At 43.2% G+C, this 241,549-nt stretch overlaps 1 protein-coding gene across 1 annotated transcript; it reads right to left on the reverse strand.

Moving 5' to 3' along the window:
* Nucleotides 1-1,195: 1,195 nt before the first annotated feature.
* TMEM178B (transmembrane protein 178B) lies at nt 1,196-224,567 on the reverse strand. Its single transcript, XM_050915058.1, has 4 exons — nt 224,186-224,567; nt 162,021-162,134; nt 19,641-19,778; nt 1,196-1,446 (listed from the first exon to the last, which is right to left on the reverse strand). The coding sequence occupies exons 1-4, from the start codon at nt 224,565-224,567 to the stop codon at nt 1,196-1,198; spliced, it is 885 nt and encodes a 294-aa protein (XP_050771015.1).
* Between the last annotated feature and the right edge of the window lie 16,982 nt (nt 224,568-241,549).

Here is a 241,549-nt window from a genome sequence, read left to right on the forward strand (position 1 = left end):
AAATCCCACTCCACCAAATACCTGGGAAGAACAACTGCCAGGGCTCCCCCCACCTCCCTTCTCCCTGGTCATTCTTCTCTTGGATCCACCATCCTGAACTCTCAGATGCTCTGTGAAAACAAAAAACATCCTGAAATCCACCAGAAGAGACACGCTGTCTTGGACCTGATGGCTTTCCTCACGCTTCTGCAGTTGCGGTGCCTCAGTCTTGGGCCACAAACACAGCATGGATGGTTTAGTGGACAATCACATTGCAATGTTTTAAATTTTTCTTTTTCTTAAAAAAAAAAATAAAAGAAGAGGGAAGAAAAAGTTATACACACATGTATCACAGCATTTTCAAAAGGCCTTCTGCTGCATTTACGTTAGCAGTTCAGCCTCAGTTGTAAGCCTGGATGTAAGGCAGCTGGAAGATTAAAACCGCATTGTTGGAAAGTCCGCTGAGATGTCCTCATGGAGTTTTTTTGTTGTTTTCTGTTTTTATTCTGTTAGATCTGTTTATTATTATTGTTATTATTTTCACTTGTTCGCTTCTCTCTAAAGTTTGGCAGGCAAAAAGAAAATGCTTTTCTGCTTTTCCCCACACTTTCTGTCCGTTCTGTTTTCTGTGTTTTAAGCAAAAAATACCGAAAAAATCCAAAACCAATGACAGAGCAGGCTTCTGTCATTTTGTTTTAAGAAAGAAAAAGAAAGTGGGTGGGTTTCTGATAATGGCCTTGAGGAGGTACGTTGTAGAGGTGTCTCAAATGCTTGATTTGTTCCTTTGCTTGCTGCTTGTATTTTCCCTTCTGGCTGCAATGGACAGGCTTTTTGTCCCCCCCACCCCACCCTCCATGTCCTGTACAGATTCTGGTTCCAGATCCCCCCACACAGACCCCCTGTTCCCCTTCCCAAGTGGCAGTAGGTAGGTGCAACTGTATGTTCATTCGACCTCTAAGGTGTGATGCTGAAGTTAAGAGTTGGATGGAAGAGCCATGTGAGAGAAAAGCTTTCCCATCGCTGTGAGAAAGAACGAAGCAACACAGAGTCCGGTGGAGATGTGAGTGCCATGTTGGACTCAGCTCTACCTTGGCACTGGCATTAATTTGAGATTATATATATATATATAATTATATATACATATATATGCATGTATAGGTGTACATAGACATATATATATATATATGTATGTGTGTGTGTGTATTTGCTATTTGTTTTAGCACACTGTCCCATTCTCAGGTCTAGATTTGGGGCAGTTGGTCCTGGGGACAGGTTGGACAGAAGGGGCCAGAGTGCAGAAGAAGCCAGAGATAAGAGTGAGGCCCAGGCCCCCCCACGCACAGAACATGGACCAGCCATAGCCATGGCTGATGTCGTCGGGAAGTCCATACAGGTAGCGGGGGTAGCGGGAGAGCTCAAAGTTGATTCCAGCCACGCACGTGCACAGTGAAATGATGCAGAAGGTTCCTGGAGGAGAGCGGGAAGGGGAGAAGGAGGGAGGAAAAAAACAAAGAGAAGTTAGAAGAGTGATAGGCATACCACTTTCCAAGTTGCCTGAGAAGAGTTGGTGCAAGCAGTAAGGAAATACCTAAGGGAAGATGTTCGTATAGAAAGTGGCTTAGTCTAGTGGCTCCATGGGAAAGAACTGAGTGCCACCAGAACCTTGAATATTGATCTGATGCTGAACACAGCTGTGTGGAGAAACTTCAACAGGAACAGTTTTTTCATTACGAGCACTCCCTTGGGAACTAGAATGCTTCATGAAACCGTTGATTTTTCTGGAATTTTGCTTTAGACTAATACAGAGTGAATCATCATGTTTCAATATTTTGGGGGGGGGGGGAAAGCTTGAATTTTTTGTTTAATTTCAATTTTTCAGTGATGGATTTTATAGAGGAAAATATTACAAAATACTTGACATAGCCTGGCTCTGTTGAAAAGTACATTTGAAATTACTTGGGAGATTTCAAACTTTTCTTATATCAAAATCTAAAATATTTCATTATACACCCCCTTTTAAATACCACTGTCAAAATCTTAAAATCCCTTACAAAATTCAGATTCTACCCTCTGCATGACTCCAGTCCCAATCTAGATGCCCTCTGCAGTGTTGGGCAAATCTTCAAAATATCCTGTTTTCCATCTCTGCAGCAATATTTCATTTCTTCCTGAGAACACTGCGAGGATAGGCTTCGTAACTCTGTCAGTGGTAAGCGTTATGGAAAGACACACGTATCAGATGAGGCTGAACCTTAGGCCACCCAGATGAGTCTAATTTTGATCTTTGGCCTCCAGCTTCATCAAAGCTAAACTCTGAGCTCCTGAAATGTCACAGTTGCCACTCACACACCAAATAATGGATAGCTACAGACGCTACGCGCCTGTCTCAAGAGATAACTAAAGTCAACATAAAGTTGGTAGTTTATTTTTCCTCTCTAATTCCTCTCTATGTGGGCCTCTCTGAATTGCCTGGAGAGCCCTGGGCACAGAAGGCAACCCACAGGACGCGTGCTATAGTAACATGCGTGTTCAGTCCCATGTGTCGTCCCACTGTTCATGCACAGATCAGTAGCATGCTACGTGTGCTACCTGTGCAGCACGTCCTGCATCTGTTCACTAGCAGCTGCTGGTGAGGAATCTCCTACTCTTCCTGGTCCCATCCCTAAGATAGCACAATCCTCCAAAGCAGTCACAGCCAGCCTGGTTTTAGTGTCAAGCTCCTTTCCTCTGGTGCCCTTGCCTCCTTCTACTCCTTCCTGCCCCTGCTTCTGTTTCTCTTCTGTAACACTTTTCCTATTGTTTCTCTGCTGTTTTGCTCTTTTTAGTTGCAGTTGCATTAAATAAATGGATTTTACACTCCCCACTCTGAAGACACAGGTAAGATTATGTGGTGAATTCGCGTGGAGTTAGGCTCAGAAACTGGGGGCATTTGTAGGAACATATATACACCACCAAAAATGTGTGGACTTTTCACCATACCCACCTCCTTTACTTAGTAGGAACATCACACGGGTCTAGAATCTGCAGGCAAATCTCTACCATGGACCTGCTGTGAGACCACCGTCACGGCCCTCCCTCTGTTCCCTATTCTGATCACTGCTATTTGGACTGTCTTTTCTCCAGTGTGTTTTGGAGTGCCACTTGTAGATAGTCTCTGTTGTAAAGGTCAGGGAATATGGGAACTCTGGGTACCTCCCCTAATGCTATATATAGCTGCCAGATGGCCCAGGTTATTCGTAATTACTCATATTATGATAGTGCCACAGGGTACCAGTGAGGACCAGCGAGCTGCTGCAGTAGGTACTATGCCTATTTAAATAAAAACAGCCTTCTTGCCTCTCACCAGCACCCAATTAGTCTACAATCAGTGCTCTGGACTTTTGCAAAATCCTTGTGAGATCTCAGGGTCTGGAGTTGTCTTCAGAGATGTCCTACACTACTTCAAAGCCCAGAGCAGGATAAATGGGGAGGTCTCCCTCCCAGAATCCCTTACTCAAAAAATCAGGTTGGTTGATTAGAAACCACACACCCCTTTTCATGTTTTACCATGTCACTTAGGTTATCCAGTAACATGAAGGTGTCTGGCAAGAATGCAGTTGTTCCCTGTGTGACATGTCAACATGACTAGTACATTGTGGGATCGGGGAAAAGGATCCATCAGAGCCACTGTGCTCTGAACCAAGCTCCGTGGCTCATTTCAAATGGCTGTGGTTAGAAAATGACATGGAAGGCCTTTCTTAGCTAGCAAGAACATGATAATTTCAGCTCTCTCGAAATATAAGATTGTTAAGAGAGGTGGGTGGGAAAATCTGTGCGGCCAGACTGAAGCTGCATTTGCTAAGTACAAAAGGGAAGGAAATAACTTTGGATTTCAAATACTCCCTGTGCTTTCACGCTTTGTCTTGCCTGTTTTGATCACAAGCTCTTCAATGCAATGAGTGTTGCTTACCCTTTGTATTCGAACAGTGCCCAATATATTGGCACTCCACCTTGCTGGGGGTATTCTGCCCCGTAACAAATGAACAATAAAGAAGAATGAGTAACAACAATAGAGAATAAAGCAAATCACGAGCATAAGACTTCTTTAAAAAAAGGCTGCCCCCATCCTACCCCTTCACTGGAGAACGTGCTAATCCCACAATGACAAATAATGACTGCCATGCACAACATTAGAGGATGCATGGTACGGTCCTCAGCCAGGCACCCCCCTGTGCTTCTGCAGCATGTCTTGTACAGGTTTATCAGCCTCCCTAGTGCTATTCATTACAGACACAAAAAATGCCATTTTATACCACCTAGACGAATCTTTATGGCCATTATACGAGTCCTATGTGTTGTTTGTATTCAGCCAAGCAAGGAAGTTCCCACTTGTAGTTAATCTGGCCTCTCACCAGGAGGGTTACTGATGAAAACTGAGTACGATTGCTGCTAGTTTGGGTAAGACGTGGAGCTGGGATGGCAGGAGGAGGGGAGGCTGTTGCTCCTGCCCATGACACTGCCTGCACTATGGACATGGTGCTTCAGAGGCAGCAGGATTGCAGCAAGTCATGCGCATCCCCAACCCTGAGATTCTTTTTCTCCCCAGAAAATAAACTGAACCCTTATTCACTTTCCTGGGAGGTTCTTACCGTCAGTGAGGTGCCCCCTACATGTGCACAAATGCCCCAGATCCCCGGGCAGCCACAGCAATACAAACTTTAATTTCTTTGTGAAAAACACTCCCCATAACTCTGGCCCAAGAGGATGACCAGACCTGAAGGCTGGTGGTCCAGCTGTGGCACTGGCACACAGAATGTGAATGACAGGTGGTAATAAGAGCTCACCGGGGATATGCTGGTACGCAAGCTGGACGGGGGAGATAAAGACCATCTCCTTCAGCAGCTGGGGAGAGCAGAATGTGCTAAGTTCTTTGTGCTGGGATTTACACGTTATCATCCTAAGCGAAACGCTAATGAATGAGACGAGGCAACAGCGGCGTTTTTGACAAAGGAAATTCACATGTCACTGCAAAATGCTTCAGTCAGGTGAGAGATGAAATTTCATGTAAAGCTGTGTCTGTGCCACAGAAACTGCTGTCTGACATGTAGTCAAACCTCCATTCTGACTCCTTATCAGACAGCTGCCCTTCCTCTCGGGCTGGTTTTGACAGTGCCTGTCCTGCTAACGGACTGATGATCAACAGTGGTTTGAGCACCTGAGCTATTAAATACCTCATGGCTCTCATGTGCTTTTCCTTCTTATATATTACAGAAGAAGAATATTAAACATTACACCGAATGTCTCTTCCATTTAGACGGGAAGTTTGCTTAGGACAGAGATGAACTTATTTGCTATATAGGTGTATAAGATTGGGGTCCTGCCATCCTTGCTGCAGGGGCAGACATGGTCAGGAGAGGGATGGCTGGGAAAGGTAATATCATTGTTGGTCAAAGCCTAATTCGGTGTGGATTATGAGTCAGAGCATGATTATATCAAGCAGAGCCGTGGGCCTCTGCTGCTAGGAATTATTTTCTTTTTGGTAAATGTCCCTTTTCTTTCTGATCAGCCCAGCTGTATGAGAGGCTACAATGCCTCCGTTTGCAGTTTTCAAACCTCACCTCCAGGGGAGAGCAGAACTGCTTGTGAGTGAATCGATTTAAACACAAACAGGCTCAAACCATCCATACCAAATATGTTTGAATTTTGCCTCACGCTAGTGTCCCCCTGAACCATGTCAGAAGCCATGTCCTTCGCCCACAGACCTGGCTCGGCTTCCACAGCGATAACAGTCTGAGGGATTTCACAGCGTCCGTGGTGTTTTGTGAGACAAGAACTGCTGCCTTTCTTAGATATACTGCAAATGGAAGGTGAGCCTTCATGGTGCTGGTCCGCAAACAGACCCCGCTGGCAAGACCTTCATCTAAACATCCTCCCCCCTAGTATTAGGGATGAGGTGTCTGACTGTAGCCTGAAGGAGACATCACCAATTTGAAGTCAAGAGAAATCCAAAAAGCCAGTAATTAAAATGATCTGGGCACCAAGCCCACCTCTGAGACCCTCCTCTCTACAAATCATTTTTCTCATTATTTGGAAAACATTTCTTCCACGTCTGAGGGAACGATGCTCGTTCTCTCCCTTCCCCCCACACTAGGCAGAAATGACTCACGAACTAACTGTGCTGTCAGATGTACAAAGTAAACAAACCAAAGAAATCTGATTCTTCTCCCTTTCCGTTTTTTTTCAGAGATAGAAATGTCAAGTATTACTTATAAACACTAGTAGATAAAAAGAGAAACACAAAGGTATGGATTTTAAGATGTCCTCTGAAACCACACAGTTCTCAAATAAATGCGAATCTCCGCCTTTTAAAGTATTTCTAGTAGCTGCAATTGATGGCAATTTGTGGCCACTAATGTCTTTGGAAGGAGTGCTGTTTATTTAATTATCATCACTTTTTTATTATAGGGTTATGGGGAAAAAAAATCTCACAAGTGAAACAACATTATCTTTACTTTCTCTCTGCCCTACTAGCTTTTACTATTTTCAAGGTACATCAAACAAACAAATAAAATGAGGTCTGATCCTAAAGTGGAGTGTGTACCATTAGCTATTGAAATTATACCACAATCAAATGAAATTATTAAAGAATAAACTGAATTCCCTCCCAACACAGTGATGACAAAAGCCTTTTGGAGGGAGCAGCTTTGCAGTAAACTCCTTCTGTGCACGGATTAAACGCCTCAGCAGCACGCAGCTCTTGAGAACATTTTCTTGCTCTGTGCATACACGCATAGAATATAAATTATTGCTTAATTATGTACTGTTCCAGTAGAAGCAGCTTGCAGCATCACCGATAAGTTGCAGAATAGCAAGGGTTTTACTGGAAAATTGGCCTTATAAAAAAAGCTGAGATGGAAGAAGTCGTCTGACTGGGTGATGGAGATTCAGTGTGGTGTCCTTGTGAGACCATATACCCACCTGGGTTGGAACTTAATGCATTTTTATTTTATACCATGAGCCAGAGTAAACTGCAGGGTCTATAGCGGTGCTATGATATTGCATTATAGCCACTGTCAGAATGCGGTTTGCATTTGGCCTTTGGCCTCCTACCTCAAAATGTACCAGCGGCATCCACACCACACCAGAGCTGTACGCCTGCTGCGTGTTACTTCAGCAGCGGTGCTTGTCTATTGAATTGCTGCTGCACAAGCTGTAATATATTATGGCACCAGAGGACTATGTATCCTCTGTCACGACCGCAAATATTCAATGGGTACCATCCTCAGGCTCATGTAAATAAGTATAGTATATGGAACAGTATTACAGCAGTTGAGGGCTGATCTCCAGTTTGCTGTGCTGATACAACTGACAGTCAGTCTATATTGCACATTATAGCACCCTGCAGATTTGCGCATGGTGACATTTCAGCTACCATATCCCACAGTGCATGGGACTGCACTGGGAGTGGATACCCATGCTGTGCACTACGGCAGCCAGTGAGCATCAGCTATGAGCAAGCACCCTCTGAAGTTATGAGTTGGCACGTAAGGCAAAAGCAACACTACTTAGCTAAAGACACGTTGTGTTGATAAAATGGACTAGGGAGAAATAGGGGAGTTGATCAAAGCCTGAACTGAATAACCCTCTGATTACTTTAGCAATGGTGATTCCTGTGACCCACCCAAAATAACCTAGCAATAATAAAGTGACTTGACTACAGCCGTTAAGCAAACATAATGGCTCATGAACTTGCAGCCACAACAGAGGAGGTAGCAAAAATTGTGCCAGTTGTTGTAGTGGGATGTGATTCAGTATTTTACTGGGAGCAGAAGGGAAAGAAAGGAAGAGGATCTCTTAATGTCAAAATGAAGAAACAACCTAATCAAAGGTTAGTGAAATTATCCCATCCCTGTGCTGGCAAGCATCATGCTTGGCAACATGCAGAGGCTGCCAGCAGGTTTCTTTCATCCCCTGCAGTATGGACCTCCCAGGATGGCCCAGGCAGAGGCTAAAAGATTAAATGGAAAGGGGTGCTGGAAGTCTGAGCAAACTCGAGTGACTCCATCACGTCTCAGATTTGCCAGATGATGAGACACACAAGTTTAGTATCAAACTGTACCTCAGGCAGGTGCTTCCCAGCCTAGGCATTTGCCAGACCTGAAGAGAAACTTGTGGGGTCAGGTTGGGTTTCCCTTGTCATGGGACATCTCCTGTAGCATGGGGAATCTGTGCACCACATTGCATTTAGTCTTTTAGCAACCAGGTCATTCTACCTCTCTCCATGTAAGGTCTTCTTCTTCCAGTCAAAAAATTGAACCTCTCTCAGAAGGAACCTCAGAAAGAGCCTCAGAGGGTTTGTGGAATCTTTCTTTTGAAGGAAATCTTAAATTGCTGAAAAGTCTTCAGACAGATGTTCTTCAAGACAAGTGAGACTGGAGAACAGACACAGCACAAACAAATTCAGTGCAGCCATCTTCCACGTTGCCTAGTGTATGCCACTAAAAATACTCTTAGAATACTTTCAGGGCTGAAAGGGTAGAGTTACTTGCACGCCTTTTTAATCCTTTTGTTTGCTGAAGGCACTACTAAAAAAGCCATTGGGAGCTCTGGGTGATGGTGGTGGCTACCTGATTTGGGTATTTTCCCCTTCAGGTGCTGGAGAGAAACCTATCCATTCATTTTTTCAAGTGACCAAAGGACTCTTTGGTTGTACAACTTTCAGTTGTTTGTACTGAATGTGAACTGAGGATCTTTGCTGCAAAAGGCTCTGGGCCCTATTACTGTTTCCCTGAGCTGACCTGCCAGGAACACAAAAATCCTTTCTGTATGTGCTAAGTGATACAGTTATTGAGATATAATAGCCAGAAATCAAAATAAGATACAACTGTCTTGTCAACAAGGAGCACTTAGTGCAGGCCACCCCTATGAAGTTTACATCATTCACGTGAATGCATGCAAGCAACAAACTACCCTGACCCTGTAGTGCCTTAAAGGATCACATGCTGAAATATTCTTTTCTGTTGCAGAGGAAGTACCTCTGCAGCCTCTGTAGCCCACACAAGTACATTGGCATAACTCATCTCTGTATCCCCTGGAAGAGCCAGGGGGCAGAAACAAGGAAGGCTCCACTCATCTAGTTTCTGCCAGGTCCAGCTGCTTTTTCTGTGGAATTTCCAGTGGCCAGTTGGACTCTGTCCAGGCAGATTAGACCAAGCAAGCGTAGCAGTACTTTGTCCAAGGGGGATGTTGTTTTTCTAGGTTGACAACCTGAGGAGACAAGAAGGTGAATCTAAACCTTGCTTCAGCCTCTGCGTTTAACAATAAGATCTGCCACACACAGAAATTTGCTCCCCTTTCTCTCTGTAAAGAATTCTTTCTGTCTAGCAAATCATGCCAGTATTACTCTTCCTTCTGTTGCATGTGTAGTCTTCTTTCCTCTTTGATGCCAGGCATGCAAACAACTCAGCAAACTTTTTTTATATAAAAACCAACTCAATAATAAATGCCAGTTTTGTTTTCATTGTCTTCCTTTGGCCTTGATGCATCTTGCCATTGGAATTCAGAAGTCAGCAACAGATCAAAGACCTGGTGACATTATTAAGGGATAAGGAACAACCACAGAATTTTAAAATATATATAACTTGTTTTCCAGGGCTGTGGGTGGGAAAGTCTTTTGTATTTCTATCGGATCTGTCTCCCCTACTTTGCTTCTACTTTAATTCATGTTCTGTCAGCCCCCCAAAGACGTACTGACATCCCTGAGAAGCAAACTAGATTGCATGCCCTTCATAGACTACACTAGGCTTTCTGTTCTTGTAACTCTAGAAGGTACTGATGCTTCTGTCAGTACCTCCCATCCTGGTGAGGGAGAAATTACAAGTCAGTAGAGCTGACTTAAAATGAACACACACAGGAATATGAACAGGTCTTTCTGCTGAAAAGCCAGAGTGAGCTGACTCCTTAATTTACTGTACACCAAGTTCAGGGAGACCAATTTGAGTTAAGACTGAAAAACAATAAGTTTACAGGTGCAGATACACTACTTGCCCTGTCTTTTGCTCCAGACTATAAGATTTGTGCACCTCATTACGAAGCCTTTCCTCTCCTCCTAAATGCTAGTGCTCTTCTGTGATCAGGTACAAAGTTCCTGGAATTTCTTGTGTTGGTATTTTTCCCCTCAGCGTGCAAGTGCATATCTAGGAGCATCAGAAATGAGCCACAGGAAAAAAAAATCCAACACATTTGAAGGTTGACTTTGAAGTCAGCTGATAATGTTTCCATGGAGATCAAATGCTATGGAGTTGACAATGAATTCTCTTGTTGTGCCTTTCCTTCCAGGAAAAAAAACCCCACCTCTAAATAACTACACCCTGCAGTACACCTGTGTTATTGATTTGAAAAAAACATTTCTATACCCCACCCCCATTCTTTTAAGGAGGTATTAACTCTTAGGTCTGGGCTTTTCAGGGCTAGGTCTGCTGGTATTGACCTAAACAATCAGCTAAATTCCTTAGGTATTGGAAAAAAAAAGCATCTAATGAAAATAGTATTCTGTGAGAAGAAGGACATAACTCTGCTTTTGAACTTATGCTGTAGGAGAGGCAAAGATGGGTGTTATGTTTCCCCTTGAGGAGTATTATAACACGAAATTATAAAAGAGCATTTCAGTGGCCAGTGCGCAGTGACACACAGATGCCTGTACAGTGAAAGTAGGCAATCTTTCATATTTCCAGAGAGTCTTCTATTTCCTTTTCAAAATGGGTGCCAGCATTAATAAATAAATGCAAAATGTGTTCTCAGTGCACCAGTAAGCATAGAGAAGTACTAGAAGTAAAGATGTAACACGCTACCCTAGCTCTGCCTTTTAAGCATAACGTATTGTGAGCCTTGTCATGCTGTCAGCTGAGCAACTGCTTTCTAGCTTGGAAACGTTAAACAGGCCACTTTCGCATCATATTAAAACCCCAAAAGATGGCGAGGGGGGTGTATGTCTGCATGGATGATTTCCTAAATGTTTATTTTTTGAGTGAAAATAGGAAATTAGATAACATTCAAAAGGAAAGTGATGCCAATTTCTAAAGGCTGATTACTAATGATTAGTCAGTCAGGATGAAGAAGCACCTCCAGTCCTATCCACGTATGCGGACTGGACTTGTATATGTCCAGTGGACCTATATCCATATATATGCATCTGGACATGTATCCATCAGTGTCCAGGTTTTGAAATACATAAGAAAAGAAGGGCCACTCTTTAGGCCCCAGAAACATAGCCTAAAACAGGACCAAGCAACATGACCTGCAATCCCATCTGTGAGGGATACCACAAGCTGTGCAGGAGAGAGCTGTTTGAAAAGAGGGACTGACAAATCCTGCAAGCAATGAAAAAGGACATTTTTAAAAACAGGCTAACTCTTATTACCTTAATATGCATGCACTTGGCCTTGTTACATTACTGCCTGATGGACACTAAGGCAAAGCCTGCATGGCTGCTCCAAGCTCTGGGTCTCTTCACTGGTCCATAAAGACCGTCATCAGCTCCTTTGCTGCCTTCTGCAACACCCTTGTAATGTGTTTGAGGGTTTTAAACAATCAAGAGCCTTAGAGAGGTTTAAACATTTAAAACCTATTAACGCTGTACATTAACTCAAGTTCATTCCAATTCGAGGCCTTAAATCACTTTAGAGCGTAATGCAAAATTTAACCAAAAGCACAAGTAGGAACAAGAGTGTACGTGTGTGATGTGGGAGGCATGGCAGAGGGGGGACTGACCTTGTCATGCTGAGGCTTGTTTCAAAGACTTTCATAACCAATTTATGGCATCCTTTGATACAAATCAGCCTTTGTCTCCATCTGGAGGTCAATCCACATAAATAAGTTCTTACAGTGGTCTGCAAGGAGTTTTGCTGAATTCTCAAGTTCCTCTGCAGTCATCACTAATTTAGTATCTCCCGCAGGATTAAAACATGATCGGCATCTCATTTTTTCCAGTGATCCAACTTTTTTTGAATTATAAATACTTTTCAAACTGGCAAAAGGTATTATGCCTTTGTGAAAACTGTATTTATGCCAAGCTTCACAGCTCAGATTACAGCCACTTATTGTAGACCTCTGTTTTTGTAAAGATCACATGCTGTTGCTTAAGATCCGTATGCATACATTTGTGCACACACATGTGCATTTGCACTTGCCTTTCCACACGGAAAAAAAGATTTTATGTAAACTTTCTAATGCTATTGCTTTTGGGAAAGAAGCACAAGAAAATGGATTTTCAAAGCATAATGTTGTGGAAAAGAAAAAAAAATAAATATGATCACAGAAAATATCTTCCATCTTCAGTGTTGTCATCGATCATGTCACCACAAGTGAACATCCTGAAGAAAGGGTAGAGACCTTGATTATCAGCGAGAAATAGAAATCCTAGGTGCCCTGTGAGACCCACCATATTTCCAGATGAACTCCGAAGAATGTCTTTTACTTTCTCTTTTTGTTTATCTTTGTCTTTGCCTCCTCTTGGCAGCTGCTATGAAGATACTTCGTAACTGCCTAGGAGATGCCAATCACAGAGCTTTGCCTTACACTTGCTGTATTAAATTGCTCCATTTTTGTTTCTTAAATTATTCAGCAGCGGAATGATTATTTTGAGATGGCAGGACCACAGTTGTGTAGAATAAACACTCTTATTTTGTACCACTATGTGCTATTTTCAAAGTACAGTGAGTTAAATTTGGGACTCAAATGACTCAACAGCTGGTAACGATCCGTGGCTGCAAATACACAGATGCCTCAGTTGTCATCTACTAACATATGCGCAGCACAGGCGAAGGAAGCACAGCACACAGGCTTGGGGATTTTGAAGACAAGACTCTCCGTGGAGGCGGGGAGTGAAAGAGGACACAGACGTGTGCAGCGCATCTGTACCAACAACTGTGCTGCACGGGCTCCCAAGCCCTGTTTTGAAGTCCCACTTTCTGATGGGGTTTGCATCCCTCAGTATCAGCCTGGTCGTCAGCTCCCGGACACAGCGAGTAGTGCTCCGGCAGCTGCCGGGCTCTAGCAGGCACTGGCACGAAGCCCTCAGCGTGTCGTTGTCCCCCTGGCGCCTTGCGACAGACCTGCGTGAGACGTGGCATGGCTGGGGCAAGAGAAGGTGACCCGGTGTAAATGGTCAGTCCATCCTCTGGCTGCGGGGCTAATAAAGCAGTCTGTTGACTTACCCCTGGACTGAGGGAAGGAATATTTTGGAAATATTTCTGAGAAGGGAGGAGGATGGAAAAGATTTATAAAAGGTTGTTTCTCCCTGGATTAGAATACAAAAGCAGAATTCACTCATACATTCCTAAGTGAATTGTTCTTTATTTCTCTAATAAACATCCTTTCTTGTATATCTGAAATAAAGCGTTAAATTGTGCCAGCACACCTGCATAACTTTATTTTTTCTTCCCTCTCGCACATCTTTCCTGCCTGCTTATCTCTGCCGCAGCAGCCAGCACTGGAAAGAACAGGTGTTCACCTCTGCTCTGGGAAAAGGTTTGAAGCTTTTGTAACCCTGACCTAAGTCCTGTGAGTATGGATGGGCTGCAAAGAGCAATGTCTCTGCAGCGCTCTTAGGTGGGTCAGAAGAAATCCAAATCAGCGGCAGAAGTGGAGCTGGCAAATGGTGCTTGAATCCCCCAGATTGGCAGATCATCATTCGAGAGGAGGGAGGAAGAGAGGATGAAAGAAATTCACGTCATTTCTGAAAGCAAATGCTAAGACAGAAAATCAGAGAGGAAAAACTCCATAGCACTGCTGTATGTGTACAGCAAGACTTTCAGGCCTTTCAGTGCCAGTAAAAAAGGGAATTTCAGGCTCCCAAGCAAAGCCCCAAGCCCAGTATTTCATGCAAAAATGTCACTAGGCAAAGACAAGAAATGAGCTGCTATGTGAGACTACAGATCATTTTATTACAGATCTGCATGGTGAAGCTAAATCACATGAATAAGGGCATTTAGCAGCTGGAATAATTTCCAAATAGACTAATTAGACACTGAATTATTAATGGTAAAATTTATAATTGGCTCAAAGCAAGGTTACAGCAAGAAACACACTTGACTTTGCAAAGAATAATGAATATTTGCAAGGCTAGTAAAATTATATGCTTCTCTAAGGAAACTGTTAGCAAATGGGGAAAAAACCCTAAAGTGATCCTAAAGTGCATGTCACAAGACAAAACTGGCAGAGACCAGATAAGAGTGAAGAGAACAGGTAAAACAGTAAACAAATGCAGAGATGATTTATTGCATTTATTTGCAGTAAATTTGGAACAAAATAAGACAATGCAGAAGTTTCTCCCTGAAGGGCTGCCTTGTTAGGCATGCAGTAAAACCCCTAACTATTTCAGTGAAATGTGTTCTCAGTACAAATTACAGACTTACAAAAGGAAAATACATGAACATGCAGCTGAAGGACAGAGCTCTGATAAGGATGATAAAATGTCATTCTTTGTGGGTCCTTTAATACATTTACAAAGGCAAGTGATGTAGCTTTGGCCAGGGATGTAATTTGGCCAGGGATAATTTTGTGCTGAAGCAAGTACCAGAACAAGATATTGGAAGTGCCATTTTATATTTCCAGCTGGGATAAGGGACAGCAGTTCAGCAGGGAGGTGCACCAGGAAGGGAAGGGGAGGATGCAGCCACTGTCAAAACACTGGAGCGTGCCACCATGGGGCATCCCTGCCACTCCACTTTCCCTGTGGTAGGCGCTGATAAGGAGGAAAAGGGGTTTGGAGCATTTAGGTATAAAGTCAGCCCTGCCCTTAAAACTAGAAATAAAGCAAGCCACGTGATGTTTCAAAACAGCTGACTGAAATGAAATCAGAGCTGAACTGGGAAAACAACAGGCTATCAGGGATTTTCTTTAAAAGCTGATTTTGTAAAGCAAGTACAATAACAGAAGGTGTGGTGAGGTTGGGTTTGCGTGGTTGTGGAAGGACAATCAACCTAGCAGAATCTGAGATGCTGAAACAAGAAAATCCTATGAATGAATGCGCTGGAGAGCAGGTGGAAAAACCAATAGTTACATGGATATATAGCTTGTCTGCTTATCAAGATGATACAGGAAAGATTCTTAAACAACTTGATGAAAGGAGGGATTCCTGAAGATACAGGAATTTGCCTTGGTAGAGTTGCCAGTGTGCCAATTCATAGCATCCCAACTCTTTGGAGCTGGAAGTAAAACTGCAATTTGACCTTGACCTGGCAATAATATTAGCTACTGTTGAGGGAGTAAAGACACCAACCAAATGAATTGACAGGTTTGCCATGATAATAAAATCAATCAAGTTAAGGGTTTGAATACATTCAAAAGAACTTCTCAAAGCCAGAAAATGTGAGCACTACTTCCTGGGAACTGATGAGGAGGTCATGTCTAGACTTCAAAAAGCAAAGGCATGGTTTTGGCACAAGTAAATATACTTTGGTCGAAACACAACGTATAAAATGCCCCACATGCATTTTCTCAGGTAGATGTTTAACTGAATTCCTTTTAGACAACTACTAGGTACTTGATGAGCACGAAAGTATCAAGTTTGCCACAGGACTCTGACATTTGGAAGTAGTGTTGCAGATGCTTCTAAGGTTCCAGAAATTATTATAAAATTACAAAATTACTGGACAACGTGCCCAGTATGGAGCTTTTACTAGTGCACAGATTTTCAATAATTGGCATGTAGAGAAAACGCAAAAAGCTACAAGAGGATGTGCTTGGAGTCATGTATAATTTTAGTATGACCGACTTCTGTAATAGGATTCAACAGTCTCAAATAAGATGCATGAAATGAACTAGTCTTAGCGAAACTTAAGAGCACAATTCCAAATGGAGAAACTCTCTAAAAGAGAAACCCTCCCACCTTGCAGGATAAAATCATACTGACAATACTGAAATGAAACTACAACAGATAGTGCAACTCTGGGTACAGGAGACTATGCAATAGTATCATCATGCAAAATGAGGTCAAAAATACTAAACATAATTTACAGTATCCATCTGGCTCTGTACAAGATGAGAGAGTGAGAAAAAATCCTACTGTAGTCAGGCAAATGCTGTCGTTCGAGACAAGGAATCCAAGTGCAAATTCTACAATAAATACAGAAAATTAGGCAAAAGAACTTTGGAAGTCATAAGAGACCTGTGATTGCTATTGATACAGATACTTTTGGACTAAACAGGAAAGATGAATTACTAATAATTTTTAACTTGTTACAAAATATGCTGAATAACAGTGTAAAATCTACACTCTAAATCACAGTTTACATGTCCTGGATTCCAGATGAGCTAATACCAGATAATGGCCTGCATTTCACAAATTACTTATTTCAGCAATTTGCTTGAGAAATTAGATCAAGCACACTAAAGCAAGTCCTTATTAGGCACTGCCACATGGGCTAACAAGAGGATTGTTCGGTAAATATAATAAAGAACCAGAGGTCCAAGGAAACCACGTCTGGTCTTGTTAGATTATCACAGCACACTTCTCAGTGCTCCACTGAGATTTCCTGTTCAAAGAATTATGGGCAATAAGGGACAAAACCCATAGATATGGTAAGCCAGGAATGTTTAAGCATTACAGAAGAGCTATTTGTCCAGAAATTAAAACAGAGCAAATGCTACAAACATAGCCAAGACAAGCGGTGTTGCAAATGGAGGGGAAAGTTAGATTTTGGGCTGATTATATAGCTACCAGTTTAACACAGTCTCCTCTCATCTGCAATGAGGTCAGAAGTCATAAGCCTCCCAACGCATTTTTGCCATTATTGGACCAGAGAAAAAGTTAGGCAAAACTAGGAGGCACTCTGGGTCCCTGCATTTTGAGGACCAATAGGGTATGTTGATAGCATTTACGTCATAACAAAAGTAACAGCTTTGTATTCAAACACCGTCCAGCAATAAAAATGTTCAAATTAAAAGATTCATTGGCTGTAGAAGGCATGACCATGTAACATATGACACAGTCTGAAAACATTGATAGCTACTGACTTTTAGATTAGATGGCTCTAGTTACGTATTTTATTAACTGACTGCTTCAGTTTGTAGATGTTACTTCATGGACATTTGCTGTTAAAAGAAATCAGGAAAGGTATAACAGTTGCCACTGACTTGTGCACAACAAGAAAGAGAGTAACCTTTTGTAATCCTGCTCCACCTGTCTATGCTGGAGCAGACTATAGGTTTGATCTCCTCCCAACACATCTTTATTAAAAATATCACACATCTTGACAGAATTTGGCAGATAAAATAATCTGGTGCCTCTCATTTCAATTAGTTTCAGGTTCCAACTGCTGGATCTTGTTATTATTTTGTCTATGCAGTCAAAGAGCATGCTACTATCAGATGGCTTCTCCGTGCATAGGTACTTCCACCCTGTGTTCAAGTCAATTATAAACCTTCTGTTAAACAGTTTCAAGCAATTTGCTTTTTGTGGCATGCTGTGTGTTTTTCTTGTTTTTTCAGACCTTGAATCATTCTTGTAGCTCTTCTGCAAACCTCTCCCAATCTTTCCACATCCTTCTTTAGTATGGACACCAGATTAGGATGTCTGGAAATAGTTTTGCTTTGCCCAGAGATAACCCCACCTCATGCTCTTATTGCACATTCCCATCAAAACTGGCACATTTAGCAGCTGCATTGCACTGAGAGCTCCTGTGCAGCTGGATGATCCCAGCAACCATGATCCCAGAGACCTTTTCAGAGCTGCTGCTTTCTGAGAGGCAGCCTCTTGTTCTGCGAGGATGACTGACACTTTTTGTTCCCAGTTGCATGACCTTGGATCTGTCTCCACTGAAACGCGTATTGATTGAGCATACCAAAAGATGGCTTTGTAAGCTATGAGTGAGCCATCCCATTATGTATGGTTACACTGAGTCTTGTTTCACCTGAAAACTTTTATCAGCCATCTTTCAAATAACTGACAAACAAATAACATTAAACCAATGAGTAATCTCTGCAGCTGCACTAGAAACTCTCCCATATATAGTGATAATTTCCAATTAGTAATCAAGACTTAGCTAGTTTCTAATAATTTTTAGTTTTCTCTATTTATTTAGTGTAGTCCTAATGTTTTAATCTGAATGTCATGCTGTAGTAAGTTAAATACCACACAGATATCTGAGCATATTAGAGCAAAATAGCCCCCCATGCAAAATAAGCTTTTAATTACATAAGAAATACCAAGCTAATTTGGCAGACCCATTACCCATAAAGTATTGACACCCACAACAAACCATTTACAGACATCCACACATAGACCAGTGTGTGCTTGCACAAGGTATTAGCAGACTTTAAATGTGTTTGTGGGCATCAAGAGAGCTAATGTCTATGTCACCAGCACCAACAGCACTGGAACATAAATACTTGTTACTCGAGCACTTAACTCCTCTTCAGGGACTACATAAGCTTTCCTGTATTTCACACACTTAGCTGTGTCACACCCCAGTACAGATGAACAGGCGACCAAATGCATTGAAGTGATGATCTGCCTGGGGGGCAAAAACGCCGCCAAACAAAAAAGACCAGCAGAGAAAAGAAGAGAGAACAGAAGCAGTGCTGTTCACTTTGAGACGTTCACCCAGCGCTGTGTTTGGGACTTGACTCTCACACCCTTCATTTCAAGTAGCTGTGTGCCATGAAACCTGCTGATGGCAGAAAGCTGGATGGCATCTGTAGTAAGAAAGGCTGGAACATTACATGGGAAATGTTGGATGACCTTGAGGGCTGGTGTAGTAGAAATGGGAAGAAACTCAAAAGCACAGAGTGCCAGGGCATGTACCTGGGGAGTAATAAACAGAACCTCTGCTGTAAATTGGGAGATCATCAGTAGGAAATTACAAAGGAGGAGAAAGGCCTGGATGTATTATCCGGCTGAAGGATGACTGTGGGTCTCCGTTGTGAAGCAGCATGAAAAAGGCAAATACAACCACAAAATACTTCAGGCAAGGGATTTCCAGCAGAGAAAGGGGACTGTCACGTCATTTATACAAGGCATTGATCAGACCTTGTTTGGGAATGGTCCTTCTCATCCGTATTTGAGAAAGGCAAGTACAAACAAGATCAGGTGGCAGAAAGGGCGGCTGGATTGATAACTGGTCTTACAGAGAAAAGTCTACAAGAAATAGCATGTGTAGAGTGAGAAAAGGAAAACAGATACCATTGCTCTTCATAGGTACATCAGAGAAAGAAAAGACACATAAACTAAAGGTTACATTTGACTCAAGAACAACTGACAGGGAATAAATATAGGTTAAAACTTTGAGCAGTTTCTAGTTATCAAAGCATCCCACTATGAAATAGGATAGTGGTGGGAAAAACATCTGCATAATCGTCAGATTTTTATTACTAAGTTTATTAAGCTTATTAAGTTTAAGGGTGACAGTGTTATTTGCAACAATAGAGCACTGGACTAAACAACTCAGAAGGCCATTTCCAGTCCTGTGACTTACGGACACTGTTTTGTGATAGAAGTAACATGTAACTACAGTCGGGTTATCTTTGATGTACACCAGAAGGAGCTCGGAATGAAACCAAGCCCAGATCACCTAAAACAACTCTGAAAATATGATTGCAGTGACTTAGAAAAGGAGGAACATGTGGAAAGAGGGAACATGAAAACAACAAGGAAAACATACTTCAAACACCAACATCCTTACCTCCCATGAGGAAGAGAAGCCCTGCCACATACTGCATAAGGCCTCGATCCCAACAGCACCCCAGCACCCCGATAATCCATCCAAAGAGGATGATGGCCACAGCCATGCCCATGAAGCCAGCTGTCATCCTGCGCAGATCTGCAGTGGGGAAGACAGAAAAACAACATGCGTGTGAACAGTAATAAACTAGTATCCTCAGAGGTTCATAACAGTCTTAATCCAAAATGCTACTGATCTGCAAGGTCTTCAGTGTGTTTTGGCATGGGATGATTTGAGTACGGATGGTTCAGAGGGAGGACAACCCATAAATTAAGATACTAGCTTGGGCTGGGGAGAGCGAGCAGGTGACCATTTCACCACACAATGAAGCTCAGTGCAGGTGCACTCAAGTGACTTGTGACAATTTGCTCAGGAATTAGAAGTTGTGAAATGGCCTCAGTGCAATGCTGTGCCTAATAGCTCTAGTCTGAGTACTAGCACAATGTCTGTTTAAATCCTGCCTTCTCCTCTCCATCCATTACTCCACTCCATCCAATGGATGTACCTGCTCAAACTGATATGCAAAGTGGTCTATATGCTTTGCTCCAGCGCAGACATGACAGGGGATTCACCTCGGTTCTGACCCCCTGTGCGATCTTGGGCAAGTCACTGAGCCCCTCTGGGCCGTGGCTTCCCATGTGTAAGTTGGGCCACAGTGCCTTGCTGTCCAGTGGTGGTGTGTGTGAAACTCGGTACCTCCAGGATGGTGAGGCACGCAGATATTCTGGTGTCAAAGATAATAAATGCACTGCAGATACACGGCTGGGGCATAGGACACTTTAGTGCCCTCTCTTGTATCTAGATGGTGACCTTGTCAGATGATTTTTGGCAAGGACGTTTTTGAGTGCTCCAGAGAGCACTGAGAGTAAGGGGAGGGCAGGGGGCTGGAGTGAAGCACTTTGTGCTCTGCAAGTGGGGACTGAGTACTGCATCTGATATGGGTGCATAGGGTTGACCTGTATTTATTTCATAAATAAAGGAAAAAGATCCCCAAGACCTACTGTAAGGAACCCTTAAATTAAGACCTGACTATATCGCGTATTTGCCTTCTGCAAAAAGGATGGGACTACTGGGATCCCTCCTCTTGCATGTGCTGGGGAAAAAAATCTTCACAGCTGTTTTTGATGCGAAATCTGGGCAGCGAGACCACCTGGTAACCAAAATAGCAAGGACTATGAGAGCTAAAGAGCATCTTTACACCCTCAAATAAATGAACAGATGGGGGCATCTTCACTTAACATTTGATTGTTCCCTGTCCCCCCTCATGCACGCGTAGAAAGTTTAAGCACTGATATGTCAAGAGTATATGTGCAGGGAAAATTCCAGCCAAGTCAGCTCTCCAAACATTTGTTTCCTTCTTGAAACAATTTTTTTTTTTTTTTAATAGCAATGATTTCACTTTCTTTCAAGAAACAGAATGCTTATCACAGGGGGAGGAAGATTTGAAAACTGTGAATCATCCACCAGTCTCTGTGGCAGCTTTTCTCCTTGGCTGGCCTTTGACTGTTTCTCAGTTTCTGTTATTTTTTACCCTTTTCCCACAGTGGATCAAAAGGACCACCGATACCATCAGTGCAGATTCAGTGAAATTTGTGAACAGTGATAAATTAGCATCATCAGAGATTTATAAAACTCCTTATCCAAAATGCTAAGTGTCCACAAGGTCTATAGGTGTGTTGGGACAGAATGATTTGATTCAGTGGAAGGCAGTTTACTCAGGGTTGTGTTCATTATAGCAATTCTTATGCGAGATCGAGTTGTAGAACGCAACCCCTCCCTTGAAACTATAACCGGTTCCTGTTGATTGTCACTGTTTTTTGCACGAGTCCTTCTGACAACATAAAGATTACCAGGCCTTCAGCCCACCAGTGACCAGGGCCCTTTTAACAAGATACACATCTTAAAATTCGTACTTTTATCTTAGGTTTTGTGACTGTCCCGCCAAAAAAACCAAAGAAAAACTCCCCACAAAGCATTTGAATATGTTCAAGGAGGTCTGGTGCAGAAAAAAAAAAATGCATTTCCTGCAGAAACTCGTACTTCCCACAGGCAATGTTAGTCTCTGTTCCTTGGGAATTTCTCAGAGTGCTTTCTAAAACAAGCAGTAAATGTTAGTAAGCGTCTTTGATGGCAGAGTGTCTTCCTACTTTTCAGTCCATGAAGGCCTGGGCTTAATTTGAAAGACAGATAAAAACATAAAATATTTACTGTTTCCCATGTCATCTTCAACAACAGCACAACACGTCTCTCAGAAGCGCTGTGCAGCTGTCTGTGTCCGCTCTACAAACCCCTTCCATTTTAACTTGCAACTGCTGACTCTAGGTAACAGCACTTGCTCGTCCTAATGGAAACGTACCCTAACAACCTGCTTTTAATGAGGTGAATTTAAATAGCTTTATTCAGCTGCAAGATGTCAGTAACTCCTCAGACCTACCCCAATGACTAGCTGACGGAGCCAGTGTTCATAGGTCCCAGAGGGGATCACAAGCATCCCCACATCCTATATACCAAACTAAGGAATGGGTTTTACCCCACTAAAATCAGTGTGAGTTTTGCCATTGAACAGAAGAGTTAAAGTAGCAGGACCAAGATTTCTATGCCCAATTTTGAGGTTTGTTTCACTTGACCTCTATTCCTGATGGAACCTGAAATTCCCTTTCTAACAACACAGCAAAATCCATCAGCATCTTAACTCTGGGCTTACATTATCTCTTGAAAAAACCAGAAAGCTAACCTCCGACAGACACTTAATACTACATACAAAAATATTCAAATTTGAAATTCTTTATGAAATGTTAGCTCTCGCAAGTTCAGTGGGCTTAGTTTAAGATTGCCACTGCTTAAGCCAGTTGCAAATCTGCTCCTCACAAGCCCATCCATTAGGGCTTATCTGAAATAAATAAAACACAAACTTTCTTTTCTATTCAAAACCATCTTGGCTTTTGTCCTGCCATAACCTTCCTCAAGGGCAGCCCTTGCAAATGGCCGTGCTGGGAAAGGGGGTTGCAAAGTTGGTTTCATAAACAGCCCGCACTTGTCCAACAGCATCTTCCCGGTGCTCCTCACCTGTCAGAGCCCACATGAAGCTGAGGTCAGTGCTGGGAACAAGTCTATTCAAAGTGATTCTTTTGTGGGAAAGTACTTAATGTATGTAACCAAATCATTACCCTCAGGCTATTTAGTGAGGAGAAGGCCAGGGAACAGGAGCCTATATTCTCTGGACACAAACCCCTATTAGTGTTACTTTTTATGATTACTGTTCTGTTGTTGTGGTGCTCGACATGGAAAGGACAGCAGAAAAGCAAAGATTTGCATTGTGTACTTGAGGCAATATATAAATTCCTTCTGCTAATTTAGGAGCAAGGGATGCCATATAAATAAACAATAGCTCATCAGTACAAATTGATGGGGTTTTGTCTGAGTTTGATTGGCACTGATAAGACCTTTCCTGAATACATTCTGCAAAGGTAAAAAGGGTCATGCTTTGTCATGTAACACCACTTTATGACATTTGAGCACATGCTGGGTTTTTTTATTTTTCTGAAATTTCTTTTATTTATTTTTAGACTATGAAATGAATGGTTCTCTACACTCTTTCTTTCTTCAAAAACCTCTCTGAGTAACTACAGCATCTCAGGATCATGGCATGACAATCCCAATCAACTGAAGGAGTGACTATGCCAGCAAAATGCGTTGTTCAATCTTATGCATCTCCCCAAATGGGAGTTGCAACAGCAAACATATGTTATCTTAGCTTACTCATGTGCACTGCTTAGCTGGTTCTACAGCTGATCCTCTCCTGGATACCCATCCCAAGTCCTCACACTGTAGCAAAGTGCACAGATTGCAGGGGTACTATGAATCCCCCTTCTCCACCATCTAGTAACCCAAACCTTTAGAAATGTAGCTACAGGGTTGCAAATAAGGAAGGTATTACATTGCACGTTCTGTAAGATCTATAATACAGAAGTTGATTTTCAATGCCTCGCCTGTATGATGAGTCGTTTCAATGATTTGATACCTGGACTTAGATACCACCATCACTTGTGGGTGAAAGTGCAATATTGTCTCTCCACTCATGTTTTAGAGACACCATCTTCATCCCGTTTTCTTTTTTATGTTAACAGACTAAAAGCTATGTGTGAATATCTTCCTCTTGGGAGTAGTTTCCATGCCCAGCACTGCTACAGGTGCTGCTGCATGTAATAGGCAGGGAACTCAATCCTGACTCAAAAACAATGTGGATCATCAGGCAAGGAATACAGGCATCATGTTCATGTAGGCTGGAAACAACAAATTTCTTGATTGATAACATGGGAGAAGGGACAGGGAATGAAGTAATCCAATTCCCACAACTGAAACTGAAACAGTAAATTTGAAAGCCACAACCTTTGTGAATCGTGATGAAAAGAGAAACATTAGCATTTTAGACAACCTCCTTAAAATAGAGACAGATTCTCATAAAACAACATGCATTTCCTAAAAGCATTTTAGCCTTCCACTGGAGCATATTAACTCTAAAGGTTTTCTGAAGATAAAGAAAGGCAGAAGAGCTGATTAAGATCCGTTTATTTCCAAACAGCACGTGGTGGAAGGTTCTCTCTGTCAGTTTGCAAATGCCCCTGCCCTTCATTTCACCCTGATATCTGTCCATCTGTATTTGTTACGAGCAATAAAGTAATTCATGCTGGTTGTCACATCGTGGAGGAAGTTTCACACCCCAGCAGCTGCAAACATAACATGTTCTGAATCAGTGTTGCTTTTTGAAAATTTCAATATGCCTTTTTGACTTCTGATGTTCTGTCCTCTTCCTTGAAATTGCAAGTCATCTTTCTAAAGCAAGGGCTCAGTCTTCCTGTTGATATCTATCTTCCTTTCCACAGAGGAGTTTAATAATACTTCCAAAATATTAGAGATTTCTTTCCTCACAACACATACAGGAAGGAAAATATAAGCCTCTTGTGAAAGATGGGCGAACCAAGACAAGATAAGAATAGTCAACCTGCCCATGGCTATGTGAAAAGTTTGTGGAGGAGCGTATAATTGAATCTATATTATCGGGCTTTCTGGCCAGCCCTTTAACCACACAGCACTGCTTTTGCTTTCAGAACTGCTTGTTCTCAAGTGTTTGTTACCAGATCAAACTACAGTGCTTGTTATCAGACCATCAGAAAGTGCAATACTGCTGCAAATCGTGTTTCAGATAGTCCATCCTACATCTCCTCCTTTCTTCTCCCAATAGAGAAAGGTTCATAGGGACTAAGGACCCTGAAGTCTGTATCCAGAATGTCTAGAACAGCTTAGAAGACATTCTGGATATAGCGCCATTCTTTCCTGAGATGTTCCAACAAAAGGGGAAAGCAAAAAGGAAATCACAAATGTATTTCTGTGCTAGGACCAAATGTCGGAATATAGTATCGCCACAAGCAGAAATAGACTGGGATAGCATAATTCTTTAGCATAATCCTTCATTGCAGGTCAGTTTGATCTATACCCTCCTGTACTAGATTCATTCTCATTTGTCTTTACCAGTGTGGGACTAAAAACATTTGTACTTGAAAAGAGTCTAAATCACTCCTTTTTCATCTTTTTCCAAACAAATATATGTATTGGAAATTGTTCAAGAACTGCACACAGCCCAAGAGCACAATTTACCAGATTTCACTAAGCTTTGTTTAAATGACTTCTCTTACAAAGAATCAGCAGCACAAAGAATCAGCAGCACAGAGGTACCTTTCTCTGACATCATCCCTTCTCTTACCTCACCCCAAAACTACAGGGGGGGCAAGCTGTAAAATTGGACAGATGTGTCTTTTACTGAATGCCAGCCCTAGCAGCTCCCAGCTACAATGAACAAGTGAGTATTAATGCAGGTGATTTTTGAGTGGCATCTTCTGGCTTTCACGATTCTCTCCGCACAGCTTAAGACTGTATTTTGGATCAGGTTGGCAAGTAGAGGGTGAGGTTTTAATCTTTTCTTTCCGCTTCAGGTATGGAGAGATAAGAAAAGAAATATGTATTAGTCTACTTGAGACTCAGTTAAAATCTCTGAGCGCCTTTTACTGAATCATGTGGCAACGCAGTCTTCAGTTTAAAGATTACTCTAACGCAATCACAATGAGTACAACCCGCTTCAACAAAAGTAACAGTGGATTATATTTATATGTAAGTACTCTGCACCAGAGAATGACTCGGAAATACGCATGTCACAAACACATACAGTAAAACACAACCCTCTCAAAGCTGAGAGAAAGAGCAGCAGAAGGCCCTCACAAAAAGAGAAATTGGCACTCTGAAGGATTTAGGTGAGCCTTCATATCACACGAAATGCAATGGTTTTTATAAGATACATGCATAACTTTTCCTAAACCAGAAAATCCCATCACCTTCTCTTGACTGGAGTTTGTTGGTTGGGTGATGAAGTGTTAAGTGTTTGGTTGCCAGCATGTATGAACTCGCCTATATGGAAGTGCTGATCGGAAGCTTCACAAACTGGCTGTGGTCTATGCTAGTCAACGCGTCCCTCAGGACAGGGTGTAGAATGGACATCCTGACACTTGATTTATTCTTGTCAGGACAGACCATCTATCTGGATTTCCTCCATCAGAGTTCTTAAGTGTTCTTACAGTTATTTAAAACAGAAGCAATCACAAAAAGAAGGTACCAGCTGTGCACTGCTGGCACTTCAGCCTGCCTTCCTTCATAAGAAATCCCACAACTTCAGTGTCAGGTAAGCAGTTCATCAGAGGAGGAATGAAGTCCTGTCTTCTACAAAGGCTGACACCTTCAAAGGTTCATGCTGACAAACAGCAGACTCCACATGACACTGCAATTTCTTGTCTCCGGTGAACCTTCTCATAAAGCACCAGAGAGGGAGGGGGCATCCCAGACCAGGTCACACACTGGTGTGTTACTGTCTGAAAGCAATTCCTCCAGTATTTGGGAAAATTACAGGGGCCTAAGAAATTCTGCAGTGGCTGAAAGCACGATCTGGAGCTTGAATATCAAGTCCTGATGTTACTCTTGCCTTTTGCTCGTGTAGAGCAGAGAGGAGACAAAAGAGAACCCCTAGATACTAAGGCAGAGATTTAAGGAGGCAGTAGAGAAGGAAGGAAACAAAGCTTGTTTAAGTGCAGGGGGAAAAAGGCAAGAAAAAGTGTCTTATAAGGCTGAAAAGATGGATTTGTCTTCAAAAGACTTTATGATATGGATATTAGAGAGGTCAATGCATAAAGGAGGCATTTGCACAGCAGAAATTTAACACATCAGATGCAGTTCTACTGTAGAAGGCAGAAAACTTATGTTAGATCTTGGGAGAAAGATGGCTGTGAATATCATCCCATAGAAGGATTCAGCCTTTTGCTCCAATCCTGCTTCCCCTTCTGCTGAAAAAGAAACTTTGGCCAGAGAAGAACAAGGATTTTTTATTATCTGCTGTGTTGCTACTCAGCTCTGAGTGGCGGCAGGCTAGGAAGGAAACAAAAGCTTTGCCCTTACAGCCCCTGATGTAGTGGGCCAGAGTAGCTGAGCCTATGCCAAAGCATTATTCCACTCTACTCTACTCTACTCTACTCTACCCTACCCTACCCTACCCTACCCTACCCTGCTCCAAGCCATTCCCTCCCCTTCTCTGATTCTGGAGAGGAGATCTTTTTTCTCAGAAAGTACCTGAAGTTGATCATTTCTACTTGTTCAGTGATGTTCAAGAACTGATCTTGAAGAGTCTTTCTTTCTCCAGATTTACTATCTGGGCTTTTAGGACTGCAATATATGATCATCTAGGAACATTTCCAAGCTTCGGTCCCAGCAGAGTACACTTGTAATTTGCCCAGTCAACCCTTTCATCCCTCCTCTCCATCTCTCATTCCCTAGAAACAGGGAAGAAAGTCAGGCACCTGCATTTTTGGCCATCCTTCTTCATATTTATAACTTTAATCCTTCCTGCTGCTGCTAGGTGAGGCCACACAAAGCAAACATTTCCCAGTTGTAGTCATGCCAAGAGGCTTTTCGTTACACAGCTTTTGCGGATTATGCAGGTGTTGAAGAATTTGAGGCGCATGTAATAAAATGGCTTCTGCTCAATTTCAATGTGAACTTTGGGACTTTATCAGATCAGAGCTGTGCTTTTTTCATTTTTTTCTCCCTTCCTGTTCCCTTGAAGAACTCAGGAAGTACACACTTCTTTATGCTGGTCACCTCTTACTTTAAGTGACCTCTCCTTTGAGCCACCACACCACAAGTACGGTCTTGCTGGGGAGGAAGAACAACACAGTCCCTCAGCACCACGTTAGCCTGGCCAGAGGGATCATTCCTGGAGGATGTGAGGCACCATCTCCCTGCACCCAGCACCTCCAGCCCTGGCGGCAGTGGGAGAGGCCAGATGGAAAGCCCAGCTTTCTAAATTGAAGTTTTCCTGCATTCTCCAATGGTCTGGAAGAAAGCTGCGATGGGCTCTGTGTTTCAAGGCAAAGGCAACACCCTTCGTTGCAAAGTGCTTTCAGTGCTGGTGAGAAGCACTGCTCTGACACCACTGAAGACTGAACTACTCCATTTATCCCTCTCACTAGGTACAGTGCACAGAAGGAAATGCAGAGCGGGGCATTGGGGCAAGCGTCACCATGCAGCCCTGCCAGGGTGTCACAGGCACCTAGAGATGCCTTGGGGGCAAGCGGTCTCTCCAGCACCCCTACCTGCGAGGGACTGAGCATCTAGAGAGCAGAGCCCAGTGACCTCTGCTTTCCCTGAAATCAGTGGGAGGGTTGGATGCTCCAAAGCTTTCCTCTGAAAATCAGACTTTCTCCTGTCTCCCAGGGGCACAGTGGAATCCAGTTCACCAATTTTTCTTCAAAGGCATTCAGATAATAATGATGTACAGAGTACAGTAACAGTTGTGTGAAAATAATCTGGATACAGAAAGCCCTATATCCTATTATATATAGTAATGGCTTTACTGTCTAGTTTACAAAAGTTTCCTTCCACAGTGAGCAGACTCTGCCCTGTTACACTCTGCTTTTTATATGCCAGCCACCATCACAGTGTCTATATGTCCACTAAATACATGGAAGTTTATTAAAATTTAATCTGCAGTTAGTATGTCTTGAACTAGTTCTTGCAAAGTTGGCCAGGGCTCATCAGGGCCAGAAGGAAGCTGAAGAAAAAACAGAAACACTTTTGTTCCTCCCTTTTTCTTTTAGTGAGGAGAGAAAAGAGGACAAAAACAGATGGAGAATGGAAAAGAGTGATGAGGAAAATTAAAGAGAAGTTTGTATTAAAGATGACAAATGGAGTGTGACAGGAAGCAAGAAACATAATTATATGTAAAACCCCAGTATCAGGCAGTGTTAAGGGTCTTTTGTAAAATGCAGATTTACCCTAAGCTCCTCCTGAAGATAAATGAAGTTGGAAGTATGCAGGAATGGACCACAGGAGGAGCAGGAGGGGTAATACAGAAAGAGAGAGACTTGGTAATGCCTCCTCTGTTTTACCCTCTTCCCTCTGCATTTGACTTCCCTCCTCTGCTGCCCAGCCCAGCACCAAAGCCTTCCTCAAATTCAGGAGCAACTAAAATATTATCCTAAAGGTTTCTCTTCCCTTTCAGCCCCTGCCGCAGCCACTGGTGCAGTATTATGCAGCACAAGCCTGAGAATAATCCCATCATAAAGCATTCAGTGAAGCAGGTTTGATAAATGGACGGCATGAAAAAGGCTGGAGGTGGAGGGATGGTATCTCTGCTTTATCAGTGCCCCATCACTCTGCTCAAACATACCCATTCCACAGACCCCAGCATTAAACATTTTAATTCAGGAACTCTGAAAGGTGTATTCTTGTTTTTAAAAAAGACCGTTTAACACAAGTGAGGCTGGGCTGGGGGCTGGGAAAAGAGGAAGAAGGATGGGGGAGAAGGAGGGAGGAAGTATAGAAAGGCATTTAAAGCTGTGAGAAAACACTCTCCTTATGGAGAAATTTTGATTTTGAAGTTTACTCTTCTATTAACATTTAAATTGAAAGGCGTTTCTTCCAAGCTCCATGTAGGAAACCAGAAAATCTGCATTTAAATAGATACCATTTAAAAGTGGGGAAAAATATATATCAGCATTGAATGCTTCTCCATTTGTCTGAAAAGAATTTCTCTTATAGATGATTATTAATTTTTTTCTTTTTTCTTTGTGTGTGCTAAAAAGAGAAATTGGAAGTACATTAAAATTCTGCTTAGCACGAGAAGTAGGCGGGGGGATGGCTGCTTAATTGCCCAAAACCCAGGTTTTGAGCTTAGATATTCTGCAAGAGGGCCTCTGGAGCCTGCAGGAGGCAGTCCAGCCTGCTGCCAGGGACAAGGCCAAGAGGGTCCTGGTGCCACGGCGCCCGTGCCCAAGGGACTGCACGTTCCCACTGACATGCCCATCTTGCTGGGGTCATTGCCAAGGGCCCCCAGGCCCGGCTGGAGAATCAGACCTTCTGCAGTTTTGTTAGACACCTCTGTACCTTTGGGTACCATCTAGAAAACAGGGCCATGCACCTCCCCAAAAGGCACCTAAGCACAGCTGTTATGTGTGCTGTTAACCGGGGTGTCGTAGGAGGAATGCTCACAGACAAGGAGTCAGCGGGGCTTGGGGAGGCTGTGCTCAGAGGGTTTGGAGAGAAGTCCTGGGGCAAGAAGAGATGTCCACATGTTGATCCACATTTCACATCACACTCATGTCTTCTGCATTGGCGCCTGGGGGCTCTGCACAGCCCATCACAAACCCAGAAATCTCATACGAGATTTGGATCTGGTGTTTTGCACAGTGCTACCTCCTCTCCTGCAGCAAAAGCAGCAAGAACAAGAAAAAGCAAGAGCAGCCTCCTGAGCAGGGGAGAGCTGAAATCCCCAACGCACACATGGCGAGGTGGAAAGCTGGAAATTAATAAAGGCAATATCCCCACATTGGATGCAAATTCTCCCTACCTCCTGCCCTCACCTGCTTATCCCTGCCTCCTCTCTGCCTGAAGTGACCACTCGAAGGCTCAGCCTTGCCATGTGCCAGGGCCCCACATCCCATACATTGACCATTGACTTGCATACAGAGGGACAGGCAGGAGCGTGGGGAGGAGCAGGGAAGTTCCTGCCTTGTGAAAGAGGGGACTCTCACTGGCTATGTCCGACGGAGAATCCCCATTTCTTGGTTTTTGTCGCGAGTGGTGAAATTAAATTTCACCTACCAGCAGCATTCAGGGTGCAACAAAGAGCGCATGGTGCTTGCTCTAATTCCAGGGCATGGTGGGCTTTGTCACCAGTGAAGAATCCCCAGGACAATCCGATTATTAATATTCATTCCCTTTTTTTCCACCTCATTTTCAAGCTCATTCCTACAGAAAAGGTCAGACACATACTACCCCCCAGCAGTACATTATCGGCCACCTTGAGGGCCTTTTCTTCCATGTCAAAAAGGGAATAATCAGGAGCGAAGGAGGGTTGGTGCCCCAGAGGCTCAGCTATGGACTCTGGCGGCTTTCACCTTTAGGTCACTGATCTGAATCTAGGTCAGGCTGGCACTGGCTGCGAGCTGCAGTCCAAAAGCCAGGCAGTGGTTCCTGTGAAATAGCAGCTCCATACAAACCCAAAGCACAAGCACCTACACTGTGCTTTGGCTCTTTTTAGAGAGTAACAATGTAACATAGATTTAACTTTTTGCCAGGGTCTGAGCACTTCTCCTCCTCCTCCTGCCTCTCTAATGGATGGCTCCAGTGCTTCCAGCTGGACATTAGGTTGACTTTAAAAAAACAAGGTGCAAAAGCCAAAGGAAAAAATGAGGCATGAGAAGGATGGTTCAGTGATCCAGGTACTAGCAGAGAGTCTATGAAGATGCAGATACTAATCTCTGCTGTCTCACAGACTTGCATGGCAAAAAGTCAGGCTTTCTGTGCCTCAGTTCTCATAAAATGGGATAATCTCATCTCACCGGCTCATTTTGAAGATTAATACATTAAAAATTGTGACCTAGGTTCTCTGCTATGATGGCACCAGAAGCCCTAAAAATGCCTTGGACAGATAAAAAGTTTGCAGTAGGATATGGAAATTTCTTTCAGTGGTGACTTTGAATAGAATCTGATTAAATCTGAAAAAGCACGGAGATTAAAATGAGCAAAATGGTAGCTCTCATCTGTGTACAGGCACCTGTAAACTTGCGGAGAGCAACTGAATGTCATGATTATTTCTTGGGCCAAGCTGAAAGGATGGAACCAAGATCCACAATCTCCCAGTTTGACACTGGGTCCCCATCAGACCCAATTTTTGCAGCATGATCCTGTCTTTAGTCACTGGGTCGGTGAAGACTAACATCTCCTGTCACTCAACACTCGAACAAATTTGGCCAACTTATTGCCCCTCCATCTCACCCTCCCAGCTTGCCGGGATCTCACAAGGAACAGCCTCATTCTTCCCAAGGTCTCTAGCTAATTTTTTTCCTATGCAGATGGCAACCACTTTCTGAAAATATATATGCGACAGGTGCTTGGAAAATGGATTCCCATTTGTCCTTCCCTCCCCCTCTCCAAAACCCAATCATTTCCCTGTTAATAAGCTCACTGACTATAATGTGGCACTAACCTTTCACAATTGATGCCAGTGACATTTTGACAGTTCCACATATGGGCCTGCCGAAAGCAGAAGGAATATAAATTTGCAATTTGGTGAAAAGCTGGGTGAGCAGCCAAAGCAGCTTGGGGGAAGGAGGAGAAAACCGCCAACCAGCCAAACAAAAGCCCACTGCACAGATGTTACACACAGCAAAAAGGAAAAGCACATCCACAGCTGGATGTACCCCAGCAAATGTGTGCTCGGAAAAAAAGCCTTAGGCACCCATTAAGCCCAGTCAAGCCTGAGATGCCTCCCAACAGATTCTCCTCACGTGGCAAATTTAGGGAAAGTCTTTCCTAGCAGAAGGGAAATGGGACACGGCATTCAATCTGTGCAAACGATCTGGTTAACATCAGATGTCACAGGACTCGGCAGTTGCTCTAACAAGGAATCTTCAATATTTCCGCCAATGTGATCAGCCGTAGGGAAACAACTATTTTCTAACACTGTTTTGTGGAGTGCCTTTGAATTTACTTTTCAAGATATCTCTGCACAAAACATCACTGACAGTTCACAGATTGGCTCAGCTACTCAGTGTGTGTATCACACACCATACATGTTCCCCAAATTACATCTATATTGAATCCTATAATATTTGGCTAAAAACTAACTTCCAGAAAGTGGTCCAATCGCATGTGACATGATGAAGATAAGAAAAATGTTGCACTTACTTAGTGGTTTGTTCAGGTGGTTAATTAACCCCCACTGTTAGAAAGACAATCCTATTCTTTCGTTTGGATATGTCTGGTTTCTGCTTCCAGGCACAGTTATTGCTACGTGGTGAGGTAAGTGGTGCTGTGATCACTCCCTTTCTTTCTGATCCCCATTTCAGCAACACTGAAATAACTTTTTTGCTGAAATCAGAGGACTGTGGCTTTTACCATGGTTTACTGATGCCTCGGTGGAAAATGTGGAGGTGGAGTTGCTATATATGCGTATGTAAATAGTCATGTGTAGTAATGGTACAGCTGTTGTATGTGGCTAACAGTGATGCAAAATTACTATTTAAATATAATGGTTTATTTGAATTTTCTTTATGGTGATGTGGGTCCTCTGGGCAGACGAGGCAGGGAGGCAGCACAAGGGTCCAGATAAGCATACCCCAGCTTGCAACTGAGAGACAATGGGGCATGCCCTTCCCACCTCCAGAAGCACAGAGCCGAATGTGGAGCCCAAAAGAGCTCTAACAAATGCCAAAACGCTCCCTGAGCAAGGGTAGTGGGAGACACTGGTCAGCAGCTGTTGATGGAGGTGGGCTGACACTGAAAGCACAACCTCAGAAAGCTGGGTCTTTGCACAGGCTGGGGACAGTAAGCCTGATGAAAAAGTCAGATTTACTATTTTTGAGACATTTTCCCTGAAGTGTTTTTTGTGCTGAAGAAATAATATTAGGGTAGCTGCTGGATCACTGTATTAACCACACTCGTGGGGAGTGTGAAGCCTAAGACCTTTCTGAAGTAATGTCACTTGATGATAGGCAGGGGACTGTGGCCAAGGCTGGACCACGCGTGGGTGTTTCATGCGATTGCAGGATACAGATGACTGCTACCAGCATGGCATTTGTAAGGGGTTATGCTTAATGGGACTGGGAGGATGATGGGGGTCAGAAGTGCAACATGTCCAGCAGTCGTGACAGAGAGCACGCTGGATTTCACCATGGCATGCTTGATCTGAAGTCATTCACCTGTAAGACCTCAGGAAACAGCATGAAGTTGCTTCCAAAGCCAGTATACCATATTTAGCTCTGACCAGTTCTGGCAATACATTACTTCATGTAAAATAACTGGTAGGATCCAACTTGGCATGTGAGACTACCTGGTCTCATCAGATAAAAAGAGAGGGACTTAGTCATTATTTGGCCACAGCTCTGCAACACACAGCACAGGACAGAGCGAGTCCCTGCCTTGTTCTAGCAATGCTGCTGACACAGAATAGCCCATAGATGTTCATCCGAAGCTTTCTCCTCAAGTCAGCTCATTCCCAGTTTTGTAGAGGGCTTACCTGGCCCAGCACCCAGTTCTCTCCTCCCAGAGGGCCTCATTTCCTTCTCTGACTTCCTGAGCTGCTAACAACCTGTGCTGCTATTTGAGATTTTCCAGGAAAGACCTATCCTTGCACAGGCTCCCCTGATGGCAGCCACAGTGGAAGCACCGGTTAGCAGCAGATTTTTCTACGGCAAGCGTTAGCACTCCTGCTGCTGATATCGTAACAAAAGCCTATGCCAAACCGGTGCAACTGTAGGAGATTTTCTGAGAAATGAACGCATGTTAGCAGAAGTTGGCCAGTTTAAACAGCCTGTGTGTGCTGACTGACAGGGTAGGAGGATGAAAAATCTTGCGGCTGTATGTGGTCTTCGTAGGACCTGTTACCTTTTCACAGAAAGCACCCCTCGATCTTTGCTAAGGAAAACAGTGAGTGCTGCTAATGCAGCAGAGTCCTGCAGGCAGCACTCTGCCTATAGCTCCAGGGTCCGACAGAGTGGTGTGAGGCCACGAGATGTGGCTTGAGATCTCTGAAGGGACAGATGCTTGCATGGTAAACAGGACAGAAGGGCCCTGATTCCTGAGGATACCACTATATGTTCTACAAGATTATCTAAGATCACCTAAAACCAACAAACAACTCCCTCAACACCACCAGCAGACCTTGGTGGCATTCCTTCATACCATGTATTTTTCAACTGCCGTCCCAAATGGTGGATTATTGTTGCTGACATATACCCACCAACCCAGAAACTGAAGTCCCTGTGCACAGAGTCTCTGAAGTCTGCAGGCTGCACAGCAACACGAGGACGAAGGGTGCTATCTGACTTTACCTTACCCTACCAATCTGCCAGGAGCAGGGCTGATTATGTGTTTGGAGACATGCAAAAAGAGACAGGGAAAGAGGTGACAGTTACAAATGTTTTGCAACCTGAATGTGACACTAATATATGTATGCAGTGTGTTCACAACATTAGGTATTTGTGCGCAACCCTAATAAATACCATGTTTGACAGCAGTTTCACAAAACCACTCAATGATCTAGAAGAACTAGCCATGAAACAGACTCTCTAGTTTTACTGAGAAAAAAGAAATATCCCTGTACTTAGCCAGATCCTGGACTTAGTGGAAATCTAGAGCAACTCCAATGAGCTCCATATAAAGTTTAATTACTCACAAGCATATTGAAAAAAACAGACAGCTAAGTAACCAAAACCTGCTCCATAAAACACATGCTTGATTTCTGTGCCCCAGAAGAGAGTTTTAGTAAGCTTCCAAGTCTAGAAATGCCAATATAGGATGCATGGCATTGTAACATCTCCACCCGAGGAACTCTTCTTTGTGGAAGGCGCAGCTATCCTGTTTCTTTCACTGGGTGATGGTCCGTCTGGTGGCTGCACTTGGAAGTCAGAAAGTTCATCATACTACATGGCTTTCTTTATGCGTTCACCTTAAAGGCTGAGTCTGCGATACTGATGTAGATCAGAGATGTTTTTAATACAAGTTGGAAGCTGACTGCCGAACTACCTTGACATTTTCCTCACACTGCCCCGGTGCTGTGGTGCTGCATGTGGCGACATGCACATACGTGCTGTAGGTGGTCCCTTCCCCCTTGCACGGTACCAGAGCAGCCTTGGGGCTGCTCTCGTTGATGCAGGGCTCAGCCATGGTCCCAGGATGGTAGCATGCAAGTCAGGACTGGCTGAGGCCAAATTCTCCATTTGGCCAGATGTACCATCTCCTGCCCCTCACGACAAAAACTTCTTTAAGAACTAGAGGAAGACAAGGTCCTATGTTAAACCTACATGATCAGCTCAGAAACAGCGCGGTTGTTGGTGGTGGTGAGCAGGGAGATGCCCACCAGGGCTGACCCCCTGTCCTTGGGAGCTGCTTTCAGCCAGGGTGACATCCCCAGCCCCACGAGTGCTATGGCCTCGCCACATCACAGCCAGGCCTAGGCCTGGCCAGGGACACCCCAAATCTCAATCCAGACCCTGCCCCTGAGCCGACTTCCCAGTTGGCCATCAGACCGGCCTGGCCACTGAGGGCCTGCCTGGATGCTGTCCTCCCCAAGGGGCAGCCAGCTCCCGCACCTGCCGGGCAGCAGAGCACCCCAAAAGCAGTGCAACGAAGTGTCTGTGTAGTTATCTGCTCAATTCTGGTTTTCTACTGTTTTTGAGATGTTACAAAAGAGGGAAATCTAAGTATCACATAAAAAACATTGACATGCTCTGTATAAAAAACCCAAAATGTCTCATATGGGCATTTTCTTATAATAAAACTTCTGACTTTTCATTTCAAACAGCATTTTTAAAAATTGCACTTACATTAAAAAGAAAAAGGAGAAAGGATTTGAAAGGGTTAAGACAATCAAAGCATCTCAATTCAGCCAAAATTCTCTTGGCTGCTCCAAAATAAATTGTTGTTCATTTTGCTGAAAAACTTCTAAAAGCCACCTGCAGCCCTTCCACCATGCTGTTTTATTCACTTTGCCTTTCCAGCCAGAAAGCCCTTTATTTCAACAGCTCTGTCCATCAGTGTGGCACCTGAGCAGTGGCAGAGGGCTAATAATATCACTGGCAAGAATGAGAAGGATAAACTTGGAAGCCAAGCTTTGACAGGTGAGTAAAAATGGAATTAATTCTCAAATATTTTGTTTCTGAGATGACATACGGTTTCATTTTTGTGTCTACCCACGAGTGATTCAATTGATTTGAGATCTGAAATCCTTGTAGCACTTTTCCTCACTTTTAAGAAGCTTTTCAGTTTGCCTGTATTGGCTGGTTTGTTCACTTCCTAATGGGTCTCTCCAGATCTGATGCAGCGTTTGAAGCTGTGATGGGTACATATGTGAAGGAGGGGGAACAAATGGAGGGAAAGGCCCACTGTGCATTGGTAACAGTCGCACGTTTCCAAAAAGCTGTGGTTAGGAAATTCCTCATTCAGTTAACCTCTTTGATCTCATCATGCAGTATGAAATATCGAAAGGTAATGAAAAGATTGCAGGCAGGTCTGCTACGTTTGCATATCAAAACACATGCCTCAGCCCAGTACAGAGCAGGAGACGGATACAGTAAAAACACTTGTGATAGATGGAAAAAACATCTTTTGATTGGGAAAGAACAGCTTTTTTCCCAGCCGTGTAGTGCTCATGTATGCAATAAGAAAAAAAATCCAGAAAACTCACACTGTATCAGAAAGTGATGCACAATGGGGCCAGGATTCACTTCTGCTGCACTCCGCTAGGCTACAAGCATGATTTATCTCCCTTTTTCCCTTAGTTATTAGCAGTAGAGCAGAAGGCAGACAGCTATGCCTCAGACAACAATGATATGCCCCTTAAAAGAGCCTATCCTACCAAATGCTGAGTCGCCAAAAGATGGGATGCATTTTATTAGGGTCCAGGATCCCATTCTCCTTTTCTTTAGCTGAGGCCTGTCCAGCTAGAGAGTCGAGACACATGTCCAATACACGCAAATATCTGTATTTTAAGAAAATATACCTCCCTTCCCCTTACAGCTGCCAACCTGCCCCCTCCAGCTATCTCCCTGCCTTTCCTCCTATCTGTCCCTCTATCCCCATCTCTGGTGCAAATCCCCTCCTTTTCTCTACCTGCTCTTCTCTGCCTCGTAGTGCTCCGGTTTTTCATCGTCTTTCACTTCTCCTTTCGTAATGCACACCTCCCTTCCCTTTCTAATGTTCCCCTATAATTTCCTCTCATCTCCTTTCTCTCTCTGTCTAGGTTGACACATCTTAACACCTCCCAGTGACTGTTAAGACACATGAAAAGCTGTAGTCAGGTGTCAGTTTCCTTATCAGGTCAAAAGAAAGTATTAGGGAAGTCAGTGGCCAGATGCAATGATTACAGTTCAGTGCGGACAAGAGTGACACCAGTCTTTATGGTCCCAGATGAGATTTAAATTGTTTGTAAAATGCAACATCATTGATTTTCCACTTTAGCCCTTTGTGGTATCTCTCCAGGGCTGAGGTAAGAAAGCTTGAGAGCCTTCTCTGTAGTTGCTTTCTCTTATGCATAAATTCAGCTATGAATAACCTGGATTTCTGTTGTTTGATATTTTCTTCTACTATTTTTAACCTTAAGTTACTGATACTCTTAACTGTAACACCACCTGATGTTTTGCTTAGCAATTTTCGTACTGTGCTTGTTTTAATTATTTTTTTTTTAAATCACACATAACAAGCTGTATACGAACGCCAAACAGAATCCTACCCTCTGATACTTTAATGGCTTGATGACCTGAAGTACCAGCTTTACATCACTTGTCTTAATTTAACCTTTTTTAGGACATGTTCACTGTGTTGCTGTGGCGTCACACACCAAAAGCACACTAGTTACTTTGGCTTTTCACCTTCAATCAATGGTTTTTGTCTAGGGGCTCTATAAATGAGCCTACCACTACAGTGAGGGGTGCAGAGGATGCTCAGCCAAGTCTCAGTGTCTCTGTGCTCCGGGCTCCATTCTCCCACCGGCCATGCCCCAGCCACAGCGCTGCCATCCCCAAGCCATGGTGGGTTTCTGGGTCCTGGCATACCCCTGCCAACTGAGTTCTCTTCCTTCAGGGGAGGGACATCCCCAATACCAGTGAGTCCCTGCAGCCAACCATCCCACTGTGTTCAATAAGCCACAGAAGAAACACGGCAACTGCTTGGGCTCCTTTATCTGCACCTCCGAGTGACCTGAGTCTGGCACAGACCCCGATAACCACAGCATCAGACACAGCAATCTTTAACAACTTAGCTTAATTACATCCTAATTTCTTTAAGTAGAGCCTATGAGCAAGATTTCAATTAACTTTAACTATATATAAATTTAATGCATCTCTATCATTCCATTAAGATGATTTGGGACAAGACAAAGATAAACATAGATGTTAACATTCTATAAAGTATGAGATTTTTAATTAATTTTAACAAAAAAATTAATTATCAAGTTATTTTTAAAGGCTCATAAAATTCATTTTCTACTCACAGAATGTACTTTCTGTACATTTGGGACGGGTTTGTTCTGTCTCTCAAAAAAAACAGAAATCCTGAACCCCTTTTGATCAAATCTGGTCTTATCATGGAGTCATAATCAGCAATTCTTATTAAAAAGAGCTTTGGAATCCTCAAATCAAAGACCCATCTAAGTGCAAAGTCCTGTTAGGGTTTTCAGTGAACATTTTTATTAGCATGTGAAGAGCTAAATAAGGTTTAGCTCAGGATGTAGCCTGTTTGACTGAACCAAAACTCTTCTTGCTGGGAGTAACAGCTGGAAATATGCCAGACCCTTAAAATGAAGCCCCTTTAAAGTCAAGCTCTGCAATGGCCCATTACAAAGTCACTGCATCCCCGAGACAGGGTTTGAAGCTCTGCTGGCACATAATTAAGTAGGCATTTTCAAGCAAAGATTTCCATATGATAAATCTGAAGATGAATCCATCTGTAGAAGAGGATGTGTCCTGAGTCGAGACTTTGGATTCACTTATTAAGCGGGCAGCTCGGCTTCAGGAAATGCCAGGTCAGGGTTTGTTAGCCATTAAAGCTGCCCTGTTTGCTGGCTATTTCTTAATTTTAAGCATGACTGCATAAGCAGCCAACAGCCTCCCATGTGCTGTAGCACTATCCGCCACTGTTCAGCCAGCAGCCAGGTTTCCTGGCTGCAGAGCTGTCACTTGGAGGGATGCTCAGAGCCTGGGGGTGGCATCTCGTGGGCCCCACACAGGGACCGCCATTGCCCACATGTAGGGCAGAGTCTGACTGCACCCACCCGCAAGTACATTTACGGGGACATTTCTCAAACTGTGGGCATGTTTGTTAGTTTCTGCCATCTCCCCACAGATGGTTTTGAAAATGCCTAAAGGATTTGCTCCAGAGGAAGCTCCAGAGGAGCCAGACTTCTCTCTCTGGCACATGGCAAACACACTCATAGCACTGAGGTTAGTGCACTGAGAAGCCTCATCCCTGAATCTCCTTCGCTCCGCCAGACAGGCATCATGATAGAGGGGAACGGCTGGGCTCTCAGGTCAGAGGCTGGGTGCTGCCTCGCGGCAGCCATGCTAGCTGCCATCCCTGTAATTAGTGCCGTTAGTAGGTTGCTATGGAGGTTTCCTCTCCCTGGAGAAGGTGTCGGGGCACCGCTCAGAGAAGACAAGAAAATTAAGGAGGAGGAAGGAAAAATGCAGATGACTGAAGGAAAAACAACACTGCCCATCAAAACTTCCCCCAGAGCGTTATCTCCTTGGCCAGAGCAGACCACACACTTTAAAGGCAGGACTCTGACTGTGTGTTTTGTCTCTGGAGAAATGTTCGCCTTGGCATGACTAATACAAGAAGCAAACCCAGCACAGCAGAAATGTCACCCAGGTCCCTCCCACACAGGACCTGTGATTACCATAAGCAAGCACTCTTAACCTGCTTCATCTTTAATTGATAGCTAAAGAAAGCTGGGAAGGAGGAGGAGAAAACTATGCTGAATTGTGGCATCTTCTTGACTCTCAGTAAAAACATGGCTTCTGAAAAGAAAAAAAAAACACCAGGCAAGTTCAATTCCCTTTGTACTACTGATTCCCAGCTTCCAAGCGCTGGAGAGAAACAGAGCAAATCCCTCACATGACCATACCTCCCAATTCGGAGGAGAGTGCAAACAAGACTGAGGGAGAGATTTAGTTCCCAGCCCACACCAACTGCTGCACCGGTGGGGAGAAGCAGCTGGGGGGAGAAGCTGGGTACAAAAAGTCTTTAAATGGTTTTTGTTCCTCCAGAGTCGCAGGGGGTGAGAATCCATAGTCTAGGTAAATCTGGATGTAAAACGAGCAGGGACCCAGCTGGAATCAGTTTAGTGATATAAAGACACATAGTCTTAATTAAGGGAATTGTGATTTGCCAATGAAATCCCAGCAGGGCGTCTGTCTGCCTGATCAAAGACTCGATTTTCTGATGGAATCTTAAGTGCATGAGCCATGAAATTACTTTTTGAAAAGGGAACATGCAGCACAAAGAGGCAGAGCGAGAGGGGAGGAGGTGGAGGGGAGAAGGAAGGGAGGGAGGGACGGGGAGCGGAGCAGAGCTCCAAGTGATGCTACTGGGAGCCCTCATTCCCTCCCTCCAAACAAAGCTAGAGCGGGGCAGGCTGGAGAAAAAATTATGCCAAACTGCCAGCAGAGTCAGCATCTAAAATCATTACCCAGCCCGCTGAATAAAGTCACATTCCTAACTTGCTCTTCAAAATTATTTTTTAAAGTGCTCAGCAGAATTTAGGGGAAAATGGTTACTTTTCTTTCTAAGGAAATTCCTTTTTCCCACCCCATGCCCCTCCTTATTTGCCACAGACTAGACAAAGGCACCTGCTATTTCTGCTCTGAGCCTGATTTTCTAACAACCCCAGAGATCAAAAAAGCAAGGCTTTCTCCAATCATTTCTTTTTTTTTTTTTTGTACAGCAACACAACAGATTTCCCTCCATTTTGTTGCAAAGGAATGAATCAATAAGAAATGCTTCAAACGATTTGCTGTGAAAGATATCAAGCTTTTCAGTGTACATGGGAAGAGTTTTGGATCAAATCCCAAAGTAGGCAAATTCTGCACAATCTGGAATTATAATGCTGTGGGGCCCTAAAACACTGAAAGCTCTGTAAATCAAGACACAAAGTTGACAGAAGAGACACAATCTACCAGCTTCATTTATCATGTCTGTACCGCACGACCATTCCCACAGCACTCAATAAACTTCCCAAATCCCATCTCCTCAAGCAGCAGACTCGGCACAAAGCTACACGGGATTAACCCAGGACAGCCTCAGTTCTCTTTCTGAAGGTCTGGCGAGGCATCCAGAGGACATTACGTTTCCAAACATCTTACACAGGTCTTCTCTCCTCTGACATTTAAATGTGTATTTGCTAAAAAGCTCTCTCATTGCCAGACTAAACCCCAATGTAGTGATTACGGAAACTATTATATCAGAAAAAGCCAACTGTCACCTTGCCATGCCATCTTCCTCAAAAGTGACTAGAGCAAGTGCTTCAAAGGAAGAAATAAAACACCCATATGCACCTGCTGTGCAGAGCAGGACTCCATTTAATGGAGGAATAGTCCCAAGCAAACACACTGGGCTGTTTCACTGGTCAGGCAACAGCATGGACCTAATAAATTACATTTGGTGTACTGATGCCATGCCAGGATCTAAAGTAAAAGAGAAAATAAGCAATCAAGCCCTATGAATTTCTAGCTGTGTTCAAAATATCTGGAGGAAAGCAATGGATGTGGTAAAATAAAAATAATAAAGTAAAGATTAAACCAGTGTGGGAAAACACTCCATTTTCAAGCATCTCCAACAGTTTGTGTAGCAAAAAGCCTAAGGGTTTCTGACAAGTGGCTGCAGAGCACAGAGTGCAGCTCTGATCCTAGCCAGTGGCGTAAGGAACATGGTGCCTCCACTGCTCCCCGGTTTGTTTGGTTCTTACTAATATTGCTGCATCTAAAAGGACAACAAATCTCAGCATCATTCACTGAGTCAGCTTTAAAGCTCTGCTTCGGGACTGTGTAGCTCTTGAGAAAAGCTGCAGGTTGAACAAATAAATAAGTGGGTCAGAGAACTCAAACATTTACCCTAATTACCCTCTTTTGACATGTGAGTGTCTCCCTTCATGCCCCACTCAATAAGTGTCAGTCACCTGATTTATTTAGTAAGGTATGGTTAGCTATGCAGCGGCTGCATACTGCCCAGTTCTTGAGCCCAGTGGAGGCTTCCGCAAATCAGAAGTTGGCCTCCTGGGCACGGGTGCTTTGCTTGCAATGGTGGAAGAACGCTTGAAACTTGCATTGGTGAAAGAAATATTTTCCTCACTGCTTTTTCCCCCACAACATCTGCTATCACCAGGCCCCTCTCGGCACAGCTTCACTGCCGTGGGATGAGCGAGCCTCCTTCACCGCAGCTGCAGCTACCAGCTCCCTTTCACTCAACCACCTTCTCACTTCTTGATCTTTTCAGATCTCAGGGAAATGGATTTTCTTTCTTGCCTCTTTTCTCTCTCCCCTGCCACTCTTAATGCATGCCAGCTGTTCCTGTACTCTAAAATTTTGAAGAGCAAGTTTATATAAAAAATACAGCTCAAAGTATAAAGGAAGGTGTTTTTCAGGAGACTATAACAAAAAGTGTGGGGGTTTTAAGGAGGATTAACAGCCATTTCACATATGTGGCTTCTTCAAAACACTTTCGTTCTCACTATTAGAACAGGCTTCACAGCGAAGCAGCAATTCACAAGCTCAGGTTTTCCAAGCAGGTTCTGCGCTGTGCTTGAGGGGCTAATTAGAAACACCAAAATACGCTTAATTTGTGTATCTTGAGTCATAAACTGCTGGCTCTTCTGTTCACCCCCAAGCATGCTAGAGATCTAAAGGAAAGTATCCCAACGTAACAACTCCACCAAGTTCTCATCTCAGTTGCTTACACTTTATTTTCCAAGCCAAAGAGCAGCAGGTGACTGCTCAGCATCAGGAGGAAATCTGAGTTTCGGGCTGCCTTGACAGACAGAATTCCCTGTGCCTGGGACTTCATGTTTTCTCAAGGTTTCTGGCTTGGGAGCACCCAGCACCAGCTGTTGAGCCACCACACAAGCCAGGATGCTGCACATGGCTGGTTACTAACACCATGAGTGGTTAGACACCGAGTAAGGGCAGATCAGCACGGCTCCACTGACTCAGTGGAGCTAGAGTGCTTTACAGCAGTCAAGCATCAGACTCACGACACACAGCTAGATCTGTGTGCATGTGTATGTGTATACGGCAACTATGCACATACAGCTATTAATGCTGAAATATGAGACTGCAGACTATGCAGTCTTTCAGAAGTTTCTTTGAAAGGTTTCCTTTGGGATACTCTTCTGTACTTCCCTGAAAAACCTAAGTGGCCAGAGTCTTGTAATGCCATGCCAAGTGCCCTCCATCACTATTGGACCAGATCAGCAGAAGGATGGTTTTCTAGTTAAGGCAAGGAATGAATACTTGGGAGAGGTGAGCCCTGCTCCTGGACTTCAGCCCTCCACCCAGAAAAGTGCACTTCCCTCCTTCCCTCCATCCCATAGTATGAGGCTTGTCTGCTTTTCAGATGCTATAGTCACACTAGACCAAAAAAAAAAAAACCAGGAATGAGGTGCTCCTGCCCTTCACAGACCATGGTTTTTTTTCTGCTCTCCTGGCTATGTATTTGTGAGTGTTTCTGCTTTCTCAGAAGAACTCTATCAGTTCAGACAGCAATTTCTCCTCTAAAGAAAAGGGGCTGCTTGTAGAGAAGATGTGATCAGCAGTCGCTCCCTGCTTGCAGCTTCTAGCTCTGCTGGAGTTCATACCTGTTTTGCTCATCCGCGGGGACCTCCTCTACGGAAGATTCCGCCTCCTCTTCCTTATATAATGAAGAAGTCCTAATCCATCCCTCCCCACAAACACTCTGCTTAAAATCAGTGTTCATTGTAGTTAGTCCCCCCTTCTCAAAGGGCATTAATTGCTTTGGGCTTCACCTCAGGGCTGTTGAATACTGATAATAACTAGTTTGCCTGGGCTTACTGCCTAAATAGCTGATAATTACAGCCCAAGAACAGCAAGAAGCATGCTGTCTTTCTGCCACAGCTGTCTGTCTATCTGGTTTGCTAGGCATCTGTCCACCTGTCTCTAGGCAATGGCTCCTATTTCTACTTGACTTTCTTCTCCTTCTCCATGTCTCTCTCTCTCTTTTTTTTAATATATTTTGCTTTTCAGTCTCTCTTTTTTGTCTTTTCCAGAGCTCTGACATCTTTGACCTCTTGTCGACAGGGAACACAGTGTACTGGCTACACTTTCAGAGATCCAAACATATTATCACCCCCCAGAAGCAGCTCAGGATGTGACAGGTGAAACATCATAAACAATTACAGAAAGAGAGAGGCTTTCCAGCCCCACGGGGGAACCATCCGGTCTGCATTTTGCGCTTCACCTCCTGACTCTGCTGGAATCAGAGAGTTGAGCTGCCGCAGCACCCATCCAGAGAGACAAGTGGAAAGAGATACAAACACGCCGGCAAGATGTTGAAGGTTTGGGGGGGCCGAAGGGGGGGTGTCCTGCAAGGGCAACCAGTTGGATCCTCATCTAGCTTCCTCTTTAGCTGTGACAAGATGCATTCATCTCTGTGCATCCGAGACAAATGTGCCCCCGTCAGGGGCAATTTTCATATAACCTCATTGTGCTATTGTGACCATCTGCTCCCCCACCCTTGCCAGGCTCCCATGGACCATGAGGATCACCGTACACTGACCAGGGAGACAGGCACTGAAATAGAAGCACAATGTTACAAGCCAGAAGGGTGATGTGGGAATTCAGTCTCTGCTGTAGCCTACTGCACTGGAAACCCAGAAGGATAAAAAGAGGACAGAAGCCTTTTGGGAAAGTGGCCCAAAAACTGGGGTTGACATATTGGTTTGCAGACCATGGTACAAGGCCCACAAAAGAGCAGAGCCATATGTAGTGGCGTATATCAACAGTGCCTGAGGCCCCTGTAGCTCACAAGAATGCAGGTGAAGAAACCCATGAGAATAACGGCACACACAGGAATTGGTGGAGCCTCTGATGTCTCCAGAGTCTGCTGGGTACAGTTGAGAGAAGAAAGGGTTGCCTTGACACAGCTCTATCACAGCATCTGAAGAGTCACAGACCACCTGGGACTGCCAGGATGCATTGTTTGTACAACCCAGAGCTCCGCTACTAGGACTGCCACATGCTGAGGGCTTTTCTAGCAAAGGAGCTTACGGACCTTTCCGTCCCCTCCTGGTTGCCTGAACAGTGCAGATGAGCAGTGGAAGGAGCCCTGGACACTGCTGCCACCAGAGAAGAACTGCAATGTGTTTATATATTGTGACACACTTAGGTATTTTGGATGAGAAGCTGGATGGATTTTGAGGAGCTCTGGGTGGAGATCTCTCTCCCTTCCATTATTAACTCCCTCTTTGTAGGCCAAGAGGCCAGAGCCTGTCCCTGAGAGACCCTGCTGTGCTGCACTGCCTCCTCCACTGCCCTCCTGGACACAGAGACCTCAGGCACATGACAGTACTGCTTTTTGCTGAGGCAGTAGAAGGAAGACCCACCACCAGCCCTTCCTAATGGCTGGTATTAAGCTGCTACCTCAGCTCTGGGAGGATGGGCAGAGACCCATCCAGGTCACTCTGCACCAAGTAGGACTGAGCTATGCCCCAAAGGGTGGCACAGAGAGGGTGCAAGATTAGCGTTGACCATACAGCAGAGGCTGTAGTTGTAAGGGTGTTTCGTAACGGGGTACTGTGGGATACCGTGTACCTCTGGAAGTGTGATGCTACTGCGATGTCACCCTGTCAGTCTTCACTAGTGCAAACAGAAAGGCTCCAGGCTGGGAACCAACAGGCATGTCAGGGGAAGAGATATACCCACAGGGAGTCATCCACTCACACGTGTTGCGTATGTATTAGCCACCAAAGACCAGGAAACACAAGTGTTCACTAAATGGGCAAACAGTGAAAGGAAAAACTAGCCCAAATCTTCCCAAAACTCTAAAAAAGTTGTCATTTAAATTCTCTGTGAAAATTCAGCTCCTAACTCCCCTCCTGCCTTCACCTCTCTCTCTCATGCATGGCTTCTAAGCAGACAGCCGCTGGGTCCTGGAACGAGCAGCTCACCTCTGCCCTAAGAAATGATCTCACTCAGCTCCTGTTCCTACCAATTGTACAAAATGGTTTTCCTGCACCCTCTTCTTCCCTCTCTTTTCCTCCATAAACTGATCCAGCAAATAATCCTTTTGCTTCCTGACAAGTATGCTTCACTGGGTAAAAAACTGGCTGGATGGCCGAGCCCAAAGAGTGGTGGTGAATGGAGTTAAACCCAGTTGGTGGCCAGTCACAAGTGGTGTTCCCCAGGGCTCAGTATTGGGGCCAGTTCTGTTTAATATCTTTATCAACGATCTGGACAAGGGGGTCGAGTGCACCCTCAGTAAGTTTGCAGATGACACCAAGTTGGGTGGAAGCGTTGATCTGCTTGAAGGTAGGAAGGCTCTACAGAGGGATCTGGGCAGGCTGGATCGATAGGCCAAGGCCAACTGTACAAGATTCAACAAGGCTAAGTGCCGGGTCCTGCACTTGGGTCACAACAACCCCATGCAATGCTACAGGCTTGGAGAAGAGTGGCTGGAAAGCTGCCTGGTGGAAAAGAACCTGGGGGTGTTAGTCGACAGCTGGCTGAATATGAGCTGGCAGTGTGCCCAGGTGGCCAAGAAGGCCAATAACATCCTGGCTTGTATCAGAAATAGTGTGGCCAGAAGGACTAGGGAAGTGATCGTCCCCCTGTACTCGGCACTGGTGAGGCCGCACCTCAAATACTGTGTTCAGTTTTGGGTCCCTCACTACAAGAAAGACATTGAGGTGCTGGAGTGTGTCCAAAGAAGAGCAACAAAGCTGGTGAAGGGTCTAGAGCACAAGTCCTGTTGAGGAGTGGCTGAGGGAACTGGGGTTGTTTAGCCTCGAGAAAAGGAGGCTGAGGGGAGACCTTATCACTCTCTACAGCTACCTGAAAGGAGGTTGTAGCGAGGTGGGTGTCAGTCTCTTCTCCCAGGTAACAAGTGATAGGACAAGAGGAAATGGCCTCAAGTCGTGCCAGGGGAGGTTTAGATTGGATATTAGGAAAACTTTCTTCACTGAAAGGGTTGTCAAGCATTGGAACAGGCTGCCCAGGGAAGTGGTGGGGTCACCATCCCTGGAGGTATTTGAAAGATGTGTAGATGTGACACTTAGGGACATGGTTTGGTTGTGGACTTGGCAGTGTTAGGTTAACGATTGGACTTGATGATCTTAAAGGTTCTTTCCAACCTAAATGATTCTGTGATTCTATGAAACAGCATCATTTGCCTCCCATGTGCGTGCACCCTGCCAGATGGCAGGGTGAAACAACTATGCACAAGAAAGCGTTCTGGCTCTCTATGCACAGGAAACAAGCCAAAAGGAAAAGGAAAAACACTTTCAGATGATGTGCCTCCTGACACAAACTGATGAAAATCCAGGAGACCGATAGTTCAGCCTCTTCGCACTTGTCCCTCATTTAATTTTTTCCTGTGCTTTGATCTGTGGGAATAGAGGACTGCCAATCAACAGGGGCTAGAGGAGAAGCACAGATAAAGGTCCAAACTCTTCTGGACGCTGAACTAGTGCTAGAGCTCCATGTCTTTGCTGCTGTTTTGCAGCCCACAGCTGTTTTAAAAAATGGATGGGGGAAAAGAGCCCTTCCCACTCCGGCTTGACAGGCCTTCTCTGTAAGTCATGCACCAATGTCCAGAGGTGGGATGCAGGCTGCATTTGCTGAATATTTGTTGCAATGTCATGGATAGTAATTCCTTGTTCCCTAACATCACTCGGGATATCTGGGACATGAGAGATGTTTAATCACGTTCTCATCACAATACTATGGTCCTTTGCTGCAGCTAACTGTGATGACATGGATCATGTCTTCTAGGTCTAGGTGAAAACAGCCCCAGCAGAGCCTGTATCTTCGTCCAGCCAGACCTTAAAGACTTTACCCCAGATTCAGACCTGGATCCACAGCTTGTGGAAACAGGGATCTAAGCTGATGCTACTCAGTGTGTATACAGCAACATCATCAGTGTGGCCTAAGGGCAGGCGCCTCAATGATAGCTTCCAGTGTCCTGACTTAACCAGCGCTCAGTCAGCCTGCAGAAAATATTCCATATTTGAGACCCACCTTTAAAAATAAAGTTATAGTCTGTGTGTGTGTTCAGATATGACTTTTCCCTGTTGTTACTGAAAGAAATTCAGCTTGAAAGTCTCCTTCAGTTCACACTGTACCTAGGAGGACAAGGGTAGGTTGCTTGGGGAGTGCAGATCTCTGTATTCCTAGTCCGTCTGGACAAGAAAACAGCCTGGCATCTTAAAATTTTGAATGATTCAACCTTTAACAGCAGTGAATGCAAAACAAAATGAGCCTGACGCCATTTTCTCCAGTGATGTGCTATGGCTTATTAGGAAGGGGTTATAAGCTGCTTTCCAGTGAACTTGTTCTCAGAGAGATAAGCTGACTAGTGGGAAATCAATCACTATGAATTTTGATAGCAGTGCCTCCTGAAGTAATTACTTCAAACATCAATAATTCTGCTCACCTGCCTGTCCAGTTTTCAGTCATGCTGAAGGTTAGATTAACGCCACAGAGCTCCTGGGGTCTTAGTTTTGTTTTGGTTTTGTTTTCCCTATCCTTTTCCATCTACTTCCTTAAATATTTTTTTTTAAACACTGATGCAATTGAAATGTCACGTTGTCCATTCCTCTCTTTCTCTGTCTTCTCACCCGAGTCATCAACATGAGTTTGTTCACATCAGTGAAATTGTCTCCGCAATTCTGTGCATGCAGGAGCTGCCACTGATCCTTCCTGTCAGACTTACCAAGCGTTGAACACTCACGTCACATCTCTCCACAGCCCTTTATGCCCGTGTTTAAGTTAATACGTATTTAGAGAGAAGGTCAAAACAACTTCGGTGCAAAACGCTCTTGAATTGAAGACCCTCACAGTGGCCTCTGTACGGTGTGATTTTAGTTCTCACGCAGATAAGCATGTCAGTTCAGGTTTTGCCACACAGTACACAGACTGGGTGCACAGACAATTCATAATTTAAAGCACATCTTACAAAAATTTGAAGGTGATACAACATCACTGAAAACATTCCTGACTCAAAATTAATTCCCCTTGAAAGCAAAAAGAGAACGGTTGGTACAACATGTGTGTACACACTTGCGTGTTCAGCAGATGGTAAATTAAAGAGGGTATTACTCCACAGAGAGGCCAAATATTTCATCCAGTTACTAAACACCATGATAAAATTATAACATTATCCAAAACGTGTATCATTTTTGTTTTAAATGTAATGTATGATCTGAGTTTTGGACTACTGTGCTTCACAGACTGCAACCTCCTCCATTTGCCACATCTCCTAAGCTCCTGGATATCTCCTGCTGCCTTATGCTAAATATCCTCCAGGTCTCCCACTGCTGCCCCTTTTATACCCAAATTTCATGCAGCCCCAGTAGTTCTGCTCTCTCTGCTGAAGCAGCAACATATTTATTACCATATTATTATTATATTTGAGCTCCCAGCTATAGTAAATTCCATCCTGCTGTAACCCCTACCTCCATCTACCATTAGACAGCCTGGGATTCCCACAGACTTGGCAAATTTGATAGATTTGTTTATCAGCTCATCGGAACCAATGCATGCGTGGACTTACTGCCTGACTGCAAGTGAAAGCTGGCAGAGATGTGCCAGGGCGTACTTTTCTCACTTTCCTTTCCTTATCTTTCTCCATCCCGTATGGGGAGCAAACAATGGTGATACTCCACAGACTATTTATTTGCATGCGGTCTTCATTCCCATAAACAGCCCACTCCTCTCAAATTAAACATTTTAAAAGTTCCTTTTAATGTTAGTTATACTGAGCTGTGAGGCCTAGCTTATATAGATGTCCTTTGTTTATAACAGTGATTGATTGAATACATGTCACGGCTTTCAGCAGAGAAAGCCCTCCACAGACCCAATTTCAGATCCAAAAAGTGTCCTGCTGACAATTGCCCACATAAATCCAAGCAAGGAAAGACTGAAGACTAAAAGCAAGTGCTTTCCTGTCTGAATGACAATTCACACTCCCAGCAAAGGATGACATCCATCATTCTAGCACCACTTAGCCGATCACTGCAGCCACAGTGGGAAGGGGAGGGCAGGGCAGGGAAGAGCACTCGACACCACGGATAATCAGGACTTTTTCACACAGGCTCCTTACTCGTCACTTAGCTGAAGGCAGCCACATGCGAAAACAAAAGCTGCACCTTTAGCTAAATTCTACTCCCATTATCTTAATATAGCTTTGGTGAAGTCAGGTAACTGAGAGCTGAATTTGGTCCATATTGTCCATAATGACAAATGGATATTTGATGACCTCCTGTGAGAATGTCTATTCAGTTTATTGAATAGACAATTTATTAATTCCTGTTATTTATTTAACAGGAAAGTGCTCTTGGTTGATCTGACACTGTTTATCTCATTGTTATCAAAACTTCTCTGAAATTAACTATTAGGAGAAAGGAGGACATCTCTCCAAAGAGAAAATGAAGTGAAGAAGAGAGAGGCTTTTAGAGGCTGAGAAGGGGATTTCAGCACTACCCAGCCAGTGAACAACAGGTCAGCAGAATGGTTCCTAACTCTGCATTTTAAGACAGAGTTTACGCTGCTCCAAAATACATTTTGGAATCTCAAAAATTTTCTTTTCTGTCTTTGAAGTAGAAGGAACATTGCACGGCAAAAGATCTGAGATTTGTGATATTTGTTTAGTACTTTACATAAACGTGTTTAGTAGGGATCTATGAAAAGGAGTGAAGAGGGAGGTGATTAAACCTCCGAACAATGCCATTTATTTTGTTTAATCAAGAGTGAAGAAGATGATAAAGACTTTCAGCTGAACCTGGCAAAGATATGTGAATGAGCACAAAGACGAGAAATGAAACTCAGTGCTTGCAAGGTACCAGAAGGAATCATTTGAACTCATTGCACACATTACTGGCTTCTAAATTATCTATGAACTCCATGGACAGTTCAGTGTGCAACAAAGGCAATCTTCAGGACAAATTAAATATCAAGATGTATGAAGAAAAGAGCAAAGAAGAGCACTTGAAATGTTATAATTTCATTATAGTAATCCATGACATCCATGCACGGGGAAGAATTTAGTAAAAAAAAATTTTGAAGGGTATGACTGGAAGAAAAAAATCAGGGGGATCAGTTCCAGAAAGAGCAATTGTTAGAAGACTGGAAACACTGAGGGGGAAAAAAAGAGATTTTAAAGATTGAGAGAGTCTATGTTCAGAAGAACAAACCCCATCCCGGAGGGGAGAATAGCATGAAAACAAGAAATAGTGAAGAAAAGTTAAATTAAGAGATTATATTCCTCTCTCTTCTTCCTATGAGAAGAAGATAAATTAATCACTGCGTTGAAAAATGGCAGTTGCCTGGAAACCCACTATCACGACCACATTACAATCAATAAGGGCAACAAAAGGTCAGCACCTACTAGTAATACTTATGTATACATGCCCACATGCATACAAAGTACACAGATACCTACAAATACTCATAAGGCTTCAAGAGAAGGTATTTGAAGAAAATTTGAGTGAGACTGAGAGGGACCAAAAATTAGACAGGTAACATGACTGAAAAGTGGAAGCACTTTATACAAGAAGAGTTAATTAACTAATCACAATGCTAGTCTCACAGTCAAGAAAGCTTACAACCTTGGATAAGAAAACAATGCTTGGTTTGATGGCAAATAAAGCAGTAATTAGAAATAAAAGCAACATATGGCAAAATGTAAGGCAGCAGTTACAGGTAGCAGTCAACATAAATGAAAGTTATGGGGTGTAAGTAACTGATAAGGGAAGCTGAAGACATTAGGGGAAAAGGCCTGGCTGACAGAGTTAAGAATGACAAAATGTAGGTGTCTGAAAATACTCTGGGAACAAAAGAAATCTGAAGAAAAGTGAAAGTGTGATACTAGTTAAAAGTGGCAAAATTGTTAATGTCAAGGGAGCAAAATGTCTTATAGCCGTTACTGTAGCTATTTAATATACATGTTCTGAGTTGGCAATAATTAACTCCATTAGTAAATAATGAACATATTGGGGACCAGGGGCAAGTTCTGCAGGCCAGACAGTCTATACAACAATTCTTAAAAAGCTGGCTTACAGACATCCTTGGCCTCCTGATGTTAATTTTTAATACATTGTAGAATATCGAGGACTCGATACAACTGTGAGACTCCTAATGTTGAGTCAATAGTCAAAAAGGGCAGGGGAAGGAGGAAGGGTTCTCAGCCTGACAATACTCCCAGGAAAGATCACAGAAATGCTGAGTCAGTATTAAATACTTAAAGAATTAATCAGTATCAATAAAATTCATGCCAAGAAACATAGGATTATGGTGACAAAGTCTTTTTAAAGCAATATGGTTTCATACTCTAATTACAAACTCAGCTGACAAAGGTAAATGAATACCTACAAAAATTTTGGCTTTTGTAGAGCTTGTGACTTATTAACCCATATCATTGTGATTCAAATTGCATTATACATTAACAACAAAGTACCTATTCAATGGATTGAGGACTGTCTGAGGAATCTCAAAAAGGAACAATGAACGGGGAATCATCATTCAGTGGGAGGATTTGGTGTGAGGTTCTGCATAGATCGTGAGTAAACAGAACATGATTTTACATCTCATCACTGATGTGGAAATAAATGCAAAATACTTGAGGTGAAGTTTGCAGAAATTGGTAGAGGAGCAGACATATAAAATAAAGTGGATCACTTATAAATTATACTTGTTCAAACTGAATATATTTTAATTCAGCCAAATACAGAGTAATATGTCAAGGACCAAGGAACGCAGACCACATCTACAAAGCAAGAGACTGCAACTGGGAAAGCAGGGACCTTGAAGAAGATTAAGGTTCACTGTGGATAAGCACAACTATGGAAAAATGGGTGAATGCAAGCCTGGAAAGTGAAGCAAGACACCTTCAAACTAGAAATGAGGCACAAATTACACTGCAAGTGTTTAACTACTGGAAAAAACTACCAAGAGAAGCAGTAATTTCTCCATCTCTCAGTCTCCTCACATCAAGAGTGGATGTCTTTTCGGAAGACGTGTTTTCACCAAACACAAATTATCAGCCTCCATACAAGTGGAAGTCAATGAAATGAAATAGCCTGTGTTCTACAGAAGGTCCCTCCATACAATGTCTTGACTCTTCTGGCCTTAAGCCCTTTGACTTTGCAAAAGGACGCTTTTCAATGAACCAAAAGGGTAGCACATGAAAAAATGCAAATAGGAGAGATTTTCAAACTCAGAATGTGGAAACATTTCCACACACTGTTGGCTGACTATGCTATAAGCTGCTGGGTTCTTGGTCTCAGCAAGGATGCTACCTGCAAAGTCAGTGCTCCCCACAGTTCTGGTCTCTCTGTGGGCTTCCAGAAAAACTGCTGGCTCTGTGCAAACCCTGACCCTCTGTAACCTGCCATGACTCGGGTCTTAGGGCTGATGTAAACCAAGCCTTCTTGCCATATCATAACAGAACTTGGGCTTGATTTTTTTTTGTTTTGGGCAAGGAAGAAGTGTAGTGGAAGGCACAGGAGAAGCACTGCTACTCTCATGACTGATTCTGTACCCTCACGGCAGTGTGGCCTTTGGAAAGGTGCTGAGAGCGTGGGCCACCTGAGGCAGATGCGTGGGAAACAGGAGCCATGGGGCAGCTGGGAGAGCACATCTGCCCCACAGCCGAGAGCTCAGCAGGATGTCAGTGCGTAGTCCCATAACCAGAGGAACTAATGGACCCTGGCCAGCAGCGGATGTACGCCTCAGGGCAACTTTCCCAAACAGATTTTCTGATGTTCAAGAAGGTGTGGCCCCTGCAGCACCCTTCTCTGCAGGGGATTCTCTAACCAATTTGGCCAAATAGGTTCAAACTTAATTAAGAGGAAGAAGAGGCACTAACTCTCTCTCTCTCTCTCAGCGTTAGTATGTAAACCTTGTTTCCTCAGAAAACCAGAGTAGAAAAGATTCAGTATTTATAGTCTTACTTCACACCTATACTAAGCCCTCAACAAAGTAAAGTGGTCAAGGAGTGAGCATAGATGTAATTTACTCTTATGGTAAATGCCTAGAAACAACCTGTGTCTACACACAGTAAATAGAATCACCTCAAATACAAATTAAGCTATCTACATACAGTTTTGACAAGCATAATTCAAGGTATAAAGCATCAAGACACACGGGCCTTCAGCACATATGCTAAAAGGATGTCTTATTTGCAGTACAGAGAAGAGTTATCTCTGTTGTCTAGCGTGAGGGCAAAGAAGAGGTTAGTATGAAGAGGGGTAGGCAAGAGGGAGGAGTGGAGCTGCAATGAGTGTCTGAAGCTCGTATGGTTCATCATGACAACTCACACTGCCCTATCCTATTCTGCTAGATCCACTTGACAACATTTATGCTGGTATTGCACTCATCAGCATGGGGCAGCAGGGTTTCAGGAGTTCTACCTCATGATGTTAGTGCTGAAGCAAACAAAGCTATTCCCATGACTCCATCCTGCCAAGTCATGGGCAGCTTCTGGGCATGAAAGGAATATTGTGAGAAGGCACTGGAGAAATGCAATCACGTCTTTGAGTCTGAATCTTCACATCAAAGCAGGCAGCTTGTCAGCTACAGTAAGAACAGCACCCAGGCTTCATCTTACACCCAAGGACAGATTAACTAGTTCTGGTTCAGAATAATTTTTTAATGTATATATGAATATATATATTACATTATTAAGATATACATATTTATATGCATTATATCTATCTGTGTGTACTTATAAATAAATATATGTATATGTATAACAGTGGCTATGGAGAACACCAGAGCAAGAACCTCTAATAGCTGGACAATGAAGACAAGTCCAGGAAAAGAGCACGAATGGGTAAGAAAGAGAAGTGTGAGAGAAAGAGAAAAAGGGAGTAAGGGAGAAAGGGAGACACTGGTTATGTGCAGAGAGCTTGTGAAATGGCAGGAAGGATATGTAAGGGGAAAGGGTTTGGAAAAGGGCTTTTCACTGTAGCAGAACACGGGGAAACAGAGGCAAAAGGAAAATACAGAAGGAGCTGAACGTAAAGAAATGCCAGGGAAGCCAGAGCAGTAAAACAACAAATATCAGAAGGGAATTCATTGATGAAAAGATAGGAAGAGAAGAGGATATCTTTCCCTCCCTGCTCACTGGTTATACTTCTCCATTACGTCTCATGTCTTTTATTCTCTCTCACACACTTCCTTCTATTCTTACCAATCCCTTATAGATGTTTCTCTTTAGAAGCATTAATCTGCACAGATTCCCTCACTATGCCCCTGCCCCTCCGCTTCCCTCCCACCCCAGCATACAAGCATCATAAGAGGAAAGACCTCTCACCTCTACCTCTCCCCAGCATGAGCTTTTGTCAGGTTATGAGTCACTGCCAGGTACACGACACAAAGACAGAACAATTTACCTTCAAAGAGAAAGCCTCATTCTGACAAACCCAAAGTTTGTTTCCACCAGAAGATGTCCCCCAGGGGATGGAATTTAGCAAATCATACGCAGTGTAATATTAATTTTTGTGTGTTATTTCAAGCTGACATGCTGTCTCTTAGATGACTCTTTTTTCCTAACAGGACTATTCCACTGGGAAGAAAATTAACTCTTAATAAGCATTTCTCCTGTACTCTGTCAGGTTCCCGTTTTCTCTCTTCTTCAGTTTCCCTCATATACTCCCTCCATTTGCCTTCCTCATCCTCTTCCCTCATCTCTGTATCCCACTTCCATCTTTCTTATTCCTACCTTCATTCTTTTTCTTCACTTCTCTCTTTTTCTTCCTCCATCCTGCCTCTTTCCCCTTATTTTCCTATTCTATACTATCCTTCTTTTACTTTTTCCTTATTCTTCTATTTTGCTGGTTTTGCCTGCTACTGCTCCTGTCCCACTCAATCCTTTCCCCACAACCTGCACCCAGAGAAGTGCATGAGAATAACATTCAAGGTATTTATTTCTATAGCCACAGAGCCATAAGGGGAGCCAGCCAGCCCTATAGAGCCTCCAGTGTGGCACGTTATTCTGCAGGCCAGTAATTTCAGCTCCCACAGCCATAAGGGAACTGGAATAAAAACCAACACCCTCTGGCACCAGGTGATCAGCATCTTTGGGAACCTAATGCAAGAATCTGGCTGGGGCTACACAGGGCTCCAGGCTTTGAAATGGATGTGCAGAGAAGAGACTGGGCAGGATTCATTGCCCCTAACTTCAGGTGACTTTAGGGTAGGTGTCTTGTCTAACCCTGCTGTATGTTTGTGCTATAGTCAATGGGAAGAGAGGGAGGGCACTTCCAAAGAATGAATTATTCCATAATAAATAGTTGTCTCAGATGGGGTGGCTGTCAAGATAGCCTCAAAAAAAGCTTAAATTAATAGCCTAACTTTCAGGCAGTAAAAGCTAGGTAACATGAAACACCTGAGATAAAACAGAAAATAGAAGGGAAAGTCCGCATGAGGGCAGAAAAACAGCAGAAACTGGAGGAAAAGCAAGAAAGATGGGAAAGCTACCTCGTTTACTAGTGGACAGACCAAAAAAAAATCTTTGCTAAATCAGCAGTATATTGAGGGCCAGAGTTGCAGACAAGCTGAAGCCCCACAGCTCCCACTGATTTCTCCTGCATTTCGGACTGCTCAGCATTTCTAGAAGCCAGAACCCTAACACATCTCCTGAGCTTGGGAATAATCTAAGAGACTTGCCTTTCACAGCTAATGCTCTGGACATGTCACCCCCAAAATGCTGACTTCATTACATTTTGCACCTAAGTGCTACTGAGGAAAACACTGGAGTGAAAGAACAGAGAATTAACACTAACGGGTCTCGCAGAAAACCGGTCAATATCTGAGAAATCTGTCTCAGGCTATTTCCCTCACACCATTTTCCACCAGTATAATTTAATCTCCTGACAGCACGGACTGTCAAGTCCTGGAAGGGAGTGCACGTGCACACATACATGCTTGTGCGTCTGGCTGCTGAAGCATCAGCAATTTAACTCTACAGAGATGTATACAACAAATTGCCTCTTGCCAAAACTGGGAAGCACAGCGTCCTTTTCTGGGGGGATCAGTGCTGCCTTCCGCAGCTGGTGGGATTTGGCGTCTCCATGTGTTTATCCACTGCATTTGAAGACATAGGATTTAAATCAACAAACGTGGAGCGAAGCTGAGTGCAGTGCTGCTTAGCCAGTGGTACAGTCTGCTCAGGTGCATATACAAAGCTTCTCTATCAGGCAGGGTACACGAGAAGCACGTAGGAGACAGGGTGACAGGCAGGAGATGGAAATTTCAATGAAATTAAGGAAGTAGGAGGCAAACATAAACGTACAGTATACGCTACCAACAGTTCTGTGAATAATCAAGGCTTTCTTTGTGCAGCGCATCCCAAACCATTGCAAAATTGGTGGGTTTTATAAATGGCTTAGACCGAAACTAGCGCATAGGAATGATTTTCACTTGTTTTTTGGAAGTGAGGGACCAAGGCAGTGAGAGTAACATGGTGTTAAAAATGTTAACTCTGACTTAGAAACAGCATGCCTACATGCCTTTTGGATATGCACAAAATGTTTGGGGCCTACAGCCTCCAAAACTCCAGATCCTGGCTTGAGGATGGCTGGGAGGAGAGCTCAACAGAGATACCCTCTTCAGCTCTTTTGGTCTACAGAGTATTTGCTGCACAGTACCTGGGGTGTCAAGAATCAAACCTCTTGTGAAGTACAAAATGTACCTACAGAAAGAAAAGACAAGCAATCTCCAGACTGAACATTTTCATGAAGAAAAGGGGATGTAAAACACAAGAGAATCAGTACAGTGTTTTTTGGCTTTCTTTTTTTTTTTTTACTTCACTTGTGTAAAGCAGCTTCAGATTAGCCTGTGGGCTAGTAAATCAGTACAGCCCTTTGCCCAGGAGTGCTTTTGGTTTGGTTCCTGTGCCTAGCCTCTAAGCTACGCTACCTTTTCACTGGTCTCTGACAAGTAAGAACATCAGAACTTTTGAGCCGATTTCTTTATGACATAATTGGGGATGCTGGGAGAGGGCATCCCAACAACAGACCCTCAACCCTGGAGCTCATCTTCTTCCTTGGCCCTGCTCAACCTGAATTTGATCAGCATTCATTTACATGATTTATAAGAAATTCTGGAAATCTGATTTTAACATAATGAGAAGGTCATTTCCATTTTCTAATACTAACTGGTGCATATAACTGTGTGCTATTCATACCATAGCCTTATTGATCAAAAACAAGTGACTTTTCTATAATTGTATATTAATCCCTGCTTGTGACTTTTTTATGTTCTCACGGTTTTTCTGCCATAAAAGAGATTGCATTGGAGGCATTTTAGAAAACAAAACAATAAAATGAAACTATTTGAGAGTTGGATGCCTCTACTCTGTGGTCACATGTAATTTATTAAGTTAACATGTAACTAATTTGGAACATTAATACGACATTTCTTTCTTTTAATTCAGTGTTAATAAGTTTGTATAGGAAATGTTAGTCTTGGTTAAGAAGAACCAGTGTTCAAAGGAAATGCAGCGGCTGGAAAATATCTCGAAGGAAGAAACGAGGGTGGGACAGTAAACATTTGCCTCACAAGCAGTGGGCACGTGCAGAAGCACACACACACAAGCCCAGAGACACGCAGAATCATAGAATCATAGAATTGTTTAGGTTGGAAAAGACCTTTAAGATCATCGAGTCCAATCGTTAACCTAACACTAAGTCCACCACTAAACCATGTCCCTAAGTGTCACATCTACACATCTTTCAAATACCTCCAGGGATGGTGACCCCACCACTTCCCTGGGCAGCCTGTTCCAATGCTTGACAACCCTTTCGGTGAAGAAAGTTTTCCTAATATCCAATCTAAACCTCCCCTGGCACAACTTGAGGCTGTTTGCTCTCGTCCTGTCACTTGCTACTTGGGAAAAGAGACCGACTCCCACCTCACTACAACGTCCTTTCAGGTAGTTGTAGAGAGCAATAAGGTCTCCCCTCAGCCTCCTTTTCTCCAGACTAAACAACATCAGTTCCCTCAGCTGCTCCTTATAAGACTTGCAAGACATCCATTCCAAGTTTAATTTGTATTTCAGAGGAAGTGGTGAATACAAACAATAGCAGTGATTTCTCTATTAAATGCGCCTTTCTGAAAAAATTTGGCACCAATGATGAGCAAGTGTGAGAGGGAAGAGCAAAAAAGAGACAGTGTTCGGGCTGGATCACCTTGTTGAGTGAAAGGAGCCAAACCAATGTACATGTGTAGATAATTTAGTGTTTCGTGGCAATTTTTTCCCCATTTTGCCTTTTGTCTCTTGATTTTAAGGCGAGGGGTGATGCACGCTTTAGCAGCTATGATGACAGCAAAAGGTGTTTTCAGCAGCCAGAGAGACAGGCGAGCACCCACGCAGCCAGCGACTGCCTTCGCCCTGTGTCATCACCCCCACACTCACCAGCCAGTTCCAGTAGACAGGTACAGCTTACTTATACCATGTCAAGGGGCACATTAATTAATTAATAATGCATAATCTGTACTGATCTGCTGATTAAAAAACACCTCCGCCGCAACCTTTAAGAACAACATGACTCAACTCAGAACTTGGCAAGTCTTGTCCTCCAACTCATCCCAGTCACCTCCAATGAAGAGGCAATAGAGATCTACCATTCCAAGCGATGTGATCTTTTTCCAGATGTATAGCTTCAGAGAGGTGTTTCAGCAGCAGAAGAGACCATTAACACAATTTTTCTTTCTTCCTCACCTGTGTTGTATAGGCATGTCCTACTATAAATATAGGTAATGGAGTAAGATTCTGTCCCCTCAAATTTCCCCGCATTGTACCCAATTATATTTTTCCTGGAGCAAATGGAAAATGAAATTGTTACAGAGCAAAGAACCCAGAAGGGCAGGTACTTTTTGAAGCCTGACAGAAAGTAAAAAGGTGGTGGTGTTAAGGAAAGTAGGGGTGCAGTAGGAGCAGATAGGAGAGAAGGAAGCTGAGCAGGTAACCCCAAGGGGAAGGAAAGAAGAATAGAGACAAGATGAAAAGAAGGAAAAGCAGGGGGAAAAGCACTGTCAATGGAGACAAAACTGATGGAAAAAGGAGTGTCAATAGAGAGAAAACACAGAAAGCAACACTTGCAGGTGGCATTCAGAGAAAATACAGTGGAAGGCAGTCATGGATTTACCTGGAGAGGCTGAGGGGACTGGAAGCTCTTTGGCTCTACTTCCCTCTGCGCCTTTCCTTCCAATTAAAACTACTGGTTGTGGGTCAAGCTCTCAAGTCTCTTGTCACAGATGTACTGACATGGCTGAACAAGACCTGTCCCCACCCCTCATTCAGATCAGGGGGATGTATGTGAGGATACAGAAAGGAAAGAGGTGACACGGAAAATGGAGCAGAGATGGGAAAAAGGAAAAGATGGAAAACAGGATGATAGAGTGACAAAGCTATTATACTCAGGTATAGAGCACTTCACTCTCAGGAAAGTAGGTAATTTGGGGCTGTTCAATAGAATGATTAAAGAAAGATAAGGACTATTACCTAATCTAATTTATTTAACAGGGACAACTGAAAAAGCCAAATAGGATGGCTAAATAAGGAAAATCAAAAAGGTATGTGCATAAGGTGTCCTTTTTACAGCAGGATCACAGAGGATGCTAGTCAGGTACCTGGAGCCCACTGTGCAATATCATGAGACATAGACCTCAAAATGCTCTACACACAGGGTGACCACCTAAAAAGCACGTAGGGAGTGCAAAAGGCAAGCAATGGGTGGTGGAGGATAAAAGAAATTCCCCAGATGGACACAAGTAGGTGCACATCTATCTGCATGATTTTTTTCTCCTGTGTGCACTTAAGCAAATATTTAGGAACAATGGGATGAAAACGAGCATAATAAAAACCAGAGTGATTTCCATGGAAGCTGTTCTGACTCTGAAGCCTGCCTCTGACCCAGGCAGAAAATCCCTTGCTTCCATGTGGACATTTAAACTAGAGTGAAGACCGTATTCGAGGAAACGATCATGAAACATGTATTACCTAAGGAAAGGACATGTGGTGATCACTGGCCCTTAGAGAGGAACCTCCTAGATCTTGCTAGTTCAGCTCTGATTGGCACCGTCTCCCTCTCCTCCTCCTTTCACACACAGGCTCATGAATGATGTTGAGGCTATTAATCAGCATCAAGTCCCCAGAGCACCTCCTGCTCTGGAATGCCACTGATGAGCAGATGGGATTTTTGGCAAGAAGTGACCTGGCATGAAAATGAACAGAGGAGGAGAGTACTAGAGGGGAGGGGGAACTGCCTGAAGTTCTCCATTTAAAAGAATGGAGAAAAATAGATTTTTCTTCTCCGCTGATACCATATTCCAATCTACAGTCATATAAGGAATTATCAGAGGCCACCTGTGCCCATCAACACAAGCCAACTTCCTTCCTTAAGAGCTTGGTATATCTATATTTGTGTAGACATATCTAACTTAACTGCAGTTAACGCTAGCACCTACCCACAGTAGCTCAATAGAGGTTAACTAAAAAATGTTTACTCAGCTTCTTGGGTAGACTTTGCAGCTCACACTGATGTCCAGGCAGATGCCATGCTAGGAAGACTCTATCTGGCTATTTTAAGCTAGTGTGGCCACATCTGTATGAACTGCAGCAGTGGCAGCCTAGAAAAAATGCCTGACCCTAAGTCTTTTGAAGCCTATTGCTCATTGCCCTTCCACATATCCTTTTGCTCAGAAGAGAACAGACAGGCTTCCCTCTGACACTCCCAAAATCCACATACAGGAGGTGTGGACTCACAAATCCTTCTGTCATAAAATGGGCAAAACACCTCAAGAAGGTTTTCCACATTAGGAATTATAGGAATCAGTGTCACTGTGAGTGCAAAAAAGATTCAGATCTTACAGGTCAATGGACACTCAGTTTTAACTCTGTAAATCTCACTGGTGGTAGTGGAAGCTGGGAAGATACATCCCAGCTTACAATCTGCACCTTTAGAATGCTACAATGCTGAAAATCACTGTTACACATCTTGGATTCAAATGTGAATATAATACTTGAAACAGCAACAAAGACTATTTATCTTAGTCATATTTCTTCTTTTTTGAGAAATCTTACATCTTGTTGCAGTTACTAAATTAAAAACACGACGGCAGAACACAGAGTTAGTCTGGCAACAAAGCAGTCTGTGTGCAGGCAGCCTGGGAGACGAGCACCTGCTCAGGGATCATTAGTGAATGGAGATGGAAATACTTCACTGCCCCACGCTCTCACTTCACACGCACTTTGAAGAGACACGTGGTGCATCGTTTGGTGATGCACATGGCACGGTAATGCTTCTTTCTATAGCTCATGCCATACAAGGCTCGCAAAACAGTTTACAAATACTAACAAATGAAGCCCTGTCTCTACAACATCAGTGTTATCATCTGTCTTGATCTCATGATAAGTCTTGCAACTTTACTGTTCTACTCTGTTTTATGTGAAGCCCTAATTCTCAGAAGTCAACTGATATGCAAGATCCGTAGCTATATAATTGGGCAGGGGTTGGTGAAAATCAAGTCTTATGATTCAAAAATCTGAAGGTAATTGAAAAAGAGTTTCCACTTAAGAAAAAAAAAGTCTTGCTTCTTAAGTCAATTCTCTTATTGCATGGCTGGCTTCTGATTTCTAATTCTTGGGCTGGTAAATTGGAACATTTCTCCATTAATGGGCAAGTACTCTTATCCCTAGCTGGCAGATCAGAAAATTACAAGGCAGCACTAAACCTGGCTACAGTATAAGTGAGTTTTCAACACAGCTAAATTCCTGTTACATACTACAGGGTTGAACTGTGCCTGTAAAAAGGGCAAACCATGCATTTAAGAACAAAGTGTGGGCAAAGTCTGAAATAAAATCCAACTGTCTTACTCTCAGTTCAGTGTCTCAACCAACAAACATGCTCTTGTCTAAACACGGAATTCAGCAAAAATCCTCCTATTTTTAAACAAAAATCTGCAAGCCCACCTGCAGAGCTATTTGAGGAAAGAAAAACCTAGTAAAAAACATTGGAGCTTCTCATATCTAGTTAGGGAGCTGAAGAAGAAAAGGAATACATTTTTAGAGCACTTTGAAGATATTGCCTCCTATTTAGATTGCAATAAACTAGGAACGGTTTCCTAGCCCAAGCAGCAGCAAGAACAGCAACAGTTAGAGACCTTCATTCTGCGAGCCAGTTCAAAAGACAGGAGCAGACAACAGCAGGAGTACGGAGCCGCCCAGGAGCTAAGGAGTTAAGCAGATTTCATTCCCATTCATTGCACATCCTTAAAAAGTCATTATAGATACATCTCTAGCATAGCTGGGACCCTGAGGCCTTTTGTTTAGCTTGCAGCGTATGACACGAGATGGAGCCCACATCGTGTTGTTTAGTGCCCGCTGAACAGGATGATATGAGCTGTTTCATGCAGTGAGAAGCTTGCACATCATTCCCAGTGAGTAGATGGCTGCTGACTTTTCACGGACAATACCTTGCTGTACAAACAAAGCAAGAATCACACACTCTCCCCTGCCTCGTCCTGCTGTCTGCCTCCATCCCACTTCCCCCTGCATGGGACTGAAAGCTGGAAATCTGGAGGAACAGAGCAATTAGTTTACACCATCTGAACATGAAGGAAAAGAAACAGCAGAACAAAAATAAAGCAAATGCAAAGAATAAACAAGCTCTTCCTCAAAAAGCTTCAAAAATAAAGAAGCCTTTGCAGGCAATTTAATTTCAACACCTATCTTAAGGGAATAAGAGGACTGGATGGCGTTAAGGTCCATAAAGCAGATTATAAACAGTTACACAAGAGCAACACCATATATTGTAACATGCAATTTTATAGAGGCCTTCAAATGAAAATAAAACACTGGGTAGTTGGGGCTTCTTTACGTGCCTGCAAAAAGTCGGGAAAGAAGAGATTGTATCAGGAATTTATAAACTGCAGAGGAGAAAGAAGGCACAAGAGAGAAAGCTAATAAACATTGTATTTTAAAATATCATTTTATTTGTTTCAAAAATAATTTGGTGGGTTACTTCAATTTATTTCCCGGTTAAATAAATAAGTAAGGCTTCTGTGAGCTCACTTCAAGGCGTAGCTGTTAAGTAACGGAAAACACCCCCTTGAGTAATATGTAATCAAGGCAGGAAATAGGGAGGGATTTTAAAAACAAAATACCCTACACAAATTAGTTACTAGCCATCTCTCAGATGTCATCTTTTCTCTTTGTAACCCTGGGGAAGAGAAGCAGTGAAAGAGATAAAGAAAACAGGAACAAAATTAGAGAGAACAATGTTTTGCCCTTCCTTGCATCTGTCAGGACGAGAGTGAAAGTTTTTCTTGGAAGGTGAAGGTCAGGGCAGACAGCTACGACATACGGGTGTGCGAGTCCAGGAAGCCAGAGCTTCTCAGACTTCCCATCATGGAGGAGCTTGACCTCATGTACCCTGCATTGATCCACTGGCTTTTCCACACATAAAAAATGATCAGATTGAAACTAGGCAAGCTCACGTACAGAATTCTGCCTCTAAGCCACTTCTGTTTGCTCCCAGATCAGCAGACAAGGTACGCAAACTTGTCAGAGCAACAATATGGACACGATGGCTGGGCTCGCTGCACGTGACTCTTGTGCTTGCTGCTGTAGTGCGTTTTGAACTGGGATGTTCACAGATCCCACCTCCTCACAAACCAGAGCTGGACCCATGAGAACAAGCACTGAGTTTACGCCAGATAAGGAGGACCTTTATGGACTGTAAAAAACTCTGTGTGAGCACAGAGTACCCCTCCCAAACAACCTATAGCTTCCTGGGATGCCACCGTTATCAGCAACACTACACATATCAGTCACACAAAACTGCACAAAGTCACTGAGGACAGAGCCGGGGCCCTTCTGATCCCAGAAGCATAGCCCTTCGCAAACTGAGCCAAAGAAGCTTTCCCTGAGTGAGACCTACAAAACCACGGATAAGCAGTTTAGCCTCTCTACAGTAGTTAGTGGCACCTACTGGCACTTCATTACAAATGCATTACTGGCTGTAAAATGGTGAGAGGCTGAGACAAGCACACCGCTTTATTACCCTGGGCTGCGTGACCTCCCCATCACCAGAAGCATTGGAGGGAATTGCAATGGGAGAGCCAAAGGCTGCTGAGGACACGACAGGATGGAGAGGACTCCTACAACAAAGCGCTGTCCCTCATTCCTTCTTGACTCCTCCTCCTCCCCCAGTTAGATCAGCGGTGCTCATGGCGATGTGACACCAGGAGGGGCCCCATCCCCATAGCGCTCCGGGACGTTCACTGTTTCACCTGGTGGCTTTGTCTCCTCCGTGCAATCCCCAACGGGCCACTGCCATGGGGCTCAGGCTGCACCCCCCTCAGAGTGGGGGCCTTTTCTGGTACCTCTGTGAAGAGCCACGTATGGCTGTAGTACAGTACCAGCATGACGGTGGCACTGACACTGGACGACTGAAGAAAGACCAGAATCATCCAAGTACTTTAACCTGACTCCTGTTTGTTGTGGTGCTTTTTCTCTGATGCAGTTTCATTACCTGCAAATCCCAGTATTGCTGAGCTCTCTGCTGGCATGGGAGCACTCTGCAAAACTTGTCTTTCAGAACCTTTTGAGAGACAAGGAGCAGATGTAGGAAAAGGGCATTATTTTCTAGAGGAAATGTTGACCCTCAGCTGCCTCTGAATGTAGTGAAGGAACTGAAATACAGGGCGCTGACTATGGCCATCTGGAACATGTGGACCGGGTTAATTAGAGGACAGAAACCATCCATGCATGTAAGGAATAAAATCTGTCCTGCAACTGAACAGTTTCACGGACTGAATCCCTTTTTAAGAAAGTTCATTGTTCCCCCTTTCCACAATGGGAAACAATAGTCTTTCTTCTTTTCTCTCTCCCTTTCAGCTTCTCTTTTTCTCCACATTAGTGGCTATTTTGTGCCTGTGTGGACCACATTCCCGTCTAGTGTAAAATCCTCTGACTGCAAAACAGAAGGTTGCAGCAGAAATACAACTGGCACCGAGTGCCAATTCCCTCGTTTCCTCCTCTGTTTCTTTCTCTCCGTGAGTCAAGCTCTTGCTCCCTGCTTCCACACATGCACACAGCATGGCACAACACACTTTTGCATAAAAGCAACATTTTGTTAAAGCAGCCTGAATTCTAAGTGAATTCCTACTCCAGCTTTTACCCTAATGCTACTCTTTTGTCCTAAAATGTGTAGCTTTCATGTAGCTTTTCTCTAGGTAGTTCCAAAATAACAACACTTCCTAACTGTACCATATGGCTGACAAGGGACAGCCAGCCATAGGTCACACTCAGACAAATTCCAGCAAAGGCTTAGTCTCTGCAAAGAAACATTTGAGAACCTTTTATTAACACTGCTGTTTGCATTAAGCTGTGGGGTCACAACCTCAAATAACAGGAAACATTTGCCAAGGAGGCAAAAGACAAGACCAGCAGCCTAGTTGAGGTCTAAATCCCCACTGTTTTATTCTGCATTATGGTTTTGAAGCCTTCATGCCCCTTTTTTATCTAACTACCTTTATACACATAGTAGTTCTACTACTAAGATTAATTTCCTTTCTTTAATTCTAACCACTCAGCTCAGTATTCCCAAATGCACTTACATAGGAAGAGGTAACTATGCAATGACAAATCTGTCCTTTTGTTGTTCATATCATTTCATCTTTCACAGATGCCAGTCCTCAATATCATATGGAAGATAAATCATCATCTCCCAGGAGTCCATAAGAACAGAGCCAAGAAGCTTATTCACTTGAGACCTTGTTTATCTCCAGTTTTGATGATTAACACAGTGAGCAATGCATAGAAAGGAGGGACTGATGCAATCTGGGTTAAAACCAATATTCATTACATGACAGTAATGACCCTCACTCCTTCAACAGAAGCGTACAGATGCTGTGGGTCAGTGTTGCTTTACTCGTGTCTTTTATTTCAAATGAGATAATGCTGGTGAAAAGCACTATGCTGACAGACTTAGAGATAGAAGTCCATCGTCTGCATATCACAGGTAACACAGGAAAGCAACAGCGGTGATCAAACGTCTGGAAAACATGACTAAAGGGGTCAGAGTTTGAAGGGAATTCAGGGTGTTTAGTCTCCAGGAAGCTGAAAGGAGATACAGCAGTCTTCAGACATAGGGAAGGTGATTGCAGAAAGGCAGGCAATAAGCAGTTCTCCTTGTTCACAGGGAACAGGACAAGAAACAAGTTTGAATTGATTGTGGTGAGCAAGATGTGGGTTAGACCTTAGAAAACTGTCTCCAGTGGGGGCTCACCATGGGAACAGACTGTCTAGGCTGACTGCAGGGCTTCCAGGGCAGAACAAGTCATGCAAACATCTGGCAGAACAGGTGTGAGTGTTGCTGGTCATGCCTCTGTGCAGGATGATGGCCTGCCTGGTCAGCAGAGATCTGATCCAGGCCTTTTTGCTGTGACTCTCAGATGCCATCACTATAACCTTTGCCTTGCCAATGTGTTTGTACCCTCAACTGGAGACACCAACACCAAAGTTTATGGGCTATCTCTCTGTCCATACCATTCAGTCCATGGTCATTCTGCTCAAAGTGCCAGCAGAAATGCTAGCCAGTGCAATTTGCACTTTAGTGTTGTTGGCATCTGTCTATTTGCAAAAGAACTGAGATCAACTAATGCACAATATGGCAAGTGACCATTACAAAAAGCCTGAAACAAACCAGAAGTGAAAGGAATCACTTCTAAAAAAATGGCTCATGATGCAACAAGGGAGTGTTAAAGGACACCTGGACTCCAGGGGCATTCAATCCAATTGCTGTGCACAGCTGAGAGGGAGACTTGCCAAGAACTTCTCTGAATCTGTCTATAGCCTTATCATAATCCTGGCAACTACAGATAGCTCTGAACTGCGCTTGGTGGCTATGGACCATAGTTCTTCCCTTTTGGTTATGTTCCTTGTGCCTAAAATATGAGATGTAAGTGTCTACAAGCCAGCAACTCAACTTTATCCCAGTCGCTTGGTTACAAAGACTTGCTGGCCCCTTTCCTCTACAGAAGTAGTTGGAGAGACTTTAGTGATCACTTGCAGCTGGAGGAACAGTGGTCGGCAGTGGAAAAACTGGGTACACTTACCCATGCATTGTGGAGTGTGTAATGGAAAAAAAATCATGAGAACACGAAACAAGCAATTTGTTAGAGCTCCCATTTGATTCCAGAAATGTTACCATCAGCCTCAACAAAGTAAAAAATGCTTTTATTTTCACCAGTGCCATCAGCATCCCTGCTGTTATTGCCACTGGGACTCAGTGCTCCTGAAAGCAGAGTGGTAGGAATAGTCTCTGTGATCTCTGGCCCAAATTCCTCTGGCTCCCAGAAACAATGTTCTGCCTTCTGACCACAATGTGTTGGGAGAAGCAGGAGGAAAACAGAAAGATGTTGGTGTCACTGACAATGGTCTCTTTGCTGAGAATGACGAAAAATAAAGAAGATGGCATTGACATATCATGACTACGGTGATGATTATATTGCCTGGAGTTAAACAGAGGAGGGAATAAATCAGTCTTCTGTCACTGACAGGCATGACAAGAGAAGTCTGTAAAGGACATGTAAGTAAGTAGCACTCAATTTTCCATTTTGACTATTTCTCCTCTTCCAAGTTCCCCCACCTCTGAAGTTGTTTGTGAGTGCAAAGAGAAGTGGTACTCTCCACTCAAGGATAAGCTGACAAAGTTAATTTGCTTTACTTGCTCCCAAATCCCTGATTCATCCACTGCATCTTAAAAGGCAGTTACTAAGCCACTGGTCTAACTAAGACATTATTATTAAAGCAGAGTCTTTGGCATTGTGGTGCAAATTAGCATAACGGCATCACACCCTGTGGGGGCATTAAAACAACTGCTTTCATCGTTCCAGTTTAGGTCTTCAGAGATGGAAGCCTCTGATTGTGAAACTGCTCTCAAAAGTCTCATTGAAGTTACCCTGCTGTGTCCTATTAGGATGAACCAAACTCCAAAGACCAAATTTGTGATTTTCTTTAGATAATACTGAAAAGATCCAGCATGTTCTAGTTCTCTTAAAATGTTAACTCATTTATAACTACTTTGGTTTTCCAGTTGTGTAAATACATTCTATCACAAAGTGATAATCTGGTTAGTTACGGTGACTTGCAGCAGGCAAAAAGGCAGTATATATAAGTGGTTGGTCCTGCACTTTGTAAACTGCCTAAAATGCAAACTGAAATTATTCTTGTACTCAACTGCAAGACAGTAAGTTCCAAATCAGCAATTTTTCAGTTGCTAAATAGCTATATATTATGCACACACATGCCATCATTAATTTTTTTGCAAAGAATAGGAATTCCCTCCTCTGAGTGCATGAATGTGAGGATCCCTGCTACACAGTGAGACTGAGAGTTCCCTGCTTACAGGAGGGACCAACCCTATGGAAATGCCCTAACTAGACCATACAACCGGGGAAGGAGTTCCAGCTGCAGTTCTTTCTAATGACAAGGTCATTAGAAAGGCATGGTCCACTTTACCTGCAAGGAGACTACTTGGTTTGTAAACATACTGGACAACGGCGCAGAGACACGAGTTGGCTCTGTCTAGCTCTATCTAGATCCAACCAGCTTACCAGCCAGGGTAACCGTCATGCAAACACACTGTCCTGCTTCCAGATCAAGGCTGAATCTGTGTGCGTGCTCAGCACCCATTTGTTATGTACGTAGCTCAAAACAAGGTTTTCTCTGCCCTGTCAGTTGTGTAGAGGATCCTTCCTTTCTGTGCAGAACATGTCTCTGCTGGTGGAGCAGCCAAGAAACCTTTAAGCGCAGAAGTTCACCCTGCAGGACGAAGCCAGTCCTAACTGCCTTACCAAGACTCACTATGCTCTTGTTAGGGAACTCTTCCAGCCTGGCTGCTCTGGGAAGTCCTGCCCAGGGGTGGGATATCCACCAACAAGCTTCCTCTTTTGCTGGGTCTGTGCGTCTCTAAGCGCTGGCTCATCCCTGGGTGGCAGGTACTGAGCAGGACAGACCAATAAGCTTGGTCAAAGACACCCAAGCTGGGTCTGGAGCTGGTTCGCTTTTGAGAGTGGAAACTGTAATGTGGTCTGTGGTTTTCCATACCTGGAATTCATGTTAAATGAGATATTAGGGAGTTTTCAGTATACAGTTAGCATTGATACATTGGTGCAATTAGTAGAGTAAGCTTTCAGTACTGTTCCCCTGACTATTTTAGCTGTATCCCCTTCAAAACAGTTAGTTCTTTTTCAGGCCAGACCAATTCAAAAGAAAATCAGGCCCTTCGATGTAGGGATTTCTCTTGAAGCCTGGCCCTTGGATCTTGCTGAGTTTAAGTGGTTAAGAATAGCAGCCATAGCATTTCTAACTCTGGCCTGGGGACTCCCTTTCCATCGCAGTGCTCCACTTCTCAGTGCTAGAGTGAATATCGCTTCTATTCCTGGCTTTTGAGTGAGTCTCCCAAAAACACTGAATTCCAGCTGTGACACTACTGTACAGGGTGGCAAACTCCAGCGCACAGGTTCCCCAGAGACGTGCCACAAACCATGCATGTCTTGCTGAGCATCAGCTCTTTGTTTGCAAAGAGCTGCCTGTTCACAGAGTGCACGTACCTCCCACCTAAAAATACATTTCATGCCCTCTTAAAATTACCTTTTTCCTCAATAGGCAGTTGCCGCTGCTGTCACAAGGAAAAAATGCGTTCTACAGCAATTGAAGGAGCTTGTGCAGGATGGCAAATTGGAAGGAGGAGTCCACAAGCCACTCTCTTTACATTAAAATATGGTTTACAGTTGTGAAGGAGACTGAGAAGACCTGTAGTGCAGTAGCTGAGAAGTGGTCAATGTTATGAATTACACCTAGCCCAAGGTGAATAACAAGTCCTGCTGTAGTCTGGCTCAAGTGGACCACAACAGAATATGTATCACAAGAGGCTAAATGCCATTTCCACTCTAATTTGAGTGTTTGGATGAGAACATCATACTGTGTGCTTTCTAAGCTGGTGGGTAGGTGATACAAAGTCACTTTTATGCTGCTTGCCCCTGCTCTCCTCCTGCCTTGCATTTACGTAGCTGAAATATACTGTTTTCCTGTTTCGACTTTGCCAAAGAAACCATGAGCAGCTCCAGTTTGCATGTGCATCTTGCGGCCCTAACAATTAGCCCCCAAAAGAGCCGAGGAGGCAAAGAGGCAGTATGTCCTGTACATTTCTTCAGCTGTCCTGAATACAGCCCGAGCACACCTGAGAAGCTTCCTTAAGAAACGACATCTCACAGACTAGCAGCAGAACTACCACCCGATACTGCTAACGTAACCTAAAATCCACAATCAAAACAACAAATACTGGCCTGTGGTGTCAGCTCTCCAGCTACTGTAATGACAGCTCAGAATGAACTGGCACCACACACAGCCTTGATATGAAGGTAGAATAAAATATGAGGCGGGAAGTGAGAATATCAAAAGGAAACATGAGAGGATGCTATGCAAGGCAAGGCTCTGAAAATACGCTGAAGGACTGCATGTGAAATAAGAAAGGTTTTCAGCTTCCCACTGTGAAACCTCTCTCTCTTGCCCTGCAATGGGAGCTCGGTAGGGACTGTCCCGAGCTGGGTAATTTCCATCCTATTGCCTGCACAGTTCTCTCCTAGAGTCTGACAAATTATCTTTATGATAGCCTTGCAAAAATAATGACAAATGAAAAACAACTGCAACCCAGACGAAGCAGCGAAACATTAAATTCCTGCGAAGTGCGGTAGGCAGCACTAGCGGGGAAAAGGGCTTTGCAAAAGGAAGCCAAACAGAGAAGACCATGGGCAGAGAGCTGAATGGGGCAGGTGAGTTGAGTGGAAAGAGTGAAGGAAGGCACATGGCATCTGAAAATGAAGAAAAAAGAGCTGGGTAGGAGGCAGGAAAACAAGGGCAGGGCTGATGCAGCCACACAGCCCGATTCACTTAAATGGTAGCTACGGTGCTATAAACCTGAGCAGTAATGGAGTGGTGAGTCAGTCCCTTGTAATTAGCCCTAATTGGCAACATAGCTAAAGAAGGAGAGGGGTAGAAATAGCAGAGCAAATTCTGTCGTATTTGCACTGATGCAAATCCATAATGCGTAGTTTTAAAATTCATCTTATCAATGTTCTGTTCAGAAAGACTAAATAAACCCTACACTGTATAGGCAAAGGGTTTTTCTAACCACATGAAGAATCCTGCAAGCTTGCCATTTTCCTTTTACAGTACAGCCATTTTCAGATCTTCAGGATTAATATCGTGGGGATTTCCATATTTCTAGTAGGATTGCAGGAGGCATCACAACTAGAAAGGAAGTTATTTCTCATGGCACAACACAACCACTAAAAAACAGCATCAACTTATTTTCCATTCAATACAACCTATTTACTTGACAAGTTAAATGTTTCAATACAAGTTGAGAACTATATTTCTTTGAAGACAGATAGATTTTAGTGGGGAATTTTTGTCAACAGCTATTTTACAGAAGAGATGGCCCTGTGAGTCAGGACACTGGCCTCTGGGAACCTGAATTCATACTTTAACTGAGCACAATGAGTTTGATAATTTCATTCTCAGCCCAAAAGAACATCAATACATCTCACAAACACACATCCTTATCCAATGTGAAAGGCAACTTCTCCTCAAGACCTAGGAGTGGAGCACAGAAGCAGTTACTGTAAGTGAAATTGCCTGGCAGATTTATTGTATTTGCAATGGGGTCTTTCATCTGTCTACCACATGGTAGCATATCAGTGATATCACCTCTGTTCCCTAGCTAATTTAATGAGAACTAAATACAGTCATGATGTACTTGCCAAAGAAGAGACACCTTTCATCCATAATTGGTGATGAGGCCATTCAACGTCTGTGATCCCTCATGGAAACTGAACTACAGTCAATGTTCTGCTATCAGGAGTAATGGGGGAGAGGTTGGGTTATCCCAGATAACACAAAATTAGTCTTGCTAAATCAGTCAGGAATGTGATACAGAAATATCCCGGGGTCTCTGTATGGAGCCAGCTTAAGTTCAAATAAGCTTATTAACTCCAGATGAACGTTATCCCTCCTGGACTAGATTACTTGCCACACAGCCTCTGGGGTGGGGTGTACCTCTGTCATGGTTCATAGTGTTCCTGGTGCCAGGAATCCTTGTACTAGGCAGAGGACGGAACCTCTCCATGCCTCCAGCATCAGCTGTGTGTGGAGCCCAGCTGGGTCTGGAGTGGCTGGAGCTTCTAAAACCAGCTGGATCCGCAACTGCTCCATGCAGAATCGGTCTCCTGCCACCGCTCCCTTCCCCACTACCCCCAAGTCCAAGAACACCCCAGAGACACCCAAGTGATTGCAGTCTTGGTGGAGGTGATATGGCCCTAGATGCAATGCACCTTCATGCACACAGCACTGTGCCTCACTTAAGAACCTTTCTGGGTTCAGGCTGCCTCTACATCCAAACCATGGATAACCAGCAAGCCAGGAAACACCCTCCTACATGTTCACCCTGCATCTTGCAGCAACAGAGGCAAGGCTGGGCTCTCCCAGCCACTGAACTCACAAGGGGAAATGGGAGCCTTCCCAAACCACTCCATCCATGCTGACAGACCCCAAACAACACCCACCAACACGCAAAGCTGAGCCCAAACTTCTCTCAAAGGTGGAAGAGAGAAGCAGAAATCATGCTGAGGTAAAGGTGGAATTTATCTCTTGGAAAGTGGAAAAATCAGCACAGTGCGTTCCTTGCTGTCAGGCTCATCAGCGCTGGGAAGGTGTCTGTTCCAGAGATGCTACCCAAAGGCATTTATATCACAGTTATGAGTACAAGCCAGTAGCCTATCTTCGGATGACAGTTTTTTACAAAAAAACCACGTCCTATCCTAGCAGAAGGTCAGAGCAGAGACGTGAGGGGAAGGAAAGGAACAGCAGCAACAGAGCAAGGGAGGCAAGTGAAGGGGCAAGGACAGGGAGCAGGGACTCATTGTTTCACTCCCACACTTCCCATTTGGAAGGACAAAAAAGTGGGGAGGAAATTTTCTTTTTTTTAAGTCTTCTATCAATTATTCTTCCTGACTTAAAGCCTTCAAAAATCAAAAATCAAATGGGCTCAATGGTGCAGGCCACCTGCTGAGCCAGAGAACGTCACACCAAACTGACCTCCAAATGTACAGGTTATTTACAAGCTAATGGAGGCAGCAAGCAATTCCACTGCTGCAAGGGCTCTTTCCAGCAAGAGGCAGATCAGAAGACATCACAGGCTGATTTAATAGATCATCAAAGGCCAGCGATTGAATTATCGTGTCAGACATCAATCTCACTCCTCGGTCAGTCTTTATTACAGAGAAACAGTTATAGAAGGACCTCTGTGAAGAAGCCAGAGAAAGACCTGCATTTCAAAGCAGTGGGTGAGTCAAGGTGGAGAAATTATACCTGTGATTCACCAGAAAAGAAAACTGCTCGTTTCACTCGGGAGGAATTACTGACTAACCTAGGCAGAAGGGGAGGCAGGAGAGCGAGGTGCAGGGGAGCAGTGCTTAACTGCTCGTTGAATTTCTTTGGTGTGTAAATGATTTCCTTCCCCTTTACTAAAGACTCGGCAGTGTCTTTGGAAGGACTTGTAATGGGGTCTCCTCCTGGGCAAAAGGGAAACTTCATTCCATCTGAAACCCATGCTCCTTCTTTCTAATTCTCATTAAAACAAGAACAGATGTCAATAACAAATGCATCTCTGTCTCTTAAAAATACTTATTTCCTGCTTGGGCCCCAAGCCTGGGAGATAACAAATGTTCTCAACCGCTACCGGACAGTGAAGCTCAGAGGAAGGCCCTGGGGAGGATTAGACACCAAATGTCACCTGATTATCTCCCCACCACCGACTGCTGCAGAGAGCTTGCAGAGAGAAGGTTGGGATTGGGATTCCTGGGGGTGAGTAGGAAACGGTAAGCTAGGGAATGCAAAAAAAAAGATCTCAAACAGATTAAGGAAATCTTTCCTCAACCCAGATGTGGTATTTTGACAGGACTGGAGCTAGTCCCATCAGAAATGGTGAAAGAGGAAAATTAGAGCCATTTGAGGGCCTGGGAAAACAGGGCAAAACTTTGAAAACTTCTGTTTCTGACCTTCTATATTTCACCTTCTTGTACAATAATTTTCTTGTCTCCTTGGTCTTTTAGAGCCAGGGCCTGCAAGGTGATTAAAATTATGTGTATTAATGCAGCATTTACTCTGTATGCTGCCAATCAGCTACCTGAAATACCCACTCAGAGATGTGTAGGTGTGGGGATCGAAACAGGAGAAGCAGGGTTTGGAGGAGTGCATTTGGCTGAAGCTGTGGGTGGGAAGTCTGGGCCTGGCTCTCGGGAGAGTGCAGCATCAGGAAGGCTGAAGCATGAGACTAAAAATCCTTTTCTACAGGATGCTGCATGCTGATGAAATGATGGCAAAGCATGGTATTGGGAGGGAGCCTGGTCACAAGTCAGTAACTGAGTCTCTCCACCCAGCCCTGGCATTCAAGTACCAAGGACCAACCTGGGGATATTCTGTGGCAAAAGAGTAAATATAGAAAGGTCTAACAGTATAGAAGCCTAAATGGAAAAAGAAAGCATCATTTTTACAGAACACTGACAGGTCACTTTGCCCTTTCGCCTGTTATTTTTGCAACTCCTAGTTCCTCCTAACCCTGACAGCACAAGACAGAAGAGGCATACATGTAAAATACATGTGGTTTTAAAAAAAGCAAAACAAATCGAACATCAAGAACTTCTCTAGAATAATTGGAAATCTAGGATAAAGTTGAAGAAGATATAAAGGATAAACACACCCTGTTCCGCCTCCCTCCCTCCTCTTCGCCCAAACACACCGACTGGAAGAGGCAGGTAACAGACTTTGTCAGCTCCTGATCCACATGCTCATTTTTGATGGCAGAGAGAGAAATTACAAATTCAGCTCTCACCCACGTCCACCCACCCACTGGAGCTGAAAGCGATAGTTCAAATTAAAATGATGATACTTCCTTTTAGTCTCCAGGGGGGTGGAGAGTTTTGGGGGTGGGAAGAGCAATTTCACACAGTCTTTTTTTCTTTTCTTTTTTCTTTTTTTTTTTGGACCAAGTGTGAGACAAAAAAAGCTGTATTTGTTTTGTTGGGTTGTGAAAGATGTGGAAATAACCATTCCACGAGGTAAGTAAAGAGCTGCCTCCCCCTTTCCATGAAAGCTAGTACACCCACAGCCTGTGAAGAGCAGAAACCAGCGGGAATTGGGTTATGGGAGTGCGAAGGGCAGGAATACCCTGTTTTTAATTCAGAAGTCGTCATCTCTGGCAGTTTTTTGCCTCTCTTGTCTCTGGTCTCCATGGCAACAACAGCCCGGCAGAAGCATCCTTCTCTCGCCGGCTCCAACACAGACGAATTCAACCGGGGTCAAAAGCAGCCCCTGCTTTCAGGAAAGCAAGAAAAGGTGCTCTCTTCCTTCCTCTTCCTTTCCACTGCCATCCTCTTTTCCGATTTTTTTTTCTTTTTGCTGCACTGGGGCAGGGGCTAACCTATCACACTTGTTTTTCTTCAGGAAACAGCAAGAGACAAATGTGTTTTATTTTCAGGCGTCTCTCCAGACAGCCCGATCGGCCATATTGCGTGCAGGTTGGGATGTTTGTGAGAGAGACATGCCAAGAGAAACCCAGGCCAGGACAGTGGGCTCCAGCCTGGCTGCCAGGACACGCGTGCCATGAGACATGCTGTGGGAGGGCTGCCCAAGCAGCACCCACACTACATTTATGAATAAAAGCAGGGGGTGCACCGCTGAGCCATCAATAAGTGCTGCATTGTTATTCGTTGCCTTGCTATTTAAATATCTTGTTTGAAAACCCTGGAAGCTCCATTGACATGGTCCAAATTGACAACAGAAATTTGTTATTCTCTCTTCTCCCTTTGCATTTCTTCTACTGAAAATGTTTCAGCCATCTGGTCAAAGAGCAAAAGCACTACTGGAAAACCTATTCCAGGGATGAGTCAGTTGTGCAGCAAATACAGCAACCTTCATTGAGCAAAAAGTCCCACACTACTTGGACAATACTCAGAAAGAATGCATTAGCCATAATCAGAATCAGTTTGCAAACGGAAATGAACCATATTCACTGAATATTTTATCTGGAGCTAAAAATTCTCCCAGTTTTGGGTTTGACAATAAGCTTTGCTTAAGACTGCAGAGACATAAAGATAAATGGCTAAATGACTCAGTGTTTTCAGAACACCTCTGTCACCACAGGGCACTCATGAATATAAATATAAGGGAACAACATTAGTCCTACATCCAAAACACATCGCCCTGTGCTGTGTGCTGTTCAACATCTTGCTTTATCTGAAAGGGAGAGATGAGGGTGGCTAAATTGCACCCTTGCTCCTCCGCCCCTTCTCTCTCATTTCCACTTTGCCTTTTATAAACTCCCCAGCCCTCTTAATCCCTACCAAAGTCTCTTGCCAATTTTGAGTTGGTGCTACGGAGAAGGCTGGAGTCAGAAGATATCTCTAGGTCTGCCCTGGCTCCAAGGCTGAGCTGTTTTCTGTCCCACCCTTGATCCTTGCTTCCATTGCAGGGGTGGGCAGGAGGAGCTGGTGCTGCTGCTGGGAGTCGGGAGGGCCTCAGGCCAACTAACTGTCACCTGTCCGCATGACGGGGAACCACCCCCAGGCAGCGGGAGACTAAAAACTGTGAAACAAACATTTTTAATGCTGTCACCACACATGATGCTGTGAGGCTCTGCTGCCAAGAAGCATGCTACCTGACGGCATCCCGGTGTCTCATTCCTTGCTGGAGAGCAAAGTATTTAAATGCTTCTGAAATGTCTCCTGCCCTCTCCCCTTTCTGGGCAGGGAGATGCCGCCAGCTGCCTCTCCCCGTCCTCTCATCACCTCCAGATGTGCTCCAGAGAGGACACTGCTCTCCCACACCAAAAAGAGGGGAAAGCTGTCAGAAATATGAACATGGTCTTTAAGCAGCTGCTCTGTTCCCACTCGTTCCACCCGCTCCAAAACTTGTTTTCACATGTCAAAACCACTCCTACTCCACGTCCGCAGGTCCCATGTAGTCTTCCTTAGCTTCCACCTGCCTCCCCCTTGCTTCCTCTCCGTCTCCACTCGCCCGACCCACTCGTGTTCTACTTCCGTGCGTCATCCCACTTCTGGCGTGGGGAAGGGTTGACAACCTTAATGCTGAGCTATTGCAGACTCTCCCCGCTCCCCTCCCTTCTCTTTCCAACCTTGCACGTATCTATTTATATTGATGATATACTTTAATCTCCCGTTAAGTACTGTCTTGATGGCCTGTTTCTCTAACAAGCATGCATAACTACTGATTTTGATTACCCGTCTGGTCTCTGCTTCACAAGCAACCATCACGGCAGAGACTGCAAGAACATTTGGAAAAGCTTTAAAAGAGCCAGTATTTCCTTAGCCCAAAGGTCACTGCATGAAGCCACAGGGGTACCTTTACAGCATTAAAGACAAGACGACCCCAGAGCTAGCATGGGTTTTCAGGGTATGGGTAAGGGCAGTGATGCTGCTAGAGAAAGTAAAACGTAGCTTTGTTTCCCCGAGATAACCAATATCAAACAAAAACAAGGTGGGATGAAAGGGGACACGAAGAATAAGAAGGATTGTGATGAGCTGACAGGACCTTATTCCTTCTCTATACAGCTACGTTTGTGCATGCTAAACTGAGGTACACCTTTTCATGTGTGTGGATTTTGACTGACATCTAGCATACCAGTTAATAACCTCAAGAATAGGAAAGCCTTGGATGTTTGGTCAGTAAAGCTTTCACTCATAGGCATCCTCAAGCTGCAGTGGAAACAGATGTCAATTTATCTCAGAAGGTTTTACTGTAAGACACTTGAGATGTCCTGAGAGGGTGTACTGAAAGACAGGAACACACACAAACACACACAGTGTCACCTTTCACTTTTAAATAATCACAATGGTATGGTGGAGGTTTTAAATCGTCCTGCTGTTGAAGGGAGAGGTGAGCTGACTGGAATGAGGTTGACCCAGGAGATGAATTTAGAAGTAGAAGCCAAGATTAATATGTCTGTTGTTCTGATTTCCAAAGTAGAAAACAAGGTGGAGCATGAAGAAAGAGGGAGGCTGGAAGAGAAGTGGAGTATATAATTGCCTAATTAACAGGAATTTCTCCACTGATTATAATCACTTTCAAATTAAAGAGGGTTTAACTGCATCATAACCAAATTTTTTCTGAGCCTTTTTTGCATTAGAGAAGTGCCAGCCGTGTCAGTAAGACCACTGCAAGGTTGGAGCTCCAGTGACAGAGCTCTCATTAGTGACCTGGGGCCAAATTTTCACAGCTGGCCTAACCTGGCATGACTCCAGTGAAGTCAGCAGATTAAATATGACCTCAAGACTCATTCGCCTACTGTGCTGTGGAAGAAGGAGAGTGGAAATGCAAATCTTATCTGGGTTGTTTGGCAGCATCCAAGAATGTTCAATCAAACTGCAGAAAGTATTTCAGCAATTATTTTGGAAAAAGATACTCGGTAAACCATACATTATTATGTTATGAGATGGGAGAAAGGGACATGCTCTTCAAGGCAACAGCTCAAACTTCATGTGATGAAAATTTCATGTTATGCTCCAAACTGCAGCATTTTCATGCATGTTCCTTTGCTGCTGCAAACAGGTATTTGGGCATCCAAACTTTGGATTAATTGCATATTCAGCCACCATTTATTTATGTAAGTGAAAACATGCTCCAAATTTGCATGCATTACCTTTCAAGCCTAGTCTGACGTTGCTTATTTTTTCAATCGCAAGCAGGTAATACTGACAAATCTCTTCAAAAGTGTGTTTTTGTGAAACTTACCTTAGTTTTGGAAAAATTAAAAAATGTTCTGAAAACAGTCAGACATTTCTTTGCACCAAATCTCTGAACATTTCAAAGTGGAGAAGAGCCCCCTTGCATACACATGATGTCCATGAAAGGGGCAGTATAGAAGGCCCTCTGCTTGTCCCAGTTCATTTTTTTCTTATGATAGCCACAGAAAGATCCAATGATAGCTCTTTTCCAGCTGAGGAGAGGCACTGGGCACTTTAAATTAAAATCTTTTTGGGTGAAATGGACTTTCATCATTTAGACGTGAAATGACCTTACACTGCCAAATGAAAAGCCATCTTTAAATAACAAACTGATGGCTCCCTGCGGAGAACATAATGCCATACACTGTACTACATCGGATCTTTCTCTTCCTTTGAGAAACTATGACAAATATTATTAACTTCCCAGCAGAAAAGAAAATGAAAACAACCTTAGGAAAATATACTCATATGTCTCTCTATTTTACAATAAATATGCACCTGTATGCATAATAATATTTTTTACAACTCCACAATAAATGGCAGGTTGCCCCACCTAAGCACTTATCTTTGAAAAATACAAGAACACGTGAAGACACACATGTATGCAATGCATAGTGTCAATATGTGTATCTTACATGCGAATTTTTTACCTGTAACTCAGACACGTACAAGCACACTTGGACATATCTACACATGCATGACTAATATACATTCCCGTTTCTGAAACATATACCTTACACTAACAACGAGTAACTATGGTGGTAAATGTTCCACATGCTTATACAATAATATGTTTGCGCTCCTGCCTAACCCCACACACATCTGTAGTACACTGTGTTGTGATCACACAGCTGTAAGGTGAGTTAGGATCATTATGCTGTGCGCACCACGGCCACATGCAGACATATGTAGCATTACATTCCTACAATGCCATGCAAGGATTCTGTGCCCTTTGCTAAAACATGCACGTGCAAACAATCCCCCAGGAGTAAAAGAAAGGCATTACAAATAAGAAATCTATCCAGGTTATCTAACCCATTCTCTGCTAGTGTAGCATGACTTCTTCTAGATTACTTCCTACTTGTATTGTAGATGACCGACAGGCTCATCTGACCATACACAGAGATGCGAAGCACCTCTGAGGAGCACTGGGAGCCCACAAACATCAAAAAGCCAAGTGTACCTATCAGCCCTGACAGAAGGCAATACACAGAAGTACACCACCTATATCTCACATATAGCATTTACCCCCGGAATAAAGAGATATGATGAACGTCTGACCCCGGTCTCCCTGGGGAGCTGAAATGACATCTCTAGCTGCCCATTTATTGCCTCTAGTCCTTGACAGCATTGGCAAGGCCATCCATATTGCTGTCATTTTTCTCCGCCCTCCCCTCACTGCCACCCTTGCTTGCTATGGCCGGGTAGTCCTGCTAATGTTGCCATTTACAAGAACAGCTGAGACAGTAGTGCTGATCAAGCATTTCTACAACACCATTATCGATTCAACAGGCGTACAAAAAGCTGAGGGGTGCTCACAATTTTTCTGTGCACTTGCAAAAAGGAGGGAGAGTCGCAGAGCACAGAGCAGCCTCCCCCTGCACTGATACACCCGGCTCGCTGTGTCTCCCGAGCATGCACCATACCCAGGCTCACCCTGGATGCTGAACACGTCTGCCAACCCCATCAGCAGCTTGGCCCTTTGCCATAAATCAATAAGTTCTCTTTAGAATTCCACCTTGCAAAAATATTTACTGTACATAATTTAATATAATACTCTCCTGGATAAAGAGCTGACATGTTTAATTACCTGGCTCAAGTGCTTTCCTTCTACAGAATACTGTACGCCCAGCCAGGAATGCGGACAAACACAGCAGATTTTTAATCTGTTGGGACCTTGGGGTGGGAGAAATTTCAGTCTAGAGACTCTCCTCTGACAGTGTCCTCCCACTCCTAGGGTGAGTTCGGGCTTGACCCTAGAAGGGAGCAGCCTCCTGCCCACACAGCTTGAATAGGCTCTGTCTTTGCCTTACCAACACCTGAAGGGTTTTTGGGAAAGGAAGAGGTGCTGAAAAGAAAGCCCATATCTTAACCAGCTCAGCAGATTGCTGTTGCCATTGATTTGATGGTAGGACCACTTATCCTGGAGGGACTGCTTGACCAAACAGCACTGGCAGAGTTGTATCACCCACTACTGCTTTGTAGATATGAGTGTCCAGGACCTCTGTTCATAGGGCAGCCTAATTACACAGAAGCAGTCCACCATTTTTGCCTCACAACTTTTAGACTGTAATTGTGTTTGAAAACAATTTTTGGTATCTAAAGCCTCATTTACTCTTCATTTTTATCTTCCATCTCAGCATGTACATACTGCCATTTGTCAAATGTGGCATCCTTGCCAAACGCAATGCATCCCCGCCTGTGCTTAGGATGCCATCCTAGAGACCACTGCCACTAACTGGGACTTTGGTTTAGCCTTTCTGCAGTCTCCTTATGAATACACAGCCCAGCTGGGGAGTCTTCATTTCAAGGTCAATTTCTTTGATCACTTATTCCATGCTGCCTGCTCCAAGTTGTATAATCTCAGTGAAAGGTGTGCTAGGAACCAGGTATGGACCGCTGAATACAGTTATGTGAAGTGAAGGTGGCGTGTGAATGTGAGGACACTCCTAGGAGTCTCAGCAAGTACAGTTCACACAGCTTTGTGGAGACTTTGACTCCTGAATATCCAAGAGCTCCAAAACTTAGGAAACACTCATCAGTGCACACAGATATAAATTAACTCACATTCAGATTTCTGGGAATGAAAATAATATCCCATTTTGCATATTGTGCTGAGAAGTGCTGAGTGACTTCTGCCAACTGTTTCCCTTTGATGGCCAGACAAAATGGCAGCTCTGCACCAAAAGCCAGAACCAAAGTCAACTGAAGCTTTGTCTAGGTACGTTGAAAGAAGTTGTCCTTTCTTCCCTGTATGATACATGTCAGCAAAGTTTTCTTGAGAAATATGTATATCCCAGTTCTACTAGGTTTGTCTCACATTTTCATGAGGAGGTCCCAGTGATCAAGGAACATCACTACCCTAGTTTTCATTTATATCAGCTGAAATATTTGTGGCTTTTTTGAGGACAAAATATTTCTCCGAGGCTTATTGCTATACTGAGTAAAATTTTCTCTACAGTTGCCAGGAACAAGAAATCCAGGGGTACAAGCGTTGGAAGTGAAAAATTGAGTGTAGATGTAATCAAAGCTGTTCTTTTGTATGTTAATGATGCTTGTTCAGCAATTCAAAATGGCAAAATATCCTGGATTGTTTGGGGTTTTTTGAAAATACAGTCAACTTATTCCTTCAGCTAACCTGATGTACATCCCCTATTTGAAACAGAACCCAAATTTCACCTAGTTCTCACAAGAACCCTTTTACCTAACCCTCAGTGACTTCTGATCAAGCTCAGTTAGAGCTTGATGATCACTTCCAAATGCAAATCAAAACCTACTTCTAAAGAGGCGGATGTGTACTTTGAGCAGAAATGTATAAATTTAGACCCCAAATGTTTTCACAGTAGGGGTTTTGTCAGGCTTTCAAACCTGACAAACTTAGTCCCTCTCTTGGTAATTGAGGTAGGTTCTCAACAACGTTTGATTTTTTTGGTTTGGTTGCTTTAGGGTTTTTTGCAGCAACGCAGGTCTTGGTTGATCAGATTGGTCCCTAGCTTGAACACAGTCTAAATCAAAACATTAGTAAAAGTCTCCCTACCTCCCTTGCCTCTGAGGAAAGCAGCGTGTCTTGCACAGTACTGTGATGGATCTGACACCTTGTGTGCAGCACTGCTGTGAAGCTGCGTTGGGTGCAATGTTGTCACGCGTGACATCCCATGCTGATGGCAACATGCATGCCCACAGCTCACAAAGATGTGAACAGGAGTCACTACGTAGCTCTTGAAATGCAAGAAATGTGGAAGAATTTGGAACCCTTTCTGCTAAAAGCAGAGGTCAGAAATCTTCAGAATGGCATATCTCTGAAACAGATACAGAAGCTTATGTTACACGCTCTATCCAGTCATGCACCGTGCAATTTTTCTACACATAATAATAGATCACTGTCAATGTACCTCAGTCTTCATCTGCAGCTTTTTCTGCTATTCTTGTCCCCAGACTGTCTTACGCAGAGGCTGCCTATCATGCCAAATTTTCTGCTAGTGACAAACATCTTGCATGTAAAAATAGCCCTGAACCAAATATCCTTTTTCTGGCCAGTTCCACAGGGCTGAGAGAATACAGATTGAGAACAAATATTTGGATTTCACAGCTGAAGTTAAAAAATCCTCTTATCAGAGCACTGTAAAAATCTAGTACTCCTGTAATCTAGATTCAGATCTGTTGTCTCCAGATCATCTCTGATGACCAGTTCTACAGAGAAACCACAGATTTTTTTTGCTTGTGACCTAACAACAGTCACTGAAAGCAAAGAGTGGTTTTCTGCTGTCTTCAGAGGTCTGAATCAGGCACTATATCAGATTATAAAACAGATCTAGGATGTAGCCAGCATATTCACCACTCTGTATTCACGTATCCTTGTCTCTGGTCCCTCTTTAGGAGAAGAGAGCTTTGCTCCTCCGTGACATGCTGCGTACCAGCTCCCTGCTTTTCGCACAGGCTAACTCCTACTCTCCCCAGGAATAGCTTATCAGAGTCTCCGGCATTGTTTAGCTGGCTATAAACCAGCAAGCAACTTCTGTCTCCATGGTGAATGATTCTTTGTCATCTTTTCTTCAAAGCTTTCTAATTAGACATCCTGTAATTTGCAGCTTTTCTATAACACATTTGCAGTGGTGTGTGCGTGCGTGTGTGCGCATGGAGAATAAAAATTAAAATGTGGCAGTGAATCAGCAGTCTGTAAATAATTGCAATAAATAAACAAACTTTTTTTTTTTTTAATGAGACATGGACTGGATCTTCCTTTCAGGCAAGCAGCTGGTCATTTTATTGCTTCATCCTTAAATCCCCAAAGCCAATCTGCTATAACAAAGAATGACATCAGTTTCCACCTATTCTCAGCATTATGGGATGACATGTCTGATTTTGGTGATCTGTCCCACAGTCTGTGGGTGAAGCAAAGAATGGATGCAGAGAACGTGAGAGCACAATAAAATAACATGCCATTTAAGAAAACATTCACCTCCAGTTTAGCATCTCTAGTTGAGAGCTGATCAAAATCTGTTAGCATTTACTAGACATCTAGCATCCTTTGTGAAATGAGCTGCTGATTTCATTTGGTTCCTGCTGGACAGGTATTTATCTCACAAAAACAATCTTTACAGCAGGTATTACTTATCAGGCCATGGAGACATGCCAAAATAAAAAAAGAGCTAAAAAAACCAGTGGGGGTGGGGGTGGGGGGGAGGAGGGTAGTGGGAGAAAGGAGAAAAGGGAGAAAACAGAACTAGTGATTCAAATGACTGCTTTTCCCACTGAAGGTCCTACAGCTAAACTGCTTATGGCTGTGTTCCTATCCTCCTCATAACTACTTGGCCACCCAAAACATGGAGACCTGAACACTGGTGCAGTCTCTGATAGAGCTCCTGGGCTGCACCAAGGGACTGAAGAGTGCACTGCCTGGCGTACCTCCTTGAGAGTCTCCAAGCATGAAGCTACTTCAAAACCTAAACCTTCCCCATGGCATACTCACTCCTGACAGAGGAATATTTCCTACTACTCGAATGATTGAGGGGTATTCATCCCTTATTTAAAGCAATGAATAAGCTCTCTACTACTGCCTTCTGACCTCCTCAATAAAGTATTCACATAAAAAAGAAGGCTTTTTTACACGTTACATAGGATCATACATACATCATATATGCTCTTTCAAACTTATTTGACATCGCTAGGAATACTGCAAAGAAAAACTGCAAAGAAAAACTGCCATTTCATCAGTGTCTTTCTCGTTCCCTGGCTGAAGTTGTAAACTCCTGCTTCTAATAACGCAATCAACTCCACAGAAATATACTGCATTCTCACAAAGAGGGGCTTACAATTTCAATTTAGGAATAATTAGATGGAACAGATGCGAATGTCAAGAGTATCTGTGTCTGCAAATTCCTCCAATAATGCATCTGATGACCACAAAATGTTTTATAAGGTTCAAGCCTCATCCACAGCTAATGGCTCCCAGTTAATAGAAGCAGTCAAAGGGCAAAGAAAGGAGAGGGGGGTGTTCATGAATATTTATGAAGCAAAACAAGCAGCAGAGATACTCCCTTTTAACAGGCTTCATTACTTCTTCTTCCACTCTCCTGATGAAGTAACTGCATTAAAATCCAGGCATTTGAGTGTTTCTCAGCTGCCATTCACAATCAGACTCATAAAATCATTTGAACATATATATTTATATCTACAAATGGAAACAGGAAGAATCAGACACATTCTATTCTTTTTAAACAATTTTGTTGCTTGAGGACAGGACCAGATTGACAGACAGCCCTCTTCTGTGCCTAATTCTGCAAGCTGCTGAGTGCCTCCTGAAAACACTTGAGCCTTCTCAGAGCCATGAATGGAAGATGAGAGTGCTGAGCCTCTCTGAAGAGATGTTCAGCAGTTTGCAAGATTGCTCCCTTCACCCTCAAACCAGAGGTAGTCTGGGAAGGCTTTACTAACATGGCTTGTGTCCATGCCCTTGGTCAGCATGGTTAACTTCTAATAGAAGGGTAATTCCTTGTCAGCCTTGGTTGCTCCTTAACAGTTCTGGTGAGAGAACTGATGGGAATGGACCTAAATGTCTATAGGCATGTAAAAACTTAGTAAGATCAAGGCCTACCAACCCTTATTACATCTGCCTATCAATAGCAATGACTTACTCAGCAGGTTGGAGTCGCCTGTAACCATATCAACCTTCTTGGTCTAAGAAGTAGGCTAACACCAGCAAGCAAGTCTATAGTTGGATTTTCTAAACTTGGTATGCTCCTTGAATGTCACAGGTTACAGGAGGACTCCCTTTCCCTAGGTAGAATGCCAGGCAGCCATCAGCATGCTGGAAGGCAGAAAGTGACTGGTACAGGAGTGGACAGGCCCATTGCGTGATGGGGTTTCTGCACAATACTGTCATAGTTCACCACAGACTGCTGGCAGAAACTGGAAATGCATCAAATCAGACATGAAGCTCTGAGTTCCTTCCCAGGTCTGCAAGACTCACACTGCATCTCTTGCAGGCATGCCACAGACTGTCAGACAAGCGTACATACCGAAAACATACTCCATGCACCCCTACAAGATACAGAAATGTACCTAAATTCGAATCATAGCACACAGAGATTTGTCATGATTGTAACTGCAATGTGCACCTTGTCCTCCCCACTGGTCTTGACTGCACGCTCAACAGAGGAATGGCTCAGCAAAAACAAATTTTTGCAAAAACTCAAAGAATAATATTCATAACCAGTAATGAAAACAATCTAATTGATACAGAGAACATTCCCTTGGCTGAAGTTCAACCCCAAGACCTTGGGAAATGAAGTCTGGTCTTCCAACCAGTCCTTCTCTGCCTCCCAAGCAGTCCTTTCACAGTCTTGATCCTGAAAACCTGTGGGAGGAAGGGTAACATGAGCTCCGTATACCCAGCCACGTCCTTGCAGACCCTAAGGACCAAACACAGAACATTCAACAGTACCAAGAGCCTCTGTATCTTGAGCTTTGAAAGTAAGTCTTAGTTGGGTCTGATTCCAGACTTCTAACCTTGTGGATGAGCTGAGACAGGAGGACCTCAAACTAAGCCCCTTGACAGCAAGGTGGTTGTAGCGACCATATAAAATCCCCATATCCTGAGATGGCACTGTTAGTTAGTCCTGCCAACTCTGTTCTATGAAGAAAAGTAAGGAGGAAGACAGAAAAGGGGACAAAGACCATAGCATCTTGTCTCTTGGTTATTTCAGTGTCTTGGTTACCATGCTGAAATCCAGGTGGGAATCAACACATTTATGCTCATCTCCCCAGAGAACACTGCCTAGACTAGAGTGTCAGCGATGCAGGTGGTTTGAAATGGCATCCTGAGAAGATGCTGATTTTTTCATAGCTCAGCAGCATATGCACACAGTCTACTGACACAGCCTGGCAGTTCCCCCATACACCAAGCCTTCAAAAGCTCCCGAAACGGTGGTGTCCCACAGACACATTGCTCAGATCAAGGCAAAGCTCCTCACTGAGTTCTTTAGCCTCAAAGCTCTACAATATTGGAGGAGGCTGAAATATGGTTTCCTTGTGTTTTTTCCTATGGACGCTTTTAATTACAAAAAAAAAAAAATACTCTTGTCATCAGAAACTTCTACTAGTAATGCAAACTTTCATGAGAAAATAAAACTTTAAAAAATTTAGTTTTGGATTAAATGCTTGTCTACATGTTCTTGGGTTTGGCTAACAATTTGTAAACATAGATATTATTCTTGTAAGGAAGTGTATATTTTCTGGAAACAAAACCAAAAACATAGTTCAGGCCAAAATCAAATTTGACATCAAAGAAAGCCCTTGAAAGAGGTTTTTTTACCCAGCTCTACCCAAAATTTTGTGCAACAGACAAGCATTTTTGGCACCTCTTCCACATGGGGATAAATTGGTACATCTTTCTAGCACTTTCCCAGGGCAGCTTCTCAAGCAGATTTCAGCATCCACAGCCATGTACCTGACTGTTCACACCTTCTGTTTGTAAATCTTTCAATCTTGATTGCTCCCAAATTATCAATGCCTATACTTTTTCACAAATGTACCCAGTCCTTTTAACAGCTTCTTGACCTCTAGTCTTTACCTGCACATGTAAAACACATTAATTCTGGAGATTTCTAGCAAAAAGTAGACAGTTAATGGATATTTTAAAATTGAGCATGGATCAGCAAGTCTATGTCATTTTAGCCCCCTGCCATTAAATCTGCAACGCCTCAGCAGGATGTATACCCTCAAAAATCCCATAGGATCATGTATGGTAGAACCAAAATTGTCCTTCCTGCAGTAGGAAAATGGTCCTCCTTTCTTTAAAACTCCCTTTAGTACATCATATTTGCTAAATGTAAATTTTTTTGTTCAAAACTATGAATTTTATCTTCATGTTGCATTAACATAATAAGCGTGAGACTCCCGTGATTTCCATGCAGCTATTTTTAATTTATTCCAATAGAAGAGAAAAGGCAACGAGGTTTTCATCCTGCACTTATTTCCATACACAAGAGATATTTTTTCCACATATTCATCACTCCTGAAAGCCAGTTCAATCCTGATAATCAGATTATATCACTTATTTGTTTAACATGCAACTTTTTGCCAAGATGAGAGGAGTAAGCAACAACCTTTGCTTCAGTATAAATTGGGATGATTTCACATTAGCAGTATGCATCTGTTACACTACACTCAATACTGCAATATTGCAAAATGTATGCAAGTCATTAATGAATTCTGACATATATACACATGGTCTAGAGTTGATCCATAAAGTTTTGTTCCCAATGGCTAGAAATATTTGGCATCAAGTAAAGGTGAAGGTTATTAGTCACTTCTAAGCTCTCAAACTGGACAGTTAATTCCAGTCTGCTCCCAGTGATGCCTAGTTGCAAGCAGCGGTGGCTTCTCAAGTATTTGTGCAATTGTCTGTATTGATCTCAAAACTGCCCAGAACCTTTTAAATGCACTTAATAAAAGTAAAAGCTTTATTAAGTAAATTCAAATGGATGCTTTGTAAAGTTTCAATGTACAAAGAAAACCTTAAGATTTCCTTTTGACTTGCGGTGGCACAATTGTTGGGTTTTATCTACCGACAGTCCTGGGGCTTATCAGGAAACAAATGATTTCCCAGATTAATAGAATACTGGAAGTCACACTTCTTCTACAATTTTATTTCTGAAGGACTTTTACAATGCTCAAGCCCAACAGAATTGTTTCCATGGGGTTGTATGTTAATTAAAAAAAGAAACATAACAGTAGAGGAATTTTAAATATAAACTAACAATCTGCTCTGGCGATTGCATCTCTGTGATGCTGCATAAAATTTAAAATTGAAACTGAGCAGAAAATTACTATATAGGCAAAAATGAAAATCACTAGCACCTCATTAACGGAGGAAACTGCATCGTGTCAAACAATATGAATACTGACAAATGAAAACTATCATTTTAATCTTCAGTTTTAATCTTCTGAGGTTATTTTAAGTAACAAAGTAAGTACATTTGTTTTATTATTACTTTTAAATACAGAGACAAATTATTCACTGGAATAGCTCTGTGGTGTACTAGCAGCCCCATGATTTTCACCCTGACCAGACTCTCTTAACTTCCCTGTTTGTAGGGAAATTCTGCCCTCATTTTGACAGCACCCAGCCCCTCTTTAGCCTGAAATTGTATGATTTTTTGTGGGATTCAGTCTAGGACATAGTTCAAGAAATAAACTATTTGGAGATTCAGAAACTGACTGTTTCAGAGCTCAAAAGTTTCTATCAGACCTTACTAGATGATGTATCAAAGGCACTCCCCAAATAGATGTCTGAATTTCCTTTGAGAACTTCTTTACTTTATCAGAGACCGTTCCTATTAGCTCCTTTAGAAGCCTGTGACATCTAGACAAAAGTGCAGGAGAAGCATTTCCCTACTTAACTTTTTTTCATAAACCCTTTTATAAATCTGTGCTTCCACCTTTCAGCTCCAGAAGCTGGAAAGTGCCATTGCAAGTAGTTGTCATACTTCAGGAAGAGGGTCACAGCACCCGGAAGGGCTTCATGGACTAGTCCAAAGGAGAGTGGCTAACCACGGTCACCGTCTATGACTTCTCCTCCCAGCTGGATGGGAATAGAGAATGTGTTAGAGGTCTCTCCCAACAGAGATGATGGATACCTGGTTTAGCGCCTGAAGAATCTCGTATTCACCGTTAGGCAACTGGGTACTACAGAAAACATACTCCACACTAGCAACCTCTCAAGCCACCAGCCTCCCTTTTCAGAGCAAGTCAGTTGAGAACCTGGCACAAACCCAGACTTGTGTCAGGGCGCTGGATGCTGTTTGGTCACCTTTGGACCAATGCACAGTCCGAAGACAGGACCTGCTGCACTGTGGGATGAAGGGCAGGCAAAGTGCACCTCTGTTCTTCTGGGTTACGTTGTCCTGTGAGAGGTTGCAGGAGTATACAGGGCCATCCTTGAAGCAAGGTTTATAGAGAGAGATAATATCTTTCGTTAGACCAACTGATATAGCTGGAAGAAACAGAGACAAGAATTCAGCCTGAAAAACCTGTTTGTTTTTTTGCAGCTATACCAGTTCATCTAATAAAAGATATTCTCTCCTTATAAAACTTGCCTTACTTATGTATTTTAGACAATCATGACTACAGAAATCCTACCACTGCTTATTTTAACCACTCTGAAATGGCCCAGGGTCCTTCCTCTCAGATCAAAGACAGATGGTCACTATGGTTAATTTTTTCTTCCACCTCCATAGCCCCTTTGGGTCCATTCCTCCTACCCAGGCTGCTGGTATTAGTGATAAAACCATATAGCATGAAATACAGATGACTCCAAGGTGTATTATCTTCCTTACGACTAAAATAAATAGCATTGTTCCCAGCTTTTTCAACATAGGCTTGCAAAAGGAAGGAAATATATCAAAGACCTTTCTTCTACTAACACTGCAAGTCTTCTACCAACATGTTAAACCCATAATGATCTCACAGCCCACCTCCACAACAGGCAGCCTGGCCTTCCTGTCCCCCAGCCATTCATCCCCTTCACTGTCCTCTCCCTGCTGGCAGGGGACAAGATTGAGAAGCAATCTAGATTTAAAAATATGCATTTTGTATATCTTAGGGTCACTGAATACCAAAATAATGAAATCAGGAAGAATGTAACCTGTATCCTTTTGGCACCGTAAGGATTACATCCCAGGTCATCAGACATATCTGGCTATTACAGTTCAGATATCCATGATGTCAATATTTGACTGTGACAACTAGTTGTGTTTAGTTATCCAGCCACATAACTAGAAGAAGCTTCAGCGCATGTGTGTTGGGTTTGTGTGGCGGGGTTTTGGTAGTGGGGGAGGGGCTACAGACATGGCTCCTGTGAGAAGCTGCTAGAAGCTTCCCCTGTGTCTGACAGAGCTAGTGCCAGCCGGCTCCAAGACGGACCCGCCACTGGCCAAGGTCGAGCCCATCAGCGATGGTGGTAGCGCCTCTGGGATAGCATATTTAAGAAGGGGGAAAGACTGCTGAGAAGAGGAAGAGGAGCTACAGCGAAGAGAGGAGTGGGATGTGAGAGAAACACCATGCAGACACCGAGGTCAGTGAAGAAGGAGAGGGAAGAGGTGCGCTGGAGCAGAGATTCCCCTGCAGCCCGTAGTGAGAGGGCAGGCTGTCCCCCTGCAGCCCATGGAGGTTAACGGTGGAGCAGAGATTCCCCTGCAGCCCGTGGAGGACCCCACACTGGAGCAGGTGGCTGGGCCCAGAGAAGGCCATGACTCCGTGGGAAAGCCCACGCTGGAGCAGTTTGTGGAGGACTGCAGCCCGTGGAAAGGACTCGCGTTGGAGAAGCTCATGGAGGGCTGACCCCCGTGGGAGGGACCCCACGCTGGAGCAGGGGAAGAGTGTGAGGAGTCCTCCCCCTGAGGAGGAACGAGCGCGGCAGAGACAACATGTGATGAACTGACCGCAACCCCCATTCCTGCCCCCCTGAGCTGCTGCGGGGGAGGAGGTAGAGGAATCGGGAGCAAAGCTGAGCCCGGGAAGAAGGGAGGGGTGGGGGGAAGGTGTGTTTTTTAAGATATGGTTCTATTTCTCATTATCCTACTCTGATTTGATTGGTAACAAATTAAATTGATTTCTTTTTCCCCAAGTCGAGTCTGTTTTGCCTGTGACCATAACTGGTGAGTGATCCCTCCCTGTCCTTGTCTCGACTCACGAGCCTTTTGTTATATTTTCTCCTCGCCATCCCACCGAGGGGGAGGAGTGAGTGAGCGGCCGCGTGGTGCTTTGTTGCCAGCTGGGCCTAAACCACGACAGCATGTAAAATGAACCTGCTTACTTATTATTAGCTATATCAGGTCATTGTATACATTGAGGACTCCTCATTAAGTTTGAGGCCATTTCAATTTTTCTGTCCTCTGCTCAAGGTGGGGTTTTTTTTCCATGGTACTGACAGTAGCTACTCAAGGGACCTCACTGTAACCTCCAAGATAACTGCACTGCACCTAAGCAATTACACCACTGACTAGCAGTGGGAGGCTCACGGGATACAACTTTTACACACTATAGCCATCACTCACGTATTCATTAAAAGTGCAGGTCTACCCACATTCAGAGCTGAACGGAAAACACATCTCTGTAACTGCCTTTCTCTCCACAGAATTGCAAGTCGTGTCTTTACCTGCTGCACTATACTCAGATACATATGCATGTGCATGCACAGTCTGTGGAATGGGAAAAAAGATTATTAATATTGTTACGCTTTTAATACCTTAGCAGACGTTTGCACACTTTATTTATGAGGTCATATAAGCATTCATGTGATAGCTTGATCAATCAACAGATAAATAGCTCAACTGATCATCTGTCACCTTTAATTCTTTCAGGATTATATCTCTTAAGACAAAAGAAAGACACATCTTTCAAATACCTTACAAAAAAGCAGATGTATCAGCTGTTTCTCTGGACTAAATGAGTATTAACGATCACAGGATCCTTATAAGCCTCTACTTGTCGTCTGCATCTTTGTCATTTCTAGCAGCACATTCAGTTACTGTATGGAAATAGATGCATTCACATTGTTCACTAAAAACGCCAAGGATTTGAATGAAGCCACACTTAAGGTCTGTGAAAGATGCTCAACTCATGTCTCATTGCTTTTTATTGTAGTTCATGTGGTAAACTGAGTTCTTTAGCTGGGCTACTTGACCAGAAAGCAATCATCAAACATTGATGCTTCCTAAACTACCTCACATCTCTCCAACCATGAGTCAGTCTGGCAATTACAGGAACAGAGCCTGAATTCTCAGGTCCTCCTCTTTTTTCTGCAATTGACTGCCATACCTCTTTGGAAAAAACCATCCAGCCTTACTCTGTCCCAGTTATTCAGCCTGCAGAATGGATGTGTTAAAGCACACTATGCACAGCTGACATTGCTAACCAGCATCAATGAAATGCAGGATGCAGCAACCTGCATGTGAAAACCTCATGTCTGGCTTACAGCAGGAACTGAACGAGGGTCTTGCAAGCACTGAAGGCATTAATCCTTCAGATTTCAGGAAGACTAGAGGTTTCCTATACTGCCATCTCACTCAAAGTAGGCACAGAGAGAGGATGCACCCCATATATGCTGCCCATGGATCACCCTGGCACAGAAAAGCCAAAGCTCCTATAGTCTTCTGTGGCTATAAAGGGTCCCGGCCCTGGAGAACAGCGGCATAGTGGTGCAGAAGCAGAGGCACAATTTGAAGACACCTTTCCAAAGGCAAGTCATGCTCTGGGGAAGCTCACAGAGTCAGGAAACAGGAGGATCTGCAAAGGGCAGGAGTGCAGAGCAGCAGGAGCTGTTAACACAACCAGTGATATGAGATCCTTAATTCACAGTGAAAGAAGAGCACTTGCGGCGGAGGCTGGCACTTCCCCAATGCCAGAAGAAAACTGAAACATGGACAAGTGATAGCAGGTCCATCCATCATCTTTGGATTTCTAACCATCACGTTCAGAGTGGAGGGCCCATGGTGAAAGAGGCTTACCACGTTTCAAGTGGAAACATTCAATGACAACGTTCCTTACAACAGAAACTGCTGCTTCTTTCAGTTGGGATCACATCTTGACATGAAGATCAGTAAGGAAAAAGTTAAAGGAGTGTGGTTCATTTCTAGGAAAGTTGTGTAATGAACAGAGAGAGCAGTAAGGATAGCAAGGGAATCCTCTCCAATAAAACTTTCCCACTCCTGCCAAAACAGATATAGATTGTGTTTTTCAGGAATTCATTTAGTCTGAAAAACTTAATGCAGAATTGGCCAGATGCTCGGGTCAGTGTAAATCGGTGCAGCTCCCCTGACTTCTGGGTAGCCAAAGCTCAGCACAGGGTACACCCAAAGTGCCAGACATTCATCATTACTAACATAACACATCACTGCTCACTGAAGTAAAGGTTTTAGGGCTGCTTCAAGACCCACCCAACTAAAGTACATTTATCTTTCCTGCTGTTCAGTTGTTCTCTGCCTCCTTGAAATTAATGTGCAGATTTGTTAAGCTATTGTTGTAGTAATGTACCTTACTTCTGAAAAAGTTACACTTTTTTCATTTATCTCACAACCCACACAGACACTCAGAGTGTATACAATCAGTTTGCAAAACGTGTGACCTAGCTGGCTGAAAGGTGCTCTACGAGTATCATAAATCATTCTTTATCTGCCTTGGCTCTTTTTATAAATAGCACATCTTGGCTTTGTATGTCTTAAATGCTTTGGACCATTTCTTTTGTTTAGGGGCAAAAAACTGCAATAAGATTTGTTTATTAACAGGGAGAGAAAGACAGGTATTAATATTTTTGTGCTGTTGCTGAAAGCACAGTCCCAACAGAGACTGAATTTCCAATCTTTTGTATCAAAGCCATTGACAACTTTCTTCACTAGGCTACCCAGGATGTTGTTTAAAGCTCAACGCACACAAGAAATTTCATGTAAATTAGCCACCTGAGGGTACCAACACGGACCCATGATTGTAATAGAAACATATTGACATTGGCATAAAAAAGGCTAATTAACTGCTTCCTTTCTGCCACTTGCACACTAGATGCACACCGCTGCTCAGCATCTCCTGGGCTGCTGCAGACACACTGGCAAATACTCTCGTTCCATGGACCTCAGCACAACAGCTGCTTAAAAGGTCTGCACAGAAGCATAGGGGAACAGCAATATGAGTGGATGAGTGCTCCACAAGCAAAGGGATGAAGAGTTCAAAGTGTATCCCCTTCCTTCATATGGAGCAAAGCTCTCTTCATGCATGCACCATTTCTGGAAAGTCAGACTTGACTTCATATGTTTTTCTTCCTCAGTACAAAGAGCCATGGAAATGCTGTAGTCCTATGCAGCGTGTTTTGGGCTGATAAGAATAACAGCGTGCGGGGAATTTAGTCCTCCATTTCACACAGAGGAAAACAGATTTCGTTGCATATTCTGACTGAAAGACAACCGCAAAGAAGGATGTGAACTCACAGCTTCTAGAGGTTAAAGTCAGACAATTCATCCAGAGAGTTGCACACTCTGATTAGAGGATCTTAAGGTGTTAAGTAAAAACCTGTACACTTCCATGAATGCAACTGAAATAAACTGTGAATTACTGAAGTAATTCTCAAGCGGTACAGGGCTTGATTGCCTTGTATAGTGATTTGCACCCACACATTGTGAGTATCAAGCAGGTGTAAAATGCCTGCAGTGGAGGAATAGGGAATGCTGATTTAAGAGTGTTTTATACACACATTGCCTTGAACTTAATAGGTATGAAAGTGTCCTACAAGGTAAAGCAGAAAAAATTCAGTCCCCAGAACTCAAAATACATGTCCTTTGTGGCTATTAAGCCCTTTATATTTGCAGATGTACTGATATTAATGCTTATTCTTACAATGCACTAGAAAGAAGTCCATACCAAAACCCCGTTCTAAGTCCCACAAGGATCTGGAATACCTGAAACCCGTTCCCAGGCTTTCCTGTTCACCCTTATTTTTTTCAGTTTATAATCTTTTCATTCTTTTGACTTGCTTTTTTTCTTTGTTATACACAGCAGAAGATGAGCTCACCCTCAGCGTTTTCCCTGTAACTGTTCTGTATCCACAGCATCTCCTCACACAAAGAAAACCTTTATCTAGCCATGAAGATGACGTAAGAATGAGTGACTGCACAGGTCAGGTGAGTGGTAATGGGACAGTAAGCCTTTCATCTGAGGTCACCGGAAAGAATCCAAATCGTCTCAACACAAAATGGAAGCAAAATGAAAGTTGTTCCACTTTAATGACTTTTTGGTCAACTGTGAGAAAGGAGTTAGCAGTTTCACAACAGACTGAGCTCCATGTCACAGAAAATAAATAACTAAAATACATAAATAGCAAACAGTGCAGTCATCTGACGCCCAAGCTACCACCCAATAATGAAATCAGGTCTGAAAACCAAACTAGATTCTCGCCTTTTATCTTCTAGTTAAGGATGGAGGTGCTCTGGTGGGAGGCAGAAACGTGCATTTCTGTTGCCTGTGCTGTCCTCATTCTAAAGAAAAGCACAGGATTCAGTGTCTGGGGATGTAAAGCCCACACTAAAGCCACCACAAAACAGGGGAAGAGATGAAGGGAATGTAGGGTACCAGAAAGAGAGATTATCTGTTTGCTCCTCACACAGTTGCAGCCCAAGGAGGAGCAGAGGACTCTTCCCTGTAACATCAGCTCCTGCCTACTTAGTATTTTCTCACCACCAGATGGACGTGCACACTTCTAGGGTAAAGCTCTCTATGTGTCGGAGAGCACCAGAAGCAAAAAGAGTAATTTATAAGCAGCCAGCACCCCTACAAAGCTAGCTCATTTCACATTTTTACATTCTCCAAACTTATCTTAGAGATAACACTTTCCCCTCTGGCTAGAAATTAAAACGTCTTTTTTCTCTCCCTTTTATTTCACTGGCTTCGAAAAAGAGCATTGTGAGGAAGATGGATGCTATGGCAAATGCACACTGAAAACGTTAAGAGTTAACAAAAACACTGGCTAGGAATAGGAGATAAGGTTAAGGGCAATGACCTTCTTTTTGCTCCCAAAAATGTAGAACAAAGGTTAGCTGTTCTAACCCCGCTCACTGTTATTTTTTGACTCCTCACGGCCCAAAGGTGGCCTTGAAGCAAAAATATTGCCTCATATCTCACGGCCTGTTTGAGGTGTACATTCTTTGAGAACCTCTTCCTTTCAATCAGATACAAAGCAGCCGATGAATGAAGCCAGCTATCCCCACAGAAACGAGAGCACACACTGGGCTTGGGGTGCTTGGAGCACTCTGGCAGCCATCAGCAACAATTAGGCAAGTTATTTCTCCTGTTACATGCCTTCACATTAACCACTGCATGCCCACTTGGACTGCTCAGAAGAAAAGGGCCAGTGCTTAATTCCATTAGCCATCACCGACTAAAATTCCGATAAAACAGGACAGGAGAATAACGCTGGAAGGCATACTGATATGTCACTATTCTAAAAAAAAAACCTGTAGTTGACTGTAAAATAGAAAAGGAAGCAAATCTCTCACATACCACCTCCCCTCGGCCTCCAGACTCATTCAGACTGATGTGGCCTCTCTGAATTGTTTTCTTATTTCATTAACAGCAGCAGTGACGATCTGCTTCCTCTGTCTCAGAGCTCTCCTTGATATTGGAGACTCGCTTTCAAACTGCAAACAGCTTTTGTGCAAGAGGCTTGCTTGCCTCTTTTCTTCTTAGATCTCTGTCTTTAAATTGAATCGTAAGCCTGGCAGGACTGGACTGAAAAAGAACCATTAAATCGTGATAATTTTCTGCTAGAAGAAACACTTTAAGCCAAAACGACAGTCAGATCAGGAAAAAACATCCACTTTGATAAGCTGGTAATTAAACAGCAAGCAAGCTGGTGAGGCAATGTGATCAGTCAACCATGCTGGCCAAGATGTTACTGTCAAGTGGGACAGCAAGTTTTAAAGGCAAATTTTGCTCATCACCTACTTAAAAGAAAGACAGAAGATGCCACAGATACTCCACTGCAGAGGAGAGGTCAAGTACAGAAAAACAGGAAGGATCCTGGTCTTACAAGAGAACCCAAAACACAAGGAACATGCCAAAGGAATGAGAAAACTGAAGCCAAAAAATGTTTTTAGTATTTTATTGATTTGGTCACGTCTTGTGACGTGTGAGCTGAAGGGTAACTGACTTGGAATCCCTCAGACAGTGTATTAAGTATTTCAAACGTCCCAGGGCAATAAGCCATCAGCTAGAGCAATCATAAAGCTGAAGATTTGGGAAAAGATGGGTTTACGTGGTATATTTTGTGAGGACCAGAACTGGCCCTGAAGGCCTAGGAGACTTGGAAGTGATATGTGCCAGAGGATTCAAAGAAAGGGACAGTACAGAAATCTATGCAGAGGAAAGGGTTTAAAATCACATCAGCTCAGCCTGTGGAGACTGAGCAAAGGCAGGTGGGAGAGTCCATAAGATTCAGGCGTGTAAAAACAACCAACTCGCATTAATTTAGCTGTTAAGCTTTGCAGAGCTCTCCTACCCCACTACGTTTGCTAATGCTGCTGAAGCTGTTGCTACCAGTCCCTCCATCTCCTTCCTTGGCACCAGTCCCTGACATGAACAACAAGGGACATCTGGGGATCCTTTAGTTCAGGGCTGAAACCCCTGCTCGGGAAGTGGTGGTCTGCTGGCCACCACACAGCCCCACGTCTGCCAGGGAGGAGTGCAGGGTCGAGAGATGCCACACGTATATTGGTGGTGTTTTGGCACACCACATGTTCAGTCATGAAAGAGGCCACCACAAAGTCCTAGTGGTACAATTGAGGAAGAATGCGAAAATCCAACCTCTCTCCATTTTTTCCTCTTTCTCTGCATGTCCAGCCCTTCCCTGCCCAACAGAGACTTGACATGCGAGTCACCCATCAGCGTGCACGCCAAAGATTCCCCATTCCTGGCAGGTTTGAGTGAAAACCAGATATGTGGCAATTGCAACCCCCATGACATTATAAGTTCAGTATGTGGTTGCCCAGATATCTCAGTTATCACCTATCAGACAGATGGAGAGATCAGCACCTTCAGCAAAAAACCACAATTTTTTATGGCACAAGCTAAAAATATAAAATTCTATTCCTTGTAACAATATTAGGGCTTACAAAGTCTATGTATGCAACAAAGACCACCACAACTGGTCTATTCCCTATTTAATACAAGGCACAGAGGGTCCAGAACAGGTTTTTCAAAAAGCCTCAACAATGGAAAAATATAAAAAAAACCCACTGAAATCATTAACAACATTAAGCAATGACCTCTGACATCACTGGAAATTTGTATTACCTCCAATGGATGCTGGATTAGACTCTTGTAGAGTTACGTGAATTATTGAAAGTAAATAATTTATTTAGAGGTTGATACTCTGGGATTTTTTTTATTCTGTTGTGAACAGACTAACTCCTAAAAATGTGTTTCCTAGTCAATACTGATGGGCAAAGGTTTAGTGCCAACAAATCTGACCTATGAAGTGCTTATTAAATGCCTTTCCTGGACAATTGTTACACTTACATGATTGATCACTTTATTCCCACAGAGCTGCCTCAGTTCTCTGAACAAGATGAACATAAATGCTAAGAAGAAACAAGAGTGTTTTAAAGACAGAGATTGAAGAGAGCGGGAAGTCCGTCATTCAAGAAGTCTGTTTACTGACAGATTGCATTGTCTTTCAACATAAAACAAATTTTGTCAACAGGTACCAAAATTATACTTACAAGGAAAAAAACCTGTGTAAAGCATGGAAGAGGAATAAATATGAACCAAAATAAAATTTGCCAAATTGCTTCTGAATACTTTTTACTACCACTGAACTACTTCTGCTCAAAAATTAGTAGCAGTACAATTACCAGACCAATTCAAAAAAAGAACAAAATATTTTTAAGAGTATCCTTAAAAGGTACCATAGTCATATGCAGTGTATATTTAGGGAAAGAGCATTTTAGAGTCTTTGAATATTAACATAGTATGTTTTGATTCCTGTCATTTCAGGTTATAACAAATGTCCATAATAGTCAGCCAGACGAGCCATTAGAATAGCAGGGCATTAAACAGCATCCTTCCAGGTGTAGTGGTCTTTCAACCAGGGTTCAAGACTGTAGAGAGAATGACAGACCAGAGATAGTGTCTGAAAAGAAAATTACTGACAGAAGTAGGGACAATCCAGAAAATGAAGACCTGTGATAAATAAAACCAACCTGTCACTGTTCTCAGTTATTAGCACAGGAATGAATGACATTCAGTTCCTCCTCCTCTATGATTTGCCATCTCTGGTCAGGTCATTGGTTCTTTGAGCCTTTGAACCCCACTGCTGACTGATGCTTCAGAAGAAGGTAATAGTGTACATGGCCAACCAAATAATAAGCTGTGGTGTGGAATGGGGGTAAAAGGACATCCATACTGGCTTCTGCACATGATCAAAGTTCACACGTTGAATGAATTTGTCTTGGAGCCTTCTAACATGCTTAGGTCAGATTCACATATTGAAAAAGATCTCAGTGGAGAACAAGGATGGACCTATACACCTGTTCCCATCATCAGTTTCAGTGCTCCTTTACCTTTAATTGACACACAACATCACTAGTATATTTTGCTACAATATTTCATCAGGGCTGTAATGATAGTAATTCTCACTAAGCATTGCATCTAGTACCAATCTCTATTGCCTTCATAAGTTGATTTCCCACTGTAGCTACACAGTGGAGAAAGAGTCTCATGAGCTCCCTCTTAACATACCGTTAAAAAGTCAAGCACTTTTCCAGAGCTCTTCTCAAACCTATCATAGTCCAGGATGTTATACTGACTTACACCAAATATAGTGCAAAGCATGTGGCAGAGCCTGCTGCAGAACCATAGGAAAGAAAAGGAACTACTGATGGATCATGGAAAGCGGGGAGGAAAGGGGGGGGACACACACGACAGGAAAAAAACTTTGCAAATGTGTAAGGAAGCTTCAAAGCTACAAGGTTCAGTCCAAGTTTCAGACCCTTCCAAATGCACAGAGATTTGAATCTGTAAAATGTAGCTTCAAATTCACAATCTAAACTTTTCCAAAGCCTCCAAGGATTTTGAGATTTAAGGCTTGTATTCATGCGTATAGACTTCAAAACTGGTAGAAGTTTCCTTGTCGCTCTGAATAGTCTGAAACATTAACAACCAATAACATTTTCATTATCACTACTACAGTTTCTCCCAGAGCAGGGAGCAGTTTCTCGCTCCCCGCTCTTAGATAAGCCACAGAGCTTCTTGAGTGTTGGCTGCTAGACACTTGATTATTACCCTGTGGGCTTCTCCCCACATTTTCTTTTATGTACACTCACTGTGTATCTGCACAGAAGATAGGATGTATATTTTGCAGTGTAGCGTTTTAGCACATGGCTCAGCATGCAGAACGCAGGCTATCTGGTCTGACTGTCAGTGTTCCTAGCATCAGGACATAACTAAATAGCTCTCAGGATAGGGCTTATTAGGCTCCACCGAATAGCCAAGAGAAGCAATAGATTTCATAAGTGAAAACATTCACCAGGTGGAAAACACTCATCACTGGATTTGAGCAAGGACACATATTGCTCTTAAAATGCTTCCTAGTAGCTATAAAAAAAAAAGGTGGAAAACCACATCTGAATTAGTTCTCTCTGGCTTCACCTTCACTGCAGGGAAGGTGCATTCTGCAGCGCACCCCAGAGTCCTGGGGTCCACCTAAGTGGGGAAACCACTACAGCCCTGTTGTTCCCATCTACCCAGGTTTATGTCCCAAGGAAACAGGGAGGAGATGGGAAATGGCATCTGCTCAGGCAGATGCCACTGCCTGAGACTGACAAAGCACCCACTGCAAAGAGCTATGAAGGGTTCCTGATCCCACTGTTTAGATATATGGGACCAAATCTTATTCCTTTTATATTGAGCTTTTTGTCTGCACTCCAGAGGCCTGAAAGTGGCCATTCCAAACCGCCAACTGCACATCTTGATTCCTAAGGTGTACAACTAAACACTTGAATCCACTGAGTACGTTGGAAAGCATAGGTGGAAAAAAAAGGTGATGACCAGGCATTAGGGCGCACTGTGGCTGTACAACTCAGAGCTGCTTCCTGATGTAAAGCTATTTCAATGTCTTTATTCATAAAGAGGAGTTTTCTTGTACTTACACTAAATTTGAGAATCTTTCATGCCCCACTGAGTAAATTTGCACAACACAGAACTAACTTATTAAAGGCAGAATGGTCCTACAGAATATTTTTTCTTTTTGTTTTAAACCTTCCAGGACTGGTTTAGCACAGAAACACATAATTTTCTAGACCATGAGGCTATTGAACTGAATTTCCATTTATTGCCAGTGTGAGCACTCGGACAAACACCAACAGACAGCAGAAGGAAACCTGTAGGGAACTTTTCAGGGCATCTAGTGGATCTAGATTGAGGGGGATCTTCTGCAAAAAACAGTTCCCAGGACAGACTATATTTGCAGGGTGAGTGAGAGGCTAGGAAGTTCATGCTGGAAGCGCCTGCACCAGCGGGACCTGCAGCTGCAGCAGCAGGGACCACGGGGGCTCGAGGAATTTGCCTTAAGAAAGAGCTCTACCCAAACGGAGCTGGAGCAGAGAGCTGGCTCCTGACAGCGAGGGATAAATAACAGCTTGGAGACAGTCTGAAGCAACCACTGAGAGTGTCAGGTCAAGAAATGAAATCTGTGAGGAGACTGTGAAGTGACGAAAACTGCCATGCCAGAGGCCATGTCATCCGCGCCTTCTACCGCACCCCTGCAGAGGAGGCACCGCCGGTGCCCCGGCAGAGATGGCACCCTACATCCACAGGGAGAGGGACAGAGGGAGAGGGAGCCATCGCTGCCTGGCCCTCCTCGCTGCCGTAGTCAAGGGGTTGGCATCAGGGCTGTAACCAGCCCTCTGACACCAGAGCTCAGTGCAGCACTGCATTCCCAGAGGAGCTTTCCCCGGCTGCTGCCAGTGTGGACACAAGCCCGCGATGTGTTTGCTGAGACAGGGAACAACATTTTTTATGCTGACACTGTCTCTACTTTGGGCTTTTTATCTTTTTACTGCTGATGCCTGCCCTTGCTGAGACTAGGAGAAGTCCCATGTTCATATGACAGTGGTTTCATTTCAGGATTTATTAAGCATGTTTAAATATTAAATAGTCAATAAATGCCAAATCAAGACAAATATTATTTAAAATGTAAAAAAGAGGTTTCAAGTCAGCAAAAGCCAATGATACCTGCGCTCCCACTCAGGGGAGTGCACTGGTCTGATAGCACCAGAACAGATGTCCCATCCCAGAAGCATTGTTTCAGCTTCTCTTGGCACTTTAGGATTTCTTTATGGTTTTTGTTTTGATCACAGCCCCAAGTTTATCCTTCTTTTAGAAAAAAGAAAAATAACAGAATTGCACACATACATACAAAATGCATTTCACCCCCCCAGGTCCTGAGGGGATTTAGAAATAGCATATAAGTCATCCCAAGCCAAAAGCTTTGAATGACTGGTGTTTCGTGGATGCACAGGATGCGGCAGGGCAGCACTGAAAAGGACAGGTTTTGCCCTGTCACTACCAGCTCCAGACGTGACTGTAGCATGGCAGGAGAGTTCAGGCTCTGTAGCTTGCCTGCAGGCTGTGCTGAGCCTCTGCCACCTCGCAATGGATGTGGTCGATACCAGGCATCACTGAAAACCCACAGCTGATGTGAAAAGACTGCTGAGCACAACGTTCACTGCTGAAAGAAAAATTAACACTTTCCATATTGCTCTGCCTGTAGTGTTTGAGGTACCACGGTGCCCACTCTTCACTGTTGCACTCTTACTGATATGGCAAAGCTACAAGACCCTTTAAATTGCAACCATGATTATCCATGCCATACCTAGCACTTTGCTGCAGTTAGGTTTCCTTGAGAATGTATGGGAGACCTAGAAAGGAAGGACGCTGTATAGAAAAGTGTCGTGCCTGAGAAAAGCCTTTCTATGAAGGCAGTCTTCTCAGCAGAGGAATATGGTTAGCACATAGCCTTAACAAACCGCTGGAGATCCATGGTGAGACTCCAGTCACAGCTGTGGTTAGAACCCAATGGCGGGGGGAGGAGAGGGAAAAACACATGCAGGGTCTGACTGAAACCCCAGAGGACTGACTTCAGAGGACTTTGGCTCAGGCTCCTGCTTTGCAAATCCTCCCAGGCTTGATTTCCACACCAGCCAAGTCTGCATGATTTTACATTGTTACATAGCATAGTGTATGAGTCAGAATGCATGCAGAAGCTTCCTAGAGGTTTTCTCTTAGGTGTCTGTAAAGCACCACACATTTCCTAAATCATAAACAAATAAATACATAAGACTTCCTGATTTACTTTCAAGTGTTTTTTTTAAAGTGAAGGTCACCTTGAAAGCTGCAGCGTAAAGAGCTAACTCATTTTATCTCTAGCATCACAGTCCTGCCTCTGCCTACAGTAGCAAAAGATCCTCACCACATGAAAAACTCATTTTTAACTCTTGTGCAAAAATGACCTGTCACAGATTTTGAGTATGCAGCCATGATCAAAGAGCACCTGCCTGGCCATGTCAAAGAGCTGGCTGTGTAGAAAAGTGCAAGATCCCTTGGCACTTTGCATACTTCTGAAATAACTTTGGAGAGGCAATATGGTTTTGGAGATATGGTGGCGGCCCCAGCATTCAGGAGACCTGGATTCTATTTCTGGCTCTGCCACTGACCTGCCGAATGACTCAAGACAAATGACTTCAACACATCTGCCAAGTTGCACAAAGCAAGCGCGAGACTCGCACTCTCCCATTCCCCCTCAAGCTGTCCCTTCACAGCACCTGCATCCCACACATTTGTGGCATAGTCATGGCCTCTCTTCTGCCTCTCGATCCCTTATACAAGCTACAGCTTACCAGCCCCCTCCTGACGTGCCAGCCTGCTGTGTCTGGGGTACAGGGTCCCAAAGCAGGAGGGAGGGTTCAGTGCTACAAGACACATTTGCCAAAAGCACCTACCTCAGCTCTCTCTCCATGTCTCAAGGCCTGATGTGCCCAGGAAGGCTTCCTTCATGGGACACAACTCATGGACTATCATCAGCTGTGCACACTCAGTGTTCACCTGCATATATCTCACAGAGATGTCGGAAGTCAAGAAGTTGACTTCCATTTGTGGGCCTCTATTTTTCCTTCTACCACTTCCACTGACATGAAAAATTGCTTGGCACAAGGATAATATTTCCATGTTCTGCACAGCACAAAGAGGCTCTAGCTGTCCCGAGGATCCCAAGTCCTTCTGTGCCTTCATGATCACAGATTCATTTTCCCGTCCAGTAAACCCTTCCTCCACAAAATCATCTCTGTAACCAGTGAAGTACATCACTAGTGATCCCATTTCCCAGGGTTGGCACTGATTATTTGCTGGATGACTTTTGAAAAGTTTTTTACTGTCCTGGGTTTATGTGTCTTCAAAATGCACATACATCAGTAAGAAGGGAGTGCTGTAATCTTTGACTGGAAAAAACTACATGTGAACCAGCTATTATTATCATTATTGTTAAATATTATGATTATTTCATCAGTTACTTCGACAGAAGAAAATATGTACCATGAATAGGAGTCACTAGGGGATTCTCTGCCCAGCCTGATACCAGCCCCTTCTCTGTGAACACAGACTGCCTGCAGCATGTTGATTTTTGTTTACCTTTCACAATGGAGAGGTAGAACTCTAATGCATCAGTTTCTTGATTTTTCCACAAAAAGGTGTTACCAGGAAACATAACTACCCGTACAATTTAAATTAGGCTTCTGTGCATAAATTCATTAATGTTGCTCTGCATTTGGTATCGCTTGAAATTGGCAGAATTCTTGGCGGGAAAGGGGATAGAGATTCTCTCTTGTTTTGAGGGGAGAAAGAGCCCACAGTAAGCAGCAGGATGAGCAGCTCTTTCTGAAAGCAATTTTAGCCACTGCTTGCATGATACAGTAACAAGAGTGATACCTCTGCTTCTCAAAAATACACTTCAGTTTAAGTTACTTTATGCAAAGTGTCTCCCCACAGCCCCTGGAGAGTAACAAAAGAGGAAAAGGTGTTGCACAAGGTCATCAGCCCTATAAATGGCAAATACACAGGGGGAGAGAGGGGATAACAGAACACCCCGGGGGGGGGAGAAAATCTCAAAGGGAACCTCAACCATCAGTGAAGAAACCCTCACAGGCTTCTCCCAGCAGTACTTTGGTTCTACATGTAATAACTGAAATGCCAGCAAAGGAAAGGATATCACTGAATGGGCACTGTACTTACACACAGAAAGCGAGGAAAGTGAGCCTGAAACGTCTAAAAACTACATGATGAAGAGACAGAAAAGGGAAACAGAAGGAAGGAGCCATCTGACAGAAGAAAAACCGGGGCCAAGAGATAACAAGTTCAACATCACAGAGGAAGCCTGTTTCAGAGGTAGGAGTTTGAGACCCAGGACAGTGCCCTCACCTGGACAGTGCCCTGACATAGGAAACGCAGGTTGTCTCCAAGTGTCCCTCAGCAGGGAGGAAGAAGTGGGAAGCAAGAAGCGCGAGGAAAAAAGTTCACTTGGCTCTGTCCAAGAATGTCTGCATCCAGGAAACAAAGAAAGTGAGAATTTTCTTAACTTATAATAAAGGACATAACTTCAAGCAAAAGCTCAAAGGCAAATACCTTGACAGAAAAGAGCCAAAGCCCTGTAACTGAGAGGTTGGATCAACCATGCACACAGGCTTCTCTTAAATCCTTGTTGTGTGATTCTTATCTCTGAGAGCAGAGTAGCTTTTTATCACGGTTTTTACCAACCTAAATAATCTTTGGTATTTGAAAACTGTGAAACATGTAGTTCCTCCACCCTAGCTTTAAAATAGGGTCCACAGAGTATTGAATAGAGACCATTCCTCCCACTGATCTTCATTCACAGGGAAGCCAACAGCAAGAAAACACTCACTCCAACCCAAGCCTTCTTCCTCAAGCTTGCATACACATTCCTTTGGGAGGACTGCTCAGTCCATGCTCATGCTGGCCCAAGGAGCCAGGAGTTCCTCAAGCCTGGAGCTTGAGGTCCCCCTCAAGCTTACTCTGCACAGGAGGAGTTTGTGCTTCTGTCTGCGAAGTGTGTGTCAGCAAGGATCCAGCAGCCCTTCTCAGCAAGCTCCCACCACTTACCAATAGAGCAGATCAACAGGAAAATCCCATTCACTGCTTCACCCCGGTCCAACAACTCGCAGCTGAGTGCCAGCACAGTGGTGCTCTCCTGAGCATTCATTTAGGCATACATACTAAGTGTTTAACTACTTCCTATTTCATGATCTTCTATTTCTGTAATGCTGCCAATCCACACTCACTGCAGGCTATCCTCAGTGGACTCGGAGATTTATCTGGGGAACCTTCTGGTTGCTTAGTGCACCAATCTTAAACTCTGACCTTGGGAAGGCAAAGAAATGCAATGTTAACTCTGTCAATATTTCAGGTCACTAACATAACTGAGGTTGCAGTCTTCCTCTGGGGAGCACAGCCATGGAGCAGTGAGCAAGTGCTCATGTGGCTGGGTTATTTTGGAGGGTCAGGATACGGTTATCTAACTGTTTACAGATAAAGACCTGTAACCAGGTTAGCCATGCATGCCTATGAGAAGAGGGAAGAGCAAGCTCCAAGGTCCCCTGAGAAGTGAGAGCACTGTGCGTCTTCCCTGGGCAAGGCAGCGTTCAATGAGCTCAAGGCTTCAGATACCTTACTCAAAGGCGAGCGAGTAAAACGTAAGCACAGAAGAGATGGGCATGACAGAAAGGAGAATGGAGGGTTACCTGGCTCTAGCAAAGCCACAGGCAACCCATCCGCTTGAAATGTGAAATGAACAATTCATGAAAAAAATGTGCTGTGGATATAGGGTCTTGTTGTCAGCCCCTTCAATGCTAGCTATTGATTTTACAGTATTTGTAAGATTTATTCCCTTTTATTTTCACCAGGGGAAATTAGGCTGTCAGGATCTATTAACCCAAAACAAGCCATTATCCCTCTCATGATTATCGCCTTCCAGGGCTGGCTGCAAAGTGCCCCTAGGCTCTGTCTGCCAGGGAAGGAGGCTGCTGGCTTTTACGTGCCTCTCACAGCTGCCCTGCCTGTCCCACTCAGGGTGCGGGTGGATCCAGCTGACTAACCTGCAGAGGATGAAGCCAGCAACATGTGCCTGAAGAGACATGCATCCCCCTTCCCCACTATCACCCAAGGCCCAGTGACGGCAAGCCAAACAGCTCATGCAATCCCATCGAAAACCATCCCCCTCTCACGGTAACAAACGGTGACACCCCCGGGGCGGTGTGTGCCCGCAGCACTCGGACCAGAGGTACGGGTGTGTGCATGACTCAAGACAACGTACACATTCAAATTCAAATGCAATACGTGTTTCTCCATTTACTTTCTTACAGTGTTTATATCTGCTTGCTTTATGAGAAAGAAGCAGAATATCAAAAGAGATGATCTTAAATCCGCAGGGATACAAAGCTCCCAAAAATACAGAAACTAATTTGCTAAACACCAGAATGGTGCTCTCTCTCACCAAATTTTGTTTGAAAATTGTGTGCAGGCTCGTTAGTGGCACTTCCGAGGAGATCAGGGACTTCAGTCTGCGCCTGACCTCAGTCGAGGCACTTTTGTGGAGCACAGTCATCCTCGGGGGCTGTGTTAATGTGCCTACTAAAACCTCTGCTCCACATATTCAGCGTGGGATTTTCAAAACCCCTTAAACTGGTCAAATAAAAATCAGTTGCCGTTGGATCAGAGCCATACGCTGTTCCCCAGTGGCGACTATTTCCATAACGAACTGCAGCTCTCAAATTCCAGCCGGCTCGGCACCAGCCAGACGCACTAAATAGGAGTTGTGAAGCACAGAAAATTATGAAGCACAGACCTGGAAACAGGATTCATGCCCTCTCGACTTTTAGAGCTGAGTGCATTTCCCCAGGCAACAGAGGCGTTTTGACTGGTGGAATGGCAGACACTATGGGACACACTGTTCTTACCTTAAGTTTTTCAAGCCATGTGAAAAGCAGCCTGTGCTTTTAAAGCCCTTTTGAGGCCTACCCAGTTGACCGCAGAGTGAAGTTACTCACTCACATACAGTGCCTCGTTCCTGAGATGCACACTTAAGCCCAGGAAGAACACTATACAGTGCCGGCTCAGTATGTGACTTTCAGTGCTAATAGTGTGGTAAAATCAAATCCAATTTCCTCTGGAAAAAGGCCACACATCACTCTTCAGTGAGGAGCATTTCCACCTTAAATCACAACTTTCAAACCTCTGCCATTAGTGCTGAAAAACAGCTTAAGAAAACCACCACCACCTAAAAGACACTTCCCATCCTCGCCTTTTATTTTTCTCAGGAATAACTAAATTAACTTTGCTCTTATTTGAAAAGATAGGACAGGAAAGAAAAAGGAAAAAAAAAGAAAAAAAAAAGGCAGCTTTATTTCAGACCAGAAACCAAGTATGACAAATCTTTGCCACATGCAGAATGATTCCCAGGTTAAGTCTGAAAAGAGGACTTTAAAATTTAAAGCACCTTGATAATCTTAAGTGCAATTCTAACTGCACCAGCCCCTGCTAAAAATGTTCATTCTCTAGCATTTCTATCACTTAAAACTCCTGGTGGTTATGGGAAGAGGGACTGTGGGAAGTACATCAAGGCATATGCATGTCGGCCACCGCTCTGCTAAATGAAGAACCACAGCCAGCTCCCTCCTAATAGCTGGTTACCAGACCTGGCGCTGCAGGCTAGAGCAGATCCAACTGGGGATCTGCTAGCACTGCAGCCAGGCCATAACTCCTTCAGAAAGGCTGAGCTGCACCATCTGGGGTCGGCTCACATCTTGCAATGGGGCCATCTGTGTTCCTCTAATGTTCAGCCTCGCTCTGCAGACACATGCAAGAAGCGAAAATAGACTGCACGTCCTATGGATGTGGTTTGGGTTTTCCCTCCTGACAGCAAACGGGGATCAGCCCTGTAAGTTCTGTCCAGGGTCAGGTATATTGCTAAGCAAGCCACCAAAATAGTGTGTTTCCATGCGTGTGCTAGCAAGCAGCGGGGGGACTGGATTAACAATAAAACTCGTAGAGCAAGCTCTCGTCATGCATTTGAGGCTCTATGAGCTGTGACCATTATAGCCATGCTCATGAACAGAATTTGACTACTTCTGCAAAGAAAATGGTGTCCTGGAGTCACTTGTAATGAGGCGCTCCCAGTGCAGCCCTGATGGCATGCAAAGTGTGTAAAAGCCCAGCTGGGAACCTCAGGGGTAGCCACCACCCCAAAGCCACTTTGTCTTGGGGATGTTTGAGCTAGGCGTAATGTGTTGTGGAGCTTGTACCACTGAAGTGCTCTGGGGAGATTGGAAAGGAACAGTCTCTGACACACCATTCCTCATTTAATTCCCTCTGGAGCAGGATGGTGCCAGAGCGGGCCAGAGTAATTAAGCATACCATCTGCGTCTCCATGTCTCATGTACAGACAGACTAAGCCCACATCATGAACCCTTCTGCATCCATAGTCATTCACTGAGATAAGTTACGCACTAGGATGAACAAAGATTTGGAGTAGGTGTAAGGGGTGCAGCTGCAGAGCCTTACACAAGCACACTCAGCACTGCTGGGCTGAATTAGACACTCTCCGGTTCAACCATGGGAAGTAGCAAATGATCCAAGGGTGGACCGGGTGCAATCTGAAAATGATCAGCCACAATGCTAAAAACAATGCTTGTGATCTTTCAGACTTGTCAGCAGAGGCAGTCAAGCCTTTTCATAGACTGAAGTTAAACCAAAAAACAACAGAAGGGACTGCATCAGCAAGAGCAGGAGACTGGCCAGATCACAGCTGTCTCTACTGAAGGGTTTCCCAGGTTCAAATATTGCAAGTCAGGGGATGAGCCGGTGTCCAGATGGTGTAATGGAGATAGAAAGCAGCAGAAGTCCTCACAAGAGAAACCCTGAGTGGAGGCAGCGGATGGGCCTCCTTGGGCACAGAGCTCATCAGAAGGAAAACCTTTGGGGACTTCTGATGAAGAAGCTTTGAAAACTCCCACTGTCATTTGTTTCACTCTAGTCAGAGAAACAGAATTTGGTTTAATTATCTTAAATAGAAATTAGGTTATACCAAGACTCCTCTTAATTTATTCTACTGACTTCCCATCCTACCAGGAATAGAGTCCTAAAGGGCCAAACTTCAGGTAGCCACAGAAGGAGCAGGATACCATCACCCAGATAATGCAGGTGTTCTTCAGGAAAACCTCAGCTAGAGAGAAGATCAAAGGTGCTGAAAGATTTGTTTATTAAAACATATGCATTTGATCACACAGAAATGTTCGTGAGATTTTCAGAATGACTGGCTGGATTCAGAAAGTGGAGAAGGCAGTCAGAGAGATGTTGTGCTTACCAGATTATGCAGAGAGATTCAGGACTGAGGATATGACGTAGGTCGTGTTAAGAGACTATGGAAAGACTAAACAATACTTAGATAACATTCAGGATTGAGGAGAGGAAGATTAAGTTCTGGCAGAAAACCTTACAGAGTCCGATTTGTGGTGTGAACTGTCCTTAAATGGGCAAATAACACAGTTCATTCCAGCAGTAACAGGCCAACCCATGACAGTCTCAGGTAAGAAAAATGCTTCTTAAGCCCTTCCTGAGTCAGAACAGTGTTAAGGCTTAAGGAACAGCCCTTTGCTTCACCCTCAAAAATGCTTCACTGAAAAGTATGTAGAAGCATCTTAGCACTGCCCCAAAAAACAAGTATCCCTGGGGAAAGTAAGATAGCACATGATAAGCACACAGAGCTCTTAACCAGCTGAGAAACCCCACTGTCATTTCCATCTACCTTCAGACATGCAGCAATGGACTTGCAGAGAAAAGGCAACTAACCAGTTTATGAGTGCACCCACAACATCTCCAGGCCACATCATACAACTTTCTGGCTAATCAAATATTCCTCGGTGATTCTGGAAGAGGAATTATAATAAAACACTGGGTTTATGTTCTGTTACCACACACTGCATCTGAGCATCTTAGGAAGTCAGGCAGCAGCTTCCTCCAAGGGTCTCCAGGAACACAGCCTACATGTGCAAAGGAGGGAGAGCACTATCTTGTTTCCTTCTTCTACTGCCAGGGCACGCATTAAATGCATTCCTTTATTTTAATAAGCCAAGAAGCTGCATCTTATTCCCTTACAGTCTTGTTCCTTAATATGTGCTCTGCAGTCTTTGACATGCTTGGGTGCCTTGACAAAAGGGAAGAGCAAAGGAGAGAAACATGGAACTTTGAGCAAGGGAACTAATAAATGATGTGCAGTAGCAGACACTGCTGAGCTTGCAAGGAAAAAGTACAGCCTAGTGGATAAAGCAAGCAAGGTCGGAAGTGTGCATTCTTCTCAGCTTTGCTACTGGTTTACGATGTGGTTATGGAGCATCCCACCTTCTTCACCTATTAAAGGAGGACAATAATGCTAACTTACCACAGGGCAGCATAAAGATGAGCAATTAGTCTTTGGAGAGTGCTTTGAGATCTTGAAATGGAAGTTATTATGAAACACAACGTCATTGTTTTCCACAGAGGATCATACAGATGAATTTTAATGGGAACAGATATGTATATTGCCTTCGTGTGGTACATCCATAGCATGCCAGGATCTGTTTAGATCTATATTTTATTCCAGTAACACGAGAAGGGAGATTTAACAGTGGTATCACAATAGGAACAAATGAAATCCCAGGACCTTTCTTCATCGCCAGATCTTCCTCTGAAATTCCTATTTATTGCATTTTCCCTGCAGCAACAAAACCACAGCAGCAGTAGCTATTACTGTTCCCATATACAAACCATATTAGATAGCATTTACAGTATTAGCTATCAAATAATATCCTTCCCCCTACCACCCACTCCTTGATATACACCCATTGACATGAGAAAATGAAGATTTAGGTATTGGGAAGGGGGGCATCTCTCCAGGCAGGGATACTATCTGCAGCGCATGGGGGGAAGAAACTCAGAATTGAAAAGGAAAGATAAAAGGGCAAAACCTGAAGTATTTTCTGTAGAGATGACTGTTCTTGAATTTTTTAAGGTATTTTTCTGTCACGCTGCTACCAACTGCTTCTTTCAAATGATGTGAAAAGCTGTGATCTTTATTTGTATTCCTGCAAGAAACTGATTGCTCAAACAACGCACAATTAAAAACACTTTTTTTGTTTTGCAGCAAAACATAATAATATATTTTTATTTACATAATAGCTTTCAGCCTGGGATCTCAAAATCATTTGCAAATAGTAAGAAGAATTTGGCCTCTTAGTATCAGCACAATACAGCAAAAAGCTACAGTTCCTTTTTATCAACAGGACAACTGAGGCACAAAGATGTTGTGCTACCAGGTTATGGTCACAGAGGATGGTGGCAGGATTAGGAGTGGAATCCAAGGCCCCTGACTCCCAGAGCCTTGTAAAAAAAGGACCGCATGCCTCGTCCTCCACGTGTTTAGCCCCGATCAATCACATCTCCCAGCCCTTTCTGCTGCCACAAATAAGCCAACTCTGGTGCAAGCACAGCTCGCCTTGGACACTCACACACCTCGAAACATGCCTGCAGTTCCCCATATGCCCTCACATATTGTGCAAGCACACATCTGTCTTCCCTTGTGCACAACCACTTGCTGAGAACTTCCCTATGACAAGTGAATGCACGAAACAGCTACAACATCATCTACAGCAATGAGAGGGGGAAAGGACCACCTCTGGCCTCTCAGATCACACAACAAAGAAGTCCTGTACCACTGCAAGGACGATGCAGCAAAAGGGAGACCAAGCTGAATGGATGGCCCCAGCCCGCAGTGGCTCTTACTGACTGTTGAAGGGGGGGGGGGGGAAGTGATCTGCATTACTCAGCAGCTCTGTAGGCCGCAGAGCAATGCTTACCACTGGAGCCATATCCAAACTCTATTTTTCATGTCTGAATTCTCGTGGAGTCTTGTGGAGCTCTTTCTTGTACAACAAAATGCTAAAGTAGTTTGTTTAAAAGGAAAACCAGACTGTCTCCTGGGACCGTGCGGAGTCGTTCGCATGGGCACACAGTAACTGTAGCATGCCACCAGATCAAAATGGTGGCACTTTGAAGTCCCTTTTGCAGTAATGCAGATGACCACACATAGCACAAGGCAGCAAGGGATCAGAATCTATCCCCTAGCCGTTTTCCCTGAAGAAGATAAATCTGCTGTCAGCCACTGAGAAACCTCTCACGTCTAGAACTACCAAAAAAAAAGGAGTCTGGCTAGCGACTTGCAGGCACTCCTGCAGTCCTGTACGTGCCCACCCTTTCACATACACCAGACAGCACTGACATACATGGTCAGGCAAAAGCTGATATCTTGAAAAGACAAAGCTTCTGCATGTGAACACCCATGCTGAAAGACACCTCTAGTTGTGGTGACAGCTTTTACACTCTCCCAAATTGCTTCTGCAAATGCAATTGTTCATCTTCTGTCAAAACACAAGGAAACAAGTTTGCTCCCCATTAAGAAACTGCTCGTGGTGGCAGTTTCTTAATGGGGAAGAGGGATTAGCATCAGCCTTTAATACAAAGTGAGGGTCCACTTCATCATCACAGTCAATTCCACCCAGGACTATGGGACCTAAGCAGCCACCTGCCCTCAGTCCATTGATCCGGTTCCTACATCTTAATGAAAAACTGGACTGGGGGGGGGGGGGGGGGGGGGGGGGGGGCGGGGAGGAGGGAAAGCAAAGGCATAAGGTCAGAAACTATGTCAAGTAGACATTATTTCAGGGGACCCTTCCACTGTACTGGGATTTTTTTTTTTTTCTTAACTGTTTCACTGCTGGTATTTCTACAGCATGCTGGGCTACTGTTCTACAGTGGGAATAAAATAGGATGGTGTGAACTAAAAAGGACAATCTAATATTTAGGATCTTAACCATCCATCCAGATAACATCAGTGTCGTCATTATTTTCATCTCAGGAATATTAAACTGGAAGAAACTTCAAGCACTAGGTTCAGCTCCATGAAGGTAAACTTGTGACACCCCCTGTGTTACAAAGTTGCAAATGTACACAGAAATCAGTATTCTTGTGAAAACTAGGTGAAGTTAACATTTTGATTTTACTGGTAACTGTAACATTAACATTTGAAGTCATTCCAAAAATAGATGTAAAGAAAAAGTTTTAAAATAAACTTGTCATTTAGAAATTAAGTTTTCTTCAAAATTTCTTGGGGAAAAAAAAACCCTTTCAATTTACAAAGCAATGCTTGCAGGAATTTCCACCCATATATGATGCTATTAAACTTGTTTATTTTGCTCACCAGGGCATCTCTTTACAGAAGTTTTTTTGGGTTTTTTCGCAAAAAAGCTGACAGTCAAATGCCCAGGACAAGACCGCAGGATGCTGTGGCGCAGGCAGAAGCAGCAGTTTTGGTGACTGGAAAGGCAGAGCCTGTCCATAAAGCCTTTGCATGAGCCAGCCAGCAAAGGGGAGTACCTTGCTTTGGGTTCAAAAGCTGAAGCTGTGCCTTGGGCTGCTGACCCTGTGCTCCAGTCCTGGCATGGGCTGCAGACCTTCCACTCACGAGTGGTACGACCACTGTCTTGTCAAAAACTGTGCTTGAACTCACTCGTTAAAAAAAGAGGTGTTTTCAATTTCCCGTAGCTAAATGTCATTGACAAGAACAAGTTAAAAAAATGCTTCATGAAGGTCTATTTAAAAATGGCAAGAGTTAAAGCACAGCTCTGCACCATGTCACAGCACTGGGACTTCATCTCAGTGAAGGGGCCACGGGGGGAGGTGACCACCAGTGTAACCGCTGCCCACCTATTCCCCAGGAAATCCTCTCCTGATGGTATCATTTCAGGAGAAGGTACATTCGGCTTGTAAGAAACAGAAAATACTAAAGCCTCCAAACTGGCAAAGAAACTGCTAAAACCATACCTTGAGTTGAGGTGAGTGATAGCCACCCGTGTCTGCAGACAGCCCAATGGCCACCAGCTGTGAGGCGTGTGGCTACCACTGCTGTCGGCTCTGGGGATCACACGGACAGCATCCAGCCAGTGTACAGGAGGAGGAATGTGGCACAGCCGGGGTCAACCAGGCAGATACTCCTCCAAGCAATAAAATAAACCCTTTTTCTCCATGTTGCAGATGATACCAGTACTTCCTTCACTCGAAGGAGAAGTGTCACAGTGGAGAAAAGGATCCAGCATTGCCATGCTCACCTCTGCAAAACGGGTGGGGATACCCGCCAGGGACATCTGGAGTGGAGGCAGAGGGAATGAGACATGAGGGTACAGTTACGAGTCACAGCACGGATATTGCCCCAGCTCTGGTGTGGTTACAGCCTTCGGTTTTAAGCAGCTATATTTTACGTCTTCCTGCAAAGAATTTTTTTTATTACCTGTGTCCATTCCCCATCCCAGTTATACAGCGCTTTATGTTGTAACACGCCCAGCATAACAAGTCACACCAACTCTTCCAAGATAGTTTCCTTGCTAGGATAGTTTTTTAATCCATGTACAGTCCCTGAATATCACTGTGATAAGCACTTTATAAAGGGCAATAAATAGAATCTACAGATTTTGACACTTGCTAGTGTAACAGGCACTTTTCAAGGATAAGGAACAGCAAAACGTTCAGCAAATTGCCAGTATCTGAAAACCTAACATAATTCTCTAAAACAGAACCTGATGTAAGAAAGACAAGGCATATATTTGAGAGCCATTATCACCCGCAAATCCTTTCTCTTGACCAAGAGAAAGATACTGGGCTAATGGATCTTTTATAAAATACACTTTCACTAATAGATTTTTTTCTTGTGACAATTTCAAAGCCATTACAGGTGCATCAAAGTCGCTTCCAGAAATTACTAGTTTAGACTGAAAGACTCAATTCTTAAACTGAATTACTATTTAGTAATTTTTTAAAGCACCACTGTCTCTTTATTTACATACCAACAAAAAAGAAATTAAATGCTTTATAAAATATTTAAAATCTTGGAAAATCATACAACAAAGACATTTTGACTTAAGCAACAGTTAACGTTGCTAAGTGACAATGAAGTATTTATTTATCCATAAAACATGGATATCAAGGGCTGAACTTGGGACAAACAAGCAGTGATATTTTCTAAAGCATCACTCACAAAGTACAATACTAATCTAACTTGGAACTTAGTTCTGATGTACTTGACACAACAAAGCAAAGCATCAGCCACAAATTCTGCAGCTGTTAAAAATGCTTTCATGCATGTTCTGTCAGGCATCTCTTGGGAAAGCTTCAGAGGCAGGACCAAAATTAAGGAATATTTAAAACTGGCCTGTGTGTAGAAAAATTCCTCTCTGGGGTGCCAGGTGATCCTGATACGCCAGTTGAAATAAACAGCTTCCACTTCTCATCGCAGAGGAAAAAAATAACAATGACAAAAAAGCATCTATTTGTAATATGTTCATCCCTTTACTGCACCACACGCTGATCAGCAGTGCAGCAATTCATGATGTTACCACTGAAATTATAGTAACTGGCCACCAGACTTGCATGCTACCAAGACGGCTCCTGACATGTCCACAAGCTATGGTTTCAGGCTGCCTGCAGACTCAGGTGGATGCTGCTGACTGATTTTCATAATTTTCTTCACAGATAGGAAGATCAGTGACTTCCTTTAAAAAAACAAGGATGTGAAACTGGACTACAAATATGACCCAGCTCAATTCAAGCCCCAGGAAATAAATAGTTAAAGAGCTCATAAATTGCATTCTGCCCATGCAATAAAGACGTTCTTATCAAGTGGGAAGAAATACCTTTCATCACAGCTTAGCAACCCTGAAGGTGACCTGTAAAGGGACAACCAGCTTGGTTTTGAGGTCTTTTTTTATTGCTCTATGAACTACTAGAAGATTATTTTTTTACGCATATGCATTTTACAAGGTATTTTCCTGCTAGTATCTTTTATGTGAAGTCTGTATATTTTCTGGAAGATGTTATAATGACTTGAGAAACTGTGAAATGTTACTTATCACAAGTCTAAAGCCAGGGAAATTTTAAGAGTGATTAGTGGAAGGGATTGTAATCGGGCTATTTAAAAGTTTGGGGACTTGGGGGTTTGTGGTTCTGATATTTGGGTTCAGATGTGCAAAGGAGGTTGCTTGCTTATTAACATACTTTCTAATATCAGAGTTATATAACATTTGAAGGAAAGCAAGCCATTTTTAAAGATTCTGCATCCTTCTCCATTCAGTTGTATAAAGCAGCTAATATGCTGCTGGCCCACTGGATCATGTACTTGGTCCTGACACAGGCTGAAGTCTGGACATGCACCAGTGTCCTTAGAGAAGATCAAAACTTACATTTCTCATATTTTCACAACTGCTCTGAACTATCACAGGTAAGCTTGAACACTTTTCTAATTTATGTGAATTGCCAGTGGTCCCAAAAGGTTAGTAGTACAGTCAAAAAGCAGCACTGTGCAGGAAAGAGATGGTATCATCCATTGAACATTTACCTCAACATTATCAGCATCAGGAGAGATCAGAGAGAGAGAAGCCAAAAGGCTAGTATCACCCAAGACAACAGATAGTACATTTTCTGCTGCAAAACTTGAGCCGGTGGCAACAAGAAGCATCTATGCTAAAGCATGGGATTTAGGCCGTTACTACTTTTCAAGTTCTTAACATTTGTTTCCTTCTGAATGCCTGCATTTTGTCTGCAATGCAGGAAACACACTTTCTTAGACCTTAACCAATTGAAGGAAGCTTTTTGGTTTTGATCTGTTTTGCATACCCAGCATTATAACCTTAGGCACTTGCAAGGCAGAGGTTTAAACAAACTTTATCTTTTCTAAACAGCAATTTCCTAATGACCTTGCTTTCCCCACTAGAGACCTTACACATGGCTCAGAAGTTAGAAGAGGAAGCAAATCCATGAGTACATCTTTCTAAAAACCGCAGCTCTGTGATATGAACCATGGACACACAACACAGAATAGAAAGAACAACGTTTGGATATACATCAGGCCAGAGCTTGTTCAAAGGTTCTTGGCTTTGTACGTAAAATTTAAATTTTGAGCAGCAACAGAGCAGGTTCTGGGTTGGGGAGTGAGAAGCAGTGGATACCAGAGGGGTGAAGAGGGTTAGGAGTGAGCTGAAGGCTCTCAGGAGATGGTGGATCTAGGCAGTGGCCAAGAGAGAAGAAAGGAGCTTTAGGGAACCTCTTTATTCTTACACAGTCTGCTCTTCCTCCTTGGCCCTCTCCTCCTATCCCCATCCTCTAGGACACAGCACTTCCTAAGCTGTCGCTTCCAACCCGCTTCTGCAATAAAGTCTCCTCCTCCAACCTTTTTCCCCACACCAACCTCTTTTTACTTTCCTCTGCTTCCCCAGCTGCTAGAGAGGGCTTAAGACGAGGAAAGGGCAGGGCTGGCCATCAGCTCCACTCTTGCATGATACAGGGCAGAGAAAGGGCAGGGTCCCCACAGAGCAGGGATTTCTGCTCCCCTCGTGCCAGGAGTGGGGCAGGAACAGAGGCGAGGGCTGTGATTTTTTGCAGTGAGGATATGTGACATCTCACAGCAGTTGTCATCCCCTCCCAACTCCCCCTGTCCCTTCCCTGGCAGCCCAAACAGCCTGGGCTCTGCCTGGGGGGTGGCTTCTTAGAGCAAAGGGGCTGCTCTGCTTTGGGGCTGGTGGAGCAGGCTGCCAGGAGGGGGACCAGCCTGGTGACAGACAGGGCTGGGAGCTGTCACTGGAATAATGTATGGCAAGGCAGGGGCTGGAGGTGCAGGGCAAGGAGAAGCTCCTAAAAGGCATTGCAAAGCAGAGGCAGGGGCAGGATGGCTGAGCTCCTCACCATTTCTCCAGGAAATCAGGCTGACTGCCATCTCAGCCAGCTGCCTACTTGTCCTCTGCCCTGGGTCAGCTCTGGACAGGCTGACTCTGGACAGCCTGGTTCAATATGGATTTCATAACACTCTGGCTTTGAGGGAAGTGCTGCTTCTGCAAAGTACCCCACGGTGCCGGGTGGGACTGACGCCAAGCACAGATCATCGTGTACACTCCAACCACCAGGCTCAAGAAGTAACAAATCATGAAAGAGTGCCAAACAGGAGGCATCTCCACAATGGGGACTACACAGTGCAGGAGACAAATGGGCAACATATTAAAACAGAATAAATCCAACAAACTGCAGCTAGACTACGAGGAACCTATTAGAAAACAGCTATTAGCTGCTCTGATTGAGCCTGGCCAAATAGTGCTGTGAAGCAATCCCTCCTTGAGAAACAGACATGCAGGCAGACAGAGCTTGCTGTGAGAAATGAAAAGACAAGAAAAGGTAGAAAGAAGACAGCCAACTTTTCCATAAGGTCCTCCAAGTTTTTTGTGTGGTGAGAGAGAAAATATCAAGTGCCATATTCCAGAGCTGGGAGCTAGGGATCAACTGTCATCTTGTCATGATCACAGAGGAGCTGGCATCAGCCATGCAGTCACATTAGCTTTTAACTGCTACTTCTTCTAGCTCTACAATTGATCTGTTTTATGAGACTGTGCAAAATGTCTAAACTATATGTGACTCAGTTTCCCTAGCTCCAAAATACAGTTTTTGCTTCTCTTCTTCATGGGGACTTTTTAATTAATGTTTGCAAACTGCCTTGGCAACATAAGTGCTAACTATGGTTACTCTCTGCAAATGTACCGAAGAGAAAAACATTCCCACTGATGGTGAAATTACATCTAAGGAATCAGGCAAAGAAAACCATGTAGTATGTTCATCACAAATTTTTCTTCACTGTTTGGCAGGCCATTCTCTCCCTAGCTAAAGCCACTAATCTTAGGAAGGCTGCACTTTCTTTTGTGTCCAGCACAGTGAACTGTTAAAAGGGCTTCTTTGTCACACATTCTTTAGCTGAGAGATGCAGAGGCCAACTTGAGGGTACAAAGGCACAGTAGTTGAAAAACCCAAGAGGACGGTTACGAGGTGTCCTGGTTTCAGCTGGGATAGAGTTAATTTTCTTCCTAGTAGCTGGTACAGTGCTGTGTTTTGGATTTAGTATGAGAATAATATTGGTAACACACTGATGTTTTGGTTGTTGCTAAGCAGCGCTTATCTTAAGTCAAGGATTTTTCAGTTTCCCATGGTCTGCCAGCAAGCAGGTGTACAAGAAGCTGGGAGGGAGCATGGCCAGGACAGCTGACCCAAACTAGCAAAAGGGATGTTCCATACCATAGAATGTCATGCTCAGTACATAAACTGGGGGCAGTTGGTCAGGAGGGGCGGATCACTGCTTGGGCATCTGTCAGCGGGTGGTGAGCAATTGCATTGTGCATCACTGTTTTTTTTCCTTGAGTTTTATTTCTTTTTTTTCCCCCCTTTTTTTTGTTATATTCCTTTTTATTACAATTGTTATATTATATTTCATTAGTATTGTTGTTAGTATTATATTTTACTTTAGTTATTAAACCGTTCTTTTTCTCAACCCACAAGTTTTACCTCTTTTCCCTGATTCTCCTCCCCATCCCACTGGGAGGAGGGAGGAGTGAGGGAGTGACTGTGTGGTGCTTAGTTGCTGGCTGGGGTTAAACCATGACACAAGGTCTGTTACACTCTGCACTACTCTGCAAAATCCACAGTCCCTGGATGTTTGTAAAAAAAATGCCTGGAAAACAAATAAAAAATACCCAGTTTCATTCTAGGAGTTCATATAGACTGGGAGAGGTTCCTACGTTCCCCTGCCTTTATTTAAAACAGAGAAGAAGTTGGAAGGGAAGTGCAATGGGTTTGGAAGGCTCTCAGCAGGTCTGGAAGGTGCATGCTTGGGAGGGCCCAGAACCTATTCTAAGCCAGCAACCCCCCTTCCCAATCCCTTCCCACTTGGTTCATCTGCCTTTCTGTTTCCTGCAGTTGACTTCATTGAGAAGGAGAAAGGCCTCCTATGGCCTTTAAAGCTCAGGTCACAAAGTGCGACAGAAACACTGTCGGTCCCCAAAGGGAAGCAGAATGCAGTGGCTTAAAAGTCACAGTACAGGAAACAAAAGCACGGGGCGGGGGGGGGGGGGGGGGGGGGGGGGGGGGGGGGTGCGGCGTAGCCTGTGGACACAGTGACTATTAACAACATACCAGCTCGGCTACCTGGAACCAGCCTGCCCAAATTTGGGTGAGGAGAGAGAGAGGCTAAGTAAAGAAGAGGGGATCTGACACCCTTCCTTCCCTCCCTTGGAGCAAAAGATCAGCAGTGAAAAATGACATCTGTACCTGCCCTTTCACTGCAGCCTGTTCCCCCTGACTTTCCTCTAGTGCATACATGTGGCAGCTTGAGCCCTGTCTGCTACCCCCTGCTGAAGGTTTGGACTTCTGTCCATGCTGCTATTCCCAAAATGGGAAAAGGGGGTGGAAAAATGAGAGAAAGCAGATGCTTGCAAAGTGAGCCAGTCTGGGAGATGCTCCCATTGCTCATGGCTCAGGGGTGACCAATTCCAGGAAGGGAGAAAGAAGTAGTGGAAGAGGAGAAGGAAACCAAAGAAGAAGAGAGGAGAAGACTTAAGACAGGTGTGGAAAGACAAAAGAACCATAAAGAGATGGAGAGATGCAACATAGGAGACGAAGAGGAAAAAGGGAAAAAGAGACAACAGAGAAGGGGAGTTATCTATGGAATGGAGAGTATGAGTGTGGCAGTCACACTCCCTGTGTCAGTGCATTTACCAGTGAACATCTCTAGAGTGTGTGCAGGTCATTTTTTAATATGGGTGGTATACCCCTTAAATGGATACATCTCGAAGGACTAAGCACAAGACCAAAAAAGATTCACAGTTTCAGTACTAGTTCTCTGGATGCCCCTGAGCAAATCGTCTAACTTTTGTATCTCAACCTTTGCATCCTTTGCAGGAAATGGAGAAAATCTTGTTAACCTCACAAGAGGGTAGTGAGCCCAAATTCAACTTTTTGTTCCCCAGGAACCTGGAGGTCCGTTCTTAGTTTTAAACTTGTTTCAGAACAGCAAAAATGAGTTGACCTGTACTAAAAATCAAGGGACCTACATTTCCCAGAACTAATACAGTCATACCATTAGATGGCCTGAAAATGTAACAGATTAGCCCTGGGTAATGCTAACAGATGGCATGGCAGGGCACACATGTGGCAGAGCAGGCAGACACCACTGGGTCATCTCCCTGCTCTGCTGTTACACTTGTGGTGCTCCAAAGTTGTATTCAGCAACAGGCATCGTCCTCGCTTTGCTCCACTGGCAAAGTCAGCTTTGCCTGGGAATAGGACGAAGACTGAAGCCCTGTGCTGTCAAGCAAAAGAACACGGCTCAAAAGCCACTCTGAGACTCCTTGTTATGGCTCCTGCTAAGGGGACTGTAAAGTGAAATCAATTAATACCAGAAGCAGCAAAGAAACTGGAAGAGACAGTGAGCAATTAAAGATGCCAGTCGGAAAGGGGCAGGGAAGGAGGGAACAACCCAAGGCGTCATTAAAGGGTCACAAACACACAAAGAAAAGAGCACAAAGGCCCTTCAAAAGGGGACTGCAGACAATTTTCCAAGACAAAACATCTGTTGAGAAGACTCTGCCTATATGTTGCTGCAGCAGCCTTGGAAGAAACAGAGTGCCGGGGAAGGGAGCATCTTCTCTCTAGCCAGCATGGCATGGTGGCCTGGCAGTACAACGAACCAATATTCAAAGCAACCCTTGCCACCTCTCAATTTCCCTCTGCAAACGCTCCCCTCCTCTCCACCTGTACCCCAGCAGAACAACCTAGCACAACAAGCCCTGCTAGGGGGCAGATTCATTACCAGCTTCCAGGGGAAGCACAAGATGGTCTTTCACTTGGCTCTGAAGCAGTAATACTGTGGGCATGGGGTAGGAAGGTCTATCAACCCCACTACCTTGTGAGTGAAGTGCACTGATTTTCCCTTCAGAAGAGGTTTTTTGTCGTTGCCTGCAGCAGAGCTAGTGCAGTGCCATCTCGTGGTACTTTTGAATGACTCATGCTAGGTAAAAAGCCAGTCTAAAGCTTAATAAACAGATGTCAAAATGGAGCTCATCAGACTGCATTTGTGCTGGGGCCTAAGCAGTAACACCGAGGACTGTGAGCAAAATGCCAGTGTGGGTGAACAGTAAGACAACCCCTGCCATTGCCACGAGCGGTGGTACCGAGGCTGTGGAGACAGCTGGTTTCAAAAAGATCTCATCCCCCCTGTTCAGACAGCTCACCAGGCATGCACCCAAGCAAATGTAGCCTTTCATTTCACACATAGATCCCACACAGACCAGGACCAACGACACAAATTCGGGCAGCAACATGAGGTGGAAATATCTGACAGCATAGGGCAGGCTGTATTTATCCCAGATAGTAAGCAATGCTCTGCTCACTGCCCACCTACCATAAAACTGACCTTGTACTGCAGTGTAGCGCTCCATTAAAGCCATCTCTAATCATCTGTGATTACAGCCCAGGAGCACGTGCAAAATCCAAAACCCTAGAACTGCACTCATACTGTGGAGAAACTTTTTTTTTTTTTAAAGACCAGCACCTTCCTTATCTGAGATTCTGAAGATCCAGAGAGTTAATATAAACCAGCAGCAAACAGGGAACAACGACCTTGCATATAAATATCTCATCAGTACATAGAAAGACAGCTATGCAAAAGCATCAGGAAGCAGCCTTGTACATTTTATTATATTTCATTCAGTAAAAAGTATTTTTAGGATACAGTGGTGATCCCAAAGATTTTCTAGAACTACTTTTCCTCCTCAAGATCAATGCTGGATGAATGGGTGCACAGGAACCAGGCTTGCACATATGCTTTGGTTATGCTCTGTTGTTTTAAGCTACTGGAATGGTACTAAATCCCAAATTAACACGGCCCTAGAGACTTCATTTCACCTTCATACAGAAACCTGAATTCTGAGTCTCACAACTAGCAAATGGAGCTCATTACTGCACCTAAGGTGAGAGCCTCACAGACCTTTACTGCCTGCACGATGTCCAGTTCTGCTTCTGCAAAAATACACCTGCCTGCTCAGCACTAACCCTTCTAGCCTCGTCCCTTATGTGGGTCAGCAGACCTCCCTACAAAGGAGTGAAGGTACCATTAACTGAAGTTCTGTGATCAGTGAAGGTAGATGGCAAAGCCTGAAAAGCAGAAAAAGTTTTCTTCAGTTATCTGGGACTAGGCTATTAATTCTCCAGAAAACCACAAATGTCCCCACATTTCCTCCTCTTCCTGCATATGCCTACATAATCTTTCCTAGGTAAATGCTAATTTTTTTTTTGTCCATCCTCAGCACAAACATAGCTCCAAGTAAGCTTTAGGAATGGGAAGAGTGAGCCCACTTGACTCTACAAAAGCCTGTATAGTTGCACTGCTTGTCTCTTCACCCCCTCACACACAGTCCTCACTCCTAACTCTCTTGTTAATATATTCATATACCTATTGTTTCAATGTGTCATAAAAATCCACATGCTAGTAAAACAGTGACCAGTCAAGAGCTATGTAAGTAACTCAGATTTGAAAAAGCTTGAAAGAACAATAAACATGAGATACGAAATAACGGCGGCACTGGCGTATGGTTGAAAAGGAAAATCCTAAACTAACATTTTAAAGGACCTTCCAAAGAAAATTTCAGACTGTTCACAAGCCATAATTTTTTTGTCCCTTTTATAAAAGGGACAGAGACAAGAGAGAGAGAGCAAGAATCTCAAAAGTCGTGGAGGAATGGGATTGACAGAATGACAACAATGCATATAGGAACACACCTGCACCCCCATAAACACTGTGTGAGGGGTCTCCATGGGATCTTGAGCTTACCAGACAGAAAACCCTACACCAGATCTCACATATAATAGGCTTCAAGGGTAAGGATTCCCTGGATTTTGTGCTGGGAAGAGATGCAAAGCCTCAGGTACCTCAAGGGTGCAAGCAATCAGCAACAGGTTAGGAAAAAAATCCATACAGCCTCTGAGCCTCATCAGGTTTGCAGCCAGAGGAGGGAGAAGAGCAAGCTGTAATGACTTTCATTACAGTTATTCTCTTCCTTATTGAAAGCTATAAAAAAATCACCAAAGCGAGGATGAGGATGGTGGCAAAGATTGCCAAAATTTACAGCAGTCTTAGAAGGTGCCTAAATCAGGCTCAGGGCTCTTTCAGCTCTCAGCAACACCTTAAAAATCTATAGAGTACAACAGCAAATAAAACCCTCTTCTGGATGTACAGCACAATCTGATCTTTTATTACACATTGTCCTTCTAGTTAAATTAGCATACATGTATGCTATACTAAGAAATATTTATGTACACGAATGCCTATATACACACATATATATGTACTTATGAAATTATTTCAAAGCTTTACAGTGAGAAACACTGTAAACAGTGAGAACACTATGAAGTTAAGTCAGGTGAAGCTTATTTCAGTGTCTCTCACCAGAGAAAAAACAGTTCAGATGACTCCCTACAGAAAACAGGCAGTATGGAACATCTACAGGTTTTGTCAGAAGTTTGTCCTAAGCACGGCTCAGACTTACAGACCAAGTCTCCTGGTGACCCACAGACACAAATTAGCCACCAACAGCCTGGACATGTGCGAGACCTACAGGATGGTGTTCCTCTTCTGCGACCTTAACCAGCCTTTTGCTCATGTCACAGAGGAAGGACGTGATGCTGGAGTGAGGGCAGTGGCTTGCCCTAGCAGGCTTTGTGGCTTTGCCCCTTGTGAAGGTTGGAGGATATGGACTGGAAAACACCTCGGGTAAATATGTCCCTTCATATTTAATAGACACAAAGGAAACTGTGGAACAGACATAGCTTCAAGGAGAAGATTAAATGAATTTATTGTCTGCCTGGCAGAGGGTACACAGAAAGCTAAACTGAATTTTTTTGTGTCCTACTGGCCCATAGGAATAAAAGTAAATGTGTTGGTTTACTGGGAATAAGTGGCTGTAATCCTTTACTGAAAGTGGTTCCATTATGTGGGCTCAAAATTTCATTTAATTTAAAACTGTCACATTCTGGTATGGGTCTTTATGCCTTCTCCCTTGTACATCTGATTATATATCCCAGTGAAAAACAGTGTGCAGATATGGTAGAACAATACTGATTCAGAGGCCAGCGTGCATGAGCAGCCCCGCCCTGATGCCACAAAGCCGCTTCCCCCTGCTTTCACACCACTGCCCCATTGCACATCGCGTGGGCTGTGCGCCTCTGTAATAATCTGGGCTGGGAAACTGATTCAGAAGAAAACTAAGCATTTTCCCCCTCTCTGGGTTCTTATGAAGGGTGATCAGCTTCCTGATCTAGTTCACTGTACAGACACGCAAGGTTTTGCACTGGCACCACTGAGGAGATGGTACAGAGGTAGGAACAAGTGGACAGGAAACAGCACACTACTGATAGAAATATGCACACCACAGGACGTCTTAAGTGACAAAACCATGAACTCCACAGTGTCTCTATTCCGTATCCAGTAGACTTGATAGCCTACTTCCAGAACTTTACACTATCGTATATTCTCTATATGCTACATGTTAAAAAAGGTCTTTTTGGAACAATACAAAGAGCTTTTTAAAGTGCTGCTAGGACTGTGTTACTCATTTTTTCAGCTTAAGCACCAGGTGCCTTAGTTACAACCACCCCAACCACAGAGGCCTCAGAGGGAGCCATTAAAACTGAAAAGGAAAAAAAAAAAAAAAAAAAAAGACTTAAAAATAGCTTTCCTATATCTAAAAATATCTTAACTCTTATCTCAGACCTTCTGAAAGCTGTAGGATAGTTTGTCCCACTGGGAAAAGAGGGTGACTTCCCTTCCCAGTAGCGCAAAACTCTTGTCTCAAGCTCTGCACGGCTGCAAGTTATCTGACTTGCAGCATGTCATATTATTATGTCCAAAGGATCAAAGACAAAACGATGACCATTTTAGGCCATGTTAGTAACCCTGAAGGAAAAAAATACAAGTTCATGGTAGGAGAGCAAACACTACTCTGCCAGGCTGATTATTTTTTATTTAGTGTCAGATTTATTTTTTTTTAAAGATGCTGGAATACACTCAGAAAAATAAATTACTGAACAGAAGTCAGTTGACATACATGCTTAATTGGTATCACATGACTTCTCAGTTTAATATCACCTCTACATCTGTGAGGGGACATCCGTGTGTATCTAGTCCACAACTGCTGCCAAGAAACGTTGAAAGAGTAATTTTCTCTGTTTATGTAGGTCCTACCTTGTGTTATCTTTTCTAGCTTCAAAACAAGCAGAGGGAGCATCTGTTAACTGAAAAAAACAATTCCCAGGGCAGAGAAGACGTTATCCAACATTGTACAGGTGTTTCAATAATGCACTAAAGCCAGGTTAATTTTACACCTATTGGAAACAAAGGGCTATGGAAGAGACTTTAAATGACGCTTGTATAATGTGTCTCTATCCCACCTATACTCGCAGCATAATGGCAAAGGATGGAAACGTTATTTATACCCTTTGAGAAAGTTCATAAATATGAGAAAATATAAAAACCAAAAAATAAAAAGAAAAGCAAAATCTTAATTTTCATGCCAAAAATCTGACTCCACTTCATATTAGCTCTTTCACAGTTAGTTATACAGGCGTTTCAAAGCTCCCTTTACATTCAAGAGCCAGAATTTCACTAGTGCCCATAAAGCCGCTATTTAGAGCTTTTCTCTCCAGCTGTCCAGCCATAATCTGAAATTCAGTCTGAAGTGCTGCATTTTTACCATCACTGCATGTTATATTAATGTAGGCAGACTGAAGAATATGCTAGCAATTTACCATTGGGATTAAACTGACTCTTATTTTTGTTCTTTCAAGATTGCGTTGCTTGCAGGGAAAAAAAAAAGCAGTGCTCCTGCCTCTATTATTTTTTTTCCTTTGAACAGCTGGCAAACACAGTTCTATCTCCCTGTTCTTCCAAAGCGTTAGATGCCAACGTAATTCCAGTTTGGTTTCTGCTATGTCCATACATAAGTATTACTGATCTAACTTAGCTGTTCCTTGGACTTTCTGAAGCGCCTGTGACAGTAAAAGAGCAATGAAAATTTTAATGGAAAAGGCAGTTCTTTTTGTTAGAGCAACTGATAGAAATACCAAGGTGCAGTCAGGCACACAACCCCTTCTCCAAAGGGGAGACATTACCTCTTCCTAAAGACATTACCTCTTTCTACAAGACTTGACACAATTACATCCTGAAGCCATCATGCCTAAAACATTATCAAGAGTATTTGGGTGCTGTTCATAGATTGTACTTGGATCACATTCACATAGGACTGCCTATGGTTAAGCACTTGCTTCTGCCTTTATACTCGCAGCTAGATTTTTCCAGCTTCCCTTTAGGGAAGTTTTCAATGAAATGGCAAGTCCTGCAGTGAAACATGAAAGCAGCAAAACTTGGATCTCTTCTTGGTGTACCAGTGGAAGCTTTCACAGAGGACGCTTCCCACTGTCACACTTTGTGTACTGCATCTACATGACAGACTATGTTTATCTCTCACAGGTTTGTAACCAGGCTCTATCTGCTGCAATACGTTGAACAACTGCAGCTTTTTTGCCAAATCCTGGCAGGCTTTGAGATCATACCGCTCCCCCTTCAACACAGGACACGGCTCATCACACCACCCATCCACTCCATAAACAGAGCTGTAGCTTCAACTTGAAGTTGGTGCAGTCCTGGAAACTATAGAGTATTTGAGTTCTTCAGTCTTTGAGTTCACTCAGCAGAAATGAGTGTATTATCACCGAATACTGTTTCTATTCAACAAAAAAAGAGCAGACTTTTTAAATGTTTTTTTTAGAAGTCTGCCACTATGAAAAATATACTAAGTAGCAAATTTAGCTCTGCAGCTCCAGTTCTCACCAACATCCCAGAGAGCTATACTTATGTACCTGACAGCAGAATTTAGTCCTGACAATTTAGAAGCAGGCTTAGATCAAAATATAGGGTTTGAACTTAAGGTATACTCTTAGAGACATATTTCTTAAATAATAACTCAAATGTCAGAAGATTAAACTGAACCAACTAGATAAATATTTAAAATTATTTAGTGCTAGAGATTTATGTCTAATCGACTAGCTCTACTCAGAAAATAAGTAGAGTTTATGGACTCCCCATATATATTCACCCAGCAGACTGGAATTCTGCTTCACGTTGAACTTCTTTTCATTCTACTCATCTTCCCCCAGTTATGCTCATCTACACTTCTGCATTATTTACAGGACCTTCATTTACATAGTATTTAAGTACCTTACAATTTATAACATCAATCAGGGAAGCAATATTTATCCCATTTTTACAGATAACAGCTGAGGTGCTGCAGTTACATGGCTTGCACGCAGCCACATCGGCAGGCATCAGTGATGAAATCTGGAACTCAAGACTAAAATCAAGCCTGCACACTACCTCTCCTTCCTGCTCATTTCTATGAGGGTAATTCTTTTTTATGCTCCTGGTTCCCTAGGTTCTATCCTGATTGTCAGCAAGGTATGTTATCAGCATGGCTTCAAATGCAGTGGATCTGATAGCAACAATATCTGTCCAGGTTATCAAGCGATAGTGATTGACACCCATTACCTCTGGACTGGACCTAAGCTAAAGACTTAGATTAAAATTCTTCATCCTTGAAAATGAAATAAAAAGATGGAATCAGCATCCCTATATTTCTACTACACCATTATCTCCATTCATCAAAGGTCAAAACCTATCCCACTGAAAAATCAGGAACAGGGGCCCTCTTCCAGAATGCCCAGATTGCTGCACTGGTTTGCTGGAGCCATGGAAGAGAAACAAAGGAGCCAGAGGCTGATTCTCCAGTGCCAGACCACTGGGTTGGCAGAGGAACCAACACTTTCTAGTCCCATCGTAAGGACTGTGCCAGGGACACAAGGAGCTGCAGTGGAAGTGGCTTCTGGGGTGAAAGATTCAATAGCCCCAGAGCAGCTTCTAGGGCTACCCTAAATCTTGTTAGGCTACAAAGTCATCTTCTCTGCTTTTTCCTGGTAGAAGCTTGTGCTGCACCCTTCCAATTCACAAGTGGGTTTGGTAGGAGTGGAGTTGGTCCCTGGCACTACATTGCCTACTTACAGCAACAGCAAACACAAGGACCACAGACGACTGCAATACCTACAGCAGGGACATGGAAGTGCATGTTACCTCTTGCAGAGAGTGTTAATGAGCGTGACAAGGAGTAGGACTGCAGCAGAGCATAAGAGTAAAATGAGATTTTGTCCAGAGAAATCCCCCAAGCCTCCACAGGTGTCAGTGTTGAAGGAAGTATCTTAGAGGCATGAACCAAACCCCTTATGCCTCCCAGATGTTGTGTAAACAGAGATGTGATGTGCAGCATGTAGATTTTTGGGGTTTGTTAACAAATAAAACCAATTAATCAAGCAAGCCACTCCTAGGTGCTTCCTAGGAGTGTTTCCAGTGCTTGCCACATTGCCCTTTTTGGCATGGGTAAGATCCCCTCTAGGCATTGCGTAATACTAGCATCTAGATGATGGGCATGCTAGCAGCTCAGCTTGGAGAACAGAGAACCAGCAGCGAAGCAGGAACTGCACCAGCACACAAGCTAAGGCAAAGCAGAGGGCTGTCTTTCTTTGATCAGAAATCAGATTCATTTCCTTACCACTTTTTAAGCAGAGGCTTGCATGGAGCAGGGTAATTGCTGGCTCTCCATCAGGCAAGTTTTACACCACTTTCAATACTGTCAGATAAAAGAGATAATAAACGCATTTTCTTCCTCTCCTCTTTATTCCCTGACTCACTTTCCCTTGCCTTCTCCCGGACTTTGACATTCCATCCTTTGCAACCAATTTTCACTCCCTTCACTGATTATTTTTAGGTTGTGCTACTGAATCTGTCTTTCCTTCTCTCTGTTTTGCACTCTTCTTTCCCCTCTATCTCACTCCGCATACTCATTGGCTTCTCCTCTGTCCTTTGCTGTCCTTCCTGCCTCTTATCTCTGCTCACCCCTGTACTGACACAGAGAGACAAGTCTTTTCCTCTCTTACGCTTCCACTGTTAAAAGTGAAGGAGATAAGTAATTATCTGAGCAAAACCTTGACATGCTAAATTAAGAAAACAACCTGGGAAGCTTTTGGCAGGTGCATCTCATGGGCAGGAGTCATCTTCTCTCATTCAGTAATGTGCTGAACAGTGCAGAGTGACCCAGACATGGGAGATGCTTCAAGGCCTGCCACTCTCCCACTATTTCATGTACTTCTGTAATGCCATAAGACATCAGCTAATCCACCTGACTGGAAAGCTGGGTCTTTACAGTGTTCTGGTAAATCTCTCCTTTGAAGCAAAAAGCAAGAATTTTGTTTCTGTTTCAGAACATTTCTTGCTTTGCATTATTAATAACGTTTGGCATGCTATAGCCCTTAGGTAACTAATCCTTACAACCACTTCTCGCCTCCAGCCTGTCAGGTAGGGAAGTATTATCATTTCAACTTTAACATTACAGACACTCAGTCAGAGATAGCAACTGAGCTGGTAAGAGCCACTGGAAGAGCAGTGTCAGTGCCAGGGGGAGAAGCCAGGAGTCCCTGCTTCCCAAAACCATAATTCCATCCAACTCACTGGGGAAGAAGGTGGCACTAATAGCATCTTATTAGCATATGTGTAGGAAAGCTCAGTGGGAGGTATGGCCTGCTATACTCCCCTGGGGAAAGGCAAGGAGGTGACCTAGAAGAGGGATCTAAGGGCTCTGACAGGCCTGATATATGGCAATCTAGAAGCAGCTTAACTGGAGGAGAAGACTTAAGAGTAAATCCATCCCAGGGATGGAGAGACCCAAGCTGAATCTCCACATTAAAACCAGAAATATGGAGCATCACACAGAGATATCGAAGGCAGCGGGACACAGGCTCGCTCAGGTCTGGGTGTTAGCAGGCTCTTTAGCGCAGGCACAGTGCCACGGGGAGGCAGTTCTGCTGCTTCCAGCTGCAAGGTGATGCATCCACTGTGTTTTTCACTGTGCTGTACCACATAGAATAAATAGCATTGGTATTGCTTGGGGGATCCTGCACCATATCCCAGCATACAATGTACACATGATCCTGGATTCAAGCTAGTGCTGTATTATCTTGACCACCTTAAAACCAAATCTCAAGAAAAGGTAAAAAAGTCATCCTAAACAAAATCCGTGCAGCCCCTCTTAGCTCTTCAGAGCATCTGGTTGTTTATACATGCCATTACAGCTTGCTGTAAAGTACGGTCAAAAAAATTATGTTTTAAAATGGGAGCCTTTTAACTCAATATTACTCAGAGATTGTCAAAAATTTTCTGTTAAAACACATTTTTAAATAGATAATTAGATTTTTGACAAAAAGCGATGTGGAAAGCATTCACTTTCCTTGAAAAAAAAAGAGGTTTTGTTGGAGAGAAAAACACTAAAGACTTTTCAGCATTTGTCTGAAGTTTGGGAGGTTTTAGCAGTTTGTAGTTATAAAAGATGAAGACCCAAAAAGTTTTTGCCTGAACACTATAGAGGAATTGCTGGGAAACGCCAACATTCTCCTCTCAAAACAAGCATTAATTTTTTTTGTCAGGACTTTTAATGAAAACACATTCTCCAGTCACTCTTATTAATCATAGTTGGAGCAGTTATAACTTGATTCATTTAAACAAGCAGCTCCAGTTCATGTTTTCTTTTGTATGTGGTGTTATACTACCCACTTGTTTTATTCACGCAAACAAGTTTTGTTCTACTACGCTAACACAAAAATTAATAAACTGAACTGTATTCTGCCTTGCACATCAAAGTAACTATTAGCTAACCTTTTTCTGGTAACCCTCCTTTGTGTCTTTCTGCAAAAAGCAAAACACACCCATCTTGTATTTCAGAACAAAGGTTTGTTTTAAAGATTTTTGCAATTGGATTGTATCTTAAGTAAATTCAATAGGAAAACCAGAGCAGGTATGGAACACTGATGCTCTTTCCACAGATACTTTTCTGTGTGCAGATTCCCCCTTTACAGCTCTTTCATCCCCTATCTAGTTGCCAATGACTTGTGTGGAACTGAGGAACAAAAACCTGCTATCAGGCTTATGAATAATAAGGGTTTGTTTTAAAAAAGGTAATCTTAGAGGTGCATTTCACACAAAATCAGCTTAAATATGGAATTTTGAAAGCTGTGGCAGGAGAATTTTTCTATTGAAGTGTATTTATTAATAATTGTTTTCTTCTCCTTGTTGATGTAGTGCTACTGAAAGTTGCCAGATTGAAAGCTCTAGAGGCATAAGTCCTATTTATTCACAAAATAGGTCAAAAATAGTCATTGAAGCAAACGCTTTCCCACACACACATCTCAGCCAAGAAGGCACTGTGGTTTGTGCAGATTCAGTGATGCCAGTTTTCTGTGCTCAGCTGCTAGCAAAGGTATTTGCTCTGTTTAACTGTGCTATGGACATCTCATTCCTGTGAACTATATTCGCATGTCAAATCTTTAAAGAGGCATCACACTGTAAAAGCTTTTCATTAATTTCTGAGCTGATGATGTACCTTGAGACTCAGACCCCCCTGGGAAGATGGGAGATGTACCAGTCTTCCACCCCTCATGTTTAATTCCAAACCTGTTTGCAGTTTCTGAGTTGTCGGGGTTTTTTGTACAAAACAGGTGTACGTACAAAACAAGAAGATATCCTACTGCTCCCTGGTATGCACACCTTAAAAAAAAGTAGAAGAAATGGTCATTTAGGACCCAGGTTCCTCCTTAAGAATTCCCAAGCACTAGTAGCATCCTCAGTCTGCAGCTGACAACAGAAACAAGCCTTCATTAGGAGACATTCACTTCCAGCAGTCCTCAAAACACGTCTGGTTCAACACGAAAATACCACCCTGCTCACCTAGCATTCCCACACTCACCCGTCCTTTCTCTATGTATCTTTTATAAGTACATACTGACATTCAACAACTGTAAACTAGGTTTGGCTGTGAAATCACAGCAGGAAGCATTAAAGTCACAGTGGGAAAGAATTCAGCTCTGTGTTTAAAAAAGCCTATCTGACAAAAAAAGAAAATAAAATCTACTGGCAATAAAGAAATTAAAAGGGAAGTGATAGCATACCAGAAAGTGGTATCCTCCATCAAAGAGGATGTGTGTCAAAAATGGAGGCACCTTCTCTACAAAGATCATGTCAGTAACAAACATCCTTATCTGTACAATGACAAAAATGCAAGGCAACTTTCTGCCTCCTGTTAGACAACCTGGGCCTCAGCAAGCTTGCAGAGAGTGAGGTAGGGATTACAGAGCAGCACGAGACCGCGCTGTGCTGCTCTCCTCCTCCCTGCGTTTGGTGAGCTGTGTCAGTTTTCAGAGACTGGTGAAAAGCCAGAAGGATCTCTCATGTCATTATAAAGGCCCAGAAACTGTTTACAATGAATAGGCTTCAATGAGGCACTTTTTTTTTTTTTGTAATTCCTTGCGCATGTCTTTTTTAACAGCACTAACCAGAATGCCTGCCAAAAACTTAGACAGATGAGATGCTTTCTAGTTGCAAACAAGTGAAAAGATGGATGATGCCTTCACGCCATGACACTTCTATCTCTTAAGTAGTTCCTTCAATACTGCTGACTCCTCATAATTTAAAAGCCTCAAAAACTGCAGCCATTCCAGGATCCTGCGTACAAGTATTCATGAGCTAAATCCAATATGCATGGCATACACATGTTCAAGCCTGTTTTCACCAGTCAAACTGTATTTCAAGAGGATTAAAAAACAAGGTATGTGAAAAAAAAATTCTGATTTTCACAAGGCATCTTTCATATACCCATATATGAGAGGTGCCTCATATATGCCACTCAGGTGGCACAGTTTTATTACCAGTTTTATTTGCCAACTTGCTCAAAAACACTGTGTAAAGAAGTGTCACTCTTCCCTCCTGCAATCTGCTGGGGAGAGGGGCGCGAAACCTCAAAATTAAATCCAAGTTCAGCTCTGCATTTCAGCAGAAGGCTCGGGAACCCTCTTTCAGAACCCAGTTTCTAGGGTTTACCTCAAGCAAAGTTATCCCAAGCCCAGTCCCTCTCTCTCCTTATATTAGAAGTCTCTTCCTTCCACAAGCCAGCAGAACAAAGATAACCTCTTCTAGTAGCATAAATACCTGCAAAAAGCACAGGATGATGCCGAAGAACATTGTTGAGTAACTGCTGTTTGTGAAGTTTAGCATGGGTGAAAATTTGCCATACTGAAGTCCCCAGTTTATTCACACAGCAGAAACAGCTCACAGAGTGGCAGCTTGCAACAACAGTTAAAAAGAAAAGAACTCATCTCAGCTGTGACCAGGAAAGAGCTTACCTGCCAGACTGAGACCAGCGCAGTCTCTTGATTGATTCAGCTCTTGGCCTCTCTTCTGAGACTGCTACAAGGTGCCAACTGCATAGGTAGTTGTGTGAAATGGTTGGGGAGCTCATGGAAAGAGAAGGGAGAGCACCTGCCTCTCCACACTGAGGCCCTTGCTCTTTCTGTCTGAGCACAGGGTAACTCAGGGATGTTGTATTCTCACTGACAGCATTTGTATATCAATGTTAAGACACTCGTTCAAGGGCACTAAACCTTGAGAAGGCATAGAGAAAATGTGCAAGATGTCAACATACATGTGACAAAAGTTACAGGTACCGTCAAGCTCTCAGATTATCCAGTTGCATTGACTTTCACAGTTTTTCAGTGCAGACAACAGTATCCATAGTTAGCATTAGTAACTGCATAATAACCGAATGTTTATTTATATTCACCTCTTGCACACATGGGACATCTAGGCAACATGAGTTTGCCCTCAGTCCCATATATATGCATGCGTATGTGTGTGCTACAGATAAGGGAGACAGTAAGCAAAGATAACTGGAAAGAGACACATTCTATCAGGAAAGAAAACTGAAGATTGTAGTCCTTGGGGGGGCGGGGGGGGAGCAATTTATTAGCTACAGTTCAACTCAGGCAATCACATCACATGGAAGGAAAAGTTGGAGCATTTTGAGTTCTTGCTTGAAACAACAAAATACCAGCAACACAGTCCTGTGATGAGCAGAGCACTGGGGACCAAACACCAGGAATCCTCTTGGTATGACCGTCATCCCTCAAACTAGAGGATATTTAGGACTCAAGAGAACCTGATACAGCAGAAACACAGGAGGAAAGGCAGCCTTATTCTACATGGACTAGTTTAGGTAAGTTCAGTGGGAAAGACAAACCCCTCCTCTGGAGATGAAATGGGACGTGAAGTGTGAGGAGAAAAACCCAAGTGAATATCCTCAGATGTCAGTACGGTTCTGCTCTCACTGCCCTGTGAGAAATCATATTCAAATACTTGTAGGATGAAAAGGGAGTACTGAAGAACAAAAATAGAGAGGGAAGTTCTCTTGCAGAATATTCATGGCATAGGGAAAGCTAGACGATTGCAACATAAGGAGATCACTAGAAATTGGAGAAGAGTTTATTCAGACACTATAAGGCTCCAGGCACTGGGAGAGGGGCAACATCAGTCCGTACCCAGAACCACTGAGATTCTAGCTAAAAATTTCTGCCTGAATAGGCTAGAAATGCCTCAGCCAGGCTGTTTTTAAGAACGCTCAACCCCCACACACACTTCTGAACTTGAACTGATGTCTGTGGATAAGGAGCTATACTTCTAAATTTATCTCTAGCCACTTAACTAATTCCAAATAAAACATCTTTGATATTTCGTGCAAGCAGCCTGTTTAAATCAAGTGTCCTGAAGAAACCTCTGACTACAGATTAATCCCTCGGGCACTCCCTGGCTAAGAGTTGTTGTTTCTTATGCTTATGCATTCTTCTTGGATTTTTAACGTAAAACAAGACCTGTCTTCATTTACCAAAGGTTTAACAAAAATTCCAATAATTAAATTAACAGCAATCAGCTAAGGAGCTCCCCAGTGCAAAGTCTAGTAAACATCAATTCCTTTTCTCCTCCAGGACAATGGACCAGCCAAGAAAACTTCCAACTGTCCCCTGCAGGGCTGCAGCTAACAGGCACAAATATGTACATGTACTGCCCCATCTCTCTCCTTCCATCCACAGCATGACTCCAGCTCCCTGTGGCAGATGTGACATTATATAAAATGGGCCAACTCACTTCTATTTTTCCTGCTTTCTCCAAGGCTGAATCTGGTCCAATATGACAACTGCAGCAAGTGACTAGGAAGTGAGACTTAAAAACATGTTTTAAAAGATCCAAAATACATGCTGGTCCCAGAAAATTAGAACTTATACATGAGCTCAGCAGAGCACTGAGAACAGCTCTCAAAATCCTCCTGACTCCCTGATATGTGCTTTCTTTTCACCATCCCCTACGAGTGAAATCTGTGGGACAGACAGTCTCTCTCAAATGGTAGATGTTGTTTCTAACCAAGCAGAGAGCATCCCTCCCCTCTCCACATGTTAAAAAGCCAGTTAAGACTCTAGAGTGGGCAATAACCACCACAAGATTAGATCAGCCACAGAAACGTCTTTTACACCCTTTGGATGATGCACGATGTGTCTTGTTCTGATTCCCCTTGAAGGAGGGCCATAAGTTGGGAAACAGAGCTTTCAAGTCAGTCACATCCATGCTGGGGAGGCATACATGACAAGAGCCTAGTGCAGCATTTATTGAACAACGCCACCAAGATGTTCTTGATCAACGATTAAGGGAATCGTGCTGCATCCTGAGCAACCGCAATGCCAGTCAAACATATCAGACTATTTAGGACAGAGCAGGATGTAGTCCCAGAGGAGGAGGGCAGCTGCTTCTTTCCCCGGAGAGGGAAACACGTGGGTTTTTTTCCAACCAGAGATCCATCGGCTCACTGCTGCTGAGGGCTTCCCAAAGACATACTGCATCAGCATATTCACCCATCAGTTTGGTTCTGCTACTGCCTGAAATAGTCTTGCTTATTTGCAAGCAGCCACAGCTGGAACCAGGGGTATTTGTGTCGCTTGTGCCATTGTGTCTTAATCCTGGAAGTAAATACAATCCACAGCGACCATGAAAATAATTTGCTCTTGTGATGTAAATTTATGAAGCACAGCACATGCTATTTGTTTTGCACTAGGGAGTGTATGTTTGCTACTGAAAATATGAAGGTGAAAAATTATTTGTTGATTTCAGCATTTACAAGTTGATTTAAATTTTACATCAAATGTTTACTATAGTAATTTTGAAATTTGCAAGAATCAACAGCAATAATCAATACTAGCTGAGAACATCCACCTTGCCATGTACTTAAAGGATATTAAGAAAGAGAAGCCTTAAATTTGTCCCTAAGGGAGTGTGAGATGACACACGACACACAGTAACGGCAAACCATCTCGATCTTTATCATCAATATTTTCAACGTAAACTGAAAAATACAAGCTTTTTTCAATATTAACTACATCAAAATAGAAGTGCAAGTACATAAAGAGTGAATTATCCGTGCATTACTGTTAATAAATAAATTCTGTGCACCGTTAATAATAAATATGTTAATAACATGCAGTACATAACGCTGATATTCCTCAGATACTAGAACTGTGTGACAGCTGTGTCTGAATTTTATTCTGTAAGTGATTCAACTAGAATAATAACTAACTAGTTATTTTCTTCTCTTTTGTAAGTAGAATGTAACAAAAGGTATCCCTGTGATAAAGCTAGCACAAGCTTAAGGAAATGACATCAAAAGATTACAAAAAGTAATTCCATCATGCAGATAGCCTCCTCACTGTTAGAGTTTGCAACAAGCACGTGTCAAAAGCTCTCTACAGTTAATGCGCCTCTAAAATTGAGGTTCACGAACTCAGACAAATTTTCCTACCTAAGAAATAATTTGCAAGAAATTCAAATTCAAATCACAGCTTGCTCTACCACCCGCTCTGTAGGATGTTGTGACACTGCAGTACTGGACTTTCTGCAGCTCTAAAGATAGAGCTGTGCAGAGTCTGACAGCTGCCAAAGCAGCGCATGAAGGACCTGAGCCGCCTCGGGCAGGAGCGCGTGCAGAGTTAACTGCTGCCCGCAGGATCCTGAGGCTGAAAGCATGGGGACAGGGGCAGGATGCTGACATTATATTGTGTGCAACATTAGATCTTGCTCAAAAACTTACCTTGTAATCAAATTGTTGAAGAACAAACCTGTCATAGGTGTGGTCTGGAGCTTGGCTGGTAAGAAAGCAGAAGCCCAAGTCATCTCTCAACTCGGGCACAGGCAAGCTCCTGCCTGCCCAGTCACGGCCACCACCATGTAGCTCCTGCTGCCTCCCAGAGATATCAGGGGCTCGTGCTGGGCAAATGCATTGACAGAGTCTCCTGGAAAATGCCCCAGCCTACATGCTGCAAGTCCTATTAGCAAGGTGCTAGTCTGCCCTTCTACAGAGATAACGGACATGGAGAAAGGACATAAGGGAAACAGAGCAAAGACGAGGTGTACAGACACGTTTCATCCACATAATATAAGAAGTTCACAAGAACTGCCCTATTACATACTTTCTAGTAGCAAGTTGCTGACTGTGTCTCCCTTAGGGAAACATGTTCAGTAAAAAAATACCCATGTCCAATGGATAAATATCCGACACCCGAACATCAGAGAGATGGTGAAGCCAATGAAAGCACAGGAACAGGGCTGACGGGAAGCAGTATGAGAATTTAATAACCATATTGACTATTATAGGAAGGACTCACAATGACTTTTTAGAGGAAGGATTTTAGAGTCTGTCTGCTGTGAATTTTGCATGGTAACTTCTAAATCCTATTAGGGAGTTATAGAGGAATTTGTTTGTTTCTTTAATTGCTATGTATTAGAAGCCAATAATGGAAAAAAACAAACTCTGAGTACTAGTTCATGCTACAGTTTGGAGAAAGGACAACAGATGAGTACAGTTTCTTTTTAAACATATAAATTCGAAAGTTCAACTCATTGCAAGTATATGCTGTTTTGTGTAATTACAGTCCTCAATCTCCTCCTGAAAGACAAGTTGTTTTTCCTATGTTTGGTCTATAGGGAGTTCTGAAAATAAGCAGTCATCTTTTTCTAAAAATGCTGGATTATTGCAGTGTCATGGTTTAACCCCAGCCAGTTACTAAGTACCGCGCAGCCGCTCGCTTACTCCCCCCTGCTCCCAGTGGGATGGGGAGGAGAATCGGGGGAAAAAAAAAGTAAAACTCATGGGTTGAGATAAGAATGGTTTAATAACTAATAATAACAACAATAATGAAATATAATAATAATAGTAATGAAAAGGAATCTAACAAAAAAAGAGAACTAAAGCCCAAGACAAGTGATGCACAGTGCAATTGCTCACCACCCGCTGACCAAAGCCCAAGCAGCGATCTGCCCCTCCTGGCCAACTCCCTCCAGTTTGTATACTGGGCGTGATGTCGTATGGTATGGAATATTCCTTTGGCCAGTTTGGGTCAGCTGTCCTGGCTGTGTCCCCTGCCAACTCCTTGTGCTCCTCCAGCCTTCTTGCTGGCTGGGCACAAGAAGCTGGAAAAATCCTTGACTTAGTATAAACACTACTTAGCAACAACTAAAAACATCAGTGTGTTATCAACATTATTCTCCTACTAAATCCAAAACATAACACCATACCAGCTACTAGGAAGAAAATTAACTCTATCCCAGTTGAAACCAGGACACCCAGATTTCTCTAATGTGCTCTCATAAAAATGAAACTCAAGAACTACATTTTTATACAATAATGGTGTGACTTGATGACGACACTGTCAAACATCTTGCTAGGGCATGTAAAACACCCATGTGAACTCAACAAGACAGTAAAGCCCATGTTGCCTGAATAAACGAGACTTTGCCTGCAGTATAATCATGTTCCATTTGGAGCTAAACAGGAGGTTTGCATTACTAACGCACTCCAAAATCTGAAACAGGCCTGTGCCGGTAATCATGGTGGTCTGAAAGAGGCTGTTTCAGGATTGAAAACGGAGAAAGGGGACAAAAGTATATTGCACAGCCCAATAGGAAATACTAAGGTCTGTTAGTCCTCCTACACTTGCTAAGAGCTGATACCAGGCAGGTTGCTACCTGGAGTAGCAGCCACATGCTCCAGCAGCAACTGCTGCCACCAAATGTTGCTCCCAAGCCTCTCTGTGAGATATGCCAGCAAACAAATGAAGAAGGGACAATGTGCTTTTAGCTGAACGTTGCCTGCCCAGCTCCAGCTGGTAGTTTAAATGGTTCATACCAAGAAGTATCTAGAGCTCTTCACCCATTCATCCTACTGAGAAGTCAGCTTGCCACTATTCACCTCTCAGATCAAAGGAAATTCAATCTCTTCTCTATGCTTTGACTTTCTCTGTGCTTTCACCACAGGCCGAGGCAGGGAAATGAACCCAAGTATCTGAGATACCATTGTTCAAATAACTAAAATTTCTCTTATCAGGAGGTACCTGGCACCAGCCTCATTGCTAAAAAAAAAAAAAAATCAGGCCAAGAGAGAAATCAGCTGGGAAATCATCCCATAGTTACATACAGAAACAACAGGGATATGCATATGGATACTAGATAATTTCAAGTGAGAAAGAATATAAAATTGATGCATTTAGGAAGGAAGGAAAAAAACAGGAAAGGTGAAGAAACATAATTCAAAATGTTTATTGGGAGGTGGGAGGGAAAGGGAATTCTGCCTAATGAATAACCCCAGACTGATACTCAAGCTCATGCTGCAAGATCATTATTTCAAATAGCATTTCTGCAGGAATCTCAAGTTTTGCAATGCAAGCTACAGATGTAGCTGTAATTATGACTACTCATCTCAAGACAGAAACTTAGTATTCAGGAGGTCCTTTGACTTCAGCTGCCATTTGCCGCATGTCTCCCAAAGCCAATTCACACCAGGATCACCACGACAGTTTGCATCCATCAGTTTTTGTGCTGGTTCATCTACTCTGGGAACAAAATAAGGTATTTTCAAGATTCGCCTGTGACTTTCAGGATCATTTGGGATCCCAAGTAGTCCAAGTGCTTTTAGAAATCAACACAGTATGGTAATTTATCCCAGAATTATAGTTCTCCTGCTTTTCGAACACCACAACTACAGCACTGTATGTGTGAAGGAAACTTTTCACATGTAGCAAGAAATATCCAGTACTATGGTGCAATTTTGCACACAGCCTTTTCTCCTTGAGTTGGTTCCTAGCCAAAGTTCTCTTCTCCAGTGAGAAAGCAGCATCTTCACTGGAAATCTCAGGTCTAACTAACACAGAAATAACACATACAGTCAAATCTGCCAAAGGGACACCTTTGTTGGGCAACTGCCTATACTAGGAGGTATTGCTGCACATAACAACAACCAGATGCTGACAATCTTACTCAGGCTGCTGAGGAATGCTGAGCCCTTTCCCACTGACCATCAGGCCCTTTCAAGTGTACTTCATGTCAGACATCTCAAAATCAGGTACCCCAATTCATTACCCTCCGAAAAAGCACATGCTTTTATAAGTAAATATCTCATTAAAGTCAAAACCATGCTCCAGATACAGGCAGCTTTTTCCGTGTGCTTTCTGATGGATGCCTAAAGGTCACATTTTTCTCTACAGCCACTAATTTTGCATGTGCAACAAAGGGTGTAAAATATGCTTATGAGGTTTTTGTCTCTCCTTTGTAAATATAGCCTGGAATTCTAGCATATGCACCTGCTCTTGGCACCGAAGAGTTCAAGAACATGGAAAGAAGACCATCCTGCCTTCCCGTTTCAAGGCCCAGGGCTCACCAAAATGTCATGACTTAGAAATGGATGGAAAGCAATGCCAGCACCATAGACAAAAGGATTTACAAAAGAATTAATAAATGACTAGCACTTCTCTTGCCTCAGGACTTTTCTGGGTAAATTATTACTCTTTAAAGCAGTGCACTGTGAGTAAGCTGCCTGACTCCCATTAACATTAGTAGCAGTGGCATAGCATAAGCTTTATGTGCCAGTTCTGAGGATTAATCACAGAGTCGTATCTGTAGGGCACTCGCTTTGAACTCAGCAGATCTGCAACAGAACAACTCTTCTTTGTCAGACACTTCTTTGAAGAAGAATCACAAGGAAGTGGGTGGGCTGCCGGCTAAGCCTCTTCTTAACCCACCAGCACTTCCCCCATAACTAACAGAACAGTAAAGCAACAAATGAAAACATTAAATAGCTCTCTCTTGCTGCATCTCCAGTAATGTTAGCCAAGGTAGGGGAGCAAGAACGGATAATTTTTTTGGAGCAGGAAGAAGAAAGGATAAAAGAAATCACACAAGAATAATGCAATAAATGTGCTATCAAGATGAGATTGGGGTTTTTTTATACAGGATGAAAGCTGGAACACTTGAGAATAATTTCAGTGTATGGATTTGGAAATCTAAAAATATCACCTCATTTAATACAAAAAAAATGACAACAACTGACCCTAGAATAGATGGTGATGAATACATTCAACATCAAATTTTCTCTATTCTCTCCTCCCTTCTGTGCTTGCTGGCACCTTTCCCCCAGCCCACCCCTTGTCATTTCCCTAAAGAGGGAGGAGAGGTAATCGTTCCTGAGCAGCCTCAGAGCAGCTTTGGCAGAGCAGGACAGCCACGATGGCTACGGCTTCACAGGAGGCCGGCTCTGTCAACCCGAGGCTTGTTATTGTTTGCCTGAGGTGCTGGGATTTTGTCTCACTTGGTGCTACAGTGAATAATTTCCACTACCTGTGATTTCCACAGTATGTTGCTCCATAAGCTTTTGGACCTCCCTTTTTACAGCTCTGTTGTTCTCCTCCACTCAGCAGCAGTACATCTCCCTGGCACAGGCTTTTGGTTTGGTAAAACCCCCAGAAGGACCCACACGGGGGCACCACCAGGGAAAAGGGGAGTGCAGGGATGCAGCCAGCTCTTGAGCCTCAGCCTTCCCCTCCCAGGGGCTAGAGGCAGGCCCACAGCCCCTCTGCACCACTCCAGCTGCACTGCAGCAGCACCTTCAGCCCACTCCTTGGGCGGCTTGCACACTTTCAGCTCACAGAAAGCCAAGATCACTGACTCTACGCTAACTCTGTTTCTCCCACTTCACATCTGAGGAAGAGCTGACTGGTCCCTCCAGAGGGCTCTTGCCCTCCAATGAAATCTACTGGTGCAACAAGTTCTCAGGGCCATGTCTGTCAGGCCCAGTTACAACACACTTGCATAGGGCCAAAGTGCTTCTAGATAGCTGTATGATGAGAAGCATATAAATGCATCACACAGCCACACTCTGCCCCAAAACTAGGGGCTGGATAAAGCCAAGGAACTAAAGATGAGGGCCCTGAGTTGAACTCATACCCTACAAACGGACGCTAGTCTACAGGTTCTGACCTCGTCCAGGAGAGCATGACACTGAAGCAAGACATGTTCTGACGTGAGTGACAGCCCTGGGAGCAGAGCTGCATGGCTGCAGCTGCAATATAGTGCTATGTTTCAGGAAAAGCAGGGTAATACTGAAAGGGAAGGCTCGAGACACAGCAGCAAACCTGTCTGAAGACAAGAGAGTGCACCGTACCAACAAAGGATCAACTCTTGCTAGAACGACAGTTTGTACACAGTGATTAAGCACACTGGCATGGCTGTAACTGGGAAAAGTGCCCAGTACTTGCCTGCAGTATGCCTGGTTTTAGCCGGTGCTGTCAAGTCTTTTGCTTTCACAAGCAATGTATTATTTCAGCCTTCCCACACACACACGCCCCCAAATAAAGAGAAAACTCATCTTATTGCAGGAGCCAATGTCCTGTTCCTACTGTCTGTTCATTCACACCAGAGGCCCACCAGAACGGTCACATCCAACCGCGTCTCATTTACTTTTATGGATGATGCCAGCATTGTAGAAAGAGAAACAAAACAACACATTGAATTCAAGACAACTGAAAAATCAGTTTTCTACTTCTTTATAAAAGAAAGAGAGTCAAGCATCAGCTATTGATATTTTCCAGCAGTAATATTCCACTTACACTGCTTACTCTGCTGTGCCACCTGTTGTATATCCATTCCAGACATTCACGTACAGGTGGGTGTAAGATGGGTATATACAGCAGTGCCGACAACAATGTTTTTATGACTTGGTGCTCTAAGGAGCCAGTGATCCTACCAGGACAACTATTTTCTTGCCGATACTGTGTACTGACAGACCTTTTAAAAGTACTTCACCAAGACCTGTGTTTTGATACTTGAATGCAACAGTGAGCAAGCCTTTCAGTACGCAGCACTCAGTCAGGAAACTGAGTCCAGTGAATCTTACACACTGTGTAGTCATGCTGCCTTCAAGCTATACCTGTAAGGTTTGTTGGGGTTCAATGCACTGGCATGGCTATGTCCCACATGGTTGATTGAATGATCTAATGACACCTAAATGAACTAATCATCCCACTCCTAGACTTTTATGTAAGTCAGTGCACCAGATGTGCTGTATTACTGGACAGCTGCATGTGATCTGGTATCAATCTACATTACAGATGTTGACTAATACCAAAGTATAGTTCCATCTTCATGTCACCTGCAGCTCTGCCCTGGATGCTGTGGTCTAGGACATACATATGCCCAAAGCTGTATGGCACTGCAGCCAGTGTCATGTACCACTGGTGAACAACAAAATAACAAACCTACCCCTAGTGAAATAGTTTGGCCAGGATCCTCCACACACATGCCTCAAGGCACATCTACCTGTTGTGTGATCCTCATGTCTGTGCTAACATCATCCCTCTGATAGGGTCAGTATAAATAATGTGCAGGCAAGACCTCTCCTATGTGTCCCTTGGTACTTTGGTTTTGGGAGCTGCCTGCTAGCTATTGGCATGAAACATACTTTTAATTGCTGTTTTTGTTTTGTCATTCAGTCAAAATGAAGAGGTTGATCTCTATCGATCTGTGGAAAGGCTCGCTTTGTTTGCTCAACCTTTCTGTTGCTTATCAGGGTTGTGCCAAGAGCTTGACACACACAGACTGAGAAGTAAATTTCAAAAAGTAATGAGTGAGTGATGGCAAACTCATGCCAGTCTCATTCACTATCAGACTTTGCTGCAAAAGGAAAGCGACAGAGGCAACAGCTTCTGGTTATTGTCTCAGCGGTGCCAGCGACATCAGGAATTTTTTTGATTTTCACATGAATCTAATGCATCCACATCGATGCATAATAAACAGAGGAGAGAGGTTTTCTCTATACACAGAAGAGTATCTAGGCATTGCATTTTTATTTCCCCCAGCAGCTTTTCCATTATTCTCTGTTTTCTCTTTTAGCTTCTCCCCAGGTGTTTACACACCTCACCTTGGCTTCCTTATTCATATTCTTAAAGGCACCACTAAAAGCTCATCCAATTGCATCCTCAGAAGAAAAAAAAAAGTGTCGTAGTCATACAAAGAGTTCCTCTCTTCACTCACCACTCTCCAAGGCTGTAAGAGTCCTGCTCCTACACCTGGGAGTGTTTTCTCTACTCATGCCTACAATACAGGAATAAAAGACTTGGAAAGCAGCAATGTTCCTCCAGCTGCCAACCATGCCACTAAATAGCCACCCACCAGATGTCTTTCCCTTTCTATCAACACCAAAATGAAGGCAGCTGTCAAAGCAGGTGGCTTTCTGCCCCAAACTAGTTCCCGCCAACCCCACCAAGATGAGATTGGTGTGTGGGTCAGACCTCTCTGCAGATAACCTGGAGCCACGTCAGCATCCTACCTATATCCTCTGTGACTGAAGGTCCTTCTGCCAACTTCATAGCCAAGTTTGCAATTCTTACAGGCCATCGCTGCCTGGGGATTATCTCTCCCTGGTCCCTCACTCAGGTGGAACCCTTTCAGCTAATGCATCTCTTCTGGGGACTACACCACCAGGTTTAGGGGCCTCCTAGACCTTACTACAAGGTCTTAGCCCCTACAACAGTATCTACTATGCCTTCTCTAAGCATTACTTTTGTACAGTGACAGATCAATTCTTCTCCTCTGTGAGAAAAGGACAGCAAAACACTCATCATGAACCCAATCAGCTGATGACAAATGGCCTCTTTTCTGGCTAGTAAAGTACTGAGTCTCCCTCAATAGTGATAAAAAAAGAATATCCTTAAATTGCACTTGGTATCATCTGACTGCCATAAAATGGGGATTCGTTTGCCTCTGGAACTCTGCTCTCTTACTTGCGTAGGGGATGCCTTCCCGTTGGAAAGCCAAGGCCAGAACCATTAATCAGAGAATCCTATGAATTAGCAGCCAAAGAGATACATCAAATGATCTAATCTATCTATGCATCACACAGATTTTCAAAGTGCTCCTGCCTGTGCTACCCTTGGTCCATCAAAAAGCTTCACCTATCAGAGTTGTCAATTCAGGTCTTCAGAGAACCACTGATTCCTCCTTGAAAACTTCGGGAGGACTACTCTGAAAAGCTAATCCTATTGCCATATCAAGAAGTTTTCGCATTTCTCTGCCCTGTTCCTTGTTACAAAAGGCTTTTGCATGAATTGTCTGCTTCTTAAAAAAAATTCTCAACTCCTTCCACATGAAAAATCTGGTCCTCTCTGGAAGTGACGTCACCATAGACTTTTCCACTTCATCAACTGAAGTCAGTACAGAGGGCTAGTGCTCCAGAGAAGGGTTAAGTGTCAGAGCCAAGGCTTATTTACTGAATAAAAATCCTGCTTTCATTCAAAGACCTAAAGAGCAATAAAATACATCAGAAATAGTCAACATGTAGGTCCTGATATGCCGAGTTCCATGAGGGATGAAGATACTCCTGAAACAAGCTGAAGACCAGTTCAACCTAGGTTTATGTTGGAATAAATCACAGATAGCTCTAATATACCCTGGCAGCGGATGGTTCACAGCTAGTAATCATGGTGCAGGACTATACCTGTCAATTAATCAGTTCCTCACCCATGCTATTTTGGGATGAGGTGCAGAGCTGGCTGTGGCCACTCTGCTGGCCAAGGAGGATTTGCCATACAGGACAGGTTCTCCCCAGGCCATATGAGGAAGGCCGTTTTGAAATTATTTGCGCACAGTTTTCCATTCAGTGTGCATTTCTTCTTCCAGATTATTTTATGGCTCGGTAATAGGACTCATAATTATTATTTCTCAAAATGTACTCATTGGATTGCTTTTCAAATAACATGACAGTTAAGATTACTTGCACATAAAACTGAGTACCAGTATGTTATTCTCACTGGTTTTACTTGCAGGTAAAACTCTGACTACCAGTATATTATTTTTGCTGTGCGTATCAGTTGTCATGACAATCAGTGAGGACACTGGTTTAGAGTCCAATTCATATGTGGCAGAAAATCCACAGCACCTAAGCATATTCTAATGGAGATAATTTTTGAAATGATTATCGATTCAAGTTACTCACCCTCAGATATCTCCGAGGACCTGGTTTTCAGCAGGTGCTGAGGAATCCCCGCTTTGTATACCTCAATTCACTACCAGTCTTTGAAGGTTCTTTTGCCATTATTTCTAAGAGAAAATCACCACTAATGTATGTAATGGATTCTGGTTTTGGCCAGTAAGCTTTCAGTTGAAAAAAAAATATTTTTTTTTTTTAATAGATTTAGAAAAACTATTATCCTTGCTATAGGGTTTTGCAGTGCTCTTTTCTAGGAGATATGCTGCATAATCTCTGGCACTATAGGAGGCAGCATTGTCTAGCACTTACGGCAGTGGGAGTCCAAAGACCTGAGTTCTGTTTCTGGCTCTCCCACTCACTCTCTGCATGACATTTAGCAGGTCAATTAACTTCTCTGTAACTCTTTTTCTGTATGTGAAATGGGTGTACTTGGGTTGTATTCCTCCTTCGGCATCCTGTGTAAGTCAGAAGGATACTGAGTGAAAACCATTGCCCAAGTGTTTCAAGATGCTGGGATGGTAGGTGTACTACACACTGTCAGCAGCAGCATTTACAAAAAAGTGTAATTGTGGAATCTGTTCATTTCCACTGAAATATCAAAAAGTCTAAAATCTCAAGGAGCACTTTTCTTTTTCTGAAGTCTATTAAGTATTTTGCACCCAGATGCTGATTTCACATTATTTTTATCTCAGAATATCTATTCTTGTTTCAGTAGAATCATTATTCTGGTATAAATACAAGCAGAACCAAACTTTTAGGCCCCAGCCTATTGCTCCCTTCTGATTAGGATCTTTGTGTATGTGGATTCATGCCACTACTGACTTCCTCCCAATACTGGAAAAAAAGATTAAGCCTTGCCTTGGCAGTTTAATACTTTTCTTCCCACAGCAACACAATCAGGCATGAGAGTGAGTTATAAGGAATGGCATTACATCATGCTCAAATACGTGATTATAACATGCTGCAGAATGGATTCTACAAGGAAGACTGATTTAGTATGTGCCTATGATGAGTGAAGAGCAGCCAGTACCAAGCTAATGCATTGCTAAAGATTGTATCAGATAAAACCAGTAATTCAGCCACCTCCATGTCCCCTCCCATAAAATTTTAATCAACCCAATCTTATGGGAGGAAAGAAAAGACAGGGACCCTTCTGAATTATTTACAGCCTTAGTTGTGTATGGCAAAGAAGCCCCTCTTAGGTCAGTAAGTTATATTCTTCCATTGATTTCCTTCTCTCAGAATATCTAGGTGAGAATCAAGCTGGGGGTGGGGGGGGAGCGGACCAAAAGAAACAGGGATGCAAAGGGCAAGCCAGAAAAGACGAAGCTGATGGAGGCAGAGATGAGAGTTTGTATTTATGAAAGAGATATTGATCAATCGCACACACTAGCAGCAGATAGACTCAAATTAGCTGTCATAATTCCAGTGATGCAGAGGGACACGCAGGCTCAAGCTCTATTAAATATAACCTACATCCAGAGCAGCCAGATGAGATTTGTGAGACTGAACTCTGAAGTCCCACAGGAGATACCTGCAGTTGATTTATATTCCTGATTTCCTATTCCCTCACCAACTGTGCAATCAGTTCCTGGAGGTGGGCAGGGAATAATTGAACAGCTAAACTGTGATTCACCCAGCCAATTAAGGAGTCTTGGGATGGGTCCTAAGACAAATCCTTCAGCTTCATCCAGTCTTCCTGGGCCAGAACTACATTCAGCTCTGACAACGTGGCCAAAATCATCATGGCCCAGTTTTAACGATATAAGAATCTGAAGATGTAAAGCTGCATTATAGTTTTCTGACATTAATATTCACACATTTTAGACGTTTTCAAAGTAGCAAGTAGGAGGATGTCGTGGTTGTACATGAGGATCAGGTTTATTCTGTAATTCCATGTACAAAGAGCATCACTGCAAAACAGTAATTAAAATGGCAACCACTGCCTAGTAGCTATCAACACGTAAAAATCACCTACGTGTTTCAGCCTGCAGCTTCTGTCAGGGTCAAAGCCAGGTTGTTTGATCCAAAGTCTGTTGGCATCTATCTCATGCTGGCTGCTGTGATGTTCCCTTGTGGATGGTGCATGGCTTTCTGAACAAATCACAATAATCTCATTTCCAAAATGTTCCACTTAAGTCTTCTTGCACTGAAGCAAGAAAGCACTTACTTCTCATTATTAACTCTGTGTGTGGCATGTGGCCTGTAATCACCTTGAAATATTTAACTGGCTGGCTTTCGTCTTGCTAACAGTGTGGGGTGGGGCATCAGACTGGGGTATAAATAAACTGGGATATAAATCATCATAAACCAGGCATTAAATTGGTATATAAATCAAAAATTATAGAAGTCAGATGGAAGAGACCCATTAGATCATCCTGTTTGTTCTTTCCTGTGTTTTCACCCTAAGAATGCACAAGGCATCATTCTTGATTAGCCAAGAGATATAGAAAAACGCCCATCTCTCCCCCTCTGTGTCTCTCAAGAGGGAAAGAAGGGAAACAGAGAGCTCTCTATGCATATTAATAAAGCTATATTTTGACTGGCTGAATGACTGGAAATGATTAGCGATGGTATGTTTTACCTGTCAACATCTCCACACTGCAACAGGCAAAATGTCTTTAATACTCCTTTGCAAAAAATCACCAGTAAGGCTGGAGGGGGTTTGCTCTCAATTTTCCTGCACTCAGAACAGCTCCGTAAATATCCTAAGACTTTTCAATGATGAAGATAACAACATGTCTTCTTTTTTCCAATATAATAGTGGGAGACAACATAACCTAAGCCAAGGTGAATCCAAGTGCCTGCACTTACAAATATAACAAAAAACAAAAGCAAATAAAAAATATCAAAATATTATGAAGGCTGCCGAGTCAAGCATGCCAAAGTCAGGAAATACAAGAATGTGACCCTTTGAAAGGGTCAGTGTGAAAGGTGAGAACACCTGCAACCCCTCTAGCAAAGAGCAGTGGGAGCTGAGATCAGTCAGCTGACATACAGCTCCTCCTCCCTCTCACATAAGCACTTTCCTCTACATTTACCCCAGAAGTCCTTGGTGATGATAAGTCAGTTAGTTAGTCTAAGAAATCTCTTTAGAGGTGGTCCCTAGCCCTGTTTTCCTCATTTACTCTGACCCAGTGTGAGCTGGATGACCATTTGAAGTCTGATTGACAGAGTGTGGAGCATTTATAGCTGCTCTGAAAGTCAGTGGGAGCTGTGCTCTGAACATAGAAAAGGCTATTTAATGCTAAGTACTGTAAAACCCACATCTTCATCATCTCCAACTGGACACCCCAAAAAACCCAAACCAGTTAACTTTGATTGCCAGGCCTAAAATGGAAATTATAGCCCACCTCAAAAGGTTATTAGATATTAATATATTTATCTTTACATGCCATGCTTCAGTACAATAATTAGAAATGTGACAGAGCTCATGAAGTGGTTAACTGTCTTTAGATCAGGAGTTGTGTATTCTGCAATAATAAGGCGAGCAACCATACATTAAGCAATGAAAAAGAAACGAGACATTGAAGACACCATTGAACGGAAACAGAATATCCCAAATGTATGGAACAAGGCAGGGGTCCTGTGGAAAACACTGTATGTGATTACAGTAATTAAAGACTTGATAATGAGTGTACTCAGAGGAAATAAATTAAGGCCAAGTATGCAGCCTTAACTGTGTCATCTCCTAACTTTACATGCTTGTGTTTGCAACCTTAAAAATGCTCATCTGATTTTAAGTTCTTAACTTTAAAACAAACAACAAACTGCAAAAGCAGGAATTCTGGTGTGGGGTTTCTTCCTGATTCAGAAGAGTGGCGTGTGGTTCATCAGCAGAATAAGACTCTTCTGATTCACCTCTGAGCCCCCTGTTACGTGAGCTGGGGGAAGAACCTGCTGGCTGAGCGAGCAGGATGAGACCTCCCCTCTGCCAGTGTTTCACAGGTGTGTTAGCAGTAGATATACAGTAAGACTCCTGACTTGTGCACTTTGAGCAGGGCTTGGGAGGGGATCTTTCCCTGTTCATTCCCCGCCACCCTCCAACACACACAAACAACAGAGAGCTTGGCCATTTTTGTACCTTCCCTTCCAAATTGTTCCAGCCTACCACTCCGGCCCTTATCCTAGTCTCAATGTTCAGTAATCCCTTGTCTCACCTCTCCCAGCCCACCAGCAAAGTTTCACCCCTTTCCTCATCCTCATTTCCTCCCTTCCCAAATCTTGGCCATGTTTTCTACTCTGACACCCCTGTCAACTCAGGACTGGGAGGTCTACTGACCTCCTCCCTTACTCCTTCCCTGCTCTTCTGCCTCTAGGAAGCAAAGGTATTATGGGAAATAAAAAGTAGTATGCAGTTGGGAAAGCTATTCACTAGTGTAGGTATTAAGGTCACAGCCATATTAGCAGATCCTAAGCAGAAGCCTAGCAGAAAGCAATAAAATCCCTTACAGATTTCAAAATAGGTCTTAGATTTTGATGCCAAAAAACCATTTTTATATCTTAGCTTGAAATAGCAGGATATGAAGAAAACTCTACAGCAGAGAGAGAGGGGGAAATGAGAAGGTCTGTCACTACCACCTGGTCATTAGCTATGGGAACAATGAATATGATGGAGATCCAACAACACTAGACCTCCAGGCATGTGAGCACCTGCCGCCTGACTAACCTCCAGGATGGCTGCCCCGTCTGCTTTAATAACCAATGCATTAAGGAATGACATCATATTGTCAGCCAAATGGCACTGACCAGCAGGACGGTGTCATACTTCAGGGTGTACCTCCATCTGGGGGTCAAGGTAGCTAATTAAAAATGAAACAGCATTTCCCTGTAGAGGAAGATCAGAATGGAAGGAGACCCAAGGGAGTATGGGAGAGAGAGTGGAAGAAAGGAGCAAGAAAAGTGGGATGCTGCCTATTCATTTCAAACGCTGCTTTCAGTAGTACCCAGGAAAAAAACAAAAGCAAAAATTCTCTCAGGTCAGCACTTAATACAGATACAACAATGAAATATTTATTGTTGCTTATAAAAGCAGACAGGGTCAAGCCCATGAGCCTACTGGTGTTACTAATGCACTGTCAAGCTATCAACTGAGCTTCTGTGCAAATCTCAACATCTTGTGTCATGGAATGAGAAGGCTTGGGAAGCCTGTAGAAATTAGAAGTATAGACATTACAGTCTTTTCCAGAGTGCTAATTGTTGCCACTGCCATCAGTACCATAACTGACCACCACAAAAGGAGATTTTTCCAGCCCTGCCCCCCAGTAGTTTTACTGGTTATAAGGAGGTATTTGAGTGCTTTGTAGGCCTAAATGAGGAAGCCTTAATCTCCTGCAAAGTTGGGACCATTAAGGCTGATAAAATCCATTCAGCTTTCAGCATAAATGCTATATGAATTAAAATATTACCACTCTCTACATCCTGTAGAAATCCTTCATTTCCTCCAATACTTTCTCCTCTCAGAATGTGCCGGGCTATTACTTTTGACTTTACAATTCATTTTTTATGCAAACGGCTTTCAGATCACCACAAACACAGGATTATTGCAGTTTTCAACAGCACAGACTAATGTTATCATTCCAATTAACACAAGGCATTATGGTTCCTCTTCTCTTGACAATGCAGCTCCCCATGCCAATGCTCTAAATTCAGAGCCCATATCCTGTGGTCCCGCAGTGGAAGTGAGAAGGTAGGAGACAGGCAAAGGAGACCCCACAGTGCCAGACAAGGAGCATTTCCAAAAAAACCAGGAAATTCTAAACATTTCTCAGGAAGCGTCAGCTATGTATTTGTGAACTGGTTCTCTCTAAAGCAGTCTGGTGACACAATTTCCAAGCTGTGCAGGAAGAGATCAGTTTCCATAGCAATTCCAGCCACTTTCTGCCCAGATGCAGCACTCTCCATGTTCCTGGACACACAACACAGCTGCTGTGGAATACAGGCCTAGGTGGCAATGGCAAGGTGGAGAAGAGCAGACAAACGAAATTCCCTCTTTTGTGGCTGTGTTCAAAGCACAAATTCAGGTTTGTGATATACAGGGAGGAAGGAAAAATAACAGACTTAAAGACCCAGCTATCTACCTCGCATGATAGGCTCTGTGAGTCAGCAAAATAAAAGCTTTTTGAGAGAAGGAAGAATTTTTCATCTCTCTTCTGATGTGGAGACTTTCATGTGATATAGCACAAGCCACTGGGAGCTCTGCCATACAAAGGCTCTGAGCGCCATGCAGCATTTGTTCCGTTTCAGCTACCAAGGCAGGAGAAAGGGAAGAGGCAGTGGTTTGACTTGTTCTCCAAGAGAAAAAGAAACCTCACTCTTCAGGAACACACATCAGCAACTTGCTTGTTTGCAGCACTTTAAAGCCACAATACCTTCTTCACCTGCCTTGGAGAGAAGGTAGCTCTGGAAAAGTCCCCTTTTACCCTTCCCTTGCCAAGACCACAGTGAGGAAGACTGCAGCATGATCCACAAGCATCAGCCCTGTGAGGCTCCAGGCAGGTCTGAGCCCACAGCAGGCTAACCCACAATCCTGTAGTACCTACACCATTGTTCTTGTTGAAATCATTCAAGGAATGGATACACAAAGAAGTCCCACACCAAATACAAGTATGTTCTAAGGTAAAAATGAACGAGGAAGCATAAGGTCTAAACAAAAGAAGCTAGAGGCAAAAATAAAACATCATCATGCTAGACTGGCTCTAAGAAAGTATGAAGACAATCCCTCTCCTCTTATCTGCATCTTCCTCCCTTTTCTGCACTATTTGGCTTCCTCAAAATAAGTTTCTAATCCTAACTCTCCCAGCAAGACAATGAAATGTAGACAGCTAGCTTAAGCATACTTTGAAATTCCTCTCTGCATTTATCTTCTATGCCGTGGTTACTCTTTCTCACAAAACAGTTGTTTCTTAAAGACTGCAGCAGAAGATCAATTTAAAGCCTGGGTTATCTATAGCCTATTTGCAAAAACCAAACAAACAAAAAAAACCCCAACCAAACAGGAATGACCTTCCTACAGTCCTTCTGATGGTCTAAAACAGCATCAACCCAACAGGTGTCTGTTTTGCTCCAAGGAGTAAGACAGTAGACTAAATACTCTCTGGGCTTTGAGTGCCTTACTGCTCACAGTGGCTTTGGGGAACAGCACTGTTGGTTCCTGGAAGACGCCAAACTGGATATAGCTCATTCCCTCATTGCCTTGGTAGTACTACCATTTTCAAAGCAAACACAGCTTTCACCTTCTTTGCCAGAAGAACGGTTTTATATACCAGATAATGGTTTCCTGAAGTGTTTGGGACAAGAGAAAAAAAAATCAGCATCAACATAGCCTCCTTTTTATGGTCAACTTTCTTAAAGTACAAGCATCCAGTTAAAGTGCTTATTCCATCACCTGAAAATGCCTCTCACCTCCCAATGCCTGTACCATATTCTACAGCTCAAACTTCTGCCATGATCACTTTCTCCATGTTTTGTGAACACAAATCTGTAGTATACTGAAAGTGAACCTACGAGAACAGCATAAAACACATGGAACTGAATATGTGAATAAATATAGAACTGTTCAGATTTTCTTGGATTTTTATTCAGATAATATATACTTCCATTTTTAAAAGCATCAATGATGCTGCTGGAATTTTTCAGAAGCCAGAACTATGGATCAGGTTTCTGTGCACAAGGCTGGGGCCAAAATGTGACAAGGTAAATGCCTAATAGTGACTCAATCATATCATTACATTGCCATCTTCCATAGAGACAGTTACTCATGCTCAAAGTTGTTGGACACAGCTTTCCTTCCCTTCTCCCTTCCCCTCCCAGCTCATATAGACACTCATTTTGTCTAATTAAATGAACATTTATTTCCTGACAGGCCAGAGCTGGCAATACTACAATCATCCTTCCCTCTGTCCCTGTTTAACCAGAGATAGTTGAGAGGAAGTGATTGCAGGGAAGTGAAGTCCTATTTCCCCAGCTCATGCTGCCATAGGCAATCAATTTGGAGCAAAGGTTCCATCTTGAAAGTGTCAAACAGAATGAAAAAAGATAAAATAAAAAATGATAAAGTCAGCTCCAACCATCCCTCCAGGTCCTGCTGCTCCCCTGGGTTCTTCTAGCATAGCTGACAGCACAGCTAGAGGAATATCTGCTTTCTGTGCTGACTGGTGCCATGGGGTCCTCAGCCTCAAATTAATTGCCCCTCACCCACTGCTGGGCATGGCTGGAGCCCTCTCTCCTCTGATCCCCTAGCCAGTAAACAGGCAAAGCAACAGATTTCCTTCTTGGGCGCCATGGTTTGCTGCCTACGCACCAGGGAAGAAAAATAACCACTACCAAAATACAAATATGCAAAGGACAGCAGTGGCTTCAGCCTGGAAGAGGCATTTTTCTTTAGTAGAAAAGTGACCAGACACTCTGGTTTCACCTTTCCAGTTCCTCTGAAATTCTCCAGGATGCCATTTTGCCCCAGTGTTTCACCAGGAAACATACTTTTTTTCCATCTCATGCTACAGATCAGAGAAATTACCCATGGCAAGAGCAGGAAGAACAATGAGCCTGGCCCTGCTCCTTTTGCTGTTTGTCACAACACTCAGCAAAAGGGAAATTCTGAATAGGAAGTTGTTCAGAGAAAAATAATGGCCAGGCTGACTTGGAAACACTATTCTACTTCAGGATGAGCAGTGGTGAGCTGAAGTAGCTGTGCCCTGGATGAAGCTAGTCTAGAGGTACAGAACCGGGTCGGCTGCTAAGGCAGGGACTAAAGTTACAGGGACTTTCTGAAGGGACTTAGAGTCTTACCCCACTTTATGTCTACTCCACTGCAAAGGGAGAACATCCCCCCCAACCAAAACACAATTTGAAAAGATCGGTGTTGCCCTTTTCTTTTAAAAGAGATGTTTTAGAGAAAAAAACAGCAAGGTCACTGTTCCTACACAGGAAATAGTCATATAGGTTCAGTTCATTCCTAAATGCAGTGACCTCCAGATCCTCCAGTGGCTAACCCTGTATATCAAGCACTCACCATTGCACCTAACTGCTCTGGAGAAGAGAGCGCTTTAGCAAAGTATTTCTCTCCTTCCCTGTCTTTAGATAAGGAGATTCAAACTTCAGTTCTATCTACATCTACCTACACTTATCTGACTCATGAACTAGCAAGAAAATCTGGGTCAGAAATATGCATGCACACCCACACACTCAGTGTACCCTCCCCAGGGAGGGAACAAGCAGCCTCACCCTGAAAGTGCCTCGGACCAAATCAGATATGTAAATGTGTGAGCAGTGTGTCTAGATTGCCACTTTGGAGACTGACGAATGCACTACTGCAGGCTCCCCTCAGCTGCCAACACACCAGGCTCAGGAACTTGCTGATCCCACCAAGGGATGCACACGCCAAGTGTCTTGCATGGACAGGTATCTTAGTAATGATATTTAAGTTGGAGGGGTGGGGGGTGGGAAATACAAACACAGCTTCAGAATAACCCTTTACTTGAGCCATTGCTGAGATAAAGATGAACTTCTTTAAGAAGACAATAATTCCTACATTAAATAGTGAGATTCCCAGTGGATGGTTGCAGAAAAGTAATTGTTGCTCACAGCAGTGGCAAAATCACACATAAACAAACAAAAGCATAAACCAAAGACCCTTCCTACTGCCCTATGAACCCTAATAGAAGATGTCTTGGGTGGGGGGTGCATTTCTTTTTGCCCATAGATAAGCAATGTTAACATAAAACTGACACCAGCATAGATGACAGATGGTAGCAGAAAACCTGAAGGGAACTGAACTGTCTGATCTTCTGATTTCAGGGACAAATGAGCACAGCACAGTATTTTGCAAGACCAGCCTCTTACAACCTTCTGAGAGGCATGAGTTCAATATTCCTTTTCTTTGTCATGTCACAATAAAAATATGTATTTATCCACACAGATGCATTTCCAAAAAAATTAGGAGTTTAGCAAGACCCTCTAGAACTTTGTTAATGCTTTACCAGATTTGACCAGGTGGGCCTACAAGCACCAATGAGTCTCAAACCAGGCCTGACCTTACCAATGCAGGAAATCAACTATATCATCACACCTTCTCTTCTCCAGGGCTTAAAAGGACCCTCCTAAAGCAACAGCCACATAAGACAGGACTGAAATAGAGACTGAAAGCCCTGGGAACACCAGAGGTCTTACACATTTCTCAAACTGACACAGTCTGGACAGTAGCTGCTCACTACCACCTTTCAAGGTTTTCAATCAGAATCAGCATCCCTCAACCCCTGCCATCTTCAAGGAGCTGTTGACTGCTTCCACTGAGACAGAGGAGCTCAGGACATTCATCAGTCCCCATCATTATGTACTAACAAGAGCAAGTTGCAGTGGCATCCTTCCTTGTGAAATCCTACCTCTTCCATTTTATCAGTGAAAACCCTTTTCCATCTCCAAGATGAGAAGGAGAAAAGCTTTAAGGCCAGCCAATACATCCCAGGGCAATTCCGTCCCTGTCAGATGTTGTGGCTTCAGCAAATTTTACAAGTTGGTGACCACCGGCTACAATTATCACTGAGGGCTAAGCTTCTTCCCTGTGCCTTAAAGGGTGCAGCATTTCTCTTTCTAGATCTTCAAAGGAGAGTGAAGCCACACTCACACAGGAGCTGCTGGCAGCAGAACATATTCTATAATAAAAGCCAGCAATGAATTCTCCTGGAAGCAGGAAACTCAGCAGCAACATGAACTGCATGAGAATACGCTCACGTACAGAGCATTCTACTGAATTAAAAAATAGGGCATTGATTTTGTTATTCATTTTTGTATTTAACTCAATATTAATCTCTGCATACAAATGCCTCTCCCCCATCGCCACTTTCTCATGCCTCAGCAGAATTTCTAGTCAGCAGCAGAAACAGAGATGTAGGTCGTAAGAACAAATTGATCAGTCTGCTACAAACTATATGTGAGAAGAGGGCTCTGAGCAGGTTGTCAGTCAAAGCCTCTGTTCTCATTTATCAGCAAGTGCCTCCCTTAGTCTGCATGTGAGAAGAACAGAGAAGAAAGCCAGCAACACTTACGCAAGGCATGCCACTCATCCTGGCGGATTGTCTTGGTGATGTTGTAGGTGAGGTTCTTGGGAATGGTCGCTGAAGAGTAGTGGTACTTGATGTATGTGCACCGCTCAATTGCTCCTGGGAAGGGCAAAATGCAGAAGAGAAAGTGCTGTTAAATGAATGCAACATGTCCTCCCAGCTGTAGACCAGACAGGCTTGACAACCAAAAGCAAAGGCTAGGAGCAAAGCAATCCCTACCATCAGTCCACTGCGACAACCACTGCTATCTTTGGCCCATGACAGGCAGAAGCTACCTGTAGGGTAAGCTCACATACAAACTTATGATACACCAAAGGCCCCGCAGTAGCTGCCAGTGTCTGCTTTCACCATCAGATATATATGTGGCAAATCACCCCTTCTTTCATTTATTTTCTCTGAACCATGGGCTAGCAGCAGGCATACCAGCATTTACTATGTAGAAACTGTAAATTCACGTCTTTTAGCTTATCATGCAGTAATGTGTCTCAGTGCCCATACTCCAAGGGATGCACAAAGCAAACATCTTTGATCTTTCCTTCAGTAATAAAAAAGAGCACAGGAAAAATAACATATATAGATAGTGAACAATTTTCCTAACCCCCTTTCACCCCACAGCCAAGAAGCCAGACAAGCATAAGGATACGTGACAGACTATGGTATGTCTCTTGAAGGTACCCAGACACTTTCATAGCAGGCTCAGAAACAGAATTTGTTGGCACCCCTGAATAATGAGCCTCAGATGGCAACACAAGTGTCTGAAATGGGCAATTTTTTTCCCCTGTAGTCAGGATTTCATCTACGTTCCATGGAAAAAAGCACCACGTGCTGCTTCTGGTCATATTATTACATTCTCCTTTTACAGCCACTTTCCTTCCTCTACATTAATCACACCTTGAAGCCCTGATCTCCTGGCATCCCTCTGCATAGTTAGTGTCCTTAGAGGAATGGGTCTGGCATAGCCTGATGCTTTGCATGAATTATAGCCTAGCCAAATTGCGCATCTGATCAGAAACCTGTGATAGTGCAACCATTCTTGCATTGATGAAAATCAGTAAGGTTTCCTACAACCCTTTTGCCAGCATCCTCAGCTAACACTGGCTTTATTAGACCTTCTCACTAAGCAGTCAGATTCAAAGCTCATGAAAGTAATTTTTCCATTAATATTATGGTATTTTGGATCAGGCCTTTAATAACTAAATAGGCATCCCTAATGTGGTTGGCCACACTGTTTGCTACTAGCTACGAATGGTCAGAGAAGCAGCTATGCTGGAAATGCTTTTATGTATTAAAAATACATTAAGACAGGCACTCAATAGAATAAATTAAATGAAGCAATGAATTATATAAATAAGAAAAAGTGCTATACCAAGAGGCAGGTAGAGAACACTTACTGTCAGCCTGAACTGAAAAGGCAGAGCCATTAGCCTTATATCGACAGCTCCAAGGGGTTAAATATGCTTTTATGCCACTAGAAATACAGGTTTCTACCTCAGGTTGTAAAATATTACTTGGCATGAACTTAGATCATACACCATGAATTCACAGCATGAATAAGAAAACCCATGAAACAAAATTATTAGTTACATCGCAGTCTTCCAAAGTTAGTGCAATACAAACATTTGAGGTCCTCATTGTTTGCTCCTCTTAAGCATTCTTCACATTCTGCCTTTGACAGCAATTAGATTAGACAAAGCCAAATATTATAGGGGAAAAAGGCAAAATATTTACATATGTATCCGCCTGCCCTGACAGCGTGATGGGCTTCTGTGTGAGTCTGCACCATCTGGGCACCAAATGTACGCCCAGAATTAAAGTTTCAAACCAAGAACAGTATTTAAAAAAAGAAAGCTAGTGTGCAAAGAGCTTTAAAAAAAGCCCCAAATCACAACCTTGCCTTCTTAGAGGTTTTCCTATCCCCTTTTGTGGGGGGATCAGAAGCTTTCATGGATCAGAAGCATTGGCAAGAAAATGGAAAACGCTTATTTGTCAGAAAATAATCTTTAAGTTATCAGATACCTGCCCAGAGAAGAGATTTATATAGAACAGCAGACAGGGACACAGAGCCAAGATTCAAAATAAAAGTATACAGAAGGAAGGAAGAAAAAAAGCCTGTTCCATTTCCTATAATTTCTGCTATAATCAGCAGAAAGCACCTCCTCTTACACCAAAGAGGCTAATTTCTAGCAAGGTCCATCAAACTTTTTATTCTTACTGCAGATACTGTTAGTAGTAATGCAGTGAGCTGTTCACTATCTTATATCACCAAAGCCTAAAGCAGAAAGAGAGATTATGGTCTGAATTCAGGTCATCACTTCACCATATATATAATTTTGGGCTTATGCTTACATCCGTATGGCTTTAATGAGACTTAAGTACATGTGTAAAGACTGTCTAGAACTAAAAATACAACTGCAGTGGCAATGTTTCAATGGTAGCTGAAGTACAGGCAGATTTGAATGGTAAATTCCATGATGATCTCCTTTCCAGCCACACAATGTATTTCAGCACTGTTCCCACCTCTAAATAACACGCTATTAGCCAATAAACATCATGACTCCAACCAAGAGTTTGTAGGGACCAGAAGGTAAAGTGCTCTTCAGTGTACACGGTGAGATGCGTTCTCCTTTTTCCCCTTCTTGTCTCTAAAATATCAGGGCTGGCCACTGCATGCACTCAACAGGGCTAAGCAGAGTACAGAGAATTCACTTGTACCTGGGAATTGTCCCCACTACTTGTCTTACACAGGGAAACAGACCTCCAGGTCAGACAGACAAGGATGCTGCTCCTGGATTTTCACCCTTCTCTGAAGCATTAAGCGTAGGTCCACTGCTAGAATGGGTAAGCCTAATTTTTTGTTACAGGGCTCAAAATACTTCAGTCTAATCCAAGTTACTGGGTTCAAAAAGGGATAAACAGGTGAAATGTAATGGTCTATGATATACCAGATGTCAGCCCACATGACCTAATGGGGCCTTTTGGCTTTAGGCTATTAAATTCTCCTGTGAATGCTGAGTTTAATATACACAGGAGAATGTAGTTCAGAGTGCTTCAGAGCTGTCTTCTGTTAGCTTCCAGCACTTCAATCACTTCAGACTCTAGAACCGCAGCAACCACTGGAGAGAGCATGCAGCCATCTTCATTCCCATGGCCACTGCTGATAGGAGAGGCAGGCAGGATCTTATTGGGAACCTCAAGCTTTTCATGGCCTAAACTGACAAGGTTTCTGATTGCTTGGCATTTAAATATGAGCCATTTATCTAAGCCTGCTCTCACAGGTGCAGAAGAGTGACCCTGAGTTAATGCAACTGGATCAGCACACATCTAGCTAAAGGTGAGAATTAGCTTTTGAAGCTTAGAAAAAGGATTTCATTTGCCTGGACCTGCCAATAAAAATTAGGAAAAGGATGAGTTTATAGCAGTGACAATTTCATACTTCATGGTGTTTCCCTACTTGTCCCACACAGAAGAGAACTAGGTTCAAGACCCCCAAACATCCAGTTCCTAGAGGCCCCTGGGAGAGCAGAGGCAGTGACTGCAGCAAGGATCAGAACTACTGCTCTCCTGGGAAGTCCTCTCAGAAAAACCCTAAGAAATCCTTACCTTCAGATGAATTAATAGCTACGTTCACTCCAGTCTTTGGGGTGGAAGGGGAAGCAAGAGTATGAAAAAAACCCCAACAGTTTCCCTTCCATACCCTCAATAGGGTAAATGCAATTTATGGAGCATCTCCAGCTTTCAGCACTAACTTAGAAAGACCAAATGCAACTGCAGCTGAGCTCTGCACTTTGCTCAAATAATTGGGAACTGTATTTATAGAGCAAACCAGTGAGTGGGTTTTTTCACCTATGCAGCTGCCATAGCAAGTGTTATAGCTGGCCACAAGAAACACGAAACAACCACAAAGCTGCTCCACTGACAGATGCAGTATATTCCATGTTCCTCTGATCAAAGGGAAATGTTCGCTTAAAATCCTAAAGAAAAGTGGCTGACATCTTCAAATATAGTGCTAGGAAAGGTATCAGCAGGAAGATGCAACTAGAACCATGCAGAGCAAAACTCTGTCATACCATCCTCACATAAGCACAGAAGCTCAGAGGAGATTCAGCAGCTGTAACTCTGTGGTCGGCAACCCCCTGTTCCGGCAAAGTTCAGATGCCAAGTAAAATTGAGATAAGGAAACTAGAGATAGCTTCATCCAGAGCAGCTAAGTATTCACGGCATCAAACCTGCCACTCTTCTTACTGATCCACTTCCCTGCTCGGTTCCCCTCCCATATCTGCTGAGCATTGCTCCGTACTATCACCTTATTATTATATAATAATATCTCCTCTTCTCTCCGTTACAAGGAAAATCCTTAAACTGTGCTATAGCAGGAACATCACCTGAAAACATTGTGCAATTCATTTCTATTCAGTTTTCAAAACTGCCCCAATATCCTGATGTTCGTTCAGCTGCCAGTGAAATTCAGCTCCCACTGCATTACTAGGGCTGTAAACGCTACCCCAGTAGAGGCCCCAAACTGTTTGGTAACGCAGGGGATGATCGAACCGTTCACCCACTCTAACCTGAACAGGGTTGAGATCAATTAAAAGGAAGGTCATACTGCTGGTATCCATACTGTATTTGTCTGGTGGGTAAACAGACAACATTTTTCAGAACTTTTGGGCCAGTGTCTTTCTTCATCACCAAGGTCGTCCCCTGTACCCCCCCGCCAAATATAAGGATATTTCAACACTTTCAAACTGCTCCAGGAAACAGTCTTTACCCATGGTTAACTTAAGAAATAGAATGAAAATTCAAAATGTCACCAGGGTATTGGTCACCTCAGTCCTAAAATTTGGATCTCAGAAGTGCCCAGAGGCATTTGCCCTGTGAGGTCAGCTTGACTTTTGCAAAGGTGGTTGTCAAGTTTCAGGAATTTACACTGTCACTGTGATCATATAGTCTTCTGCATAACACAGACCAACTCATCTGAGAGCTGGCAACAGAAAGTAGTCCTTCAAATGGTCTGAAGTCACAGAAACTGGCAATCTGTGAGAGCAGTTAGGTACGTGTCAGTAATGTCACTTCAGATCCAGCCCAAGATGGCACACAGAAGAGTTACTTGCACAGATGACCTGACTATACTCCCCTCCTGCCAATGAGGGCTACAAGATTTCACATTTTTTCCTCCCCAACTTTCAGGGCTGCAGCTTGTGGAACCATTTTTAAGGTTCAGGTACAGATTAACCCAATGCCTGTAAACAAGTTATCTTTGGTAGCTGGAGGGCTCACAGCTACACATAAAAATTTCTCCCACTCTAAGACTCTTTGCAGCAATCCTTGGGTAAGAACAATCAGGAATCTCAGACGTACAGGGAGCCAGCAGCTCACTTGCTGTGGATGAACTATGGCATGGCCATTCCAGACTTCACAACAAGCTAGCACTGACATGACAGTCACCTTGCTTTCTGTAACATGCAGAGATCTGAAACCAGGTGGTACCCATTCTTCTCTTGTAGTATATACATTGATTTCTAAGAAGGATCCAGCTGTACAGCCAGTATTTGTTTTATTATGTTTCCTGCCAAGGCTTTTGATATGATGAGCTTCCTTGAATAGACTGACGTGGATGTTCTGAGCCTTTACTACCTGCAGGCAGCTTTTCCTTCTTCTGTGTTTTAGATACCTCTGGATGAGCTGTTCGTAGCAAGCAATTTATTCCACAAAATTCACCCTTTGTGCTAGCTCTAATTTTTACAAATCTGTTTGAGAATTACTACACAAACATTTCCTAGTAAAAGGAATCTTAGCCTCTGGCTTGCGAACTGCACTCACTACATATATTTGCTATTCATTATGAGAAACTGCCTTCTGTATGAGAGATTGCCTTAATCCCATGGTTTGGTTACTGTTCCCTCATTGGGTGACTATATCCATACCAAGCAGACAGAAGATGTAGATTGGTCATTTAGCCTCTAATTGTTTCACATTATCTTCAGAAAATCTGTAGAGCAGAGAAAGTTTATAGTTTTTTCTTAGCATAACATTTCAGTAAGGTTTCCAGGGGCTATAATCATAGTTAGGGCTAGGATCATGTTACACAAAGCAATTGCATGTGGTATATATATCTGTTAATGTCTTAAAAGTCTTGGCTCCCTTGGACAAGTTCATTATTAAATTGTGCTAGCGTTTTACACAGCCTCCAAACCAGCCCTGGCCATTCAGGCTGGTGCAACTTAAAAATTATCGCCCTCAGCTGTATGTGCTGCCCTCAGTCTCTTAAATCATTTCATATGAATCATCAGAACTCATCTGGAGGTACCTTAATATAGGCAAGGTTGTTGTTGCAGTTTCAGCATGCATTAACTGGTCAAACTAACCCTGGAGGAAGGTAGGAGGAGAATTAGTCTCTACCTTGACCAGCTGCTATGACAGAATTGCAATCAGATATGCAGACTAGTTAATGAACTCATGATGAGTAACTATCTTCTTAATGAAGGCAGAGACTTCATTAGAAAGTATTGCAACACACTTACCAGGATTATTTCATTACCTCTGGAGTAATACTAACCATGAAAGTACTGGTTACATATTTGTACCTATCTATAAATATATTAACGCCTAAGATGTAGGAACATTATTCTTCTGCATTAATTGTAGAATTATTTATGTTAGAAGGCTCCTCTAGATGTCAACTGGTCCAATCCCCTGCTCAAAGGAGGAGCAACTTCAAAGTTAAAATCAAATTCAAAGATAGTTCACGTTGCTCAGGGCCTTGTCCAGTCAAGTTTTAAATACCTCCAAGAATGGAGGTGCACAACATCTTTGAGCACCTGTTCCAACATCCGACCACCTTCATTATGATTTTTTTTTTCCCCCTAATACATAATCAGAATTTCCCTTGGTGCCACATTAATATCTTGAATACTAGAATACCTAAGGGTAAAGGTCTAAAAATCTAGGAAGAATATGCAAATAACATCACCTTAATCAACATGTCTAATGAATATTCATTAACTTGTATGCATAAATAGAAGCCAATGTTCTAATTAATTGAGCTCGAGATAGATTTTCAGCCACAGCATGGGCCAAATTTTTAGAACAGGAGATCATATTTGTTCCTGGCTGGCTCTGGCGTCATCCTGACTTGAGATTCAGCTTGGTCTGCCAATAGGACTTGTTGCTACTTGTCCTAGACAAAGTGAAACAACTTCTGGTACTGGTTGTTGCTTGCTGTGGGCTGCAAGGAAATTGGGCTGAAGCCTCCCTTCAGTTGACAGGTTGGGGTTTGTGTCTTTTGGGTTTAAGACTAAGTTGCTGGCCCCTAGCTGCTACCTCTATAAGTGGTTAGAGATGCACTGTCAGCTGCTACTCACCATTTACAGGTTTGTGTAAAAGTCAGAGAGAGGGATGTGATATAGTCCCCTTCACCATTCACAGACCCATCCAAGGGTCACATATTGGGAGAGACAATGAATGTGTCTATGGTAACACTTAGCATGTATCAGGAGTGCACTTTTGAAAAGGACCTCCTGATCATCTCTAGTTACCATGCTTTGGTTCATAACATGGTGTGCTGTAAGACCACACCAACTAGATTCTTCACAGATAGAGCTAAATTGGACGATTAGCTAATGGGAATTCAACTAAAGGTACAAGAGCAGAGCCAGTCTGAAGTAACATCCCCTCCCTGAAAACACACACAAAGTGAACATTAGGTCCTAAGCACCAATTGTTTCTTACAAACCCACCTCCATTGTACCACACTATTTACAAATGTAGATCTAACCTATGCTGCATGCTGTGTCTCTGCAGTTTGAATCATCCTAGTAAGGACTGCCAAAGGAAATTCAGCCTTGAGTGACCATAGCTCTAGGAGAGCCACCTGGAAGGATGCCTTATCTACCTAGATGGTTGATCTCCAAGACTGGAGAAGCATATGGAGCAGCCACCACAGCATGAACAGTACCCCAACAAGAAGCACAAGTCTGCAGTCAAGTTCTGTAGAGCTGCAGTCATCACTGATATGCTCACATCAGCCATGCTCACAAACACAGGTGGGCAAATAGTCTGTGTTTTGGGTTCAAACGCCAACTTGAAAAACTGGGGGGGGACGGGACACTGACACAACCAGGAAAAAAAAAATAAACCAACCAGAACTTCAGATCAATGGAAAAGTTTTGTACAGCCACGAAACCGTATTCATCCGTAACTTATTTTGACACCTTTAAAGAATAATTTAAAAAATGTATTTCAATTGAAAGTCTGAAAAATATATTTTGAGAATTCTAAAACACTGACATTTTTCTTAGTTTCATAGTGTTTTTTCCAACCGAAACTATCAGCCATATTAGATCAAGTTTCACAAGTAGTTCTGCTCCCTTGCAAGCTCTTTGCTTCAGAGCCAATTTTCTGGATGAAAATAGATAACAATTTGCTAACTGTACTTACTATAAAGGTACTTACAAGCACACTAGGCACCTATATCTTCCCTGTTGGGTAAAATGCAGAAAGCCTGCTAGGCTGCCAGTGGCAAATGGATATTTCAATAGCCAGAACTCTACAATATCACCTAAACTTGCTTTTTACATGCAGATGTCTTTACTGACCAACAGAAAATGTAATGAACACAGAACTTCAATGTAACATACTCAGAAGATAACAGCATCCTCTGTTTTACCTGAAGGAAAAGCTTGCTTGTATTCACCAAGTTGGCAGCCACTGAAAGGATGAGACGTTCATAAGATAAATATTACTTCGCCCCTGAAATGGCACATACCCAGCAAACACATTAACAGAGTGTACAGCTTAAAGATTTTCATTACGAAAGTGAGCAAAGGTTTTTTCAGAGTGACAAGCAGAACCTTCCTGCTCTTTTTTCCTCCCATTTTTCTTTTACAGTTCATCTCACTTGATTTCCAAATAAAGGTTCTCTCAGAGCCTCTAGCTGAGTAAAACTTGTTAGACAATGCTCAGCTGGTAAAGAAGTCTTGTAAAAACCCAATGAAAACATAGCAGGGGGGATGGTTGAAAGGATCCAACATACTGTACTATACTGTACTATCCATACAGAAATGGGGTAATAGATGACAGTATGCCATTCCCATTCTTCACAGGTCATCTGGGATGAAAACCTGTCAGCTCACTTTCAGTACTGGTCCATTAGATCTCTAGAGATATGGAAAAAAATCAGATACAAAGTGCACATGAAATGGAAGCAATCCATGAAGCTTATGGATATCCAGACACACACAACAGCTTTGTCATGCGTGGGCTGTATGGTGACCAGATTCCACACAGGGACTTCCAAATATTTCAGACTGAAACACCTACATTTCAATTTCAACTTCTGTTTCCACACCGAAATACCTAAATCTCCTTTTCAACCACTGTGTGAGTAAAGATAGAGGCGCAGACATGTGTGTATGACTGAGCAGACAGCAACATTTTCAGAGTAGAGGAAAAAGAAAGTGCCTGAACAGCTTTTGCCAGGCCTGTTCCCCACATGCTCTCTGGATATCCCAGCAAATAGCAGCTTGCTTAAAGCAACCAGCTGGTAGAAGATAAATATTCCACCCATGATAAGAAAAGAATCCAAGTATGAGACCAAAAACTGAATTTGCATTGGAAAGTGGTGAGCTCACACTTTCTCTCCAGGGACCAAGGAAAGGGGGCTGGCAAGGAAGCCGGTTACATGTAAGCAAGACGATGGTTATGAAACACTTTTTTACTTCAGCTATTAAAAACAGTCTCAAAGCCACAGGGCACTTGAGAGGAGGAAGGCATCTCCTTGCTACTATTAATCTTTTTGTCCACCTATTTGCATTGGGCTGGCCACAGGGGAGAGGGAAGTAGAGCACGAATGAAAAGTTAAGGAGGTTAAAAGGGCTGAAAAATATTTGCTCCTACTTGTTTGGAGGCAGAAATTAAATGATCAATAAAAAGTCACTGAGACAGCAATTACCAGTAAAAACTCACTGATGACCCAATAGCTCATGGAACAAAGCATTATCTCAGCACTGCTGTCAAGCCAAAGAAAAAGCGCAGCAAAGGCTATGCTGTGGACAGGTTTCTTTTATATGAATGTACATCTTCTGATTCTCATAGTAAGATACTCCCATGAAGCTTGGTATTTATTGAACCAGCTTTGAAACCTATTTCAAAGTGATGTTTGGGAAGCAGCGTCCTAGATTGCCAAGAACAAAATAAGGATGGGTCTACTGATATCACTAATTCTGCTGAGGATCTGTGATCACATGCAGTGAAGTCTAAGAATGCCTATCTCTGTACCTTGGAAAGCTATTTTATATGCTGCTTTACAACATAAATGTGCCTTTCTATACACAATTACTCCTCTTTACTTCTTAAAGTGAGAGGAACATAAGCCCTTCTCTGTGTCTCCATACTGTTAGTTTACAGCTAGCTCCACAAATTGCTGAGCTGGAGAAAGCACTTAGCTTTCTTGTAGCACTTCAAGTTCTTGTAGCACTTCAGCCTCATGTTTAAACAGTAGAAATCACAACATGACAGAATCATTCAGACGCTTTGCATCCCACATTAGGGAACTTAAGCTGAGACCTAACACAGACTAATCTCCCAGAAGGTCCCACTTACAGGCTCAGCCTCATCTAGCACCTACAGCAGTCTCTTAAGAACATCACTTAAATGAAAGGACTTACGTGGGCTATGCAACATATCTATATGACACTATTTTCATGTAGGTTCTGTCCCTCAATGGAGCTTGGGCGGGGGGGAGTTTTACAACCTTCACTTGAACATAAATTGTGGTGAGGAAAAATGAGAGAGAAGGATAAAGTTCTTGGCAGGGGTCATATATTAGGGATTCACAGGAATCAAACTGAGGAGAACAATATTTAGACGAATAACTATATTTTTCCCCTATCTATCTTAAGGACTGGCACATAGTCAAAAAGTATTTTGCTTATATGCTGAAGTTAAGATGTGGTTTCCTAACTCACATGGTTATATGCGAGACGTGAATTGGCTGGCCTTAATTTTGCAAAGTACGACACCATTAGCATGGATCCGTTTTGCACATTTTAAACAAAAGGTAACTATGAGAAACCACAGGATTTGAAAGGATTGCAGTTCCAAAAAACACTACCAGCAGGCAACAAGCCTATCAAAGAAATAAGTGAGGAAGGAATCCAGCATCGGCTTTTCAGCAAGGCTGTTTTTTTTCCCCGTGAGAAGACTACAGCATGCATAGACCGGAAAGGGTGCACCCTGCTATGCCCATAAACTGTTCTCTCAATCTACTGTGCACTGAGCTTGTAACCTCCTTTGCTGATAATACAGACTATCTCCATCCATCAAGGACTCTCTAGAGACTTTAAAACTATGCAAACAGAAGACTTCGGACATATTGCCTATTTGGTAGAAAGATTCCTTTCTTAGTAAGTACATCCTTATCTTCTGGATTCCTTAAGATTCACTAGCCTTTTTTATGCTGTCTCCATTCTAGTTATTTCAAGTAACTGCTAGGGTAGAGTGGTTGGAAGAAAAGCATTTTCAAGACATCACTTCATACACAAAAAAGTGTTTCCCAAAGGTACCCTGCAGTTATTAAATGCATGTGCAATGTAAAGCTAACAGACAAGATCATCCCTAAGTGAGCAGAGTTTCCCCTGCAAGTTCATAATATCTCTTGCCCCATAAACTCTACCAACTGAATATCTACTCAGATCATGCAGCCTGATGGACAAAAGCTACTAAAAGTACCTTGAAATAAACCTTGTTTACTGGCAAGTAGAGACCACTAAATTATAAAGATAGTATGTATAATGGCTCTCCAAAGTAAGGAGTAGTTTCATGTTCGACCATGCTCTTTCCCTGTAAAGTCATTCCCTGGATTGTCCTTGTTCAAAGTATTCATTAATGGGTGAGTCGCCATCACTAAATTACAAGGATGCTCCATCTTCCTTTGTAAAGGAGTATGCATTCAGAGGGACAAAAGATTTCATGGCTGACTGCCATTTCCTTGCAAGGCCGTTTGCTGCACTATTGTAACTGGACTTACTATCATACATGAGGGCTTGAATCAAATAAAGGCCTTAAGAAATTAAATGTTGTGTAGATATTTAAAAAGTAGTCCTTGAATAGTCAAACTGAAAGACACAACTAGAGGGAAAGGGAGAAGAAGATAAAGATGGTGGTAAGAAGATCAGACAACTGTCCTGTGAAATCTGAGATGAGCTAAAGCACAATTTGGTCATTCTAAAACCTATGAACCACAGATACTGTTAATCTCTCTGCAGCTGTCTGAAATCATAAGGGGTTTCTCCCTTACAGAAGGAAATGATTCTTGAAGAAGTATTTGAAATAGGAAACGTTGGTGGATGTGATCAAAAAATATTTTTCCAATTGACTGGACTGTGCCCTTACTTATCCAGAGATGAGTTTTGCAATACTGTCATACGCCCTTGTGTCCAGAAGGCTTAGACATTGAGTGCCTCTTCACAAATGCTACAATAATTCATTTTTGGTGTTAGCATCAAGTTCTGGCTGCACTCAAATGTACTTAAGTCAACAACTTAAGGCTAGAACCTCAACATCACTGCAGACGCACTGCACCAAATGAGCAACATGTGTTTCAGAGTGGCTGAAAATATTGAAAGGATAAATGCCCTTGTATGGGAGTAGAGGGGGCCAGCAACTGAGAAGGGACCAACTTATCTCCACCCCCAACCTTTCCTTTGCTTATTCCCAGTACAATACTGGGAGGACCAGGGTATGCCAATAGCTGCCAGCTACAGGAACGTTAGTAGTGAGAAGACCTATTCCCAGCATGGTCTTCAGCTGGGAATTAAGTTGCTCTAGCCAAATCCCAAAGGCATCTAGTCTCCAAGCATGTTAGCTAAGATACATACACATCTCCTAAAAGAAAAGAAATGCTAAGATGTGCCATTTAATGCAGGACTAAAAAATGGCAGAAGCCAGCCCAGCTTATGTAACAGGGAAGCAAAACAGAGTAGAGAAAACCCAAGTAGCTCTAATAGCATTTATTACTTTTTTTACATGCCAAAGGAAGTTAGAGGTAGTTGTAAAACCATGTGACCCTAGCTTAGGCCCAGAGCTGGTGTATATTTAAATGTAGAAAGACTATTGTGGGATGAGAATTTCTCGTCCAGTAGACACATGTCTACTGCTGGATCCATGCAGATTAGGGAGCAGACTGGGCTTTTGCTGATGCTGTAGGGTTTGGGGGGGTTTGTAGGGAGAGGTAGCTGTTGCTTTGCTTTGAAAGGGTGTTGTGGCATGATATTCCCTTGCCTATAACATCTTCTTGTCATTTGGTAAAAGTAATCTACCACTTCTTGCATCTTCCTGTCTGAAATGTCAAATCAAATTAGAGGGTCACAGTATGAAAATCTCCCACTCACTGCAATGTGAGATGCTCTGGCCAGGGCAAGCTCGACTAAATATTTCTGCTGCCTGTCAAGAAGGATTCATAGCTTGAAAGACATGATTCAAAATGCACAGAGTGCCATTAGTTACTATAACTCTATTGATGGCAGCAACAAGCATTATCTAAAAGGTAAGCATCACACCTCTGAAGACATTTGTCACTACCCGTCTCGTCCCACCACCTCTATGCCTGAAAGGCCAGCAGAATCCCACTGGGGCTTATAGCCCTAAGTGTTATTCAGCACTTTACAATTCAAGAACCTGCTTTATGATCCTCATTCTGACAGGGGAGGGGTCAATTATATCCGAAAAGACCCATCACCATACATGGGACCAGAAAAGAAAGCTCTTCCTAGCACCACTTGCAAGGTACAGAATAGCCCTTTAACTCCACATTGGAATTTCACCAGTTTTGATCATGGCTTCACATTTGGAGGGAAGGGGCTATGGAAACAGGCATTTACTCAGACACTGTCAGCTCCAGATTTACTTTTAGTGGTTACTCCTAGTCTGAGCTGTAATAAATGCCTGTGTCTCAGTAGCATCTGATAACACCCAATGGGACAGAGGCGCTCTTGAGGCAGAACGCTGTACAAATACAGTGAACAGAATCTGTGCCCTGACAGACTTTTGCTGTTCCTGTTTTGTACCTTTCCTCCCCATCTAGTTGCTCATTTTGTTTAATATGTAAAGATAAGTCTTGAACTGTAATGTTTGATTTTAGAAATTATTAACTCTATGATTCAGCAGCCTATGTGCTTCTAGACTCATATTTTTACCTGTACAATTCATTCTAAATCCAAGTGTTATTATAGACCATTACATTCTATTAATGCTTTACTTTCTATTCTAATTACAACTTGTCCTGGTTTCAGCTGGGATAGAGTTAATCTTCTTCCTGGTAGCTGGTATAATGTTGTGTTTGGATTTAGTAAGAATATAATGTTGACAACACACTGATGTTTTCAGTTGTTGCTAAGTAGTGTTTACACTAAGTCAAGGATTTTTCAGCTTCTCATGCCCAGCCAGCAAGAAGGCTGGAGAGGCACAGGAAGTTGGGAGGGGACACAGCCAGGACAGCTGACCCAAAATGACCAAAGGAATATTCCATACCATATGACGTCATGCCCAGTATATAAACTGGGGGGACGCCCCTCCTGGCCAACTCCCCTGTGGCCAGGACGACACTACTGTAACAATACCTTGCACAGTATATTTCCTAATATTATCTCAAAGCATTTAATAAAGACAGTATTGCTGCCCAGCATTAAGTTACATACTATCCCCCGCAAGAAGTCAGGCCTTCTGTTTCCTACCTTTGTACACTAACTTGTGGACACTAATTTGTGGACAGTACAATCAATCCCCTTTGCAATAGGTCTAAATGCAGACTTTAATCCGTCATTCTATTAACTATAAATTAAGTTATTTAAGAGACAGCAGATCTCTATTCCCCCCAAACATCCCAATTAAAAATTAAGGCAATAAAAACATGGATAGCAAGTAATCACTACTTGTCCCAAGTTAGGGACCAACATCTTATTACAATATGAAATTCTTCCTACACTAAATTACAACATGGCTTAGGAGAAGGACTGGGCAGATGCTAACCTACCCCCCCAATTTTCTTTCCTCTTATTTTGTCAGGGGCTGTGTTCAGCCTCTCAGACTCCAAAAGCATGAGGCTTCAGTTCACTGACTGCAGGATCAGGTGAAGAAGATCCAGGATGATTCTTAACAAGCCTCCACTGAACCATCAGCCACTCTGATGAAGGATATGAGGAGAACATGTCAACTTAATGGAAAACACATTCTTTGGAAAACATCCAAACCTTTAAGAAAATATGCCATTAGCTTTATTCTTATCCCCTAGGGTTCTGCAATATCAGATTTAATTACCACAATTGTGACAAAAATCATAGTAAAGAGATATAGCTGCAAGCTGATCTTGCCCAGAGATTCCACCCACCAGGGTAAGAGCCAAATGCAGCACTAGAAAGACACTGCAGTACAAGCTCAGTGAGCAAACTGCATTCAAATCACTTTCAGAAAAAATATTTCTAAGTACAGCCTAACTCAAAGGGAACAAGAGATTAAGGCGGCAGGTACATGGCTGAGATTCAGGGAAGCACTCCTAGGACAAGGAAACTTAGGAAGGAGAGGCAAAAAGCTAGGCTCCTACTGCAGTAGAAATGCAGTGAGGGTAGACAAGTGCCAGACTCACTGGCAGAACAGTCAATGCCCCAAATTGTCATACAATAGACTTGTTTTTCATTGCTGGAATCAGCTAAAGAAACAAACACTAACATGGCCTCCTCCGGCAACTGATTAGCATGATCATGCCTAGAGAAAAGAGCACCCAAGCTTACATGGTTAACAGGATGGGTTACAGCACTTACGCTTGTAGCTACACAACTGTGCAACAGGCAAGAAAAAGGAGCTAGCAGCACAGAGCTCTAAAAGAAAAGGGGAGAGGAATAAAAGACACAATAGCCCAATTTCTGAAATTGATATCATCATCCTATGTCTTTGTATAACTTATTTGCAAGTGTGGTGGATTTTACACCTTAAGGATTAAACAGCTTTTCTAAAGATATCCACAGAAGCTGCAGGATACAGGGGTAAGTAACCCTTCTCGGTACAGGGACACAGTTTTGGTAAAATACTCCAATCCTGGGATACCAGAAAGTGAACAGCTTGAACTTGCATGAATGTGACTTCATCCACACAAAAGAGAAGCCCTTGCCAGGAGCATGCACAGGGGTGAGACTGGATGTCAGCACTTCATAATGGATTACATTAAAGAAAAGATACCTCAGCAATATAGAATCCCAGAGGTTTAATAATTATCTTTCCAAAATGAGTAAGCAAGTGGCCCAGAAGTGGAGAATCCCTGAGCAGGTAGAAACCAGAAATTTCTAGGTAGTATTTCGCACCTTCCAGCAAACATCTTTCCTACAGGAAAATAACCAAGTTAGCTTAAGGAGTGAGAAGTAACAGTATTCATCCATTCCTCCACAGGCTTTCAGCTATGGAAGAAAGATTTGGCTATGAAAGTGCATGACAATAAGTTACTTTAAAGAAAAATATGCAGCACTTCATGTCATATAGACTATAATATTTAAGAACACTTAGGTGGTCATCAAAGGGAGGGAGCAAGAGAAAATACCTTTTTCTCTATTTAGATTTCCTACAGATTTGCTGACATTTACTGTATTTCAGCAGTGCTATGGCAACGCTTAGGAGCCTCAGTCTTGGACCAGGTCCCCATGAGGCCAGGCACTGTGCAATCATGAAATTAAAACTGTCCCAGACCCAATTCCTTCACCATTTTATAAAAATTTCAACTGCTTCTGAATGTCTCCAATACCAGACCTAATAAGCTGATTTTGTACTGAGGTGGGGAGATGTACTTAAAAAAAAAAAAAAAAAATCAGTGAAAGAAAATAGCTGTATATATTACTAATATTCAAGGTCCAAGAAAAGACATAACCAGGTACAATGGTCTCATTATGCTCAACTATACATCTCACCTACCCACAAGAGTTCTTCCTTGAGGACAAGCCTGTAATTTTATTGTTCATATTATACCAGGGCAGAAAACAGTCTGAAATAGTCCTGGTTGTTTAGAATACTCAGCATCCTGTAGCCCAAGAGGAAGTAAGAATATGTAGACTCTTGAGGTCCCATGGGGAAGTAGTACATGGTCATGTCAGCTGCAGATTGCCTCTGCAGCCTTCTTTGAGCCCCAACAGGCTCTTCTGATTTAATTAGATGCCTTTTGTCTGATTAGGATAAATTACATCTGAGGTTTTGAACATTCCGTAGCCCTGATTCAATGCCACGAAGTTACAAAATCAGTAAGGAGTTTACTGCAAATGATTGCACGTGACCCATGGCAATAGCATAACACTGGAAGCATTTCAGCACTAGACAGCTCTGCAACTCACCACTGACGCTGCAGAACCAGACACCCAAATATGCTGCCCTGGGCCTCAAGCTGAGCATGATTTCCTCTCAGCTATTACTCCTAATCCCATAAAGTGAATTTGAGTAATACCATGTGGCCTTTGTGCAAGACAGCTGAAGGATGCCAGTCTCCCTTCTAACAGGAGAAGAACAGACTCTTGTCACCACAGATACCCTTAATAGGAGATTTTTAGGAGATTTTTTTTTTTTAAGCAATGCTAGATATAGTCAGTTACTTATGTCTATCTGGAGAATGTTGGTGCCTGCTGGATCCTCATACTACTGTTAGAAAGGACAGGAATAATCACTAGAGTGCCTTGTCAAAAATGGGTACCCTCATAGTTGCAGGAATGTGCATACTTGCAGCTGTGCTGCATCAGGGATGCAGTCAGATAGTCCTAGGCAGAGAGATGAGACATTCATACATGAGCTGTACTGCTCTGCCACATCACATAAAAGCATGGTGGAAGGTTCTGAGAGTATCTTTCATTAAGGTTAGGGCTATGCTGCACCCATCAGTCAGAAGGAAAGCAACAGGAAAAATCTGAGTACTGTCCTGCCAGAGACTCCATAGTGTATCTTGGCAGGCAGACCCAGTCTCCTGTGTTATGAATTACCTGATCAGAGGAAGTGCTGCTTGTTGCAAGATTGCAAGACTAAAAACAAATATCCCTTTCAGTGGTTTAACCTTTGGTTCCTTAGCCCTGAAGTTCACCTCTCTGAACTACAAACAGCAATCACAAGCCATGAGTATTTAGGAGGGGGCAATAGCTTCTCCCTATTCCAGAAAAGGAAGTTTCGTGTGAACTGCACTATTTAGCATGAACCCACACCAGGTGATTATGAAATGAATTAGCAATAAAAATCTATTTCATGTATAAAAGCCTTTTAAAAGAGATATAAGCCAGGCTCCAAATTATCATTAAAACTAACTTCCATCGATGCTCTGCCAGTGCTGCTGAACTAATGTTCTTTGCAGAAGCTGAGTGGATTGTTTGATGATTGAGCGGTATCAATCAACATGAACTATTGTGCTAGTTGCTTCATCTGGAGATCAAAGGGTTTTGTTTTAAGGAGAGCAGAAAAATGGAGCACCACTAAGGGTTCCCCCTTCTGCATCCCTCTCCATTTCCAATCCATAGTCTCTGGCATGACTAGCATTCTTTTCCAAGCAGAACTCTCTGTATTTAAGTAACCACCAACCGTAAAGGCAAAACAAAAATCCCATGCTCTGAGAATTAAAGCTCTGAATAGAACAGCTCACAGACCACAGGCAACTGAAGTGTTATATTACAAAGCTATCACACAACTAACCGTGGCTGAGTGGTGTTCAGGTGAGTGGATGCAGCTTGTGCTGGTTTCTTTCCCTGTGGCTCCCTGGCAAGAAGACAAATCTCTTTTCAAGGTGGCTGCCTGTTTCTTTCATACATTTACAAGCAGCACTATTGGGTCTTTTTCAGCCCTCTTCCTTGTCAAATATCAATTTGAGATAGCGTGATGCTTATATTTTCCTCAGCTTATAAACCACCCAATTTTTTGATCCATGCCAGTGAGCTGCAGCTGCAGGCAGTTAAGCAGTGAGCTAGTTGTGACAACGGTGAAGGAGCATCAAGAAGGGGAAAATTACATATGAGAGAATTCTGACTGCCCCAGAAACTCACACACAAATTCTCTCAGGTCACTCAAAACACTCCCATCAGTAGTCTAAACTGAAGCAAGTGTCTGGGTAAACAATTCAGGAACTATTCTAACCTTTGTGATTTGTGCCCAAACATCATCTGAGTATTTTGCCTTTGACTTAACACAGGTTAGGACAGGTACACAGGCTCCATCTCAAGGCCTGGCATCACCAGAGCTTCTCTGTACTGACTGCAAGTCCCACTGTAGTAACCAAATTCAAATAAGTGGTCTACCTTGTTTTCAAAGTAGTCAAAGTCACTACAACGCAATCCAAATGTGGGATGTTAGCAAATGCATCTACTACAGCCACAGGAAACAGGTTCATGAGATTTGTTAATATTAGCATCTTAATTAGCACAAGAGTTATACTTGAAAGGACTGGACCACTTAATATCTAAAGTGCATCCATTGCTTCTCATTGCTTTTTAAGGGCAAAGAAGGATCTACTCCAGCAGCTGTAGCAAAACATGACATCACTTGGCTATAGCATACTCTCCACGCTAAATCCCAAAATACCCTGTAGAGGCAAATAAGTAACCGCAGGTACGGAAAGGAGTTAAGGGACAGACAAAGGGTACATTCTCTGCTGTGTTTTGAGATAAGGTGGAAAGTCAATGAGGCAGAAAACGCTCATTCTGATGGCAAGAGTTGCAAAGGAGAAGACTCACATCGATGGGGCAAGACTATCAACTATGAAAAGACAGAAGGTTAAGAATGAGGCCAAATCTAAAAAAACCATAGGTGCAGTCCTATGTTTTGGTGGGAGCCAAGAAGAAAGGGCAAAAATTCTATTTTTTCACACGTAGCTTAAGACATTTATGGCTGGGATTATAAAGAGCAGTTGCTTGCAATAGCAGAGGACTACACTGATTCAACAAATCTCCCTAGTCCTACACAGAGATGTCAGGAGAAGACAGAAGGAATGATCTGGATTTCTTGGAAGTGAAGAGGGAAAACACATGAGTAACTAAACATTTTAATTCTCCTCTGTATATTCTGCCACTATGACCACACTACATTATTTGAAGAACTCTCTACTCAGCTAACATTTTTAAGAAGGACCAACCATCTCTAGCCTCGATTCCACTATACCCACCCTTCCCCATCCGTAAGACTAGCTCAGTACAGTCATTCAAAGCCTTCTGTACAGCACCAGAGCTATGCTGCCTTGTACAAAAGAGCAGCAGGGAATACTTTAATTAGTATTTTCTCCTGAAGGGTAAAAAAATGATTCTGAAATTACTTTGCCTGGTAATGAACTGCATCTTCTTTCGCTCTGTTGTAGATATGGAACAGTAATTCCTGCTTCATGTATTTGCCTTAGTTTAATTTTTTTGTTGTTGTTTTGTTTGTTTTGTTTTACAGATTTGTTTCTATCGTGATGAAAGCTAGACAAAATACTACAAAAGCAGGGGAAAAGGGAATGCCAATATTAAGGGAAATTGAGTTTTCTCCTACCTTGCTAAAATAAGTTAGTCAAGATGGGTGGGAACAATCTCAGTCAAAACAGAAAACCTGCAAACTATTTTATTTTGGGGGAAACTGAATGCATTGGTATGATTAGGAAGTACCAGGGTAAAAAAAAAAATCTATATATTTCACTAGTTGAATGTTCCTTGCCCCCTTATATTTAACATAGGTACTTCCAGTAAGGTAACATTGGAGTGAGGACTGACTTTTGGAGTGGACACAGCTGTGTTTAAAATTACTTTCTTATGTTTGATAGGTGGATAGTGCAGGTGAAATCTGGGCAACACTGAGGACCTGACTCAGACTATGTCCTCTCCATGTCCAGCTCACCCCAGGTAACAGTAGAGATCTGAGTTCTACGCTGATCTGCTTTATTTCCCTGACATGCGACAAGTATTTAGCAGGATGGGAGCTGCTCAGGTTTATATTCTCAATCTCTGAGTGACTCCATAACATTAAAGCCAACCTCTTCTCTTTCTTGTTTTTCCCATACTCATTTCTCCCATGTAAGACCTTTCACAATATTTCCATTGCCTTATTCACCAGGTGACTTGGTTCATTGGCTCTGAACTCAGAGTGAAGCAGAGGCCACTTCTACCTTTCAAAGCACGCATGGCTCACACACACATGCCAACACCAGAAGTTTTTACATGGGCCAGGTTCTGAAGACATTCCCCTGCCAGGCTGTGTAGCCATTCACCAGCCATCTCCATTAAAAAACATGAAGACCAGTTATAACCTTAGATGCTCTTTGTGTGGTGCACATGCAACTCGCATTCCTGAAAAGATGCCCAGCAATTACAGAAACAATTAAATACATCTTCTCCTGCTATGTAGTGAAGTGCATTTCAATAACACTCCTGTGTACTTATTAAATGTTTTCCCCTGGAAGATCTCCAGAATGATAAACATTCATTAATCACCACAAGGTACCTGTAAGGTACCAAACTACTTGAAAACTACAAACAGGTGATCAGAGACAGAGCTAAAGGCCATTTTATATTAGGACAACTTCATGCTGCTCTGCTGACACACGGCCAACTTGCTGTGAGCCATTCCAGCCCCAGAAGAGTTACTTTTCTTGTAAGAAAACATACTTTGGCCAACAGCACCCCTGCATTTGTCAATCATCCCAAAAGCTTCGGCCAAGAGGAGAGAGGGGAGATCCAGGCATCCATGAACTGATAATCTTCAGCTAACCCAGCAGCTGAGCCAGACCACAGGCTGTCAGCACAAGTGACCTTCAGCTACCTCTAATGAGTTCTCATGGGCCAGGATGGAGAAAAGCAGGGTGGAGGGGAAGAAAGGACACAGCCAGGCCCCACGTTTTCCCAAGGCCACAGGACCACAGAATTACAGTTTAGCTAGCTGAGTCACCCACATCTCAGGAAAAGAGGACAGAGAGCCTTGCCATTGTAGCAGGTGGCTCCCACTACCCACACCTGACACAAAAGCTTCTCAGTGAACAGCCCATAGCGTAAGAATTCACTGGAATTAACAAAATCCCCTAGAACACAGACTCAAGGGGTAGTCTGTATTTAAATAAGGTTTTCGCATTATTATTGCAATAAAGGCAAGATCTCTCCTGAAAAACCATACCAGCGGAAACTCCAGTACACTGTGTTAGACGCAAACTGCCCAGTACTAATATAGCTTGGTTTTGTTACAGAACTGAAACAAGCTATTCTATTGGAAAAGTTGGAGGTTAACTAAGAAAATTCAGACACCAACATTTTTTACTTATTTCTCAGCACAATTGCTAACACATCACCAGGCTGTTTGAAACACTGTACCAATTAGAAAAAAAGACTTTAAACAAAGTTTACAGAGAAATTACTCTGCAGAGTACTACTGTCTGATGCTCAATCAGGAGAACATAGAAGTCTGAGTACTTTCATTTGTATACACAAGTATGTGTGCATATACATGTTTTAATTAAGCCTTATTAATGTACTTACTCTGTTTTCTCACTATAATTATACAGTTATGCAGAAAAACATTCAAAAGTCTAGATGACTCAGGAGTTCGACAATAAGATATGAACTGCCACATTTAGCCAATAGTACAAACCCAGCTACCCAGCTTAAGTCAGTAATCTGGAGCAGACTGAATAATTTAAATACAACTTTGACAAGTTTTGTCCTTTTTTCTTTGTTAATTGTCTGCTAACAGGCTGCAAAAAAATCTGAAATTTATTCATTATTCAAAATGATTCATAAATGTCTTCACTGACTAACTCTTGGCCTACAAATATCTTAAGCTATGACTGTCACAACTAAGTAAGCAATTTGCAATTCATGGTGTAACTGATGTAATGAATTTCTTCACCTTATGTAACTAGCTTGAACAGTTTAAACAGCTGACAAACACAGCATACATTTTTAATTGCACACTTGCAGTTAACAGTTGGGTGGTTACAGGAATCACCCTCCCAGGAAACAAACAATGCCATGTGATTTAGGTTGCAAATACCAAATCTTTCATTTGAGGAGGTGCTGTGAAACTCTCTTTCTTTGCCCACACCCAATGAATTATGCAAGCCTTCAAGCTATAAATGCATTTTCCACATATTATTATGGTGTAGTACTAATATTAAAAAACTTTCAATTAAGCATGATTTTCTCAAATTCAGAAAATGACACTTTTCTTTATTCCATCTTCCCTATAGTACTCCAAGATTTGGAAAATGCACATTTACCAAGAAGCTGTTGCCTTTTTCCTAGCACCACAAAGCATGCACAACAAACTCCGCATCAAGCATTGGGGTTACACTAACACGCTCTCTTCCCGACACTGCAGTCCACTTCAGGACTTTAAGACAAATACATGAAACTATGTTACAGAAGACAGCTTTAAGCAGTTTCTCAAACAAATTAAGAGCTTCAGGCAACCAGGGTTTACCATTTATCTCAATCCAATTCCACATCTTATCACCACAACCAATTCTGTCTTGTATTGAACTAAAATTTTACATTTCAGTTCATTATTAATTACTTCCTCTATGTGTTTTCCTAAACTTTCCTCTCACTAGAACCATGGAGAGCTTTATGATCTCCTGTCTTTCCCTCCATTTTTTGTGTCAAGGTACAAGCCAGATTTTGATACCATTAATCTGGCTTTCAAAAGTAACCCTTTTAATTGTGCATAAAGTCAGGAGAAGGAAGGTGACCTTAATGGGGCTACTACTGAACATGAATAGAAGCTCTGATATCTGGCCCTACTGATTTGGCTTTGCAAAAAATTTAACTCCTAAGCCAATCATCCCAGTGTCCCAGTTTTTACTGTTCTTTGATTTCCCCCCAGTATTATTCTGATAGCAGAGTGAAATATTTCTGTGCAGCCAGAAAACAAGTATCAACAGTTCTGGCATACTCTGATGCTTTGCCCTCTTCTACACTTACAATACATTTTAAAATCCTGTCAGTTTAATATCTGTTCTCACACAGGTATCATGGTTTAATCCCAGCTAGCAGCTAAGCACCACGCAGCCACTCTCTCACTCCCCCTCCAGCTCCCAGTGGGATGGGGAGGAGAATTGGGAGAGAAGGTAAAACTCATGGGTTGAGATAAGAACAGTTTAATAACTAAGTAAAATATAATACTAACAATAATATTAATGAAATATAATAACAATAATAATAATAGTAATGAAAAGGAATATAACAAAAAAAAAGAGGAAAAAAAAGAAAAGAAAAAAAACAGTGATGCATAATGCAATTGCTCACCACCCGCTGACTGATGCCAGAGCCGCAATCCGCCCCTCCCAGCCAACTCCCCCCTTTTTATATTCTGGGCATGACATCCTATGGTATGGAATATCCCTTTGGCTAGTTCAGGTCAGCTGTCCTGGCCATGCTCTCTCCCAGCTTCTTGCACACCTGCTTGCTGGCAGAGCATGGGAAACTGAAAAATCCTTGACTTAGGATAAGCGCTACTTAGCAACAACTAAAACATCAGTGTGGTACTGACATTATTCTCACGCTAAATCCAAAACACAGCACTGTACCAGCTACTAAGAAGAGAGTTAACTCTATCTATCTCAGCCGAAACCAGGACAACAGGTTACAACTGTTCATATTTTTTCACTAGAAGGAACTATTCCTAGACAGGACTCTGCCCACCAGCAATGAGAGCTTTACAGAGCCCAGGCTTGAAACAGCAAGGCCCACTGTGAGGGCTCTGGCATTACATCTGTGAAACACCTCTTGCCAACAAGTGTAGGGCAGTGGTGAATCAGATCCCAGGATCATTGCCTTGAAGAAAGGTGTTTTTTCTTGACTAAATTATGTAAGTCTTCCGTGTTTTTTATTTCTGCTACTTTCCATGACTATATACTTTTATGGAAACATTATTGAAAATTTCAATTTAACAATTAGAAAATTAGGATTTCATTACAACAACTTTAAAGATTATATGAAGATGTAACTGAAATTTAATGGAGGAAAGACAAAAGAAAATGAGCCTATCTTGAACTACCTAAAAAACCCTACCTAAAAAGACTGGGACTATCTTTCCACAACTGTCTTCTCATTTTTCAGACAGCTCTCACCTCTGGGACTCCATCTGTCCTCAAGACTTTCCTTTGCCAGTGGTGACACATTCCTGATGATTTGCCCTGAAAGTGTAAGCAGCCACGTGTACTCCCACCCTGCAACACACACATTGGTCTTTTGTTCCTTCCTGCCCATGTTCCACTGTGCTCTTTTAGTCTCTCTCCTTCTGTCTAGACAAATTTTACAGCTTTTTACAGTATTACTGCATTTTCCTAATAAAAATACCCCTGTGCAATCTGCCATCACAGGGCCTATATGCTATTTAAGATAAATTTAAACACCAAAAATAAAGCTGAAAAGGTGCATGGGCCTTGTATCTTTTGGATATGCAAGATTCACACAAATATGAAATCCAAAAGCAGGTTATTCCAATTCTTCAGAGTAGACTTTATTAGATTCTTTTCTGAAGAAAGCTCCCACAGTATAGATGATGGTCCCACCAACCCCAACTTTAACAGTATATCCCAGGCAAAATGATCTTTTTTGATAAGACTTACAAAGAGTAGCATCTAACTATGCATTATGCTCCAACTGCAAAACAGTAGCTAACCTTTTATATTTTACCACTAGTTCCCACAATATTTTGACTTTTAAAGGCTCAGCTCCAGGAATCTAGCAGTTATACTTGTGGAGGACAGCTGAAAACATACCCTGAATATCTGGTTATTGATCAATAACCAGAAGAAAATAAAAATTAAGCCCATATTTGTCAGCCATGTGTTGTTTTTAAATCTCAGGGGGTTTTTTTACAGCTAGATTGACTTTTTTGCACATTTGAAGTGGATGTTGTCAAGTAACACAGAGAATAAAATTCAGATATGAACAAAAGTATTAAACCTAGACCTTAGACATAAATCTTGCATGAGAGACAGCCTTTCTAATACTTTCCCCATTTATAATATTCCTCTTGGCAACATTCAGCACAAAGTAGCAGTTATCCCCCAAAATCTCACACAATATGTGATACATATTATAATAGGGTTCATTTAATATTTTCACTTATAATACATAAAATGTCAATTCAATTAGGCTGCTACCATTATAGCTTCCCGGTGACAGTTCACTCTACAGATAAGTGACCTAGTGCTCTTGCTATTTGTTACTCGGGGAAAAAAAGTGTTGCTATTGCATTATGTAAGGGACCATCAGAAGGTAAGAAAGCTGTTGAGAGCCGTGGGTTTCAACCTATTTAAAGTCATGGACCTATAAAGCATCTCAAATAGAGATATGGATCCCTGGATAATGAATTTAAGCCTAATGACAATAGCCTCGCTTTTCTCATTACCTTTCACAAACCTTTAGAAATAGTCCCTGGACCATTGGTCGAAGACCATTGCTTTAGGGCAGTGAAGAATTACATGCTGACACATACAGTATTGCTGACTGAGTCACAAGCTGAATAATTACACATATTGCAGCAAAGCTGAAACTCCCGTGACTGACCAGTCCTAGGTTCTGTGCCGGCACGGTTCTGGAGCAACTGCCCCAGTAAGCAGTGTCAGTGCAATAAAGGAAACTACACAATGGTGTTAAACTGCACACAGAAGTATTTGCTGGGTAAAGACCTAGACAAGGATGCAGCGTGAGAACTTTTAACTCCCACCCCACCTTGGGAAGTCACCAACCCACATTCAAAACCCCCAAACTGGAAAAACAACACATACCTTAAAGGACACATTCAGTCCCATTAATTCAACTGAACCCATTTTTCCTGATCCATTTGGCCCCTGAACCAAGATCTTTCTTGGGAAAGTGTTGATAAATTCCATGCTTGTTTAAATCTATTCCCACTTACTCATAAGTGAATGTAGATCAGATGTACGTGCAGCACTTTCCCCTAACTGCTCATTCAGCAACTCCACTGGCCCAGTCACACTGGGCCCTGGTCCCCTTCAGGCCCACAAGCTCAAAGCTATCATGGCCTGCCAGCGCTGGGACAGCTTCAGTGGAAGCTCTCGGGCAGATGGAGACCCCACGCTACAGCCTCCCCAGACTGAGAATAAAAAAGTTTAAGAGCCAGCCTGTGTGAGGACAACGCTCTGCCACCCCTGCTCAGCCTCAGATGCCCACCGGGCGGGAGGTCAGTGCAGTGCATCCCTCACAGGCAGCCATTTTTGTTACCAGGATCACACACAGCTGCTGTACAAGCCAAGCCTGCACTAGTGCATCATCCAGCCCAAGCACCAGCACTCCTCAGGCGGGAACCACCATGTTAGGTGGCTCATGTGAGAAACCCCCACAGCTCCTCCTAAGAGGTGATGATGCCACAAACCAACGGCAAAGTGTCCCCAGGCCAAGGGAAGAACCAGGAAAGAAAAAGATGCCATGTCACTGCCAAGCTAATGTGGCGTTTCATTTTCTCAGGCTGCGCAGCCAAGAGCTGCACAAGCCATGCGGACATGGGGGAGGTTCCTGCAGCACTAGCAGGTCCCATGCCACCTCCCAGACCAGGGGAGCTCCCCATCTGAGGGAGGTGCCACATCTGTACCCACAGAGCCACACTCTAGGGCGCACGAGCGGCACTGCCTCTTGTGCTCCTGCCTCACTCGCCCCTCACCGCTGTGGGGTCTCAGCCAGCTGCTGCTTGCCTTCACACAACCTGCCTGCAAGGAGAGCTGTGCCCAGTCCAGGACACCACTGAAGCCCACACTGCTGGTTCAGCCTGCAGGGGCCACAGCACCCTGGTCCTCAACCCACAGGGACACCCCAGCACCAGCTCCCACCAGCCACAGGGGACTCCAGGTGCACCAAAAGAGGTCTTACATGCACCACAGGGCCCAGCCAAGCACATACCATGTTCAAATGGCGGGCAAAGCCTCACGAGGGACGCAGCCTCACGAGACTGAACATGCACAGCAAGGAGTAAGCCAGGAAGATGGCACACCCCAGAGATGGGGCAGAAGACCACTACCCCACAGCAGAGCTCAGGAAAGGGCTAACACCCCCAGGGCTGAGCTGAAATGGCCCCCAGGCGTGGGTGTGGGGTGGTGCTAGGTAGGGCCAATTAGGGCCGTTAAGGCCTGTTAGTGCCCCAGGCCAGCCACCGCCTCTGCTGGGAGGAAGCTGTACCTGCCATGCCGCCATCGGCCCCATGTGGTGTGTGGGGCTTGTTTCCCTCACGGAGATGTGGAGGAGCCGTACGTGGAGCGGTGCTCCCCACTGCTGCCTCAGTGGCCACCCACAGCAGGGGTCACTGGGCTGAGGGATTGCAGCTACTGCAAATGGTACCACCAGTGTCCAGTCAGGATCTGGCCCTGTGACGGCAGGGCTTGAGTGAAATGTGGTGTTTCCTTTTCCCTCAAGAAAACTTCAAACTGATAAAAGGCAAACAATTCCCCCCATAAATTTTCTCGGGATTATTTACAATGTTCACTTGGCAGAAGCAATTAACATCTAGGGGCCTTACGTATCTCCCCCTCCAGTAGTAAACAGCCACCAAAATAAATGAATTGTCAAGCAAAGAGCGAGAGAAAAGCACCCAAAATTTCCACCCCTGCAGCAGCACTCGGAGGACGCATGCTTCTGTCTCTCACTCGCCTCACTCCTCCAGAAACTGCCGGCACCCGCAGCCGGCTGAGGTGTCCTCCTGCTCACCTCCTTGGCTTCTTGTCCTCGCCCCCACCCACAGCCCTGCAGCAGCACCCAGGCACGTTTCACGCCTGCTGAAAATGCCCTCTGGAAATATTTAGCAAGCAAGGACCAAAGGTCTGATCCAGAGCCGCTGTCTTCGGATGTAAACAGTCATCTGCCGTGCTGCAGATGAACAAAATGAAAGCAATCTGAAGTTTACTTAGGGAAGAAACCAAAATTAAAAGGAACGCAGATCTCACCCCCAAGTGCGTGGGGGCTCCTGCTAGAGGCTACCCTGCAGCTAGAGAAGACCTGGGCCTCAGGCAATGAAGAGACTTGTGAAGTGGCACAATGGAAGAGTTTCACCTTTAAGGAAGAAGATGACCTTTGTTCTTCTTAATTGTGTGGGAAGGCACATGGTGGGTTAACTCACCAGATTTTAAGGTGTTTAGACTAGATATTTAGATAAAACATTTGCAAGACTGGGCTACCTTAACAAGATTCCTGAAACGTGTACACTCACTGGGAGCATAATATGGAAGTCATAATCATGTAGCAATAAATTAATATGCAAATTAGATGTGTTGGGTTAGAAGAGGATAGGTTGAATGAACGGTGCATTCGCAAAGATGATATTTTTATTATTTCTTGATCATCTTGTTCTGTCAGGTCAGAAGTTCACAAGTGTGAAAGGGATAACAAGCCCCTACAGGGTTTGTGGCATTAGAGGGCTTCTTTGGTGGTACTACTGAAGCAGATGACTGTTACCTCCACAACTTTCCGTAATATTCTTTCTCATAGAAGTAACTAGTATTGATCGGTCTCTATAATCTCATCTGACAGTCAACACTTTACTTTGGCCTATTTTTGTTTGGCAGAATATATGGAAAAGAAACTGATAGTGCAGAAGAAACAAAATGTGTGGTACATCATAGAAATTGTCTCAGGCAAACGGGTAATCTCCAGTTCACCTCTCTTCTGGTGCAGGCTGACTCCATGCAGTATAGCCTCTGAAGTTTTGCCTCCAGGGCCTGTTACCTACCTCTGTAGATACTTTACTGACCACAAAACCAGAAGAGAAAGTTAGTACTACATATTTTGACAGCAGAAAGTTCTTCATAGTTTTCAGACTAATTTGTCACTTCCTTGTGTGTCATTTCTCATGATATACACCCCTTTGAATCACACAAAGTAATTCTTCTCCTCTTAGCATTAACACTCGCCAAATATTTGTAGTCTCTCAGCGCATCCCCGCCTTCCTGATCTCTTACCCACATTTAGCACTTCTAATCTTTCCACCTAAGTCAATCCTGAAGCCATCCTGATAATTTTTGTTGCTCTTTGAACTCCCTTCAGTTTGTCGAGACACTGCTAGTAAAGTTTTATGCAAGGCTAGATGTGATGGTTTTAGGTGTGAATGCATCAGAACTGTATAGAGTAAATCTATTACCACCTTGAGGTGCGATACAGTGCTTCCACATATGCAGCTCAAAACCATATTGTCACTTTTCTGCAAATACGCTGATTTACAAATTAATGTGTAATGTCCTATCCCGAGTCTCAGAGCTGATCTCCAGGCTTTTGCTTCTTTCTGAGTGGCACGAGTTCCAGATTATTTTCATATCTTGCTTTTCCCATTAGTAGACAGATACAGAGCTCACAGGCTCAGAAAATCTCAATAGGAGGACATCAGAATACACTATAATAATCAGAAAAGAAGGCTTCAACATATATTCCAAAGTCTCCATGGCATTTTGCCCCCAAAGAAAATATTCGTTTGGCTAAATCCTTATTTAGTTTCTGTGTGCACAGAGATTACTCCTGGGACAACAAAGGACCACCAAATCCCACAATCACACAGTCCTGAGACCACTGTGGAGCAGCATCCATTGCTATATACGACCTATATAGCCTCGGATTATGTATAGCTGCATTCCCATGGTGAAGGAAGCTGCTGAGCCTCCAGCACAGGATCACAGGGAGACACATGGTACAAAGTCTTGCTGACAGATGGACAGGAGATTCAGAAGACAGTGAGGAAACAGTACTGGAGTGGGGGACTCAAAGTCACCCAACTCACACACGGGACAAATCAAAGAGCACACAGAGGATTCCCCCAGCCCTCTTTAAAAGCCTCCCAACCTTGCCTTGTTGGTAAGGTGTAAGTCTCCTCTCTTACCCTGGGCTGACTGCTGCCCACTCACTGTCCTGAGGCTCCCTGAGAAACCAGTTACCTGTGTGTTCCTGCTGTGGGAGGCCAGGACTGCCGCGTGCTGGCCATCTCCGGCTCTTCAAAGATAGGGAACCTTATGCGTTACACTGCACAATTTGCATGGGAAGGCACAGGGTCAATGCAAAATGGGCAGAGGATGAAGGCTGGGTTAAACAACAGGCTAACTTAAAAGGACAAGCGTAATAATAACAAAATGGGACTAGGGAAAGGGACAGAAAGGAAGGGAGCAGAGAAGAGCAGGATCAAAGGAGCAGGAAGAATGGCAGTATGGAGGCAGACAAGAAAGGCTGACAGGCTCAGCCCCAGACTGTCATGCCACAGGGCGGCAGACTGCATCAGGCCATTAGGAGCATGATCTCTTGTCACTCACGAATGTGATCCAAAAGAAGCCTTGGCAGCTTCCAGAGCAACACCCTCTGCATTTCAAACACTATTGACGCAACATGGAGGAGCCCCAGACTGAGCTGCTAGTAGGTGAGTAAGTGTTTGAAGGCAATAGCCAACAGCCATTTCTACTGAAATAAAACCTAGCCACACATCGGTTTGAGAAGCCAACAAAATCTCATCTTTCTCCAGACAGAAACTGAGTAGCTCTAATAGCATTGTGACAGTAATACTCCTTCCTTTAATAGCGCACTCTTTACTAACAGTTTTCAAAGCGCCCTACAAAGGAGGTATCTCCATCGCCAATAACAGGTGAGTAGGCTGAGGCTCAGGGGGGTGCAGTTGCTTCCTAAGGCAGTCTAGCAGCAGATCAGGGAATAGAGACCAGCTACCGCTCTCCTGCTCTACTGCGCTAGTTGCAAAGCAATGCTTCCTATAAGCATGATCTGCTCCCCTCTCTACTTAACAGGGATCACTTCTCCTTCAAACTGAAGAATACGCTTCCTTCGGTTTCTTACAGTTACCCTGGTGACAGGATAAAAGCCAGGTGACATCCACTCTTCCCTTTAACATTCATCATCAGAAGTGAGGAAGGTAGGTGTGGTTAAGGGGAAGGACCAGAACCTCCCAAGCAGAGAGATATCCCACTTACCCTGCGCCAGCCCAGCTCCCTCCTCCTCGCCTGACTGCTCAGCATGCTAAGTACGTGACAAGTGGATTAAAATAACATTTAAGACAAGACTTAACACTCATTAAGAAGAGGTGAGATCTCAAAGCAAGCTCAAACTGCATCCTCACCTCACCCCGAAGAGATGGAAGACGGCAGCTTGCTGCACAGATCGTTGGCGGTTTCTGTCACAGCCCGTGTCATGCTGCCACACACGTACATTAAATACACGAATGTACATGTCAAGGAGCTCGGGACAGTGTTCAGTGTCGTGTGCCAAACCCCATGCGGTACCGTGCTCAACAAGGAGAGCTCCAGGGCTGGAAACACCAAAATCTGACCGCATCTTCCATTGGCCAGCTGATCACTTTGCAGAGCAGAGCCCCACATATTCCTCTCTTGACCCCCTACTTTTGATCCCACAAACCCATTTTGCTTTGGAAGCTTGCGGATCGGCACAAAGGTGGGGGGGAAGGAAGACAAAAGGGATTTCTCCCAGGCTTAGTATCACAAGGGCCCACCAGTGAGTTTGTCTGGGAAATATTTTGCTAAAATGAAATGCATTTGTGGTGGGGGAAAGCACTACATAAAAACAACTCCATGTTAGGAGATCTGCTCTTCAGATCATCTTGTTCTGGCTTGCTTTACAGATAGCACACTGTCCTGGTTTCGGCTGGGACAGAGTTAACTCTCTTCTTAGTAGCTGGTACAGTGCTGTGTTTTGGATTTAGGGTGAGAATGATGTTGGTACCACACTGATGTTTTAGTTGTTGCTAAGTAGCGCTTATCCTAAGCTAAGGATTTTTCAGTTTCCCATGCTCTGCCAGCAAGCAGGTGTGCAAGAAGCTGGGAGGGAGCATAGCCAGGGCAGCTGACCCAAACTAGCCAAAGGGATATTCCATACCATAGGATGTCATGTCCAGAATATAAAAAGGGGGGAGTTGGCCGGGAGGGGCAGATCGCTGCTTGGGCATCTGTCAGTGGGTGGTGAGCAATTGCATTGTGCGTCACTCGGGTTTTTTCCTTTTTTTTCCTCTTCTTTTTTTTGTTATATTCCTTTTCATTGTTATTATTATTATTATTATTATATTTTATTATTATTATTGTTAGTATTATATTTTACCTTAGTTATTAAACCGTTCTTATCTCAACCCACGAGTTTTACCTTTTTTCCCAATTGTCCTCCCCATCCCACTGGGAGGAGGGGCGGAAAGTGAGGGAGCGGCTGCGTGGTGCTTAGCTGCTGGCTGGGCTTAAACCACGACACACGCATTTAACCAATTAATGATGAAGAGTCAGCCTAGCTATGGATGAATGGCTTGGATTAATCTTTTTTGTCTTGTGTATGATAAACACCAACTTGTCAGCTAAATCCTGTCTGTAGAAACTTTATTAAGGATGATTATGCATGAGTCAGAAAGGACACAGCTTGACTTTCAGATCCCAATTTGAGTTTAAGGGCTGGCTGGTTAGAAACATCACCTTGAAAACCGAGTAAATTTGATCTGGATGCCACTGAAGAGAATAAATATGGAGCCTGGTGATGTCATTTTTCTCCAAAGTCACTTTCCTGTTTGCAGCAGGATTTTACCTTTATTTGAATGAAGACCTTCCTTTTGACTTTTCTTTTCTTTGCACTTTATAAACTATGTAAGAAGAAAAAGAAAGCAAAAGGGAAAAAAAAAAGGAAAAGATAATTGTCAGGTTTGTGCAATGACATTCTTAGCTGTGACATTACATATAGCTGCACAGGACAGAAACCAATAAAAGTTATTTATAGGATTTTTAAGTTGAGTAGATAGAGGTCAAGATGTTTACCTGACCCATTGCTACAGTCAATAGGATGGAGGATGTTTTAGAGGAACCAAAGTGGGATGAAATATTTACAGACCCATAATAAAGTTACACATTATGAAAATTTAATGGATTTAATTTTCAAATTATCTTTGCCTTTTCTCACATTCAAAAATATAAACTAGAAACTGTCAACCAAAAAGATATTTAATGTCAAATTAAGTGTGCAAGATCAAGCTAGCAAAAGTAAAGATGCTGTTTTAGTAAAGAATGATCCATCAGATACAGTTGGCTAAATGGAAAAATCAGGAAAAATTAAATTTGAATCAAGCTCAATAAAACTTTTAAAGCTTTTCAGTGAAATGTTAAGACAAAAAATTTCATTTTAGGTCAACCCAGAATGTTTTGGTCAAACCATAATGAAATGCACTGATTTTTAATATTTTTAACTGGATCAATTTTTCCTTGAGAAACATTCCCTAAAAAATGAAAGTCTATTTTAAGAATACTAAAAATGGTCATCATTTCCACAATGATATTTTTCATTCTGAAAAAAAATTTACTTTTTCACCCCTTTGTTTCCCTCGACCCTTCCTTACCTTCTAACACTATAGTGACTATTTTGTCACTATACTTGACAAAAATTCACAAGAGCCTTTGCTTCTCCCCCAAACTGATAAGCTTACCTTTTATGAAAAAAATATTTGACCAGCTCTGCAATGCCAGTAATTCAAGCACATCATAGAGATGTCATCCTTCTTTTTTCCATATGTCTGATTACATTGACCTGAGGCTTTATTCACATTTATAATACTGGAGACAAGAGTCTACATTTCTCTTCGTTCCCTGGGTGGACCATTACTTCAGCTATTTAGGAAGGAAGGATGCTTTTATAGCTAAGGCATAAGACTAGGAGTCAAGATATTTGGACACATTTCCAGCTCTAGCTCAGATTTTTGTGCAATTGCAGACAAGGCATCCTGAGTTTCTTGGCAAAATAAGGAAAACAGAATATCTCAATAATTCTTTTGCTGTTTAGATATCATGCTTTGAGGCAGTCTTTTTCCAAATTAGTTACACAGTCCTTAACTGGGGACTAGGCCTTCTGCTGGGACCCTTGGTAGAAATCTCATGCTGAAGCTCAGTTTTAATGCTTTTGAGCTGGATTTGTTTTATTTTTGGTTCTGCTTTTTGGAAGGTGGAAGCTGCATATTTTTTCCCATCAGCAGAGCTTACCATAAGCTGGCAGCACCATCCCTGGCAACCTGTACTCCTCCAGTCTGGTGATGCCCTTCTCATTTACCAAAACCATTTGCTTCAGCTCTCCCAAGCCCCGGCTGCCCGGATGAGCTGCACCTCGAGGGTTCCCACCTGGCACCACGTGCCAGTGCCACGCGGGCCACGTACTGCGTCAGCAGATGCTAACAGAGGGCTGCGGCTCCTGCAGGCTCCCCCGCTATATCTATGCCATGCTGCAGCTCCACTGAGGTCCGTCAAGATACTCCTGCCCACGTTTTCTGCTCCTTTTGGAGAATCCCTTTCAGTAAGCCTCGTTGCCACCATACCACCTCCCTTGCTGTGCTGCTGTGACACTGATGGTTGGGGGACACAAACACCTCTGTGCAACCCATGTTCAGCTATGACAAAGATGGCTTCACTCTGAAAACCCAGTTAGCAAGAGCAGCAGAGCCTCATTGCCCTCTGCTCAGCATTGCCGCACGGGGAGCCACACGAGGCATTTTGCACCCCAAATCACCCCAATGAAGAGCGTACAGGGCGCTGGGCAGGGGCGTTTCTACAAGGATGACCAGATAGCAGGATCCAATTTGTACCCACGACTGCAGGACTACACACAGCTGCAGAAGCAGGCAGAGTGCAGGCACGGAGCAACGCTTTCCCCCACTGTAAGGAGAGCTATAAAGACATGATTAAGTAATGGCAAAGGGTCGGCCTCCAAGAAGACACTTTCCACTGCTGTTTTCCTATAGCTGTGCACAGAGACATTTCAAGCATGGTACAACTGTCAGGGCTTGAGGAGAGGAGAGTGGTGAAAAAAGGGGGGCTCTGGGGATTTAGCAGCAGGCAGTAGACAATACTTGCTTACCAAGATAAATGAATAAATAAAGCAAAATCAAAATTAAATATCTCGGTTACTAAAACAGGGGCTTTCAGCTGATTCAACCTGAATGTCTACTTTGGTGTTTTGGTTCTGAGAAAAATGAGCTATTTTGACTTTCCAGATCAGTTCTTGCAAGCTTTCCCCAGCTTGGAAATCTGCTGCCTGTAGCTTCAAGCAAAACAGCCCAACTGCTTTCCCTCCTCCTGGGCCATGGCTCTGGCTCTGCATCTCACCCCATCTGTACCCCAACGAAGCCAAGTACCTCTGGGTAGTCATAGCACGTCTGGTGGTGCTCTATGGCTCGGAAAGACCTGGCAGACAGCATCCCTATTTGTCCACAGTGTGATACCCTGTGTAGACCAAGGCTGAGCACGTTGTCGCATCGGTACACTAGGTAAAAAACCATGTGCTGGGCACAGCCTGGGCTGCCGGTCTCTGCCCTGCCTCAGCATAGATGGGGGCGGAGGCTGCCAGAAAGGCTTTATGCCACCTTTGTGTCTTCTGAAGATGGAGGCTGTCTAGGGAGTGGGACTGTCCCACGCGTAAGTCAGAGCAGCCCCAGAGACTGCTCTAATTTCTGCAGGCCTGAAATAGCTTTTACAGATATTTTACAGCTTGTGTTATTTTCATTCTCTTGAAAGTGAATAAGCACAAAACTTAAAGCCTGTTCTCCTTGCACTTTTGCTGAGGTTTCAGTCCAGCTGAACTGACCCTGGGTCTGCTTAAGACTTCCCAAAAAAGCACCATTTGTGACGGTGGTTTGGTAATGCAGACAACTGTCTGCTAATAATTGACTGAGACCAATACATTTCACGTAAGCCACTTATGGTAATAATTTTTGGTCACTAGTGATGCAAGCAAGGTCAAATTAAAACCCATGGGTGAGAGGCTGCATAGTCCATTCTGAGTCCCTTAGGACATCCATTCTCCAGTGGTGATAACTGAAGTAGCAGGGTGGCTTGCCGAGAAAACTTAATTTGCAAGCAAGGAAATATCTTGGATCTTGTGTGGGGCTGTCAGCAATGTGACTCTGCTGGGCTGGAAATATTCTGAGCAAATATGATAAGGTGAAATTGGCCAGCACCAAGGCCTTAGCGCCATGTCACTCCCAGAGCTCTGTTTTAAGGGTTTAAGAGAGATTTAAGTGGTGTAGAAAAGTGAATTTCTCCCCAGAGACAGAAACGGCCTATCCCAAAAGCAAAACAAACACCAAGTAATTTTAACTTTTTTCCCTTTTACCTGCCTCCCCTCCTTTTAAATGTTTACATACCTTGCTCGCTCTTTCAAAATGAAACCAGGTCTGAACCGCATGTCCCATAATGTCAGTATAGTAGGAAACAAAAACTGACCATCATGACCTGAATTATAACTGAATGCCCCCAATCATAAAGCAAAGAGTTCAGCTGATCTGTGTTTAAGGGATTCTTCCCTCCCTTTCACTTCTTGCAAAGCACAACCATGGCGCTATCTTCTCCAGAGGCCACCGGCTCCTCATGCAACAGCCCAGAACCTGCTTCGGCAAAGGAGGTGCCAAGGGCAGGAGATGTAGGAGCTCAGGAACTAAACATGGAGCCCAAAAGGGCTTGTTCTGCTATATGGGTTACTTGAGAGGGGCTGAGCAGTGAACACTTCTGAAGTTTTGGCTTGTAAGTGCTGCTTCCCTGCAAATTGCATCCTGTGACTATCTGCAGGCTAGGGAAAAACATAAATTAAGTTCTTGCTTTTTAATTGAAATACGGCAAATCTCTGTTTTTTTAATAGTCTGCTTTCCCATACGGTATAACATCTACATAGGAATTTTTAAGTGACATGATGCAGCATGTCTGTGTTTAAAATAATAATAATAACAATCTTATCTCAAGCCCACAGGATGCTGAGGGGTTCAGCGTTGGGTGAACTGTCACCCTTGCAGAGGATAGGCTGAGGAATTTGTGTGCAGCGGGAGCTTGTGATCTGAGCACAGGGGTTTAGAAGAGGGCTGCATTTCATGACCTACAAAAGAGAAAAAAATGAGATTTACATTCCAAATGTGCTGAGCAGCCCTTTCCCTTTAGTTATTAGAGGCACTCGGCATATAATTCATAATCGCCTAATGACAGGGTGGTGGGGGGAGGTGCACCATTGCCGTTCAACATCAAAATCCCTCCAGGAACAGCAGTAACGGGGTTCTGCTCTTATTTATATCGTGACACTAAATGGCTGGCAGGAAGATACCAGCAAATATCAGAATAAATAATTCAGTAAGTGTAACGGAAGGTCACAAAGACTAACAAACATGTTTCTCTTTCCTCTCCTTTTCTCTCTCCCCATCCTTCATTTACATGTTGTTTCTCTTCTGGTCTCCCCCTCCCGAATCTCCCTTTTTTGTGCAATACTTCTCCCCCTTTTTCTTCTTATGTACACAAAAATATGGCTTAAAATGCAGCTTTCCCATTTTTCTGCTTTCTAGCCTCCGTCATGGTTTTCCTCATCTGTCCTTCCTTGCTATCTTTCCCTTATATTCTTTCCCTCTTTTATTGCCTGCTCCTGTCCTCACCCACCACATCCCTTCTTGTGGCAATGCTGACTTGCCAGGGTAAACTCAGCTCTGAGTTATGCTACAGTAAAATGCTGCTGAAGTTGATAAAATCCTCTCGGCTTGATCTTGGAGCAGCAGCAGAATATGGCCCTGCGTTAAGAGCACTCCTAGGTTATTGCATTGCTACTCCACCAGATCCACCCTGTCACCCAAAGCGTAGAAAGGATGTGTGCTTTGAAGTGGATGCGTCTATGGCTTTGCATACTTACACACATAAAATACTCCAAGTTTTGATCTGCCTTCAGGAAAGCCAGAAAAGCCCTTGGCTGACACATAAAATCTGAACTCTTGGTGTCAGGCACTTGTTTTCCAGTGCCACAAGTTCCATGTAATGTTAAATCATAAATTACAAGCCCAGAAGGCAGCTCTGTGGTTATTCACTCAGATACCCAGTAAAGTACAGGCCACGGGACTGTCCTGAATTCATTTCTGTTTGGAAGATACAATCTAAGTTTTCAAAGTGTTTTCAATGGAGAATTTGCCACCTCTGAGAGCAAGCTGTTCCTGGGGTTAATACCTTCCTTGCTAATCAGGGAAGGCATTAACCATTGTTGGCCTTATACCTCGTTTGAATTCAGCTGGTTTAACCCCAGCCTTCCACTCATGATGAACCCAGTATCTGCCTGCTAGATAGAGAGTCCTCTCTGAGCAGGTTGTCTTTCCATATGCAGTTTTATAGCCTATGATAAAGCCACCCCTCAATCTTCTCTTTGTTAACCTTGGCTGGTTGAGCTCCTTAAGCCTTGCATTACAGAGTGTGCCTTCCTCGATGGCACCACTGCTTCTGCCCTGAACCCTCTCTGCTGTTTCAAGCCTTCCTGAGTGTGTGAGTGCCAAAAATGGAAAAGCCACAAAACTTACATCGTTGCAAAACAAATATTATCAATCATCAGCCTTATGAAGCCTTTGTAGCCCAGTGGAGTGCTATGCAGGGATGATGTCTGGGCCAACTGTACCCTGAGACATGTCATCTGAGGCACAGCTGAGGTACATAATTTGCTTCCAGTACAGACATTAGGATACCTATTTGCCTATATATATATCTATATGCCATCTCACTGTCCCAAACACATGTACCTAAAGTACACATTGTTTCTCTCCACTTTACAAAGAGATCTAAACCATTTCCACAGAGTTACCTGGTTTTCGTTATTATTTATCACCCTCCAAACTATTATTAGTATACTTTATGGATCACTTTGTCATGGTTTTTTTCTAGTTCTTTAATAAAAATTATAACTAGCCTAATGCAAAAAGCTGTTACCTGTAACACGCTATAAAATCTGGTTTATGTCTTTAGAAAAATTCATTTTAAACTCTATAATTTAGCCAGCTTTTCAATCCATTTAATGTGCATCATGTTGGTTTCTGTAGCTTATTAATCAAAATGTTATCTGGTACCAAGTCAAGTGCCTAAAAGAAGAGAAGGAATATTCAAACAACAGTAGCTCCTTTATCAACAAAAATTAGTTTAATGAGATCTATTGTTATAAATCCATGTTGGTTAGCATATCTGCATTTAATTCTTTATTAATTTATTAATTAAATACATTAGCTGCTACATTACTTTTCCTAGTATTGCTATATTTACACTTTTCAAGAGTTTGAATAATATCAGCTTTCTCCTAGGTCTTTGGTATTTCACCAGTATCCTGACAAATTCTAAAAATCACCATTTATATGAATTAAGTCTGGAAATTTCCTTAGCCAGCTCTTTTAAAATGCTTGGTATCAAATTATTCAGATCTATTAAATTAAAATGACTGACTTAACTGTGCTCCGCCAGTCTAAATTACTGCTGGAGAAGAAAGTATTTTGTTGTCATCATATGGCAAGAATAACTCATCTAGCTTTTTTCCAAAATAAGAATAAATATAATTATTAAACAGATCCTTGATTTCCACTTTTTTTTTAATCATTTCCATTTGACAAAAGACAAATACTATTGCTAGCATTTCTATCATTAATATGCTTTGCTATTACAGAGTATATAATAATAATTTACTTGAAGTGTCTGTTTTTTAATAGCTTTTGAAGCTTTGTTTCCTGTATTAATTCAGCTACACATAGCTTTCCCTTCTTGTACTTCTTTTCCTATCTAGCTTTTACCGTTCCTAGTTTCTAATTTCCAGATATTTCAGTATGTTGCCCTTTCTTCTCCCTGTATGTGAGAACAGGCACTTTTCTGCTGTTTTTTTACTGCTACTTTTACTTCCCCTTATAGTGAAATTATTGTAGTTTTTAACAATATGGTCTTCTTTCTCATATATAGCATCACAGCTTTTTGCAGACATGTAGTAAAACATTGTCAATAAGTTCCCAATTACCTGTTAAGATTGTTTAGATTTTATCTCCAAATTAATTTGGTCCTTCATTATTTTCAGCTTTGTGAAATGTTACGCAGTTCTTTCTCCTTTTGCCTTCAACCTTCAGGGCTTTATTTTCGTTAGTACGCTTGCACAGTTCGGTGGGATCCATTTCTCAATAGGCAAATATCTACAACTATTCGATATTTGCCTGTCTCTGTATACGCAGTTGCAGACTTGCAGGACGGGGACGTGCTCATGCAGAAGGGATAGGAAACATGCCAGAGCTACTCTTCCAATGCCGGACCAGCAAGAAAAGACTTTATAGGCCTGAACGTGCCGTCGTGTCACCATACGGTCTGACATCCCCCCGTGCTGTTAGCACTGCGCTGACCCTGACAGTCAGCAGCCTGGCTTTAACTTAAATCCCCAGTACACAACTATAGAGTCATCAAAGTGTACTGAGAGCTATGAATCTGTGCTGAAAGGAACAATTTAAGTGAGTTAAGCAGAATGATTTAAGTCACCCCTAGCTATGCAGTGCTCTGCCGCCCATGGGTAAAGCAGGCAAGTTTTGTAAGCAAATCCTTTCCCAGCACACGGGCTTAGTCATCAGTGAAAGCTGCTGGCTCGCTCCCATCCCAACTGTGGTTCAGCTACTGCTCGGAGGTCAGCTCTGCAGGCACTTGATAAAGCTTCAATTAAGTGCTCTTCTTGCAGCACTCGCTGATTTACACATCTTCTGCCCGCATTGGCCATTTTGCTGAATAAGCCCGCATAACGGCAAGGACCGCACGCACAGAAGCGTCGAACTTTCCCTGCCTACAGCAGGAATTAAGCTCCTCAAGCCTGGGCGTCACCCGGCAGCTTAAAATAAATAATAATATTCAAAAGGCGTTTTTAAAAGGGTGGGGGGAATAGAGCTGCAGAGGGCATAGTACAAATACTACTATAGATACTTCAGCTGGGTAATTAATAATACATGGCATATCTATTCCAGACAGTTTCTGAGCTGTATTTCCTTGTGGAGATGTGCACGTCTGCTTTTAGATGCTACTGTGACGGGATGGTATAAAAATTTCAGTGACATGAACATCGTGGTACGCTTCTGCAGCCTGTGTAACAGCCTGGCAGATCAGCCCCCCCAAAAGGTTACGATCGAAAGGCCTGACCTTACCTGCTTATTAACGGGGGTCGCACTTAACTGCAGTGAGCAGCTCTTACTGAAGCCTTGCACTCATGTTCAATTGCTTAGGCTACAAGTCAAAATGGAAAGTGACTCGTAATGATTGCAAATCCCTCTGGGAAAAATGAAAAAGTAACAAGCATAAGACAATGGAAATTATTCAGTGGACACAACGTGCATCAAGGAAGATCTGCGTTATTTATTTGTGAGTAGCACTGTTTGAAAGGGAACATTTACATTTGCAGCTTTCTCAGAAAAAATGAGTTCTGCAGAGATAGCGATGTTAGAGTCATATTGGACTATTCAAGGGAAGACCTAACATTTTCATTTGTAAAGGAGTTATACGAATTGATATAAAGTCTCAGATTATTTTTCTTTGGACTTTTTTGGGCAGCGGTTCAGAATAACAAGCTTAAAAAATTCACTGGAAAATTTATCAGCCCAGGCACAAAATCTTCTTCCTTGCCAGGAGCGTAGTAAGAAACAAATGAACATCATTTTACTCCCTCCTCAGGAAAAAATACATATCCCAGCCAAACAGGCAAGTGGAATTTGGCAAGACTGAATTGTTGACATGCTTTTATTATACCAACAAATAAAACGTTAACTGCAAGTGTTACATGGCACTTGCCTTGCATGTAGGTCATTTTCTCTAGGCAAACCTGCTGCTCAACTCAAGGATATATTTCAGGGGACTCACATGGCAGTGAACCCGTGCAAGAAGGAGTGATTAGTAAGCCCCTGGGAGGTTCGGTCTAGAAGGCCTTTCTCCATCTTTTCTTCAAGTCTTTTCACAAGCAAAAATTAATGCTGGGCAAAATCTGTGTCCTACTGAAGTCAAAGGCATGCTTGCTTCCAACTTCAGCAAGACTGACTGTGCTCCCCTGGACTTAAAAGCAGTTTTGCTTGAGCAAGAACAGAATAAAAGCTATGTGTGATCTTCAGCACATTGCCCTGGGCTAACTCCAGGGAACACGATCCTCTCAAAGCCCAGCTGCAGACATGAGAGCTTATTTAAGACTACTTTAAAATGCAAATTACACTGGCATGCTCATCATATGCCTACAGATCCACTAACATGGAAATAGGCACAGTCCAGAAATATCCACAATCTGAGGAGGCTCACCAGAGCCAGAACGCTGAGAGTTAAGAGTGAAAATCCCAGATAAGGGTCCATCCTGAACTTACGCAATGAAGAACAGACTATCAGCATGGATTTTTCATGCTTTTCTTGGTTTAAATCAGAACCCCTAACCTTGTTTTAATATGGATTTTCTACAGGCTCACCAACAGAACAGCTGACAGACAGCCATGAATTGCAAGGATATAAATACATCTGAGGGCTGTGGTGGCCAGAGCTGATACAGTCAATGATTACTCTCACAGATTACTTCTTGGTGCTGCATTTTGTAGAAGCAATCTGATCGCTGATTATTCCAGGTAGCAAGGAAAAAAAAAAAGGCACCATGATTACTCTCACTTAATGATTTTGGCAACCTGAGCCAGTCCTGTCGTGTAGGTGCCACCCACAGTGCTAGACCCATGGCAACGTCTCAGGGCTTACATGCAAGGCAGAGTTACACAGGTCCTATGGAAACGGCTGTCAGCAAACAGGAGCAGTTCTCCCATGGGCAGCAAGAGCTCGCACAGGCGTAGCATTGCGGGAGGTCGCTCTGTAATCCTGGCCCAGCCCCCTCTTCCCCTTCCCTTGCTTCTTGGTGCAAGGCAAAGCTGCAGAGACCCCAGTCTCCTGGAGGTCTTGCCCCTGGCCCGAGCTCATTTGAAGGGGTTAATTCCAACAGGCTCTTGCATCCTCTCACATACTCCTCTGTACACATGCCCCATGCTAGTCACAACCTCCTAGCAAAGCTGTATGCTTTGATACAGGCTATACTCTGCCCATGATGGCAGAAGGGACATGTTCAGTTATCTGTCCTCACCCCTGATGGAAACAAGCTGATCCCTGCTGTATTTTCACGAGAGCTGTGTCCCATCTAGTTTTAAATGTCACTTGTAATAGCTGTTTTTTCTTCCCCAAATAACTTTTGCAGCCCTGCAGTTGAAGTCATCTGAAACCACAAGATTGGAGTTTGAACGGCCCTTGATATTATCAGTGAGCCAAGCCATTGCTCTGCGCCTCAGCCACCGTTTTCCCTTTCCGTCGCTCACTGAGATGTACGTGCAAATCCAAAGGAACCAGTCAGTCAAATGCCGTGAAGCTATCAAATATACTGCTCCTCTTTCTCGGCAGAAGAAGCCTCACTAAAGCCGGGGGGATATCTAGGTAACTGCAGCCAGTAGAGGGATTTAGAGCCTCCACAATGCGTGACAAAGCTGTCATTAAAGCAATAGAGCAGTACTGGCATCCTGAAAAATGCAAAGATAGTAGCATAAACAATGAGGTCTTGTTTTATTACAAGTTATTCCCACCATACCACAGTACGCTCTTGAGCCTCCTGAATTCACTGTCATCTGCAATGCTCATATCCCCTTAGAGGAATTGCTGTGTTATCCAAAAGCTCAATTACGCAAACTTATTCAGGGTCCCTTATGATGTTTGGGCCATAAGGCTTGTGCTGTATATTGATTTGTCTTCTCCTCCTCCCTGCCCGCCTTGGGGCCTCCTCTCCCATTTCATGTACATTGGCTTCCTGGATTGCAGAGGGAATTGTCTCAAGGTCATACCAAGATGCTTCAGTATGGCTCAGCTATGAAAAATGTATGTAGCCCAAAATATTGTTTAAAAGCAATAGACTGAAAATAATGCCTGTGGCCTGAAGGAGCCCTGATTTATTTAAGATACAGGGGTATATATGCACACTTTTAAAAACTGCCTGTACTTCACCAGTTAAAACAATGAGAACAAATGAGGCTGTGATCTGTCAAGTGATCCTTCGTCACTCCCAGCACAGGCCCATAATCCTTTGATTATGATTATGCAAAGGAATATTACATTGATCCTGTAAAATATCTCTGATTGGATCAACGTTATTTTCTCTCTTATTGACAAGGTCTTACCAGAGAATGACTATAATTCCACTGCTAACACTGTCTTAGTGAAATCCCCCAATAAATCCTCCAAGCAGCACTGTTAGTAATACCTTTATTAGACTAACTAAACAAGATATTTATATGCAGGGCTTTCCAAAGGACTCTGGCTCCTGCTTCAGTTTCTGTAGGAAAACTTGATCAAAAGTGCTCTGCTGGAAGACTTGCCTCCAAGGAGGCTCTGCACAGACGTAAGTGAACGTAAGGGTAAGTGAAATTACCCTTTCAAGATTCACAAGGTTGGTCACAGATTTGCCTTTATCGTGCCCGTACTACAGCGAGGACCCAAATGCATCTTTGGCAGAAAAATCTCACGGCAAGTCTGGTTCACAGGCAGGATTGGAGTTCAGGGTCCCCCCACACCTTCCACAAACGTGCTGTCCAGTACAACAGTTTGCTAACAGTCAAAGGGGAAACATGGCCTTTAAGTACCTGCTATCACTTCAATATTTGTTCAAGGCCAAATCCTGGCCTTCATACTCAACAGAAGAACTGCTCCCCTTCTAGCCACTACTTTCTCTGCTCACCAGTGCCTCCGTTCTCCTCCTCTCTTCCCCTTCTCTCTTTGTGTAAGTCTCCTCTAATTTTGTCTCCATTTCCTTTTCTCCATAGCTCCAAGCTTTCAGTCCCAGTGGTTTCATTCCCACACTGACCTCACCTTCATCACTGAAGTTGAATTGTCACCTTCTGGCTTGAAATGCGATGCTCCAGTGAGATGAACAGCAGACTCCAGTAATCACCTTGCCAAGTGATTTTTTTCAGGCTGCCTGAGTGCTCAGGTACTCACTGCATCTCTGTTTTCCCTTGGTTCATTTCAATAAAGTTATCTCTAAAGCCATGAGAGCTACAAACGTACCTCTGTCTTACCTTCCTAAACCTTTAAATAGAACCATAAGAATCATGAATATACAAAGTACTGTGTCTAACATAAAACTTGAGCACAGCTGAAAGACCAGTATATACAGCCATACATCAATTAGAAGATGAAAAAGCTACGAAGACAATATATCAACAGAAAAATATCAAACAAACAGCATGGCAGACAATATGCCTTCTTAAATCCTTTGAAACCAGGCTGGCATCTGTGATGGGTAAACTCTGGCTCTTACATGTTTCATGTGAAAACTTTCTCCATGTTCTTTACAGCAATATACTGAAATGTCAGAGGAGTCACTTCTCAGCTCCCAGGCCCTTAGAAACAAAGGAAAAACGATTGATATTAGCCTTTGCAAAGGAACAGCCTGACGGTAAAAGAAACTGTTGATGACTATAGACAGGACTCCTGACCTATTTCCTCCATCCACATCCAGTTTTTTACATGTTGCCTCTACCTTCTGGTTCAAATATCTGTGCATCAGATGCCTAAACTGTGATGTCAACTTTGAAGGTCATTGCCATAGCTGTGATGGATAGCAAAACTTTCTCAAATGAAAACTTAAACTCAGGAGCACTGACCTGCCTTAAGGGGTAGATTCTGTGATAAATGCTATGGCTGTGAAATTGCACTGTATAGGCAGCCCAGTCTGAGGACCCTGATGGCCTTGGTTAATACATTGTCACATTGACGGGGTCCAAGATGCATGAGACAAGCTCAAGGACTCCCACCCGTTCACCAACCAGGCTTCACCTAATCTACCAGAAAGTTTCTGTGGCCTCTTCCAATGCCATGCAGAATGATACACTCCTGCTCTGGAGGAGGGGTGCAGGTCAAACTGCATTTTAGCACAGACCAAAACCCTGGAAAGAAAGCGTTGAAATGAATGTAGAAGTGCTCGTATCTGATTCCCAAGTGTTAGGACCAAGTCCTATCCTGGTGTAAATTGCCACCAGGATGGATAGAAATGGGGCCATTTGTGCCCTCTGAGAGCTGGACAGTTGGATCTCATTTCAAAACATGGACCCTAAAGACATGCAGTGAAACATTATCACAAGCAGCCTGAAAAGTTTTAGTCCTCAGAGGAGGTATTTCAGTGCCTAACTCAGGTGCCCAAGATGAACATTCAAACAACTTAAATTTCTAGGTGACAGATACAATGTACCGTCCCACCACAGCAATCAAGTGCAAGTCACCTCAAATTGCAGGTCCAGGAACTCCCAAAATGCCATGAACTACATTCAAAGGGAGGAGAGTCTTTAAAGAAGACATGTCCTTCCAGTCATCCTAATGCCACCAGCCAAAAACTACACCCTAGCTGAAGTATGGTAACACTACCAAATGGACGCCACAACCCCTTGATTCGAAGCAAGGCTGGCAGCAGGCGAAGCAGAGCTTGGGCCTGAAGACTTGCCCATGCCTCAGCACTGCAGGCACCTTTCTGCTAAGATAAATCCTGCTTCTTTCCGCTTTCTCTCTCTTTGTACTTGTATTCTTAGAGACATGAACAGGAAAAGAAGACTTTGGTGCTGAAGAGTTCATCTGCTCCTGATGCTTCTTCTTCATTTGAAGGCATTGACAATTCAATTAGTTGCTGTGTCACAGGTGGGATGCTAACAGTAACTGGTGAACAAGAGGGGGAAAGATGTGCCACCAGTTCCGGTTTGGCACAGAGTGCAGGGGACACTGGTAAGGACAGGACAGGGTTCCTAACTGCTGAGATAAGAGGGGAAGGTTGCGGGGAAGGCGGAAGCCATCCCTGTAGTGCCGTCACTGTCAGTGTGAGGCCAGACCTTAGGCTGACATGCACCTTTCCTCCCTCCAACCATTCAAGTAGCCTCTCCCTCCTTCCCTTGAAGACACTTAAACAAGTTGCCCCACTTTTCCCCATGAAACCTCCTGTTTAAAAGCCTCTCTCCCAGATTTGAAACAAGTCCCCGTGCTTTCCCCAAACAGAAGTTTCCAAGTCCTGAGGCCAAGACACTGCACAAGCCCATTCTGCACTCACCTCATCACTGGGAAACATGGACCTTATGCAGTGATCAGTGTGAGATGGTGTTGTCATGCTCCCATGCCCACAAAGCTGATGCCACCGCTGGGAGTCTGTGGCTAGCTTTCCCAGTTTCCCATCAAGATCAATGAATTACAAGGAATAGCATTTGAAAACTGGAGGCTCCTCAGGACACCAAGTAGAAAGGATTCATCTTCCCTCTTGGATACAAAAGATTATTTCATAGAAAAAGGATGGCTCAAGTATACATAAATGAGCACAGAAAACCATTTATCTCTGCCCTTATTCCAAACCCTCAGCAGTGTATAGTGGCTTAGCACAGCGTCCCTCTGCCATAGATATACGTCTCCTAAAAAGCAGCTGTCTTGCATTCACACAGCTCAGTGCACAGGCAGAGGACCTCACATCCAACTGCTCCCACGTATGTGACACGCCCATAGAGGCAACACCAACACCCTCCAGTCTCCCTCCCTTGGTCTCTGCCACCACCCTTTCCAGTTCACCCGGTGCAGAACGGGGGCTGCTTTTCATAAGGCTGTGGTCATTCCTCAACAAAAGTAGAAAGAAAAAATTCCTTCTCTGATCCACCTTAGATACAACCCTCCTTCTCCAGGTACTCAGGCGCAGAGCTGGGTAACAGTTTCTTCCAGTAATGCAGAAGGTAGCTTTGCTACTCGGAGTCTCAGGCAAGGTTCCCCGAGCATCCAGACAGGCAGAGCATCCCAGCTTGTCTTGCTCCATACCACCTTTTCTGGGAGCTGAACTATAGCCCAAAAGGCTATCCCAGATGATGCTTTCCTACCTTTAGTGCTGTGGAGCCTTTCCGTTCCCTGCAAGACCTTTCCCCAAAACTTTTGTGAGAATTGTGGTCTGATGCTGCATACACAAGTGAACAAAGCCCAGGAGTGGGTGCCTTTAGCCCTCATAAGCTGGTGGATCCTGTGGCAAAATCCCTCCCGCTATAAGGAAACTCACCGAGCATCACCAGCCAAATGGCTGAATATTTTGCGAACTGAAATACACATCTCATGGTAATTTAAATATGTGCAAATAAGAGTTTAATTCCACTGCTGCCAGCCATCCCGAACATTTAAATATAGTACGGAAATTCTCTTTTATTTTATATAAACTATTTGAATGAAGTTGAAGGCTCTGCATTCTCCTGGCTTATGAATACAAATGGCTGAGAATCTAACAGGCCTTTGCTGTCGTTGAGCTAAGGCAATATGAAATGAAAGCAGACGAGGGAGCCAGGAAACAAAGACCCTATTAACTGCATTATCTAAAGGACAGCTATGTAAAATGTGCATTAAGTGCACACAGTCCTCATCCCCAGTCCTTCCTGGATCTGTGGGGTGTCACAGGAAGGAAACAGTGCAGCTCAGATCTATGTGAAAGAGACAAAGCAGCTGGGACGGTGCAGCTGGATTTGTCTTAGGTCCCTTCCCTCTCACCAGACACCCATGGCTGGTATCAGGCAGCGCGGTGACAAACACCCCTTCCATCAGGTCCTGCTTGATACAGAGCTGAATATGCTCTTCCTTGGGGAAAAAAAGAGGAATTAATAGTAATAATAAATTAATCCTTCACAGTCCTATGGCATGTTTCACAAGGACACAGCACTAGAAAGGACCATGTTCATTTTTCTTGCATAGCAGGCAAGTATATCATATAATCCCTCTTCCTAAATATATCCATCTTCATCCTTAAAACCTGTTAGAAGTGCTGTGGCCTCATCACTCCTTCCAGAGCCCCACTTCAGCACAGCTTCCAGCCTACATATATTCATGGCCCTCACACACACTGTTTTCCCTGCTAATGTTGTCCTTAGCTTAAACACATCTTCCCGCTCTCTTGTGTTTAACCCCATTTCTTCTGGATAACAATTATGTTTGTAAAATAGATTTTCCGTTCCTCCCTTCACACTAGTAACCCACTCTGGACCTGCTTTGAATTCATGTTTCTCAGAGGTGGTTGACAAGAATAGCAAAGATTGTAACAGAGAAGGCTTGATTAACACCTTGCCCACGACTTTAACATTTCTCTACTTGAAATATCTGGCCAGCTCTGTTCTTCAATCACATCCGCCTTTCTCCTGGTCGTGGCTCCTCCACTCTCTGTCTGCACTTCCAGATAGGTGCACCTTAATGAACCCCTTGTCCCCATTGAGGTGTGCTCTGCGGTCACATCCCAACTGCACGTTGGGTGAGATTCAGGTATGCAGCTTTCCCACCCTGAAAGGAAACCTGCTGCAGTACCTGGGCAGGGAGGAAGCCATCTGAGCCCCAATCTCCTCATAGCCTGTATGTCTGGGGGACCAGAATTCCAGCGTGCAACACAGAGGGCATTTGCCCAACTACATAAACACATCCTCCAGGACAAAAAGTTCACATTGAAAGAAATTTCACATCTTTCCTATCACCCAATCCTCAACATTACCCAGTTCTTCGTATATAATATTCCAGGCCTTCTTTCTCTTGGCAACGTCTCGTTCTTGTGGCAGCAGCAAATGTCTTAAGTTCACTCCTTTGTGCCCAGCTCAATGAGAGCTATCACCTCCCCTTACAGACCCTGCTCCGATGTCATTAATGAAATTATTAAATAAGGTTGGTCCTCTACTTCAGGAACTCTACTGTTGACCTTTATCTTGATACTCCCTCTCTCAGCACTTGTTGCTTTCCTTTGGTCAGTTCCTTAAACACACTGTAAATTGTGTGCTAATTACCTTAATATTGTAACAAACCATTTCCTTAGGGGCAGAATATAAAATCCTTTACCAAAATCCTGATAACTTAGATGTAAGGCATTTCCTTGTCTCGAAACCCAGTTATCTTCCTAGCAAAATGTATCAGGGTAGTTTGGCACGCTTCAAATAGAAAAACATATGTTGCATGTTTATTTCATTTCCCCTTGTACATTTAATTAATCTTTCCTTTAGAACTTACTTTAAACTCTGCTTGGTATTATTATGATCAAACTAAAAGGTCCGCTGTGGCCCAGACAACTTTTTCTCCTTTCTTTAAATATAGATTTGCTACTTTTCATTCCTAATGTACCATCCTAATTAGACAGATTTATTGGAAATCCTTTTTACTGGACTTGCAATGTCACATACCACATCTTTCAGAAGTCTAAGATGGAAATTATCCAACTTCCCAATTTGAGCTCATTAAGCTATTTGAGTTTTTCCATTTCCCCTGTTCCTGTTAGCTGGGTCCTTTGTCTCTCTGATCAGTGTAACATTCTTCCCTATCTCCTTAACCGTTATGGAATATCATATGAGCAGAACTGGGCAATCCTGAGGACGGGTGAATAGAAAAGGGATGAAATTTAACACGAGACACCAGCTCATGCAGTTAGGGACTAACAATGAGAAATTTCTTTCCAGTGTGAACTTTTGTCCTGCAGGATGTTTGCATTGTTGGGCAACTGTCCTCTGTGTAGAACAGGGATAATTCCACTCTTCAGAAGTCCTTTATGGTTAAAGATCAAGAAGTACAGTATTCAGATACTGTCTCAATGGTAACCACCTAAGTACCTATGACAAAGCAATGCAATTGGATCATCAGCTACCATAAGTCAGTATCACCCCTTCAAAGTCAGGCTAGTGACCTTAATTTACACCTTTAACATCTGATTGAAAAATGTTTTTGTTTCTTTTTTTTTCTTTCTGTGTATAATGTTTATGCCATTAAATGACCACTGGGCAGAAAGCAAAAGTATCTACATTATAAAGGCTCTTACACATATTCAAAGATATGTACTGATTAATTGAGACGCAGAGACAAGCACTATACATTCATATTTAAGCAGAAAGATCTTTTCAAATAGCTTCTGTTACCCAATAAAATTAGCATAACTTTCATCCTATTAGAAAGTCTAGAAATACATTTAGGAATATTTTTTTTAAATGTCTGCTGTTAAAAAACCAACAAAAGGTCTCAGAATTAAATAAGGGCTGCGACGAGATTCTCAGTGACTTTCACTCAGTCTGGTGGGATATCTTAATGGGACCCACTTTGCCATATACATGGGACATCCTGGAACCTCTGTTCCTTTACAGTGTTTCAGCTTGCATGCTTATGGTAAGAAACAAAAGAATCACAGGGCACTTTTGAACAGGTAAATCACTTACACTGAACAGAGGTGGCACAGAGGGATGAAGGGATTTCAGAGCCTGAGCACGTTCCCTGTCATCTGACAAGAGATGCTGATAATCACACAGCTCGGGATATATAGTTTCCTTCTCAACATTGAATGCAGAGTCCCTCCCAGGACAACTGAGGTAGAGCTGCTGGAAAAAGCAGGTGGGGATACCGGGAAGATCCTCTCAGCTCTGCTTTAAGGGGGTGTGAGTGCAGGTTTTCCAGCTTCTCTGGCACCCCCAAAGCACATTAGGCTACTGCAGCTTGTTCCAAGGTTACATCTTCACTGGAGTCAGAAATAGAAGTGGGCACAGACAACAGCGGGCCACTCAGGAAGGAGAAATCTGACCATGAGGCCAGCAGAGCAGTACCTGGCATGTGCCAGATATTGCCATGGGGTCTGAGCAGTTACTTCTGACCCAAGAGTCCCTAGCTGGCCTGACATTGATTTGAGAGAATGCAGCGTTTTAAGCGCAGAAGCACTGGGATGGGGGTACAACAGGCTATGGAAAAGACCTTTTCCATAAAAGCCCCTCAGCTCTGTAAATACCTTTCTCCATCCCCCCCACTTTGTGGAAAATATCCTGAATTTGTAGTTAATATTTGTTTGTCTGCCCTGGAGGTTCAATCTGAGACTGGAGTGCGGTTGTTCCAAGCATTGGACAAACTCGCTGACTTCTGCTGGGGAGAACCATGCTGACACCTCTGTAAGGTTACACAGGATGAACTCGCAGCATGAAGGCAGGGCAAATTATAGAAGAGAGTCAGTGGTAGTGACCTCTCTGCCCCTTAAGCTTTGTGTTTTAGTGTCTCCTCCGTTCAGTCTACAACCCTGTTTGATCCTGTCAGTCACCAAAAAGACAGGGCTTCATACTGGGCCCTGCACTCTCCCCCCATCCTCCTGCTCCACCGCTTGGACCACCCCCTGGACTCTTTCTGCAACAACCATCAGCCACCACCTTCATGCTAAGCTTGCTTGGCCTTTCTGTCACCTCAGATCATCAGTATTAAGGACTTCTTGCCTGCTCTCAGTCTTTTATCACCGTCTTTATCATTTCTTTCCTTTCTCCACATGCTGATGTTATCCATGCTGCACTCTTTCATTCATAGACCTTTTGCCCTGCAGTCCCCTATCTACTCCTGCCCTGCTCTCCCAAATCCCAACTGACCCATACCAGTTGCTGTCTGCTATGTCTCACACAGCAGAGCATCTCTAATATGAACCCTGTTACTGCCTAACTTTCTCCACTATAAATGCATTGTTCCCCCATTCAGTTCTGCTCGTTTCCTAGACTTACTACTCCAGATCAGCTCAGTTAAATCTCAGACTCACAGTCACAGTCACCTCTTTGCCACATTTGCCTCATTCCTCAGACCCTCCCGCCTCCTCCAGCCCCCACTTCAGCTGTGACGCAGGATTTCACCCAGTTCTTCCATGAGAAAAATGACAAACTATGATCTTCCTCTTCCAATAGCTTTGCCTTCTGTTTCCTCTTCCCCTCCTACAACTCCTTCTTCATTCTTCTCTCCCACAGATGAAAAACCTCCTATGCAGCTCTCTTCCTTCGTTTCTTTTATTTGCCACTAAGCCAGTCTTATCCCATCTCCTGACTTTCCTTATGGCCATTCTTGTCCTCTCGTTCTCTCTTCTCCTTGACCTCTCACACCCCTCTGTCTCTTTACTCTCATAACGCAAGTACCATTCAATCTCTTTCCTCTTAAAATGTTCTCATCTTAAAACATGCTTTCATCTTAAAACATTTATTTTCCTCTCTAAATACCGTGTCTTTTTCTCTCCTCCCTTTCATCACCAACCTCTCTGAATACGCCAGGTACAAACGCCGCCTGGAGTCCGCCCCACCACTTCAGTGCAGCTTCCTCTCCCTTGCAACTGCTGCTGTCAAAGTCTCTACTTAAAGTCCTGGGCAAATTTCAGCATAGTCTGAGTACTCTGTTCTCATCTGCTGCAGCGTGTCGGCTACCTTCAGTAGTCTCTGCTGTTTTAACCTGAAATGGTGTGTTTCTTCAGCTACCATGACATTACTCACTCCTCTTGCACCACCTTTGAATCTGCTCCTTTTCCATGTCCTCCAGAAGCCACTTTTCTTCTCCCAGCTCTGCCAGAAGTTCATGGGGCTTTTCTCTTTCTGTATTTTACTCCTTGGTAACTTCTATCACAAACATAGATTCCACTACCATCTCCATGCAGCAATTTTCAGGCTCACTCCTCTAACACAAACTTGTCTCCCTCGGTCCATACTCACAGTCTCTCCAATACTCCCTCACAGACATACAGATATCAAACTGAGCTTATTGTAGCTCAGAGTTCCTAATGTTCTTCTCCCTTCGTTACTATATGCTCTCTTCAGTAATTCCCCTCTTGATCATCACAGCCAACACTATTACTTTCCTTGTTGTTCTGATCAACAACTGGAGCAACATGTTCATCTCATGTCTCTCACCACATCCATAGATCCAGGGGATGTCTAAGGTTTGCATATTCTTTCTCCACCCAGGCTCTCATTATCTCATGCCTTTATTACTACAATATTTCTTTTTCTGACCTTTACAAATGTGATCTTGCCCTCCGTGTATCCATTCAGGATGCTGCTAGAAATATCATTTTCCTAACACATCACTCTGACCACGTCATTTCTCTTAGCAGCTGTAGACTGCTGTCCCAATATCTATCTCATTAGTGTAATCGACTTGTCTTCATTAAGGAAATGTCAGCTTCTTCCTACAGTCAACCAAAGAGGTCAATCCCCATCACCTACTTATTAATTTTTCAAGCAGACACGACCCCTGATTTTTCTGGTGCCATCCCTCAATCTTTGGAAGACCATCTTGTAAACATCTGCACCTCTTATTCATTATCCTTCTTTACAACTCTTCTAGGAATCCCGCATTTCATGGTGCTTACAGAAGTGTGGTTAGCCTGTTGTTTTTTTAAAACCACTACCGATCACACTGAACATAATTACCTTGTCGTCTCCTTGTACTCTCTCATAAGGCTGCATTACTCACCAATATTTAAAGTGCAGCAACATGTCAAAAGGACGGGGACTTTTTTCTGATCCATGATTTCTGATCCATGATTAAGGCTCATAAATCCTATGGTAGAACTCTAACTGGTATTAATAATAATGAACAAAATCCCTATTACACTGCTACTGAGCTGAGGTAGGAGAGATTAAGTCACTTGCCTCAGGTCATGAAGAAAGACTATGGCAGAACTTGGACTGAATTCTGGCTTTGTAAGCCCTGCCCTAACTGCAGTACTACCTTTCTTCCATCTATTTTGGTAGTTATCTACAAAGGATTATGATTTCAGCAGGCTCAGCTGGGCAGTTCTGAATATTTATTTGTGGAAAAATTAGGCTTTATGAGAAAGAAAATGGGGACATTTCCATTTTATAGTCTGATTTCTCTCCTGCAGAGAAAATATGTTAGTTTATATTCTTTTCTTTTAAGCGGATTCTATTCTGAATGGTCTGTTAAGGGCATTTGGATTCTGGAATCCACATTCTTTATTTATTTATTCTTTAAAAACTATGAAATACCATCTTTTTTCTTTCTTTTGCTCTTAAAGAGGTGAATATGTAGTCAAGGGTTCCAGCAACACTTTGTTAGCAATGAACCATTACATAACTTACATTATAAATGATTGTCATTATTTTTGCAGAACCTACAAAACTTAAAGTCTTCTTCCTCATTTACTGGCTCTGCAATAGTTAATGAACTCATTCCACTATTTAAGTTATTCTGAGTGCACAGAAAGACTTTTTCAATGAGAAAAAGCAATATTAATATGGGTTTTTATTGCTGGAGACGACAAAATGGTTCAGATCGTTTCATCTCTATTTAAGTAAAATAATCTTTTGTTATTTTTATTTTTACAGTAAACAGAACACATCTGCACTTATATTAAATCTTTCCTCCACACTTTTTAAAAAGTTTTTAAGCAATAGGCAAAAAGAATAAAAATGCTGAGATTTCTCGAAAGGATTTGGATGCTTAATTAAATGAACAGGAATTAAGCATGCAGTCCTGCAGGCAGCTCTGCAAATATCAGTTTCTCTTGAGAAGGGCATGATCCCGTCATTTTTACTCAGGCAAAATTTCCATTTGTCTTCACCAGCGATTTTGCTTGAAAGCCAACAGCTTGATTGAAATTTGCCCTTTAAAACAGCATGATTAAAAACAGTTGCAGCTCTGTTAAATTACATATATGTTCTTAGTATTTTTAGCAGATATATATTATCAAACTAATTATCTCAGATGTGTCAGAGGAACATGTCAGGTTCTCATTACTTTTGGTAAAGAAACTTTTTAATGAATTGCTATTTAAGTTTGATGCAATTAAACTATTAAAATCGCTTATTTAAAATACGACGGACCAAATCCTCCTGGAACTCACATGCATGAAACAGCAATAATTTAATCCATTAAATGATTTTAGAAAATCTCTGAACAAGAGGATGTCTTTGCTGTATCTTAGAGACATGCAGTTGTTTGACTTCCAATCTACATCGATAGACTAAGAATAATTACGGCATCGAAAACAGTGAAGGCTAAATACCCGGGTAGCATAAGATTCAACTCAAAAGCTGTCTACTGCTTAAATTTCACTGGATCCCTCCAGGAGAACTCTGCCGTGACAGAAGGGAGCACAGACCTTGCATTGGCTTTTCTATCCGGGGACAATTTTAACCTCAAAGGAAACACTAAAGGCCTGAACTTGCTGCATCACCATGTTCAATAAAACGTTTACTATTGACTTCACTAGGATCAGAATCCAGACTTCAACAAAGTATCTTTTATAATGAGTCCATCTGGAAAACGGTTGGGATTTCAAGCACACATTTTAAACAAAGCATTTGGATTCTTTAATGTATGAAGGATACATGAAAAAATGGCTGTCCTAATTTACCTGGCAAAACCATTGCATTTAAAAAGTCAAATCTACAGCATTGCAAGGTATTGCGAGTAGTTTTACGAAAATAAATCTTTTTACTCCTAGAGATAGCTGCAAGTAGCCTCTCTTCAGGCTTTTCCAATTGTGTATAAATAATCCCTAGTGATGACCAGAGTAGTCCTGTTTTAAGCCTTTCTTCCTCAGTTGTACTGTGCATCTGACAAACCAAAACAGAGAATGCTTTCATCCCAGAAATCTTGTATATTATTTGGGGTGGAAGTAGGCTGCACAGGAATTACTTGCTTTTTTTTTTTTAGTGGTGGCATGGGCTAAGTATACTCGCAATAAAATGTTTTAAAAATAGGATTTACTATGACTTCCACGGATCTTGGGGGAAGAAGGAACGTAAAGGGGGGATTGAAATAATAAGGTCATTGTAATTTTTTTTTTTTTTTAAATAAAATTGGATTCCAATGGCAGGCAGTAGAGCCCCATCCAGACAGGTTTAACTGGCAGCCTTCCAAAAGCGAGATGAAAGGTCCTCTGAGTAGTAATTTTCTAAATGGAACAGACTCTGGTTATTGTGCAACTTCTTCATCTACTTTATTGTACCTTTATAATTAAATGATGTAATTCCTTTTTTTCCTTTCTTGTTTTCCTCTCGACTAGTGCAGGAAAGCGTCTGAGCAACGTTGCCGTAGGATGCAGACAGACTCTGTGGCTTCCAAGTTTTTTTCTGAGTCACTACAAGTCGTATACAAGGAGTTGTGAGCTGCTGGTTGCCAAAGCAGGACATAAACTCTGCCTTCTCCTGGCCACGAATGGACACTTACCTGCATTTCAACTCTCTGCTTGCTTAGTGGTGGAGGTGGTTGGTTCACTTGGACTTTTTGGTAGGGTGAGGGAATGCCACTTTTGCTAGAAACTCAGTGGCAAACAGGCGAACAATGGATCTAATAGGATACAGGGAACGCTATATTCAAAGGGGCGTTAAGCAGCAGGGCTATTTAATTCACAGAGGAGACTGGACAGACACCGGAGAATCGGAAGAAGCTTAGAGTATTGTGCTGAACAAACCCAGAGCCAGCGCTTCCTGACTCTGCAAGGCTTTAGGGATCAGGAGTGAAACTCTGGTCCTGAGATGCTAAAAGACTTGATCAGATACGAAAGCAGAATCAGAGGACCAGCTTTGTAAGCTCTCTTTCTTTTTGACTGGTCCTTCTGTACAAGAGTGCTTTCCCTCAGTCCAAGTAGCCCATTCACAGGAATAAAGATTATTCAGGTGAGTAAAAGTTAGCAAGACTGGGCCTGGGGTTTGCATGTTCAACTCCAATAATTTCTTTATTGACTGTAATTTTTGTTGTTTCTGGTTTGATTTTTTTTCATTCATGATAACAAAGAGAACAAATTAACTGCCTAATTTTGATGCAGCTTTAGAATATTCTTCAGGCCTTTGGTCTTACGCCTGCCTGCCTCTCCCTGAGTATGCTTACTTGTGACAATCTGTTTTAATTCATTTCCTATTTATCTAATCGTATTATTTTGAAATATGCAGCTAGGTTCTATGGAAATATAAAAAAAGGGATAGGAGAAATATAAATAGGACCAACTATTTTATATATGCATTAGTGTCTATTATATCTATCCATAAGAAATCTGAAGTAACAGATCTCCAGTTTTTCTAGCAAAATGCAACATAAAAGTTTTGATTTATCTGCCAGAAAGTAAAAACTAGTAAATACAGAACAGAATTACAGAAGTGACCCAGCCTATTCAGAAACAGAACTGGTTTTTCAAACCACTGGTATCGGAATACTGCCAAGTACCATAGGGCCTGATCCTGCCACAAGCCATTGCCTACAGCTGGTATTAATTTCAGCAGAGTTCATAAGCAGAATAACTGCAGGGTATTTGCAAAGCTAGTTAGTTAGGCTGTTAACGACCATTTTTTGTTATCCTTTGATAGACAAACCTACCATTCTCAATACTGGAAGTTTTGCCTAGGGAAAAATGTAGGATCTGTCTCAAAATAAATGGAACACTTAGATCCTCTCCAGCTTAAAAGAAAAAAACAACAAAACACTAACTCTTAATAGCGTTTACATTCAATTACATATAGCATTACACACAATATTTGGGGCCAGAACCTGCATTAGTTTATCCGGTTCCGGAAGAGGTGTGCTAGATTAAATTAACAGCTGGCAGAGGAAGGAGAGTAAAAGACCTATGCACCAATAACATCCTCTTTTATATGGTATTTGCCCTGGAGCTCATACAGAGAGAGATTTCATCTGTGCAGGAATATGTACCCCAGTCAGGGTATTTGATTACTACAGGTAGAGAACATCTGCAGCTCTTCACACCTGCACAGGGCACGCTCTGCCCAGGCACCCACCCCTGTAACCTCTAATTCCAGACGAGCGTCTGCCACAGAAAAAAACCTAGAAAAGCAAGGTGATGCTGTCGGGATGAACCTAGAATACCTACCTCATTTTGAAGTCATAGCTGTTCGCAACATTGGACAGCAACGGCAAATGTACTTATTCCACTTTCATCATATAGCTGAGGATTGTAAATAAACAGTCTAGTAGCTGGCCTGAGGTGGGAACAGGGACACTAGTTGACTACCCATGTAAAGCTGGCTCCTAATTCAGTGATTCCAGCACACAATGATTTTTAACAGATGAGTATTTTACATTACTTTTTGGTAAGGGGAGAGTAAAATCCATTAGTTCTTTTTGATCTAACAAAACATAAAGTGGACAAGCAATCCTATAATATCTCCAGTTTTATTTCTGAGCAAGTCACACACTTTATTTTATCAAATTGCCATTATACTTGCTTTTCTATGTTTTAATTTGGAGGTGCCAAGGGAACACACCTTTATAGCATTAGTGCTAACGTGTGTGACTCTTCATCAAGGCTGAGAGTTATAGTATAGGTAGATCCTCACTCCAGAAAGACCATCTATTTGGTCCAGAAAGACCAAACCATAATGTTGGTATTCAGTGTTACGAGTCTCCCTCCTTTAACATTTCTCTCAATGTGCAATGAAGTTTGTTAAAAGCGTATCAAAAAACCTTTAAAGAAGGCAAGGAGTGACACACACCGATATTTGCGCATACCTCCCTTTTGTGCACAATTTGCACTTCTGACCTTGGGGCAGCGACTCTGCGAAGTGGCTATCCGGCCATCTGTACACACATATGTCCAGGAATATGTGTGCAGGAATGCATGCTGTACCTGAGCCCAGGAATCCCTTGCTACCAGCTGAATGCTGTATATTTAGAGTTAGCTCACTACACACACACAGACACACTCATTCACACACTCATACACACACACACACACACACACGAACACATGCAAATTACAGCAGGATCTTTTGAAGACTATCTTCTCCTGCATTTAACCACCTCAGCTTGAGTTGCCACATTTTCTCTATGGTTAACACTTAGCAGAGCTGCTGTTACACATAACCCAGTGCCAGGCAATTTCAGCAGTTTCTGGCAGGAGCAACGGACGTTCCTGAACCCAGGACAAGGCAGGCGGTGAAAGAGGAACGAGTCTCACTTATTTCAAGATGAAAGACCTCTCTAATAACTGAAACTCCATTTGCCAAAGGTGAGCTCTGGTGACATGTTCGCCCGCTGTCAAGGTTGAATTTCTTTGTTTATGCCCCGAGCACAGCGAGCACATGTGGCAGCATGATCCAGCCCTCCGTGGCCAGCCCAGCACATCTGCACCCTCACCTAGACGGAGAAGAGGAATCCCTCCCTCAGCACTGAAACCAGCAGCAGGGTGCCAGGGTGCTGACAGGCTTTGGACATGTTCATTTGTCCACTATAAATGGGACTGAAGCCACCAATTCATTTCATAGGGGTCATTAAATAGCAACTAGACATTAAGGGGCACTAGCAACACAGAGAGGATCCCAACTAGTGATCCCGGTTCCCTGCTACACCACCTGTTTGTACTGTTCCAGTGCAAGTCTATACCATGCTACTCACCTCTACTGCTCACTTTTAAAACATACGGAACAAAATGTATACGTTGGCAAACACATGTGAGAGTTTATCCCTCGTGAATAATTAGCTTTAAGCAATAATTCCGCTTGCAATGTCTGAAGAGGGAATTAATGCAGGCTATCAAGGGAGTTTGGGACAGAGAACACACTTAGAAAACAAGTATTTTTAAAGGTTGCATGGTGTAAGAAGCAATGATTTCACTGCGATGGAAATAAACCGCTGGGGAATCATCTGAATGCAACAGAATAACCATGGGAGGGAAATGTTATTTCGTTGTATGGAGTAGCCATGCCGTGGGTAGCAAAGATGCTGTCATCCTTTACTGAAATCCTCATCATCCTGCAAAAACATACATCTTTTGTAGACAGGATGTTTAGGCTGAGTTTTATGCATATCTCCCCTTCCTATACTTTGGATCAAAGAAACATTTGAGGCAAACTGACCATCCCCTTGAACTGGCACCTTGGGGGAAAAAACAAGGACCAAAAGACAAGAAAAAACATAGCAAAAAAATGCTACAGGCAAACAGATGCATCTCCACCCCAAGAGAAAATTATTCCTTTCTAACACTCCTAATAAATTCATGTAATGTTTTGTAGACATTGAAAATATTCCAAAACATAGCTCAGTGTAAACAGCAAGCTGGGTTTCCTCCTGCTCTTTAGCATTTCTCTTTGTTTACTCTCCATTTGAGGATAGAAAAAGCCTACATGTGAGCACTGCAAATGGTGTATTTTGGGACTGATGGGGCATTCGGTAAGGGAACGATGAGATACAGACATACGTAGCCTCCAATAAAATAATATGTACTTTGCCTGAGTCACCAGGGTCAAACAAAATTAAAAAAAAAAAAATCCAATGTCTGCTTTATTAATACTTTTTATTTGTATGCGGAAAATAATCTGATACCATGGTGATGGGCAGACTATATTAAGCTTAGAGAGACAGAGACATTCTGGGGTGTGTCTGCTTTCACCCCCACTGCCTTCTTGGTCCCAAACCCCACACCTCAGCAGTAGAGACCCCATGGGAAACTGCCCTGGCAGTGCTTCGGGAAGCGATGCCCAGCCAGGCCAGTTCACCCATCACAAGGAGAGGCACTTGGCTAGAGATGCCAGCTCCCATCTGTGAGCCCAAATGGCTCTGCTCAGCCTGTGTTCAGCTCAGGAGGGCCTGGCACGTTCATTTGGTAAAAAACAGCCCTTACCTTTGGCAATCAGCTCCTCCACCTCTTGGTCGAACCCTTGTCGGTGACATTTCCTCCAGAGCCCCATGTTGGTCGAGTTGTACTGTCTGTTGCACTCGTCGACTGCGCTCATAGCAAAGATCTGCCTCCTGTTTCTTGCCAAGAGGAGTTTCCCTTCCCAGCGGTCCAACCTAGACCTGCTGGCCCTGAGAGGCAGGTTGTTGTTGGAGTTATAAATGAAGCCAGGGTCATTTCTCTTAGTGGTGATGCTCTTGCACCTCTCTCTGTGCTTCCTGGCATCCGTTTCGTACCAATGGTCAGAGCAGATTGCCACAGCCAGCATGCCCAGGGCACACAGAGCTAAAGAGAGGCCAGCATACAGCAGTAACCTTCCAGCAGCCATACCTCAGCTTCACAGAAACACCATGGACATCTTCACCACAGGCAAAGCCCTTGAGCGTGAGACCACGCAAAAACTTCCGGAGCAGCTGCTAGGTGTCACTTGGCAGAGACTGCCTCAAACATCCCCAAGTCCCGTGGCTCACATCCACGCTGCAGAGGGATGCTGAGAGCGCTACAAAGTTCTGCCCTGGAGGCAGTCCTGGAGTCTCATCTGCCTCTTCTCCTCTGCGGAGGAGACCTGGCGAGGAGAAACACAGCCTTCCACCTCGAACGGGAGCGAGCCAGCGACCCGCCTATACAAAGATGTCCTGCTCCCCTCACCACGAGCACCCAAGCAACGGGCTGAAGGGATATATCCCCCTGAAGAGACCCGAAAGCTACGGCTGATCAGTCCATTAATCTTTGTCAATCCGGCCAGCTCAGAAATCCAGAAGAGACGGCTTTCAGATCAGCAGGCTCACCACAGCATCATCACAGGACAGAAAAGTTCAACAGCTAGAAATCTCCCGCTTGCAAGCAGCCGGTTATCCCGGTTTCAGGAATGGGTGGCTTGCCTTTTCTTTGTCAGTGGCTCAGCGAGAGCATCATCGTCTGGACGGTCGGACGCTTGCTTGGGTTTAAAGCGGGGTCGAAGGGGAGGGAGCAAGAGGGGGGAGCAATCTGTTGTTGCTGCTGCTGTTTCAAATCGTGCCTAAAACGTAGCCTCCCCGGCTGGATCTGGAAACGCAGGCATGCACAGGTCTCTCCCTTAGCAGACTTCGCTGACAGTCACTGACATCTTGGCTTCAGAAACACCTCGGCTGCTCTCTGCCAGCCCTGCCATTCACTCGCCTGCTTTTGTCGTCTGCGCTGTCATCCAGGCAGCGTAACGCCGCGATCCCTTCCCCCGGAGCGCCCCAGCAGCGCTTCGGCTCTCCCGGCGAGCGCGGCGCGGCAGCCTTCCCCGCTGCCGGCCCGGGGAGAGGCGGCGGGGGCAGCCGCAGCCCCGGCAGGACCCGCCGCCGACCGCGCACCTCCCGCTAGGCAGCACTGGAAGCAGTCCTCGGCCCCGGCATCGTTTTTCCACCGCCACCCCCCCCACCCCCCTGCCGCTGGTATCTGAAAAGCTTCCTTCGTCCCCGGCGCTGGGATGTGTTGTGCACAGTTTTCCTAACACGGCGGCACGTTAGCCATCTGCAAGATGAAGGCAGGCAGGGCTACGGCTGGCTGAAAGGATGCTAAGGAATGGGGAGGGGAGGGAGGTCGGGGGAAATCAAACCAAAACAAACCGGGGGGGGGGGAAGCTACACACCTTACGCGGGGAGAGGAAAGCAGCCCCTAACTGTTGTCAACAGCTTTCGGTCTGCACCATCTCTCTGCCATATGGCCCGATCTCCACGTCGGAGCTGAGATTTTTAGCTCAGCAGCTTCATACGAATCGTATCCCCAGCATCAGCAGTTATACATTCAGACATATTTTTTTTCTCCTTAGATTTCCACTCCCTTTCTCTCTAATGGGAATAACTCACCCATCTCGTAGAGATCAAGTGCAACAGAAGGCGAGCTGGAGTCCCCAAGCTTTAAAAATCTCATTTCATCGTTTTTAACCCAAATAAGAGCGAATCCAATCTTCTGTACACCTGGGAATCTTTCCTTGTTCAAACACCGAGCCCTGCAGCCTTGGCTAAAGCCTACAGACAGAGAATACAGAGCGCTGAGCCAAAAGCCAGTGATGTCACCCATGCAACGTGAGACTCATTTCTTATTTCTCTAGCCTCCTTAAAGACAAACTGCACCACTTCCCAGGCAGGAAATGTCGAAGCCTTACTTTCTTAAGAGGGGAAAATGTAAAACCTGGATTTAACTGGATCCTGCTCATCCTTGGTCACAAGCCCTTACATGGTGTCAACCGAATCCAAGACAAGTGGAGCTGTTTCTTACTGCACCAAAAAATCCCAACCTACTACGTAACACAGAGTGCGAGCTTGAAAAAACCCTGGATTCAAGACCTTCTGTGTGATCCAGAAAACTGAGGCCTCCAGACCATGAACTGTACTGTTTAAAAAGGAAATAAGCACGGCCATTTCCCTTGCATCAAAAAGCTCTGGATCCTGGCACATCCTGATCTGCGAGTACCACAGCGTCCTGGAGCTGGCAGAGGGACCTAGTTAGCCCCATCCAATATTTGGCTCCACACACCAGCGACTCCACAGCATGAATAGCAAACAACGCGGTCGCTCCTACTGCACCAAAAAGTCCACAGCCCGATACGCCTCCACGGATGAGTGCTGCAAAAATCTACATCCACGCTGGATCCTACCAGCTTTTGGCCCCCGAAGCCCAAGCTGTATCATCTGAATAGAAAATAAACACAGCCTTTATTGGAGCCCCTGGGCTGGTGATAGCCCTCGGCCCCAAGAGGGGAGTACTGGGATTTTGCTAGCTTTTAACCCTAGCCACACAAATTGTACTTGCTCCAGTGGGGAAAGCACGGGTGGGACAAAGTAGCTCTTCGTGTATCAGAAATATATATCTGGATTTTCTTGTGGAATACAGCTGCATCAGAAAAAAACACACGGCTGGATCCTACCAGTTTTTGGCCCCAAACAAAATCATATCATCAAAAAAGGCAAGACGACTCCTTCCATTTTACCTGGCAAAAAAAAGGTCCCAAGTCAGCTGGGGTTTTCAGCTATGGAAGGGCATCTCTCCCATTAAACCATTTTTGGTTTGAAATGTACTGTATTGTCTAACCCCCTCACGTGATTACAAAACTCACAAAGGAAAGTTGATCATCCAAACCATAAACATTGCGATCATCTGCATCCGCTGAAACAGCTCTATTGCAAAATTTCAATGTTATGTTATGAATATTAACTGTATCTGGAAAGCTCTAGATAAAGTTAATTGTTTTATTGAAACAAGGCACTGGTTTAAATTTTTTTAGCAGTAACTTCCCCTCGTTGTTCATAATAAGGGCAAATATTTAAGGATCTAAGGTTTTTTAAAAATAGTTAAGCACAGGTGGATCCACTTCTATAACTGGCTTTTTCAACCAACTACGTGTCAGTACATAAAAATAATTATATTTTATAGTGGGCTTGGAGCAGCCATACTTGTCATCTGTTCAGAGACAAAATTTAGAGGTTTGTGGTCAAAAAGCTGCTGGCTCCTATAAGATGGCGAACAGGTTTCTTGTATTGCACCCACACAGAGATGAGAGTGCACCTGGATTTCTTTGTCAATTTTTAGCATCAAGTCCCAAGCTGAAGGATGAGAACAGGGAACAAGCCTAATTTTACCAAACATGTTTTTTGGCTGATAGGATTGTTGGATTTTCGATTTAAGCACGAGAGTCTGCTACATTTATTCTCTATGTAGACTGAACTGGAAGACAGAACTGTTTTCTGTCTAAATTTACAGTTTAGACAGAACTGGAAGACTGGAGGTAAGAGCAAAATGGAGCATCCAGCTACTAGAGCTGTTTTTCTCATTACGTTGGCCAAAGATACGTTAGGGGACAGGAAGATCATACAATGTAATCATACCTACATTTCTTTTCTAGTTAAACATTAGGATTACAGTCCAAAGAGCCAAGATTTGGTTGGACCCAGGTAGATCCAGGTGCCAGGTTTTTCCGTCACACTCCAAGGCAGTAAGAGAGTTTGGGCCAGGGGGACATTTGCACCTGGAGAAGCCAGACCTGTTCCCTGGTCTCATTCTTAAGCATGGGTTTGAAAGCCAAAAATTGGCATGCAGTTCCAGGTTTTATCTTTTTCTCTGAAAAGGCATTTCAGTGGCAGTTTCTATGCATTTTTATTTTTTTGCTTGCATTTGTAGCTTTATCAGATGGCAATGTATATCCTCCTGCAAGTCACCTTAAATACATAAATGTAGGAGAAAGTGTTGGATTTCAGATGAGCTCCACTTTAACTCTTAGAATTAAACATTTCACTCCCTCATCATAATTATCCCCTTCTTTTCAGGAGGGGCAGAATATTGCTTGCTGCAGGCATTAGGAACCTTTCCTCTGTCTCTTCCTGGGATTATTGTAGACAGCCCCTTCTCAGCGCAAACAGATCATTATTAAATTCTCTTCCTCCCACCCCACCCCCACCTCGCCACAGGGGGGAAAAACCAATCTTGGTCGATCTTCATATGAACGTAAGCTGGGAGAAAGGCATTTAAAAAAAACCTCCACGCACACTTGGGCACGCTACATGCAAACCGCTCCCTACAGCGAATTAAGGGCATCTTGGCAAAGGGAGGTAATTCACGGGTCTTAAATGAATCGGGGAGTGAAAAATGCCGTTTTAGTAAAGGATTGAAAGCTGAGGCTTTCCTTTCTGCAGGTTACGATTTCAGTGATCCAGAGGGAAAGCTAAAGCACATGGTTGCACAGGAAAAATGTCTGAAGGCATGGGACAGAGAAGCGGAGCCCAGCGAGTCTGTTCAGAGCAAATTCTATGTGACAAGCCCTGTGCGCTGCCTGCTAGACCTCGCCACGGATGTTATCTTACAGATAGGGCCAGTCTCCTCTCCATTCCCTCCCAGGATTGTTTCCGCTTTCCTTAGCATCCTCCAGCTACCATCGCCCATCACCTTCCAAGAAAGCTTCAGACACAAAAGCAAAGAGAGCGCCTGTACCAAGGTACACACAGGCGGGGTGTTGGGTTAGAAGCGGGGAAGGGCAGAGTTAATGGACAACCAATTGCAATTTGCTTTTCTTTGGTTTTTTTACGTCAAAATGACCTCCACCAGATTTTTCTTCTTCCTCCCCCTTTTTTTTTTCTTTTAAAGAAAAAGAGTTCAGTGCCATCTAGTGGGGGAGGGGATTGAGCAAGTCAACGTGCTTCCCATTTCTAGGGGTCTGTACCGCTAACTCAGTTATTCAATGGGGACAGATGATCCTCAGTATTTCCCTTCTCTCTTTGTGATCTTCATTTCCCAAGAGGTGATGCTTAATTTACATGGGCTCCAGCCTTCCTTCTTTGTAATGAACCACCCACTGAAGGCAAAGGAACTCGTACTAGTGTTGTATTACTTGGAGTAGCACTGGCTCTGGAGGCAGTTTGCTGCTCTAATTACAGGATTTCAAATACAAGACAGTAATCAAACCAAACATAGATATAACAAATTATATCTACTAATATTTTTTATCGTTCCAATGCACCTTGGATACTGGTGTGGGTGAATCCTCAGCATGCCAGCCCTTCTACTAACACAGACATAAAAGATGCTGCCTATCCCATAGAAGCATCTTACGATAACTCCCACAAACACTTGACCCATCAGTCAAACAGATTTTGGGGTGTTCAGGTGACTCAGAACAAGCAGAGGCTCTATAAAGGAAGATCTGGACCACAAAACACCATAGAAAAGTTTGTCATCTAAAACCCAGGCATCTAAACCAGTTGTTAATACTCCTTTTTTTTTTTTTTTTAATAGAGAAAGGCATTTTCAGAGGAAAACATCAGCCAGCTGCATAAACACGAGCTAGCTGTACACACACACACACACAGAGGAACACACAGAGATTAAGCAGACAGCTATGTACACACTAGTGTTTAGCTGTGCACACACTAGTATCTAGCTGCGCACACCAGCACCTAGCTGGACGTCTTCTGCCCTCCCCCCTGCCAACTCCCAAAAGGGATTTGTTTTGCTCTCTCTAAAATAAAACATTTGGATTGCAAAGTTAAGCAAGTTAGTGAATGCCAGATTTAAGATCATCCATGCAACATTAATTCACCCCTTATGCAAACACATTATGATACAATCTTTAATTACATGATTTTTGTTTCCATGGGTCTCCTGCTTTTTTCAGCACAAAGGATGGATGTTGCTCACTTAATGAACGCTATTCAAATTTTCCCCTATCCTTATCATCCAATGTGTGGTGCATGTACTATTTACTGCAGAGCATCCAGATCTTGCATTGAATACAGAATGATTAATTTCCTCATGGGCTTTTCTATAGTGGTGTTCTCATTGTAGTGTTTGAGGGTTGTTTTTTTTACAAACATCAATGAATTTATCTTCACAGCTCCCTGCTGAGGAACAGAGATAAAAGCCAATATTTTCAAACATGTCAGTGTATTTTGGGTGCTCAATAAAGAAGCTTAGAACCAAAACTTTTAGAGTGCTTAGCACTTTCCTTCCTCAGAGAACAGCTCCCAGTCACCTTGGCTCTAGACACAGTGGGCAGTTTTTCTACAAATTAGTGCATGGGTGACTGAAACTGGATACACAGAAAATGGGGACCACATGGACAGTAGCTGGGAAGAATGTCATTTATTTGAGTCACCTAGCTTCATAATAGCAACTCTCACAAAGGGTGAAATAAAATCCAATTTTCAATTCCAATTCAATTGCCTTAATCGTGTGACCATGATTTTTCCTACCTGTATTCGTCTGCTAGGCTCACTACACAGCCTCCAAACTCTTCACCAAACAGTTGTCATCTCAGGACTGCAGAGTCCTAGTTCATCCATCATCTACCACGAATGGAAACAGAGTTTGCGTAGAAAGGTAGGATCTGATCATGTATCTTACTTCATGAACACAAGACACAAGTGAGTGGCAATTCATGGGCAATTTTTATTCTGGTGTTTTCTTAGAGTCTTGATTTAGTGACCTGAAGTTGTGACGAACAGGAGAAGCACGCATGAGCTGAGACAGAATTAATCAGGGAGTCAGGAGCTGAATGGAGTGTAGCCTCAAAAGAACAGATTTGTTTTGGGAGGAAGCAAAATGAATCGCTGGGCAGAAAGCAGGAAGACATGTAGGTGAGCAGTCCTATATCATCTTTTTCAATAAAGCTGAGGGAATGGCCAACACTAAATGGCCTCACACAGAGACAGGTAAGAGACAGTACCCAACTAAAAAGAACCACAGTATAATGTTGTTTTTCCAAAGACAAAACCAAAAAAAATGACTGGGGGCTTTCCACAAAAATTGCTTCCTCCTGTGAAAACTTACTCTTTATTATTTAGCTGTCAACTGTCAAAACTACATCACTGTTAACAACCTAAGGCTACACTGTGGACACAGCTATGTATGACAACCGCTGCTTCTCATCAGAACATCTCCAAGAATACTTTTAAGCTCAGGCAAAACAAGGATGAACTTTTTTAAAGCAAATTATAATTAAACTTTCCCCCAAACCACCCATTGTGGACATCATGCTTGGGAAATGTCAGCCCAAGCAGTTAAAGTTCAGCAAAGCTATAAGCTACTGAAAACAAGGCCTGGTAGGCAGACTTAGTCAACTGAAGACATTATCCCTGCACCACCTCCATGCAGACTGAGTGTTCATGGGCACTGTGGTAAACTGCAGAATAACTTGGAACTTATCGCTCCCCCTTGAAAGGTGTTGCCACGAGTTTTTTCTTTTTCAACTATGAGGTAGGATCTAAATGTGTACCACACTCACAGGTGGGCACTAAAGAGACTCAGGAAAGCCGGCCTTGTTCCTGTCTCTGTTGAGTCCTGAGTAAACACTCAAACTCTTGCAATGCCAGAGGAGCATCAAGAAAATATTTAAGAAAAAGAAAAGGCCCAAGTTGCACATGTATAAGTCTCTGTTGATAGAAGGAGTTCTGCTGGGCTAGGAGACAACTCAGCCAAAGCAGACAGGCAATCCTTAGGGCTATTTCAAATTCATCTCCCTAAAACAGAAAACGCATCTCAGACCTTGCTTTTGCAAGCAGAGGTTCAGCTTCACTCTGGTGCACCCTGTGATCACAGCAGCCACTCTGTTATGCCTCCTGCTTGTTGTCTTGCCAACTTGGTAGTCAACATCTTCATATTCTACAGCTTCTCCTCTGAGTTGGACTAGGTTTCACAGGAACTCTCTCCTGCAGACCTGTTTCCCCAAATGCCTTGCTAAGAGAACTACTGTTTCATACAAGCCCCACCCTGTGCTTCCTCCAGTTTACCTTATGGATACATCCAGCCCAGCCTCCTACTCTAAATCCTGCTGCAGGAAAAACCCATTGCCCGCTGCAGTGATGAAGGAGACATTGCCCGCTGCAGTGATGAAGGTGACATTGCTCTGAATGCGGGAGTTATATAGCAAGGTTACTTGCTGCCTAAAGCCAGCTACAAAAGGAAGATGGCTCTCCGACATCACCGTCATTGGGCTCAGCTGAAAACAGGAGATATTACTTCTCATTAAAATTCATAGATCTTGCAACTTTTATAGAAATAGCAAGAAGAATCCAGGATGGCAGAGATGAGATATTAGGGCCAAAGAGTACTGACTCAGAGCAAAAACTCAGACTCCTGGCTGCCAATAATAAGCATATTTTGTAAGAAGGTACTTTTATTCTTAAAGCTACGTCTAACATATTGATCTTCAATATATTAAAGCCTGAAAAATTCTGATTTTGCTGCAGTGCATCAATATTTAGTTCATATAGGCAGTCTTATATGAAGGTGTATCTGTAGTACTGTTAGTTTGCTTGACATGGCAAGTCACACTGCACAACCTTCCCTAACCTTCTGACAGATTTCAGAACCCATTGTTCATTCCCAGAGAGATTTCTGGACATGGATTCTATCAATATCAGCAGTGTTTTGTGAACTAATCCACTGAAAGACAGAGCCACAGTCTTTGTAGACCAATAACACAGTCTTTGGTAATGAATATATCACATCTGTGATGATTGGCTCCCAGCTGCCAATTCAATTTGTTGCTTCTTTTAGTCACAAAAGAAGAACAAGGATTAGTTAAAAATCAGAATTCATAGATCATAAGAAATCATCACAGAAGGGACTGGGAAGAATACCAGTAAGCAAAACTAAAAATAGCACCTGCTTAGAAAAACTATATTCTCTAAAAACACTCAATTTTGGAACATGACTCAGAAGTAAGACCTCAATCTTCATGTATTTCATTTGGCTGAGAAGTCCTAGCAGAGTAGATTCATTTAAAATCAAAAAAGAAAAAAGTGTATATACATATACATTGTGTGTCTCTGTAAAAGCAGCTGACATCTAGGACGATAAACTCTCTATTTAGACATAAGTATGCTGCTATCTTCAACAGTTTTGCATTTACCTCTCCTTATTTATTATCACCAACAATATTTGCATGAAAATAAAGTATTTGGTTCTTCAGAGTCCATTCATTTGTGCAGTTCATTTCCCCACATGAAACTTTAGCACTGTGATATCGCAATTGGTTGTTGAGGAATTGATTAGATCACAAAGAGAGGATTAGAGCTCCAGGTGGGAAACATGCAGCAGGAAGAGATGAATGCCTAAGCAAAAAGACCTAGTTTCCATGCAATTGCCATTGGTTTGTTAGTTTTAACAAAGAATAAAGGAAAGAGGAGGAAAGAAAATCTATACGTTTCAGCAGAATTGCTACCAGTGCTCATTTTCTAAGACATGGCAGCAGCTCCTTAAGGACTATTCTTCTGTCAACACTGAGTTGAAATCACAACAGCAATTAGTTTCACATGCCATTGTTATTTTTCATTGGAAATTGCAATCAAATATACTATACCACTAAATCTGATACACCAAATGAGGCATTTACAGAGACCTACAGCTTGATGCCTCTCTTCTAGAGCACCTTTCAGAAGCTGGGCATCTCAAAGTGCTTTACAGCAACAATGTAGATGATTACAGTGCAGTGAACGGATGCAAACTCTGTAGGTACAAGTGCTTGAAGCAAATGCCTGTTTGGAGTGTCCAGCCAGGACAGTGAGTCACTTTCCTCCCCACACACCTGACTTCGGGCCAGAGTGATCTCTGCAGTCCTGTATTCAAGAAGATTTATGGTTGGAGACCCCACGCAGCAGCTGACCATTTGCCAGTGACTTGCTGTGCTGGTTTTGGCTGGGATACAGTTAATTTTCTTCACAGTAGCTAGTATGGGGCTATGTTTTGGATTTGTGCTGGAAACAGTGTTGATAACACAGGGATGTTTTTGTTATTGCTGAGCAGTGCTTACACAGAGTCAAGGCCTTTTCTGCTTCTCACACCACCCCACCAGCGAGGAGGCTGGGGGTGCACAAGAAGTTGGGAGGGGACACAGCTGGGACAGCTGACCCCAACTGACCAAAGGGATATTCCATACCATATGACGTCATGCTCAGCATATAAAGCTGGGGGAAGAAGAAGGAAGGGGGGGGATGTTCAGAGTGATGGCGTTTGTCTTCCCAAGTAATGGTTACGTGTGATGTAGCCCTGCTTTCCTGGAGATGGCTGAACACCTGCCTGCCGATGGGAAGTGGTGAATGAATTCCTTGTTTTGCTTTGCTTGCATGCACAGCTTTTGCTTTACTTATTGAACTGTCTTTCTCTCAACGCACGAATTTTCTCACTTTTACCCTTCTGATTCTCTCCCCCACCCCACCTGGAGGGGAGTGAGCGAGTGGCTGTGTGGTGCTTAGCTGCTGGCTGGGATTAAACCATGATACTGGCATGCCGACAGCAGCAGCTACGATTGTGAAGACCTCATGGAAAGGTCAGTTCTGCAGACACAGCCCCTTGTTGCCATTTTCAGAAATCCTGTTCAGAGCAGAACTGACCCATTATCAGGGCAGACTGGGGCCACTGCAGCCAGGCTGGACACAGTTGGATTTCGAAGCTCAGTAGTAGTTGGCTGTTTGTCTGCTTAACTGATGGAAGAAGAGCGCTCCAAGGCATCTCCAGCAGTTCCAGGAAGCTCCGTGTAACAACGGCTCAGCAGGAGGACATCTCTAAGACCATGGCAACAAACTTAGCCCTGCTTTGAATACTGTGCTAGCACTGAATACAACAGGGCCACTCACAGAGCAGGATCGAGCCTCAACCACTTAGGGCAAGCAACTGACAACAAAAGCTCTTAACGCCTCCAGAGAGTAGTTTGTGCAGACTACCCACCACAGCAGGGCAAAATGAGGAGTTTGCTATGCTTTTGACAATTATTTGGGGTATTCAGTCATCTGCAACATAGTCATTATGGCTCGTACTCTGAAGTTGTTCCAGTGAGAACTGCTGTGCTATGAAAGACATGCATTTATGCACCTTTGCTGTAAAGGTCTGAAGTAAGTACCCACCAAACAAGAAACAATGGAGAGTATTAAGCCTTAATGACCGTACTCTGATTGCCCAACAGGTATGTTAAAGAGACTGGCCTGCAAGAAGCTAATTCTCTTATTTCCAGAGAAATGGACTAAGGAACAAAATTTCCCAAGGATAAAAATGGAAAAAAGGAAATTTGGGACTCACACCCATAAAAACTTAAGAAGGAATTTTTTGCAGGAAAAAGGGAAGAGATGCCCAGAGAGCATATGTAGGAGCAGGGCTCATTCAGCCTGGGTACTGGCAAGGTCAGAGAGAATGAGCTGAATCAAAAAAACATTTGCAGCTAAAAAGACAAGCACAAGCTGCAAGAAGAAAGATCGTGAATACTCCCCAAAACCTGCTCGCCTGGCAGAAGAATGCTCCCGCAGCCTGAAGACACTGAGGGTGTGAAGTGCATGCAAGACTGATTATGTTTCTCTAGACAGATAAATTCTGAAGCAAAGAGCAATGCTGGTTACTAGTGCTGTGCAAGGTCGCTGCGCGTATCCTGGGGCTACCCTGACATAATAAATGGCAGCTTCCTGTCACCCACCAGGACTGGAGCGAAGAACTCCAAACTAAAACCAAAATATTATCTGTTTGCATGGCTCTGGCTCCAAAAGACTACAGAAGGGGGAAAGGCTGATCAATGATGTTTAGGTCTACAAAGAGCGCTACTGAGATGACTGGGTACCTGGGAGTCCAGCCAGATCTTGGAAAACCTGCTGACTTGCAAATAGAGGCAGTCAGAGAGTGGGTATCTAGAGTGCTCCCAAAGACCTAATGGTGTATCCTGTGGTCAGCATTGGTCGAGATACCCTAAGACAAGAAGGGACCTAAAACAGGAAAACATGGAGAGGAATCTCCATTGGAATGCACCATAGAGGTCAACAGGGATATACAGTATCAAAGTCTGCCAAAGTCAGGGGAGCCAACAGCTCGCAAACACAAGAGGTCTAGATCCAAGCCAGCATCTTGACAAGAGCTCAGCATGCAGAAACAGAAATGTGAACTCAAACAGACCCGATCAATCTCCTTGGATTTTCTGTTTAAGAGATTGAGGTCTTCCTGAAAATTTTATTGCTGGAACATTTTTATTCGCTCTTCATTTTTACACTTGGTCAAACAGAGTTAGAGATGGACACTTGTTTTGACCCCATTTGAAAACCTTGGTGGATGTCCTTTCAGATGAATTCTGCAAGGAATGATGGAAGAGAAACTACAAGAGCTTTTATCAGCAGTGAGCCAGATGTTTCCATTATTTCTTCTCTTTTCAGCTGATTCCATCATTTTAATAGTTTTCCTTTTTTTCCTCCCCCCTGCAATACTTTTTTCCAGCCAAGAAAGATGCATCTTTATTACTGTTGCCTTTAAAAGTTTTATGTGCATGTTGTTGGTAAAGTAACAGTAATACTTTACTTCTGTAGTACATTTTTCACTAGGGGAAGCTGAAGCATTTTCTAAGAATCAATTATTCTTCACAACTCATTTCTGAAGCAGACGTTATTATCCCCAGTTTACAGAGGGATGAAATGGCAGATAGGTTAATTAACTTGCTTAAGGTCATCCACTGAGTTAGTAATGGACCTACAAAAAAACAAGATTCAACAATTCTCATTCCCAGTCCCTTGATCTAACCACTAAGAAATATTCCTTCTCTTCAGTCTTAAGTACTTCTTTTAAATCACTGATCATTTATTCTGACATATTGTTGAACTACAAATTAGTCACTTTAAATGACAAGCATGTAGATGCGTGGAGATCTACAGCATCCTCTCCTCACTTGCCTGTTCAGCTTCATGCACCCCCTGCTTTGCTGAACAGCTCATCTGCCATTAAAAACGGACATGCTACAGTTCTTCTGGAGAACTGTCAATACCATTTCAGGCATCAGTCCGAGGGCATCGCTACAGAGAGGAAGAGCACCTGCTCTCTTTCACCAGGAGGCGAGAAGGCTGCCTCAACAGCCCGGCTGTCTGGGAAAGCAGTAACGTCAAGATACCAGCTGGCTTTGAAAAATAATTTCTGTTTTTCTCTTATGCTGCATCTCCCTCTCAAGTGTTTCCAGTGTTAGATAGCTGAAGCGGCAGTATTTAATAGCTGCATCTTTGTAGATTTCACTCTGTGGCATTAGTTTGATGAGTTATTTTAAAGTCAAAATATCCTTCCAATGCCCACCCAAAGTCTGTCAGTCTCTTACTAAACACATTCTCTCCAGAGGGATTTGCACTGCTAGACATCTCCGCGGCTCAGCGTGAATCGCTGTGCAACAAAATACAATTGAAGTTCACCAATTAATCATGATCACATAAAAAATGAGTAACAAATGTATTCTAAACACATATGTAGGCAATGCAGTTTTACCACATGCTCAGAGGGTCCTTCTACTTGACTCAGATGGAGATGATTTTGTTCCCTCATGTCAATATTTATAACAAGAAAATGTTAGAGATCATCTTACAGCATGAGATGATAGTTCTAAGCATAAGACTTAAGAGTGAAGCTGATTACTGTGTCATACAGGAACTACTCAAATGCCTCATTTCCAAGACCAAACGGAACAAGTTCAGACTCTTCTTTCCTCGTAAGTGTCAACAAACAAGCACCAATGAGCAAACTGGCACCCTGATCTTTTTTTCTTTCTGGGTTTACCTTTGCCTTCTCAGGACAAACTCACAGTGGCTCAAGTGTTGCATTTTGTCAAAAACCTACCTGAAGGCTACTCAACATTCAGTTACAACTAAAGTACATACACAAGAGGAATTAACCAGATAGGTAATTCCAAATCACTATGGATCAAATAAAATAATTCCAGACCAAATTACTGCCAACTATTTGTAAAAAGGTCTTCCCCATACTTTATCATGAGGTCTCTTCCTCTTTTTTTGCTGCTCTGCATGTGCTCCATGCATCTTTCTTCACTCCCTTGATTTCTTTCCTTCACAACTGTCCCCATGCAGAGAATGCCCATGTTGTCTCCTTGCCCCATGTCAACTCACTCTCCTTTAACTCCCTTCTAGGGTTTCACTTTTTTCACTCACCCGTCTGCCACTGATTTTCTTCTAAATAATTGCTGACAAGTCCAAACACTTCGCTCTATTTACAACAAAAACTCAGGAGGACCTAACAACATGCCCATAGAATTCATCTCATCACAAGCCCATTCCTGTTGTCAGCCTCTGCTGCTTCCTTCCATTCCGTTATTATCAACCCTTAGTGTGTCAAGTCTAATTTGGACTGTGAAAACCTCAGAGTGGGGACATTCACTTTATGTGTCCAAAAGACTCCACACACACTTACAGTGCTACTTAAATAGCATTACATTGGTCTGATTAGACAGGTGGCTCTGCATAGCAGTCTAAATACCGCCAGCTTCAGGAACTGGAGGTCTAGTTCTTGTGCACCCCATCTCCATAACTACCCCATCATTCTGCGCTGGCATGAAGGTGGATGAGCTTCACAGGGATGAAGGAGTGGAACATGAATGTCTTCCACTCCTGTTGCCTCCCCATGGTGATAAGTAAAAAAATCGGCAAAGAAATAACTTCTGTGACTAGAGGCACAACAATAAAGAGCTTGGACAGCAGTCCAGCCATCTTCCTGAATGTTAAGCACTAGCAGCTAAAACAGGAGTGCAGCCACCAGTATACCGCTGATGGTAATTATTCCCAGGGATGTACGTTACAGCACTGCTAGGCAGCCAGACTGGCCTGTCTAACCTGTTCTCATGACGGGCATCATCTCAGGGAGAGTGACTCGGACAGTGTCCTCCCTGGTGAAGCACATCACCCAGCGAGCTTAAACGCCCCGGCAGAACCTAGGGAGACACAGTCCCTCAGATGAGGTGCACAACACCATCCATGGCCACATGGATTGCAAAACAGACCATGCCCCGCCTCTGCAAATTTGCAGATGTGTTGAGCTGTCACTTTGTTGACTGTTGTGACCTTCATATTCCTTCCTGAGTGTCTGTACGCTGCCCTACTGGCTAACGCGCTAACCCTGGCTGGGTGCTTCGCAAGCAATTCTCCTCATAACCACAGTAATAACAGTGACAGCATAACAAAAATGTGCTCTTGTGAGTGCACATTTTTACTTTATTGCTGACCTCAGATTTAATAATATTTGCATATTATTGCATGGCTGACAGAAGAAACAACCGGTTTTAGAAGAAAAAAGGCAGAAGAAATTAACTAATGCAGACCTGTTCATATACGTGTGCTTCCATCACACCAAGAAAGCCATGCTGGAGCCTGCAAAGCATAGGCAACACCACCAGGTCTCTGAAGAGAAAATCTTTGTATTGTGACTACTTCCTACTGATCCAGACCTGTGATGTGTAACTACGAACGAGAAAGTCAGTTTGCCTACTGCCCTGATCAGGAACAGCCATAATTCTCACATCAGCCTAATCCACTAAACATCTCTGGCCTGAAACTCAGCGGAGTAACTTTAGACAATCAGACCCCAGGGTGATAATGTTGCAGAAAACCAGAAATGGAACCAGAACCATGCTACTGGGTCCATTTTTAGGTAAATCAATACTTTGAGGGAAAGAGGAAGATGTTTTTCAGTGGTCTATATGCCAAATTTCTCAGTGTGGGTAACATGCAAGAAGAATTGGATATTTTCATTGATGAGGAGAAATGAGATCAAACTGACGTAATTACTGAAACAGGCAGGATGAATTACCAAATTGGAATATTAAAGTATTTTGCCACAATCCTTTTAAGCAAATAAAGAAATCTGAAGATGTGTGAAGGTAACAGTACCTATTAAACCACCATCATTATTTTAGAGACACAGAGACAGTAACTTGTCCCAGTTAACCCTATTGAGGAGGGGTGGAATGGAGTGGAGGTGGCTACAGAGAATCAGACTGCTTATTCCTCCAATGTACAAAAAGTGTGCTCAATTTGGAGCTGTATGAGGAAAAAGCCCCAAATAGCCAGCAGCCATGTCTCATTAGATTTTCCAAAACTTATTTTCTATGACAGAAGTTATTCCAGTCTATATGGAATAAGTATTTTGGAACTCATAATGTTTAAACAATTTAATCATGGGACAAAAAAGTGGTGGTTGCTTAGGAGCCAGCAATCTCAATTTGACTATAACAAGTGAAAAAGGACAGTCCCAGCCAGGGAAATACTCTCCCACACACAGAGAGATGCTTCAGAAAGACTATCTCCATCAAGATGAGAGAAATGAGGAGAAAAATACGATTCAAAAATAGAGACAGAAATGTAAATGAGAAGTCTTATGATCTTACTCCATAGTCTAAAAGTCGTGATTGCATAATTAACAAAATGGCCAATTTTGGCTGAAGCACAATTTTGGCTCAGCAGCCTGGTAAAGGAAACACTCAGAAGTTAAAAGCATAGTATAAAACAATGTGCAAAGGCAAACACGTAGGAAAAAAATGTTCTGGAGTATACAAAAAACGAAGACTACAGAAAATGCATGAGTAGTGTGACTACAGACAGTAAAATGGGGAGTGCAACAATGCCGAGGTGTATGACTAGGTAGAGATGGTAAAATAGCACAGAAGTGGCAGAAATGGTAAAAACATCTATTCCTTCCTTAGAAAGATTAAGGAAGAGGCATTTTATTATCTAGTAAAAAAAAGAAGCACTTTTCAATCCGTTAGTGAGTAATGAAGATGGTAAACAACATCTACTAGAACAAACATTTTAAAATCAGGACATCTAGAGAACTTTTGTATAACAATCTTTGAAGAACTGGCTAAAGAAATCCCAGGAATGTTAACTTTTAATAAATCTTGGAATATGAAGGAAATTACAGAAGATCATGCCAATGTTCAAAAAGGGCAAGAGGGGTGACCGGGGTGGCTAGGCCGCAAGGCTGATCCGCCCCGGGGGCGAGCATGGAAAAGGTGACAAAAAATTAATCAAGGAAGGACTGAGGAATAACAATGTATTTAAC

This window comes from Gymnogyps californianus, chromosome 1 (assembly GCF_018139145.2).
Source record: "Gymnogyps californianus isolate 813 chromosome 1, ASM1813914v2, whole genome shotgun sequence".
Classification (NCBI taxonomy): domain Eukaryota; kingdom Metazoa; phylum Chordata; class Aves; order Accipitriformes; family Cathartidae; genus Gymnogyps; species Gymnogyps californianus.

Bases quoted from the DNA above. Each gene is read 5' to 3' on its own strand.
- TMEM178B (XM_050915058.1), bottom strand. From the start codon at position 224,567: ATGGCTGCTGGAAGGTTACTGCTGTATGCTGGCCTCTCTTTAGCTCTG. The intron at 19,779-162,020 runs GTAAGTGTTGCT...TCCCCACTGCAG, and splicing joins GGATGAGTGGCATGCCTTGC to ATCTGCGCAGGATGACAGCT. The intron at 1,447-19,640 runs GTAAGGATGTTG...GCTCTCCTCCAG, and splicing joins GCTTCTCTTCCTCATGGGAG to GAACCTTCTGCATCATTTCA.